A 243,793-nucleotide genomic window follows, 5' to 3' on the forward strand; every position below is an offset into this window, starting at 1 on the left:
TGTTCCTCTGGCTCGGTATCATTAGTCACATCATATTGCCATCAGAGTCATAATTAGACAAGCTCAGAGATATTGTTGCAGCTATAAACATCATATTTGGTCTTTTGATTCATCCATGCATGGCTTTATTTGTTTTGTTTGGATTTATCGGGATTTGCGGATGAGTAATGTTTGTGGTTTCTCATGGCCGGCTTTTGTTTATGGTTGGGTTGAGTTGGTAGTTTTGAAATTCAAACACACACACTTTTCCATAAAAGTGTCCTTGCACCATTTTTTGTTTATTGCAAAGTTTGTGTATTTATTTTGGAAAGAAAAATCACATTCCTTGCCTTTTTAATTACATGAAAATTAAACAGCGATGAAAACAATGCAAATCTGCAGACTTTTATGATGCTCAAACAAAATTTCTCAAGGTTTTCTACTGTGATTAAAATGTCCTTGATTATGACTAATATTGAGGTTACGCTATTCGTTTATATGTAGTTTATTTGTTTTATTTTACTGGCGACTGCCACAGCATGGCACATGTGCAGTGATTTACAACCTGCTTGCATGTACATATTGGTATTAGGGTGAAAAATAAACAACCATATAGGATTGTAAATAGGTACTCGCAACTTTGGTCATTTGCAGAAATAAAAAGCAATATGAAAGGACAAACTGGCCAGTAACATCTGCCTAAAAGTAATTTGTATACAGAAAAAGTAGTAAATCTGTGAATTGGAGTCTAAATATTCACTTTTATACAAGTTTATTACATCCATCCATCCATTTTCTACCACTTTATCCTCCACACGGGGTTTAGGGTTTGTTCTTCTTTCTGCAAAGGCAAGAGTGCTAACCACTACCTGTAAAAACATACACAAGTTTGGGGTCACCTATACAGTTTTTTGTGTGTTTTCCATTAAAAGTCACAATTTTATTCATCAAAAGAGTTGCATAATAATAAAATATATTCAAGACATTGACAAGATTAGAAATAATGATTTTTATCAGTTTTCAGCTGTGCTAACATCATTGCACAAGGGTTTTCAAGGGTTTTCTAATCATCCAATAGCCTTCTAACGCGATTAGCAAACACAATGTACCATTAGAACACTGGAGAGATGGTTGTTGGAAATGGGCCTCTATACACCTATGTACATATTCCAATAAAGACCAGACGTTTGCATCTAGAATAGCCGTTTACCACATAAACTATGGATAGAGTGTATTTCTGATTCATTTAATGTTATATTCATTGAAAAAAAGTGATTTTTCTTAAAAAATAAGGACATTTCGAAGTGACCCCAAACTTTTGAACGGTAGTGTAATCGGAGGAATCTTTTACAAAACCAAACATACAATGATGATCACAGTCTAACTGTATCATTCATGCTTTATTAGGTGTAAAATCAAAGCCAGTGAAGGTCAACACACTCTTGACCTCAACAAGCTTCAAGTAACAGACAACAAAGACAACATTTCCATCTCTATCAGCAGTGAATCTACAAGTGAAACACAAATGTGACAACACTTTTATTTCAACAGTCTGGCCCAGGGGGATTAATGTGAGTATGAAGCAATTACAACATCTAAAATTTTCTCGATGAATCGTTTGGTTGATAAAATGTCAGAGGTCAGTGGTTGTCAATCCTGGAAATGACAATGTTCTAGAATGTCTTGTTTTGTCCACAAATAAAAATCACTTTTAATGCTTTCTTTGTTATGTGGAGCAAAGAAACAAAGAAAATATTCACATTTGAGAAGCTAAAACAATCAGGAATCTTGTTTTAATAATTAAAAAAAGTTTCAAAGTGATTAATCAATTATCAAAATAGTTGACGATTCATTTAGTAATTGCTTAATAATCTATTAATTGTTTCAGCTCTATAAGAAATGATTCTGCATGGGTTCCAAAGTTTTGTTTCCATGGATGCAGGTGCATCATAATAAAAAAAAAAAAAATCCCAGCTGACCACATACATCCTTAGAGGTTTATTTAAAACAAGTAAATGGTGGAAAATTGGCGGCAGACTTGTTTACCTCCAAACATTGGGATTGACAGTGAGCAGACATACAGTATACAGTGTCAGCTGTCTGCTAAGTTTCCGTATGAGATGATTCAGTTTGTGCAATGTAGCATCACAACAGGTTTTTGAAGGATGCGGTGACACTGTGGTTGACACGATGTCCAGCCACCCCGATAGAGAAGTGGTTAGGGTGTCATGTGGGTGATACGCTGCGGGCAGTTGGTAATTGGTCATTTTCATTTGAGCATAACAATACCAAGAATGACAAAAACTAATTCAGCAAATAAAGGATTGTGTTTCAAAATTGCATGACTGACACCTAAAAAAAAAAAAAAAAGTAAAATGAACCTTAAGGGGCAGGAAATGACATCAGTAATAGAGGCTACTGGGAGCTAACAGCAGTTAGCATTTGGAACGTGATCATTTGCCGTCATATATAACATGTATCCACCGGACAGATAAATCCTCTGAGGCTGGAAGTTTGTGTGGAACCCTGTGCTGCACTGTGGAGCCAAGAATAGAACTTTTCACAGACCTCCGGTTTTCAGATACCCTTGCCCTCGCCAGCACTGCCTCTTGTTTTACGGACAAAGCGGAGGAATTTAGCGTATTGTGACATCCCAATGAGTGCGGAAGTCAACATCGACATGTTTCATCTCCTGTACTTAGACTGCGGAGGACCACAAAAACATGAGTGAGTCATCTTTTTTCACACTTTGCAGACTGATAGGACCTCCAGTCCTACACAAACTTCCAGCCTCAGAGGATTTATCTGTCCAGTGGATACATGTTATATATGACTGCAATGTGCCTGCTAGAGCCTGCAAATGATCACTTTTCCAAATGCTAACTGCTGTTAGCTCCCAGTAGCCTCTGTGACTGATGTCATTTCCTACTATAACTATACTGCTAAACAGAGCATTCTGAACAGGGCTGTTTTTTGACAGGGTGATTTAACTGCTGTGGTCCTTCATCCTTATGGTATTTTGACCAAAGCATGTTCACCAGGACACCAGGGATCTAGATTAACATGGAGAAGTAGGATATAATATGGGACGTTTAAAATCTGTGATATATTTTAATGTAAACCTGTTGACCTCATGCTCCATGAATCACATTAGAGAGTCAAAAAGGATTACGTATGTAGATTAGTCTTCTATGGGATAATGTAGGATTCCTCTGGTCCCTTTGCCTGGGGGCCCCTAAAGTCCCTTGCAATGCCCCCAGGTGTCATGTTTACACCTCTGCTAATTAGGACTCTACAACTGCAGTCTCACACATTCACCCCAGAGTCATGTGACCTGGGAATGAATGCCGCTGGTAACCCTTTCACACTGAGGATGTAAAGCCAGCCAGATGTTTGGTGTTGTTGGTTAAGATGAGGGGAATTCTGGGGGAGTCGGTTCTCCAAAAGGTGACACTCCCTCTTCCCCACTCATCTCATTTGACTTGCAAATCCCTATATGCAAATCTGCCTTGCCAGTGAGGTGGACGCAGGGAGTAGACTGGTGACCTGGGTGCACACGGTGGGGTGGGTCAGCTCAGGCGTCTGTGTGTGTGGGGAGATTCTTGCCTTGCATGCTCCATCATGCCCTCCCAGATTCCTCGTTGTCCCAGGGCTAACAAGGGGCGTTTTTTTCTAATGAAAATGTACCGAGGGCATCCATCATATTTTGCATACAAGATTGGATAAGAGACCCGAGATTATGCGAGGGCCCGCAGTGTGAGAGTGTGCGTTCATTGAATCGTCCGTGTTGCTTCACAAAAGAATGAGTGACACATGCACCTTCCTCTTTCTAGTTGCAAAACTGCTCTCCTCTAGTTCTCTCTCTCTCACTCTGCGTTGTGTGTGTGTGTGTGTGTATGTGTGCGTCTTTCTTCATTCATGTTCAGCCTCTGGTAGTAAGTCCCTCTGGTAGTGAAAACTGTGGGGAAGTTGTCACAAAGAGGGGAAGTGTGTAGTAAAAAAATATGTCAAGATATGTAAGTATTGTTCACCTCATTGAAAGAGAATTTCCTCTTTTTCTCTTTTGTGCATGTGCCGTAGGGCGGGTGCACTTGTGTGTATTGTTACTTCGTGTATTGCATTAAGACGGATACACCCAGTGTTCCGCTACTGATGTGAGACATGGTGTATGTATACACTACCGTTCAAAAGTTTGGGGTCACTTAGAAATATCCTTATTTGTGAAGGAAAAACACTTTTTTTCAATGAATATAACATTAAATGAATCAGAAATACACTCTATACATTGTTAATGTGGTAAACGACTATTCTAGCTGCAAACGTCTGGTTTTTAATGGAATATGTACATGGGTGTATAGAGGCCCATTTCCAGTGTTCTAATGGTACATTGTGTTTTCTAATCGCGTTAGAAGGCTATTGGACGATTAGAAGACCCTTGAAAACCCTTGTGCAATGAAGTTAGCACAGCTGAAAACAGTTTTGCTGGTTCTTTGACTAAATGGCAAAATTATTATTTTGAATAAAAATCATTATTTCAGATCTTGTCAATGTCTTGACTATATTTTCTACTCATTTTTCAACTCTTTTGATGAATAAAAGTGTGACTTTTAATGGAAAACACAAAAAAAATTATATAGGTGACCCCAAACTTTTGAACGGTAGTGTATATTAAAAAGAAATTACTGGATATTGCTCTTGTTGTTGTTGTTCCTCTGTGAAACTTCCTCTAATAGAAGCTGATCATACAATACATTAAAGGATGCTTCCCCCTTTTTGAACTGATCCTTTATTAAATTTTGACTTTTAGATCCCCGTGACCATGAGGCCCTCTCATGTGCAGATGAGCACAATGAGTTTCCATGTGAACGCACACAGCAGGGAAAGCAAACACTTCGGTTTGATGTGTAATTGTGGTTGTGTCACCGTGCTGTCACTTGCATCATCATCATCATCCGTGTCAGTCAGTCAGTCAGTCCATGAGAAAGCGCATGTATATGCACAAACACGCGTGTTTGATTAAGGTTCCCAGGAAGTGCTGCTGCGTCTTTTCCCAGCTGACTTCACTTCCTGTCATCTCTTCGTGTCCACTCTGTGTGTGTGTGTGTGTGTGTGTGCGTGTGTGTCCTCTGTCGCTCTGACTCCAGTGCGCGGAATCATTTGCTCCGTCTGCTCTGTGGAGCGAAAGGACTTTTGGCAGCTGTGTCATCTCAATGTAGGTCTGTGTCGCGCTCGCTTTGCTCAGTCCACACCTCCTTGTCCTCACTTTTCCGTCAATCTTTTTTTTGTCTTTCTTTCTTTCTTGTTTTGAGACTCAGCTTGCTTGTCCGTGTGTGTCTTCTCTGTCTGGCTGAATTTGTCACAAAACGACAAAAAACTAGAAGCATCTGTTTCTTGGTTTAGCGCTGTGATCATTTTAAAGTCGTATTGGGATGTGGAACTGCTCGGCTTCTTTGATTTTAAATTTTAAATTTGGACAGAAAGCAAACTCAAAGTGACACTGGATCAGTGGCTACAATGCTTAGGAACTACTTTAAACGTTCACAATGTGAGGCTCCTGTTGTCGAGGTTGATCGCGTTGAATATAAAATGCACACAGACACAGAGAAACGTGTTCCCACACAAAGGTTCCTCCTTGGCTAATCATGTTTCATTTTCACTTTCTGGGAAACAGGGAGAGGAGAAGAGGAATAAGGAAGTTATGGGGAACAATGTATCTCCCTTTTTAAACAGAAACTTTCAAGTTGCCAAGTTTATTGCAGCATCAAATACAGCATTTAGTGTCACCTGAAATGTTTGCGAGGACCAGTTACGCCATTTATTCTCAATAGTGAGTGTTTAACTTGCATTTATTATATGTCTCTTGTGCATGTCAGTTGTAAAAATCATACAATAAAGTTTTTTGTCTCCTGTGCTGATGAAATCATTCACCGCAAATCACGTGACTTCTGGAAAAAGGTCCTTTGTTTGACTTGAGTGGTGAGTTCTGTGAAGCAGTTCTGGCAGCTGAAGTGACGCAGATATGACTGATCGTTCTCTGTATGGAAATATTTCATTAAATGTATTTGCAATTGGTTAAAAAAAAAAAATTATATATATATCTACTATTCCTTTTTGGTTACTATTGGAAAAAACAAAAAATGTAATTAGGGCTGAAATTCTGCTGGATATAACTATACGTATATAAATTGAAAGGACGGCGGTTAAAGAATTACACAGAATTAATAGAATGATTTGAAAACACACAGTGATGTATAGTTAAAGAGCAAAAAAAGACAAACACAGTCTGCCAGAAATAGTGCACAGGTCACCGTGTGCAACCAAAACCCAAGGATCCGGCTGAGCGAGAACTCGAACACTGCGAGTCCTGACACGACGCCGGTTGTGACACCGATGCCTGGGATGGGATTGTGGAACAGGGAGTGAGTCTAAACCCAGAAAAACGGGATTCCACTCTCACTCCCATGCTCACGGAGCAACATACTTGCACGACATTTTCCCACGAGAAAAACCTCCGGCGTTTTTCGGTCTAGGAGGAACAAGAAAGGGCACAGAGAGATAGGGGGAGAGACGGGGAGATGTATAGATCCAATGTGCATGCATGGAAACAAGGTATGCTGATTGAGTCTGAGTCAGACGGAGTAGGAGTGAGATTCATCAGCTGACTAAACTCTGGACCCAATGTTTCATAACTTTCTCCTGAGCTTTGTTCAGTGTGCAGCACCTGACTCAACAGAACTGGTTGAATGCACCTTTTACCGTCACTTTGGTGCGCAAAATGCCAGGGCGTGGCTCACCTGCCGCGTCTCATGCCGCCCACTAATTTGCCTGGAATTGTCATCGAACGTGAATGGATTTCACTTCACTTCACTCCCCATCTTTTCCTTTTCCCCCACGCCTTCACCCATCGCTCTCGCTGGGAGGATAAAGTTGTAGCTGTCAAACCTGTTCTTTGTCTCAGTTTATCAGCTAGATCTAAAGGGATGTCTTTTCTTTACCGTCTCTTCCTGCTCTGTTGAGGAAAACACACTTTTTTAAAAACAAAGTTAGTGGCCGTTTTCTGCTGAATGTGAGCGTCATGACTCAAGAAAATAATGTTTGTTTGTTTGTTTGTTTGTTCTTAAAAATGGGGAAAGTGACACTCGGCGGAGCTTCGAACGCTCTCTTTGATCCCTTTATGTACTTCGCATACATAATCCACGCGCATGCTACGAGGGATGAGATCAAACAAGCACCTGCTCAGACGAGATGCCCTCCAGCGAGGATCCTAACTGTAGCTGAACCCGACCTTTGACCTCACAGTTAAGGGAATAACTGAAACTAAAGCCGTGAAGAAGAAAAAAACACAGTTAAAAGATTAACTCAGTTTTCAAAACAGAAAACCCATTCAAAATACAACTGTTTTTATTTCCATATTAAGTATCAGTATTTAAGTATCATTAGGGGTCATTTTGATGTTTGAACAGAGAGTAATAGACGGTAAAATAACTACTTAGTTACTCGCATGACATCATGTTGGTGTGACCATGGTGGAAAACATTAGGACAGGGCTTGTGTTTAATTGCTCACTATTGTGAAAAGGTGTGTCTCAGCCAGGGAGAAATTTTCCATCATAGTAGTGACTCACTCTTTGCATCTTATTTGCATAGATTTGCATGCTGCTTCATTGCCTGCCAACTTATCCACTCCCGTTTTATATCCATAAGACGTATAACATTTTTTTTTTTTGCATGTCCCCGGCGCTCTGTTTTAAGATGAAGTAAATCTCCTAAAGTGAGATTTTGATCTTTTTGCTCCTCTCCCCCCCCCCCCCCTGTTGAGAGGTTGGCAGGTCTGTGGTAAATTCCCCTCTGTGGGTACACTGTGGACCTAAGGCTTACACTAAAGGATCTGCTTTTCTGCAACTTCATCTCTTGTGCAAACACGAGAGAGAGAGAGAGAGAGAGAGAGAGAAAAAAAAAAGCTGGGTTAGGTGTTTGCACAACTACATCCTTCTCCAGAGAACCCACCCCCCCCCCCCCCCACACACACACACACACAATCACCCAGACCACAGAATGCACCATTAGTTTTCCCATGATGGCAAAAACAAAGCCATACCTATACATATCGTGTTATCCTTCAGTGACAATGGCCAGGTAAATATTGATCACCTTAGTCACAGCTTTTATTAATCCTGTTGTGGTTTGATTGTTGTTTTTTTGGGGGGCATCAAGAAACCAGTTGTGTTTCAATATTTGCGTTCAATTATTGGTTCGTGAAGCAACAGTCGGTGCAATTCGTGTCTCAGATTATTGTTCCGTGACTTGTGTCTTCAAACTCTTCCACCCTCCCCAATCCAGTGCAATCCAACTTTATTTATAAAGCACTTTGAAAACAACAGCGGCTGAAACAAAGTGCTGCATGTCAAGGATAAATAAAACAAATAAAATATAGAAAGATAAGACCTAAGACACGTACAAAACAAACAATAAAACATACAATAAAACAATAAAGTGCTGTAGAAAATATAAAAACAAACCGCACAATGAAAACAATAAAGAAAACCCTGATAGAAGTCATATATGGTACAAAAACAAGAGCACACACATCCATTTAATAATTTAATAAATACTGGGTAAAGAATGGCCTGCACCAAGTAACATTACCATTTATGGGACTGTCTCAAAGAAAAGCAATTGTATAAAATAAAAATAATAAAATTAACCCTCAACCATTTGGTCGGCCACATTTTAAGTCACTATATCTCATTAAAAATGCATCAAGCTGAACTCACTAACACTTAATGTGACTTGTTCTGAATGTTGTACTTTATGAATTATGCAAACAAGGTTTATTATGAACAGACGTCTCAACCGTTTGGTAGAGGCCTGTATCTGAAATACTGTATTGTCTAATTAAAAAAAAAAAAAAAAAAATATTGATTGTCATTATAATAAAAAAAATTGAAAAAACAAATATTGTGAATATTACTGTAATCCTACTGAAAAGTCTAATTGGGAAAAAATATTAATAGAGCAATAAACCAACTCATACAATAATGTTACAAGTAATAGTGATAAATAAATGACAGAAAAACACATAATATACAGTAAAAAAATCAATCTTTCTGTCATTAAATACAATCATGTATCGTCATCTAAATGCTGAAATGTAATTTGACACTAACTCAATGAGTACAGGCCATTTCAGACTAATTTTAAAGCCGTGATGACACAATATTTGTCTATTTCCTTTACATTCAGTCATGGGGGAAAAAAAAGTCCAGTCAGATTTACCTTGCAGAATCAGAGGCACGTGCCGTAATGCAAAAAAAAACTAACCATAGAGACCATCCCACCAAGCTGCCTGTCTATCAACACGTTTATGTCCCAACCCACGAGTGCTCATCAGTCATTACTGCATTATTATTATTATAATAATAATTATTATATCAGAAGCCAGTGCAGACCACACCTGTCATAGAAATCTTCATTCTGATCTCAAATGCACACCTTCAAGTTTCTCGTGACGCTGTGTATGAGTAAGATGTATGGGAAAAAAACAAAACAAACACCTGTCATGTAATACACTTTTACCACACACACACAGACAGACAGTGACAGGGTGAAGACACTGTCAGGCTTAATGTAACAGCTGTAAAAAAAAAAAAAAGTAATTACTGATGATGCAGCGCGTGAGTGAAAACGTTAGCATCGCTTCTTTAAATACACCATAGGTGCCAGATGTGAGCATTATGTGTCTCGTTTTTGCTGAAGTCAGAAGACACTTTTATGTGAAATACAGTTACACAACGACAGTGTTTTTTTTTATTTCCCTGATTGTTTGACTGTACGGCAGATTATGGTTATGATAGAACGACGTTTTGGTCTTAAAAATAGAAAACACTGACAGAAAGAAAAAAAGAAAAGTTTTGGATGAATAATAAAAAAATTTCCCCACATTATTATTATTACTATTTTTTTTTTGTTGCACAAACCGCTTATAGATTTGTGCTCTTTTGTCACAATTACAGCACCTTCGACGATAACGCCCTCACGACACGGTCGTATCATATTTCAGATGAAGTGTTACACTCGTCTAAGTGCTGCCTGACCGGTTCAGCATCTGTGTGTGTACTGTGTCATCAGTGGCTGATGTGCGTGTCCAAACTTGTCCCGCGATTCAAAGAAAAGACAACAATGTGTCAAACGTGTGTGTGTGTGTGTGTGTGTGTGTGTGTGTGTGTGTGTGTGTGTGTGTGTGTGTGTGTGTGTGTGTGTGTGTGTGTGTGTTAATGTGTGTTACACAACGCAAACAGAGCAGATGAAGAAGAGGAGGAGGAGGAGGAAGAGGAGGAGGAGGAGGAGGAGAGGCTCATCCATCATGTTACTTTCGTTTATGATGTTGTTGTACACTTCTGGTACCAGTTTGTCCTGCAGGACGGCTGAGGACCAGTTAGCTAACAGTGCTATCAATCACACTTGGTAATCATATTGGCACGTAGCGAGAGGTGCTAATGCACCTTCATGCTCACGACAAAACGTGCGAGCACACATCCTGTACTTAGTGAACGGTGCAGATCTTCAGGGGCCCCCGTGTTGCTGTTACACACACTTACTGTATATCATGTGTGTGTGTGTGTGTGTGTGTGTGTGTGGACACATTCAAACGTGTCTTTTTTAGGACGTTTTGGCTCAATTTTAAGGAGTTGATTTGTTTTTACGTTAGAATAAGGTTTGGGTTGGGGGCTCAGAGGTGGAAAAAGTACTAAAATATTGTACTCAAGTAAAAGTACCAATACTTTGATGAAATATTACTCAAGTAGAAGTAAAAGTAGTCATCTGAAAATGTACTCAAGTAGAAGTAAAAAGTAGTTCATTTGAAATGTACTTTAAGTAAAAGTTACTTAGTTACTTTGCGTGGGGTGTGAGGGTAGTAGAAATATGTCAAGGGGTCAGAAATCCAAATTCTGGTGTATATTTTCCCCCTGTTGGTCTTTATTGTGCTGAATTTTTATTTTTACTCAGTAACGGATAGGATTTATAAAGTAACAAATAAAGTACAATACTTGAGTCAATACGTACTCAAGTAAAATACAAAATCCTGATTTTAAATTGTACTTAAATAATACAAAATACACAAAAAGAAGTATTCAATACAGTAACTTGAGTAAATGTATTTCACCTCTGAGGGGGCTATAGGGAACGCAGTATGTCTGAGTATGAGTGTGTGTGTCTGTGTGTGTATTATCAAGGCCCTGTGTTTCCTGTTTTGCAATCCTCACCATGTCCTTCCAGAAAACGTCTCAGGCTGCTTCAGGAACACAGTGTGCAGAGGCGACGTTCACGGCTGAGCTACATTAGACGTACATCGCTTGACGAAGCTTTCGTCTTTTCTTGAGGCAATGCACAAATGAAATGAATACACAAAGTAAACACGAAGACAAACAGCTTTCACTCACTTAAAACTGTACATTTGGAACAGCTCGCTCTCCTTGGTGAGTTTCTGTAATTCGTTCATCTTCTACGGCTTTATCCTCCACGTGAAGGTCGTGGGGGGGTCACAGGTGTCAATTCCAGCTAATATACTGTCGTGTAAAAGGCAGGGGGTTCCTTCGCACAACCATCCACTCTCAGACTCACACCTACGGTCAATTTAGAGTGTCCATTTTTTGCCGAATCCCCAAATCTGCATGTTTTTGGACAGTGGGAGGAAACCGGAGAACCCACAGAGCCCCAAACCCGACTCCATGCTGAAAGGCCCTTGTTGTGATTGGGTTGCTGCAAAGGCAACAGTGCTAACCACTACACAAACCATGTGTACGTTGGCGGCGGTAATTAGTGATTAGTTTACAAAGCGAAGCAAACTTTTGGTCTCCAGCTAGAAAAGACTGTCCAAAAGGAAAAGTATAGTATAGTCATAGTATTGTGCTTGTGTAGATTTTTTATGAAGTGAGCCTCATGAAGTGGCTTAACCTGTTTTTCCGTGTGTCCCTGCTGGCAGTCATGTTTTCATCAGGAGTGAGCATCCCTGTGTCAGGCAATGGCAGCATGCTGGAGCATGGAGGAGTCAAGTCCATCACACTTAACACTTGTACTCTCCCTTTAACAGTCAAGTATTTCTTCATTCAAATGAGTAAAGTTTGTAGAGTCTCATTATCCTGAGGTTAAAAAACACAGCATAAAGTGTTGCCCGGTGAGAAACGATCACGTCACCCTCCGATGATAAACTTGCCAGACGCCGCGTTATCTACCCTGGAAGCACCTTTGTTAGTGTTTGCATATGAAAAAACCCTCACCTTGCCTCCAAGATATCTGTCTCTGCGCACCTGTACTTTACAACTCACCTGACTGGCGTGCCAAGCAATAACGCTGATGACGAGTGAGTCGGGCTAAATACCTCCACGTGGTGCCTTCGAGATCTAACAGTAAGGGGGTTTCCTGTCTAGATTTTTTACGGCCGTCATTTTCTTTGTTATCAGGAATAATTGATTTAGTTCAAGGCAGTGCACGCTGAGGTGGTTTCCACCCTAAAGCAATTCTATGCCTCTTTGCATATTTGTAAATTTGTGAGATCTGAAGTAATTCACAACTAACTTCCCCTTATCAATACACATGCACTAAACACTATAACACGCTCGTTTGTGCAGCCATTCAAAGTGAGGACTCTTATAGACATGATGATAACCCTAACCGCTCACTCCTAACCTTAAAGGTAGGGTTGGAGATCCTGGAAAAAGTCCAATCCGCTTCCTTTTGGACTTCCCTTCAAAGACATAAAGTTAACCTGCCTATCAAGTAGAAACAGGACCACTGTGGCATCACTTTGCAGCCCTTTCTGGGCTTTGAGTTGTCACCGCCGTTCAAACGCAACACCGACGTTCACGGTGGTCTTGGTTCGCTCTGCATCAGCCTTTTTTCTTGATAGTAACTTTTCCAAAAACTGTCTTTTCTTTGTTTTGTTTGATTGATGCATCACAATCCAAATAGTTCAATATGATCAGACGGTGTTTTTTACAAGCCTGTCCGTTCCACAGGTGTCTGACATTTAAATTTTTTTTGTGACAATGCATTCATAACTTCGTTACAATCTGAAATGCTCCAGAAAATGATCTCCCATCCTCCCTTTAATCATCACAAATAGATACCTTACCCTAAACCGAACCCTAACTTAAGCCCAATTCTAATCCTAACCCTAAAACCAGACACCATACAAGAAGACACAGAGCTCCTACCGTCTGACAGTCATTGATTTTTCTCTCTAACGTGCTTTGGTAAGTTTTGTGTTGTATATCTGCCTTCAAACGTAGCGTTACTCATGCATCTTTGTTGTGTTTAGCACATGCAGGCACTTGTATATTTTCTTTGCGTTCTGTTGGCGGAGCATGCTTTTTCAACAGCCGACAATATCGTGTTTGTGAGCAGACAAAATTGCGATTGTTATTGAGAAGCCGTACTGGATGTCCAGGTTTATTTTTAGCAGTAAAATCCACTTCGAAACCTTTTCATGGGCTGTTTTTCCTGCCTTTGTGCTGCTACTGTATGAAGCTGTCTTGCTTTACTAGAGCTGTGCGCTTCTTCTTGACACTGGCTTCAGACTTTTGTTTAATATTCAAAGGTCACAAATGGCTTCAATGAATGCCACCTCTACACTCTTAGAAATAAGGGTTCCAAAAGGGTCCTTCTACAAGGGCTGAGGTTCTACCTGGCAACATTTGCTTCTGAAGAACCCTTGAAAAGTTTTTTCAAGGGTTCTTGGTAACACTAATGGTTCCATTAAGAACCATTTTGATCCAGAGAACCCTTTAAAACCCCTTTCCTGAATAAAGGGTTTTAAAAGAGTTATTGGTGGAACCCTCCAAAAGGGTTCCAGGTGGAAGCTTTATAAAAAAGGTTCTGCCTGGGGCCAAAAAGGGTTCTCCTATGAGGACAAGCCGAAGAACCTTATATGGTTCTACTTAGCACTTTTATTTCTAAGAGTGTACAGTGGCATGGCCTCTGTCTTACACAACAGCAGGGCTGGATGGGTGGAGTTGGGCAGGGTTTTGCTCCTCCTATCATACCCACAAAAGACGGGGGCTTCTTTCCTGAGAAATAAAAGTGATAAAGATAAAAGCAGCAACATGAAAAGTCTTAAATGTTACGATGACACTGTGACAAATTCAGGTGACAAATACAGTGCGTGATCAGGAAGGTGCACCACAGTTTTTCCACAGGTCTGAATGTTTCCACTCCACAGCGGAGATGTGAATATACAGAAAAGATAGGAGACTTTGAATGTTTAGGAGACTTAAATGTAACCACTTCACTGCTTTAGGACGACATTTAAGTCAAACCATCAAGAACTCGCGTGCCGATCGGTTAAAAGTGTACCAAACTTTGAAAAACCACTTAATAAGAGGACGTCGTGTGTCCCTGACACTTGTGACCCGTCACGTGTGTGTTGGGTTTTTGTTGTTATGGTGCAGAGGTTGGTGATCCCTCACGTCTGTCTCGGTGAGCAGCTGTCACTCTCTGCACCTCTGCTGTTGTTGTTGTCTTGATGAGGTACTTTCCCTCCCTTGCACTTCCTCCCACAGGACCCTTTGTTTATGACAGTGTGTGTGTGTGTGTGTGTGTAGTTGTTGGCACATCAATGGCTCATTTCTCCTCACAAACACCAACTGTATAATCACATTTCTTTTCTAGCATTCAAACCATTTAGGAAGCAAAACTCTTTTCTTGAGGGAAAAACAGCACCGTCATCATCTTCTCTATTACCCTCTCCATGCTAATTGTGTGACGAAGTCGTCGTGCCGTGTGATAGTTTTTGCATAACTCCTGCTGCTTCTCTTTTCCTCTCGCGTGCTCTCGTCTCGTTTCCCGTGGTGTCCAAATGTCCACTGTCCACTGTTTGTCCTTCTGGGACAGATAAAGCATTTCTCCTGGGAGACAGGAAATGACAGGTACTCTCCGCGTCTTCGTCTGCGTCCGTGTGCCGAGGGGTGTGAGTTTAGATACAAAGCTCGTCAGCCGAAGACAGAATCTTGCTTACCTCAGCTGCAGATTTGTGTCGGTCCTGCTCAGAGAGAGAAAGTGTGAAAGAGATGCAACAGCTTCTGCTTGCTTTGTTTCACACATCTCCTAGTCTCACGGCCTCGCCGCGCGAGTCAGATTTGGTCCCCCCGCGTGTGCGTACGTTAACGCGCTTTTGCACAGGTACGGCGCTGCACAGCGTCACGTGTTTGTGGCTATACGGCGTGAACGCGCAAATGCGCGCGACCTGGACTCCAATTCCTCACCACTTATTTGGATATCAGTGTTGGAGCAGCGTTCGCTCCTCTGCTTCAACTCTGACACTCTGTCTCTTCTTTTTAGGTGTGTTATTCATGCACCGTCAAACATTTCATTCACTTCCATGCTTTTAATCACAGGCAGTAGGACTCGGCCAGGAATCGGGAACCCCCCATGCAAACGGCTCTTTTGATAAAAGAAAGATAGAGAGCAGATGGTACATGGTGAGTGGCAGATGTACATTATTAACTCGTGTTCTGCAGAATAAAAGAGGCTTTACGCGGAACTGTATTATATTATATACAGTAAATCAGATTAATTTTGAGTGTGTCTCTGTTTGCGAATGCAACATGGTGATCCTTTATGTTCTCCTTTTCTGCTGTTACTGAGAAGTGTTCACTTCACTTCACACACTCACATTTTTACATCCATCTGTTGTTGTGTGTGTGTGTGTGTGTGTGTGTGTCTTTTTTTTCTTTTTTCTCTCCCTCTTGACTTACAATCCCACAACTTCTTATCTCTGTTCACGGCTGTGCTCCTACCAGCCCGAATCCTGCCCCCCTCTCACACACTCTCCACATCCTCACACACACACACACACACGCACCTAAAACCTCTCGTATTCTGCTGTGATGAGCTGAGGCGCCTCTCTGTTTGGTCAAATTACCCCAATGTTGTAGCCAGATAACTATACTGTGGTTTGCGTGTGTGTGTGTGTGTGGGAGAGAGACAGAAAGACACAGAGAGAGAGAGTAGTATTTTGTAAGTATTTTGCTGATGTTGTTCGTTTGAAACTTGAATAAATGGATTTTAATGCACCCAAAGATTTGTTGTGTGTGTGTTTGTTTTTTTATTTGTCACAAACATTCTTCAACACCCAAGAAAACAGTGTGTAACCACAGTCAGTATAGACATCCTACTTCAATACGACATTTAATTTTAGTGCTTTTTCTCCAAACTACTGCACAAATATTAGATTACTAGATTAGCGAGGTCGTGTCGCTTTCTCAAAGTCCTTTAAGTGATTATTCGTGTCAATATATATTAATGGAAATACAGATTATAAATATAGATTAGAATAAATACAGATTGCAGACAGTGAAGAATTACTGTACACGTGTTTTGGGGGTGAGACTCCTCAACAGTGAGCCGTTATGATACATTTAGCAGTTGACATTATTATATAATTGTTTTATATGCAGATTAATGTAAAAAATATGTCAAATATAAAAAAATTACTTACCAAATAGTAATCCTTGTCTGATACAGTCACAGTGGTTGAAATACACATATGTGTGTGTGTGTCTATATATATGTGTGTATATATGTATATTTATGTGCATATATGTGTTTATATGTATATACATGTGTGTATATAGGTATATACATGTGTGTGTGCATATATATGTAAATATATATATATATATATGTGTGTGTTTATATATATATATATATATATATATATATATATATATATATGGCCCATCTCTCCAGTGTTCTAATGGTACATTGTGTTTTCTAATCGTGTCAGAAGGCTATTGGATGATTAGAAAACGCTTGAAAACCCTTGTGCAATGATGTTAGCACACCTGAAAACAGTTGTGCTGGTTCTTTGACGAAAGAAAAGATTGAAGGGCAAAATAAAAATCATTATTTCTAATCTTGTCAATGTCTTGACTACATTTTCTTTTCATTTTGCAACTCTTTTGATGGATAAAAGTGTGAGTTTTAATGGAAAACACACAAAAAAAATGTATAGGTGACCCCAAACCTTTGAACTGTAATGTATCTGTGCAAAAGCTGTGACACATACATACAGCTCTCGATAGATAGATAGATAGATAGATAGATAGATAGATAGATAGATAGATAGATAGATAGATAGATAGATAGATAGATAGATAGATAGATAGATAGATAGATAGATAGATAGATAGATAGATAGATAGATAGATAGATAGATTGATGGAGAGTCTCCTGTATTGCATAATCCTTTGTTTTATTGCAGTGTGTGTAATATGTGTACCTGCAGTAACTATCATTGCGTTGGTGGCGATAAAAACCCGCGGAACACACCTTTATAACCCTCTCTGATGTCGGCTGCTCTTATCTTTAAAGGGACAGGTGTCTCGAAAAAACCTGCCCGTCTTCGTCCCCTCTGTGCATTTGTCACACCCACGTGCTCATATACAGAAATGTTTGCTCAGAATTTCCCGCCATTGATAACATAACTTCTCTGCGGGGAGAACAAAGTGCATGTATGTATGTATGTATGTTTGCAAGTAAGTGATGGAGTCATTTTAATATTTACCCGTTGTGGACTGTGTTTGCAGCGTTTGTCGTTCTTGTTCCAGCAGTTCCTTTGTTTTTGACCTCTGAACTTGCACTCTTAGAAATAGGTAGAACCATATAAGGTTCTTCCACCTGGAACCCTTAGTGTTACCAAGAACCCTTTTAAAACCCTTTATTGAGGAAAGGGGTTTTTAAAGGGTTCTCTGGATCAAAATGGTTCTTACTGGAACCATTGGTGTTACCAAGAACCCTTGAAAAACAAACAATTCCAGGTAGAACCTCGACTCTTTTAGAAGAAGAACACTTTTGGAGTGTGGTAACAGCTGTCTCAGTATTTTGAGTATACGCTCAAAATGCTCTGCTGCTGATTTTAAAAAATAACTTTATGCCAACGTCGCCGGTTGCCGTTTATGTTCTTGTCAGCGTTTTCGACTCTTCCTCTTCAGGTTTCTAAAGAAATTCCTGTGCATGTGTGCGTAAGGGAAAGGGAATAAAATCAAAGCTATGCCTCAGCAACACTCGTGTAGAACTTGCAAGGGTGTTGTCATATGACTTGCAACTTGTCATATGCTTTTTTGGGGGTTTTTTGTCCGTTTTTTCGTCATTTTTGTCCAGTTCTGATGTTTGATTTGACCGTGAATTGAAGTTCCTGACACCTCACTCACTCATCCTTCTACCACTTTGTGAATAAGAAACTGATTTTTTTTTTGTTATCAGTACTGAACCCCACAGAGACCAAGTGAATACAGAAGTCCTGGCTCTCAATCCAAGTCACCAAGCATCTTCTGATTTGTTTTTAATCGATCAGGCCTTGAGAACCGTCAGGTCTTCTCGTAGTCATCTTTTAATCATCTATGAAAGGCATCACTTTTATTGTATCTGTACGAAAAGTGCTATTTAAAATGAAGATTGATTTATGGATGGAATGGATTAGACTCTGCTATTAAAATTGCTTGTGTTCATTTTTTCCATCCACGTTCATCCACTCAGTTTGACCGTATTCCCTATTCAAGTTTGCATGAATGTTGTCGTATGGCTTTTTGTGTTACAGTGTGTTACAGTGTGTGTGCATCCATAATGCTCATTACACACACTGTAAAGGGCCAAAGATGCATTTCCCTGCCAGCTGTGCTGTGTTTTTGTTTATGCTTTTGTTTACCTCGCTGTGTACTTTCCGTCCCATATGTCGACTCCCAACGAGGAAAAAAAAAAAGGGGGAAATGTTCTCCGTGTGCAGAGGAACATTTGCTCGCCTCAGCTGTCCGAACTCGGAACAACGATGATGTCAGAACGTGACACCCGTTTATTTCATAACAGGTGTCGTACACACAAAGAGCAAGTGTCCGCCTATCTCTCTCTATGTGTGTGTGTGTGTGTTTGTCTTCTCCGCCTGGTTGTGTTTTTCGGACTGCAGACCACAAACAAGCCTGCAGTCTGTGTATTGTTATCTCATTGGTGCAGCTCTACCCACTTACACACACACACACACACACACACACACACACACACACACACACACTTACACAACTTTCACCCCATTACCTCCAACCACACCCACTCTCTAAATGAGTTCAAGGGCAACAAGGGGTGTGTTCCTGAAAAGTGTGTGTGAGTGTGTTTTAGAAGGATGGAGTGGAGGGGGAGATGGAGGGCAGATTTATCGATGGCTGGAGGAGCCCCGGTGACAAGTGGTCTAAATCGGAGCGGTCATGCGTGATCATGGCCTGTGAATTGACTTGTCAGGATCACTTAGTGAAAACAATGGAGAGGATGAGTAAGATGAATAAGGGGAGAGGAGAGGAAGAGGAAAGAAGAGGAGAGAGGAGAAACTAATAAGTGTTTTTTATGTGCGATTGATTGAGAAAGAACTTAAATGTTTGCATTTGTGCACAGTTGCAATATGGGTGCAGAAAGGGTAGGGTTCTGGATTGTGTGTGTGTGTGTGTGTGTGTGTGTGTGTGTGTGTGTGTGTGTGTGTGTGTGTGTGTGTGTGTGTGTGTGTGTGTGTGTGTGTGTGTGCGAGTCTGTGTGTGTGTGTGTGCATGCATGTGTGTGTGTGTGTGTTGTGAGAGGCCTTTCCTTCTGCTCTATTTACCCAGGTGAATAGGGAAGCTGCACCAAGCCTGAGCGGGAAAACATGTCATTTTGCACTGTGTCAATGTGTGTGTGTGTGTGGGGTGTGTGTGTGTGTGTGTGTGTGTGTGTGTGTGTGTGTGTGTGTGTGTGTGTGTGTGTGTGTGTGTGTGTGAGTGATGCATTTAAGGGTTTTTTTTTCTGGGAAAAGACCTACTGAGTCAGGAAACTGGGTAACAAACTTGACCACAAATTCAGCATCAGAGGGATGTGTGTGTGTGTGTGTGTGTGTGTGTGTGTGTGTGTGTGTGTGTGTGTGTGTGTGTGTGTGTGTGTGTGTGTGTGTGTGTGTGTGTTCCGTTCTGTGAATGTGTTTATGGTGATTCACATTCGCTCTTGTTTAACTTGTGACACGTGCGTCAATGGATTTGATTTACTTTCCTGTCATTTGCTCTTCATATGTTCCCTGGACATAAAAGTGATATATACGTGTATATATATATATATATATATTCCTTTTAATACAGATTTTTCTCCAGTCCTTATTATAATAGTTATAAGAATAACATTTTATAAACCAGGACTTAAGCAGCTCAAACAGACCCGACCCAACCAGGGTTCGCGAACAATTTGCATGGTCTAACCCCGCCATGCACTGTATGTGTTTCCTCAGAGTCCTCATACACATGCAGATTTGGGGATTAGAAAAATTGCTTGTGTAGAGAATATACACAAGCAACCCTGCCCTGATAATGTATTAACCATAAGAAAACAATCATTTTTGAAGCACAAAATCTTACTTTCTCAAAAATGTATATAAACACCATAGATTTGGGCCGAATGAGCCGTTAAGAAGAAGAATATGTGGATTACAGGATAATATCATAAATCACGTGTTATGCTGATGCTGTATGTTTGCAGTGCATAACTCGCTGATTTTGACTAAAAAAAATGTCCATAAAGCTGGACTTATTTTCATTAGTCATCCAAATTATTTGCAGTCCTGTCAAGGGAACTGACGCGTGACTATACTCGTGCATGATGAGCGTGTTTTCTTTTCATATACTTTTTTTGTTATTGCTCATTATCCTCTTGGCTTGACTCAAATCAAATGGCCAAAACAACTCCCCCCCCCCCCACCTGCTCTTTGACACTGCTGGCACTACTTCTCCTGCCCGTGACCTACTTTTTTGAAATGTTTACAGTTATTGTTTTGGCCTATCTGCAGCAGGCACATTGCTCTATACATTTTTTTTTTGGTCGTGAAAAACAACAAAACAAACGGCCAAACGAATGGCAGCCAAATCTGAAACCAGTCTAATCACCTCAGCAGCAGCTCTAACAGTCCTCCCCTCTCTCTCTCTCTTTCTCTCTCTGTGTCTCTCTCCCAATGTTCTCGACCACTCTTACTCTCTTATCTCCCCTCCCTCAGTTTTCTGTCTTACACATGTCTATCTGCTCAATCTGAGTGATCTGAATGTATGTGCATTGTGTGATTGTGAGTCAGCGATTGTTGAGTATTATAACATACTGTCCTGTCCCTGGGTTGTGGTCCTCACGTGGCTGCAAACAAAGTCTGGGCCGGGGGTTTTTGCACCTTTACCTCTATACCTGCAACTGACAACAGAAAAACTGTGTTAAACCATTTTTATTCCAACTCTTCGTGGACACAAGAAGAAAAACACAATTACAGTGTAGATAAATTTGTAAATACAACTTCCAAACTCTTCATGATCATTGTACTATAGCGAAATATCCCAGCAAATCGCAGTTTCTGGTGTACAGAAGTTGACAATGTCACTGTCTTAGGCTCATAGACTCTTAGAATCCTAGAACACCATTGCCGGGTGCAAATACATTTATGTGATTTTCATGACCAACCAAGTTTTCATCTTCATTATTATTATTAATTTTTTTTTTGAAATATTTTGTTCCCAAATTACTTATTTTCCAGTCATTTTGGAGCATTTTTATATGGTCCCCTCATGATGCTTTTCTTTCATTTTGTTAGACATGACAAAAGAACATGAACACTACTCAAATGTGTCATGTATTGTCATGTTTTGATATATTTTGATGACAAGTACTTTTTATTGGGTGTATTTATTTATATTTATTTGTTATATTTATGTTTATCTCGGGTAAAAATCACCCGGCGTTAGTGATGGTGTTTTGCATTTGAGCGATAGTGTGCTAGGGTTAAATATGCAGTATACACAGAGGCTATAAGAATATGTATATGTGCAATATAAGAGTGTTTATATTTTTTCAGCACAGCCTAGGCAATCTATATATATATATATATCTATATATTATATATATAGATATATATATATACCCGAATGAGCAATAAGGGCTCAAAATGTTTAAAATTGTATTGAATTTGTGACATTTGGAACGACGTCACAGTTCAGAGTTCACTCTGCTTTTTTTTTATGAACAAAAAGAAATGAACTTTTGCGACTTCTGCACAATTATTGCTACTTTAAATCACTACTAAAAATGAATCATAACTCACTCAAAAATGGGAGACGGAAAATAAAAAAAAAACGCATTTTTAAAAGCCTGAATATGTGACCTATAAACACACACCCCCAAGATGTCCATACAGTAAGAAGTTGTGTATATTCCCATGGTAAACTACCATGGGTGCTGTGCCGCCTGAGCACTAAGGGTTAAAACACTTTTTTTTTTTAACCTTTTAAAACCTTTATTCACTAATTGGTGACATACTTTTTTATTGATCCAGACTCATACAGGACCAAGTTATTGTGGATGGTCTGTGTGTATTCATATCTTTGTTTGGTCCCTACATTGATGATAGTGACATTCCCATGCTGCACACAGGAAGTGGTTCATTTGTATGACAGACACAGGCGACAGCCACACTGAAACAACAAAGACGTGTCCATGACAAGTTTCAGAAGTGAATTATACTGCTTTAAAAAAAAAAACAGGCCTCTGCACTGCCAGTGTATACACACACTTTTAGGCATGGAGAACAGCGGTCATGTCCTGTGGCCCTATACTTATTTTAATATTATAATAAAAGCTGACCCAACTGACCTACAGTGATCAATAGTTTTTATAATAATAACAATAATACATTCAGTTACATTCATCACATTATGAAACTCAACATTTCATTTAGTAAAAGCTTGTGTAGTGTTTTTAAATTACATTTGTGTGCATGTTATTCTGATTTAAGGTTTTAATTCTATTTTATTTATGTCTGTTTTGATTATTTACAGATTCATTTTTTTGTGAACTATAGATCAAAAACAATACTTTGAGATATAATTTGAATTTCTACTCAATAAACAGTAATTTTTCCCAAACAGTTGGACCTTTTTCTCCACTTGACCACCCTCCTCCTGACCAGACTAGAAGTTCACAGGTCATTTTGAGTTTGAGGCCCCTGCTCAACAAGGTTCTGCACCTGCTTGTTGTTCACAAGAAGTAATTGCAGTATATAAATATTAATGTGCTAATGTCAAACATGAAAAAATAGACTCAAGCTGCAGAGTTTTACTAATGTTTCACACTCTGCCAAAAACATCTTTCCTACCCCAGCATCCACCTGCAGGAGATGTTCATCACAACCAATTATCTCTATTTTAAGATAAGTTAATGGGATTTAACTGAAGCACTGCTGAGTGCATCTTAAAAAATGTGATAAAACACTTTAAAACATGATGAAATACCTCATTAATTACGTTCCTCTCCTTTCCACTGGGATTGAAACGTGTGGTTATCCCTGTGTTGTGTGTGTGACAATGCAAAAGTAGCTGCTATGAAACACTAAAGCTCCCCAAACACAGTCAATAAACGTACTTTCTCCCTCGAAAAACATAACTTTTCACAGGTTCCAGCACTTTTTTTTGTTTGTTGGTGCAGAATAATAGAGCGCTCATCTTCTTCTTTGCTGGTCTCCTCATGGATGGGTAGGGTATAGTTATCAGGCCCGGACAGCTCAGCCCTGCCCTCTTACCTGACCGCTGCCAGCAGGGAGCGGCTGCTCTCGCCCGAGTATCTGTGACCACAACAGCACCCGAAGGGAATGAGGAAATCAGGCTAGAGTAATCTACGCAGGCCCAGAGCACGCTGGCCAGCATGTGAGTGCATGGAGGTTGAGTGTTTTTTTTTTTGTTTTTTTGTTTTTGAGTATGCACGCGCGCGTTTCGGGAGCCCGCCACTTCTTCTGCAACATCCGGCTATAAATCTATTGTGACACGTCAAACTGAATTTATGAGCCAATCTGCTTGCGACAGACGTGTTTGATTCGAAAAGGGAAAGGAGGATGGAATAATAATATACAAAAAAAACCAAAACAACAACAGTGTTTAAGTGACATTTGGAGTCTGTTATACAGCAAGAAATCACTTTTTTATTTTATTTTTTATTTTTTTTAATATCATTAAAATTGCTGTTGTCCGAGTGTTGCAGGGGTCACATAAAAGTCTAAAGGGTAAAAATCCTGAAATCCTACACACTTCATCTTTGACTTATCTCACTGCACTGCAGAGTCTTTACATCCTTGTTGCCATGGCGCCGTTGACCAGCTGGACCAGAATCCATGTAGGGATCAGGAAACAGCATCACATCATCTCTCAGGGAAACAGTACATTTTAACCTGTCTCACTGATACCTTCCTCTTTTGCAGTTTACTACTAATAAAAATACAAATAACAGCAATTTCTGACCACTTTTTACTGTGTGTTTAATGCGAAATAAGTACCAATGATAACATATGGCACTCTACTATTGTGCTTAATGTGACACTTAATGGGCCTCAAAGCTCTCTTTACAGTAGAGATCTAATGCATTGACGTGTCTTTAAATATTCATCTGGGTCCATATATTGTTTTTGCCAATAAACGATCACACACACACACACACACACTCTCTTTCACACACACACACACACACACACACAGGCAGCTGCCTTCTTACCCAGTGGAAGCAGGTGTCTGTGAATCTCGTGGGGTTTGGGGGGTTTTTTCTTTTTCTTTTTTTTTTTCTTCTCGGTGTAAGTAGAAGATGGTGAAATTCCCAATGTGAAAGTCTGCTTCTTGCTGTGGGCCTCTGTCCACAAGACACGCACACACACACACACACACACACACACACACACAACCCACACATCCTACAACTTCAGACAGTGTCTGAATTGAAGAATCCCTCGTCTCACCTTCGCTATCGTGTCTTTGCTGCTTGTTTGCATGACAATATTGTGTTGTTTTATGTGAATATAGTTATATACAGAGTGAAAATAATAAGCAAAAAAAAAAAAAAAAAAAAAAGGAGACTATTTTTGTTTGCCCCCCCCTTCCTCCCTCCCTGCCTCCTCACATGTCACAGTTCCTGAAAGCTGTGTCTATAATGATGAACATCATTTCTGTTTATGTGTCCCTCTGAGACCCCTACTTGAGACGAGAATCCCATGTTTGAGGGCGATGTGGTGGGGTATATGTGTGAGGTGGGGGTGCAGTTTGCTGGGGGGGACCATGGGGGGGGGGGGGGGCCGGGTTGTAAATATAACTCTGGAGTCTGGGCCCCCTTGGCTTTCGTGGCCTCACAGGAAAACAAAAGTCTCCTCCGGGGACTGAGTGTGTGTGGCTCATACATGTGTGAGCACAACAATGGGGGGGTTTTAATAGTAAGTAATTTTGTTTTTAACAGTTGCATCTGAAGTGAAGACAGAAAAAAAGTGACTTTTACTTATTAAGAAACACACATGGTAATTGCAGATACGTGGGAATGTGGTGTGCGTGTGAGGGGCGATACGTTCCACTCATAAAAATTAGAATACTACAGATTAGTGAGAGAGAGTGAGAGAGCAAACAGATCATTCACTTCAAACAGAGCACATTAGTGTGTCTGCACAGCGCTATTGACTCATGTATCTTTAACCACTGCAGGTTATTTGTACACGTTTTGATGAATAAAAGCATACAGCTTAAAAATGTGTGGATTTGCATTTACTGTAAATGGCCCATTGTGTGTGTGTTCTTGCTGTGTTTTTTTTTTTTTTTTTTTTTTTCCCAATTCCCACCACAACTTCTCTCAACTGTTATTTTGAAAAGAGAATTGACGCCGAGCACAAAAAAAGCTGTAATAAAACAACACACTTTATTTACTAGGCAGTTTAGAAAAGTATAAAAAATGAGATGTAGAAAAAAAGAAAAAAAAAAAACTTGGCATGTATAAAATGCTTTTATAAAATCACTTTTGCTCAAAAAGCTAGTATAAAAACAAGGCATCAACAAATACGGTAAAACAGGTCGTCTGCTAAGTGTCTTACACGCGCTACTGCAGTCTCTGTATAAAAAACAAAACGCTGATTGAATATGAAATAATAATAAAATGTACAAAACAATTAGAAAAAAAAAAAAACACAAAAACCATACAAAAGTTTCGACTGGGCTTTTGTTTGTAGCATCATATAAAATATCAGTGTTTCGTACTCTTGCTTTTTTTTTTTTTTATGGAGAATATAAAACTCAAGTGCAGGTTGGTCCTTACTTTCACTGGGTAAAAGCTCATGGTGTCAAACATGAAAGAATGTAACATGATAAGTCATGCACCGGACATGAAACTCATTATTGATTGTCATCATTTAATAATTAATATGTATAAATAAAAGGTAATACTAATACTAAGGCCTCTCCTTTGGTAATTTGTAGTTGAATAGTAACGATTGTGAAGGAGAGACGCAACTGTTGAGAAGTTCAGTACGAAAGTCGAAGGTGGCACGAACGTTTGAAATTTTCAGTAGACCCATTCAATCCATTTTAACAACAAACAAAGCAACAGAGGTCAGTTTTGAAATCATTAATATGCCATTAGATATATGATAATGCTAAGAGGGCTTAAATACTTAACTTAAAAACACTGCTCCATTGGCCAATTGTAAATGTGAAAAAAAAAAAACATCAACAAAGTCATAAAAGAAATAAATTAATCAACTTGTTCTTTATATTAATATCAAAATTCAGAATTAATAATACAGCCCAAATTATATAGCCACCATATCCCATTTATAATACAACATTGAGAATAATACAATGATAAGACCAAAATTGACAGGACAAACATGATATATAAAAAAAAAAAAAAAAAAACCCAAAGCAAATTCAATGTAAAAGATATATAAAATAATAATAACAATAAAAAAAAAAAAGGTATAGTCTTTGGTTGGTTGAAATCCAACAAGTGTGAGTGTAAAAACACCAGTGGCATAGAGCCTCTCCCAACTGTTGTACCACAACAAATATGAAACCCGCCACGCTGCGTCCAGCGCACTGAGTGTTGATGTTTCCAGTTCCGACACGTGTCCCTCTGTCCGTCCCTCCCCACTGCGTCTATCGTCTACATGACCAGTGTCCGTGTGGGGTAAGTGTTGATGTATTTGTGGCTCTGCTCCGACGCCAACGCGTGCTCTTCCGTTTTCCCGCAGGTCGTCTGCTCCCAGGTACTGAGCTGCTGACGAGAGGAGAGGAAGAAGATGAGTTTTCACATTTTATAAACGTATATATCCATCGTTTAAATACAAAAAATCTTAGAAATAAAAGTAGAACCATATAAGGTTCTTCGGCTTATCCTCATAGGAGGACCAGGAACCCTTTTAAAACCCTTTATTCAGGAAAGGGGTTTTCTGGATCAAAATGGTTCTTACTGGAACCAAGAACCCTTTCTTTGGGAAAGGGTTTTTCAGAAATGGTTCCAGGTAGAACCTCAGCCCTCGTAGAAGAACCCTTGTAGAACCCTTATTTCTAAGAGTGTACAGAGAGGTGTACGGCACATACCTGTAGTGGGCTGCCCATGCCTCTGTGGGTGAGGTGGTACGTTTTGTGTCCGTCGTCGCTCAGTAGTGAGCTCGTGAGAAGGTCCTTAATGAAAATGCAAAAAAAAAAAAATCATGTTAATAACACAAGCCAAGCTAAAGTACACAGAAGGTTGTGAAGGATGTGTGTGTGTTATATATTTAAGGTTATTAAGTCAAAGAGAGAGAGCTTACAGGCACTTCTTGTGCAGGGCCGTTGGGGGAGAAGAGCTGCGTGTGAAGGTCCTGTGCTTCCCACTGCATACACGGGCTCCTCTCGCACGGTGATTCCACCTAAGGACCCAGAACACATCGCGGTCACTTACTGTCTCGCTAACAAACAGCGCGAAGCAAAACTGAAACCTGCGTGGCTCATCGCGATAAGCGTAAAAACTGAAAGTAAATTCAAACGTTTCCACTATCTTTTCTTTCGCTTTTATCGAACGACGAGGACGTACCTCCTGTTTGATTTTCTTCAGAGGAGGCTGCTCGATGGCGCACTCGATCGGCTCCTGCTTGATGGAGTGGACCATCTGCTGCTCCAGAGGAATGTTCTGCAAAAGAGAGACACACACGAAGCCCAGAGTGAGTCTCAGGCAAAATATGGACAGCAATGTTTAAGCGACTCATTTAAAAAGTTTCTCTTACCTGTAGTTTGAGCGGTCCATACTTGGCTTCCTGCAGGGCCAGAACCGATCTGAAAGGCGTCGGCGTCTGGGGCGACGACTCCAGGATTGAACGGCAAATGTTTGGAGTTCTGAACCTGAGAGGAGGAGGAGAAGAGAGATGTTAAAAAAATTTAAAATAAAAACAAGAAATCTGCATTATAGTGTAAAACCAGTAAAGGACAAAAACGACTTACATGTCATTCTCTTTGTGCGGCTTGACGTCGATCAGAGGCTTGGTGTCCACGGGGGAGTTCATTGGTAAACTGTCGTTGTCGGAGTGTTCTGGGCTCATTGACTGGCTGAGAAACTGTGAAACAAAAACAACAACAACAAAGCGATTAATGGAAGAGGTTTGACAGGTTTGAACATTTTAGATGGATTAGATGAATTTGGCACGATCATGCGACGCACACACAGACAGTCCTAAACGACAGAGATGGAGAGGAAAGTAGAACGTCTTCTACTGAATGATTTGCTGTTTGATTATCATCAGATGGTTTTTGAATGGGCGGGGGGGGGGGTGATTGAATGGATCGTTATCACACTACACTACTTTAACTACCTGTGAGGGTGAAAAGGGGAGGTTTCTGACTGGCGAAGGCTTGGGAGTTGAGCAGACGAAAGCGGCCCATGCTCCGTGAACGTGATTGGGCGAGAGCCTGTGTGTTCTGTGAGCGCTCTGAGGAAAGGGCGGGAAAATAGGGGATCAGGGCCCTTTCGCTAAATTGCTATGCTAATGTTTTTGAGATGGGGGTCTGTGTAATACACAACACAAAGCAGGTACTCACTGAATCGATGACTTCCATGGATTCCATAAACTCTGGCATAGTAGTTGAGAACGTCGAGCTGCTGTGATGATGACGGTTGCTGCTGCTGTTGTTGTTGTTGTTATTGTTGTTGTTGCTGTTGTTGTGGTTGTTGCTGTGAGCACGTGCAGCAGAGGCGCTCCCCACTGGTAGGCAGCTCTGGTCCAGGGGCAGCGTGGGGGCCGTTTCCTGGTGAGGAGGGAACAACATGGCCACACCCTCCGAGCTGCTGGTCAAAGGGCTTTGGCTGGCCCAGCTCGGATATGGCAAATTCATCTGGAGGAGAGAAAAAAAAAAGGATGCGTGTTAAAAAAAAAAAGTGAACAAGTGCAAGAAAGGGAACTCTAATGTAAAGGGTGACAAAAGTGTTGAGTGGAAGGTTGCACAAGGGGTCGTGCACATGCACACAAGTGGTGATAAGGTCCTGTTTCATCACTTTTGCAGAAACAGACCCCCCAGATGTTTCCTCCTCCTCCTCCTTGTTCACACCAACACATGTCTAACCACTGTCCTCACAAACCAGGGTCAACTGCACATAAACTAGGCTGTCATACTTTGCACACACACACACACACACACACACACACACACACATGCAGAGGACTCACTGGTAGTGATGGCTGTCCTCTTAGTTCATTTTCCGTTGACATGAGCAACAGTTCGATCTCCTTCACCCTCTGTTCCTTCTCGGGGTCTTCCTCACTATAGTGTCTCTAAAAAGGACGAGAGCAGGAAGCGGGTTTTTAATGAAAACGATCCATCTTCTCGTCTTACACACAGGGAACCATTTGATAGAGAGGACTTTGCTTTTACCTGTATAGCAGCGGTCCCACGCTGGGGAATGTTCAGGATGTTCAGATGCAACGCCATGGGGAAGGGCACCTGTTATGAGCCAACAAACAAGTTCACGTCAGATCAGTGAATCTTCTACAGCCGCACAGTCGGTCATGTTTTCAGTCAGCGTCTTTCGCACTTACCCTGTGTGTGTTGGAGATGTAGCTGTAGTTGTGCGGCGACAGTGGGGGCAGCTGCGCTTGACTGGGCGAGTGACTGGGGAAGCCCATGATGTGACTGCTGGTCTTGACGTAGCCGTGGTTGATGGAGAGCGAGGAGTTGCCGTTCTTGGCCGCGCTCTGAAGGTAGCCCTCCTGCTCCACCTTTCGCCTCATGGTGGAGTTCCAGTGGTTCTTGATAGCGTTGTCGGTCCTGCGCGTCGTGAAGGACACAAGAGTAAATACATTGCGCCGCCGCCACCAAACAACAAGGGCTCAGTGATTTTTTTTTTGTTATTATTTCAATCTCCGCCTCACCTTCCAGGGAGCAGCTTTGCAATTTCGGCCCAGCGATTGCCCAGCTTCTCGTGCGCCTGATAGATGATCCTGTCCTCCTCCTCAGTCCACGAGGTCTTCTTCACCTCTGGGTTCAGGTGGTTGTGCCAGCGCTCGCGGCACTGCTTGCCGATCCGTCCCTTCAGGTGCTTGGCGATCACCGACCAGCGCTTGGCGCCATACTTCTGCACCAACTCGATCACCTGGAGCGGGCGAAAAAAAAGGGGAAAAGCAAGAGTCGAAAGGGAAGAGAAGTTGATCGTGGTGGAGGGGCATGAGGAAAGAGGAAGGAAGGAGCAATAACAGGGAGGAGAGGGAGAAGTAGAGACAAAGAAGGTAGAGATGTGAAAGGTGAATGGGAGGTAGAGAATAAGAGAGAAACTTAGTTAGTTCTCCACAAAAATCTAAGACACTCATATCTTGTATCCTGAAACACTTCCCCTCTCCTTCCCTCCTGTCCTCCCTCCTTCCTTCTTTTCTTTATCTTTCAGCTCTGAGGAGGTGAGTGAGAACACCTGCTGGTGAGCACTGAGGGAGTTTCCAGTGGAACGTTAGCCACTCCGCTAATCATTACAGCGGCGTCTGGGAGGGAATATAACTCCTTAGGACTCACGCTCAATAAATACTGCTCAGGTGGCATCAGACTAAACAGGTTTCTGGTTGAGTAACATCGCATTTTCTTTGGGAAATAAAATGTGCAACAGAGGCAAAGCAGTTGCTTCAGAATAGTTGCTTTAATCGCACAGGAACATAAAGAAATAGTTTCTTTCTTCTTTTTTTTTTTTTTTTTACCCTGAATGACTTGATTGCCTGCTTCCTGTGAGTGGTCAAGTTACTCATAAGGTGTTAAAGGTCACCGTAATAGCTCTCCATGTAAATATAATAGTAATCCTTTCATTCCTGCTACAGTACCCTAGTGTGGATATTCATATATTTTATGTTTTACTTGTGTGTGGACTTTTCTAAAAGATGCTTTTCTTACCCTCTGGTCCTCCTCTTTAGTCCACGGTCCTTTGATGAGCTCTGGGTTCAGCACTTTTTGCCATCGGTGCTGACACTGCACATCTGTACGATTCTGATCAGGTCAGACAGCAGAGGATTTAATTTATTATGAGATTATGTGCAAAATATCACGAGCCTGTGTTTTCTGGTGTTTATGTGCGTGCCCCTTTTTGTTGTGTGCACACTTTACTCACAGTCAATAGGCTTGCGATTCGTTTCCAGTCGTCCGATCCGTGGAGCTCGACGAGTTTTTTCAAATTCTCATCCTGGGAAAGACAGAGAAAAAAATCATGTGTTGCAATTAGTATTTTACACATGAAGATCTTTCACAGCAGAACAGTCTGCATGAGTCACTCTCTTTCTGAAATGATTCATTTCTACTGTACCGTGTGAAGCGAGAGCCTTTATATTACATACCTCTTCTCGTGTCCAGCGTGTTTTGCCGAGGTGGCGTTTCCCCGTCTTGGCTAGTGATCCGTCGTAATCGTGTTCATACATCTCGTTCTCCTCCTCATCCTCTTCACTACTGTAAACACTGCACACAGAGAAAGGGGGGGGGGAGAACATTTTTAAATAAAGAGGTGGTGGCTGTGTGAAAAAAGAACAGCGTTGGACAAATAATAGCACATTACGTACTCGTCTATTTCCAAACTGCTCCCTAATCATCTCTTTACAGAGCGCATGAAGAACTCAGCCCACTCTTTAACTCATCAGGTGTCAACACAGAGAGAACCAGTCATACTTGAAGGTTTGGGTGCAGGGCTTTTAGCCAAGACACCCACAAGGGGAGAGAGTGAGAGAGAGAGAGAAAAAAAAGAAGAGAGAGAATGAGAGGAGGGAGGGGGGGGTATGGATGAACAGGTTCCAGTGTTTTTAGTTTCCACAGATACTGGGAATGGCACATGCAATCATAATTGCATGACCCTAACGTGTTCAGACCTGCACTGGCATTGTACAGCACAGCCTTGCCACGCACACGTGTGCACGCACGCACACACACACACACATGCAGAGGTGTTTTTTAACCAATCAGAATGTGGAGCATGCACAAAGTGGAAGCGAGGCAGGGTAACAGTGCAACAGGTGAACAGGAACCCCACTGAGGTGTGTTTGTGTGTACTGCACATGAGCACGGACCATCTTCCTCTATTTCTGACTCTTTAATCGAGTATGATAACATAGCAAGGCCCATATAAAGGAAACATTGCGCACATTTTTTTTGTTTAATCAACTCATGTATACTTAAAACCAAAAAAAACCTATATATATACATATATATATATATACATACATAAAATGATGAATACATGATACTGAAAATGATCATCAACTTTAAAACTGCATCTTACAGCATCAGAGTGGTTATGTGTTCAGAGGACTCTTCCTCAGGTTATTTACGCCAAAGCTTGGGAATGAACTAATAACCAATATTAACAATCAAGGGGGGGGGACACAAAAACTTGAAGCACAAGCTTGATGCAAATAACCCTAGGCTTTTCGGGGAAGGATGGATCAAGACAATGGATTCCCTTTAAAGCAGACAGTGATGGTTCACTGTTGTGTGCCAAGAAAAAAAAAAAAAGAAAAAAGAAAGAAAGAAAGAAAAAATGCAGCCTCCACTTGAGGACAAGTGCACACGTGCACGCGCATTACACGCACAAACACACACACACACAACAGTGAGCGCGCTTCACTTCTTCAGATGCTGCGGCAACATTCAGCTTCACCAAAGTCAGATAATGATGATCGATGTGTCTGCTAATGCTATGTTTATTAAGTTTAATAAACAAAAAAACAAAACAAAGTGAAATAGTATAATGAACAAAAAAACAACAACTGTAATGTAAATATTTCCAAAAACTTCATAAACTAAATGTAAAAATTGTGCGGGAGCTCGCGTGGACAGCTATTGTGTTTATTACAGGCTCATATTAGAACAAGTGTCCACGCGCCGTACAGCGTCCAGCGTGGCACGCGCCTGTCCAGCCGTCTATAGTTATTCAAAAGTTATTAATGCGCGCGCGCGCGCGTGTGTGTATGTGTGTGTATTGCGCGTGAGCACTGCCCGTCTCTCCCCGCACTGACAGCAGCAGCGCGAGGAGCGCACATGCCAGATGACCACCTGTCATGAGCGCGCGAGCGAGCGAGCGAGACACCCACACCGAGAACCACTCAGTGTTAACGGCTCACACAAAACGACACAAAAGGAGCACAAAACACGAGCGGAATAGCACAAGACACTAAAAAATAACACTGCATGTCAACAATAATCATAATAAAATAAAAGCCCCCCCCCCCTTTAAGCTCGCGCAGCCGTCCAATAGTAACCAGAAGAGGGACAGGAGGAGAAAAGAGTAACGGAGAATAAGACGCACATGGATGGATGAAATGTTGAAGTCATAGCTGCGTGGACTCACCTGTTTCTCGGCCGCCGTGCCATGTTTAGAGGGTTCGTGCAGCAGCTCGCAGGTACTTTCGCTCTGTGCTCTGAGTTAGTTCTCCCGGCGAGCAGTCAGGTTGACATTAATTTAAACTACAGCAGCCCCTGCGCCAGCTCCTCCCTCCTCTCCTCGCATCCCGGTAAATTTGGCGCTCCTGAACTGCGCATGCTCAAAACTTGTGTGGAGTACTTCACGGCCCGTCTGAATGTGTTTGAAATCACTCTTACGGTACAAAAACTAGAAAAGTCAGCATTCTTTTCCACATATGAGGAAAAAGTGTATTATCATAAAATAACAACTCAAAATGTATCACGTAAAAAAATAATCTTTTATTTTGGAATTACGTTGTGTTACGCAAATCTGTTTTCATTTCACTGCAACAGCTACACAATAACAACACAAATGACACATCCGTAGCAACTACAGAAAATGGCTGCATTTTATTTATTGTTTTATTAATTAAATGCAGGTTGGATGATCGCGGTTGCTTTTATTACACCGCAAGTAGTTGTTTCGAACAATTATCCGAGGCGTCCCTGAAGGCACCGCAGCACAACATCGTAGATTACATTCGGAGAAGGCGCGTTTTGCCTGTCGCTCCGCGCTAAAGCGCTTTTTTCTGTCAACAGATTTCGTGAGTTACTTCTCCTCTGGTGAAAAGGAGAAGGAAACGTGTGTATCTGGACAATGTAAACAATTGCGGAATGAGGGTTTTTTGACAAGTGAGGGAAGCAGAGTTGCTGCAAATGCGCTGTATGTGTGTGATACCTGTCAGTGGTGTGTGTCTCTGTGTGTCTCTGTGTGTCTGTGTGGAGTGGCTGCTGGTGTTGGAGATAGCAGGCTGCAGATGTTTCACCGTGATAAAAAACAACACAACAACAAGGCCTTGTCTTATCCATTCTTATCGTTAGAATTAGCCTTTGTGCTCGTGTGGGCAAAGGCAGTTAAAGAAATGCAGGAAAACATAAAGTTTTGCACTATATCCCACTTGCTATGTGGGGTTACTTTGTGAGTTCAGATAATAAAGATTATGAGTTTATATTAATTGTGAATTAAGAAATAAGCAATTTCAGCTTCTATCTTGTAAAAATGTTTATACACATTTTTTACAGTAATAGATAGATAGATAGATCGATAAATACAAATATTACTAATATCTATTGATCTATCTGTTTATCTATATTTGGAGAAGTGTCCAGTGTTGTTTTGGTGGAGTTCTCCATCCTCCTAGTGCCTAGACTGTAGTCACTGAACCATTCATTGCATTGTGGAGGAGGGGGATTAGTACTTTATTTGTATAAATGTGTCTTCTTATTGTATTAGTTCCTCCATACGCGACCGTATTGTTCTGGTCACTTGTAATTACCATCGCCCCAGACCGGCCTATTGTCCCAGGGCAGTCATAATAGTGGCCTGATAAAAGGACACACACACACACATCCATTCAATCATACACACACACACACATACATACACATGGACTGCACATTTCACTACTTGATGCGATCGCTGAGGTGTAAAATGAAGATGTTTTCACTGAAATACAGAAGATAGGAAACTTGTCATGTGTTACTTACACAGTGCGATGACGCTTGTGCAAAGGCGGCACATGTTGCACTTTAAAAACACGTTGCTGTTGGTTTTTTGAGTGCCATAGTTGCAGATCTGTGATATAATGTGTGTGTCTCACATTGTTGCCTGGTTGCAATAACCTGTAGGCTTCAAATCCTATACACACCTGTGCACACAAGCAGGGTTGCAGTCCTTTTTTTTTTTTTGTCTTTTTTTGCCTAAAGAAGCATGGCATATCTGATCTTTTCAAATCAAACAATTATATTAAAGTTATCATGCAAGTCTGCACTCCAAAAGTGAGAAACAGGGGATACAGCACAGTAAAGCAAGTCTAATTGAAAAAACTGTAATAAATTAAATTAAATAAATTAAACTTCATGAATGAACTCCCGTATTCCCGTGTGTGCCTTTAGTTGTACTCCCCCGCAAGCTGTAAATGTGTCTTTTCCTCGAGGATAACATTAAAAAAACGTGGTTATCTGAAACCAAATTAAAGGAAGGGAGTCAGGGTATGCAAATACCCCTGTACTAGGTTCAGCAGGAAGCCTGAGACCCATTGACTATAGCTGAGGACATTTGCATGGGCGCGATTGGACAGGTTAAGGCCAGGTATTGGGATGGCTGCCCCCTTTGTAAAGCTTTGTGTGCACAGGTTGGCTCATTTGAATGATTTTTAATGATGGCCCCTGGGTTTAAGATATCCCACCATGCTTTCAAACCCAGTGCTGGGAATATTCTGTGTGTCCATGTGCAGGTCTGTGTTTTAAAAAAAGAAAAAGAAAAAAAGGGATCCCCTGAAGGCAAACAGGAAAGTGATCCTGAATGTGCATATGATGACTGACTGCAAATATCTGGCAACAAATGTAAACATGTACATTGCTTTGCAGAAAGCAGCCCATAATAATGTGAAAGCTGATGCATGTCTTCAAACAAAATGGTTTGTTTCAGGACCACCTGTCAGAGTCTATACCCAGTTTGTACATTTTTGCATTTTCCCTTGAGGTGTGTTCCTCTTCTGGTGATGCCTGCATTATGTAAAGCATTACCTCATACCCACTGCCAACTTTTGGGTGGACGTCACCCCTTTAACCCCTTTGTACGAAGGCTTTGTCTTCTACAATTACCCCAGGATTAGTCTATTGTCAGATTTACATGCTATTGTTGGCAGATTTACAGTCTTTTGCTTTCACTTGATTAAATAGATGGTGCGTCATGAACAACACATTTCTGATAACTATTTTGCCTAGAAGTCAGTGCAACTCAACTACAAAGAAAATTTGGTGCAAACCATTTTTTTTAATCATTCAGAATGTATACATCATTTTATAAAATCACCCACTGATCCTCTCTTTCTTTCAGCAATCTGTCCATCCATCTGCTTAATCCGTTTTAATCACTCCAGCATTAGTTCTCTCTCGGAAACCCTTATTGACCGCCACGGATTCACCTTTGTGAAATCTGCGAGCAGCACAGATTTGCCCAGAGAGTGCACAAAGATGTTCGAAGGAAACAAAATGCTTTGAATCCTATGCAGAGGTGTGAAGAATCACACCTTGGGCCTGTTGCAGCACAAACACATACTTAATTCATCTCGACGTAAAGAAAGCAGCGAGGCTTCCAATGCAGACACCAAAAACAAAGCACATTTGAAAGATGGTAAAGTTGTGGTGTTTTGTTTAAGATTATGTAAATCGAGATCCAAGTTTCCTTCCTTTGACTTAAGCAACATATTCCATTGCCATCACGGATCAGGTGCCGTTTGTTGCCTTTGGTTTTAAAATGTCCTAGAAACATTTAAGTGATGCAAAGGAAGAGTTCCCTTTTCTGTCACCTGTGTGACCCCGTAAACCGAGCATCTCTGTGTCAGTGCGTGTGCATGCCTTCCATGTATACACACACGCAGTTGTTTATATTGACATATGCATACATGTGCAACTTAGACTTCAAAACACAGGAAGTGGAATTTTAGAGGGGGAAACCTCCACCCACTTAGAGACACACACATGCACACACACTTAACCAAAAGCAAAACTCTAGGCACAGTAAATAATAAACTCCACGATTAATGTCACTTCCTGATATGAATGATCTGCTCCTCGGTCAATTCAAGTTGCTCTTCGCCAAACTGCCAGTTGCAATACGAGCCACTTGTTGTGAAAAGGGCTTTACAATTACCTAAGCATGATGTCTTTCTTTATTCTGCTCTATTTATAGGTTGGGGAGACACACCAAAACTCATATTTCACTTCACCGTGCAGATGTGCAAGTGTAGTTCACCTGCATCACTGATATCAGATTAGTGTGTGACATTTTCAACTTCTTCTATTTCACCGGTGCATGGGTTGCTATAAATGAGATGAGGGCGGCTCATTGTATTAAAACAAAAAAACCACACACTTTTGTGACTATAAAGTGCATGTGTGTGTGGCGAGGCTCATTCACAGTAAACGCTAAATGCACAAGCACACGCGTCTTTATTTCCTCTTTGTTGTTGATGGGCTATAAGTTTCTTGTGGTGCAAAGATAGATGGAAAACATTATGTCACTACCTGGGTGTAGTGTGAGTGTGGGTGTAGATGGGCTGGTCTCTAACCATCGGGCATGACCTTTGACAAAAAATGTTTCAGGTATTCACACAGACTCCGTCTTTAGGATGCAAGCGTATATCATGTAACAAGATTCTCTAGCAATACACTGCTGATTACTTCATCCAATAGCTCTCTGATTTCAAGGAATACCTCTGTCTGTCTGTAATTGCATAATTGTCCACTGGTGCACTTGACATGCTTTAAACTTGGCAGGTGACTTACTGCACGAACCAGTGTGTGCAGTGCCAACTTTGATATTGATCGGATAAGAAATGCAAGAAATATTGATAGAAATGCAACCGGTATATTGCTGTAATCGGCCACCTTTGCCCCCCCCTCTGACACAGCACGTCAACACAGCCAACACTGGAATCATCATCATCAATAGGACTAAAGAAATATTCATTATATTGACCTCTTCACTGTTCTTTTAGGTCACTATAAGTCAATCCTTATGGGTAAAATTGGGCCCGTACAGCCTTATAGGACAAGGTAATCCTTTATTAGTCCCACAATAAACATGTATTTAACATATATGTGTGTACAATAAAGAAAGGTATGATTTAAAAATATTATGATTGAATTCCATGGAACATTTTTCTCCATATTCTGATATCGATGTATTATGTTGAAGTAATGTTGATATTGTCCGAAACTCACTTTAACTCAAAAGGCATGCAAATAATCACATTTGTTTCATTATTGGTGTTTTATAGCAATTGGCATTTATAATGTTTATCAAATGAATCTGAAAATAAAATAAAAAATAAACATGACCTATCTGCAATGAAAGGGTTAAATTAAATGAGTTAAAAATAACTACCAACCAGCCAATAAAGTTTGCTTGGAGTATCTGAAGTTGAAACACCAACAGGAAGTTACGTCAGTATTAAAAATAAACCTTGTAACATGGTAAACATGGTCGAATATTAAGCAAAATATACAAATGTGGTAAAATGAAAGATTCACAGAAGCTTTGATGTATTGCATCTATTTTCGAGGCTGCAAAATCAAATGTCACAAACCAGCTGCCGTAATTTCGCTCTCTCTCTCTCTCACACACACACACACACACACCCGCAGCAGCAGCAGCGGCGGCAGCAGCAATGGCAGCCGGACAGTAAGACACATGTCAGCACAGTCTGTGAGCTGTAAAACTGTTTCGCTGGGGCCGAGTGACGACACAAAGACATAATGTCTCGTCACAGAAATGTTCGAGGTTACAACTACGATGAAGGTACAATGAGCTTTAGTTATCTATGACGACTTCAACGTCACGACGAGGCCTCGAATTAGCTAAGCTACATAGGTAGCCTAGCGGCTAGCGGGTTTAGCTGTTGATTATAGCCCCACCAGCTAATGCTAACTTAGCTGGCAAAATACAATTGCTGTCGTGTCATTTGGCAAGTGTCTCAAGATTGGTGGACAATATAACCAGTACACAAGTTCCGTAGCTAAGCTTTTAGGCTAACGTTATAAAGTTAGAACTTTAGCAAGTTCATACAATGACTTCTGGTTTTCCTTACAAAAGGACAGCTTACATAGCAACTCTCCTATGTTTTGGTAGGAATGTGAGTAGCAACCCATACATTGTAAAGCAAACACTTCAACTTCTCATTAACCTTTTTAACCCACGAAAGAACTTCTTATACAATGATGTAATAGTAAAGAAGAACCTGGCTGTCGTGTTTACTGTGTACTTGGAAAGCTGCTGAAAAGGCAACGTAACATCTGCTGTTATAAAGGGATCTCTTTCTCTCAACTGCAGCTGATTTTGTACATGTTTGTGTCAAACACCCAAAAGAAACGCATGTTAATGCTCTTATATATTTCTCTGTAGACTTCGATGATGATGACATATATGGACACTCTGTGGATGATGACCTCTGCTGTATATCTCCAGCAACAGGTTGGTATCAGTGATTGCATAAGAATTCATGGTGAATGTGATGGAAGATGTACGTTTTCTCTCCCCTGACTTCAGAGTGATATTCTACACTTACTAGCAGCCATAAGGTACACAGAACACACATTAAAGCAGCAGAAGTGGCACCTGCCGTGATCTGCTGCTGTCGGTGCTGTCGGTTTTGACGCCTTGTGTGTTAAAAGAGGGTGTTCTATATACCTTATTTGAGTTTTTGTTGCATTACTATAATTTGTAGTCTTGCTGTTCTCTTCTGGGTGCAGGTATTTTTGCCATGAGAGAACTGAAGTTCACCTGATAGATTCTTCGTGCATCCCACATGTGATTTTTGTGTGTGTGAAAATCCCAGTAGATCAGCACTTTCTGAAATAATCAGACCTTGACATTAATTTCTGGCAGACTGTACACTAACAAACCATACCTTTGAAATCACCTTTCTTCTGATGTCTGGTTCACCATGTCTTAATGCTTAAATTGTATTGTGTTGTTGACATGTGATTTGATGATTAGCTTCTTGCATCAACAAGCAGTTGAATAGATGTACCTAATAAGGAGGCTAGTGATGTAGTTAGATCGACAACCATATGTGTTCACAAAAACAGCCAATATGAATAAACCAGATTGCATTCTTTCTCCCTAAGGTAACAATTGAGTACATTTAATCAGCAATTGAAGTATTTTTTTAAAGTTAATTTCAAATTGTTAAATAGGACTGTTGAGGTCACATGCCTAGTTACATTATTACACTAGCATAACTTATCTGCTAAACCACTTTTGAAAGGTGGCAGAGAATACCCTGATTTTAATGGAAAGAACGTTATGATATTCAAAACAACCACGAATTACATAAATGCACACGTCATATGATTGGATCGATTGTATGTTGTATGCTCCCTCACCCCTTCTTCTCCATCCTTCTCATAGCCCACTTCAGTTTAATTTTTTGATAATCAGGCATTTGGTAGAGTTAACCCCTTAGATCAGGGGTTTAGTTATAGTTTAAGCAGACATCACGTCATGTTTTCGTCAGTAAATAAAGATTTTGTGTTTTGTTCCTTCAGCGAATCAGTTCATCTACTCACGCCAAGAAAGGCATGCACCAAGGGAGGAGCCTTTAGAAGAGGAAGAAGAGTATGGAGAGGAAGATGTTCCCATGTTCCCAGCTGTAAGCTCCAACCTCAATCCTCTTGATCAAGGTAATCTAAACTTCAGACAACAGTATAAGTTAAACATTACAAGGTCTGCCTGTGGTCTATATGATAATTGAGTTTAAAAATGTGGAATTGAAGATTTGATGCTGTTCAATTAGTATTTTTTGTCGTGTTGTGTTTTTCTATATTCTTTTAAATGTTCTTTGTGTAATGTGTCATTTGTTTCCTGATCACAAATACAATATCAACTGTGTATTGTACTTTGTAGCCAAGCTGTATTCGTGTCTGGACCATATGAGGACAGTGCTGGGAGATGCATTTCCAGACGCAGTCCTGAGCCAGGCAGCCATAAGATATGGATTTGATCCACAGAAGGCACTGGATGCAGTCCTGTCCGATGACACTAAAAAAGCCCCAGTTACAGGAAGCACCAATGAGGAGGCAGCTGTGCCGGCAAGACTTGGCCAGGAGACTGCTCCACTACCACAGAGAACCAAAAAAGAGGCCGTGGCTGAGAAAGGTACGCCTGAAGTGGATTTAAAAACAAAATGAATTGTCTTCCATGTCAAAGGTTACTCAGTTGTATACATATTGTATTAAGTTACTGTTTAAAGTTTTAAAATCCAAAATATAAATTAACAAGAGATGTCACAGCTAGTTGGGGCATAAATGTTTTTTTCATGTCATGCGGCTACTGATTTTACTTTATTTACTTTGAAGGCAAAATATTTAATGTATTATACACATATGCATATATAACATATGAGTGTATATATATTACATCATGAGGACATACTTGGAAAACAAATAGGAACTTGTCTATTTGTGTCACCTATTATTTCACAAAGCATTTCAGTACTTACAGAATTTTCTAGTCATAATTTTCCATGGTTAATGATGAGGTAAATTATGGTGTTACAACAAAAGACAACGCAAACACAAGAATTGTTGAAAAACACTGTAAGATAAAGCATGGTCACATCCAGTCCTGTATCATGATATTTTTAACCTTAAACAAAAATGTACCAGTCATTTCTCATTTTACACAAATATGTGTGGGATGACTAATTGAAGTCGTGTAAAAACAGATGTTTAACAAAGTGCCTTCTTTCTGTTTTTTCCCCCCTCATGTTTATGATATGATTCATCTGGCCTCCTGTCTCTTCTCTCCACCTGCAATTGGCTTTTGTAAGGTAAGGAGCCTGCTTGTCTGCTTCTCACACTGACATGACATCCATCACACATAACCCACAGTCCGATCAAGGGAAATGTAGGCAACCACGTGTGCCAGCAAGCGCACCAAACTTGCGCAACCGTTTAGCTCCACATAAGACTGACCTAGTTGCTAGATGCTCTCAAAATCAAAATCAAAATGTGGGTTTAGGTATGAGCAGTCTGGCGCAGCTCATGTCTGAGCATGAGCAGAAGAGTAAGGGGACAGCAACATTTGACTCAAAGCAATGTGTACCCCACTTAGGGGGTCTCACTATAGGAGCTAATTCACCTCCAACTGTTATGTCTAACCCCAGTGGTCTTTCATTGGGAACGCTGGCATCTCTCAATATGACTTCAGCACCTCCCAGCTCTGCTCCTTCCCTCCTTTCAGTCGCACTCGGTAGTCTCGCACTAAACAACCCAAATCCAACAACTTCAAACTCTTCCCTGGCTGCTCCTCCTGGGTTCGGGAGTCTCAGTTCGGTCTTCCAGAGCAATCGGCTCATAGTGGGAGTTGGGAATGGAGGCAAAGCCACAATAGCTGATCCTAAGGTAGGCCCATCACTGGCGGATTTAATCCAGGAGCACTCGAACCACAGAACAACAACCAGTGACTCTTTCTCCACTCCCCTGGATAACATAGTTTCTGTGAAGTGTTCAGAAATGGCTTCACCAGCACAACCTCTCTCACTGTCTGAGCTAGCTTCACAGCACCAAAACAAGAATACACACATTCAGTCTCAACTAAGGAGCACTGGATGCGCTGCAAACACACAGACCTTTTCAAAACCAACCACCTTGATTCCTACATTCCTGGGTGGGTCTGTCTCACTGTCGCAGCTGGCCTTGCAGCATAATTCTCAAAGTTCATTAGCTTCCTCTCAACCCATTGACACCGAATCTCCTGCAAATACACCGAAGCAACCACCTGGTCTCTCTTTTACACACTTTTCTGCAGAACACAAAGGTAAAACCTCAACCACCTCATTTGGGTCACCGTACTCCCTTGCGTCGCTCCTTTCACCAGCAAAACCAGAGAGGGCGGATGTGTTAGCAGAAAGTACTTTAGAAGATGGCATCAAGTGTAAGCTCGACCACAAGTCTTACCACCAAAACTACAGGTCACCTAAGCCGGGCCTGGCTATTGATCTGAGTACACTCATGGCCCAGTTTGACAACGACCTCCTTACGCTGCCCACTCAGTCTCCAGTTTCTTTGGGTTTAGATTCTTCTGTTTTTGCAACACCATCAGTATTTGCAATTACTTTGGCAACTGGGAAACGCAGACATCAGAAGAGGACAGGGACTGTATCGAGAGGAAAAATAAGATGTCAGAAGGCAGGAAGTGGATACCAGGCTTTCCTCTGTAAATTGCAGGACAAACCCAAAGAGCAATTTTCCCCACTTTCACCGCTTGTACCATTCTGCTTTGATACACCTTCGCCTGATGACATTGTCCGTGCAAATCAGCAAAAAGCTTTCACCAGGTAGACTGAAGGTAAAAAATAAGCACTTAATAGAATTTTAAGTAAATTTTAAAGTGGCCTTTGCTCCTGCTGAGCTTAGCTCAAAGATGCATCACTCGGGGTAATTAGTTATCAGTCATGTGTTGTGAAAAAAACCCCATATGGGATCAACAGTATGACTTCTTGAGATACTCCTAAACAATGTTCAAGAAACAGTATTATTACAGCTTTTATTCTTTTGTATGGAGACGATGATACTACTTCAGACTGGTCACTGATGTTTTAGTCAAAGAGGATGATTTAACTCCTCAGAACCACCCTGGCAGCTTGATATTAAACGCAGCTAATGTTAAATGATTTTAAGAAATTTTCAAAAGAAATTTCATCTACTGTAGGTAATATCTTTTTATATTTTAAAATATTAGCCTTATTTTTGTATGCTTAGTTAGCCAGTGGAATTTTAATTTTGTATGACGTTGAAGTAGATCTTCGGCGTGGAAAAGTGACGGAATAATTCTTTCTTTTTTTTTGTAGCACTTGGCTGCATGAACCCTTAAAAGTAGAAAAAAAAGGTTGAATTTTGTTTGCAGGTGCACTGCAGCTACTGGAATATGGATCATTCAACCATTGTGCTGGTTTACTGCTGTGTTTGAGATCATGGGGTTAACTTTTTGGTTTAGAGGACACCTGGAGATTTTCCCATGAGACAGTGACAAAACACGCACACACACACACACACACACACACACACACACACACACACACACACACACACACGTGTACATACAGACAAATAAACTCTTTTTATTGTTGTTTGCCATTGACAAATGAAGTGACTATGAGTAAAAATGTATGCCATCAGTCATGAGCCAAATTATTGACCTTTTCTTGCTCTTACAAGCTTTTAGTTGAACAATGTACAGATGGATTTGAATTATAATGGCTGTGTTTTCACTCTTTGGCACAGGTAAAGTTGTTAATTTTGAAATAAAGTTGACGCAATTTACATATGCTCAGTGTGCGTGTGTCTGGATGTGCATGTGTGTGTGTGATCTTATAGTTCTACTGTTTAAGTAACACTTGTTTTTACACTTTGCAAACTATATGAATAGAATCTTTTCATTTAGAATGAGGTAATACTTTGTCAAGTAATTTAGTACTTGGTGCACTTTATAAGCCAGGACAGGATTTCTGTAATCATCTCACATTTGTAGTGTGTGAGTCATTGGTATTGGTTTGAATGGACAATCTTTCCCCCAAAGAAGTGGTTATAACTTAAAGTTGAACAAAAGCTACTTTAGGACCTAGCAGATAAGATCATGCGCCTTACAGCAACAACTGTAAGATTCCCTGTTGTATATTGTCAAAAACACCCATGTTCTTACTATGGTTGAGGCAGTAGAAGAAAAAAAATGGTGGGATTATTATCTCCTAATTGTTGTTTTGAACACTTGAGTTTGAGTAAGATGTGTGAACACAGTCAGTTACAGAAGGACGGTCTATGTTTGACACCGTGAGTTGACCCTCAGGGTGTCAAACATAGACCGTGGATCCCGAGGGGAATGATGGATAACAAAGGGCAGATGGTGCTAATAATTGCAAGTCAAACATTTGAAGTCAAACAAGTTTCTCAGTGTAGTCCTGGGAGCATTATGAAAGAATTATTGGAGATGCTGTCATCTGTGTTTGCGAATGGAGATAATCTGTTACATAGGGTTAGTCTTGAAATGACCACGTACCCTATTAATAAGTGGTTTTGCCCATACACGGTTGTGTCCTTTTTTTTTTTTTCTCTCTTAAAGCGAGCCACTGTGTGGGTTTGAGCAGGAAGCTGAACTTATGGAGAAAATGTCAAGCGCACGTCGACTCGGCACAGCAGCCTGATCGTCTTACTGTCTGTGTCTCTTTTACACCACCTACGTAGGAAAATCTGATCATGTCTCTCAACTTTCGCAGCTTTGTCAGAAGCTTTGACAGATCAAATCATTTTGTGTTTTCACAGTCTCTGCAAGGCTTTACGTGTTGCACAAACATTGTTTTGTTGTGAAGAGGTGCAGACACTGGGGGGGAAAAACACATTTTACCCACAGAAAGTTGTCTGACAGAAACTAGGTGTAAATGGACATAGAGTTTAAGGCCACAGCAATATGTGTGTTGATACTTTGTTTAGTGTATTTACTGAGCGATGGAGTGGAAAAGGCTTCACAAATAATTGGCAGCAAGTTTCAACATTTCAGAAATCCGGTTCATTTATTATTCTGTGATCTGATGCCAGTAGTGACTTAATTGCACATGATTATCTTATTAATATTCATTTTCAAACTCCACTTGGGCACTCTAGCTTATTTAGGCTTTTAGTATAAATGTTCATATCAGTGTTTGCACAGATTTTCATTTAGTTGTTTTGTTTCATGCTTTACTTTAAGGCAGGGGTCACCAACCTTTTTGAGTCAGAGAGCTACCTTAAGGGTAAAAAATAATATGGAGGGCTACCATATAATATTTTTTTGTTTGTTTACCATTTAAATGATTAATATTATGCATTCAACTGCATACACATTCCTTCCAGTGCTTACTCCTAACGATTACCAGTTTTTATAAACAATATCAAAGATATTTTACTGACAGATCATACGGATACATGCAAGTGAGGTGAAGTGAAGTGAGCCCGCGGGCACTGTATTGGCTGCCCGCGGGCTACCAGGTGCCCGCGGGCACCACGTTGGTGACCCCTGCTTTAAGGTCTGAGTTCCATATGCAGTAGTAGTTTGAACAGGCACCTCACTTTTAAAAAACAGTTTGACATGTTTGATTATTTTGGTGGACGATATATATCCAACCGTTCATGTGCTTTTGCTGAGTGACATACATTGCACTGCAGTTGTGTTTTGAATAATCAGTGTGTCAGTAAACACAACAGAAGGTGAGAGTTCTATGGTAGTTGGTATGACTCGAGATGACTGTTCTGCTGAGTAGGTTGTTGTCAAATGCTGTCAAATGTTGAATGATGGCACTGACAATATCTTTATGTGAATGTGATTCATCTTGAAAGTGGTCAGGTGGGTCCCACTCGAGAGCTTTTCCCTCTCGATTTCTTCATGGTCCTTTTCATTCATGTCTTCTGTTTTCATTCATTCATTCATTCATTCATTCATTCATTCATTCATCATCTGCCACTTTATCCTCTCCTTTAAAAAAAACAACAAAAAAAACCCCAAAACAAAAACAGCATTGAAAGTCCAACGTACCACACGTCATTTTCTGGTAAAATGCTGATTGAACATTGGAGTCAAAACTGCAGTTGCGCTCGGTGGCACACTATTTACTTGTATAAGTAACATACATACAATTAATTTGTGATTCATTTTGGCTGATTTACCTTTTCATATTATTTTTAAATGTGGAAAAAATGTCATAAAAATATTATATTATGTCATTTTTAAGTAGGGGTTTAGGAAACACTGGGTGTGCACTCTGAAGAGTCTTTGTAACAACCAGAAATAACTTGTAATATTTGACTTGACCCAGTTGCAATATTTGAAAGCTTCTCCCCTTAATTTCCCCCACATTAAAAATATGATGATTTGACTAACATAATTATCTTTTGCAGCCTTTAGCGGCCTCAAGTGGTGGGTAGTCTCACAATTCAAATTTTCTAATAATTGTCAAAATTGTAATGGTGATTTTATGGTGCGATGCCTTTTTGGTTTTAAGAAGAAAGAGGTCTTTTTTTCTTTTTTTCTTTCTTAGAAATGTATTTGAAAGAGACACTGAAAGACACTTGTTTGTAATTGTGGGGGCGGGTGGCGGAGGTGCTTATATTTGCATATCCTGGGCGGACTCCTAACTCTGCTCAGTTGAGCCCTCAGGCCATAGTGTACAGATGACTCACTGACACTCAGGCACTGTGAAGGGTCCCCATATGCTGGAGAAATCCTGGATGGAAAGACGCCAACTGTTTACCTGCCAATCTAAATAGAGGAAAGAGATCCTGCTAGGCATACTCAGCCTACCCCCACTATTACTGCATCCCTCAGGCTAGCGCAACAATATCTAGCAAGTCGGTTGTTTGATCAGGCATTATAATGTTTTGACAGACCAACATTTCCTGTAGTTTGAAAAGTTTCTGCTTATTGCCGAAGACCTCAGGGGGGGAGTGTAGTAGGGAACGCCTGTTTGTTTCACCACAGGTTATAGTATAGATGAGCTGAGCCTATTGTCTCATTATAATAATACTATAGATCCATGTTAATGTTAGATTTGAGTAGATTGGAAGCTGTCCTTTTTCACACAGGTGGAAGGGAGGGGAAAGGTCTTTTTTTTCTCTTCCATGTCCTGTCACTGCAGGTCAGAATGCCATCAGATAACACCATAATGAGACAGATCTCATTGATGATGAAGATCTCCAACTGTTTTAAACTGCCTTTCTGCACGAGTCTGTGTGTTCCACTTGTTGATTTCTGTATAGATTAGTTTTTACAACCTCTTTTTTAATGAGAGTCTATTAGATAGAATGCTTGAGAAACAATAAAAGGCCCTTCAGAGTGAGAGAGTGATCCGCCAGGCTTGTGTGTCAGTGTTTCAGAATGACGGGGGACTTTTTTTTTTTCTGTCAAGCACATACAGTCATTCAGAGAGTGCTTGGTTAGAGAAAGTCCATTAATAATTCTGCTGAATGACACAATTTTTCCTTTTGTTTTCCCCCCTGTTTTCCCCCCAGGGTGTTTTTTATGATGAATAAACTGCATGAAGCACACACACACACAAGGATTAGTATAACATAAAATGCAGTCTAACATAGATGTACCACCAGAAATGTGCATTTGTAAACCCTTGAAGCTGCATTGTGTGAATTTAGGTGAATTTTGTTGTTGTTCTGATCTCTTTGGTCTTCATGAACAGACATGATGTAACTGTAATTGTATTCTTTGTCCTTCATCTAAAAGAACAAAAACAGGCTATGTCGAGCACTTATATCAGAGCTGACCGAGGGAGGATTTGTGTATACAGCAGCAGCACCGGGACGGGTGGGAGCGAGGAGTGTTCATCCTGTCAAACTGCTGAACGACTGGGGTTTTTTAAGCAGTAGAATTCTGAACTCCTGAAACTTTTAAGTGGGCGCTTCGTTGTGTTTTCAGTCATACTCTAATCTGTGTGCAGCCTCGCTTTACTAATGCAATGCTGCTGTTGCCTCAGTGTTTCTTAACATAAGAGGTTATCACTCCTTACATACAGTGTGGCAATGATCCTCACGATCCAAGCACCACTATACCGTGAAACACAGTCATGTGGAGCTTGATAGGCTTAATCCCCATTGTGTGAACTCATTTGATAATGTTTTTGGGTGTAAAAAGTACTTTTTTTTTTTAATACTAAAACCATATCAACAATTATGGGTTATTTATATGAATTAAAATCGTTTGTGTGTCATGATGCATGCACAACCCTGCCCTCACTGATGGATTCATTTCGTGAAATGCTGTGTCACCCTCCCCTGATTACGAGGAGACAGCAGGGTAACGGCCAGTTCTGAAATTAACCCTTTGCGAACCAGGATGACACTGCCACACACACACAAGTATGAACAGACACTCTCAAGTGTGCAGTAGGGTCGGCTGTGCAGCCTAGTCTAAATGAATCAGTAAGAGGTTGATATGACTGGTATGGGTGGCTCCATGGGACTGGGATGACGAGGCAGTGACTTCAGCAAGTCTCACTGCTGCAGAGAATGAGACTGAAACTGATTGGATCATATGCAAAAATGTATACTCGCTCACTTATTTAATATGCCAGTAAGTGGCACCTTTAACCAGGAAAGTTGGTGGCACTTTGTCTCCATGTATTTTCTGTCATTACTCTGCAGATGCAGCTGTTGTCACAACAAATGAGCTGGAAAATCTTTTGTTTTTGACTCAATTCTTGCATCACTGTAAAATGACTACATATGCAGCCCTGGTCTCCCTGCGTGGGGAAAAACCCTTCAGTCCTGGGTTTAAGAAGAAGAATGTACATCGAAGCATACAAAGTCTTAAGAATGTATCGGAGGCTGCTGTATGAAAGCCATGATCGCCGCCTTTCTGAGCAAGTTTTGTTCCTCTCTTGTCCTTAGCTAAAAGCAGAGACGCGTCTCAAACTAAACTGGACTCTGAAGTGGTTCCCAAAGTGGCTCGCATGACCATCTCTGGCAAGAAGCAGACCATGGGCTTTGATGTTCCCAGGTACCTAAACACTGTTGATTAAATGTAAAAAAAAAAAGAAAAAAAGTATATACACTGAAAACACGTTTAGCCTTTTGGTAGATTAATTTAAATGAAATGTATCCACAGATTTGGATAAGCTGCTGATCAGTGTTGGTGACATGAGTGGGTGTAGTGTAGATAAGCATCTTCAGTGCTGCTAATGCTTTTGAAAGCTACAGTTATCGGTTGTCAGAGAAGACAAGAGTTAGTGTTTCAGTGTGATTAAACTCGTCCACCTTCTCTCCCTCAGCACAGGGGAGAACGACGTCGTTGCTGCCTCATTTCGCCGTGGTGGCAGTCCAGAAAACGCCACCACCACAACACCGCAGGCCACAGAGGTCGCCTCCAAACGTCCCGAGACCCCGTCTAAAGGGTCAAATGTCGATGAACCCACCTCCACAGTTCCCACTCCAGGCCGCAGTGCTGGAAAGAGCCGGCAGTCGATCAATGTCAAGGCTGAGCTGGAGAAGAGGCAGGGGGGCAAACCTCTGTTGAATTTGGTGGTCATAGGTAAGAAAATCACACCAAAACCATTTGTGAATCACCACATTTGTAAGTTTAATCATTTATTAAGGACTTTAGCACATTTAGAATTACAAAAAGTTTAGTTTCATCCCCACACAAGAGGTTCACCTACTGCATGTGTTGTTGAGAAACCTACATTTGTATTCTGGGGAATTGTCCATGTTAAATACAGTAACTAAATATTTATTATTGTATTTTAACATAATGTGCCTTTTGCTGAAACTATATATAGACGATTTCCTTCATTTTAAAATGTGCAAGAAGTAAAATTTCACCAAGGTTTTACCCTCGTATCCGATTTAGAATAACATCCTGCTTCCTTGAAGTCTAATGTGCTGCCGATCAGTGAATCATGAGTTGGAGTTGAGCTCCAGAACAGTGCAGTTGCTCGATCATACTTTCTCATTCTCTGTTACACCAGAAAAAGTGACTCGGTAGTTTCAGGCGTGCAGATGATTCTCGTTTCTCACAGCCTGTGAAACCTTTCGTTTTTGCCTGTTCTCCCCCCTCCCTCCCTCACCCCCACTTCTTGTTCCCATTTCTGTATGCCTCCCTCCACTTATGCAATTCTGCTTCTTTCCTTCTCCCATCTGTGGCTTCCCTTTGCCATATCTTATATTCGCTCTCTCCCACCTGTCTTATCATGTTTGTCGCAGTCTTCCTGTCTGTGCCAGCCTCTAAGCTCCTTCTCTCTGTCGGTTTCCTGTCCTTTTGCGTCCTTAACTCTTTGGTATCTTTTACTGATATTCCCCTTCTCTGCAGGTCATGTGGATGCAGGTAAAAGCACACTGATGGGCCACCTGCTTTATCTGCTGGGCCATGTCAACAAACGTACCATGCACAAGTATGAGCAGGAGTCCAAGAAGGCGGGAAAAGCCTCCTTCGCCTACGCATGGGTCCTGGATGAAACTGGCGAGGAGAGGGACAGGTAAACATTGGAAATGAAGACAAATAGAAAAATATACATACTTGCATAACATCGTATCCCTCACACTACATTGTGTGCAGGTTGACATGGGCAAGTTATCTCTTTCTGCCGTGTGCTTCATGCTGATAACAAACTCAGAATTGTTTTCTGCAATAGAACAAATGGCTTTCTCAATGGAAGAACCACATCTTGTTAGAATTTGCTTTGCTGTTTAGTCGCGGTATATCTTTTGACGCAGACGATATGTGACTTTTTCGTCCCCCCCCCCTCTCCGCTGTAGTCACTAAAGTGAAACACAAGCGAAATCTACCAGAAACAGAAAGTGACAGGCAGAAAATTCATATACACATATCAGCAAACACGGGAGCGGCAACAGATCGAGACACTTGCGACACCTGAAGACAATTCTCTTGAGCTTTTATTAGATCAACAATTCAAATCCCACCCGAGCGTGTCCCAGACAACACGTTTGCACAAGCGCACTCTGCATTACCGTAATTATGCGATGGTTTGTGCTGTTGGAAAAAAAAAACCTACGGTTTATGAAAGCTGAGAAGTTGCACGTCAAAGCCAACGTGTGGTTATTACGGTAATTTCGTTCGCCCTATTGCAGGAAGATGGCGAATCGATGTCTTTGTCACCAGAGAGGAGAGAGTTGGAAAAAAAGCCTGTACATAGTTTTCATTTGTTGGAGTCTTTTTGGACTCCAACAAATGTAAATTTGCTTTATACTGTTCATTTATCAAATCTAACACTCAAAATCTGGTGTTTGCGTACAACTGCAGTGTTTCTTCATTTTAAATTGTTAATGCAGTATTTTAACATGCAGTAAATTGTAAATACCTGCTAGATATTGAAAGTCATTCTGGAAAAATGGGCAAAAGCATTGACATTTTCTGGCCCTTTTATGTTTAAAATAAGCAACAAAAAAAAGTTCAGAGAGACATTTTGAGGCTGGGGTGTTCTAATAAATAAATAAATAATTTGTTTTCTCCAGAGGTGTAACAATGGATGTGGGCATGACGAAGTTTGAGACGAACTCCAAGGTGGTGACTCTGATGGATGCACCTGGACACAAAGACTTCATCCCCAACATGATCACTGGAGCTGCACAGGTATGCACAGACCTACAGGTCTGACCTAAATCATGATCATATAGAAGATTTATGAGTAATAACTGCACATTTTATTAACTCTGTGTATATATTTTTTTATTATTATTAAATTAATACTTTTTATCCACATGAGAAATTGTACATTTGTAGTGAAAAGGGAATACACAAAACACACACATCTTACGTCATGTCATTTCTGTGAATGAATATACAGTATTAGTTACATTTGTGGATTTATTACCTATGCAGTTTGTAAATGTACCTTGAGGCGATATAAAGTATTTCTGTAACGGCAAACCTTCATCTGATTAAATCCACCCTTCCTTCAGTATACCCTCAGTCTGCCACGCCCGTCTACAACATTTGTGGTTTTGGGTGTTGGTGTCAGAAAGTGTTTTTGACGGTATGGGTGTGTTTTGTCATTTTTTTTGGGGCACACATGTCATTTCCCTACGTACCATATGACTGTGTTCACAGCAAAATTCTTCATGTAAACTTTGAAGACACTTGAGTGTCTTGAAAGGCGCCTTCAAATATAATGCATAGTGAGTCATGTAGTTTCTGTCCTCAGTAAATAATTTTTTTTATCAATTTAAAAAACCATTTTTCCTGATTTCCCTTTCTAATACATTTTGAACATTTAAAGAGCTACAAACAAGTTTATCTCTGTAGATTAGGAGTGTAACAACTGTGACATTTTACATTCCCAATTTAAACAACTCAAAAACCTTTATTTTTATTTTATGCAAAAGACATTTAGGCTTAAGACTTAACCCTTAAATCTTTATACTCTAAACTTTTGCTCTGAATGTCTGCCTTTGTGTCAGAAAAAACAAGTAATATTGAAGTTTAAAAAAAAAAAAAAAATGCAAATGAGATGTACCAACATTGGAATAAACCAATACAATGATTTTTGTGACATCCTGGAAAAAATGTCGTCTGCTTGTTACGGAGGAGCAGACACGTCAGCAAATATGTTGGCTGCAGACAGCAGTTCCTGTCAGAGGCATCAGCACTTCCACAGGAAAAAAGATGATGATATCAGAGACACTTTATCTGATAATTTCCAGAGAAATGCATCCAAGCTAATCTTCTCTAAAAATAGAGTCCCTGAACACACCATCAGCTCATCAGGAGACGCTATTGCATGGGAGAACTACAAAAGCCTACCAAAAATGCAGCAGTTGGGAGTTTTGCAACTAACAATGAATGTTGTTACTCTGCTAAAAGACAAGCAAAAGAGTTTGTGGTCTAAGTTTTTTTTAGATTTAAATCATTAAAAGCATTCGTTTTGATCTTAAATCCAAATGGCCTGCCTGAGTTTGTGAATGATAATGCTGCTCAGAAACTGATGTATGTTTGTCTTAAAGGTCCCATATTATGCAAAATCAACTTTTTAATCATTTAAATCCTTATACTTGGGATTCTGGAGGTCCTATCAGTCGCCAAAATGTGAAAAAAGATGACTCACTCATGTTTTTGTGGTCCTCCTCAGTCTAAGTACAGGAGATGAAACACGCGATGTTGACTTCTGCGCTCACTGGGACGTCACAATGTGCTAAATTCCTGTAATTGTTGTCTCGCGGAGCTCCGCTTTGTCCGTAAAACACGGTATCCGAAAACTGGAAGTCCGCAAAGTCCACAAAAAGTTATATTCTTGGCTCCACAGTGCAGCACAGCGTTCTACACACACTTCCAGCCTCAGAGGATTTATCTGTCCAGTGGATACATGTTGACGGCAATGTGCCTGCTAGAGCCTGCAAATGATCACTTTTCCAAATGCTAACTGCTGTTAGCTCCCAGTATTTTTTTTAATTTTTTTTAAGAGATACTACTAAACAGAGCGTTCTGAACAGGGCTGTTTTGGCAGGGTGATTGAACTGCTGTGGTGCTTCATCCTTATGGTATTTTGACCAAAGCATGTCACAGACATGTTCATTAGGACACCAGGGAACTAGTTTAACTAGAGAAATGGGGTATAATATGTCCACTTTAATCTCTCCTCTTGGTTCTGTCTCCAGGCTGACGTGGCAGTGCTGGTGGTGGATGCCAGCAGAGGCGAATTTGAGGCGGGTTTCGAGGCGGGTGGTCAGACCAGAGAGCACGCTCTGCTGGTGCGTTCGCTGGGCGTCACTCAGCTCGCCGTAGCTGTCAACAAGATGGACCAGGTCAGACCTCTGCTACACTTTTACTGACACGCTTGCATCATTAGTCAGCTGATTATTACTTCAAGTTCTCAGAAACGTCATAAATGCATTAAGTTTTCTTCTAAAAGTAAAATTGTTTTAATGACTCTTGTCATTAATACATTATATTTATTTGAATAAAAGAAAAATCAGCCAGACAGACTGGTCCAAAAAAAAAATGTTGCATCATATATTGGTCATTGTCTGCTCTGATTGCGAAAATCAGCCTCAGCCACAATATACAGCAAATTTGACCCCAATATTTTTTGTTTCCAGCAGAGGCAAACACATTTCTGCATTTTTAACAAATGAGAGCATGAGAGTTTGCCGATTTAGTAATTAAACCAGAACAAATTCCCTGTTCCATTTGAACGCAGGCACATCGTCACCAACACCCCTAAAAGTTTCCGTCTTCCGAAAATGCCCTCATATAAAAAAAACAAAAAACTCTGTTTATATGATTTTATGTTTTTGTTTCCTACAATCACTGGTATGTTGCTGACACATTTCCATTTCAAAGCCTTGCTAAAGGGGAAACTTACTATTTTGGTATTTTTCCTTTTAACATCAGGTGAACTGGCAACAACAGCGTTTCCAAGACATCACCTCCAAACTGGGTCATTTTCTCAAGCAGGCGGGATTCAAGGTGAGCTGGCATCACATCACTCCACATTACCATAAAGATATTTTATATTTTATACTGTGTATATATATATATATATATAAATGAACTGGTGTTAATCTATTTCTGCAGGAGTCTGACGTTTTCTACGTCCCCACCAGTGGCCTGTCAGGAGAAAACCTCGTCACCAGGAGTTCAGTTTCACAGCTCACCTCCTGGTACTCTGGTCCCAGCCTGCTGGAGCAGATCGGTAATGCATGGCACTTTGTCCTGTTTGACATCGAGACTTCTGTGCACTTATCAAATCATTTTCAAATTCTTTATCGGGTTTAGATTGACTTGAGGTTTATATAGTTGTGGGTATTAAAGTGCTCATCATCTGGCCTTTGACCACTGAGACGTCGGTTGTGTTATTCATCCAGTTCCAATGAAAGTGATTCATCACTCTGGTCACCCGGCTTCTCAGAATATTTACTGTCATGTTTTTGTTCCTCTTTCTTTTGTGTGTTATGTTTTCCCTCTCTTTTTTAGATGCCTTCAAAGCCCCTCAGAGATCTGTAGACAAACCCTTCAGACTGTGTGTCTCAGACGTGTTCAAAGGTGAAGTCGCGGATGCGATTTTCCTCACGCACCCTGTTTCATCTCTTCATTTTTAAACTGAAGTGTTTGCTGATGTTGCCGTTTCTCCCTTAGACCAGGGCTCAGGCTTCTGTGTCACGGGGAAAATCGAGGCAGGTTATATTCAGACTGGAGACAAAATACAGGCCATGCCTCCGAATGAAACCTGCACTGTCAAAGGTACGCACTGCTGTGTCTTTGCTGCCATTTCTGGCATTCAGCCGACTCGTACTTCACTTTTAATATTTACATATGGAACGTAATTTCTTACTTTATGTCAATGAGCCATAATTTTGAATTATTCATCATCGAGGTAGAATTGCAAAGGCCTAGTTTTTATGTGTGCATTTGATGGTCATAGGCTGAAAACCACTAGTCTAACTGCATAATCCAGTTCCTGGAACAACACATTTCTGTGCCCCGAAGGGGAAAATGGTGGTAGTATGTTTATTTAATGAGTTGAATCTTTATACCAGGATCATTTAAAGACAAAAGTAAAGTAATTCAAACCTACAAAATGTGTTAAAGAGATTAAATATCCAAAGAGCATTTTAATATTTCCATTGGCACAATAGTGAACTCTGCCTCCCCCCACGCCCCCCCCCCCCCCCCCATGTTCTTTTTAAGAACACCTGCATCTGTGTCAAAGGATGACTCTTCTGTAGGTGGGGTGTGGCACACTGCCACCTTGTGGTAATTTAGTCACTTACACTTTGCACTGCAGGAATTACTCTACACGATGAGGCACTGGACTGGGCTGCAGCAGGAGACCACGTGAGCCTGACGGTCACCGGCATGGACATCATCAAAATCAAGTAAATAAGTGGCAAATACAGTGTATTAGTGCTCTTTAGAAAAGAAAATACATTTTTTTTGACTTGCTTTTGACTATGTTCAGTCTGCAGAAGTATGTCTCTGTGTATAATAGTCGAGATAAAGCAACAGCAGTCATTGTTACACTTACTTAATCTAAACTAGTCCCACTCCTCATGGGATTACAGCACACCTCACCTTCAAAAGACATTGATGTATAAATATTAGAGTTTTTGCTCTTATTTAGCTGTCATGGTGTGATGTGCTCTTTGGATTACACTTAGTTTTAATCTATTTGTTCTATTTCCGGTACTATTTCTTCCTCTGTCCAGCGTGGGCTGCGTGTTCTGCGATCCTAAGGAGCCGATTCGAGCCTGCACTCGATTCAGAGCCCGAATCCTACTCTTCAATATCGAAGTCCCCATCACACAAGGCTTCCCTGTAAGTGCAGGCGGAGGCACTCTCGAGTTTCTTTACTGTAAATTTGTAACATGCTCTCTGTTTTAATGAACATGTTTGTGTTTGTTATGCTTGGTACTTTTTCTGTGTGCGGTCGGTTTAGGTGTTGCTGCATTTCCAGACACTCAGTGAGCCAGCCACCATTAGGAAACTGATTAGCGTTCTGCACAAAAGCAACGGGGAAGTCCTCAAGAAGAAACCAAAGTGAGTAGAGTGGTGGGGGGGGAGGGGTCTCACACACCGGGATCTCCCTTATTGTGTGGTCCTTTTCCAAAAAGTTGACATGCACTTTTAACCCTTTTTTAACACCAAGCGTATCGCAGACGACACATTTGCGTTACTGTAATTACGCAACGATTTTGTGCTATTGGAAAAATTCCAACGGTTTCTGAAAGCAGAAGAAGTTGCACATCACTTTTACTTTGCGCCGTCGCAGGAAGCCGGCGAATTAGTGTCTTTGTCACCAGAGAGGAGAGAGTTGGAAAAACGCCTGTACACAAGTTTCCATTTTTAACACGTAATTGAAGTTATTCTAGAATATTGGACAAAAAATAAGCTTAATAAGCTTAAAATAAGCTTAGGTATTAAAGGGTTATAAACTAGAATACCATTATCTTCAAGTGCTGTTTTATTATTATTAATGTCAATATGTATCACATCCTGTATCATTCTCAATGAAGTAGATTGTTATTGTTCCTGTATCATCTTCAGAACGACAGAGGGAAGCCATTTTTACAGGGAAATGTCAAACCCCTGCATAACACTTATTACAAGAAGTGAACTTAACACTTGATTGTCTTTCCCATTCAGATGTTTAAGTAAAGGTATGAATGCCATTGTGGAGATCCAGACCCAGAGGCCGGTGTCATTAGAACTGTACAAGGACTACAAGGAGCTGGGCCGCTTCATGCTGCGATACGTAGGCTCCACCATTGCTGCAGGGGTCGTCACTGAGGTAAAGAGCAGCTCATGCTAGGACAAAACAATCAAAATATCATCACTATCAAAATAGTTGACAATAAATAAATAAAATCTAAAGCAACTGGCCATAAAAACCCTCCTAATATGTCACAGAGACTCAGGAATAATAACGTACTGAACTCACCAACAACAGTGCAGCCAAAATATTCTATATATTTTGCGGACAATCATGTTTTTTTTTTAAAATCATGTTTTGGCATGTGGCGCCACCTACCGCCATCTCCCAATCATAGCAGTCAGTAGAGTCTCAGCTGCCGAGCAACCACGGGTTGCCAGTTTTGTCTGAGCTACAATGGCGGAGAAAACCTAAAAGACCTTTCTTATTTTGAATTTGAGTGTAGTAGCTGTTTTTTACATATGGCACCCGATTAATTGTTTCAGCTCTGTTTGTCCATGCTTATGTTTTGTGTGTATGTGTTTGTGTGACTGAGAGCAGATAACTTAAAATGTAACGAACTATTTATTAAATGATCTCAGGATTAAGTTTATGGTCTCTGTGATAAACTGGGTACAGATCCAAATGTATTATTTTTCCAGTGTGTGCGTGTTAATTAAATCTTAGTTAGAGTTTGTTATTATTGCTTGAGTGTTTTATCATGAAATGTGAAAGTATGTATTGGTCAACTGGCCTTTCTCCTGAGATATATATCTGCATTGATGTTGATTGATCAGCACGACACACTTGAGCTGAGTAATCTGTCATTTTCCTTTTGTTTCTCTTCACTGCAGATCAAAGAATGAAGATCCGCTCCCATCAACACAGAGCTGCTCAGGCCTAGTTCTGGAGACGACATGCAGCCAGAGACAAAGTGCAATTCCTCAGAGTCGCGTCACTCATGGACTCGGAGCGTCACGTCGATCCATCCATCTCTCCATCCAACACAGCAGCTGCCTCACTGGACTTCTCCTGTCAGCACTAACTGCACCGATACCAACCGCAGCGAGACCAGACGCCTGACATCCGGACATGGCGGCGCTGGTCGGCCGGCTTCCCCCCCAACTTCAAATTTCTTCTCCGTCTGATCCTTAGTTCGTCAGTAAAAGCTTTCCTCTCTCGAATCTCAGTTTGCACGAGCATAATTGTAATGAATTGCTACAATAATTGATTAATCCCTGGAGGAGACTTCCACAGTGAATATTTTCACTGATCTTTTTTGAATGAATTTAATTTCGTCCGATAAATTATGAAAACCTAGCGTAGAAGCTAACAACAATAGGCTAGCCCTGGTATAATGACGACATTTTCTTTCTACTGTATTTAAGAAGAGAAAAGTAGTTTGAGAAAAAAAAAGGGAAATTACAATTTCCACCTCCACCTGTATTAAGAGACATGATTTTTGTTCTTATTAACAAAAGATAATTACTTGAAATGCATCTGAAAAGGAGACTTTCAGAGGGCTTTTTTTTTTTCTTACAAAGACACTGCAGAACTACGGTGGGAGGGTGAAGAAGCTGTATTTCTGTTTTTATCGCTGTGTTTAAACCAGCTGTGCTCGTAAAGATGGCGTGAAGAATCTTGATGCAGAATGAACAACATGACATCAGTAATCTGTGGTTTGAGTTTTGATTTGAACACGTTTGTCCTTTTCTCAACACCTGTGATAATCCCTATGACAGGTTTTAGCCACGTTTGACAGCACGGAGAGGAATTATGGTTTTTCGGCAGTAAAATGTGAATCTGGAAGTAAGTTGGAAGTCAAAAAAGGAACAGTGATTATTTCCCCAATAACAACTGTTCCCAAATAAAACTATTTTAAACAACTCATTTTAATTTAAAAAAAACCAACTCTAATCAACACACCTTTTACTTCCTAAAAGAAACAGCTCCATCATAACTCACCCAAATTCAGTGTTTCTTCAACTAAGAATAAATAACTTTCGCTCACATCCCATGACCTGATGTCACCAGCTCTGTGGTGTTTTACTCAGCTGCGGTAAATAATGGAGAAGTCAGTGATTGCTACTTCACAGATAAGTTTTACCAAATTGCTCTTGGTTTAGACTAACATCAATCAGTAAGACATCAATTGAGCACATCTTTCCCTTTTTACAGTGTCTGGCATTTAGTATTTCTGGATTTTTTTGTCTTCTTTCAATGTCCTTATCCAGTGGTTTTTGACCAGTATCATTCAAATATACGCAAAATGCTATTTTTTTGCTGATGTTGATAGTTGATTAGTGAGGGAAATCCGTATCGGTCAGATGCTGGTGAGAATCACTGTATCGGATAAAAAAAAAACTTAAAATCCGATACAATCCAATATATCGCGTGCTTAGCTATGCACATGGTGTAAAAATCAGAAAAGCACTCGGAGAGCGCAGACCTCCGCCAAGGCAGCTCAGCCCTCCACAAAATAGCGATAGAAACAGTGATCGCATCCTGGGATCACGCCCTGGTCTTTCCCCTGGTCCCATTGCGGACATTTCCTGAGAATGTCATCCAAATCCGTCCATGACTTTTCCAGTTACGTTGCCAACAGACAGACTTTGGCGAATACGTATACTTCCTGGTGGAGGTCAATAAAAATCAGCTTAAGCATTTTAGCTGTGTTGTGTTTGGGCTATTTATTTCTTTTTTTTGGGAGAATTTGTTACAGTCTTTGAAATGACTCTGCACATATGAGCTTCAACGTTCATAAATGGTCTAAAATGGCTTCATCTGACTCATATCGGTATCAGTAGATACTAGAGTTTGCGATATCGGTGTCAAGAGACAAAAAAAGTGATATCGCCACATCCGTAGTTAATGTTGACAGAAAATATACAACTTTTTGTACGGTCACCTGAAACCAACCTGGTCAAACCGTACTAACAGACCTGTCTGAGGGAGCATTTGTGTGTATACAGAGTCAGAGCACCATAATTCACTTATGAAAACTGTGTACGATCACACACTCAACCAGTTAACCAGTGGCCGTCGATGTTGCCTCTGAGAAACAAAGAGAGAAGTGTGTGGCGCTGCTGGACTTTATCAGCATTCTGTAAACTCATTTGAATGTTACGGATGTTTGTTTATATTTAAATGTTAAAAATGATTTTTCACACCTGCTTTGATCTACTTATAACAGCTCTTATAGAAATGATATGTGTCCATTTCCCCCAGTAGCTTGTGTTTGGGAGAATAATTAGCTCACGCTCTGTTGTGTCAGTGTGTGTGTTATTGTGTAATGTTTAGTGGGTGGACCAGCAGTAAGGTATGCATCATTTTCCCCCTGCACCGGTGCACGATCACTCTCTGGCATTCTCTCAGTTGCATGTGCTCTGTGGCATTTAGTGGACAACGATGGCCAAAGCCTCGAGGCAGCACTCGTACCTGGTCCTGGAGAACTACATCGGTGGGAAATTCTTGCCGTGTCGAAGCCTCATCGACTCCTACGACCCGTCCACCGGAGAGGTGTACTGCAGAGTACCGGACAGCGGCAAAGAGGAGGTGGGGCTTCACTTCATCACACAAATATGTATTAATTGTGTCATGATTTTAGTGCACTAGGCCTCTTAAGAGTGAGTGAAAGGACACAGAAGTTGTAGGTAGACAGGCTGCTGCTGTCAGTAATTAAAAAAAACATGCAGGTCAAAGGTACAGGTCTCATTTGACCTTTGTTTGGCCTTGTTTGTGTTTAAAAAAAAAGCTTACACACTTTATGAAATATGTATTATTCCCAGGATCCTGAGCAGATTTCATTGTGAAACACAACCTTATTTTTATTGATAAGCTTCCAGTCAATGATTTGATGCACGCTGCGTTTGAAACTCCCTCAGAGGGGAAGCACCTTTGCTCTCTGCAGAGTCAACAGTCGTGTAATCATTAGACACCAGTTGAACCTTCATATTTTATGCCTTTCATATAAGTGAATAACCACGTACGTAAGTCTGACCAGTGTGTTAAATTATGAGAGTGAACTTTTAGTTTCCAATATTCACACACATTCCTCCACAATTATGCATTCGACAAACTCCTGACTCCTGACGTCAGTCGGCCTCCATGTGCAGTCGACATGGGAGTTAAAGTAAAGTGATTTATTTTTTTTCACACAGAGTTGAAAGCAACATTTATTCTCTCCCCCTGTATATGTTTTAAATGGCATGCATAAAATTTAAGTTGAGATTTGTTTATCTCAGTGTTGTCTTTATAAAGTGTGTTCCCATATGAAAGGTTTGGGGAAACACCATTGTAACATGACTCCATCCTCAACTAGAATGTGATCTGACTCCCTTGCAGGTAGATGCAGCAGTGGCCGCGGCTAAAGATGCCTTCCCCGACTGGTCCGCCCGCAGCCCAGAGCAACGATCGCAGATCCTCAACAAGATGGCTGACCTGATTGAAGCCAACCTGGAGGAGTTTGCCCAAGCTGAGTCCAGAGACCAAGGTGCCATTTCATTTCATTAACAAAACAGGGTGCACAGCAATTTCTGTTCACTGAAATCAGGTGCTGTATCGTCCTCTGATCTTCCTCACTCCTCCATCTACAGGTAAAACGGTGACATTTGCACGCATGGTGGACATTCCCCGCGCGGCGGACAACTTCCGCTTCTTTGCCTCATCGGCACTTCACCACACCAACGACTGCAGCCAAATGGACCACATTGGCTGCCTCAACTACACCATCCGCTGTCCAGTGGGAGTGGGTGAGAGCTCAGTGTGTTTTGCAGTAGAACTTGCAAGTGTTCCATTACTGTATGTGTTTGATGTGTTTATTGAATTGTGTGTAGCTGGTCTGATCAGCCCCTGGAATCTCCCCCTCTACCTGCTGACCTGGAAGATTGCACCTGCAATCGCTGCCGGAAACACGGTGGTGGCCAAACCCAGCGAGATGACCTCGGTGACGGCTTGGATGATGTGCAAGTTGATGCAGCAGGCTGGTAGGACCGCGCAACATCAATTACACACAGACACACACACATGTTTGTGCAGCATTCATAGTGAGGACACTGGTGGACCCCTTAACCTAACCCTAAAACCATCCAAAATGTCCTCTTCCTCATTAAGATACCCATACAAAAACATACAGCTGTCCTTTAAGGACTCTCATTGACTTCAATTCATTTGGACATCTTAAAGGTGCCATATGTAAGAATGTGGCCAAAAACGGTTACTACACTCAAATTCAAAATACAGAGGTCTTTTAGGTTTCGTTTTCAGCCGTTACTGGCAACCTGTGGGTTGCTCGGCAGCTGAGACTCTACTGACTGCAATGATTGTTAGACAGCGGTAGGTGGCGCCACATGCCAAAAATGATTTCAAAACATAAACATGATTTGCAGTCTGCAAAATATTTTGGCTGTACTTGTTGGTGAGTTCAGTTTGTTATATGAACATTATTCCTGAGTCTCTGTGACATATTAGGAGGATTTTATGGCCAGTTGCTTTAGATTTATTACATAATGCACTTTTAACCAAAGCATTATCCCTGACCTTGACCATAACCGATTAAAGCCCACTAGATAAGAAAGACAGATATAATAGACACACAAATCTGTCCGTCCGTCTCTACAGGTGTCCCTCCGGGTGTGGTCAACATCGTGTTTGGCACCGGTCCCCGAGCTGGTGACGCTCTCGTGGGTCATCCTGAAGTCCCGCTGATCTCCTTCACTGGCTCCACGGCGACCGCCCAGCGCATCACAGAGCGGTGCGCCCCCTACTGTAAGAAGCTCTCCCTGGAGCTGGGGGGTAAAAACCCTGCCATCGTTTTTGCGGACGCAGACCTGGAGCAGTGCATCGAGACCACAGTTCGCTCCAGCTTCTCCAATCAGGTCAGAATTAAAGTGCAGTGTTAAAGAATCGTTTCATTGCTTTACTTTTGTCTTTAATATCGTACACTTTCCAATCTTAGCATTAGTTTATCTTCAATCTGACCTATGCACATCTGTTTTTAAAGGTGCATTATGTAATAAATCTAAAGCAACTGGCCATAAAATCCTCCTAATATGTCACAAAGACTCAGGAATAATGTTCATATAACAAACTGAACTCACCAACAACAACAGTACAGCCAAAATGCAAATCATGTTTATGTTTTGAAATCATGTCTTGGCATGTGGCGCCACCTACCGCCGTCTACCAATCATTGCAGTCATCAGAGTCTCAGCTGCCGAACAACCACGAGTTGCCAGTTACGTCTGAGCTACAATGGAAATGAAACGAAACAAAACCTAAAAAACCTCGGTATTGTGAATTTGAATGTAGTAACCGTTTTTGGCCACATTCTTACATATGGCACCTTTAACTAATAAAACGATTAAATCACTGTATAAAGTTTTTCAAAGTGTTATATTAAAAGCGTTTTTTTTTTATCCTATTAAATCATGATCTTTACAACAGCTGTATACAGGAAAGCAATTTCAGTATACATATAATGGTGTGTAGTCTGTATATGATGAGACTGTAGTAACATGGTTTGTCCACCAAGGGGAGCTCATACCCCATACATGCTCTGAGGCAGCTGCTTGGAAACAGTATCCTGACTCATAAGCTTCAAAATCTGTCCTCATCTTTTCTGCTTTCAGGGAGAAATCTGTTTATGCACCAGCAGGATTTATGTGGAGAGAAGTGTCTACTCTGAGTTCCTGGAAAGATTTGTGGCTGCAACCAAGAAGTGGAAGACTGGCGTGCCCTCTGACCCCAGCAACAACAATGGCGCTCTCATCAGCAAAGAGCACCTGGAGAAGGTAAGGATGCGGTTAAAGGGCATTAGACAAAAGTTTTCTATGTTTCTGAACTTTATGTTTTGCTCTCTAGGTGCAAAGCTTTGTAGCACTTGCGAAATGTGAAGGCGCCGTTGTCCACTGTGGCGAGGGAGTCGACCAGTTGGACCTGCCCGAGCAAAACAAGTCGGGCTACTTCATGCCGGCGACCATCATCTCAGGTGTACCTGACAGCTCCCGTGTCATGCAGGAGGAGATCTTCGGCCCGGTCACCTGCGTCAGCCCGTTTGACACGGAGGACGAGGCCGTTTCCAGGGGGAACGGCGTGCGTTACGGTCTCGCGGCCACAGTGTGGTCTCGAGACGTGGGGAAGGTTCACCGCGTGGCCAAGCGGATTCAGGCAGGGTTGGTTTGGACCAACTGCTGGCTGGTGAGGGATCTGAACCTGCCGTTTGGAGGGATGAAGAGCTCTGGTGTGGGGAGGGAAGGAGGGAAGGATTCCTACCACTTCTTCACTGAAGTGAAGAGCATCACAGTCAAACACTAGATCGAGCATCAGATTTTAACAACTGATTTTCGGCCTCCGCAATCTTTGAATTATTCATGTTCAGGCTATGTTCCCGAATATCAGCCACGTTGTTCTAGTGTGATTCAGTTCAGATTCTTTACAGATTATACTTGTTGGTTCACCTGCATAACAACATACAAGTGTCTTGTGACAGAACACATCATATTGGTGTATCGCAAAGGTCAGTGATGTCTGATATGATTGTTCTCACTCATAAGCTACTTTCTGGATTTCTTGGATCACATTCATGAAGTGACAGAAATCTGATTTGAAAATCAGAATTTCATAATCAGATCTCTGTGCCCCGAATCAGATGTGAGTCACTTCAGCCTGGTAATGTGAACATAGCTAATAAGCAACTTTTGTAGTAGTGAACTAGCAAAGATCCAAAATAAATAAGTGTTATAATATTTTCAATTTTTATAATTTGTTCTTTCCTGAATATTTTGCAACATGATTCTATATTTGTGATAAGGTAAAAGCTTATTTTCCTGTCAAGAGTACAGAATATAAATCGTAGAGGAGAAACTTTATCTTTAAAACATCTTTAAGCTGTAGATTTTGTTCCCTGTTTCTCTGCAGATAAGGAACAAACAAAATCTTATTTTTAAATAGGTCAAACAGTCAGTAATAATACGAATAGAAAAGAAAGAGGAAAGTGTCTTGAACAGGAAAACACAATGAGGGTTATTGTGTGTCTGCCTCGGGCTAAACCAACCCAACAAACCAAGCATTATGTGAACAAAAACATTCTGCTTTTTTTTTTTTTTTTTTTCAGGTGTTTTGTAACGCGTGCGTGTCCTCGTATTAAAACACCTTGTTCACATGAAGTTCACTGCGTTTGTTTACCAAGTCTGGGTCGTGTGGTTTGTCTGTGGAATGCAGTAACTCCTCATAGCATCTGTGACACGGTTTAATCGGAATAGACGGCTGTCGCAAGAAAACGGCTGCTACTGCTAGGTTAGCATTCCTGTTAAAGAAAAATAACAAAGTCGTCAAAGTTTTACCGTTTTATTAACACACTTTTGTCCCCTGAGTGTATCACAGTGTTGTCCTTTATTGTTATACTCCTTGACCAAAGTCTGCCCGTTTTATAATGTTTTTTACCTATTGCGACCTTTACTTTACAGTCACATTTTATATTAAGGCTTTTTTAAATTATTATTAACGTTTTCCCTGCTGACACAAGACAGTTAAATACATTGTCCACATTTCCAGGGTTGGACAATAGAAGAATAGAATATCTGGATGAATAAAAAGTCTTTGAACATTTTAAGAGCTTGAAGAAGGTCGGTAGCTAGCTAGCTAGCTAGCTAGTAGGTAGGTAGCTAGCTCATAGATAGATAGATAGATAGATAGATAGATAGATAGATAGATAGATAGATAGATAGATAGATAGATAGATAGATAGATAGATAGATACTAGCAAAGTCGGGGAATAATGGCGGTGCCCATGGAGTCGCACGAATAGGCTATAAACTTTACTTTTCTGCGTGTAGACTTGTTTTAGACACAGCAATTTTATCACAACTTGTTTTTCATGTTATGGCGAGAAATTCTGTTGTCTTTGTTATCTGTTAAAGGGATACTTCACCGATTTGAATGTGCCTTTGTATTGCTAGAATAGCAGTAGTATTTTTTAGAAAATGTGCTTCCCTCCCTCAGTTTTTCACTGAGTTGTAAAAAAAATCTGTTTCCATTTTAAAAATTTGCCCTACTGTGATGCAAAACGCATCATTTGACTCACAGTAGAGCTCATTTGGATAAGGGAAAACTAGCTAGTACAATTCAGGTAGAATAAGTCCCACATCCCATTTGTTGGACGGAGCGATAGATAGATAGATACTGGTAGGTAGGTAGCTAGCTAGAAGATAGATATGTAAAAGATAGGTAGGTAGGCAGATGGATACAACTTATTAAAACCCCTCAATTTTCATAGAGACTACAGTGGCTCAAGGCCACAGGTTTTAACTTGTAGTAGTGTGAAAGTCAAAGTTCGCTAAAAATCATCAGGATTTCTTAACAGGAACCTATGACAGTCTGTTAGAGTTCGGACAATATGCTTTTGTCGTGATTTGATCGTAGTACCTCAATGACAATTTGATTTGTATTGTGATTCAGTAGTATTGATAATTGCAATAATTATTTTCCTGCTTAAACCAGAATTTTAATTACCTGCGAGTCATATTTCCAAAATGAATCACTCAGTCACTTTAGATGTTTATCTAAGGTGAATAGTACAGTGGTTCATAATAGGTTTATTGGCACATTCAATAGCCAAGTAGAAGTGTTTTATAGCAGTTTACTCAGCGTTTACTCAGCTATTGCTGTAAGAAAATAAAGTAAAATGCTGGGCCAAAATCTATAAAGCCTCTCAAATCCGGACCCAGAACAAATGTCTTCAATTTAACTGAAACAAAACAACAACTTCTTTTCAAAACCCTGTTTTATAGGTATCACTGATAAACAAAAGTTTCTAATACTTTAAAAAAAAGAAAGAAAAGTAAATTGTCGTTTCTGTTCATCAAGCTCATACAAATATCATGATTCTGGGGGAGAAACCAATTTTTTTTCCCCAATCGATTTTATTCTCACTCTGTTCTGTCATAGCATAGAGGGTGTTCAGCAGATTCATCCAAAGATAATTTATATGAATAATTTAACACAGTAGCGGTAGTGTCCATCCTCTGGGAGCCATGAATCTTTGTATTTTATGATTTACCCAGCAGATGCTGATGGCTTGGACCAAAGTGGTGCACTGATCGATGGACTCAAGGATGTAACGTCCATATCGCCGTCCATACTGAGCTGCACAAATGACTGCAAGTCATAATTCAGAATTCATAAAGCTTCAGTGATTTAGACGTCCAGTGCTTGTCGAATGGTAAAATATGACCTCGTTCTTTTGGAATCTAATTTATTCCACCGCCGTCATCATCTGTAGCATCTTTCATCCCCTCGGATGAACTTGACTTCTCTTTTTTTGAGGTGGGTATGCGTTGAATAATGCACATATATGTTGTTGAACTCTTGCCACAGGGTCTCTGCAGGTTTCAACAAGTCAGAATCAAGACTTTTTTAAGACCATAATGAATACAATTTAAGACCCATTTCACATCCATACTGCCAAAAAAGTACAAAAGACATGAAGGAAAATTGGAGCCACAAATCGTTGAACTTGCACTTACCCATCTTATGCAAGCAATTCGGCTTAGCTGTGGGCTTTCGTTAAGTTTTCTCCGCTGCTATGCTGATCTGTAACACACTAGCTAGTGGTAGCACAGATGGCCCACTCTAGTTCCGTGTTGTAGTTACGTTATCGCATCCTCAAAAATAGAAACATTTCAAAGCAAGACTGAAGTTTATGCATGTTTTAAATAAAAGTAACGTTAATAGATTTTTGAGACCTGTGAAAATTGTATTTAAAGGCACCATATGTAAGAATGTGGCCAAAAAACGGTTACTACATTCAAATTCACAATATCGAGGTCTTTTAGGTTTCGTTTCGTTTAGTTTCATTTCCATTGTAGCTCAGACCTAACTGGCAACCGGTGGTTGCTTGGCAGCTGAGACTCTGATGACTACAATGATTGGTAGACGGCGGTAGGTGGCGCCACATGCCAAAACATGATTTCAAAACATAAACATGATTTGCAGTTTGCAAAAGATTTTTTTTTATGCAAATATTTTGGCTGTACTGTTGTTGTTGGTGAGTTCAGTTTGTTATATGAACATTATTCCTGAGTCTCTGTGACATATTAGGAGGATTTTATGGCCAATTATGAGATTTTAGGAGAATTTTAGACATTTTAAGGCCTTAAATTCAAATTATTGGATTTAAGACTTTTTAAGACTTCTTAAGACCCTGCTTATACCCTGTGCCAGTTTAGGAAAAAGAGGGTGCACAGGGGAAGTGGCGCCCCATCTCCTGAGTCTGTGCAAAATCACGTTCCCTTTATGTGACATTTACCACAGAGCCAGTGTGTGTCCCACCCTCAGTGTTTTGGCTAGCGTGTGGGTGTATTGTACTACTAAGCAGAGCTGCATGATTGCATTCACATACACACACAAACGCATGCACTCCTCTGGCTTCCTCTCTCGAAATTGCGTGTGATGAAATGGATACCACCCAAAAGAGTCAGGTTCGGAGGTCTGAAGAGACGTGCCCGGCTGCACCAGCACAAATCTAATAGAATGGGAACAAAGTGACTCGGCAATCATTTTCATTTCACGTTTCCGGCCTTTTTTCTTAATTTATCTTTCATCTTTCCCCTCCAAGGGCCCACGGTTGGTGTAGTGGTTAGCACTCTTGCCTTTGCAGCAAGAAGACCCGGGTTCCTGGGTTCGAGCCCCGTTTGGGACAACTTCGGAACAAGGGCCTTTCTGCAAGGAGTTTGCATGTTCTCCCCGTGTGTGCGTGGGTTTTCTCCGGGTTCTCCGGCTTCCTCCCACAGTCCAAAAACATGCGATATGGGGATTAGGTGAATTGGTCACTCTAAATTGACCGTAGGTGTGAGTGTGTGAGTGAATGGTTGTTTGTCTCTATGTGGCCCTGCGATGGCCTGGCGAACTGTCCAGGGCGTACCCCGCCTATCGCCCAATGTCTGCTGAGATAGGCACAGCACCCCCCGTGACCCTCTGGTGGAGGAAAAAGCGGTAGATGATGGATGGATGGATCTTTCCCCTCCACGACAGAACCTCGGCAACGTTTCATTGAGAAGGAAAAGGCCGCAGTGAAGCAGGGCTCACCCACGGCTGCTGTACGTGACTGCAGGGACGCCGCCGCCGGCTTCAGCCAAACCAAGCATTTATATTTCACGGCACCCATTGGGCACAAGGAAGAATTATTTTATGTCCGTCAGGAAACTGGATTATCTGGAGTTTATAAATGTCTGTTTTCACACCGGCCAGTGCGGGGCTCCTGCTGAGGGTTTTCTCACTGATACATGTAGAGGGAACGGCCATTGTCAACAAGCACTTCCTCACTTTGCGAGCCAAAATCAAGTGTAATAAATGAAACATTATCCTTTTATGTGTTATTGTAATAGTAAGTGTACACAATGGGCATTTGATTGTTTGTTTGGAGAGGGGTATTGAATGAATATGGTCAGATAACGAGAATGAATGGGACCAATGTGAAAGGACCAGTCATGACTTAGTTTTGGCAGATTCATTCACTCGCATGAAAGTTTTTTTTTCTTCCAGATCAGTTAAAAATCAAAGGCCATTCTGAAAGAAAGTAAATAGTCTATGATGGTAAAGTATGAGGGGCCGTGTAGGCCATAATTCCTTTTTTTCTCACATTACATTTTTTTACCTCTCACATTACATCTTTTACCTCTCACATACATTACATTTTTTACCTCTTACATTACATTTTTTACCTCTCACATACATTACATTTTTTACCTCTCACATTACATTTTTTTTTTACCTCTCACATTACATTTTTTACGCATGTGAGAGGTAAAAACAATTGTATGTGAGAGGTAAAATTGTGAATGTGTGAGGTACAATTGTGTATGTGAGAGGTAAAAAAAGGAGTTATGGCCTACACGGCTCCTCATAGTAAAGTCGCCCTGTCTCTGTCACAATTGTCATAAAAGTTGTGTTTATTCTCTTTTTCTATCACTTCTTCTCTCACTTACAATCCCCTCACTCTCTCTCTCTCTCTCTCTCTCTCTCTCTCTCTCTCTCTCTCTCTCTCTCTCTCTCTCTCTCTCTCTCTCTCTCTCTCAAGGCCGCTCTGTCACAGGGAGCTTTCCATGGAGTTGATAAGACCTGGGATAAAAGCTGAATCCTGAGAAAATGCTGCAGTTGAAGCAGGTTAAGCAAACGCAGCTAAGAAAACCCCACCCTGTGTGTGTGTGTGTGCCTGGAAGTTGAGAGAGCCACAGGTTTCCAGCTGTAGCCTCTGTCTCTAACACTTAGAGACAGGAAATATTTTCTATTATTTTTTAGTTTTTGTTTCGCCTTTAATTTGGTTGAAGGAACTGTTGTTGTGGTTCCTGTGAAAATTCCCCTCTGTGAGCGTTGCATTGCTGTCTGACTTGTTTTTGGCTCCAGGCCCCGACAAAACTGACATCTCTGACATCTACTTCATCTCTGGACTCAGTGTTCTGAACATTTCTCTGTCACATCACCCGATTCTTGAGGAACAGGTTGTATCTTCAAAGGATACATTTCAAAAAAGTATTTGACCTACTTAGTATTTATCTGTCGTTTAAAATACAGTAGAAACCAAACTCGCGACCTGCGGGCCACATGTGGACGCCCAGTCGATGTCCTACATTTACTATGAAGTTTTATAACACATTAGGTTGTATTTATTATTACATTATTCAACTTTAAATCATATAAAAAGTTGTGTCTAGTGTTTAAATTACAATTGTCTGTATTCATTTTTTGATTCTATTTGTCTGTTTTTGTTATTTACAAATTCATTTTGCATCATTGTCATGTTCTTTTTTTGTGTGTGAACTACAGTTTATATCAAAACAAACACTTTTACTTTGAAATGGTGTGCAACTATCATCCTGAATGCTTTTCATTTGCAACATCGTGATGGATCATCTAGACATTATCTGGATTTCTGATCACTTAAAGGTGCATTATGTAATAAATCTAAAGCAACTGGCCGTAAAATCCTCCTAATATGTCACAGAGACTCGGGAATAATGTTCATCTAACAAACTGAACTCACCAACAACAACAGTACAGACAAAATATTTGCATTAAAAAAAAAATATTTTGCAGACTGCAAATCATGTTTATGTTTTGAAATCATGTTTTGGCATGTGGCGCCACCTACCGCCGTCTACCAATCATTGCACTCAGTATAGTCTCAGCTGCCGAGCAACCACAGGTTGCCAGTTTACATCTGAGCTACAATGGCCGGAGAAAACAAAACCTAAAAGACCTCGGTATTTTGAATTTGAGTGTAGTAACCGTTTTTGGCCACATTCTTACATATGGCGCCTTTAACAGTTCATAAAATGATACTGTGTAACTATAGACTATAAAAGTAAACCGTTTTTGTGCAATTACCACGTGCAGTGTACAGACGACATAGTGTATGTATTGTTAAAGACACGCTTAACTGATTAACACAAGCATTTATTTACGCCTCTATTCTTTATCCGCTTTAGATAAATCCTATAAATTTTAACGCTGCCCGTGACTGGATTCGTCTGTAACTGACCCTAAAGCTCAGCTCGTTATTTCCACTCTCCTCTTTTAAAAATTCATTACAAATAACAGTCCGGGAATGTCGCACTTGCTTATCGCCACTTACTTTTGGTTGTACACGGGTAAGATATGGTGTACTGGTGTTCATGTCGCTACTTTCTTCTTCTATGCTGCCTCTAAGTAAATGAGAACTGGTTCTCAATTGATTCACCTGGATAAATAAAGGTTAAATAAGTAAAATAAATAAAAAAACAAGGGTGAGGGTAAGGAAAAACTGTACTGGGGGGAAAAATGTAGAAGACTAACCCACAAAAGTGAGTTACCCACTGCTTACAATCACCTTGTTGAAGAAAACTCATTTAAACACACCTGCCGTCACCTGAAACTCACATGCTGTTTTACATTTGATGCCATTCTCTTACAAAATCATCTTGTATTTTCCTGTGCACAGGTCAAATTGTGGCTGATCTGCATCCTCCATCGCTGTCTCGCTGCCAGGACCGTGTGGCCTAGATCTGTTTGTCCTGACAAAGTAAGAGAACCATGTTTATTTTGATTATACATCAATTATGCTGCCATGCGTCCTGCTCTCGAGGAGGAAACCAAACACATATTTTTAGAACAGGTGCTGTCAGGATTCTTCTCCTTCCTCCCCGTTCATTATCTCCAGTGGCAGGTTTGACAGTGCGTGTGTGGCTAAGTTGTTTTGCTATGATTAGTATTTATAATTTTTTTTTTTTACTTTCACGCGTCAAACATTTAAAGGGAGACGGTTTTGCAGAGTGTCAACACACAGTGTCAGGCAGCCTTGTGTTATCACTGTGATAAAACCGTGCATGGTTTGAAAGTGTAGTGTTGTTTTTCTGCAAAAATATGCCAAAATAAGTTTTAAAAAAAGATGACATGAAGCAGAAAATCCATATGAATGTTACAACTAGAATGCTTTTCCAGGGGAACGTGCAGAGTGTGTTTGCTCCGGTGCATTTCACTAATGCGAGCAGCTAGTGGAATAGGGTGTGTTGATGCCTCAGCTGAGAATTTCATCAATAATTCATTTTTCAGATCTTGTCCTTCCTCATATTGGAGTCCCGAGTTCATGTACAAAGTTTGGTTTCAATACGTGAAAGCGTTCTGATAGCTAACTTCCTGTTTGGAGGCTACACCCCCAATTTAGTCTGGCTGTGACAGGCAAATGCTTCATAAAATCAAAAATCCTTCTGGTAACTTTTGTGAGGCTTGGTCCAAGGATCATGTACGTCAAGTTTTCGTGAAGATCGGACAATATGTGTGACCTGTGAAAGTTTAGTTTCGCTTTCTATTCAATCCAATATGGCGGAAGAACGACAAGGGTCAGTAACACTATCTTCAATTTCCACTGATTGATCATTACAGAGCGACATTAGATCGTTCTGATTAGAGAGAGGCGAATGTCCGCACAAATGCGTCATATGCATTTATGTCCTTTTGACTCGCTAATGAAGTGATTGACACGCATTTGGAGACGGGGGTCAGTTTCTACCGGTTTAGAGCTTTAAAACGAACTGTCAATCACCCTAATTGACCAAGGTAAGCCAGAGCTATGGCGCTGCGTAACTGAAGACGCTACAGGAAGCATCGATTTACAAAGAGTTATCATACTTTTTTTTTTTTTTCAAAACAATTTCTTTTTAGATCTGTAGTGACATATACATACATTAAATTGTTTTTTAATAATTTGGTACCTAGAAATCTCAAATGGCACAGATGGTGCCAAGCTGTGCCAAAAGTGAGAACGCCCAGACATCTCTTTAATAAAACCTCTGTAATTTCACTCTGCTTCATTTCAGCAGCATCAGACAAGAGGGTCAGGGATAAGAGGTTAAGTCACTATATCTCATAATGCATATCTCAAAATGCATCAAGCTGAACTCACTAACACTAAATTAATGTGACTTGTTCTGAATGTTGTACATTTATGAATTATGCAAACCAGGTTTATTATGAACAGACGTCTCAACCGTTTGGTAGAGGCCTGTATCTGAAATACTGCAGGGTCTAATTTCACGTTATTGTTATCATAAGATTGTTATCAAAAATGCTTTAGCTTTTTTCTTGGTGGGTACCTTAAAGGGTTTATGTTATATTCATTGAGAGAAAGTGCTTTTCCTTCAAAAATAAGGACATTTCTAAAACATTTGAATGGTAGTGTATGCTCACAACTGCACAGATAACACTTATAATGTGTTGCTTATTGTCTAAATATGGCAACACAATTCGCCTGCACATTTCAGGCATTTTATTTCAATTCCTCAGGCAGCAATGATTCATGCTTGGGTAAACAGCTCGTCTGCCTTAAAGTGGCTCCCTGCGCATTATCTTCCTAGTATCCTGCCTTTGGGAATTTTCCACACCCATTTAGGAAGAGCTAGTTAGTAATTCATTCTTTCAGGACCATAATACAGGAACAGGTACAGGAAGAGATTAAAGTGAATCAGTGATGCAGCTCATGTCCTGTAGCAAAAAAAAGAAAGAAAGAAGGAATTTGTGTTCATTTTAATAATCCATCCATGTCACCAAAAACCAATAAGCCACTCAAGAGGGGACGACCTTTTTGCACGGAGCACAGAGCGTCCTATTCTTACTGGCTCATTACTGGCTCATTTCCAGTGCAGCGGATGTCTCCGTATGGGCTGTGTATCCATAAGTAGAAGTTTGCATAACATCATGGATTCAAAATGCAAAAAAAAGGGCACAAAAGCTCAGGGACAACCACAGCAGAGTCAACAATGTAGAGAAACCAGGTCAACGCGGAAATATTAGACTGTTTACACAGAGTTTAGAGGCGTTTATTGACTTACAGTTCAGGCTGACATCCGAGACGAGCCCAGAGGAGAAGGACAAGGAGAATCATGTGAGAGGATAAGTCGGGGCTTAAGAATCCTTCACTCACTTATATTAAAAATAATGAGAGTGACTGCAACGTGTTGCAGGACGTTTCTTCATAGAACACTCATTATCTTCAAAAATATGTTTTTTTGTGTGAAATATGATGCAACTCAAAAATATTATTGTGTTTTTGTTATGTGTTGTTGGTGTGTGCTGCACTGTGGGAAAATGGGATGAGTGCAAAAGGATGTTTAGTAAATATTTGTTCAGAAAGTGTCCTTAAGCGCGACTCTGACGATGCCCTGCTGATTCATCCGTGGGGGAATTTAACGTGACATTTTCCAAGTGGAGGAAAAAAAAAAGAGAATCCCGAGGCCTTTTGTTAGGATAGCTCAGGTTGCCATGTCAACGTCGTCGTGTTTACCCAGTGTTTGCTCATATGTACGCAGCTCTGCAGCTGAAGGACAGTATAGAACAAACGTAGCGGGCTAAGAGGTCGTCGACTCTGTAGGCTTTTTGTAGTGCCTGATGTAACCTTGTCTTTTTAAAAAAAAAATTTTTTTTATTGTTACCTAACAGCTCTCGCCTGACATCGAGGGAACAAAAATACTGAACACGCTGTCACTTATGTAGCTCGACATTCAGGTGATCACTCATTCTGAGTGGAAGTGTGTGTTCTCGAAGCTCAGTGTGGGACGATCCAGCCCTAGATGACTAATTTTCAACATTTGACATGATGATGATGATGATGAATGTCTTTGTTGCATCATCCCATACTGTGCTTGTCACACACTCTGCATTTAAAACTATTATACACTGTGTGTCATAACATATTAATTATGCTTTAATGTGATGCCCTGATAGAGATGGCTCACATTAGACGTTAGCGACTGAAGGACTTATGAGAGATAAATGAATCCTCTTTCTTAGCTGCAACACAAGTGTGCCGAATATAACAAGAATATTGTCCTGACTTGCTTTCAGTCTCCCAAGTAATCAGTGCCTCTTATCTCTGTTTTTCCTCTAATATAATTGCATCTATTCAGCACAGTGACCACAGTGCTGGGTGACTGCATGGCCTAGATTTACGTATGCCTTGATTAAATACTTTGAATAGAAGCAGACAGGCTGACCTTTTCACGTGAGTATATTTGGTTCACCGGGAGTCACTTAATCCTCAGAGGTGAGATGGAAGATACGAGTTGATGGTAAATGAAGAAAGAAAGAAAAGACGATTAAGATGAGGACATTTTGCAGTGATTTGCAGGTGATTTATGTCTCTTTTTTTTAAAGAGTAAGACAACAATTGGTTGCTGTAACTAATGTCTTCTTCCTCTTTCATTATTTCCACAGATCATGGCCACAGAGCAGCTCCATATGAATTTTCGGGGGGGGGGGGGGTGTAAAGAAACTTACAGTTATGGCTGAGGTGCAGCAGTGATGATAATTTAATTTTTGTTTAAACGCAGTGGTTTTCAGGCTGGATTAAAAAGAATGAATTGATTCTGGGAGTTCTGTTCCAGATATTTGGGGGCATAAAAACTGAAGGAGGCTTCCCCTGATGTTTAGTCCAGGTTTGACCCAGATGACCTTAATGGTCTGGATGGTTCATAGTGAGCTAGAAAGGTCAGAAATGATCATTTAGCAGATGGGAAACCAGTGTAAGGACCTTAGAACTTGAACCTATGTGTTCCAGCTTTTAAGTGAGATCACGAGCAGCAGCCGGTGAAAACAGCATTGCAGTAGTTTAATCCACTGAAGATAAAGGCCTGGACCAGTTTTTCCAGGTCCTGCTGCGTCATTGTTGACAATTAAATACTGTTTGCCCCTCTTAAACAAAGCTATTATATTTGGGTCTTAATTTGACGTCAGGTAGTCCCTAGAATTTAAACACAAACATAGTCACGAGTTTTCTAAAAGCTGGTGGAATCCAGTCGGTCTGACAATTTTCATTCTCGCCTGCAGGGATAGCAGCCCTGCAGGCAGCACACTCTCACATAACATTTCTCGACCAGAAAAGATTCAGCATAACAAAAGCCTCAAGCTGGGCTCACCTGCTATACACATCAATTGATATATACGATTCAAAAATATCCACAGTGGATTCCTTTAAAAATATACCTCGTGGCAACGGCGTCTCACTGCGAATAGGCTCACAGCTCAGGGCTTAATTTCACTTTCCACTCAGAGGGAGGGAAGGATGACACCAAATCCTCCCTCTGAATGTAGAAATAACGAAGCACAATATGTGCCCAGCACACGCGGCTGAGCAGCGTGTGCTGGGCACGTCGCCTCCAGCATGGCTGCCTCACAAAGGCCACCGGAGCTCCGCTGAGAATCAACAGACCCGCGGCCTGTCTGTCAGTGCGTGGGTGGATGAGTGGATGCAAAAAAAAAGGTAGCGTCGATGGCTGAGAAAGAGAGCGAGAGTCGCTGAGTTTTTTCGCTGACTCGGTCAGTCACAGGCCGGCGTTCCAGATGGCACGTTTTGGCCCCTGATCCCTCAGGCCAGTATCTGGGCGAGCATTTTGTTTGCACACACATGCCCAAATGTATACACAAGAACCCAAAACCTTGTTCCTGAGCCAATGTTCTTTCTTTTTTTTGTATTTCACCCAGAAATCTCTCTCTCAGTGTTCTGGCAGCTGAGAGAACGGAGCCCTCTCCTCCTCGTCCTCCCACTGCTCAGGTTATACATAGTGCATAGAAAATATGGGTGGTGACAGAATGACAAAAACACAAAAAGGATCCAGAATATAAGCCTCACCTATGTGAGGATGATAAGTGACAGAACAACGGTACGGATTTAGCCCTTTGCAGCAAGAAGACCTGGGGTTCACAACCCGGTCAGAACAAGGGATGTTCTGCATGGAGTTCGCATGTTCTTATCATGTGTGCATGGGGTTTCTTCACGTATCCACAAACTGTCCAGTCCAAAAAACAAATTGGACACTATAACTTGACCATAGGTGTGAGTGTGAGAGTTAATGGTTGTCTTTATGTGTCCCTGTGACAGACTGACGACCTTTACCACCGCCTTTCACATCTATGTCAGCTGGGATTGGCACCAGTGACCCTCATATGGAGGATAAAGAGGTACACAATGAATATATATATATACGTCTATACAATTTGAACTCCCCCTATGAAGGATCTACAAAGAGTTAAACCTCGAGTGTGTTGAAATTAGTGGCAACTAATGGTGGAACTGCAAACTCTAACAAAACAAACAAACACTCACCTCCATTTCGCAAGCCAGGGAACTACTGTGACCTACCAAAAACTATGTTGGTTATTCTCTTTTTTAGTATCTTGCTTTTGCACACTTCAGCAACAACTATACTTATACAAATTAACTTACAAACACTTGCTTAAAGGTGAAGTAAGTAGTTTATAGTGCCATCTAGAGGAGAGGCTGACATTTACAACAAAGAACTGCTGCTCTGCTCACCCCCTCCCTTCCCTGAGCGCTACGGTATCCGCAGCCGGTCAAATGTCGTCCTCGTCGTCTTTCTCCGTGTCAGCAGATGAGGTTCGTGAGGCGAGGGAGAGGGCGAGCTACCGCGGTCGTAGCAGACGAAGCGGAGAGAGAGGAGGCGGGACTTCCGCTACAAGTAAAGAGACGCTTGATTTGTTCTCTCGCGTTTGTCCTTACAGGCTCCGGTAGAAACATGGCGTCTCGCTGCTAACAGTGGCTATGCAACCACGGCCCACGACCATGTTATTTTAAATGACTTTTTGAAACACTACGAAAATGAAACAAAAACTATTATACAGCGACTAGACGATGCACATAATATGTATAAAAAAGTGGATTTTGGGTCATATAAACCCATAAATACTACACTGTGTCCCTTTAAATGTGATACATATGGACTGATAGTTTTGCTGTATTGCTCTCCTCCGCATTATCTCCTTCTTGCACTTGGATCCACTTCTGCACTCTCACCCTCTGTCAGTCCACTGTTCCGATGTAGTAGACTTCTTCTTTGTCACTCGTTCCTCTTTTGTAAGTCGCTTTGGACATGTAGCGTCTGCTAAATACTCAGGTTTAAAGTTTAACCTATATCTGTTCATGGGGACTTGTTGAACTTGATTCATTCAGGAAAAAAAAACCCACTAACAAGTCAAACAAGCATGATAATGCACTATTTTATAATGACACTTAAATGCTTCATCTTAATAGATAACATTTCATCTATTAAATACGTGTTGTAGTGCACAAACAGAAGCCTATATTGGTTGTTTATTTTACGGTTTTAACTCGTTTTTGAGGCCTGAACCCTTTCCTGCGCTCTGATTGGTCAGCTGGCGACACACCACCCCCGGGACCACAGTCACAACAGATCAAACACATGCTCGATCCATCTTGACACATGACAAAAAAAAAAAAAAAGAGTCGCCGTGTGACCCCTCTTCGTCTGTTTACATTTGCTTCCTGTCCATGACCGACAGTGCAAACCGCGGCTTTGTCTGACAACACTGATCCCTTGTCACGTACGTGACTGGAGAGATAAGAGCGCCTCAGTGATCCAACGCTGTGTATGATTAATCTTGTATCAATGTTTTTTTTTATCCATTCATCAACTCATAGAGGGTCAGTGCCCTCACTTTATACGTGAGCCATACGATGCACCCTACTTTTTATTGTTCATATTGGTACGAGGTCAGTGCACCTAAAATTCATATCAATACGATCGCAGATACACGTGCACGTGCACACCCTCTCTTCGTGACAATAGCGTCTTATCACAGCGCGTTTCCTCACGTGATGTTGAGAGACTTTCCAAAGATTCGTCACCTGAGTTTGACTTGAAACACACACACACACACACACACACACACACACACACACAAGGACACGGACACATTTTGTTCTCAGTGTGCAATAAAAAAAACCCTAAAAAAAACCCATGGGATGATAAAATGGTTTGATTTACTGTCACTAATTAGTCATAAGACATCATGTAAAAATGCTTTGTGGGCAGACAATGGGCCGTCTTGTGTTCTTCACTGATAAGATATGGCAGTGTCCCTTTTACATATGCATCTCAGCAGAGTTTGCTAAGAAAGTGTACTTGATATACTTTTTTTTTTAATGTACATAGTGCACAAGAAATGACAAAAAAGAAGGCTTGAATCTTCAATCCCAGCTTAAATTTTTACTCACATTTTACTGTTACTGCTCAGAATAACTATAAAGATATTGGATTTATGATATTGTTGGACATTATTGCGCATTGTTTTGTCTTTAACATTGCTTTACGACAGCTGGGTGCTTTTGCAAAAGTTATTTATACAGGACTGTGTCATGACTGTTTTATGGTGTGGTGGATTGGTACACATTTGCTTTAATGAGTACTAGTGCAGTTCCCGTAGGAAGTATGTATTCCTATAGTGGGAACTGAAGAATATTTTACAGTTATGGTAACGCATGATAAGGAACGTAAAGGCTAACATAATACAAACTCTGTGCAACCTCGTTAGGCACAACGCAAATCTAATACGCTTTGTACGAAACAGCTAGCTACGCTAATGCTAATCGTAGCCTCGCTAGCTTACCTTTGGAAACAGGTTAGCTGGAAAATAGTAGCATGCTTATATATGCTTGCGAATGGACATCGACTTTGTCGTTTCAGTATAACACCATGTTCTGCGTAGAACCGTGTGAAATGGGATGCTGCCAACCCGTTGTTGACACTCTGACGATCCTGACGCGCTACCAGAAAAAGCTGCCTGGTGTAGCGTGATAAATCGGCTAACTCCAAAAAACGTGAAAATCAAGGATGCACACCATCGGGCCATGCTCAACCCATATCCAAAATTTTAGGGCGCGCTGACTGGCGATCAGCGAGATGTGCCTGTCACAGACAGACAGACACAACTTGCCCTATAGATAGATTTAGAGGCTGTTTTAAATCCAATGTATGGATTTAAAACTGGTGACTGTTAATATATTCAATTCAATTTCATTTTTTAGCTTTTAAGTTGATGGTCACTAACTAACTTACTTACTGGGTCAGGACCCAGATTGAAATTGAAAGTGTGGTTTGCAGATACGCACTTGAATAGTGATAGTGATGCTTTTTTTCCCAAAGAACTGAATGAGCTTCACAATTTATTGTGTGTGTGTTTTTTTAAACTGTGAGATTGACCATGCTGAATTCTGAGCAGCCAATATTGTTTTATAACAGAGACTTGATCTCTATATACCTCTTGCTAGCCGAGATGTGTGAGTGTGTGTGTGTGTGTCTGTGTGTGTACACCTATTGTGTAACCCTCTGAGAAGAGCTTGGAACAGGAGCAGAGCACTTGTCCTGGGGTGCTGTCAGTCGTGCTTCAAAAACTGACTGTGGGATTAAATAAAGGAGGACAAAAAAAAAAGACGATCTGACTATTAAGTTTCCTATAACACAATTACACACATAGACACACACACAGATGTAAAAAAAAATAAGGCTGTGCTGGTGCACAACAGGTCCTAATAACAGCCGTAGGGCAGCCACTTATTGGACCACTGGGACGTGGCTGAGCTCAGGATACGAGAGGACCAGCAGCTGTGTTGATGAAGAGAAGATGAGGAAGGCAGCGAGAAAGGAAGTTTTGAGCTTCACCAAAATCAGACTTATAGTCCAGAAGGTGGATTGTGATATTACAAAAAAAAGAAGTTCCTACAGGGTTCACAGACCAACTGGAAAACAGCCAGTGCATATTAAAGGTCCAGTGTGTGAGAATTTGTCACATGTAACTGTGAAAGTCCCTTTCCGAAGCATGTCAGGGAACTATGGTGGCTGTCACATACCAGAAAGGATTTGTTTGTGTAGTAAGTTTCAAAATCTTGAATGCATACTTTAGCTGGCATGTGCTGGTATGTGTTACATACAGCATGCAAGACTCTGTGGGTGCATGCGACACTCAATCCTTCATTCAACGGACGTCAAGAGATATGACACTGTTATCAATTGCCGTAAGAAACATCTTTAAAGGGGACATATTATGCAAAATCAACCCTTGAATCATTTAAATCCTTATATTTGGGACTCTGGAGGCACTATGAGTAGTAGCAAAAGATGACTCACTCATGTTTTTGTGGTCCTCCTCAGTCTAAGTACAGGAGATGAAACACGCGATGTTGAATTCCACGCTCACTGGGACGTCACAATGCGCTAAATTCCTGGAATTGGAGTTCTCGCGGCGCTCCACTTTGTCCGTAAAACACGTGAGAGTGCTGGCGAGGGCAACGGTATCCGAAAACTGGAAGTCAGTGAAGTCCGTGAAAAGTTCTCCTCCGCAGCACAGAGTTCTACACAAACTTCCAGCCTCAGAGGATTTATGTGTCCAGTGGATACATGTTATATATGACGGCAATGTGCCTGCTAGAGCCTGCAAATGATCACTTTTCCAAATGCTAACTGCTGTTAACTCCCAGTAGCCTCTGTGGCTGATGTCATTTCCTGTCCCTTAAGGTGGACCTTTAAGGTGGACCTAAAGAGATACTAATAAACAGAGCATTCTGAACAGGGCTGTTTTGGCAGGGTGGTTGAACTGCTGTGGTGCTTCATCCTTATGGTATTTTGACCAAAGCATGACACAGTTCATTAGGACACCAGGGAACTAGGTTAACTTGGAGAAATAATGTATAATATGACCCCTTTAAACAATGATGCTCAGGCTCTTGAACTTCTCCAGCAAAACTCGACACACTCGTAACATTAGTTGACGCACTTGTACCACAGCTGGGCATTGAGTGCATCCTCTCTCTGTTTTGGTTGCTTTTGTGGTCTAACAAAGTAATCCAGAATTATTTTTTAAATACATTATCGGACAAGCAAATTTTTCTTCATGCTGAGAATTATTCATTTTCTGATATAGAAAAGGAGAAAAACAACCAACTATTTGCATGCTGTGTGTTCCACCCCTTGTCAGTAGGGGGTGCTGCTTCCCTAAGCGCCCCTGTTTGCTGGTTTGTCTGTTCAGGCATCAGCAGAAACACGGCAGGGCAAGATGTCAGCCACTGTAAAGCAAGGCCTTTGCCCATAGCAATTATACACTCATACAAACAGAATTATTGGTGATATATTCAGTTTCTGCTAGAAAACCCTCCTTAATGTTGTATCATTGAGCTTTAAATGTGCAGTAGGTGCTGCTCCCAATTAAAACAATAACAAAGATCCAACTTAATGACATAGGGAAGCATGGAAATTGTTGTTTTGTCGTCTCGTTTGGTCCATTTGTGCTTTACGGGGAGAGTTATCTGCAGTTATGGCAGAGATGGGTAATAAAAAGCTCCATTACCTTGAACAGAAATATGGATTCAAAGAGTGTTGGAAAGTTTTCGTCTGATCATTTTTTTTTAAATGCATTATATATTATCTTCAAATAACAGCAGTGATAAAGAAATGAAGTAGCTTCAGGGTTATCTGTATATCGCTCTATAACTTTTTGTATCAGATTTCATAGTCAAAAAAAGAGCGTCTCTCTGCATTTGAGCAGATGTGCGAGGCTTTATAATGTGATTCATGAATTATTAAAGGACTTCTTCACACTGAGGTCTCGCAAAAAAAAAACAGTTGAAAACTTAAAGGAGACGGAGAAAAACAACAATAAACTCATCGACACAAGTCACATGCAACAGAAAATCATACGGGATACGCATTCTATACAAATGTCCCCGTCTGATTTGCCTTGGAGCTAATTTCACGATGGTGGGATGGACATGCATGTGCCAGTATAAAAGACAAGTACAACATGTAAAATTATTTATATATATATATATATATATATACAAGCTTGTGATTGAGTGTTTCGAATCACAAACATAAGGGACAACAACTGCTTTATGCCCATTATAGCACTACATGTTTTTAAAACTGAGTTTTCGGTCTCATTGACCTTATTGTCTGAGACTCCCCCTCAGTGGTCCACTCCGATTGGCCGTGGGACACAAAAAAAAAATAACATCCACATGCTTTGAACTCGCAGTTTGTTTAATTACTGCGGTGTGTTTTTCCATCGTCTTGTGTTTGCACATGTGCAGTGACCACGTTTGATTGAATTCGTTTGTGTATATTGGCGTGAGACGGACACACGTGAGACATCACGGCCGTGACCTCTCGTCCTCGGTCCGCATTGATCACACAGTGACCAGCGTTACATCCCAACAGGACTCGAATAACAACACTGACGTCTGTATTAACGGTGTTTATGTACAGTAGAGTACACTATGGAGGTGGAACAGGAAGATACAGAGGGTGGGAGGTGAAGAGAGGCGGAGTGAGTATGTGACGAAAGTGTGTGAAAAGTTTATAAGAGTATAAACACCTGAGAGGAAACAGTGTGTGAGTGTGTGAGTGTGCACCCTTTTCTGTGGATGATTGAACATTTACTATATTACAATTACACACACAAGTAAAAATGCGCTGTAGCAGCAGAAAATTTCAGCGAGATGTGAAAATATAAAAACGACGTATTAAGTCACACATATGCACTAAATCACACGCCGGTTGAGGTTTTGCACTTGATTTAGCTGTCGGAAGACAGGCTTCATTTGCAGCATTGATATTCATATAAAGCCTGAGCCATAAATAATCATGTGTCACTGTTTACCACCAGTATAATCAGAGTGTTTCCTGCAATTCAATATTCTGAAAAAAAACCTGATATAATGTTGAAACTAAGCGTGTATTCTACTTTGCGTAGCTGTGGACTTATTGTAGTGTTAATAACCGTCATGAAAGCTTTGTGAACTCTGTTTTACTAGCAGTAAAAACTGTTTTATCACAGTATCATAAAGTATGTTATATATCTATATATAACTGTGTGCTGTGATTCTGCCTATTGTTTATACACGTGCATGTAAAGAATACAAGTACAGTATGAGCAATAAAGTCATAATTATGGTATGATATACTCTTCTTTCTTTCCTTCATTTGAATTGGTGCATTATGTAATAAATCTAAAGCAACTCGCCATAAAATCCTCCTAATATGTCACAGAGACTCAGGAATAATGTTCATATAACAAACTGAACTCACCAACAACAACAGTACAGCCAAAATATTTGCATCAAAACATATTTTTTTGCAGACTGCAAATCATGTTTATGTTTTGAAATCATGTTTTGGCATGTGGCGCCACCTACCGCCGTCTACCAATCATTGCAGTCACTAGAGTCTCAGCTGCCGAGCAACCACGGGTTGCCAGTTATGTCTGAGCTACAATGGAAATGAAACGAAACGAAACCTTAAAGACCTCGGTATTGTGAATGTGAGTGTAGTAACTGTTTTTGACCACATTCTTACATATGGCACCTTAAAGTGCAGTGCTTAATGGTAATATGGTTGTATAGGTCATAGGTTGACATGGCAGCAACTTGATTGCATTTAGGCATGTAGACGTGGTCAAGATGACCTGCCGTACTTCAAACTAAGCATCAGAATAGGGCGAGAAAGGTGATTTAAGTTACTTTGAATGCGGCAAGGGTTTTCTCCGGGTTCTCTGGTTTCCACCCATAGTCCAAAAACATGCAGATTTGGGGATTAGGTAAACAAGACGCTCTAAATTGACCGTAGGTGTGAGAATGTGAGAGTGGATGGTTGTTTGTCTCTGTGTGGCCCTGTGATGGACTGGTGTTCCATCCAGATGTGTGACCCCGCCTATCGCCCTATGGCAGCTGATATTGGCACAGCTACACCCTCAAGTGGAGGATAAAGCAGTAAAAAATGGATGGATGAATGTGGTACACTCTTAGAAATAAGGGTTCCAAAAGGGTCCTTCTACAAGCTGAGGTTGTACCTGGAACCAGGGTTCAACAAGGGTTTTTGGTAACACTAATGGTTCCAGTAAGAACCATTTTGGACCATCCAGAGAACCCTTTAAAACCCCTTTCCTGAATAAAGGGTTTTAAAAGGGTTCTTGGTGGAACCTTCCAAAAGGGTTCTCCTATGAGGACAAGCCGAAGAACCTTATATGGTTCGACTTAGCACTTTTATTTCTAAGAGTGTATGGATGATGGTGCCAGACAAGCTGGTCTGAGTATTTCGGAAACTGCTGCTAGAGAATGGTCTGAAAAAGAGAACATTTCCAGTGAGCAAGAGTCCAATCACCACTCTTACTACAACCACCATATGCAGAAAACCATGAACACAACACTTGACGGCCTACAGCAGCAGAAGACCACACCGAGTGCCACTCGTGCCACTTTAGTAGATGCTCTGTGTACCTTGTAAAGTGGCCAGTGAATTTATATACTCGTGTGACACAGTATGCTGTATATACTGTAGTGGCCAAGCTCAAGCTTTTATTTTGAAGGGGCATACGACTACAGATTGACAGATTGGCTGATGAGCTTCCTCACTTAATCCATAATTGCACTGACTGGTCCTCCTCGCGTTATTGATACAGATGACGGGCGGCACATTTTTTCCGATCAGTCCCGTCCTCTTCTGCTGTTGCAGTTTCACCGTGTGACAGGATGATCGAAAATGTAATAAGAGTAGACGGGGGATTTACACACACACACGCACACACACACACACACACATACAGTGACACAGTGATTGAGAGCGGGTCGTCACCTCATCACAGTCTGTCAGAGGCTTTGTGCCTTCTATCTATTTAAAGTGAAGTGTTGACCACAGGGTTGAGAGAGTGAGTGAAAGTGCGCGCGCCGTGTGTGTTCTGCAGTGGTTAGAGGTTACGGTCTGAATAAACAGGGAAGGGATTTGTGCATCGCTTCTTTCCTGATTCTTTTTTATGCCTCACAGGTTTCTGCCTCTCCCGGAGACGGCGTTTAGATTGCGTGTGTGTCAGTGTGTGCTTGTGTTTGACCTGCAGGACACCAGCGCAGACTGCTGTCTCCATGGCAGGGGCTGCTTCCTGTCATCGGAAGGCTCAGCTTCCTGCGCTGAGGGCGCCGTTATGGTCTGTGTGTACAGCAGATTTTTTCATATTGGATGCAATTCACCACCACTGAGACATACGTTGAAATGTTGATAAATGAGAAAAAGAAAATGAATCTTATATGTGTGTTTTTGTCTCGTTGTACTTTGGACGACGACATAATTGAAATATTCATTACTCTTTCATCATCGTTCTCTCTAAATCTAATACTCTGGCGATTCTTTACCCCATTGTTCATGTGGCAGCAGGTCGGGGAGACAGAAACAGCATCCGGGAAGCCGTTTCGGTCCACATGAAGCTCCATGAGTCATCCTCGTCTCTGATTAGATTCCTTGTCGCACGAGACCAAAGCGATATATAGTGCTGAACCAGCGGGTACTGACATGGAGGCTTGGTCGAAGTTTGGGGCGAGGCTAAAGGTTGGAGGAAGCCTCTCAAAATAGCAAACGCAGGCCAAAGCCATTGTTTGAAGTGTTCCAAGTGTCTCCAGTTGACTCCACCGTCCCTGCATTGCCACACCCCTGCTGCACACTGACTGGACAGTAGACACACAGGCACCAGGAGGGAAGCCATTCTGGTTGCACATGGCTCTGTTGTGTTTTGCTATTGTAAATGACAATGACAAATGACAATGGAGGGCGCTCAATAGGGGAGAGGGCACTTATAGGAGGATGAACTGTCCATGATATGGCCTAATTTTAAATGGGACAAAATCAACTTTTTAGTCATTTAAATCCTTATATTTGGGACCCTGGAGGCCCGATCTGTCGGCAGAGTGTGAAAAAAGATGATGTTGACCACTTATTGGGACGTCAAAACACGCAAGAGTGCTGGCGAGGGCAGCAGTATCCGAAAACTGGAAGTCCGCGAAGTCCTCAAAAAGTTCTATTCTTGTCTCCACAGTGCAGCACAGAGTTCTACACAAACTTCCAGCCTCAGAGGATTTATCTGTCCAGTGGATACATGTTATATATGACAGCAATGTGCCTGCTAGAGCCTGCAAATAATTTTCCAAATGCTAACTGCTGTTATTTATTATAATTTTTTTTAAGGTGGCCCTAAAGCGATACTACTAAACCGAGCGTTCTGAACAGGGCTGTTTTGGCAGGGTGATTGAACTGCTGTGGTGCTTCATCCTTAAGGTATTTTGACCAATGCATGTCACAGACATGTTCATTAGGACACCAGGGAACTAGGTTAACTTGGAGAAATAATGTATAATATGTCCCCTTTAACATCTCTGATGTTTTATAGCATTTACGTAACGCGTCCATAGCTGCAGTTGTTGTTGTCGTACGTGCAGCATGTTTGTTCAGTTAAATCTGTCTTCGTATTCCCACGGACACTGAACGCCCTCGAGCATTTGACATCCTCGTCAGAGACACATTAGGGATTCTGTTGACCTTTCCTACTTGAGCTGCAACCTTCCGCACACAAGTCATCAGTGATTGCTTACATAACTGTACATATGTGCATAAACACACTTGAGACTTCAATTTTGGGGGAGGGGGGGCGCTTAAGAGTTGGTTTGGATCTCATGCGCATGTACATGTACATCGACGGGAAGACTAGTGAGGACTCACAGATGTAAACAATGGATGATTTCTTTCAAAAAGTAGGAGTAGGAGTTGATGACTATCTGCCTTTTTCTTTTCTTTCAGTATCTGTTCTTCCTTTTGTCTTGTCTTAAATCTTGTAGCTCTGTGGTTGTCAGATAATACTTTCTGTCTTCCAAAAAAAAAAAAAAATCAGTCACACAATAGACTAAAAAGTCAACTGACAGTTGACAGTTTACCTTCAGCAAACATTATCCACCGCTGCACACGCGGCTCCTCTTTGACTCACTTTGCATATAAATGGATATTAGAAGTCATATATAAGTGTGGCTGTGACTGCACCTCTTGCACTATCTGATGAAACCGCTTCTTCTGATAACACTTGACATTTCAGTCAGCCAGTCAGCAGCTTTACATAATAGCTGATATGTATCAAGCAGAATGAAGGGGGTGTGGGGGGGGGGGGGGGGGGGGGTATCAAGAGTCATGAGATTGGGGAGGAACATTGTGTGTGTGTTTGTATCACTGCTTAATCACTCCAAAGGAAACAGTAGATATCAGATTAAATACATATATATAAATGCCCAGTTAAAGATTTCCGCAAAGAAAACAGACTGTGGGCTGACGCAGTATTCTGAACTTAATAAAAGATTCTCTTTTATTTCCAATGCAGATAATCAATATATGGACGTGATGTTTTCTTACCTAAACTGTAGGACCGTTTTTGCAATGTATAGCCAATGGACTAACCAGGAACAAGTCTCTCAAGGTGCATCTTAAGTCATTTACAGGTTCTGAAAGTAGTCGTTTTTAAGCTTTCCAACAAGGTCTAACTGTCTAATATTTGAAGAAGATGTGGCCCTTTGAATGTAGTCACTCCTCAAACTACACTCAACAAAAATATAAACGCACACGAAAAACTTGTAGTTATTGTTATGTGACAAACAATGATGATCCAAGTTCACAAACTTCAATAACGTGTGTGTGTCCACCATTAGCCTAACGCAGAGCGCTGCACCGGCGACGCATGGACATCACCAGGTTGTCGATCGTGGAATGATGCACATTCAGTTGTGTTGCCACAGCTGTAAACGCTCAACCCAGCACTCAGCATGACAATGTCACGCTCCCTCATGATTTGTGACATCTGTGACAAGTGACAAAAGTCCACATTTTGGTGTGCCCTTTTATTGACCAGACCATAAGGAGTGTCTGTGTACTGGGTCACACATATTGACCACCACTCTGCCATGCTCCATGACTCTGGTGAGTTGAAATACTCAATCTGAGATTGTAGTCAACAGGAGTGGCCAAGTGACACTGGACTACTGTGTTTGAGTAAAACAAATCATTCCATAAACAAATGCATCAAGAATCTGAGCACATGTCATGACGTTCTATTTTTGTTCACCATTTCAAGTTTGTGCGTTTATATTTTAGTTGAGTATAGTTTTATGAGAAAACTTCCTGGGTCTATAGACGCAATATTTAACATTTCTCTTCCTGTTGGCTCGGGTGATGATGAATGTTGCTTCGAGGCACATGAGAAGTGGTACTATTGCAGGAACAAAATAAGTTATGTAACGTTTAATAAGTAGTGACTGATTAGTATTTGGCATACGAAACAAACAAAGGTGGAGTGGGCATGAACGCCCAATAGTTGTTATGTAAGTGTCACACACACACGCACGCATGCACACACACACACACACACACACACACTTGGTAATGCCAATATTTATTTAACACACTTTGTTTCTGTCAGAAAATGTGATGGGAGAATATAAACCAACAATTAAATAATTGTTATACCTGTCCTCATGGTGAGAATGTGTGTGTCGTCTTCACGTCTTCAATGACATGGCAAGGTCAAATTTTGTTTTTATTTTAGCCGGTCGTCACAACTTCATCGGGCTGTTTAAGGGTTTACACTTGGTTTTAGGACTAGGTTTAAGATTAAGGTTAGGTTTGAGATAAAAAAAAAAAAAGACTCAAGTGTGTGTGTGTGTGTGTGTGGACACCCACCTTTTTATTGATCCAATACATCTTGATTTATTGATGTCTAACCAGAAACCTGTCTACAAAAAAATACACAAACACGCTTTCCCCTCTCTTTTATCGTACACCTCGTCTTCTACACTCTCTCTTCTCTGTAGATCCAAGCTCACACAAACACACGCACTTGTTTTTATATCTTAGTGAGGACACACCATAAACATAATGCTAGCCCTTTTACCCTCACGTTAAAGGCGCCATATGTAAGAATGTGGCCAAAAACGGTTACTACACACAAATTCAAAATACCGAGGTCTTTTAGGTTTCGTTTTCTCCGCCGTTGTAGCTCAGACGTGGTTGCACGGCAGCTGAGACTCTACTGACTGCAATGATTGGTAGACGGCGGTAGGTGGCGCCACATTACCAAAACATGATTTCAAAACATAAACATGATTTGCAGTCTGCAAAATATTTTTTTTAATGTGAATACTTTGGCTGTACTGTTGTTGTTGGTGAGTTCAGTTTGTTATATGAACATTATTCCTGAGTCTCTGTGACATATTAGGAGGATTTTATGGCCAGTTGCTTTAGATTTATTACATAATGCACCTTTAACTATCACAACTAAGTGCCTGACCGTAACCCTAACCCTAAAAGGAGGTCTTAACCCTGAAAAAGCCCTTTAACGTTGTGGAACAAAATGTCCCCACAGTTTGTACGTGTTCTTGGACCTCACAAAACTACAAATACAAGCACACACACACACACACACACACACACACACAGCTGAATCTCAAATCCTTGCTGGGAACAGGGGCTGATTACCAGAACAGAGAAACTCATTACTCAGACAGTTGGAAGCAACATGTAGGAGAGGAAGAGAGGAGACTCACTGTATAAGAGGGTAGGAGATGAGAAAAGAGCTGGAGCTAAAGTTGATATAATTACAATATCCCACAGAAAAACTGATGATGACCAAGGAGCTAATGACTACGAGGAACAAAGGGAGGAGAACGCTGCAGGGGTGGGGTTGAGAGAATATGGGCAAGATATGGCTCCTGATAATAAATTATTTGAAGGGGAAAAATGAGGACGGGGGAGATAGAAATATATAGAGATAGACGCGGAGGAAGGAGAGAAATGGTTGCTGACATCGAGGAGTCAATTAGTGAAGTGATGAGAGGAGGAGGAGAGGAAGAGGACGAGACAGAGCAGAGACAGGACACACACACACACACAGTCATTTCCTCTATCCCTTTTTAATACCTGTATACGTCTTTCTCTTTTATCAGACTCATCTGTATGCAAGACATGTCCCACTTCTCCTCATCTGCCCTCTGAGTGTGTGTTTGTGTGTGTCTGTGTGTGTGTGTGTTGTGTACATGCACATGTGTTGGCATACCAAGATGAATTCAGTCACCGAGTAGTTTTTACCAGGCCACCCATCCACAGACCTGTTCCGTGCGCTCATTGGCTTGAGCGAAGGTCTGCGTCAGCCAATGGAATCGCACCAATGTTTTATGGCCACAGCAGCGTCTGCAGTCAGGTTAGGCGTGTGTGATAAGACAGAGAGAGAGAGAGAGACGGTGTCTGTGTTCATAATTATAGTTAATACTGTATGTTTCTATGCATTTAGACTAACTAATGCTGTAGCTCGACTATGACAATTAATTGTGCAGCTGTCCTTTTCCCAGTAAACAAGCTCTAGTAGTGAATCACTTAATTAAATGAAGTGTGTCAGACCTATAGAACTTCAGCTAGTACAGATACTTTGTTACTGTATTTAAGTACAAAAGTCACGTATCTGTACTTTAATTTGTTATTTATAGTTTTAGTAACTTTTACATTTACTCCACTACATTTCCTCTCACTGTCTTTGTTGCTAGTTACTACCAAATAAAATCAGAAGAAGAAGAGTTGATAATGGTCTGTATTTGGACCTTTTCTAGCTTTCTTGATGAGCTGCTTTACATTATAGTTTTTCCATTCACTCACTTTGTTTGAATAAATAAATTAGTGCTGGGCACTAGGTTAAACGCACGTTAATGCACAACGCGTTTCCATGATGACTGTTTACGTGTCGCGATACCGTAGTCCAGGCACCGTTTACCAGTTAGCTCCGTTAGCTCCGTTAGCTGCGTTAGCTCGTTTCGCGCTGTTTAGCGCGCCTACAGTCGAACTGGAGCGGTCTGTTTATCAAACGAAAAGAGCAGCGCTACAAATAACCAGCGTACCTGTGGACTACGTATGTGTGCCTCTGTTTTTTAAGTTTCGCGTTACTTTAGAGACTAATTTTAACAATCCGGAGTCACGTAAACATGACGTTGCGCACGTCTTTTTCTGATCAGTCGTCATGTAAAAGCGACATGTGTTAACGTGCGCCCAGCACGAAAATAAATACATTTACTTCGAAATGTACATTTTATATCATAAAATTACTTTTCATACTTAAGTACAGTAAATGTCATATATTTTAAGACTTTTACTTCAAAAAAGTGACTTCAACTTCTACCAAAGTCATTTTCTGGTAACATATTTTCACTTTTATTCCTTTGAGGTACTTTATACAAGACTGTGTAAAAGTCTGGTTTCAGTCAGAACAACATAATCTGTGTTTTGTTCTAATATCATGACATTAAAGAAAACACAGGGTAAGAAAAGACAAACACGGACACTTGGAATCCATAGCCTTTCTTTGGATTTCATGTGGGCTGTATATAAAGTTAATAACATTCTCATTGGTTGGGGCCACAGTGCCTTTCAGGTCAGATTAGCTTCATAAAACTGTCACAGTATCAGACTTTGAGGTAAGACGAGGGGAGAGCATCACCACTGCTTTGTTTAAAGTTCAGTCAGATTCAGAGGATGAATGCATAACACAGCTCTGTCATCAGACGCCCTGCTTTTCCTGCCTTTGTTCTCACTGTGTGTGGTTTAATAAATGAACCACTGCCCGCTCATCTATAGGTGAGTGGGTAAAATACTGTTTCGCTTTACACCTTTTCCCAGGGTAAGTGTGCGTTCCACTCTGGGACAATAGTTAATGACAAACCAAAATGTAAAGTATCCTTTAAGTCACACGGAAACTTGAAGTCGTGCAGGTGACAGAGCTCGTTACAGTACTTTGTGAATGCATGGAGAACACTTCTTTATTCCTCAGCTCTGCACTCACTGGGACACGGCCAAAACATTTCCATTTCAAAGCAGAGCTGAAGTCTCAGTGTGTGTGTGTGTGTGTGTGTGTTCTAAAATTATATCATGTCGTGAGGTGTCAAACATATGGCCCACGGGCCAGAACTGGCCCATCAGAGGGTCCAATTTGTGGTATTTGTGGCTGTGTAGATCCACTGTGATCTGTAAGTTGTAATGCATGTGTGTAAATGGTAATGGTTAAGGTATAGTATTGTTAGAATTACAGTTCATTTTCTCAAGAAATTTCAGGTTGTTCATAAAGTTTTGTAAAAAAAAGAAAAAAATACTTAATTGAATGTAAAACAAAGGGAAACATTTAGAATTCTTGATTAGTATGTTAATAATATACTATCATTTTACTGGTCCAGCCCACTTGAGCTTAAATTGCGTAAGGGTTAGGTTTAGTGTTAGGGTTGGGGTTGGGGTTAGGCCAGTAAGTTATTGTTAAAGGTGCCATATGTAAAAAAAAAATTCTAAATACAGAGGTCTTTTAGGTGTCGTTTTCTGACGTAACTGGCAACCCGTGGTTGCGCGGCAGCTGAGACTCTACTGACTGCAAAGATTGGTAGACGGTGGTAGGTGGCGCCACATGCCAAAACATGATTTCAAAACATAAACAAGATTTGCAGTCTGCAAAAAAAATGTTTTTAATGCAAATATTTTGTCTGTACTGTTGTTGTTGGTGAGTTCAGTTTGTTATATGAACATTATTCCTGAGTCTCTGTGAGATATTAGAAGGATTTTATGGCCAGTTGCTTTAAATGTATTACATAATTCACCTTTAAGTCTTAAGTAAGTCTAGAGTGAGTGTAATAGTCTGCTGGACAAGGACAGCATTCTAAAATTCCCTGCTCATATGATCAGTGATATCTCTGGTTGCCTCTTATCCTAAAACAAAACTTTTTTTTTCTTCACCTGAGAGGGAGGAACCGAGGTGAAAAATGAAAACAGTGCGTGGAAGAGTTTTGTAAGCTTACAGGCAGGGACATGAAGAAACATCCCATTGTCCAATTATTATGCCATGCTTGAAATGTAATCCATTGGGCAACGACGGTACCGTACACCTGCCTCTCAACCAAAACTAACCGAGCATTAATCATCCTCTGATTCCAAAATGAACCGTGCACACCCGCCTCCGTGATATAACTACTTGATATTCACAGTGAACGGTTAGGGCAGGACTAATTTGAAGATTATCTTCTTGGCCATGAATGAATTATATGGTAATAACAATTGGATATGCAGTTGTGGCCTGTTGAGTCATGCTGGGGGTGTGAAGAGGTAAATGTGTGAGGGTTTTTTTTCAGACTTTTGAAAAATGTTTTGGGGATGTTTTGTTGCTTCAAATGTGCTTTTCGTGAAAAAGGGGAAGCTATTTCGATTTATTTAACCTCTTTTATTGACCAAGGCAGCTCCTTTGGCAAATATTTCTTGCTTGTAAAATATTTGTCTACCTTCTGAGAAACACTTCACAGGATTCCAAAAATATTTACTCTACATATTCATTCCGAGCATGAACATGAGTGCATTTTTGTGGTCAAAGGTCCAACTCAAAGTGCATTTTCTTTTGCCGTTACACAATAACCGGTGACATGCATTATGTGTGCGTACACAATGATGGATGATGACGACTGTAGACGTTTTATGTCTCAAAGGTCAATGGTCAGATGCACTGTGACATAATAGCGTGTCAGGGAAAATATGTCATTATGTAACACGGTGAAGCAGGAACAGATGTGACTCCAGATGTAACTCAGTATATAACACATTATATCACAAGGTAGATACACTTCCATCCATTCATTTTCTTCCGCTTTATCCTCCACATGAAGGTCGCGGGGGTCTCAGCTGACATAGACTTATAATATAAAAGTTCATTGTTATGTCAAAGTATAAAAACATTCAAGCGCTGACTCATTGTAATATTGTGTATTTTACTTTCTTAGTTAGATGCTTATTTCCTCTCATTACAACATTGGATACACAAAAAAAATGACATTGTTTAAAGAGTCATGCATTCCTTTGAGATTATTCCCCTTCTCCTCCAGGTGAAACATACACACACAGGAATGAATAATGAAGGGATGTACTTGTGTGTGTATATATATATATAAAAAAAGAGGAGTGGAGGTGGGAGTGTGTTATATAAGATACCAAAAAAAAAATGCCATTGCATAGATTGTAAATGCATGCAGAAGAAGGGAGGAAGTAAAAGAGTGATCCTGGAACATGAAAGAGAATAAAGAAGTAAGAAAACATGAAATGTTTTATTCACCGGAGGCTGCAGCTGTGTTTTGCCCCGTGAAATCCAAGACTTGTTTTTCATGACAGTGGAGGTTAAATCCCTGTGTTTTATGTTGAAAATTAATTAGTTTTTTCGCAATTATTATGCTGTAAAGAAAGATAAGAAAAAAGGTTAAAACCTTTCACTTAACCGGATCTATCTCAGCGGCAATAATTAATCGGTCCAGTCGCTCCGCTGCAGTGGATCGTCCTTCTCCGCTGAAAGGAATTTAAAGGGCAGGAAATACCAAGACCAACAAAACAAACATTTTGCCCACATTCTCAAGGGTCATCTATTCAGACAAAAGAGAGCACGACTGATAACGTATCACAGTCAGCATCCGGGTGAATGGAGCACAGAATGTAACACATTACATGACTGACACATGGCATTTTAACGAGGAAGTCTTTAAAGGAAATACGGCCGCTGCACACGCTAATGCTGTGAATTTGAAGTAGAGATTTCGGTTTACATCAGTCAACACTGCTAATGACGCTTCCAAATCAAATTATTTATGATGTAAACAAAGTTTTGCTAATGATGTATTTCTTTAAATAGCATTGTTTAATTTAGCAGAAATTATTCAATACTAAATTACTGCTATTAGTACTAATTCATACAAACTAATCATACACATCCAGTGCAAGCAAAATGTAGCCTGTTGATTGCAGTTTTATTATGTCTTGCGATGCTAACGGTGACAGGATGCATGGTGCAACCTTAAGGCTCGGTCATATTTAACACTTCAATTTTTTACCAACCGCACATTTCCATGTTCATCCATGCAGACCCTACGCAAACAACAGCGCACGCCCTCCGGTGTCAGTCCACGCGGGCTTTACGCACACGATCCTTGTAGTTCCAGTTCAGCTCTGGCTGGTTTGAAGAACAAAGAAGACGGCAACCGTGGAAACTTCAGATCAATCAGTACCCACACGGACAATTTAGACATCAAAGAATTACAAGGACACGCAAATGTGGATGTTTTCCCTGTGAAAATTTGTCATGACTGAAATGGAATATGAGATTGAGTGAAGGCATGCGTGACACACTCGAGTGACGTAGACCCTTGAGCTGCAGACTAGTACATGCAGGTGGGTCATTGTGGCGTGGAATGCAATGCTTATATTTGGGACTCTGGATGCCCTATGAGTCGGCAAAGTTAGAAAAAAAGATGATTCAGTCATGTTTTTGTGGTCCTCCTCAGTCTAAGTACAGGAGATAAAACATGCAAGGTTGACTTCTGCACTCATTGCTACGTCACAATGACACATTACTGGAATTGTTGTCTCGCGGAGCTCTGCTTTGTCCCTAAAAAAACAAGGGCAATAGTATCCGGAAGACTGTAGGTCCGCAAAGTGTTTTATTCTTGGCTCCACAGTGCAGCACAGAGTTCTACACAAACTTCCAGCCTCAGAGGATTTACGTGTCCAGTGGATACATTTTATATATTTACCCGGCTAGAGTCGGCAAATGCTAACTGCTGTTAGCTGCCGGAGGCTGAGTGACGTAGTGACGTAGTGATGTAGTTTCCTGTGTCTCATTTGCATTTAAAGAGACAGGCACTCAAAACTGAGCGTTCTGAACACAAGGGCTGTTTTGTCAGGGTGATTGAACTGCTGTGGTGCTTCATCCTTAAGGTATTTTGACCAAAGCATGTCACAGACATGTTCATTAGGTCACCAGGGAACTAGGTTAACTTGTAGAAATAGAGTATCATATGTCTCCTTTAAGTAAAAATGAGTTTGAAGTTTGGTTGCTGAGAACTTTTACAGCCAAAAAAAACTATGCTTCATGCATAGTCGGTGTTTGCTAAATGCATCATGTCAGTGCGTTGCTTTAAAGGCAACTGAAGTTACTGTCAGTGTGTCAAAAGACCTTGATGCTGAGGACAACAAAAGGCAAACAGACTCTCGCTGAAGTTTGTTTGTCTTGCTGTAAGTTTCCAGAGAAGTGTTCATCCATATGTTCGCTGTAGAATAAATTAAATTGGCTTCAGGCTTTTTGCATAATAATGAATCAACAAATCTCTTTTTAAATATAATGTTCGCTCCCATTGACAGCTCACTGTATGAATGTGTGTGTGTGTGTTGGGGAGAGAGAAACCAGGCTACATCCCCCGGGGAGACAGACTGAGGCTCATATCCAATGCTCTTTATAAAAGAGCGTTGCCTCCCCTGTCAGATCTCGGCATCTCTCTTCTCCCCATGCCTTCATCCCCCGCTACTCTTTATATTCATCTTCTTCTCTTCTTTCAAACATCGCCTCACCCCTGCAGGACACTGCCCTGTATTTCATTCATCTGGCTTTTCTGTATCTGCTCTCCGAAATCTATCATGATTTCACTTTGAACTGCAGGTCTCCCCCCCCCCCTCTCTCTCTCTCTCTCTCTCTCTCTCTCTCTCTCACTTCGTACACGTCTGTGGAATTTGTGATGAAATTGAGAATCTCGCCTTATGGCTGAAACAGATGTGATGACTCATGATTTATCTTTTTCGTGCTGGAAAAAACACACAACACTCCGGAAAGTCTTGGATTAGGAGATTATAATTAATAACACGCATGATTTCATAAAAGATGACATCAAGTGTGACTGTCGAATCACTGAGTTATGCTGTTTTTCTACTTCTCGCAACAATCTCTATCGCTAAGTACGACCGTGATTCAGAGATTCAAACACCTGCTGCACACGTCACGCTGCAATTTCTGCAATTCACACAACTTCGAACAAGGAAATCTTCATCTTGTCCCCCTCAGCTTTTGACCTCCTCACAGTGTTACCGTGGCGATGGGGGGGGGGGGGGGGGGGGGGGGGCTGACAGTCACTCACTGGTGTGGCGCCAGATAGGAAGCAGCTGACCGCTGTGCAGAGAATGGACAATAAAGGACACACTGAACCTCAGGCAAGAAGTGTGTGTTTGAACGTGTGTGTGTGTGTGTGAGTCAGAAAGTGTAAATATGTGCACCATTGTTTGCACTGGTGCCATTTATGGAAGGAGTGAAGGTTAAAACTTTATTGCTGGCTCGTTTTATTAACACACACATGCATGAAACTATCATTTTTAAACGCATGAACTGTAAGATGTAGCGTAGTTGCAACATATATTAAGTTTACTATTGCATTATACGCTATAATTTATCTCATAAGTATAATAAATAGTGCACAGACTTCTACTAAATGCCTGATAACACAATAATTGGTAACACTGTAATAAGCACACACTATTAAGCAGTAGTTAAGCATTAATAAATATTGAATTCATAATTTGTAATGCATGGCTACTCGTTAGTATGTGGTTTATAAACACATTTATGAATGTTTATAAATGAGTCTTCATGCTTTAAAAATTATGAATTTAATATTTATTAATGCTTAACTATTGCTTAATAGTGTGTACTTATTATAAAGTGTTACCCAGTGATATTAATTAAGTTTTAAATATAGCAAGTTTGGGTAACACTTTATATTAAGGAACACATATTCACCATTAAAGGTACATTATATAATAAATCTAAAGCAACTGGCCATATAATCCTCTTAATATGTCACAGAGACTCAGGAATAATGTTCATATAACAAACTGAACTCACCAACAACAACAGTACAGCCAACATATTCGCATTTAAAATAAATATTTTGCACACGGCAAATCTTGTTTATGTTTTGAAATCATGTTTTGGCATGTGGCGCCACCTACCGCTGTCTACCAATCATTGCAGTCAGTAGAGTCTCAGCTGCCGAGCAACCACCAGTTACGTCAGAAAACGAAACCTTATAGACCTTGGTATTTTGAATTTGAATGTAGTAACCGTTTTTGGCCACATTCTTACATATGGCACCTTTAACTAGGTGCTTACTTACAAGTAGCATACTAATACTTTATTAATAATCATCTAACACCTTATTCTACCTCTATTACGACATGAATTAAGATTTTTCCTACATAAGGTGTTAATACGTGCTTAATATTTACTAATAAAGGGCTAGTATGCTACTGATATGCATGTTAGTAAACACACCAAGTTTGAAACTACCTGGAAACAGTTTGTATGTGTGTATGAAGACATGCAATCAAACATATGTTGCTATTAAGCTGTTGTCAAATGTAAAGCTGAAATCCACATTATGATGTGTTCTAAACATTCCATAGCATTGGTCAACGCTAAATATGTAGTAAAATGTTTTTTTTCCATGTATTGTATTTGTTACAATGCAGGAATTGTTTCAGAAACAATATGAATTTGGGATCTCATACCTGCAGCAGATCAGGAAAAGGGAAATGACTGACATGCCGTGAGCCGCCTGAGACACAAGACAGACAAAAGGGGTTAGGAACAAAGTGCGTCTGTAAATAGTGCTGCTTTACATCTGTGTGTGCGCTCTCTGTGGCTCCTGCAGACTTCCTTATCTGAGAGGCATCGCTTGGTTCGCTCCTCTGAAGTGAAGGCTTCCCATTGTTCCTGGAAAGTCTGGAATGCCGCAGCTGGTACAATGGGACTGACAGAAGAGGGACACACACGGGTGTAAAGTCAAGAGGTTTTTGATGTGGACCATATAAGGTGGTGGAGCGGACAATGGTGAACGTAAGGTTATGTTGTCCATATTTAGTGATGAGAAAGACAACTAATTGGACTTGTCTTCTGTAATTAAACAAGTCAGGGTCACAGAACTGATGAGGTCAACGGATTGTTTGGACACGTAACACGACCGTTCACAGGTTTGGGGTCACCTATAGAATTTTTTTGTGTGTTTTCCATTAAAAGTCACACTTTTATTCATCAAAAGAGTTGCAAAATGAATAGAAAATATAGTCAAGACATTGACAAGATTAGAAATAATGATTTGTATTTTTGTCAAAGAAGCAGCAAAACAGTTTTCAGTTGTGCTAACATCATTGCACAAGGGTTTTCTAATCGTCCAATAGCCTTATAACGCGATTAGCAAACACAATGTACCATTAGAACACTGGAGAGTTGCTGGAAATGGGCCTCTATACACCTATGTACATATTCCATTAAAAACCAGACGTTTGCAGCTAGAATAGTCGTTTACCACATTAACAATATATAGAGTTCGTTTCTGATTCATTTAATGTTATATTCATTGAAAAAAAAAGTGCTTTTCCTTCAAAAATAAGGACATTTCTACGTGAGCCCAAACTTTTGAACGGTAATGTAGGTGGTCAAGCTTTCTGATTTAATTCATGCCCACTTAAAATTCTGAATTGATCCATCTTTAGACTAGAAAAAAAAAACTGAAAACTCTCATGAATAAAGTCACTTTATGTGTCCAGTATGAAACTTAACAGCTCGCTCAACTTTCCAGCCTCATAACTTTCTCCGGGCTTAGGTTGTTGTAAATCAGCTTTTGGTGCAGGAGCAAATCAAGAGAATCTTTATTACACTTTTGCCCTGGGTTTCTTTTTTTTCTTTCTTCTTCTTCTCCGCTGTGGATGAACTGCTCCCGCCGAGGATGAGTTCATGGTCATTTTTAGTAGCTGCTGTATTTTAGAAATGCCAGAAAATGCAATGTATGTTTTTTTTTCTCCCCCCTTCTTCTGAACATAGAAGTGCAGAGTCAGGGACTTTTTAGCGTCTCCTGAGAATCAAATTAACATTTAACATCTTTAGAGCGATCTGCCTGTGGAGGGATGATTAGAGTAGTCTGGGGTGGGGTGGGGGGGGGGTGCATTGGCACACCTTTTTGATTTTTACATCAAGAGAAGCCACTCTGGACTCTCCTCTTGACTCATTAGGAGGCAGTCTGCTGAGAGGGAGAGTGTGGGTTTGGCCAGTAATGAAGCGCTCACTCCTACTGATTCTGTATGTCCCAGACTTTTACCTGAAAAATAACCTGAATGTGTTTTTTTTATATATATATATATATATTTTTGCATTGTTCAGCCAATGGATGTTTATATATATTATGCATGGGGGAAAATAAGATCTGAATCAAGTCAGTGATGAAAAGATATGATAAAATGCCCTTTACTGCGTCCTTGGAGAGACGTGTCTGTGTCTCAGTGTATGTGTGTGAGAGGTTTATTCCTATCATTCCTCCATTGAAGACTGTATTAATGAAAATGTCAACTGTCTGCGAAAACAGACAGCAGGATACAATTAAATGAATATTTAGAATAGTCTTTGGATAGACAAATGGAAATGCTGTAAAAAAAATAAACTTCCTTCCTTCCTTCTTTGAGTTTGGTTGATCCATTCGATGGTAAATCCACACTCTGATCAGACAACCCTTGACAAGCTGTTGCCCCACATTCCCATTTGTCAGAGTCTCACTAGAACAACATGTTTTCAACCTGCCCTCATTAAACTGCGCACAAGTTAAAATCACCTGCACAGGTATGTGGTGCTCAGCCCATGCTGTTCTTTATCATGTCTGGTCATGAGACTCCTTCGTGCCTCACATGAGCTGTACTGTAGTTGACAGGCAGGCTTTCCCCTCACTTAAAATAACAAGCGTGTGCACACACTCACACCCTTTTTAGTTGGCTGCGATCCCTGATTTTTTATTTGTTTTGCATAATTCTTGTGCACAATTAAAGAAGGAAGGGAAACGAAATGTTCTTTCCATCAGGAAAATTAGGTTAAATGATGTCAACAGACTTTGATCAAAACACACAGATTAGGTTATACTGTAATAGTCGGTGTCCGCCCTATAAACCAGTTTCTTTCGGGCACATTGTGTTCTCACATCACGCCGGCAAATCTCATTCCAAATCACATTCCAGTCATGAGATGAGTGAACGTCGGGTGTGTGGGTTGTCAGGTGACTCAACCCTGATGCAAAGGACACCCACCCAAGGTGAGTCCCATTCCCATACCAGACATTTTTTTAATGAACAAACAATCATGTCTCTTGTGCCACTTCATGTGTGTGTGTGGTGTCTTAAATCAGCTTCATCCGATTGGTCCTAAAGTTAACAACTAACTGATGAAAAAAAAAGATTTAGAACTAAAATTAGACGTTAAAGCGACACAATGTAGGATCATGAACCTTCCAGTAATGCTTCCAAGATTATTTTTGGTGCCTTTCCACAACACAGTCCCAGCACAGCTCGACTCAGCATTTTTTCTTTTGCTTTTCCATTAGTAATAATACCTGGTACTTTTTTGGTACCTGCTCTTGCGAAGTTCCAAGCGAGCTGAGCCGATACTATACGTGACGTGAGTGCGACGTCAGACACAAGAATAAAACCGAACAAATGTTCGACATATTATGCGAAATTAACTTTTTAAATCATTTAAATCCTTATATTTAGGACTCTGGACTCATGTTTTTGTGGTCCTCCTCAGTCTAAGTACAGGAGATAAAACACGCGTTGTTGACTTCTGCGCTCACTGGGACGTCACAATACGCCAAATTCCTGGAATTGTATTGAAAGGTATCCGAAAACCGGAAGTCCACCAAAAAAGGTTTTTTTCTTGGCTTCACAGTGCAGCACAGAGTTCTACACACTGCTAGCCTCTGTGGCTGATGTCATTTCCTGTCCCTCAAGTTTTGTTTTACTTTTTTTTAAGGTGAACCTTTAAAGTGGACCTAAAGAGATACTACTAAACTGAGCGTTCTGAACAGGGCTGTTTTGGCAGAGTGATTGAACTGCTGTGGTGCTTCATCCTTATGGTGTTTTGACCAAAGCATGTCACAGACATGTTCATTATGACACCAGGGAACTAGGTTAACTTGGAGAAATAGGGTATAATATGTCCCATTTAAAAAGAGTTAAAAATCCACAAACATTTATCAAAGAAATAAAATCTTAAAACTCATCATATAACAAAGGAGTCCAACCTCTTGTGTCAGACGGTCATGCAGGAAGTACTGAACGATTCTGTCTATGATCCAGTTACACTGAAAACAACTGCGTTACAAGTCACTAGACACTAGTGTGTGTGTGTGTCACGTGTAAAACGAAGACATGGTGACTCCTAGGTACTATAGTAATGAAAAACCATACCAAACAGTGTAATGCCGAGCTGTTCCAGAATTATGTAGTGGAGAAGTGCTTACAAGCCTGAGCAGGTCTGCACTGCCTTTATTTGCACTACAGAACGTCTGCTTTCGGGTCAATGTCTACAAAAAGAATTACAGCCTTCTACTTTATGGCATACATTATGTCATAGTCAACAGAAGGACTGAAAACACCTTCATTGCCCTTGTTTGCCTTTTCTTTTCAAGACTGGTGACTGTTCTTGTTTTTCTTCACAGCAAACACACACACACACACACACACACGCCCTGAGCTGCCAGCTGCTCCTCCCCTTTAAGGAACGCCGATTGGTCCCAACTATTGTGATCTGGATCAAAAAAAATCTTCTTTGGAGTTTGGAAAGATGGATTCTTGCTTGCAACAAATCCCCCCCTGCAAGGTTAATGGTACGTAGTTGGAAGAAGGTCACAGTGGTGGATGACGGTTAATGTTGGTGTTTATTATCCACAGGTTTTTCACTATCACATAAATCATAACCCGAGCCATTGGCGCTATTTCTCCCTTACTTAGACTACATTTGTTGTCGTGTACTAAAAAAGGTTGGAGTTATTATTGCAATCCTCTGTCATCAACCTTGAAAATTCAGTTGCAAGTCCTTTGTGAATAACCCAAGAGTAAGTCGAGAGGCTCAACTCCACGCCCTGAGTGATGAAAGTACAGTATAGTTACTTTTGAGCTGTCAACACCGAATGTCACATGTAAAGTAAGACAGCGAGTGAGTGAGTGAGTGAGTGAGTGAGTCTTCACGGTTGCAGTTGCTGCTCCTGTTTTAGCTGAGTGAGCACAGTGATGAGAGTCGGCCAGTGAGCCATTGTAATTGGTTCTCTGCTCTACAGTTCTTTCCCCTCCGTTGTCCTCTGCTCAGCACTGCAGCGTTGTCAGTCCCACAGGGAGTTGTTTCACGGCCGCGCTCCCTCCTACACACACCAACACACACCAACACACACGCAGGTTTGTGCGCCTATTCTTTCTAGAAAGACTGCATTGATGTTCACTCATGTGAACAAAAACCCTTATCCCTAACCTTCACCACAACCAATTAAACTAACCACAATTCAAATCTTTGCCCTAAATTCAACCAGTTCCTCACAAGTGAGATTCTGCCTCATTAGGAGCACACACACACACAAACACACACACACACGCTTAAAAAGTACACAAACAACTTCACACAAAGGCATCGTATAGATGGCACATGAGGGTAACTTCTCACAGATCCTCCTTTTTACAAACTCCCACGCATCTCTCTCTCACACACACACACGCACACACACACACACACACAAAACACACACCACCAACAGAAGGCACGTGGCAGTGAGTGGGGAGCTCATTATGAGATGATAGATTCACTGAGCTTGACTTTGCATTGTGGAAAACATACAAGTACACTTTTAAAGGGGACATATTATGCATATTTTAATCATTTAAATCCTTCAGTTGGCAAAGTGTGACAAAAGATGACTCACTCATGTTTTTGTGGTCCTCCTCAGTCTAAGTAGCAGCACAGAGTTCTACACAAACTTCCAGCCTCAGAGGATTTATCTGTCCAGTGGATACATGTTATATATGACGGCAATGTGCCTGCTAGAGCCTGCAAATGATCACTTTTCCAAATGCTAACTGCTGTTAGCTCCCAGTAGCCTCTGTGGGCGATGTCATTTCCTGTCCTATCCCTGAAACGGCGTATTGTAACAACAAACAAAGGATTCCTCTGCTCATCCCTCCTTTTCCAAAGTGTGTTAGGGAACTTTATAGTGGCGTTCACATACCAGAATATTCCCAGTTTTCCTTAATTTGCAATTTTCCAAATGGTGGCCTTTAAAAAGACCTTTAAAAGGCTCATTCTAATGGCACAAAAAGCAATGATTATACACTTGTTGAGTCACTCTTGTTGGAAGGATAAGACATTTTTGCTAATAAATAGGGATGGGAATTGATGTCGGTCAGTATCGGTATTGGTCCGATACCGGTCAAAATCACTGGATCGGATCTAAGACACAGACAAATAAAAAAAGTAAAATCCAATATTGCTGAGTCATGTTTGGGCTTTTTATTTCTTATTTTTTGGGAAAACAATATTTGTTACCCAGTTGGACAATTATGTCTTTGAAATGACTCAGCACAAAATTGTGTTGTTAACAGCTTCATAGTTCATAAATGGTCTAAAATGACTGCTGCAGACTAATATCGGTATCGGTAGATAAGACACTGAATCTTTATTCCGGTGAATCAGGACGAGTTACAGTTTTCAGCGTGGGAGAGAACTTACTTTTTCCCCCCTCGCTCTCTCTCTGCTGCAGCCTGTGGAAAGCAGATCGAGCATAATGGTTAATTTATGAAAGCGACTCCAAGTCACGAGCAGGCTGCTTTATGCGCCGAAAGCCGGTGAGAGAAGACAGCGGGTGTGAAATGCATCACGGAGAGCAACCTTTGCACAACTCAACAGATTGTTAATGCAGTCAGAGAGACACGTGGTGTCAAATATTTGGGGAATAGCTCTCCCAGAGATGGGTTCACCTTCGGAATCTGCAGTCAGCCTGTTCCTGCAAGAGCAGACTTAACCTTGGTGCGACAGTGTGAGCTGTGACCCGGGAGCTTCCGAGCAAACAAGTCGAGCCGGAGGACAGTGGAAATCAATTGTGTTTGGTTTAAGAGGCAGGTCAGAGGCCAAAGGCAAAAGTAGAAAGTTGTAAAATCCTCATCCTCATTTGCATTTCAACTTATTTGACTGTTCAGCGCTTTTGTTGCTCTTTCTTTGGCCCATAAAGCATAAACATTTTCATTGCCACACTGTGATTTGACTGTTTGACCGTATTTGACTGAGAATCCCTCATATACAGAAGAGACGACAAAGAAAAGATTCATATTAATTGTAATCTTAGATGCTGCACTACATTTTGCCAAAATCAGGGGCTAATTTCTTTCTTTGCAATAAAACTGAAAGATATTGGCAAAGTTTTCTGGGTAAATATTTAATTGCAAGTGCAAATAACTTGGCTTCATAAAGGATCTTTGTTAGTCTCAGGCGATTTCTGATTATTCTGGGTAAATGTGTAATTAGGTGTTTTAAAAACACAAAGCCCTGCATCTCATGTCAGTTGTCAAACTAGCTGAGTTTTCGGCGTGTATATGACACTTCGCTGAAGAGAATCCATAATTTATTGACTTTTAGATCATTCTGGCGAATCTCTGAAACATTTAAGAAACTTTGCCATTAATTATTTATCGGCTGCATTTGAATTAACAAGAGCAGCAGAGAATCTTTGCTGCCTTTAGGGAGATCACAGAATAATTGATGTGCTCTCTCTCTCTCTCTATATATATATATATATTTTATGTGAGCGAGGAGCTCAGTTACGTAAGAGTAATACTGCTGCCAGATAATGTAAAAGCTCTCAGGACCCATAACTTTTACGGAAAAACTAGTTTTATTTTTTTGTCTTTCTTTACTTTCCTTTCTTGATTGGCTGAAGCAAACGACTTAAATGCCTAAAAAATACTTTATTCTTACTCGCAAGAGCGCGTCGTACGATCAAATCAATACACTCTTCAAACTAAATGTAAGTGTAAAATTGAATAAATACATGAATTAAAGTGCTGGCAGCATCAGTACTACAACACCAAGTCCAGCCCCAAAAGACTGATTTTGCACATGTTGCATAAAAAAACCTTTAAATATTATTTATATTGCACATCATATATTGTTGTAACTCATTTATATCTTGTAATATTTTGCTGCACTGCTATCCTTTGTGCTACTGGGTCAATTTGAATTCCCCCCATGAGGGATTAATAAAAGTACATCTTATTCTTAGGAGTAAATACGCACTTTTCCCCCCACATTCTGTTTGAAAATTGCAGTGCTTATCTCAGGTTTAGCGCAGCTGGGTTGCAAAGCTGAGTTCACCAATCACTGTTCCATCACTGCTGAGTCACTGTTGATTGGGCCTCTGACTGATCCTGATTACAGTGAATACTGCACAGTCATTTAATCTCCTTTTTTTTTTTTCAGGAGAGCTGCATTCATCTCCACATGACACAGAAGCAAACTGGCTCTGTGTCTCGCTGTGTTTCATTTCTGCCAAATGAAACACAGAACAACTGCAGTATAGTCATATAAAGAGTTACAAATATTATCCCAGAGTGTTTTTTTGTCCCCCCTATATTTTATTTTGCAAATGCTAACAGGGGAGAAATAATGTTTAACAGGAATAGTAGCAGATTACGCAGATCCAAAGACTATTTGTCATCATAATTTGATTTTGTTTATGGTTGAATTCATCATACGATCAGTTTGTTTTGGTGAAATGAAAAAGTTACTTTCTGCACCTTAATATTCTTCTAGTCTTAATATTTCATATATATTATCCAATATGAAGTTATTTTGGTTGCCACATTTATTGCACATGAGGTGCATGGGTTCATAAAAGGCTGGTGATTCAGCCCTTTTGGAGGGTTCCACCAAGAACCCTTTTAAAACCCTTTATTCCGGGAAATGGGTTTTAAAGGGTTCTCTGGATCAAAATGGTTCTTACTGGAACCAATAGTGTTACCAAGATCCCAGAAGCAAATGATTCCAGGTAGAACCTCAGCCCTCGTAGAAGGACCCTTTTGGAACCCTTATTTCTAAGAGTGTAGAGACAGATTTAGGGGGTCTCTACTCGTTTAACCTCACATGGACAAAGAATAGAGAGAAAGGGTCAAAGGTAGATTAAAGGAGCAAGAGAGAGAGAGAGAGGAGGATCCACCATCGACTGCAGTGGAGAAATAAGTGAGTGAGTAAAAATGGGGAGGGCAGAGTGATGATGAGGGACAGTGAGGGAGCCAGAGAAAGGAAGAGAGAGAGATGGAAGGAGAGGAGAAGAAGGGAGGAGGGAGGCTGAATCTGCTCTGCAGAGCCTCTCATTGATAAAGTAGTGCTGGTGTGAGCCACAGGACTGCAGCTGGACACATCACACACACACTTTCTCTGTGTTTGTTTACAGGTTGACACCATTAGGCAGCTGCAACAGTGGCATCCACTCACAGTGCACTCCAAACAGCTGCGCTAATGACTACCCCCCACCACACACACACACACACACACACACACACACACACACACACATGCAACAATCTTAGAGTGACTTGCTCTTATTGACCCGGACAACAACAACAACAGGAACAACAACTTCTCCAGACTTCTTCCTCGCCTCTGTTTTGATCATGTGGACGATGTTTCAGTGAAAGCGTGGGCGGTGACACCTGTAACTGAGGAGCGACGGCTGGCGCATCTGATCCGGGATCAGTTTTTTCGGAGGAGGATAAAAAAAAAACATTCTGCAGCAGCGAGCGGCGGAACCGACCACCTCACCGGCATAAAGGTACAGATGGAAGAAAGCATGTGTGCATGTATAGTTTTGCATACACCTTTGCCAGCTCCTGAGACACACTGTGCCTCCAGGAATCTGCTTACTCATGTATAGATACACTTGCACATGCACCAAAGTGTTTACAGAGAGTGAAAACAGAGCTGTTTCCTGCATCTTCACAGCAACAGGAGCAGCCAACTTTCCCCCATCATCATCCTCCTCCTACTCTCTCTGTGTGTGCATATTTTAATGTGCACCTTATATTTATATCCTGACACCTAGTTGTTAATCTCATTCTTATTGCAGCATCCTGCCTCTCTCCCTCATATGTTGGTCCATCTGTCTCCTCCACCTCCACCTCCTCTTGCTCTCTTCCTCGCATCCTCTTTTTTTTTGTTGCCTCACAGAAGCTCTCTCTCTCTCTCTCCCTCTCTCTCTCACACACTCATTCGCTGTCCCGCACTCATCTTCTGCGATAGCTGCAACGCTGTCCTCATGCCTTATTAGACAGCTCTCTCCCTCTCTCTGTCTCATATTTATTATCCCTGCCAGGCTGTCCGTCACCCTGGGATCTACAGAGGCAAACGGGGTGCCGGTGTCGGCCATGAAGCTGGTGAACGGGGGAGGAGGAGGAGGAGGTGGCGGAGGAGGTGGAGGAGGTGGAGAGAAGACTGCCTTTTCCTTCAAGAAGTGCTCAGCTTTCCAGTTTGTCAAGAGAAAGGTAAGTTTGAACCACACACACACACACACACACACACACACACACACACACACACACACACACACACACACACACACACACACACACACACACACACACACACACACACACACACACACACACACACACACACACTGCATTGACTTCCTTTCATTTGGACAGAGCTCAAAACAAAGCATCATCCCTTATCTTAATCATAACCAGTTCATGCCTTGCCCTAACCTTACCCTAAGCACAAATCACAATTTAAATCTGAGCCCTAAACTCAACCAGTTGCTCAGAAATGAGCTTCTGCCTCATTAGGACCAGTTTTTGGTCTCCATGAGGACTTCCGGTCAGTAAAAGAATAAACAAACATGCACATGCACGCACAAAGAAAGTGTTCCCCTGTCTTTTTCTCAGTGTGCATGTGTGTGTGTGTGTGTGTGTGTGTGTGTGTGTGCCAGGGATGATGTCATCGTGGAAGCTGCGCTAAACCAGCTGCAAGACTTGGCTCCCTGCATGCATGCGTATCCGAGCACGTTTGTTGTCTAAAACACCAGAACCAGCATCGCAGAACCCACAAGTGTCTGTTCTGTAGAAACCGGGTGACATCACTTGAAGTTGAGCATCAACTCGGCCCCATTCTTGCTTCAACCGCTGTCATTTCCTGGGGAAGTGGTAGTGGTTTGCATTCAGTTGCTTCCTCGGTTTGGTGTGTTTGTTTGTTAATGGATGACAATACACCGTATATAGTGGTTAATAAAATTAGCTAGGAGTAGTAAAAAGGTATTTGCGATCAAACTATTTGTCAATAGTTCAGCTGCAAGAGGTTTCAAAGGAACTTTATCAAAATTCACGACAGCAAAATCGTACATGTAATATTGCAATTTATTTATACAACACTATGTGACTGAAGAGTTGCGGTCAAATTACAAAACTCCACACACCGCAGGATTCGCTGGTAAAGAGGCACGGCGCGTTGTTGATGATCACATTACGTCTCTGACTGTGAGCCTTCGGGCTGTTTTTTAGGCAAAGAAAGAAACTCATTAAGACGTATTATTATCGACTCACTCACTTTCTAACAACCTATCAAGGCTGCAGTGAGACATGTTTTCTGTTCACAAAGAAAGGGCATCGGATTCCCTGCTTTTTTTTAAACGAGACATAGGAATAAAAGGATGGTTTGTCAGATGTTTGTCAGCCGAGCAACTCGAGGTTGTCTAGATTATCATCTATTACTCCACGTAAAAACAATATGTGGTTTTCCAGATGTTTTAAGGGTTTTAAGTGTGTTAATGTGCAGTGTCTTGAGACATACTGTATATTATTTGGAGAAGAGGAACAAGTGTCTTTTTGAGTCATTCGTGTAGATGGTGTGAGAAAGAGAGTGTTGGACGTGTGAGCTTCAGTGTCATTTTGATAAACATTATACCTTGTACAGCTTGTGGAGAAGTGGTGGATTGATGCGTTCACTCACTAATCACCACATTCGCTCAGAGGATTTACCAGAACTTTATTATTTTGTTTACACACAGGGACAGTGTCATAAAATAAGCACAGGTTCAACTTGACAACACGTATTTGTCCTTGAGAATGGGATAAACATTTTTTTAAATAAAAGTCATTTTTAGTACTTGAAAAACACTTGTGGGAACCTGCACAAATGAGTTCCCAAACCACTAAATAAAGTGAGTTGAATTGAAGTGATATTATTCTAATGTACTGTAAATATTTCCTCATAATCACCATATGTTGTTCTTCACACTGTGGTTGTCTGAGGTACTGTGTTAATCACAGATGGTGTACAGTATGGTGTGGATCTACTCGATGACTCAAATGGTGAAGATGGACAGATTGTGAACACCCACACACACACAGGCAGCACATTCATTTCACCCTTCCATAAATCGGGGGTTTCTCCGGCTTCTTGTCAATCAAACAGTTGCGCTGCTGTCAGCTTGATGAGTGAGCGGTGTTGGGAGATGGGCAGCAACGTCAATGACAACTGCTCATACCAGTAAAAGGTCAAAAATGTACTATTTTCGCGATATATGGGAAACAGAGTTTCATTTCACGGGTGTAAACAACAAGTACCCGCATCAGCTGTGGTACAGTGAAATGAGGGCATATAATAATTCAAAAAATCTAATCCAAAATCTATCTATCTATCTATCTATCTATCTATCTATCTATCTATCTATCTATCTATCGATCGATCGATCGATCGATCGATCGATCGATCGATCTATCTATCTATCTATCTATCTATCTATCTATCTATCTATCTATCTATCTATCTATCTATCTATCTATCTATCTATCTATCTATCTATCTATCTATCTATCTATCTATCTATCTATCTATCTATCTATCTATCTAAGCTTGTTTTGGTGATTTAGCCGTCTATCTAAGCTAGTTGGTGAATTATATATTGTATCTAAGCTAGTTAGCAAACTATCTATCTATCTATCTATCTATCTATCTATCTATCTATCTATCTATCTATCTATCTATCTATCTATCTATCTATCTATCTATCTATCTATCTATCTATCTATCTATCTAAGCTTGTTTTGGCGATTTAGCCGTCTATCTAAGCTAGTTGGTGAATTATATATTGTATCTAAGCTAGTTAGCAAACTATCTATCTATCTATCTATCTATCTATCTATCTATCTATCTATCTATCTATCTATCTATCTATCTATCTATCTATCTATCTATCTATCTATCTATCTATCTATCTATCTATCTATCTATCTAAGCTTGTTTTGGCGATTTAGCCGTCTATCTAAGCTAGTTGGTGAATTATATATTGTATCTAAGCTAGTTAGCAAACTATCTATCTATCTATCTATCTATCTATCTATCTATCTATCTATCTATCTATCTATCTATCTATCTATCTATCTATCTATCTATCTATCTATCTATCTAAGCTTGTTTTGGTGATTTAGCCGTCTATCTAAGCTAGTTGGTGAATTATATATTGTATCTAAGCTAGTTAGCAAACTATCTATCTATCTATCTATCTATCTATCTATCTATCTATCTATCTATCTATCTATCTATCTATCTATCTATCTATCTATCTATCTATCTATCTATCTATCTATCTATCTATCTATCTATCTATCTATCTATCTAAGCTTGTTTTGGCGATTTTGCCGTCTTTCTAAGCTAGTTTGCGAATTATATATTGTATCTAAGCTAGTTAGCGATCTATCTATCTATCTATCTATCTATCTATCTATCTATCTATCTATCTATCTATCTATCTATCTATCTATCTATCTATCTATCTATCTATCTATCTAAGCTTGTTTTGGCGATTTAGCCGTCTATCTAAGCTAGTTGGTGAATTATATATTGTATCTAAGCTAGTTAGCAAACTATCTATCTATCTATCTATCTATCTATCTATCTATCTATCTATCTATCTATCTATCTATCTATCTATCTATCTATCTATCTATCTATCTATCTATCTATCTATCTATCTATCTATCTAAGCTTGTTTTGGCGATTTTGCCGTCTTTCTAAGCTAGTTTGCGAATTATATATTGTATCTAAGCTAGTTAGCGATCTATCTATCTATCTATCTATCTATCTATCTATCTATCTATCTATCTATCTATCTATCTATCTATCTATCTATCTATCTATCTATCTATCTATCTATCTATCTATCTATCTATCTATCTATCTATCTAAGCTTGTTTTGGCGATTTAGCCGTCTATCTAAGCTAGTTGGTGAATTATATATTGTATCTAAGCTAGTTAGCAAACTATCTATCTATCTATCTATCTATCTATCTATCTATCTATCTATCTATCTATCTATCTATCTATCTATCTATCTATCTATCTATCTATCTAAGCTTGTTTTGGCGATTTTGCCGTCTTTCTAAGCTAGTTTGCGAATTATATATTGTATCTAAGCTAGTTAGCGATCTATCTATCTATCTATCTATCTATCTATCTATCTATCTATCTATCTATCTATCTATCTATCTATCTATCTATCTATCTATCTATCTATCTATCTATCTATCTATCTATCTATCTATCTATCTAAGCTTGTTTTGGCGATTTAGCCGTCTATCTAAGCTAGTTGGTGAATTATATATTGTATCTAAGCTAGTTAGCAAACTATCTATCTATCTATCTATCTATCTATCTATCTATCTATCTATCTATCTATCTATCTATCTATCTATCTATCTATCTATCTATCTATCTATCTATCTATCTATCTATCTATCTATCTATCTATCTATCTATCTAAGCTTGTTTTGGCGATTTTGCTGTCTTTCTAAGCTAGTTTGCGAATTATATATTGTATCTAAGCTAGTTAGCGATCTATCTATCTATCTATCTATCTATCTATCTATCTATCTATCTATCTATCTATCTATCTATCTATCTATCTATCTATCTATCTATCTATCTAAGCTTGTTTTGGCGATTTAGCCGTCTATCTAAGCTAGTTGGTGAATTATATATTGTATCTAAGCTAGTTAGCAAACTATCTATCTATCTATCTATCTATCTATCTATCTATCTATCTATCTATCTATCTATCTATCTATCTATCTATCTATCTATCTATCTATCTATCTATCTATCTATCTATCTATCTATCTATCTATCTATCTATCTATCAATCTATCTATCTATCTATCTATCTATCTATCTATCTAAGCTTGTTTTGGCGATTTAGCCGTCTATCTAAGCTAGTTGGTGAATTATATATTGTATCTAAGCTAGTTAGCAAACTATCTATCTATCTATCTATCTATCTATCTATCTATCTATCTATCTATCTATCTATCTATCTATCTATCTATCTATCTATCTATCTATCTAAGCTTGTTTTGGCGATTTTGCCGTCTTTCTAAGCTAGTTTGCGAATTATATATTGTATCTAAGCTAGTTAGCGATCTATCTATCTATCTATCTATCTATCTATCTATCTATCTATCTATCTATCTATCTATCTATCTATCTATCTATCTATCTATCTATCTATCTATCTATCTATCTATCTAAGCTTGTTTTGGCGATTTAGCCGTCTATCTAAGCTAGTTGGTGAATTATATATTGTATCTAAGCTAGTTAGCAAACTATTTATCTATCTATCTATCTATCTATCTATCTATCTATCTATCTATCTATCTATCTATCTATCTATCTATCTATCTATCTATCTATCTATCTATCTATCTATCTATCTATCTATCTATCTATCTATCTATCTATCTATCTATCTATCTATCTAAGCTTGTTTTGGCGATTTTGCCGTCTTTCTAAGCTAGTTTGCGAATTATATATTGTATCTAAGCTAGTTAGCGATCTATCTATCTATCTATCTATCTATCTATCTATCTATCTATCTATCTATCTATCTATCTATCTATCTATCTATCTATCTATCTATCTATCTATCTATCTAAGCTTGTTTTGGCGATTTAGCCGTCTATCTAAGCTAGTTGGTGAATTATATATTGTATCTAAGCTAGTTAGCAAACTATCTATCTATCTATCTATCTATCTATCTATCTATCTATCTATCTATCTATCTATCTATCTATCTATCTATCTATCTATCTATCTATCTATCTATCTATCTATCTATCTAAGCTTGTTTTGGCGATTTTGCCGTCTTTCTAAGCTAGTTTGCGAATTATATATTGTATCTAAGCTAGTTAGCGATCTATCTATCTATCTATCTATCTATCTATCTATCTATCTATCTATCTATCTATCTATCTATCTATCTATCTATCTATCTATCTATCTATCTATCTATCTATCTATCTATCTATCTATCTATCTATCTATCTATCTATCTATCTATCCCTCCCAAAAGAGAAGCACACATACTTCAGTAAATCAGAGTAAATAGCTGCTGATGCTGCTGCTGTTTGAGGTTTATTTGTCCCTCTATTTGTGTCTAAATCAGTCTAATCACATAATGGGCAGAGCAGGGGTCCAGGCTGAGCTCTGTATCATATAAATGAGTAAGGGAAATGACGGAAGGAAGTATAAAATCAATGGCTCGGCGAGTGTGTTTGTTTTCGTCTGGGTATTGAGACCGCGCGTATCGGATTAGAAGCAACACATGAATAATTGCAAATGAAAACAGTGAACGTGTCGTGAGCCTCAAACTCGGTGCAGACCTTGTTAAATTGAATCACCGGTGTATAAGTGTAAGCTCTGCCTGGAATTTTAAAGTGGGTCAAAAGAAAAAAGACGGCATATTGCTGCTGCTGCTGCTGCTGCTGCTGCGAGCACAACATGACTGTTGTGCGGGAGGTGAATAAGTGTGAAGCCTCAGACGACACCTGTCATCAGAGTCATCGCTCGGGCGACATGAGTAAGACAGGATGACAGCGCACTGTTTGATCTAGCATCACAAATTTGCTTTGCTCTTATTTGATATAATGTCAATCACACGTGCACTCAGTTCATGTTGACTGGGAATAAACGTGTTTTCCTTTTTTTTTATGTGTGTGTGTATAGTGGCAGGTTAGGTGCTGTTTTGACCTGCTGGAGCATTTTGGAGCTGTTTTTCAGTAGATGGGACAGGCTGTGACATGTTGTCAGGATACACTTTGACTTACTTTCTCTGTCTGTGTGTACATGTCTTTAAGAGGTTTTTCACAACTTTAAAGCACTTGTTGAAGGTCAGGGTTAGAAATAACTTTAGTCACGGTAAGGGACTACAGAATTATGTCTCTGTGTGAGACCAGTGTGTGTGTGTGTGTGTGTCATAGCTGTCTGGACTACTGTCCCATGGTGTGTGTTTGTTAAATTCCCATCTTGCACAGCAGGATAGATTTCCACAAAGGGCCTCTTATGAAAATGTGTCTCTCTCCCCCTGTCGCTCTCCTGTGTGTGTGTGTGTGTGTGTGTCTCCTCTCCATTTTCACCACCTCTAACCCAAAAAACCCTCTCTCTCTCACACACACACACACACACACACACAAACACACACACACACACATACCTGCTATCTGTTATCGTGACTAAAGAGAATAGGGAGTGACGGGAAGTCTGAGTCACGGGAGCAGCGATATGTCCACACGTCAGGGCTTTTGCGTGCATCTACTTGTGTCTGTGTTTACACATTTAAACTCCACAACTCCACACCTGTTAGTAACAAGATCATAGAATTGGTTACTGTGTGATGATCAACAATATTATTATCAAATATATTGATCAACCTTTGGAGAATGGTGTTGAAAAGACTTTGGTTTCTGACTTCAGCTTATTTGCCATCAGCATTTTACTGTGTCACAGTGTGTGTGCACATACATTGTGTGTCATTCCAGTGTGTGTTCCTTCCTCTGATTTGTGTGCTCAAAGTGTCAAAGCGCAGATGCAGTGTGTGGCTCTTTGAAGTACTTGTGTGTGTGTGTGTCATTTGGGCTGACAGGCATTGGGGGATAACAAAAATCCGCCTCCTTCTCTGATCAAAGGTCGCAGATGGCACGCTTGACAGCTTACTGTATGCGCTTGTGAGTGTGCATTTGTGTGTGATCATGAATAGATGCATGTGCATGAGAAGTCAGGAAACAAAGCAGAGATGAGATCAAACCTTTTTTTTTTAACTTTTATTATCGTTTTTGACTTCCCATGAAGGTACGAAGATGGATGCGGAACCCCAAGGTGAGCGTGGAGAAAGCCCAGGGGAAAGGCCTCCTCTATACATGTCCAAAGTGCCCGCTGGCTGAGGACCTGTGGTACACACACATCCCATCGCCATATGGCTGCTGTCACTACGCTGGCCAGCAGGGCGGCCAATACTACCACCACGAGCCGTGCTCGCCGTGTCCGGCCATCGGCCAAACAGGCGGCCATGATAAAAACAAGGGCTGTAAGGTAAAGAGTGTGTGTCAATGACTACTGTGTGTTTGTGTCACTGCTCCTTCATACACTCTTATAAAGAAATACAAGTGCAAGTAGTAGAAGTACAACCATATAAGGTTCTTCGGCTTGTCCTCATAGGAGAACCCTTTTTGGCTCCAGGTAGAATCTTTCTATAAAGGTTCCACCTGAAACCCTTTTGGAGGGTTCCACCAAGAACCCTTTTAAAATCCTTTATTCAGGAAAGTGGTTTTAAAGGGTTCTCTGGATCAAAATGGTTCTTACTGGTACCATTAGTGTTACCAAGAACCCTTGAAAAACCCTTTCTTCGGGAAAGGGTTTTTCAGAAGGAAATGATTCCAGGTAGAACCTCAGCCCTTGTAGAAGAACCCTTTTGGAACCCTTATTTTCAAGAGTGTATCTTCAACAGGCAAAGTGCCTTCAAGCAGTTTCAGTCAGAAACTAAAAACTTTGTTATGAAGACGAATGCTTGTGAGATGCATACTCATACTCGTAACTTTAAGAATTACTGCCTCGTCTTTGAGCCTAGTAGTTATTTTACAGACATTTACTCCCCAAACCTGGCTGTCTCCATGACGACAGCAGTTTTATTTTCATTTTTCAGACCAAGCATTTAGTTTAGGTTAACTGACAATTCTAGCAACATAATCCTATTTGAATCAGTTCATATTTTTTCAGAATAAAAGCCCTGGACTCGATATGAAATTATCAAGATAAGCAAATCATTTAAGATCAGATTTAATTCATGATCATCTGCCGGGGACCGATATTGGTGCCGGCAGGCCAGTTTTGGCCCACGGGCCACCTATTGCTAACCACTGTTGTATAACCTAATGCTTGATATGTCACCTCAATCACACAACTGTGAATTCATATGCAATGAATCATCACATAACAGGTTAACCACCACCAATGATAAGTAAATCTCCTTACTATTTTCTTCTATAGTAAAAAATACAAATCTTAGTGATGAATGAAAACTTATTGAGGAGAATATGACGTGTTTCATACACTCCATTTCCTTCTGATAAATCCTTTCCCGAAGAAAGGCTTTTTCAAGGGTTCTTGGTAACACTAATGGTTCCAGTAAGAACCATTTTGATCCAGAGAACCCTTTAAAACCCATTTCCAGAATAAAGGGTTTTAAAAGGGTCCTCATAGGAGAATCTTTTTATATTTTACACCTGGAGCCAAAAAGGGTTCTTCTATGAGGACAAGCCAAAGAACCTTACATGGGTCTACTTAGCACTTTTATTTCTAAGAGTGTATTGTGTACCATACAGAGTAGGAGGCCGCCTCCCTCATCCCGCCCTCCCTTCACCACTGGTGAATCTACTAACACACTCCATAACAACACTTAAGTCATTCCACAGACCTCCCTCTGTTTACCCATTAGTGCTCACTGAAGAAAAATAAATTAGGTGCAAACATGACTCCAGACACTGTCTCTCTCCTCTCTCTGAGCCGTTGCTCACTTTTATTACGTAACATAAACAGCAAAAGCCTCCGGGGCTGTTTTCAAAGACCCTCGCTGTGCCGCTCACCATGGGATCGCATGGTGTTTCTGCAATTAGAGAAGGAGGCGGATCATCATCAATTGTTGAGTTGATTTTTATAACTTGGACATGGAAGTCAGGTCTCGTAGATGTACACACACAGTCAACCTGGTCGTCCTTGGTTATGCAACTGCAATAGCTGTCCCACTCCTGATCAATCATCAATTGATTGTCACGGCTTGTATGTGTGTGTGTGTGTGTGTGTGTGTGTGTGTGTGTGTGTGTGTGTGTGTGTGTGTGTGTGTGTGTGTGTGTGTGTGTGTGTGTGTGTGTGTTTTGTGTGTGTTTGTTTACCCAGTCCCAATCTGGCTTCAGGAGCGAATGAGTCATCACCATCCCAGCAATACAATGCCTCACCGTAGCGATGTGTGTTTGCATGTGAGCGTGTGTGTGTGTGTGTGTGTGTGTGTGCACTGAGACAACAACAACAACACTGAGCTGTGTAGGAATATGAAGCAGACAGGACAGAGTAGTTTCTCATTACTCCAGTCTTTTCCCAGCAGCCCTTCACTTTTTATTCCATTTTGTTCTCATTTTGGTCTCTGGTTTTGCTTCCAGGCTCACTCTCTCCATCAATTCCACCTCTTGCCCTCATGACCAATAGATCTGTTTCTAATGCCTCATTGGAGAGGACCTTTGCGTGTGTGTGTGTGTGTAGTGAAATAATGGACATTGTGGTGCGGTGGGAGCAGACTTGGTTGTTTAAAGAGGTGGGGGATTAGCGCTGAGTCATAGTTCTAATGCTGCAGTGTGAGCGGATGTCAATAAAAAATCCACTGTGGAGTTCAACAGGTTTTTAACCTGCAGTACGTGTCCATATCTCACACGTGAGCCGAACTCGATCACTGCACCGAAAACCTTATCATGGGCTGAAATACAAATTCTTCCCGTATTTGATTTTTTTTTTAGTGTTGCTAAATATTCCATGACAAAGTTCACCACTGCTCCCCACATCGTGTGCCATATCTTGGCACACAATGTGTCCAAACACTGCACAACTCGGGAGCCACAGCGACGATTTGTTATGCCCTCGGCGAGCGTGACGCTTGTTCGGCAAGTGGAGCAGTAACAGAAACATTTTACCCTCACACACCAAAGACGGGACAAAGACATGCAAATGAGCATCACTGTGAAATCTGTCAGCCCATCAAAGGGAAAACCACATCAAAAGAAAAAAAGACACTGTCTAGCTCTTTATATTCTTTAAATCCATATAAATCCACATTTCAGAGCTGCAATGCTGTTTTACATACAGTTAGCTTTTAAAAATCACCTTCAATAATATATTTAAATGCTCTTTGTACTCAATAAAATGCTTGTTTGTTGATTGAAAGCTGGAATACAAACATCTTCAGGACAGAGAGGATCAGTCACTTAATCAAGAAGTGAGCTGAAGCTCATGACATACTTTCAAACACAGACAGATCTGAAAGCTTGGGGATGTTTGGCATCTTCTCACGTTTCTCTTTAGTGTCCTGTTTTTTGTGTTGTTTTTAGTGTTTAGATGTATATGCGACCTTGCCTTAAGTGCCCCTGTGTTATTGTTGAGTATTCCGCTTCGGAACTGCTTACTGTAGCTCTTCCACATTTACACCCACTGTAACCAGCAGCTTTTTGTGAGCAACTGTTAATCTGTACTTGGCAGCAAAAAAAGGCTGTTGCAGTTGTTTGCTGCCAGAGGAGCTGCATCTTAAACCAGAAACCCGAACCATAAATAATATATGAAGTCTGCACTATTTGAATTAATATTAGGAGATCTGTCTTACACACTTGTGTGTTGTCGTCCCCCTCACCTCATCCCAACCCTCCAAAAAAAAAAAAACCCTGACAGATTGCTTTCCTCCACTGCCTGATTAAAAATCTATCACAGCACCTTTCTTTCTTTTGCTCAACCTTGACCCAGTGTTTTGCATATCCTGCACCCTGGTGCCAAGCCTTTTCAGAGGCCAAACCTGTATTTACTGACTTTTATGGCACTGATCTATTATATTATGAAAAGGGTGTATTACATTAATGTCACCTGCATTGTTTTTTTCATGGGTACATGATGTCGGAGGACATCGCGAACCAGGGAAGGATTGGTTTCACTGTTAGGCCGAGGACAAAAATGGGCGTTTTTGTATTTAAAAAAACAAAAAAACATACGCAGAATAAAGAAAATAATAGCTGGATTTGAGAAATGGAGAAGTGATTGTGCTGGGGATGAGGGAATAAACAGAGGGAGAGAAAAAGAGAGAGAGATGTGAAGAGCTGAGAGGACAGTTTTATTAGAAGATAGAGGTGATGAGGTGAGAGCATCTGCCCTGGTGTCTGCGCGTGGACAGAAATCAAAGCATATAAATCCTCTTGATAAGGACGTCCTGTACTATAACATGTACCCACCAGCAGATTCTCCCCCTCTCTCTTACACACACACACACTTCTTACCCCATTCCAGTACTTTCCTCGACTTAATCAGAATTTAAAGTTTGCTGACTTCTCATTGTCCTGCCATACTATCGCTCTTTTACCCACAATCACACATCTCACAAACCACAGCAAAGTAAATAGTCTGTTCATGAAGTTACCAAATGGACGACGAGTGCTTTATTTTACATATGACGCCACACAACGTCCTGATAGCTGCGGTGCTTTTTCTGCAGCCTTGATTTCTGCACCATACTATATATTGCTACATCCATGAGGGTTTGTCGTCTATCACAATGCCAATGACATATAAAAAACAATCACACCTACAGACAATTTAATCCAATGTTCTTGGACTGTGGGAAAAAACCCACTCAGATGCAAACTCAGAACTGCCTTGCTGTGGGGGTGACATTGCAAACTGCCCCTTCACTGTGCTGTTATTAAGAAAGAAAAAAAAAGAAAAAACATGAACTTCTTAAAGAAACTCTGTGGTCCCTTAAATGTGAAGCAACACTGGTTTAACTTTCTATCACCACCACCACCACCCTTATTAAAATAGCCTACTGTTTGGTGGTTTGGAAGATATAAACAAAGGTTTAGAGCAGTAAACAGCACGTCATGTGAGATTTACAGTGATTTTCTTTGGACTTCTCACTCTTAATGGGTTGTTACTGCTTTTTTTTTCTTTTTTCTTTTTTCTTTTTTTTAACTAATCCAGTGATATTTAATTTGGCAGAGATGTTATTTATCCAGGCTTGGGACCAGCATGACTGGATGTAGCCTCACTGTGAATGGGGTCAATTTAAAGGTTCCAATTAAGCCAATCAATGGGGAGCAATGGGGATGGGGCACCTTGCTGAGAGGTACTGCCACCATGTTCCCTTGTTCCCTGCTGCCCTGGTTACAGTGAAGAAGTGCGAATCTCACAGAATCTTAACTTTAGTTGAGATTTGGTTGAACTATGACTCAGGAGAAGAAGGACATTTGGCGGTGAGGTAAGTGTGTGTGTGTGTGTGTCAGAGGCGGCGCTCAAACTCTACCTGCTGACCATGGTGATTAAATGGCTAAATTAGCTGATCAATACAATTATTAACTTTATTATTGTTAGAACACCAGTATGCACCTGTGTCACACACCTTGCATCACCAGCAACAGGGTTTCTAAGCTCAGGCAGCCATTACATAAGCTGCTTACAGGCGTTTTCCCATTTCCTTATAGTCCTGCTGTTCGGCGTCAGGGGATCGTGTTAATCAGTATGTGTTCTCAATATTTGTTGAAACATTAAGTTTAGTCATGATCGACTGATTCTCCCACTCTCTCTCTCTCTGGCCGTTTGTGTTCACTGTTTAAAACTAATTCATGCAGTAGGGTGAAGGTAAAAAAAAAGATCTAAGTGTATCCAACAGAGATCATTTACTTTCCTGCAGTTTTTGAAAATGTAGTCAATGACTATTGAGTAGATCACCGATCAAAGTAGTGGTATAAAGTGAAAAGAAAGAAACACTGCATCTCGGAATTTGCCCGAGCTGCAGAAAGAAACTCTTTAAACTCATCTTGTTTTAGAGTCAGGAGGAGTTGAAGTATGATTATTCTGCACCCTCGACCTGGCCGCAAGAGACGCCAGGTCAGAACTTCAGTGTTTTAAACGTCTCTTCAGTTGGCCCCGCCCCACTCTTCTGATCACCACAAAGGAGATGATCTGTGGCAAATTCACATTTTTGCTTTGCCTCAGCCAATTTGACAAGGTGAATGAGACCATGAAGAGGCTTATTTCATTGAAAGAAGAAATAATCGCACCTTGCAGTGACTGTATATCATTTTTAATATTTCTCACTGTTACAGTACATTAGGTTTCCTCTGTAATGTTCTAAAGAGATGACATCAAATGCTGGACTTTGCACTTTCCCTGAAGTAGCTTTATCTGAGAAGTGTCCTTACTGAGATGCACTTCACCTCTTAATAGAGCTAATGGTTAATTTCCTTGTCCGTCATAGCCAAAGATCACCGCGCTTACAGTACGGGTGACCTTTTACTGGCATTACTCTGACGTTTTCAAGACAAGGCCGTGAACTCTGGACCGCAGGAAACTCCCACACATTTGCACTGTAGACAGTAAATGAAAGAGGAGGAACAATAAAAGATCAGCACATTTTTGTTTCATAAACACTCAGGTCATAATTACAAAATATATATTTATACCACAATGCTTTCCACTGCAAAGTTCTGCCATCTACAAAGTGACAAAATCTCTCTGTCTCTGTCAACTGCAGGGTTAGTGGTGGCATGAATTTTATACTAAACTATGACATTTTTGAGTGATTTTGGATGACATACTAAACTATGACCTTTGTCAAAATTTGGACAACATACTAAAGCATGACTTTTTTGTTAACATTTGGACAACATACTAAAGTATGACTTTTTTTGTCAAAATATGGACAACATACTAAAGTATGACTTTTTGTCAACATTTGGACAACATACTAATGTATGACTTTTTTGTCAACATTTGGATGACATACTAAGGTATGATGTTATTGTCAAATTTTGGACAAAAAAAAAACTGAAAACAAAAAAAAATGTCCAATTTTGAAGGGCATAGTATAGTATGACGTTTTTCTCAAAATGTGGACCCAAAAATAAAAACAATAAAAAATTTCAAATTTTGAACGGCATTATATAGTGTGACGTTTTTGTCAAATTTTGGAAGACAGTATAGTATGAATTTTTTGCACATTTTGGAGCAAAACATTTTTTTCAAAAAAATGGTCAGATTTTGGACGAAATAGTGTAATATGACATTGAGGTTGACGACATAGTCCAGAATGACGTTTTGTCACATTTTGGGCTAAAACATTTTTTTTAACGAATTTGGACGACATAGTATAGTATGATGTTTTTGTCAGATTTTGGACCAAAATCTTTTTTTCAAAAAAATTGTCAGAATTTGGACAAAATAGTGTAGTATGACATTGATGTCGACGACATAGTATAGTATGACGTTTTGGTCACATTTTGGGCTAAAAAAGAAAAATTCAACATTTTCTCTGATTTTGGATGACATAGTATAGTATGTCGTTTTTGTTAAATCTTGGACCAACATTTTTTTTTCAAAAAAATGGTCAGATTTTGGACGAAATAGTGTAGTATGACATTGAGGTCGATGACAGAGTATAGTATGACGTTTTGGTCACATTTTGGGATTAAAAAAAAATCTAAAAAATGATCAGGTTTTGGACGACATAGTATAGTATGTCGTTTTTGTCAAATTTTGGACCAAAATAATTTTTTCCAAAAAATGGTCAGATTTTGGACGAAATAGTGTAGTATGACATTGAGGTCGACGACATAGTATAGTATGACGTTTTGGTCACATTTTGGACCAAAATTATTTTTTCAAAAAAATGGTCAGACTTTGGACGAAATAGTGTAGTATGACATTGAGGTCGACGACATAGAATAGTATGACGTTTTGGTCAAATTTTGGGATTAAAAAAATTAATTTAAAAAAATTATCAGATTTTGGACAACATAGTATAGTATGACGTTTTTGTCAAATTTTGGACCAAATTTCTTTTTTCAAAAAAATGGTCAGGTTTTGGACAAAATAGTCTAGTATAATATTGAGATTGAATAGACAGTACGAAGTTTAGCTCAGATGGTAGAGCACACATCCTCCCCCATATATATTGCCAAAGTCCTCGCTGCAGGTGACCCTGGTTCAAATCCCGCATCAGGCGGTTGTTCCCCACCTCTCTGGCTCATTGTCCTGTCTCTCTCCACTGTACAATCCATAAAAAAGGCAAAAACTCCACTAAATAATATTGCCCAATTTCGAACGACATAGTATAGTATGAAGTTTTTGTCCAATGTTGGACCAAAACTTTTTTTTTCAAAAAAATGGTCAGACTTTGGACGAAATAGTGTAGTCTGACATTGAGGTCGATGACATAGTATAGTATGACGTTTTGGTCACATTTTGGACTAAAAAATTATTTTCAAAAAAATTAGATTTTGGACGACATAGTATAGTATGACGTTTTTGTCAAATTTGGACTGAAAAATTATTTTCAAAAAAATGTGATTTTGGACGACATAGTATAGTATGACGTTTTTGTCAAATTTTTGACCAAAATAATTTTTTCCAAAAAATTGTCAGATTTTGGACGAAATAGTGTAGTATGACATTGATGTCGACGACATAGTATAGTATGACGTTTTGGTCACATTTTGGGCTAAAAAAGAAAAATTCAACATTTTTTCTGATTTTGGATGACATAGTATAGTATGTCGTTTTTGTTAAATCTTGGACCAACATTTTTTTTTCAAAAAAATGGTCAGACTTTGGACGAAATAGTGTAGTATGACATTGAGGTCGATGACATAGTATAGTATGACATTTTGGTCACATTTTGGGATTAAAAAGAGAAATTTCAAAAATTATCAGATTTTGGACGACATAGTATAGTATGACGTTTTTGTCAAATTTTGGACCAACATTTTTTTCTAAAAAAAATGGTCAGATTTTGGACGAAATAGTGTAGTATGACATTGAGGTCGACGACATAGTATAGTATGACGTTTTGGTCACATTTTGGGATTAAAAAAAGAAATTTCAAAAAATTATCAGATTTTGGACGACATAGTATAGTATGACGTTTTTGTCAAATTTTGGACCAAATTTTTTTTTCAAAAAAATGCTCAGATTTTGGACGAAATAGTGTAGTATGACATTGAGGTCGACGACATAGTATAGTATGACGTTTTGGTCACATTTTGGGATTAAAAAAAGAAATTAAAAAAAATTATTAGATTTTGGACGACATAGTATAGTATGTCGTTTTTGTCAAATTTTGGACCAACAGTTTTTTTTTCAAAAAAATGGTCAGATTTTGGACGAAATAGTGTAGTATGACATTGAGGTCGACGACATAGTATAGTATGACGTTTTGGTCACATTTTGGGATTAAAAAAAGAAATGTCAAAAAATTAACAGATTTTGGACGACATAGTATAGTATGACGTTTTTGTCAAATTTTGGACCAAATTGTTTTTTTCAAAAAAATGGTCAGATTTTGGACGAAATAGTGTAGTATGACATTGAGGTCGACGACATAGTATAGTATGACGTTTTGGTCACATTTTGGGATTAAAAAGAGAAATTTCAAAAAATTATCAGATTTTGGACGACATAGTATAGTATGACGTGTTTGTCAAATTTTGGACCAAAATTATTTTTTCCAAAAAATGGTCAGATTTTGGACGAAATATTGTAGTATGACATTGATGTCGACGACATAGTATAGTATGACGTTTTGGTCACATTTTGGGATTAAAAAAAGAAACTAAAAAAAATTATCAGATTTTGGACGACATAGTATAGTATGTCGTTTTTGTCAAATTTTGGACCAACATTTTTTTTTCAAAAAAATGGTCAGATTTTGGACGAAATAGGGTAGTATGACATTGAGGTCGATGACATAGTATAGTATGACGTTTTGGTCACATTTTGAGATTAAAAAAAGAAATTTCAAAAAATTAACAGATTTTGGACGACATAGTATAGTATGACGTTTTTGTCAAATTTTGGACCAAATTTTTTTTTCAAAAAAATGGTCAGATTTTGGACGAAATAGTGTAGTATGACATTGAGATCGACGACATAGTATAGGATGACGTTTTGGTCACATTTTGGGATTAAAAAAAGAAAATAAAAAAAATTATCAGATTTTGGACGACATAGTATAGTATGACGTTTTTGTCAAATTTTGGACCAAAATTATTTTTTCAAAAAAATGGTCAGATTTTGGACGAAATAGTGTAGTATGACATTGATGTCGACGACATAGTATAGTATGACATTTTGGTCACATTTTGGGCTAAAAAAGAAAAATTCAACATTTTTTCTGATTTTGGATGACATAGTATGTCCATAGTATGTCGTTTTTGTTAAATCTTGGACCAACATTTTTTTTTCAAAAAAATGGTCAGACTTTGGACGAAATAGTGTAGTATGACATTGAGGTCGATGACATAGTATAGTATGACATTTTGGTCACATTTTGGGATTAAAAAGAGAAATTTCAAAAATTATCAGATTTTGGACGACATAGTATAGTATGACGTTTTGGTCACATTTTGGGATTAAAAAAAGAAAATAAAAAAAATTATCAGATTTTGGACGACATAGTATAGTATGACGTTTTTGTCAAATTTTGGACCAAAATTATTTTTTCAAAAAAATGGTCAGATTTTGGACGAAATAGTGTAGTATGACATTGATGTCGACGACATAGTATAGTATGACATTTTGGTCACATTTTGGGCTAAAAAAGAAAAATTCAACATTTTTTCTGATTTTGGATGACATAGTATGTCCATAGTATGTCGTTTTTGTTAAATCTTGGACCAACATTTTTTTTTCAAAAAAATGGTCAGACTTTGGACGAAATAGTGTAGTATGACATTGAGGTCGATGACATAGTATAGTATGACATTTTGGTCACATTTTGGGATTAAAAAGAGAAATTTCAAAAATTATCAGATTTTGGACGACATAGTATAGTATGACGTTTTTGTCAAATTTTGGACCAACATTTTTTTCTAAAAAAAATGGTCAGATTTTGGACGAAATAGTGTAGTATGACATTGAGGTCGACGACATAGTATAGTATGACGTTTTGGTCACATTTTGGGATTAAAAAAAGAAATTTCAAAAAATTATCAGATTTTGGATGACATAGTATAGTATGACGTTTTTGTAAAATTTTGGACCAAATTTTTTTTTCAAAAAAATGCTCAGATTTTGGACGAAATAGTGTAGTATGACATTGAGGTCGACGACATAGTATAGTATGACGTTTTGGTCACATTTTGGGATTAAAAAAAGAAATTAAAAAAAATTATTAGATTTTGGACGACATAGTATAGTATGTCGTTTTTGTCAAATTTTGGACCAACAGTTTTTTTTTCAAAAAAATGGTCAGACTTTGGACGAAATAGTGTAGTATGACATTGAGGTCGATGACATAGTATAGTATGACATTTTGGTCACATTTTGGGATTAAAAAGAGAAATTTCAAAAATTATCAGATTTTGGACGACATAGTATAGTATGACGTTTTTGTCAAATTTTGGACCAACATTTTTTTCTAAAAAAAATGGTCAGATTTTGGACGAAATAGTGTAGTATGACATTGAGGTCGACGACATAGTATAGTATGACGTTTTGGTCACATTTTGGGATTAAAAAAAGAAATTTCAAAAAATTATCAGATTTTGGATGACATAGTATAGTATGACGTTTTTGTAAAATTTTGGACCAAATTTTTTTTTCAAAAAAATGCTCAGATTTTGGACGAAATAGTGTAGTATGACATTGAGGTCGACGACATAGTATAGTATGACGTTTTGGTCACATTTTGGGATTAAAAAAAGAAATTAAAAAAAATTATTAGATTTTGGACGACATAGTATAGTATGTCGTTTTTGTCAAATTTTGGACCAACAGTTTTTTTTTCAAAAAAATGGTCAGATTTTGGACGAAATAGTGTAGTATGACATTGAGGTCGACGACATAGTATAGTATGACGTTTTGGTCACATTTTGGGATTAAAAAAAGAAATGTCAAAAAATTAACAGATTTTGGACGACATAGTATAGTATGACGTTTTTGTCAAATTTTGGACCAAATTGTTTTTTTCAAAAAAATGGTCAGATTTTGGACGAAATAGTGTAGTATGACATTGAGGTCGACGACATAGTATAGTATGACGTTTTGGTCACATTTTGGGATTAAAAAGAGAAATTTCAAAAAATTATCAGATTTTGGACGACATAGTATAGTATGACGTGTTTGTCAAATTTTGGACCAAAATTATTTTTTCCAAAAAATGGTCAGATTTTGGACGAAATATTGTAGTATGACATTGATGTCGACGACATAGTATAGTATGACGTTTTGGTCACATTTTGGGATTAAAAAAAGAAACTAAAAAAAATTATCAGATTTTGGACGACATAGTATAGTATGTCGTTTTTGTCAAATTTTGGACCAACATTTTTTTTTCAAAAAAATGGTCAGATTTTGGACGAAATAGGGTAGTATGACATTGAGGTCGATGACATAGTATAGTATGACGTTTTGGTCACATTTTGAGATTAAAAAAAGAAATGTCAAAAAATTAACAGATTTTGGACGACATAGTATAGTATGACGTTTTTGTCAAATTTTGGACCAACATTTTTTTCTAAAAAAAATGGTCAGATTTTGGACGAAATAGTGTAGTATGACATTGAGGTCGACGACATAGTATAGTATGACGTTTTGGTCACATTTTGGGATTAAAAAAAGAAATTTCAAAAAATTATCAGATTTTGGACGACATAGTATAGTATGACGTTTTTGTCAAATTTTGGACCAAATTTTTTTTTCAAAAAAATGGTCAGATTTTGGACGAAATAGTGTAGTATGACATTGAGATCGACGACATAGTATAGGATGACGTTTTGGTCACATTTTGGGATTAAAAAAAGAAAATAAAAAAAATTATCAGATTTTGGACGACATAGTATAGTATGACGTTTTTGTCAAATTTTGGACCAAAATTATTTTTTCAAAAAAATGGTCAGATTTTGGACGAAATAGTGTAGTATGACATTGATGTCAACGACATAGTATAGTATGACATTTTGGTCACATTTTGGGCTAAAAAAGAAAAATTCAACATTTTTTCTGATTTTGGATGACATAGTATGTCCATAGTATGTCGTTTTTGTTAAATCTTGGACCAACATTTTTTTTTCAAAAAAATGGTCAGATTTTGGACGAAATAGTGTAGTATGACATTGAGGTCGATGACATAGTATAGTATGACATTTTGGTCACATTTTGGGATTAAAAAGAGAAATTTCAAAAAATATCAGATTTTGGACGACATAGTATAGTATGACGTTTTTGTCAAATTTTGGACCAAATTTTTTTTTCAAAAAAATGCTCAGATTTTGGACAAAATAGTGTAGTATGACATTGAGGTCGAGGACATAGTATAGTATGACGTTTTGGTCACATTTTGGGATTAAAAAAAGAAATTTCAAAAAATTATCAGATTTTGGACGACATAGTATAGTATGATGTTTTTGTCAAATTTTGGACCAAATTTTTTTTTCAAAAAAATGCTCAGATTTTGGACGAAATAGTGTAGTATGACATTGAGGTCGAGGACATAGTATAGTATGACGTTTTGGTCACATTTTGGGATTAAAAAAAGAAATTTAAAAAAATTATCAGATTTTGGACGACATAGTATAGTATGATGTTTTTGTCAAATTTTGGACCAAATTTTTTTTTCAAAAAAATGGTCAGATTTTGGACGAAATAGTGTAGTATGACATTGAGGTCGACGACATAGTATAGTATGACGTTTTGGTCACATTTTGGGATTAAAAAAAGAAATTTCAAAAAATTATCAGATTTTGGACGACATAGTATAGTATGACGTTTTTGTCAAATTTTGGACCAAATTTTTTTTTCAAAAAAATGGTCAGATTTTGGACGAAATAGTGTAGTATGACATTGAGGTCGATGACATAGTATAGTATGACGTTTTGGTCACATTTTGGGATTAAAAAAAGAAATTAAAAAAAATTATTAGATTTTGGACGACATAGTATAGTATGACGTTTTTGTCAAATTTTGGACCAACATTTTTTTTTCAAAAAAATGGTCAGATTTTGGACGAAATAGTGTAGTATGACATTGAGGTCGACGACATAGTATAGTATGACGTTTTGGTCACATTTTGGGATTAAAAAAAGAAATTTCAAAAAATTATCAGATTTTGGACGACATAGTATAGTATGACGTTTTTGTCAAATTTTGGACCAAATTTTTTTTTCAAAAAAATGGTCAGATTTTGGACGAAATAGTGTAGTATGACATTGAGATCGACGACATATTATAGGATGACGTTTTGGTCACATTTTGGGATTAAATAAAGAAACTAAAAAAAATTATCAGATTTTGGACGACATAGTATAGTATGACGTTTTTGTCAAATTTTGGACCAAAATTATTTTTTCCAAAAAATGGTCAGATTTTGGACGAAATAGTGTAGTATGACATTGATGTCGACGACATAGTATAGTATGACGTTTTGGTCACATTTTGGGCTAAAAAAGAAAAATTCAACATTTTCTCTGATTTTGGATGACATAGTATAGTATGTCGTTTTTGTTAAATCTTGGACCAACATTTTTTTTTCAAAAAAATTGTCAGATTTTGGACGAAATAGTGTAGTATGACATTGAGGTCGATGACATAGTATAGTATGACGTTTTTGTCAAATTTTGGACCAAACTTTTTTTTTCAAAAAAAAGGTCAGATTTTGGACGAAATAGTGTAGTATGACATTGAGATCGACGACATATTATAGGATGACGTTTTGGTCACATTTTGGGATTAAAAAAAGAAACTAAAAAAAATTATCAGATTTTGGACGACATAGTATAGTATGACGTTTTTGTCAAATTTTGGACCAAAATTATTTTTTCCAAAAAATGGTCAGATTTTGGACGAAATAGTGTAGTATGACATTGATGTCGACGACATAGTATAGTATGACGTTTTGGTCACATTTTGGGCTAAAAAAGAAAAATTCAACATTTTCTCTGATTTTGGATGACATAGTATAGTATGTCGTTTTTGTTAAATCTTGGACCAACATTTTTTTTTCAAAAAAAGTTGTCAGATTTTGGACGAAATAGTGTAGTATGACATTGAGGTCGATGACATAGTATAGTATGACATTTTGGTCACATTTTGGGATTAAAAAGAGAAATTTCAAAAAATATCAGATTTTGGACGACATAGTATAGTATGACGTTTTTGTCAAATTTTGGACCAAATTTTTTTTTCAAAAAAATGCTCAGATTTTGGACGAAATAGTGTAGTATGACATTGAGGTCGAGGACATAGTATAGTATGACGTTTTGGTCACATTTTGGGATTAAAAAAAGAAATTTCAAAAAATTATCAGATTTTGGACGACATAGTATAGTATGACGTTTTTGTCAAATTTTGGACCAATTTTTTTTTTCAAAAAAATGGTCAGATTTTGGACGAAATAGTGTAGTATGACATTGAGGTCGACGACATAGTATAGTATGACGTTTTGGTCACATTTTGGGATTAAAAAGAGAAATTTCAAAAAATTATCAGATTTTGGACGACATAGTATAGTATGACGTTTTTGTCAAATTTTGGACCAAATTTTTTTTTCAAAAAAATGGTCAGATTTTGGACGAAATAGTGTAGTATGACATTGAGATCGACGACATATTATAGGATGACGTTTTGGTCACATTTTGGGATTAAAAAAAGAAACTAAAAAAAATTATCAGATTTTGGACGACATAGTATAGTATGACGTTTTTGTCAAATTTTGGACCAAAATTATTTTTTCCAAAAAATGGTCAGATTTTGGACGAAATAGTGTAGTATGACATTGATGTCGATGACATAGTATAGTATGACGTTTTGGTCACATTTTGGGCTAAAAAAGAAAAATTCAACATTTTTTCTGATTTTGGATGACATAGTATAGTATGTCGTTTTTGTTAAATCTTGGACCAACATTTTCTTTTCAAAAAAATTGTCAGATTTTGGACGAAATAGTGTAGTATGACATTGAGGTCGACAACATAGTATAGTATGACATTTTGGTCACATTTTGGGATTAAAAAAATAAATTTCAAAAAATTATCAGATTTTGGACGACATATGTCGTTTTTGTCAAATTTTGGACCAACATTTTTTTTTCAAAGAAATGGTCAGATTTTGGACGAAATAGTGTAGTATGACATTGAGGTCGACAACATAGTATAGTATGACATTTTGGTCACATTTTGGGATTAAAAAAATAAATTTCAAAAAATTATCAGATTTTGGACGACATATGTCGTTTTTGTCAAATTTTGGACCAACATTTTTTTTTCAAAAAAATGGTAATTTTTTGGACGAAATAGTGTAGTATGACATTGAGGTCGATGACATAGTATAGTATGACGTATTGGTCACATTTTGGGATTAAAAAAAGAAATTTCAAAAAATAACAGATTTTGGACGACATAGTATAGTATGACGTTTTTGTCAAATTTTGGACCAAAATTATTTTTTCAAAAAAATGGTCAGATTTTGGACGAAATAGTGTAGTATGACATTAAGGTCGACGACATAGTATAGTATGACGTTTTGGTCACATTTTGGACTCAAAAATTATTTTCAAAAATATTAGATTTTGGATGACATAGTATAGTATGACGTTTTTGTCAAATTTTGGACCAAAATAATTTTTTCCAAAAAATGGTCAGAATTTGGACGAAATAGTGTAGTATGACATTGAGGTCGACGACATAGTGTAGTATGACGTTTTGGTCACATTTTGGGATTAAAGAAAGAAATTAAAAAAAATGATCAGATTTTGGACAACATAGTATAGTATGTCGTTTTTGTCCAATTTTGGACCAACATTTTTTTTTCAAAAAAATGGTCAGATCTTGGACGAAATAGTGTAGTATGACATTGAGATTGAATAGACAGTACGAAGTTTAGCTCAGATGGTAGAGCACACAACCACTCGCATATATGTTGCCAAAGTCCTCGCTGCAGGTGACCCTGGTTCAAATCCCGCATCAGGCGGTTGTTCCCCACCTCTCTGGCCCATTGTCCTGTCTCTGTCCACTGTACAATCCATAAAAAAGGCAAAAACTCCCCTAAATAATATTGCCCAATTTCAAACAACATAGTATAGTATGAAGTTTTTGTCAAATTTTGGACCAAAATTATTTTTTCCAAAAAATGGTCAGATTTTGGACGAAATAGTGTAGTATGACGTTTTTGTCAAATTTTGGACTCAAAAATTATTTTCAAAAAAATTAGATTTTGGACGACATAGTATAGTATGACTTTTTTGTCAAATTTTGGACCAAAATTATTTTTTCCAAAAAATGGTCAGATTTTGGACGAAATAGTGTAGTATGACATTGAGGTCGATGACATAGTATAGTATGACGTATTGGTCACATTTTGGGATTAAAAAAAGAAATTTCAAAAAAGAACAGATTTTGGACGACATAGTAAAGTATGACGTTTTTGTCAAATTTTGGACCAAAATAATTTTTTCCAAAAAATGGTCAGATTTTGGACGAAATAGTGTAGTATGACATTGAGGTCGACGACATAGTGTAGTATGACGTTTTGGTCACATTTTGGGATTAAAAAAAGAAATTAAAAAAAATTATCAGATTTTGGACGACATAGTATAGTATGACGTTTTTGTTAAATTTTGGACCAAAATTATTTTTTCAAAAAAATGGTCAGATTTTGGACAAAATAGTGTAGTATGACATTTAGGTCGACGACATAGTATAGTATGACGTTTTGGTCACATTTTGGACTAAAAAATTATTTTCAAAAATATTAGATTTTGGACGACATAGTATAGTATGACGTTTTTGTCAAATTTTGGACCAAAATTATTTTTTCCAAAAAATGGTCAGATTTTGGACGAAATAGTGTAGTATGACATTAAGGTCGACGACATAGTATAGTATGACGTTTTGGTCACATTTTGGACTAAAAAATTATTTTCAAAAAAATTAGATTTTGGACGACATAGTATCGTATGACGTTTTTGTCAAATTTTGGACCAAAATAATTTTTCCAAAAAATGGTCAGATTTTGGACGAAATAGTGTAGTATGACATTGAGGTCGACGACATAGTAGAGTATGACGTTTTGGTCACATTTTGGGATTAAAAAAAGAAATTTAAAAAAATTATCAGATTTTGGACGACATAGTATAGTTTGTCTTTTTTGTCAAATTTTGGACCAACATTTTTTTTCCAAAAAATTGTCAGATTTTGGACGAAATAGTGTAGTATGACATTGAGGTCGATGACATAGAACAGTATGACGTTTTGGTCACATTTTGGACTAAAAAATTATTTTCAAAAATATTAGATTTTGGACGACATAGTAGAGTATAGTATGACGTTTTTGTCAAATTTTGGACCAAAATTATTTTTTCCAAAAAATGGTCAGATTTTGGACGAAATAGTGTAGTATGACATTGAGGTCGACGACATAGTGTAGTATGACGTTTTGGTCACATTTTGGGATTAAAAAAAGAAATTAAAAAAAATTATCAGATTTTGGACGACATAGTATAGTATGATGTTTTTGTCAAATTTTGGACCAAAATAATTTTTTCAAAAAAATGGTCAGATTTTGGACGAAATAGTGTAGTATGACATTAAGGTCGACGACATAGTATAGTATGACGTTTTGGTCATATTTTGGACTAAAAAATAATTTTCAAAAATATTAGATTTTGGACGACATAGTATAGTATGTCGTTTTTGTCAAATTTTGGACCAAATCTTTTTTTCAAAAAAATGGTCAGATTTTGGATGAAATAGTGTAGTATGACATTGAGGTCGACGACATAGTATATAATATGACGTTTTGGTCACATTTTGGGATTTAAAAAAGAAATTTAAAAAAATTATCAGATTTTGGACGACATAGTATAGTATGTTGTTTTTGTCAATTTTTGGACCAGCATTTTTTTCTCAAAAAAATGGTCAGATTTTGGACGAAATAGTGTAGTATGACATTGAGGTCGACGACATAGTATAGTATGACGTTTTGGTCACATTTTGGGATTAAAAAAAGAAATTTCAAAAAATTATCAGATTTTGGACGACATAGTATAGTATGACGTTTTTGTCAAATTTTGGACCAAATCTTTTTTTCAAAAAAATGGTCAGATTTTGGACGAAATAGTGTAGTATGACATTGAGGTCGACGACATAGTATATAAAATGACGTTTTGGTCACATTTTGGGATTAAATGAAGAAACTAAAAAAAATTATCAGATTTTGGACGACATAGTATAGTATGTCGTTTTTGTCAAATTTTGGACCAACATTTTTTTTTCAAAAAAATTGTCAGATTTTGGACGAAATAGTGTAGTATGACATTGAGGTCGATGACATAGTACAGTATGACGTTTTTGTCAAATTTTGGACCAAAATAATTTTTTCCAAAAAATGGTCAGATTTTGGACGAAATAGTGTAGTATGACGTTTTGGTCACATTTTGGGATTTAAAAAAGAATTAAAAAAAAATGGTCAGATTTTGGACGACATAGTATAGTATGTCGTTTTTGTCAATTTTTGGACCAGCATTTTTTTTTCAAAAAAATGGTCAGATTTTGGACGAAATAGTGTAGTATGACATTGAGGTCGATGACATAGTATAGTATGACGTTTTGGTCACATTTTGGACTAAAAAATTATTTTCAAAAAAATGGTCAGATTTTGGACGAAATAGTGTAGTATGACATTGAGGTCGACGACATAGTATATAATATGACGTTTTGGTCACATTTTGGGATTAAATAAAGAAACTAAAAAAAATTATCAGATTTTGGATGACATAGTATAGTATGTCGTTTTTGTCAAATTTTGGACCAACATTTTTTTTTCAAAAAAATGGTCAGATTTTGGACGAAATAGTGTAGTATGACATTGAGGTCGATGACATAGAACAGTATGACGTTTTGGTCACATTTTGGACTAAAAAATTATTTTCAAAAAAATTAGATTTTGGACGACATAGTATAGTATGACGTTTTTGTCAAATTTTGGACCAAATCTTTTTTTCAAAAAAATGGTCAGATTTTGGATGAAATAGTGTAGTATGACATTGAGGTCGACGACATAGTATATAATATGACGTTTTGGTCACATTTTGGGATTAAATAAAGAAACTAAAAAAAATTATCAGATTTTGGATGACATAGTATAGTATGTCGTTTTTGTCAAATTTTGGACCAACATTTTTTTTTCAAAAAAATGGTCAGATTTTGGACGAAATAGTGTAGTATGACATTGAGGTCGATGACATAGAACAGTATGACGTTTTGGTCACATTTTGGACTAAAAAATTATTTTCAAAAAAATTAGATTTTGGACGACATAGTATAGTATGACGTTTTTGTCAAATTTTGGACCAAAATAATTTTTTCCAAAAAATGGTCAGATTTTGGACGAAATAGTGTAGTATGAAGTTTTGGTCACATTTTGGGATTTAAAAAAGAAATTTAAAAAAATTATCAGATTTTGGACGACATAGTATAGTATGTTGTTTTTGTCAATTTTTGGACCAGCATTTTTTTTTCAAAAAAATGGTCAGATTTTGGACGAAATAGTGTAGTATGACATTGAGGTCGACGACATAGTATAGTATGACGTTTTGGTCACATTTTGGGATTAAAAAAAGAAATTTCAAAAAATTATCAGATTTTGGACGACATAGTATAGTATGACGTTTTTGTCAAATTTTGGACCAAATCTTTTTTTCAAAAAAATGGTCAGATTTTGGACGAAATAGTGTAGTATGACATTGAGGTCGACGACATAGTATATAATATGACGTTTTGGTCACATTTTGGGATTAAATGAAGAAACTAAAAAAAATTATCAGATTTTGGACGACATAGTATAGTATGTCGTTTTTGTCAAATTTTGGACCAACATTTTTTTTTCAAAAAAATTGTCAGATTTTGGACGAAATAGTGTAGTATGACGTTTTGGTCACATTTTGGGATTTAAAAAAGTATTAAAAAAAAATTATCAGATTTTGGACGACATAGTATAGTATGTTGTTTTTGTCAATTTTTGGACCAGCATTTTTTTTTCAAAAAAATGGTCAGATTTTGGACGAAATAGTGTAGTATGACATTGAGGTCGATGACATAGTATAGTATGACGTTTTGGTCACATTTTGGACATAAAAATTATTTTCAAAAAAAATAGATTTTGGACGACATAGTATAGTATGACGTTTTTGTCAAATTTTGGACCAAAATAATTTTTTCCAAAAAATGGTCAGATTTTGGACGAAATAGTGTAGTATGACATTGAGGTCGACGACATAGTGTAGTATGACGTTTTGGTCACATTTTGGGATTAAAAAAAGAAATTTCAAAAAATTATCAGATTTTGGACGACATAGTATAGTATGACGTTTTTGTCAAATTTTGGATCAAATTTTTTTTTCAAAAAAATGGTCAGATTTTGGACGAAATAGTGTAGTATGACATTGAGATCGACGACATAGTATAGTATGACGTTTTGGTCACATTTTGGGATTAAAAAAAGAAATAAAAAAAAATTATCAGATTTTGGACGACATAGTATAGTATGTCGTTTTTGTCAAATTTTGGACCAAGTCTTCTTTTCAAAAAAATGGTCAGATTTTGGACGAAATAGTGTAGTATGACATTGAGATTGAATACACAGTACGAAGTTTAGCTCAGATGGTAGAGCACACAACCACCCCCATATATGTTGCCAAAGTCCTCGCTGCAGGTGACCCTGGTTCAAATCCCGCATCAGGCGGTTGTTCCTCACCTCTCTGGCCCATTGTCCTGTCTCTCTCCACTGTACAGTCCATAAAAAAGGCAAAAATTCCCCTAAATAATACTGCCCAATTTCGAACGACATAGTATAGTATGAAGTTTTTGTCCAATGTTGGACCAAAACTTTTTTTTCCAAAAAATTGTCAGATTTTGGACGAAATAGTGTAGTATGACTTCGAGGTCGACGACATAGTATAGTATGACGTTTTGGTCACATTTTGGACTAAAAAATTATTTTCAAAAAAATTAGATTTTGGACGACAGAGTATAGTATGACGTTTTTATCAAATTGTGGACCAAAATAATTTTTTCCAAAAAATTGTCAGATTTTGGACGAAATAGTGTAGTATGACATTGAGGTCGACGACATAGTATAGTATGACGTTTTGGTCACATTTTGGGATTAAAAAAAGAAATTTCAAAAAATTATCAGATTTTGGACGACATAGTATAGTATGACGTTTTTGTCAAATTTTGGATCAAATTTTTTTTTCAAAAAAATGGTCAGATTTTGGACGAAATAGTGTAGTATGACATTGAGATCGACGACATAGTATAGTATGACGTTTTGGTCACATTTTGGGATTAAAAAAAGAAATTTCAAAAAATTATCAGATTTTGGACGACATAGTATAGTATGACGTTTTTGTCAAATTTTGGATCAAATTTTTTTTTCAAAAAAATGGTCAGATTTTGGACGAAATAGTGTAGTATGACATTGAGATCGACGACATAGTATAGTATGACGTTTTGGTCACATTTTGGGATTAAAAAAAGAAATAAAAAAAAATTATCAGATTTTGGACGACATAGTATAGTATGTCGTTTTTGTCAAATTTTGGACCAACATGTTTTTTTCAAAAAAATTGTCAGATTTTGGACGAAATAGTGTAGTATGACATTGAAGTCGATGACATAGTATAGTATGACGTTTTGGTCACATTTTGGGATTAAAAAAACAAATTTCAAAAAATTATCAGATTTTGGACGACATAGTATAGTATGTAGTTTTTGTCAAATTTTGGACCAAGTCTTCTTTTCCAAAAAATGGTCAGATTTTGGACGAAATAGTGTAGTATGACATTGAGGTCGACGACATAGTATAGTATGACGTTTTGGTCACATTTTGGGATTAAAAAAAGAAATTTCAAAAAATTATCAGATTTTGGACGACATAGTATAGTATGACGTTTTTGTCAAATTTTGGACCAAATCTTTTTTTCAAAAAAATGGTCAGATTTTGGACGAAATAGTGTAGTATGACATTGAGGTCGACGACATAGTATATAATATGACGTTTTGGTCACATTTTGGGATTAAATAAAGAAACTAAAAAAAATTATCAGATTTTGGACGACATAGTATAGTATGTCGTTTTTGTCAAATTTTGGACCAACATTTTTTTTTCAAAAAAATTGTCAGATTTTGGACGAAATAGTGTAGTATGACATTGAGGTCGATGACATAGTACAGTATGACGTTTTGGTCACATTTTGGACTAAAAAATTATTTTCAAAAAAATTTGATTTTGGACGACATAGTATAGTATGACGTTTTTGTCAAATTTTGGACCATTGTAATTTTTTCCAAAAAATGGTCAGATTTTGGACGAAATAGTGTAGTATGACGTTTTGGTCACATTTTGGGATTAAAAAAAGAAATTTCAAAAAATTATCAGATTTTGGACGACATAGTGTAGTATGACATTGAGGTCGACGACATAGTATATAATATGACGTTTTGGTCACATTTTGGGATTAAATAAAGAAACTAAAAAAAATTATCAGATTTTGGACGACATAGTATAGTATGTCGTTTTTGTCAAATTTTGGACCAACATTTTTTTTTCAAAAAAATTGTCAGATTTTGGACGAAATAGTGTAGTATGACATTGAGGTCGATGACATAGTACAGTATGACGTTTTGGTCATATTTTGGACTAAAAAATTATTTTCAAAAAAATTTGATTTTGGACGACAGAGTATAGTATGACGTTTTTATCAAATTGTGGACCAAAATAATTTTTTCCAAAAAATTGTCAGATTTTGGACGAAATAGTGTAGTATGACATTGAGGTCGACGACATAGTATAGTATGACGTTTTGGTCACATTTTGGGATTAAAAAAAGAAATTTCAAAAAATTATCAGATTTTGGACGACATAGTATAGTATGACGTTTTTGTCAAATTTTGGATCAAATTTTTTTTTCAAAAAAATGGTCAGATTTTGGACGAAATAGTGTAGTATGACATTGAGATCGACGACATAGTATAGTATGACGTTTTGGTCACATTTTGGGATTAAAAAAAGAAATAAAAAAAAATTATCAGATTTTGGACGACATAGTATAGTATGTCGTTTTTGTCAAATTTTGGACCAAGTCTTCTTTTCAAAAAAATGGTCAGATTTTGGACGAAATAGTGTAGTATGACATTGAGGTCGACGACATAGTATAGTATGATGTTTTGGTCACATTTTGGGATTAAAAAAAGAAATTTCAAAAAATTATCAGATTTTGGACGACATAGTATAGTATGACGTTTTTGTCAAATTTTGGACCAAATCTTTTTTTCAAAAAAATGGTCAGATTTTGGACGAAATAGTGTAGTATGACTTTGAGGTCGACGACATAGTATATAATATGACGTTTTGGTCACATTTTGGGATTAAATAAAGAAACTAAAAAAAATTATCAGATTTTGGACGACATAGTATAGTATGTCGTTTTTGTCAAATTTTGGACCAAGTCTTCTTTTCAAAAAAATGGTCAGATTTTGGACGAAATAGTGTAGTATGACATTGAGGTCGACGACATAGTATAGTATGATGTTTTGGTCACATTTTGGACTAAAAAAAGAAATTTCAAAAAATTATCAGATTTTGGACGACATAGTATAGTATGACGTTTTTGTCAAATTTTGGACCAAATCTTTTTTTCAAAAAAATGGTCAGATTTTGGACGAAATAGTGTAGTATGACTTTGAGGTCGACGACATAGTATATAATATGACGTTTTGGTCACATTTTGGGATTAAATAAAGAAACTAAAAAAAATTATCAGATTTTGGACGACATAGTATAGTATGTCGTTTTTGTCAAATTTTGGACCAACATTTTTTTTTCAAAAAAATTGTCAGATTTTGGACGAAATAGTGTAGTATGACATTGAGGTCGATGACATAGTACAGTATGACGTTTTGGTCATATTTTGGACTAAAAAATTATTTTCAAAAAAATTTGATTTTGGACGACAGAGTATAGTATGACGTTTTTATCAAATTGTGGACCAAAATAATTTTTTCCAAAAAATTGTCAGATTTTGGACGAAATAGTGTAGTATGACATTGAGGTCGACGACATAGTATAGTATGACGTTTTGGTCACATTTTGGGATTAAAAAAAGAAATTTCAAAAAATTATCAGATTTTGGACGACATAGTATAGTATGACGTTTTTGTCAAATTTTGGATCAAATATTTTTTTTCAAAAAAATGGTCAGATTTTGGACGAAATAGTGTAGTATGACATTGAGATCGACGACATAGTATAGTATGACGTTTTGGTCACATTTTGGGATTAAAAAAAGAAATAAAAAAAAATTATCAGATTTTGGACGACATAGTATAGTATGTCGTTTTTGTCAAATTTTGGACCAACATGTTTTTTTCAAAAAAATTGTCACATTTTGGACGAAATAGTGTAGTATGACATTGAAGTCGATGACATAGTATAGTATGACGTTTAGGTCACATTTTGGGATTAAAAAAACAAATTTCAAAAAATTATCAGATTTTGGACGACATAGTATAGTATGTCGTTTCTGTCAAATTTTGGACCAAGTCTTCTTTTCAAAAAAATGGTCAGATTTTGGACGAAATAGTGTAGTATGACATTGAGGTCGATGACATAGTACAGTATGACGTTTTGGTCATATTTTGGACTAAAAAATTATTTTCAAAAAATTTGATTTTGGACGACAGAGTATAGTATGACGTTTTTATCAAATTGTGGACCAAAATAATTTTTTCCAAAAAATTGTCAGATTTTGGACGAAATAGTGTAGTATGACATTGAGGTCGACGACATAGTATAGTACGACGTTTTGGTCACATTTTGGGATTAAAAAAAGAAATTTCAAAAAATTATCAGATTTTGGACGACATAGTATAGTATGACGTTTTTGTCAAATTTTGGATCAAATTTTTTTTTCAAAAAAATGGTCAGATTTTGGACGAAATAGTGTAGTATGACATTGAGATCGACGACATAGTATAGTATGACGTTTTGGTCACATTTTGGGATTAAAAAAAGAAATAAAAAAAAATTATCAGATTTTGGACGACATAGTATAGTATGTCGTTTTTGTCAAATTTTGGACCAACATGTTTTTTTCAAAAAAATTGTCACATTTTGGACGAAATAGTGTAGTATGACATTGAAGTCGATGACATAGTATAGTATGACGTTTTGGTCACATTTTGGGATTAAAAAAACAAATTTCAAAAAATTATCAGATTTTGGACGACATAGTATAGTATGTCGTTTCTGTCAAATTTTGGACCAAGTCTTCTTTTCAAAAAAATGGTCAGATTTTGGACGAAATAGTGTAGTATGACATTGAGGTCGACGACATAGTATAGTATGACGTTTTGGTCACATTTTGGGATTAAATAAAGAAACTAAAAAAAATTATCAGATTTTGGACGACATAGTATAGTATGTCGTTTTTGTCAAATTTTGGACCAAAATTATTTTTTCAAAAAAATGGTCAGATTTTGGACGAAATAGTGTAGTATGACATTGAGGTCGACGACATATTATAGTATGACGTTTTGGTCACATTTTGGGATTAAAAAAAGTAATTTCAAAAAATTATCAGATTTTGGACGACATAGTATAGTATGTCGTTTTTGTCAAATTTTGGACCAAGTCTTCTTTTCAAAGAAATGGTCAGATTTTGGACGAAATAGTGTAGTATGACATTGAGGTCGACGACATAGTATAGTATGACGTTTTGGTCACATTTTGGGATTAAATAAAGAAACTAAAAAAAATTATCAGATTGTGGACGACATAGTATAGTATGTCGTTTTTGTCAAATTTTGGACCAACATTTTTTTTTCAAAAAAATTGTCAGATTTTGGACGAAATAGTGTAGTATGACATTGAGGTCGATGACATAGTACAGTATGACGTTTTGGTCATATTTTGGACTAAAAAATTATTTTCAAAAAAATTTGATTTTGGACGACATAGTATAGTATGACGTTTTTGTCAAATTGTGGACCAAAATAATTTTTTCAAAAAAATGGTCAGATTTTGGACGAAATAGTGTAGTATGACATTGAGATCGACGACATAGTATAGTATGACGTTTTGGTCACATTTTGGGATTAACAAAAGAAATAAAAAAAAATTATCAGATTTTGGACGACATAGTATAGTATGTCGTTTTTGTCAAATTTTGGACCAACATGTTTTTTTCAAAAAAATTGTCACATTTTGGACGAAATAGTGTAGTATGACATTGAAGTCGATGACATAGTATAGTATGACGTTTTGGTCACATTTTGGGATTAAAAAAACAAATTTCAAAAAATTTTCAGATTTTGGACGACATAGTATAGTATGTCGTTTCTGTCAAATTTTGGACCAAGTCTTCTTTTCAAAAAAATGGTCAGATTTTGGACGAAATAGTGTAGTATGACATTGAGGTTGACGACATAGTATAGTATGACGTTTTGGTCACATTTTGGGATTAAATAAAGAAACTAAAAAAAATTATCAGATTTTGGACGACATAGTATAGAATGTCGTTTTTGTCAAATTTTGGACCAACATTTTTTTTTCAAAAAAATGGTCAGATTTTGGACGAAATAGTGTAGTATGACATTGAGGTCGATGACATAGTACAGTATGACGTTTTGGTCACATTTTGGGATTAAATAAAGAAACTAAAAAAAATTATCAGATTTTGGACGACATAGTATAGTATGACGTTTTTGTCAAATTTTGGACCAAAATAATTTTTTCCAAAAAATGGTCAGATTTTGGACGAAATAGTGTAGTATGACGTTTTGGTCACATTTTGGGATTTAAAAAAGAAATTTAAAAAAATTATCAGATTTTGGACGACATAGTATAGTATGTTGTTTTTGTCAATTTTTGGACCAGCATTTTTTTTTCAAAAAAATGGTCAGATTTTGGATGAAATAGTGTAGTATGACATTGAGGTCGACGACATAGTATAGTATGACGTTTTGGTCACATTTTGGGATTAAAAAAAGAAATTTCAAAAAATTATCAGATTTTGGACGACATAGTTTTGTATGACGTTTTTGTCAATTTTGGACCAAATCTTTTTTTCCAAAAAATGGTCAGATTTTGGACGAAATAGTGTAGTATGACATTGAGGTCTTCGACATAGTATATAGTATGACGTTTTGGTCACATTTTGGGATTAAATAAAGAAACTAAAAAAAATTATCAGATTTTGGACGAAATAGTGTAGTATGACACTGAGGTCGACGACATATTATAGTATGACGTTTTGGTCACATTTTGGGATTAAAAAAAGTAATTTCAAAAAATTATCAGATTTTGGACGACATAGTATATAATATGACGTTTTGGTCACATTTTGGGATTAAATAAAGAAACTAAAAAAATTATCAGATTTTGGACGACATAGTATAGTATGAAGGTTTTGTCAAATTTTCGACCAACATTTTTTTTTCAAAAAAATGGTCAGATTTTGGACGAAATAGTGTAGTATGACATTGAGGTCGATGACATAGTACAGTATGACGTTTTGGTCACATTTTGGACTAAAAAATTATTTTCAAAAAAATTAGATTTTGGACGACATAGTATAGTATGACGTTTTTGTCAAATTTTGGACCAAAATAATTTTTTCCAAAAAATGGTCAGATTTTGGACGAAATAGTGTAGTATGACGTTTTGGTCACATTTAAGGATTAAAAAAAGAAATTTCAAAAAATGATCAGATTTTGGACGACATAGTATAGTATGTCGTTCTTGTCAATTTTTGGACCAACATTTTTTTTTTCAAAAAAATGGTCAGATTTTGGACGAAATAGTGTAGTATGACATTGAGGTCAATGACATAGTATAGTATGACGTTTTGGTCACATTTGGGATTAAAAAAAGAAATTTCAAAAAATTATTAGATTTTGGACGATATAGTATAGTATGACGTTTTTGTCAAATTTTGGACCAAATCTTTTTTTCAAAAAAATGGTCAGATTTTGGACGAAATAGTGTAGTATGACATTGAGGTCTTCGACATAGTATATAGTATGACGTTTTGGTCACATTTTGGGATTAAATAAAGAAACTAAAAAAAATTATCAGATTTTGGACGAAATAGTGTAGTATGACATTGAGGTCGACGACATATTATAGTATGACGTTTTGGTCACATTTTGGGATTAAAAAAAGTAATTTCAAAAAATTATCAGATTTTGGACGACATAGTATAGTATGTCGTTTTTGTCAAATTTTGGACCAAGTCTTCTTTTCAAAAAAATGGTCAGATTTTGGACGAAATAGTGTAGTATGACATTGAGGTCGACGACATAGTATAGTATGACGTTTTGGTCACATTTTGGGATTAAATAAAGAAACTAAAAAAAATTATCAGATTTTGGACGACATAGTATAGTATGTCGTTTTTGTCAAATTTTGGACCAACATTTTTTTTTCAAAAAAATTGTCAGATTTTGGACGAAATAGTGTAGTATGACATTGAGGTCGATGACATAGTACAGTATGACGTTTTGGTCATATTTTGGACTAAAAAATTATTTTCAAAAAAATTTGATTTTGGACGACATAGTATATTATGACGTTTTTGTCAAATTGTGGACCAAAATAATTTTTTCCAAAAAATTGTCAGATTTTGGACGAAATAGTGTAGTATGACATTGAGGTCGACGACATAGTATAGTATGACGTTTTGGTCACATTTTGGGATTAAAAAAAGAAATTTCAAAAAATTATCAGATTTTGGACGACAGTATAGTATGACGTTTTTGTCAAATTTTGGATCAAATTTTTTTTTCAAAAAAATGGTCAGATTTTGGACGAAATAGTGTAGTATGACATTGAGATCGACGACATAGTATAGTATGACGTTTTGGTCACATTTTGGGATTAAAAAAAGAAATAAAAAAAAATTATCAGATTTTGGACGACATAGTATAGTATGTCGTTTTTGTCAAATTTTGGACCAACATGTTTTTTTCAAAAAAATTGTCACATTTTGGACGAAATAGTGTAGTATGACATTGAAGTCGATGACATAGTATAGTATGACGTTTTGGTCACATTTTGGGATTAAAAAAACAAATTTCAAAAAATTATCAGATTTTGGACGACATAGTATAGTATGTTGTTTCTGTCAAATTTTGGACCAAGTCTTCTTTTCAAAAAAATGGTCAGATTTTGGACGAAATAGTGTAGTATGACATTGAGGTTGACGACATAGTATAGTATGACGTTTTGGTCACATTTTGGGATTAAATAAAGAAACTAAAAAAAATTATCAGATTTTGGACGACATAGTATAGAATGTCGTTTTTGTCAAATTTTGGACCAACATTTTTTTTTCAAAAAAATGGTCAGATTTTGGACGAAATAGTGTAGTATGACATTGAGGTCGATGACATAGTACAGTATGACGTTTTGGTCACATTTTGGGATTAAATAAAGAAACTAAAAAAAATTATCAGATTTTGGACGACATAGTATAGTATGACGTTTTTGTCAAATTTTGGACCAAAATAATTTTTTCCAAAAAATGGTCAGATTTTGGACGAAATAGTGTAGTATGACGTTTTGGTCACATTTTGGGATTTAAAAAAGAAATTAAAAAAAATTATCAGATTTTGGACGACATAGTATAGTATGTTGTTTTTGTCAATTTTTGGACCAGCATTTTTTTTTCAAAAAAATGGTCAGATTTTGGACGAAATAGTGTAGTATGACATTGAGGTCGACGACATAGTATAGTATGACGTTTTGGTCACATTTTGGGATTAAAAAAAGAAATTTCAAAAAATTATCAGATTTTGGACGACATAGTATAGTATGACGTTTTTGTCAATTTTGGACCAAATCTTTTTTTCAAAAAAATGGTCAGATTTTGGACGAAATAGTGTAGTATGACATTGAGGTCGACGACATAGTATATAATATGACGTTTTGGTCACATTTTGGGATTAAATAAAGAAACTAAAAAAAATTATCAGATTTTGGACGACATAGTATAGTATGAAGGTTTTGTCAAATTTTGGACCAACATTTTTTTTTCAAAAAAATGGTCAGATTTTGGACGAAATAGTGTAGTATGACATTGAGGTCGATGACATAGTACAGTATGACGTTTTGGTCACATTTTGGACTAAAAAATTATTTTCAAAAAAATTAGATTTTGGACGACATAGTATAGTATGACGTTTTTGTCAAATTTTGGACCAAAATAATTTTTTCCAAAAAATGGTCAGATTTTGGACGAAATAGTGTAGTATGACGTTTTGGTCACATTTTGGGATTAAAAAAAGAAATTTCAAAAAATTATCAGATTTTGGACGACATAGTATAGTATGTCGTTCTTCTCAATTTTTGGACCAACATTTTTTTTTTCAAAAAAATGGTCAGATTTTGGACGAAATAGTGTAGTATGACATTGAGGTCAATGACATAGTATAGTATGACGTTTTGGTCACATTTTGGGATTAAAAAAACAAATTTCAAAAAATTATCAGATTTTGGACGACATAGTATAGTATGTCGTTTCTGTCAAATTTTGGACCAAGTCTTCTTTTCAAAAAAATGGTCAGATTTTGGACGAAATAGTGTAGTATGACATTGAGGTCGATGACATAGTACAGTATGACGTTTTGGTCATATTTTGGACTAAAAAATTATTTTCAAAAAATTTGATTTTGGACGACAGAGTATAGTATGACGTTTTTATCAAATTGTGGACCAAAATAATTTTTTCCAAAAAATTGTCAGATTTTGGACGAAATAGTGTAGTATGACATTGAGGTCGACGACATAGTATAGTATGACGTTTTGGTCACATTTTGGGATTAAAAAAAGAAATTTCAAAAAATTATCAGATTTTGGACGACATAGTATAGTATGACGTTTTTGTCAAATTTTGGATCAAATTTTTTTTTCAAAAAAATGGTCAGATTTTGGACGAAATAGTGTAGTATGACATTGAGATCGACGACATAGTATAGTATGACGTTTTGGTCACATTTTGGGATTAAAAAAAGAAATAAAAAAAAATTATCAGATTTTGGACGACATAGTATAGTATGTCGTTTTTGTCAAATTTTGGACCAACAGGTTTTTTTCAAAAAAATTGTCACATTTTGGACGAAATAGTGTAGTATGACATTGAAGTCGATGACATAGTATAGTATGACGTTTTGGTCACATTTTGGGATTAAAAAAACAAATTTCAAAAAATTATCAGATTTTGGACGACATAGTATAGTATGTCGTTTCTGTCAAATTTTGGACCAAGTCTTCTTTTCAAAAAAATGGTCAGATTTTGGACGAAATAGTGTAGTATGACATTGAGGTCGACGACATAGTATAGTATGACGTTTTGGTCACATTTTGGGATTAAATAAAGAAACTAAAAAAAATTATCAGATTTTGGACGACATAGTATAGTATGTCGTTTTTGTCAAATTTTGGACCAAAATGTTTTTTTCAAAAAAATGGTCAGATTTTGGACGAAATAGTGTAGTATGACATTGAGGTCGACGACATATTATAGTATGACGTTTTGGTCACATTTTGGGATTAAAAAAAGAAATAAAAAAAAATTATCAGATTTTGGACGACATAGTATAGTATGTCGTTTTTGTCAAATTTTGGACCAACATGTTTTTTTCAAAAAAATTGTCACATTTTGGACGAAATAGTGTAGTATGACATTGAAGTCGATGACATAGTATAGTATGACGTTTTGGTCACATTTTGGGATTAAAAAAACAAATTTCAAAAAATTATCAGATTTTGGACGACATAGTATAGTATGTCGTTTCTGTCAAATTTTGGACCAAGTCTTCTTTTCAAAAAAATGGTCAGATTTTGGACGAAATAGTGTAGTATGACATTGAGGTCGACGACATAGTATAGTATGACGTTTTGGTCACATTTTGGGATTAAATAAAGAAACTAAAAAAAATTATCAGATTTTGGACGACATAGTATAGTATGTCGTTTTTGTCAAATTTTGGACCAAAATTATTTTTTCAAAAAAATGGTCAGATTTTGGACGAAATAGTGTAGTATGACATTGAGGTCGACGACATATTATAGTATGACGTTTTGGTCACATTTTGGGATTAAAAAAAGTAATTTCAAAAAATTATCAGATTTTGGACGACATAGTATAGTATGTCGTTTTTGTCAAATTTTGGACCAAGTCTTCTTTTCAAAAAAATGGTCAGATTTTGGACGAAATAGTGTAGTATGACATTGAGGTCGACGACATAGTATAGTATGACGTTTTGGTCACATTTTGGGATTAAATAAAGAAACTAAAAAAAATTATCAGATTTTGGACGACATAGTATAGTATGTCGTTTTTGTCAAATTTTGGACCAACATTTTTTTTTCAAAAAAATTGTCAGATTTTGGACGAAATAGTGTAGTATGACATTGAGGTCGATGACATAGTACAGTATGACGTTTTGGTCATATTTTGGACTAAAAAATTATTTTCAAAAAAATTTGATTTTGGACGACATAGTATAGTATGACGTTTTTGTCAAATTGTGGACCAAAATAATTTTTTCAAAAAAATGGTCAGATTTTGGACGAAATAGTGTAGTATGACATTGAGATCGACGACATAGTATAGTATGACGTTTTGGTCACATTTTGGGATTAAAAAAAGAAATAAAAAAAAATTATCAGATTTTGGACGACATAGTATAGTATGTCGTTTTTGTCAAATTTTGGACCAACATGTTTTTTTCAAAAAAATTGTCACATTTTGGACGAAATAGTGTAGTATGACATTGAAGTCGATGACATAGTATAGTATGACGTTTTGGTCACATTTTGGGATTAAAAAAACAAATTTCAAAAAATTATCAGATTTTGGACGACATAGTATAGTATGTCGTTTCTGTCAAATTTTGGACCAAGTCTTCTTTTCAAAAAAATGGTCAGATTTTGGACGAAATAGTGTAGTATGACATTGAGGTTGACGACATAGTATAGTATGACGTTTTGGTCACATTTTGGGATTAAATAAAGAAACTAAAAAAAATTATCAGATTTTGGACGACATAGTATAGAATGTCGTTTTTGTCAAATTTTGGACCAACATTTTTTTTTCAAAAAAATGGTCAGATTTTGGACGAAATAGTGTAGTATGACATTGAGGTCGATGACATAGTACAGTATGACGTTTTGGTCACATTTTGGACTAAAAAATTATTTTCAAAAAAATTAGATTTTGGACGACATAGTATAGTATGACGTTTTTGTCAAATTTTGGACCAAAATAATTTTTTCCAAAAAATGGTCAGATTTTGGACGAAATAGTGTAGTATGACGTTTTGGTCACATTTTGGGATTAAAAAAAGAAATTTCAAAAAATTATCAGATTTTGGACGACATAGTATAGTATGACGTTTTTGTCAAATTTTGGACCAAATCTTTTTTTCAAAAAAATGGTCAGATTTTGGACGAAATAGTGTCGTATGACATTGAGGTCGACGACATAGTATATAATATGACGTTTTGGTCACATTTTGGGATTAAATAAAGAAACTAAAAAAAATTATCAGATTTTGGACGAAATAGTGTAGTATGACATTGAGGTCGATGACATAGTACAGTATGACGTTTTGGTCACATTTTGGACTAAAAAATTATTTTCAAAAAAATTAGATTTTGGACGACATAGTATATAGTATGACATTTTTGTCAAATTTTGGACCAACATCTTTTTTTTCAAAAAAATGGTCAGGTTTTGGACAAAATAGTCTAGTATAAGATTGAGAATGAATAGACAGTACAAAGTTTAGCTCAGATGGTAGAGCACACAACCACCCCCATATATTACTGCCAAAGTCCTTGCTGCAGGTGACCCTGGTTCAAATCCCGCATCAGGCGGTTGTTCCCCACCTCTCTGGCTCATTTTCCTGTCTTTCTCCACTGTACAATCCATAAAAAGGCAAAAACTCCCCAAAATAATATTGCCCAATTTCGAACGACATAGTATAGTATGAGGTTTTTGTCCAATGTTGGACCAAAACTTTTTTTTTCAAAAAAATGGTCAAAATTTGGACTAAATAGTGTAGTATGACATTGAGGTCGACAACATAGTATAGTATGACGTTTTGGTCACATTTTGGGCAAAAACATTTTTTTTTTTTTTTTTTTTTTCGATTTTGGAACGACATAGTATAGTATGTCGTGTTTGTCAAATTTTGGACCAACATTTTTTTTTCAAAAAAATTGTCCGATTTTGGACGAAATAGTGTAGTATGACATTGAGGTCGACGACATAGTATAGTATGACGTTTTGGTCACATTTTGGGATTAAAAAAAGAAATTTCAAAAAATTATCAGATTTTGGACGACATAGTATAGTATGATGTTTTTGTCAAATTTTGGACCAAATTTTTTTTCAAAAAAATGGTCAGAATTTGGACAAAATAGTGTAGTATGACATTGAGGTCGACGACATAGTATAGTATGACGTTTTTGTCAAATTATGGACCATATAGTATAGTATGATGTTTTTGGAAAATTTTGGACTAAAACATTTAAAAAATAATAATAATAATAATAACAATTTTGAACAACATACTATACTATGACATTTTTGTCAAATTTTGGACTAAAACAATTTTTTTCAAAAAAATTGTTACATTTTGGAAGACTTAGTATTTTTTTTTTGGCAAATTTTGTACCAAACATTTTTTTTCAAAATTTTGGACGACACAGCATAGTCTGACATTTTCGTAAAATTTTGGACCAAAAAATGTTTCCAAAAAAATTGTCAAATTTTGGACTACATTGTATAGTATGACGTTTCTGTCAAACTTTACACCAAAAAAAATGTTTTCAAAGAAATTGTCAAATTTTTGACAACAGTATATAGTATGACGTTTTTGTCAAGTTTTGGACCAAAAAATGATTTCCAAAAAACTTGGCAAATTTTGGATGACATAGTATCGTATAACGTGTTTGTCAAATTATGGACGACATAGTACAGTATGATGTTTTTGCAAAATTATGGACGACATAGTATAGTATGACTATTTTTCAAATTTTGGACAAACATTTTTGAAAAAAGAAATTTGTCAAAATTTGGCCGACATACTAATGTATGACTTTTTTCACATTTTGGACAAAAAAAAAAGAAAAAATGTTTTGGTCATAATGTGGATGTATGTATACTGTATGTTTGTTCCTAATAAAGTGAACACTGGTGCCTCAGTGGGTCTTTCTCCCCTCTTGCCGAACATTATAACACAGCCTTGCAAAAAATAATAGATGTATCCTCTCTGAATTACATTAATGTCAAACCAGTTTTTAACCAGCACTGGGAATAAAAGGTATTAAGATGAACAACCTACAAGATCCAATTATATTTAATACAAAGAGCGCCGGGAGCCAAAATCCCTTTTCAAGTTGTTGGCTTGTCGTACCAACATTAATGCTTCTCATTCCAAACTCCTGTTTGTGCTGTTTAGAATAGTTTCTTTTCTCTGTATTTAAGACCTCAGCATTTGCTTTTGTAAATCCTCAAACTTCAGATACACCAGTGAGTGTTTGTACAAAGCCAGTTTCTCCTTTGCAAACTTGATATTTTAGTGCCATCAGCACTGACAGACTAATTAAATTAACATATTTAAACAGCAAATTTACATGAAGAAACGGGGAAAAGGCTCAGCCCCCCGATTTTTCAGGTTGTACTTAGAAATGGAAAACTACTTATCCTTAGTAGTGCTTTTGTTCCAAAGCCAATTACTCAGGCAGTGGAAGAATGTAGTCGCACTAATACACTTGGAAGTGCTTTTCTTGCAGTTTTTTTCCTCTTTGCTCACAGCAGATGAACTGAAATGCGTACAGTACACATCCCAAAATGGCACAGTTGTATTAATTGCAACTGAAGGTGCTTTTCCTCTGCCAAAAATGGACAAACAAGCATATAAAGGTACCACTTAAAATCTTGGCAGAGGTTTGCTGGATTATTTGTTGTTATACAGCAGCAACAACCACCACCACACACTTCTTTTCATTAACTTTTTTTTTGCTGTTAAAAGGGACACCTTTGATTTTTTTAGTCTGATTCTATGGAATTTTGGGGAATTATTGTTGTTCCTGAACATGATTAATCCCATCTTCTGTGTCGATGTTCCAGTGAGTCCAAAACGACCACGGAATCTCTGAATCACTGAATCTATTTTGTATTCTATTCACATCGTCGGCTCTTTTTAAGCTGTCACCTGACAATTGAGCTTAAATTTGCTTACTCACAGCAGTTGCACAACAACACCCGGCTGCGGTTGGTTGTGCTTTGTTACTCCGTACTGAATTCTTTAAAAGCTCAGACCTATTAGTCGTTCTCCTTCTCAGAAGAGATCCACCCCAACTTTGTGGTCTTTGGTTACCAAATCACATGTATCAACAGAAAAGGAAAAATAACCAGCATTCATTCATTCAAACAAATACATCTATTCAAGAAAAAAATATCTCCTGTCTATTGGATTACACATCATTTACTTTCCTAAGTATTTTGAATTAATGGCTGAAAATCCAGTTATTAGCACAACAACAACAACTAATACCACGAACATAGATTCAGTTTTCAATTCATTTATCTGACCACATAATGCATTTCTAACATGAACAAGAGCCTTGGTATTACAGCTTATTTTAAGCTCTTATTACCAGTTAAAAGCTAAAACAATCAAGAATCACTATATCACAGACTGGTGTGTGTGTGTGCAAATATAAGAAATTCTAAGGTATATATATTTGAAAAGGCAGCTTAGTAAGTAGAGAAAGTAAAGGAAGACTCATCTTAAGTAAACTTTTATTACGTGACAGGATCTATTTGTTGAACTGTCTTAAAATTTGGCACATTACAGTAATACAGTCATTTATTTCCTTTAAAAGGAGAACATTTAAACCAATGTGAGAATATATGGTTTGTTTCTAACAGGAGTGTTTTTGCAGTGCTCGTCTGCCTGTAAATACATTTCGTGTGAGTCATCCGGTGTGTGTGCAATTTTAAAAAACGGCGAAATGATTGTTAAGACTGTCTGGGTGAGACAGCAGGTGAAACGTTAGTGTGAAAACAAAGGGGAACACAACACACCTCACAGTAGACCCTGCGGGGAGTAAATCGGCCCTGTGCCACACGGATATATATTCTATTTATAGAGATGAGAGGAGAAGAGAAATGTGTGACAAGATGCAGGGAAGGACAATCAGGTTTAGGACTTGTATGTATCAGAGACAGAAGATGAGAACATTGAACAGAATGAATGATAGCTGCAAACCTAGGTTCAGCTTTAAAGGTCCCATGTTATGCAAAATCAATCTTTTTAATCATTTAAATCCTTATATTTGGGACTCTGTAGGTCCTATCAGTCGCCCAAGTGTGAAAAAAGATGACTCACTCATGTTTTTGTGGTCCTCCTCAGTCCAAGTACAGGAGATAAAACACGCGATGCTGACTTCCGCGCTCACTGTGACGCCACAATGCGCTAAATTCCTGGAATTGTTGTCTCGCGGAGCTCTGCTTTGTCCATAAAACACGTGAGAGTGATGGAGAGGGCAACGGTATCTGAAAACCGGAAGTCTGTGAAAAGTTTTATTCTTGGCTCCACAGTGCAGCACAGAGTTCTACACAAACTTCCAGCCTCAGAGGATTTATCTGTCCAGTGGATACATGTTATATATGACGGCAATGTGCCTGCTAGAACCTGCAAATGATCACTTTTCCAAATGCTAACTGCTGTTAGCTCCCAGTAACCCAGTGGCTAATGTCATTTTACTTTTTTTAAGGTGGACATTTAAGGTGGACCTAAAGAGATACTTTTAAACAGAGTGTTCTGAACAGGGCTGTTTTGGCAGGGTGATTGAACTGCTGTGGTGCTTCATCCTTATGGTATTTTGACCAAAACATGTCACAGACATTAGGACACCAGGGAACTAGTTTAACTTGGAGAAATAGGGTATAATATGACTCCTGTAATACTCAGGATATAAAGATGAGAGTGAAGCAAATGCTGCAAACCTAAATTCAGTTTTAGTTCTCTCTTTCCTGTTGTGTTTATAGACTCACCTTCTCTCGGTGTATCGTCGAGGCTTATTGGGAGGTACTTGGTGTTAGTATTCCATCTGGGTTTTCTCGAATTTAATAGATCTTTGATTCTCTACCCCTCTGAGATCAGACTTCCTCTCTCACTCATCCATTTTAAGACCCTGCGCTTGCGATCTAGGAAAAGAAGGAGGCGGGAAAACAAAGGGAGAAGAAAGAGCAAGTGACCTTGGTGTTAATAAGACTTAGCTCTGACAGAGAAAAAGTGCGGCTCCGCTCTCTCCCACTTTCTTTGTTTAGCTTTTTTTTTTTTGTCTTTTCAAGCACATTTTTTCCTTTGTTTCTTCATCTCTGCTCGCTCCGTATTCCCTGGCTGTGCTCCAATATTTTTTTACCCACGTTCTCTCTCTTTTGCTTTTCGACTCCTCGTTTCCTTTTCCCTTTGATACTCAGATAGATGTGGGATGTCACGCAGTCTGAGAGAGGTAGAATGATGCTCCACGGGGAACTGGTGGAGGACAGGAAGGGAAAGGCAGGACAAGACAGAAAGGAGGTTACCGGGAGAGAGTGCCAAGGAACACTGTCCTCACCTGCTGTCTATTGCTACCTTTATTTACGTCTATTATTCACTTATATCAGTCAAATGTTAACTATTTATCCATATCCATACACATTACCACCCACCATCTAGCATTAGTGACTTGTTTTACTGGATGAAACAATGAAGAAATCAACAGCAACTCTAAATGGTCTCTCTTGATGACCACTTAAAGCTGCTTTAAGCATTTTTACTGTGTCAACTCTCCCAGAGCAGAGTCATAAAAGACACAGAAGAACAGCAATGAAAAACAAAAACACACCGTAAACAAGTAATTGCCGATTTAAAGTACACGCTAGACAGATCGAGCTGCAAAGGATTTTGACAAATGACCTCAAATGATGTCGATTGAGTCAACATCAGTTGACAAATAGGTCATCAGATCTTTGAAAGCTCAGCCCTCATCATTTCTAAAGGTTGCTTTAGCTGCTGCTGGTCATTAAATAGCATTCTGGGTAATGCACAACCGTGCTTGTTTTGACAAGTAGGAAAACATCTGTCTCTGCTCAGCATGTTTTTTCTCTATTGATAATACTAGCATGCAGATATGACATCATCATCATCATCAATATCCACCTGTATTGATCGAGGGAAAGTCTTGTTTTCCCTGAAACAATTCCCCATTTATTGCAGCTTTATCTTACTTGTTTATGGCGAGATACCAATACGTGAGCAAAGGGCGAATCTTTAAGTGGGGAATTTACATAACTTTGTAGGTTACAAAAACAATATTTTTTTACAGATAATCTTTACAGAGCGCAGTCAAAGACAAAGGTCGGTTAGAACGAGGTGACACGGTTACAGGGATCGGATAAAGTCCGGATAATATCGCTGTGTGTGATATTTTCATTTCAAGGCCGTGAGGCTGATGTGTACGTCCTTCCTGTCATTTTCCACGAGCGTTTCCTGGCACTATATTACATCCTGAGTTAATTGGGATTAATTGGAATTGGGAGACAACAGAACATTAGAGCTTATATAATCAAATAATAACACCAGGACCACTGTTCTCTTAGAGCACCAGGTCAAAGAGGTTAAGAGGAAGCAGAGTCTTGACATTGCATACACATATAAGTGCGACTAAGTGTGCGCTGCTTCCTGTGCACATATTTTCATACCCCACTGAAAGAATGCAGGACGCCTTCTCTGGACAAGGTTAAGAGAGTGCGGAAGAGGCGTGGAAAAACAGCAACAATTCATCTTCATATAGACTAGTTTACGGTGTATTTTTTTGTGTTTTCCATTAAAAGTCACGCTTTTATTCATCAAAAGAGTTGCAAAATGAATAGAAAATATAGCCAAGACATTGACAAGATTAGAAATAATGATTTTTCTTTCGTCAAAGAAGCAGAAAAACTGTTTTCAGCTGTGCTAACATCATTGCACGAGAGTTTTCAAGGGTTTTCTGATCATCCAATAGCCTTCTAACGCGATTAGCAAACACAATGTACCATTAGAACACTGGAGAGATGGTTGCTGGAAATGGGCCTCTATACACCTATGTACATATTCCATTAAAAACCAGACGTTTGTAGCTAGAATAGTCGTTTACCACATTAACAATGTATAGAATGTATTTATGATTCATTTAATGTTATATTCATTGAAAAATAGTGCTTTTCCTTCAAAAAATAAGGACATTTCTAAGTGAGCCCAAACTTTTGTACACGGTAGTGTACATAATATCTTCACCACTCTACCATAAATGTATAATTAGAAGATGTAAGTAAACAGATTTACATTTGAGAGAGGGCTTGCGTAGCTCAAATGAAAGAGGTCATAACATTTTAAGCGTAGAATTGCAAACTGAGCAATTTATTTTGAAAGCCATAAAACCACAACATCCAAGCCAAAATGTCCTCACTTCCTGTGAATTATAAGTTTTTTGGTCATACACAGACACACAGTAACGCAAAGTTGCATTTGACACCCTCGGTCATTTCTGTCCTTGTAGCACGGCGCTATAATTACAGTCAAGGGAACAACCACTGACACAGGTTTTTTCAACTCAGCTGCAAACACATGCACACACACACCTCCTCCTCCTCCTCCTCCTCCTCCTCCTCCTCCTCCTCCATGACAAGTGGTGGTAATGCAGCTGACAGAGGCCTTGATAAGACTCATGTGAAAAGGCTGCAGTCAGTGAACCTGCCTGCTCTGTGTGCCAAGGACACCATTTACCTCCGTAACAGCCTTTCTGGGTCACTAACACACATCCGTCTAGGCAATCCACTCCCCTTAGAAACCATGTGCATCTTGACCTTAACTTCCATTAGCCTTTGTGTGTCTCACACACACACATTTCTCTCTTGGGATGAGTGTTTGTGTAATGCGTGTGACACACAACATCCTGTCAGCGTCGCATGTGACATGAAAGATCATTCTTGATCGTCTTGATGAGTCTGAAATTGTGAAATTGTTCTCGGGGGAGTGAGTGTGCAGCTGTCACACAACAAGAGCAGATTTACTCCTGAGATTTACACTCTCGCTCTCACGCCCTATTCCTGTGAAATTCAAATGTAAACCTCATAACGTCTTAATCCGTAAAACAATGATGTTCAGGAGCTGATTTTTGAAACCTTTTTTAAATCAAATTGTGAAGGAATGGAATAACCCAAGCCAAACTTAACATATCTATGTCTGTCCTTGATCTCTCATATGTACTATTACACTGTGTGTTGGGTTGGTTCAAAAGAGATTTAAATAAAAAATACCTCATTGATAGGCCTTCTGTTAGTGCTTGTCATACACTGTAAAAAAAAAAAAAAAAAAAGTTGAGAAAACTCAAAATTTCAAGGCAACTTGATGTAATCAATGTTTGAGTTTACATCCCAACAAAAGATCTCGATCTCGTTGTGCCAAAGCAAAATTCTCTTTTCAAACAGTTTGGCAAACTAATCTTGTTCAGATCATTTGTTTGTCTAATAAAATAATATTTTTTAAAAACTTGAGATCCATTTTTTTACAGTGTAGGGGCAGTCCACAAGGAAAAGGTGAATATGCATATTTTATTTGTCAGAGAGGCGTTTTAGGACCTGAAATGGTATTTTTTAAAATACGTCCCAGAGTGGGAAAATCTCAAAACGCCGGACTGGAGTTTCCGTGGAAGGAAAACAATTATGTAATTTTCCCAGCTGTCTCTTTCGCTGTCATTCATTATCTTGTATTTGGAGATTGTTTGACAGTTTTACCAACTGCTGTCAATGAAAAGTATCTAAAGTCTCGGTCTGAAAAGACCGTAGATATCACAGATATATTTCCTGAAACGGTGCCGTCTTTACGGGGCCTTAGGGCGTTGGGAAAAGCTTGAAATTATTTTAATGACTGTTAAAGCGGGGGGTAGAATGGTCTGTAGAATGACCCAGATACACAACCAAAAGCAATGTAAATCTGAGTTTCCGTTCAACCTCCTTTAAGCAAATTAAGAGGTTTAGGTAAAACTTCACCTACGTTAAAAAAAATACGGAGATCTTTATTGTTTATTTGGGTGACATCTGTCACAGGAATAACCAGATTCAAATTAGGTCATCAGCTACAAGCTTAAGATAAGAACATAATAATGTAGATTTCCCCCTTGAGCAACATGTTCCTCGATGTTTCATGAACTAAGAAAAACAGTTCATTGACAAGTTATGACAAGAACTACGAGCAGGAAGTCCAAACCACCAAATTTGGAATAAGCACAATGTTTTTCAAGGGAAGAGCAACATGTTGTGATCTGACTGCAGTAACTGTGTTGTTGTTGATGATTAAAATGAATATTAAATATGTTCCAAGCAGTCACAGAGGTTTACACAAACTCTTTTCACAGTGTGGGTTACTATGGGTTACTCCCTCGGCGATTGTGAGTCATTTGTTCCATTTGGATTTTAAACGTTATCGGCCCAATTTCAAAATAAAACATGTCCCGTCTCGCTCTGACAGGTCAGGAAGTGGAAGATGCTGGGTCGCCATCACAGCGACAGCACGGGCAAGCAGAAGGAAGCCGCGTCGGAGTCGGCGCTCCGTCTGGGAGGCGGCTGTCAGTCGTGGGGGATCCGCGCCTCGCCCCTGCCGGCCAGTCCCGTCATGCTGGAGTGCTCCATCTGCAGTGGACCCTACGTCGGCTACACCCTGGAGGATATGTGGCAGCCGCGCCAACGCACGCAGGCAAGTTCGTTGTCGCTAATGACGTCATAAAATATCAAAAGTCTGCCGCACAAAGCAAGGGGACTTCCAGGTGGTCGAGTAGGGAAATTCCTACAGACATGGTCTTATGTGTTAGAACAAATAAAATAATGAAAATACTTACAACTATTGTACACACAGCCCTGTGTCTGTCCTGACTTTAGAGATCGCTGCTCTTTTCTGCATTTTCAGACATATTTGACTATTAAAGCTCCCATAGACCCCCAAGTTCCAGTTAACGCTGTTTTAACGCAGTGGATCACAAAGCAAGGGGACTTCCAGGTGGCCGAAAAAGGAAAATCCCTACAGAAATGGTCTTGGGAAGCAAACCTCAGCAGCGTTCTCATGTGTTACAAGAAGTAAAATAATGAAAATACTTGTCAGATGAACTGAATTGGTGTCACAACTCGTGTGCACACAGCACACAGCCCTGTGTTTGTAAAAAGGGCCTTGATTCAGGCAAGTGAAAGAAAGTGCTGTTCATGACAAATGTGAGCTTTAAGTTAACAGTCGGACACTCTGTCTGCATTCTCACCGAACAAAAACAGCCATAGAGTAAACAACTTAGTTCGTAAGAAAAAAGAAACCAATGAATTGGATTTTACTGATAATTCATCGACTTTTTGAATAAACAGTGTAATAATAAGTTCCATCAAATCGACCTTTAACCAGACAAAAACTGTTTTGCTTTAAGACACGGCCCAAAAACAAGAGAGCCTTGACTCAGTATAATAGATTCAAATCCAACAGATCTCTTGACTTAATCAATAAACAACTTTCTTGACAGAAGGGATGAAAAATCAAAGGGGAAAGGTCAAATGAGCATAAGTGATGTGGACTTGTGGAGATGTTGACAGCAACCGATATGCCTGCGCATGTTTATGCGAGTATATCTGATGGGATGAGACGAGGAGACGAGGCTATATTAAGCTACGATCAACGCCAAAGACAAGAAACATTGAAAAGCAGCAGCGCCTTAAAAGAATAAACAAACACCAAACACACATACGCACGCACATGCACTCACACACACACATGCCTGAGCTTGTCTCGTTCTCAGAAAACACCCGTGGGAGAAAAAAGTGAAATCTGTGGTGAATTTGCAGCGCTGCAACATGGAAGCAATAAACTAGACTTTGGGCCAATTCCAATTCCTATCTTAACCCTCAATCTTAACCCTCAAGCTCAACCCTTAATCTTAACTGGCCCTCAAAACCAAGTGTTGAGGGTTATTTTGTCACTTAGAAATGGGACACCCCTTAAATGCAGATACGTCTTCAGACTGTGGGGGGCAGAATAACGTGAAAGCTGCGTTCAGTCTGTCAACTCCAAAAAAGCAGAAGAAGAAGAACACATTTACGTCACGATTATTTATTTATTATTTTTATTTCAGTCAAGTCATTAGGTTGTCAGTTAGTTATAAGATGATACTCATACAAATACCACAACCACGGACATATTCAGCTGACAGTTACCACACACCACAACTTATTGAAAAGTAAACTATCGCTTGTCCGCACCGGCCGGCTATTGACAAAAGATCGTAAAATAAAAATAAATGTTACGCAACAATGACGTCAGTAATCCATAATATGGGCCTAAACTAAGATAATACATGATGGTTTTCATCATTTTTATATCTCTATTAACAAAGAAAATACTTCATTTGTATCGCATTGCTTTCGACGCCATCTTTCTTATGTGAAAACACGCATTGCATTCTGGGAAAATCTCAATATTGAGGGCGATACAGCCATTAAACTTGACCCTCAACTTAATTTTTCTGAGAATCAGGACAGCACTTGCACTAGAAGGAGCGCGCATTTTTGAGATTGAGGGTTAAGATTGAGGGTTAAGCAAGGAATTGGAATTCACTCTAAAACTGCCAACGACAGAGCTACACGCTTGACACGTCAGCGTCAGTGGGAAGGTCCTGAAATGTAAACGCTGCATGAAGTGGGACAAAGTGAAGCAGCTTCTCTTCAGGCGTAGAGTGTTTACGTGTTTATTTCAGAGTCCTGTAAAACTCACTGATCGAATGTCAAAGATCAACTTTCTGACTCGCACACCCGACTCCACGCGCACATACATTTGCATGTATTAATATTCATATTTCACTACTTCTTAATTAGTGTGAAAGTGTGAAATATTTATATTTACACTACCGTTCAAAAGTTTGGGCTCACTTAGAAATGTCCTTATTTTTGAAGGAAAGGCACTTTTTTTTCAATGAATATAACATTAAATGAATCATAAACACACTCTATACATTGTTAATGTGGTAAATGACTAGTCTAGCTACAAACGCGTGGTTTTTAATGGAATATGTACATAGGTGTATAGAGGCCCATTTCCAGTGTTCTAATGGTACATTGTGTTTGCTAATCACATTAGAAGGCTATTGGATGATTAGAAAACCCTTGTGCAATGATGTTAGCACAACTGAAAACAGTTTTGCTGGTTCTTTGACCAAAGCAAAGTTTGAAGGGCAAAATTATTTCTAATCTTGTCAATGTCTTGACTATATTTTCTATTCATTTTGCAACTCTTTTGATGAATAAAAGTGGGACTTTTAATGGAAAAACACCAAAAGATTGTATAGTTGACCCCAAACCTTTGAACGGTAATGTTTCCTTATGTTTATATTGCATTTTAAGTTTTTCCATGGTATAAAAAGAAACTAGAAGCTGCAACTACTGACGGATCACACATAGAGCTGCCTCACATTTCTACATGTGCTCACGATTCTACTGATCATACTAAAAATGAGGGTCCACGTCAGTCCCTTTTCTCATAATAGTCTATAAACAAGTTTCCATCTTTTTTTGACCAAAGCAAGATCAGCTACAAGCTGGTACAACCCACCCAAACTGGAGGCGTCCATGTGAGTCAACACAGAAAAGGGCAGATGACGAAATTTACGTCACACATGCTGCGTTCATGTGCTATCGGATAGATGACACTTCCCACGTGTGAAATCAGAACTACGAGTGTGTTACGTTCAAGTGCTTTTGTTGTTGTCACACGCTTCACCCTTTACTGCTTCTTGAATAAAACCAAATAGTAACATCGCTTTTAATAACATGTCAAAGTGAAAGTAGATAAAACATTCACATTTTGTACACAATCAACCATAAAGGAATTATAATACTTATAATAATAAATGCATTATTTACGACTCCGTGTCAAATCTTACTTTTATCTGCAATTTCCCGCTGGAAATCTGCACATCAGGAACTCATAGATACCCATCATTCCTATAGCATGTGAAGGCAGCGTCAGACCCCTAGTCCACCTCTGCAGACACATGGACATGGAAACTATGACTCAGCCGTAACGTCGAGGCTGCAGATTGCAACAAAATGAGAAGGACACGTGAACGATTGCCAGAAAGAAGGTCATTTGTCTGTATTTGCTCAGTGAGTTTCCACTTTAAAACGCAAAAAAAAAAGTATGATGATGTCTACTTCCTTAAAGCAAGACCCATGTCTAAAGTACATATATTTAAAAAGTACAAACATAGTTATAGGTAGTGCATTCAATTTCTGCCAATAAAAACTCCCTAAAAGTGAGACACTTTCAAAAACACATCAGAAACATAAAATAGACGATGTCTTGATAAACTGTGATATTAAAGTGTAAATAAGCACATGGTGATGTCAATGAGGCTCTGAGCTTCAAACTGGTGTTAGGTCTCACACTATCGTGTCACCGCTGTCAGCGCTGGACCCCCGAGTGATTTAGACTCAGCTTCACCCCTTGGAAACTCGGCCTCATTAAAAATCCATCACATGAGGAAACCAGAAAGTGGGACAGGAACCAGTCTGGGGTCGGGGAATTTGTGGTTTATGGAAATGCTGATGAAGGGTTGCGTTGGGTCAAGGAGGTCATCGCTCACGTTCACACGTACGCCAAAACTTTTTTAATCGTGCAGGAAAAGCAGCTTAGGTCCCGCCTTTTTTGTCCTGTAAAAACAAAGCAATGTTTTTAGTTTACTACTTCAACTCATTTAAATAAACGCAATTTACCTTAGCAAAAATGTGATTTTCTTTATCTCTGTCCTAGTTATATTTTTGCGTCATATCAGATTTATCTGATGGTCCCGGTCTCAATGTTGTGAACTATTCTACACTCTTAGAAATAAAAGTGCTAAATAGAACCATATAAGGTTCTTTGCCTTGTCCTCATAGGAGAACCCTTTTTGGTTCCAGGTGGAACCTTGAACCCTTTTGGAGGGTTCCACCAAGAACCGTTTTAAAACCCTTTATTCAGGAACGGGGTTTTAAAGGGTTCTCTGGATCAAAATGGTTCTTACTGGAACCATTAGTGTTACCAAGAACCCTTGAAAAAGCCTTTCTTCGGGAAAGGGTTTTTCAGCAAATGGTTCCAGGTAGAACCTCAGCCCTTGTGGAACGACCCTTTTGGAACCCTTATTTCTAAGAGTGTAGGCCCTGAGATGGACTGGTGACCTTTCGTCCTATTCCAGCGGGGAGTGGCACCAGCAACCCTGCCACCCTGCTTCATGTGCAACATAAAGCAGTAGAAGATCTTTTAAAACCCTTTATTCATGAAAGGGGTTTTAAAGGGTTCTCTAGATCAAAATGGTTCTTACTGGAACCAAAAACCAGTAAGAACCTATAGAACCTATTTCTTCGGGAAAGGGTTTTTTAAGAAGCAAATGGTTCCATGTAGAACCTCAGCCCTTGTAGAAGGACCCTTATGGAACCCTTATTTCTAAGAGTGCAGTTTGTGTCTCTTCCAGTTATTTGTTTTACACTGATCTGCAGGTTATTTAATTGGAAATAATAGTTCTGACTCTTTTCCAAGGGCTTCCCTTAAAAAAAGAGTCAGAACTGGATTTATATGATTGGATGCACAGTTATACGCACAAATATGTAAATGTACTTAATATGAGACTTATGTATGCATATAGTGGTTGTTTTAGCCTCATAGGCCTGAACAAAGTCCATTGCAGTATATTTAATTGAACAAAACTCCTGCATTGAGGACAGACAGATCACCAGAACATCAAGGCTTGTCTATTAAAAGTGAAAACTCAACATGTCATTGTCTTTGTTGTCTCTCTATTTGAACTGCTTTTTACTAACTAATGCCATATTTCCCCTCTCAGGCGATGGACCTGTACTACCACAATGATTCAGACCCAGACAGTTACTGTTGCCCCAGCGACAACAGTAAGTAACCACCAACAAATACTGCTGTTAGGTATTCTTCCACTTCCTCTTTGCTTTTCTTCTCTCCTTCTGTTTCACACTGTGACCTTTACCATCCTGTGCTACTTTATGATCATCAGTTTGATTTGTTTTCAGCTATCTTTCAGGCCCTATTTGTACTATTTTTTGTGTGTGTCCCAAACACGACATGTTGTAGGAGTGAAATTATTCACCTGACCTCACCACTTGGGCCTTTAATCCAACCTCCAAACAGGATAATAACTATTGTCCTCACACCAGTATATTACTATGTGCTGTGTTTTGGTGGAAACCAGCAAAAATAGTCATTATAGAGCCACAAAGCACAGGAGTGATCGTCAGGACGAATGACACAGTGACCTTTTCTGTTTATAACTTCATCAAATGTCATTAGGTTTTCTGGGTAAGAGGTCAGAATCGCTTTATGGCCAATATATACGGCTGTAAATCACTGCACTTTAATTTTCCGTTACGCTTCTGAAGTACAAGACGTTCTAGGAATCAGAGTCCAATGCGAATTACAGGGTGGCTGAGTCACATTTTGGCACAGGAGCTATCGACTAAGTTCTCTTTTATAGTCTGGTTAATCTACCTTTCCTGGGAATCTCACGGGAGCTCTCTCTCTCTCTGTGTGTGATTGTGTGTGGCACTGTCAGACATTTTTAATACTTTGCAATGGATCGCTTTAAAGGTCCGGATCGTATTATTTGGCAAAAACTGAATATAGAGCCTATATACACTCTTAGAAATAAGGGTTCAAAAAGGGTTCTTCTACAAGGGCTGAGGTTCTACCTGGAACCATTTGCTCCCGAAGAAAGGGTTTTTCAAGGGTTCTTGATAACACTAATGGTTCCAGTAAGAACCATTTTGATCCAGAGAATCCTTTAAAACCCCTTTCCTGAATAAAGGGTTTCAAAAGGGTTCTTGGTGGAGCCCTCCAAAAGGGTTTATTTACAAAAGGTTCTACCTGGAGACAAAAAGGGTTCTCCTATGAGGACAAGCCGAAGAACCTTCTATGGTTCTACTTAGCACTTTTATTTCTAAGAGTGTATTTCCCATATGTACGTTTGATTAAGTGTGAATAAACCTTTTTATGTACTTATGGCACAGGTCTTACTTCACAAAAGTTTTGTGGAGGTCACTGTATTTCACTGACGCACATTGGGAAAGGGAGGAGTGAGCAGCGTGGTCTTATCATGACATTTCACCAATTCTTACTCACTTATTTTGTTTTGGGGTTTTTTCACATTAGAAACCATTAATTTCCTCTTTTGGTAACCGTTTCATTCTCACCAGTGATTGTGGAAGTCATGTGATTCTTTACAATATTGTTTGCAATAATAACTGCAGTATAAAGGTACACTCTTAGAAATAAAAGTGCTAAGTAGAACCATATAAGGTTCTTCGGCTTCTCCTCATAGGAGAACCCTTTTTGGCTCCAGGTAGGACCATTTTTATAAAGGTTCCACCTGTAACCCTTTTGGAGGGTTCCACCAAGAACCCTTTTAAAACCCTTTATTCAGGAAAGGGGTTTTCAAAAGGTTCTATGGATCAAAATGGTTCTTACTGGAACCATTAGTGTTACCAAGAACCCTTGAAAAACCCTTTTTCGGTGAAAGGGTTTTCCAAAAGAAAATGGTTCCAGTTAGAACCTCAGCCCTTGTAGATTGACCCTTTTGGAACCCTTATTTTTAAGAGTGTATACTGGTTTTGATTGGACTTTTTTTAAAAGTATGTAATCATTATCTCCAAAAATGTACTATTGTCTCATTTCGCTGACACATTAAAGTGTAAGAAACACAGTAAACACACTATATTAAGCATGCACTGGCATTGACATCTGGCAGTTACAGTAGTACCTGGAACGTCCCCAAGAAACACATGTAGGACGTGTTTTTTTTCCACTGGGAGTAGTCAGTCTTTTTTAGTTGTGGGAGTTCTGTGAAGAGAAATCCAAGCAATTAGCCGAGTTGGTGACAAGCTGTTCCTGCCTGACCTCGGCTGTGACGCTGCTGCACCCTGTCCTATACAAACTTCAGCAATTATTAGCAGCTCCATGAAGGAGCAAATAGCTTGAAGAGTGATTGATGGTGATTTGTGTAAAATAAGGAGCAGCAACAGTGAGTGAGGTGTTGTTCCATTAATAATTAATAATATTAATCATAGTTATTATTATAGGGAGTAGGGACTGGCCATCTTATTTTATGCAGGGACAAAGAGTTGAAGTGTGTGCTCAAGAAAAAGTACAGAGCGTCCTTATTTGACAACACATCTGCTCAGATTATTCTTATTAAACCACATGAGTGGGTTTGCTTTGGTGCAGCTAATCACAATTTGCACACTTTCAGATGCCAACAGAATTACATAACATGCGGTTTTTTAAATGTGTGCGTGTGCGATGTTGCGTGTGCGCGCCTTTTGTTCTCATTCACATGAAATATCAACCGACTCTTTTTCCGAGGCTTTTAATCACAACATTTGCAATGACGCATCGCTCACCTGTATCAACCTGTCCTCATGGTGCTGAACAGGGCAAACACACCTTTGTGCACACACACACACACACACAAACTGTAAACAAGCAAAAAACCAGTTGCCCTTACTTACTTTGTCTAGAGAAGAAAAGAAAAAGGCTTATGGAGAAACCTGTGCCTCAGCAAACCAATGAAATGTCAATGTACATCTTCTACTGCTTTATGTTGCACATGAGGGTGGTAGGGTTGCTGGTGCCAATCCCAGTTGGAATAGGACGAAAGGTCACCAGTCCATCTCAGGCCCTACACTCTTAGAAATAAGGGTTCCAAAAGGGTCCTTTCACAAGGGCTGAGGTTCTACCTGGAACCATTTGTTTCCTTGGGTTTTTCAAGGGTTCTTGGTAACAATAATGGTTCCAGTAAGAACCATTTTGATCCAGAGAACCCTTTAGAACCCCGTTCCTGAATAAAGGGTTTTAAAAGGGTTCTTGGTGGAACCCTCCAAAAGGGTTCTCCTATGAGGACAAGCCGAAGAACCTTATATGGTTTTACTTAGCACTTTTATTTCTAAGTGTGTACATATAGAGAGATTTAAAATAATCACACACTCACATCTATGGGCAATTCAGATTGTTTAATTAACCTCTGCATGTTTTTGGGCATGTGGGAGGAAACTAGAGAACACGGCTCGGACTGGGATGTGAACCAGCAACCTTCTTGCTGTGAGGCGACAGTGGTAGCTAACTACAGCAAATGCTACAATACATCATCAGCAGAAAAATGTTCCTAGACTATTATTGCCACGCCTTAGTAACTTATTTTGACTACAATCCAGGTTCATATATCAAGAGTCAAACCATACCAGAAAACACCAGCGGCCCCTTTCACACCAGTATGAAGCCCCATCCTCACATGATTACAGCTGACCTTTGAAATCTGCTGTCTTTAAATACACTCCTCATTATAAATTCCGCCCCTAGTATCTGACATTTCCCTTAACCCTTTTAAGATGGCAGCTGTAAAGCATTTACATCCAGCTAACTCCAAATTACTGCTCGTTTCAAATCGTCTTTTTCTCACCGAGGCGTTGGAAAATAAAGTTTTCCTTCAAAACGTTAACAGAAGCGTCTCATTCTGGCTTCAGAGTTGAGCCACAGTGCAGCAGCAATTACAAATGATGTGTTGATAGTAAGAATACACTCACCCACCACATCCACATCAACATGACGCGGCTGTAATGAGCGGTTGTTTCAGTTAATGTTGCACATTACTGGTGTCTTATTTTGAACTTGCTGCTCACTGGATGTTTTCTCTTTTTTCACAACGTTGTCTGCAAACCTTATCGTTGACCATAAAAATCCAAATTCAAAGCCCTTAACATCGAGCGTATCGCAGACGACACGTTTGCACTATAGCGCACTTACCGCGATAATGTTGCAAGTCAAAGCCAACATGTGGTTATTACGGTAATTTCCCAATGAGGAGAGAGTTGGGAAAACTTTTTAAGCCTGCTTTTGGACATTGAGACAAAAAAAATTTCATACTGTTCACATTTCACACACAGAATCTTCGTAAAACTTTTTGTTTTTCTTCATTTTAAAGCGTTAATACATTCATTTAAAGGGGACATATTATGCAAAATCAACCTTTTAATCATTTAAATCCTTATATTATAGGGTATAATATGTCCTTTTTAACATGCAGTAAGTTGTAAATAACTGCCAGATATTGGAAGTTATTGTGGCAAAATGTGCAAAAGCACTTACTCACAGGACATTTTTCTGGCTCTTTTATGGTTAAAATAAGCAAAAATGTCCAGAGTTATAGTAATATTAAGTAATACAGGCAGTAATGAGCATGCAAACTAGTGTACCTAATAAAGTGGCTGTTTAGTGCACATGCTATATTTGTCTGCACTTGGCTTCCAGTTTGTCTCAGTAATTTCATTTCAGCGGTTGCTGGACAAGTTAGATAGTTCCACATTAAACGGTAGCGTAACAAATAGTTTTATTTTTTTTTGACTTTACTTTCCTGCCCTGCAACCTCTCACCAAATGCTTCTAAAAAGGCTCTGCACACTCTCCAGCATATCCAGATGACATAACACACTTTTTTTTTTATTTACATAGTGCATGAAAGCAACACTGCACTCCCTGCACTTCTGGGTGAGGTTTTGGGCCTTTTAGCTACGGCTAAATGAGTTGCCGTCTTACCTGCTTCTTGGATAAATAAACTAAATCCAAGCACATTTTGTCTTTCACCCGGTTTAGCCTCATACCTCAGCTCTACCCTACACCAGTCTCATCCAGTGTATTTATAGACTAGTCTTAGCACTTGTCAGCCATTTTGGCAAAGTTCCCCCCCTGCAGTTACTAACATACGGACTGAATTTGAACTCTTAATGAGGGTGTTTGTTTTTCCATGGGTTATATTCATACTCGGCAAAACTGAATAAATGAATGAATGCCTTGCTAATTCATGTCATGTGCATGTAACGAGGGAGTGCGACCACATCAGCTGATGCTAACAGCATGATTAGCTTGACGTTTCCCATGCACTCTGGCTGTTATAAAGCAGATTTTTTTGGGGGGGGGATAAAGTGTCATAAATTATTTTGGCACGTCTGGATTTTCTATTCAGGAAGCGATTTGTCTCATCCTGAAACCCTCTCTTTCGAAAGTAGGTTACTTTTTTTTTATTTGGTAGCCGTGCAGGGCCAGATGGACACCGATAAATAAAAGGCCCCGGCTGTCCTCGCTGAATAGCCGGGGCCTTTATGTAACGGCGTCATTTGGTTCATCACTTACAGAGGCTCATTCACATTCGTCTCCAGATCGACTGTCGCCGCAAAAAAAACAAACTCACACACTCACCATCCCTGACACAGATAGCGGCGGCCGTTTTAGAAGACGGAGGGACGGGGGGAGAGATGAGGACATGACATTAATGAATACATGGCATCTGCTGTGGACGCGTGGAATTATGATGGACGTGTGCCGGTCTTTGTGTATGTGCAGGTGCATCATGGGTGAGTATTCTGATGGAGTTGATTGGAGACGGATTGTTGAAAGGACTTTTTGATGCTGTGAGGACATTTGATCAGTCTTAGGTTTAGAATTAGAGTTAAGAATGACATCAGAGTTCTGTTTTAAGCATGTTGTTGTGGCTATGAAATGAATGCATTATGTGTCTGAATGTCCTCACAACTACATGGAGATATCTATGTGTGTGTGTGTGTTTGTTTGGATATGGTTTAACTCCAACTCTAATATCCTGCAGCAGCAGCACAGTCATTCTGATTACACAGTGAAGCCCTTCCTGTGCTTTAATAAAGTCATGAGATTTTCCCTGATGTGTGCGTGTGTGTGTGTCACTGCTGTCTCTGGCAAAATGGCAGTACCAGTAGGAGGTTACATAATGGATACTTTCTCTCTCAGTCACTCACACACACACACACAGCTCGACTATTTCGGAGCCTTTTGTCGTTCATGGTCTGAGCCTCGAGCGGCCTGTAAATCCAGCAGGGAAATGGGGCCATAAAGGAGAAACAGCTCTTTTGTTAGTGTCCCTCTCTGATCATCCCTCATCACTTCTCTCTCATTCCCTTCATCGCTGAGCCGCGAGCACAGATGCAAGACAGAGCAGGTTATGTCACGTCTTCTTCGTGAACTATTCATTAGCTAAATTTGAGCTCTTTAAAAAAAAAAAGGAGCGTGTGTTTTCAAGGTCAAACGCTCTGCGCTCGACTTAAGCTCCTACTGGACTGCTCCCTCTCTCGACAGAGCGACGTCTGGTGATGTAAGAGGTTTTCACTTATATGACGCGAGGCGCTCTCGAGCACTGATAAGACGCGTCTGTTCGTACCTCACCCTGTGCTACTGTCAGATAAAGCTCGCTTGGCACGCAGTATATAGCTCCTGAACCTGTACTGTCTGAAAAATGAATAATGTACTTTTTTTTTTTTTTTTTTTTTTAGTAAAAAGTGAAGGATGTTCTAAATGCACTGAGGGAGTGGAGGAGTTGGATAACTTGAAGAAAAATACTCTTGGGAAATACCTGATTTGCCCTGCGAACGACCTGTCTGTGAGGGGACGGATTATGTAACAGATTTGACAGGAGTTAGAAATGCTGACTCGCAGCCAAATCATGAGCAAAAAACGGCACAGCCATCGTCCCGATACTTTGTATTATGTATTGTACGAGTTTTAATCACTGCCTGTATTCGATTTACAGATTCAAACATCATGCCGTTTTAAACGCATCGAGATAAGTGACAGTGTGACTTGTCCTTCACTGAGGTACAGCTCTTAAGCAAAGCCCTTAAACCTCTTGATCAACTGGACGGCGTCCAGAGTTGAGCGGGTGCAAACTGTGCGAGTGCGATAAAGGCGTTTTCTTTGAAAGGAGACGACTCTCAGCGTAAATTCCTAGGGAAAAAAATTAAGATTTTGTTAAAAATAAATACACACGTAGTACATTTTGCTCAGAAGTTTATTTCTTCTTAAGAACTTTCTATACCAGGGGTCTGCAACCTTTAGAATGAAAAGAGCCATTCTGTCACTTCTCCACCCAAATACAATCAATCTGGAGCAGAAAAAACAACTATTTGACTCTAAGTTTTTTATATACTGTATATACATATATTTATTGTTAAAGAACTACAGTTTGGCCCATTTATGACAACTGTTGACACCTCTTAAGTGTGGGGGACAAGAAATTACTTTGAAATTAAATAAACGATTTTATGTAGTCTATGCCTGAGAAAACCTGACTCCGTCTGTGTACTTCTTCATGTACGCATTACTTAAATTCAACAGCTTTCGGGGTGGTTTTTCAATATCGCATTTGACATAGACATCGAATGTAATGCACAAAATATCATAACGCTCTTATATACGCCTTTATCCCTATAATAAAGTGTCAAAAAACATGAAAATAAAATAAAAAATAAACACTACAAGGGACCACTGCAGAGGGGCTGAAGGGCCACATGAGGCTCTGGAGCCACAGGTTGCAGACCCCTGTTCTATACTCAAATAAAACAGTAAATGGACCGCCCAAAAAAAAAAGGTTAATATAACCATATAATGTGACGGAAACAAATTCAAATTTGTAAAAATAAAATGCCCTTGAACGCGGCCTACGCATGCACATAATATTCATCATGTTTCCACAAAACCATGTTCCTTTCCACAACAGCAGGTGAATGACCTTAGCTCGGTGGATACAAAATTTGCATTTTTCCAAAGATGAGGGCTTATAATAGTGCACGTTTTTGCATGTGCAAAAGCCAGCTTTTTTGCCTTAGAGTGATACTGGAATTATGTCACAGTGAAAAAAGAGCTGCCATTTAAAGAGAAATACTGATAAATGGGTGATAGTATGGGTACTTCTAGGTATTATGAGTGCACACAGAGTAACAAACAAACAAATAACATCCATCACTTTTATTGACTTTTGTCAGGGGAAGGTGGCTGCACAAATGAATCAATTAATGTAATTATAATTTGTACCTCGTGTTCATTTGTAAATAAATAAACAGCAACATTGGCAGTGACAGAAGTGGAAAGTATAGGCAGCACTTTCCTCTCCTCCTCCTCCTCCGCCCTGAGGAAAAAAACTCATCCAACCATGGGTAGAATGGAAGGAAGTAGAGGCGGGTCGTCTCCGCCCTGAAGAGAAGTGAGAGAAGAAAAAAAAAAAAAACAGCTCAAAGAAACTCGTCAAGAAGGAAGGAGACTGCAGTGTAGTCAGATTACCTCACTGCCAAGGAGCCTTAAGTCCTCTGCTCTTGCTGTCTCCAGGAAATAAAAGGCATCCATATGAAAGACAAAACCACAGCATTGACGTGTAAGTAAATATATTTGACCATCAATAGATTTACATGTGTTTTTTTTTTTTTTTTAGGCCGGTAATGACCTTGTTGTTGTGAGTGTAATGGAAAATGTGCAGTTTCCACTTACACACACACACACACACATATATATCTTTAAAACTGGGATGGAAGCATCTGTGGAGTTGCGTTTTCATTCACTGCATAATTCCGTGACCTGGATTTATGAAGCTGTTATCTGTGGAAATGCCTAGCCGGGAGGAGGTGGAGGTGGAGGTGGTGGAGAGAGGGAGAGGGAGAGGGGGGGTTTGTTAAAAAGTGCCAGTGAAAGCCTTGGCAGCTCTCTTTTGCAACGTTGCTGAACCCCTGTGCGCGCACCGCAGAGTCACTGGCAGAATGAAAACCCCTTCAGACGTTAAAGGTTCGTTTGTTCCTCATTGAAACAGATTTTTAAAAAAGGTTATATGTGGATTTTACGCACGGTCTGTGGGGACAAAGCAGTTCGTATTGTGTTACACTACTAAAGTTACACTACGCTGTAGTAGAAGAGTCAGTGCTGTCTTCATATTGTGCTTTGTCCATTCAGTGTTTATTATTATTATTGTTGTTGTTATTTGCGTCTCTTGGATGTGCCTTCTCCATGTTTACGCACGGACCCCGCGGTGCTCTGTCTCAGCGGAGTTGGCCTTCATAGGTGATGTCGCCTCACTCTCTTCCTCTCTCATTCCTCGGGGTTCGTTGTTAAACTTGAACCAGGTGTCTTACATAACCGTGAGCCCTGCTGCTGCTGCTGCTGCTGCTGCTGATCCTGCTCCTCTGTGTGCGCCAAAAAAAAACGCAGCGCAAGAGCGCATTCATTAATTATTCATCATCATTGCACTGAAGTGTATTTTGGCTGCTTTGCTCATTTTATTGGCCTCTTTTCTTTGTTTTGTTGTTGTTTGTTTGTTTTGGGGTTTTTTTCCCCGCTGGGACTGGAGGCTTGCACGAGTTAACTCACTCTGTACTTTTCCACTACCGGCGGCTTTTCTTGGCATCTGGCCACCGTGTGCTCAGACTCTCCCCCCTCTTCGCCTTTGGTACAGTCCAGCCCGCGTCACTCTTTCGCTCCCCACCGTTTTAATTGAGAAGCAGCCAAAGAGTGAAGCTGATAGTTGGGAGGCTATCAGATAATCTCTACTTGCAGACTCCAGGGGGTGAGAGGGGACAAAAATAATCATAATCATCAATCTTTTCTTTTTTTTAACAATAATATATAATTGAACAAGATGTGCGGAATGCACTGTGTTATGTAAAAGCACTAATTGGTTCCATATGTCACAGTGGACACATCTGGATGACATTAATCCTATAGGATAAACTGTGGGTCTGTGGATTCCCAGCTATTTGTTTTGGCTCAGGGTTTTTGCTCCCTTGTTGACACTTTCAGTCTGCGTGCCGCGAGATGTCCAAGCATGTTATTGCGCAACATTGAGTGCAAATAGTACAACCCACTCTTTCAGTAAGTGGTAAAGAACTTTTTTCTGCTGTTTTTGACGCAACCACGGGTTTGAGGCGCGGCTATGACGCGCAACGGCCTGTGATTGTTCCACGACTGGATCGCTCATCCCCGCGTCCTCCATTCAGCGGAATGAAATGTTTGCATAGGATCACGCCCACCGCGGGTTGTGGGCGTGCGCTGTGCGCCCCCCTCCTCCTCCTCCTCCTCCTTTCCCCACCTCCTCGGGCCTTTTATAAAGCAACAGCCAAAAGCATAATTGTTATATTTTGACTTTGGGCAGTTGTTGAGTGCAGAGCTGCTCTTGAACTCATCACACATCATGACTGTCAAAACGCAAACGGAAAAGTCAGTACTCACTTACTCCAAGTGTAGAGGACTAGTGGGATTACTCGCCGGTATGGAAACACTACTGGATATTTTTGAGCAGATTGTTCAATGCCGTGGATTTGCAATCCTTTTCTTTTCTTTCTTTTTTTTGCCTTTTGTTTGAAAAATCTAAAACTTTCTTTGTTTTGTTTTTTCCCTCTCACAGCTTTCATGAAACAGAGGAAGATGGGTTTGAACGACTTCATTCAGAAGCTGGCCACCAACTCCTACTCCTGCAAGCAGTGAGTACAGTTCTGACTCATGTTATTGTTCAGCCTTCGGTGGAAGACACAGAGTTAGGAAACATGGGCTGAAATGTCAGTCATGTGGAGCAACTGTGTGACTCCCAGATGAACAAGCATTCACAGCATAGCTGATGCTTTATTTATAGGACGAGCTAAGTTTGATCTTTTTTTGTTTTTCAGTCCAGAGGTTCAGTCTATTCTGAACTTAAAACCGCCTCAGGATGCTGAGCTCATAAACGCAAACCCCTCTCCTCCTGTAAGTATATTCCTATCAAACTGTGTATTTCATCTGTTGTTTACACATCTATGAGTTGTGTTTTGGTTCTAACATCCTCATCATTGTCCTCTCTGCCGTCTGCAGCCCAGTCCAACCCAGCAGATAAACCTCGGCCCGTCCTCCAACCCTTCGGCCAAACCCAACGACTTCCACTTCCTCAAGGTGATCGGCAAAGGCAGCTTCGGTAAAGTCCTGCTGGCTCATCACCGCGCCGACGACCAGTTCTACGCTGTCAAAGTCCTACAGAAGAAGGCCATTCTCAAGAAGAAGGAGGTACGGACGCACGCATTCACGAACCACAAGCGCATACCACCGAAGGTGTTGCCTCCTCAACCTGTCTCACCACAATTATTTTGTCCTCCGCAGGAAAAGCACATCATGTCAGAGAGGAATGTTCTGCTGAAGAATGTCAAGCATCCGTTTTTGGTCGGCCTGCACTACTCTTTCCAAACGACAGACAAGCTCTACTTTGTCTTGGACTACATCAACGGCGGAGAGGTGAGTGTCTTTGTTTTTGAACAGCCTTCAGAAAAGAGAGAGGAGAAGCTGAGGAATGAGTACGGATCTGATTGAATGAGAGGCAGAATAGAGGCCCGTGGCTTTCTGTCTTGTTTCTGTCCTTCTTTGGCTAAAGGAAACACCTCTCAGGAAATCACGTGGGTCGGGCCAGGGACAGTGGGAGAAACTCGGGGAGGCCAAAATTAGCCGCAGCTTTCAGAAACCACTGTGTGTCTAATCGGGGCTAATTTCCTGTGATTGTTGGAAGACAGTGCTGATTAAATATGGCCCTGGTCAGGAAACAGGAAGACATTTACTCTCCTTCTCTTCTCCTTTCTCTTTTCTTCCGCCCCGTTTCCCTTCATCCCTCTGGTCTCTCACTCCACCTATAGCCCTCATTTCATCTGTCTTCCCTTTGCCCAGCGCCTTCCTGCCTCTTTATTCCTCCCATCCGGTTTCCTCTCTGTCTCCACATCTCTCTTTTTTTTTTGTTAATGCTGCAATGTCAGACCCTGACGATACACATGACTCACCTTTGTTGTCTTGTTTTTTTTCTTTCTGTCTTCCAGTTGTTCTACCACCTTCAGAGAGAGCGCTTCTTCCTGGAGCCCAGAGCCAGGTTCTACGCCGCGGAGATCGCCAGCGCCCTCGGCTACCTCCACTCTCTGAACATCGTCTACCGAGACCTGAAGCCGGAGAACATCCTGCTGGACTCGCAGGGACACATCATCCTCACAGACTTCGGCCTGTGCAAGGAGAACATCGAACCCAACGGGACCACGTCGACTTTCTGCGGCACACCAGAGGTAAGGGTGAAAATCTCCCTTCAATACTGACCTCCTTTATTCTTTGCAATATTCAGTATTTAATTGTGTCTTTGTGCATTTGCAGTACTTAGCTCCTGAGGTGCTTCACAAGCAGCCGTACGACAGGACAGTAGACTGGTGGTGTTTAGGAGCTGTTCTCTATGAAATGCTCTATGGCCTGGTGAGTAACATCCACAGTTATTCTATAGTGTAGCCTTTAATATGTTCTTAAATACTGCTTAGGTATTGACAACTGTTCCTTTTTGTCTCTTCCTCAGCCTCCGTTCTACAGCCGCAACACAGCGGAGATGTATGACAACATCCTGAACAAGCCACTGCAGCTGAAGCCCAACATTTCCAACGCAGCCAGACACTTGCTGGAGGGTTTGCTACAGAAAGACCGCACCAAGAGGCTGGGCTGCGCGGACGACTTTGTAAGATCTTTGATTCCACACGCGCTTCATCAAATATTACATTGTGTTAAAACTAATGTAACGTAATGATTCATGATTTTGTTGTTGTTTTTTTTCTCCAGATTGAAATAAAGAACCACGTATTCTTCTCTCCCATCAACTGGGATGAACTCAATGCCAAAAAAATCACCCCTCCCTTCAACCCCAATGTGGTACGTTCTCCACTTTTCTACATGCTTTTCTTTTTTTTTGGTGTTAGTTTTTAGTTTTTTTTGTATTTTTTAACCGCCGGACTAATCCTCTGTTGTCTCCGCTCTCCTTTAATCCTCCAGACTGGTCCCAACGACCTGCGGCACTTTGATCCAGAGTTCACAGACGAGCCGGTGCCCAGCTCCATAGGCTGCTCTCCGGACAGCGTGCTCATCACAGCCAGCATCAAAGATGCCGCCGAAGCCTTCCTGGGTTTCTCCTACGCCCCTTCCATGGACTCCTACCTATAGGATTTAAACAAAGAAAGACACTGAAAAAGGGACATCACTTTAGATTTACCGGGCATGAACTGTGTCCATGGATCAGCATCTTGACCCCCCCCCCCCCCCCCCCCCAAACATTTCCTGTCACGGTGATGGATATTTCTTAAGCAACCCCCTGCAACAACTCTGCATCTACAAAGAACTATATACACACACACACACACATGTACCTGCCATAACTTCTCCACCTCCCTTAGACGCATCGAAGAAGTAGATTGTGCCTGTGAAATGACTTCTTGTAGTAAATCTGATTTACTAATGCACAAAAAACTTTTCACAGTTGGACACCGAGCAACATCCTTCTACAGTCTGATAGTGGAAGTCCTTTGCGAGTAGCTCAGGAAGCTTAAAAGCCCCCACCAGAATCACCTACCCACCCCCCCAGCCTTGGAGGTACAACTATCAAGCACACGCGTTCATCTTTTTTCATCCGAGAAAGGCTTGGCCAGTACTGCTGTCCCCATCTTCTCTTTATGTAGTGCCACGTCTCAGATTCGAGATCCCGCATCCGTCAGATCGGGTTCTACCTGCCAGTTTCGGAAGATTCCATTCACCCGTTTATGGTGCTTTAGTTTTCTTCTCATTTTTCTATGTGTGCTTTTTTTTTTTTTTTTTTTTTTTGTGGGAAAAAGGGGGAGTTGTTTTGAAGCCGAATGTTACAGAGGGGGACATTTGATATTTCTCTCAAAGGTGCCTTTATTTTCTTCTCGCCGTCAGATTTCGTCACGTCTTTTGGGTTCTTCCGTGTCAAACTTTAATGACGCTGTTTTTCCGCGCATTGTTTCCTTTTTTTTTGTGGAGAGGAACAGTGTGACATTACATTTGTTTTTTATATACATACAGCTGTTCGGTGGGAACTCAAGTGATGTTTCATGTCTTCATTTGCACATAAAAACGATAATGGTGATGCTTAAAGAGAGAGAGAGCGAGAGAGAGAGAGAGAGCACTGCTGCTATAGGTGAGAAGGAGAGTAATGCGTCTAGAGGTGTTAATGTAGTTCTTGCTTGCCAACAGTGTCCCCCTCACACAATAGTCTTCCATTCACCTCACAGTAATGTAAGTGGCTGTCATCGTTGAAACTGAACATTCCATGTTAATATTGCTGTAATGCAGTTTGATGGTATTTAAGTTTGTTTGTATATTTGGAGTTCTGTGTCCTAGTTTTAATGTATATTGAACAAAAATGACTAAAGGTATGCTTAAATATATATATATATATATATACATATATATGTATATATACACATATACATATGTGTATATATACGTATATACATGCATATATGTGTATATGTGTGTGTATATATATATTATGTAACATGTCAAATGTTAAATGTACTGTAAATTGTAAAATTGTTTTAAAAAAAAATTTAAGTGACCATGTCTGGTTTGCAATAAAACTTTAAACTTGATGACGTCGTAAAGCTGTTGTTGTCGTTATTGATGCGTTGTCAATAATAAAAAAAAAAAAAAAAAGAAGAAGAAAAATTCACTTTATTGATTTCCTGTTCGTCAAAAGGTCAAATTTATTGAATACATGCATTCAAATGTGAAGAATGCAGCTATGATAGTCAACACTGACCTAGTCTTGTTGGAAGGAGCTTGAGCTACTGACCTGCTAATCGTCCCACATTTGTGTAGAATGGACTTTAACCGACCGACATGCGTCAGCAGGCTTACACAACCCTGACTGTGACATGCAAATGTGTGTGTGTGTGAGTGTGTGTGTCTCACATACACTGACAAGGCCACTCCAGGTGAACCCATTTCTTTACAGTATAGATATTTAATGCAAAAGCTGCAACCGCATGAATAATTAATCAAAAAAAAGGGAGTGATATACAGTAAATGATGTCTTCGGTAGTGCTGATAAGATGTCTTCTTCAGCTGAGGTTCAAGGTTATTACTGTGGTTAATTGTGTCTAGATATTGTGCAGGTGAACTATAAACCTCTAACTTCCCCGTGCATTTAAAGGATTCCATTGTAAAAGGAATCCTGTTGAAGACGTGTCATCTTTGGACCTATTGCTCTGAGAAGTTTCTCGTTAATTCAGAATAAACCATTTAAAACGGCAGTAGAATGTTTACAAACTGAACTATAAGTGGGTAATTCTCTCTGTGCTCTTGGCACAAACAGCTTTATTCTCTGTGGGAGTGAAGTAAAAAAAAAAAAAAATCATCATAATCCCACATTATGCACGAAAGTGTCTGTAAAACTCCTCCAAAGATTGTATGTGTTGCATCACTGCCCTCCACTGGGCATGTTGTGTCTCTGCAGTCACTGTTCCTGCACTCACTGTGAGTGTTTTTATTTCTATTTAAAGTGTGCTGTTATCTTAAAGTGTATTTATTGTGGTTTTAGGTTTTTATTCTTAGTGTAATGAGTGTTGTTTTGTCGGTGGGCCAAAGACAATGTCCCACTTCTATTCTGTTCTGTTCAAATAATAAAATCAAATAAAATAAATAGTTGATGATCTCCTGTACTTGTCTTTAAAAATTATACTGAATGGCAAATTTGTTATTTACTGCCACCTGCTGGTCAGAGTGAGAACACGCTCAAATTGAGTAAATGAGCAGGTGAGGAATTGGTCCATGTTTAGACAAAATAAAAGCAGACTGACACTGTTCCTGATCCTTTGATCATAGAACTGAAATAGTATATACTATATACTATATACCAGTATACCAGACCTGTTCCCTGCTGTTTTTACTCATCACAAACAGCGTGGGACGCCCTTTGTAGAGTTGTTCATGCCAAATTGAAAATGCATTTTAAATGCAATGCACATGCATCAAACTGAGTTAACCTCAGTACTTAGCACTTGCTTGGGAAATAAGCAAATGAGCCGCGCTATGGACCTGTCCACTCCAATAATGTCCACTCATGCCAATCCTGGGTTTGTCCAGTCTGGTCATGGGGGTTAGGTCGGGGGGGGATTCAATGGTCAGTTATGTATTTGCATGTATTGCTGCAAATGTCATGTCATGGCCTGTAGTTAAAACGTGGCAAACTATTTCTGTTAAAAACAAGCAACTATAAACAGCAACAGAACATCCTGTCCTGCCAGCACTGACTATAAACCGCACAGCCATTGGCTATCCTCGCCCTGCCCATAATGAGAACCACATACAACATCAAAGAATGTTTAAATGTCGCAACATTCATTCCTCACTCTGTTCGTGGAAAAAAAAACACGTCATGATACATGCATGAACTTAAACATGCTTCACTTTGAACATGCACATGCACAGGTCTTGATGAAAACGTACGTGTTTTATTGGACAGATAAGGTAAAAATGAGTTGACCATGTCCCTTGAACTTTGATAGACGTTGTTTTTGTGACTTTGATGACGTCACTTTAAGAATTTTAGTATCTAAAACCTCATTCTGGCTCCTATCTTCCCACTTCATTTGTCCCTTCTGTTTATTTGACCCTATTTTAATCTCATTTGTCATTTCACTAAGAATATTCACGCCTCAGTTGACCATGACCAACCTGGGACAAATCTCCTTTTACACATCATGTGAAAATCGAATTATTGGTCTGCAGTTTGTTGGTTTACTGCAATATTTGCTCTGGGGGCTTCATCAGTGTGATTTTAAACTTCACCCAACAACAATAGAAACGTCTGTAAACCTCTTTTAGCAAGTGATAAAAGGATAAAGATAAAAGCAACATGTGACGTCACACGTCACACACACACACACTTCCCCTAACATGTCACGGGTCTATGCCATAGGTCGACAAGGACAGAATCAACAAGAATGAGGATTTAATGCGATGGAGTTTTATAAAGATGTTTGTGCCAAACAGAAGGTCAGAATAAATCCTCATGTCGTGGAGGTTTTACAGCGGACGACTGAGACAGAGAACGTCACATTGATGATAACGGGAAACCATCGACTGAGACCCGTTCAGAGACTCGACGACGAAGACGTTCGCATTCTCGTCCAGTGTCTGCAAAACCAACAGGGCCTGACGGGCCTCGATCTGAAGTTCAACAACATCGCCGATGAAGGGGTGATATATCTCGCTGAACTCTTGCAGGAGGAGAATTCAACCCTGAGCTCTCTGGACCTCATGTTTAATGACATCCTGACGGAGGGAGCTAAAATCTTATCCAGCGGTATGCAGGGTAACCGCACCCTGATCTCTTTAAGGCTCTCGGGTAATAAGATCGGGAACAAAGGCGGGATGCACCTGGCCAAGATGCTGCAGGAGAACGAAACCCTGCAGGAGCTGGAGCTGGCTTACTGCGATCTGGGCATTCAGAGTGTCATAGCGCTCATCATCTCTGTGAAAAGCCACAAGAGCCTGCGCTGTTTTGACCTCAGCCGACCTCTGCTCTTCAGCCACCTGGAGGAGTGGGCGGTGCACTGCACGGACATGCTGGCGGTGAACCGCGTCATAGTGGAGCTCCACCTGGGGAAGATGGGGATGACCGACACTGGGATGCAGAAGCTGGCCGAAGGCCTGAGGGTCAACCACAGCCTGCTCTTCCTGGACATTTGCTGTAACCGCGTGACCCGCGACGGAGTCCGCCATCTCGCCGAGGTGCTCAAGCAGAACCCGACGCTCGAGATCATTGACCTGTCGTCCAACCGGATCGAGGACGAGGGCGCCAAGTATCTGAGCGAGGCCATCGCCTCTCCGGGCTGCAGCGTGAAAGAGCTGTCGGTCAACAGGAACAACATCAAGACGGAGGGTCTGCTCGCTTTGACTCAGGCGATGGCAGCAAACAGAAGTCTGACGCACCTCTACGTGTGGGGGAACCACAAGGACCAGCATGTCTGCAAGGCCTTCAGAGATCTGATCTTCAGCGGCCGCCTGCAGCCAGAGCAGACGGACGTCAGCGCGTACGAGGTCGATGGTCACATATATCTTGCCGAGGTCTTCAATACTTTAAGGAAACATTACAGAACAGATGTGCCCCCTTCGACTTACTCCCAAGTGACCGAATAAAAGCAACCGCATCCACCTGATTGTCACACAAACTGATTCACTGCATCACGTACAAATAACGATAAGAGAAAGGTCCAGAGTGTATCTTGGGACTCATCGTTAGAGGCTTTTACACTGGTGAGAAGACTTGCACTCTTCAGTCTCTTCATTGGATGCAGTGGAAACATCCAGGTCGTAAAGTTCCTAAAAGTGCATGAATGTGAAACTTTCATTTATTCATCTAGGAGCCTCGTTAATAAATTAAAATAAGCAGAAGTTCAATTCAATCTTCACACTCAGATCCATTGGTTTCATGTATCATTTCGAGATACGTCTTCACCACGATGTCTCCCACACAAAGTATGAAAGTGTTACCATCAAACAGCTTAACATGAGTATGTATAAGTAAATATACTCACCATCCAGTGTCCACAGTTTCTGCAGTTCAGGTCAGGTCGGGTCACATCTCCAGTGTTGATTCAGTGTTCACAGCAAACTGTTGTCAGAGCAGTGTGTCATTGGTTTCTTGGTATGTTTGAACCATTACCACGAGTTAATGTGCTAACAACAGCTTCTTCCATCTTGTTACATGGTGTATGAAGAGTTGTTTGACACCATGATCAAGGTCGTGTCACATGGAGAAACGTATGGTTGCCCCCTTGGGTTAGGGTTAGCTGCTCCTTTGGGGGTTAGGGTTAGGGTTCCTTAGCTCCTTTGAGCTATTCTTGACGGCTCAATGTTGAGTTCTTCATCCACTTCTTTCCACTTCTCCCTTTAGGGGGCACCACAGTGGATCACCTGACTCCGTCTTGCCTTATCCCTATCACTTATTGGCATAGTACAACTTAGTTGTAGAGCCGAAACAATTGATCGATGGATCGATTATTAATCGTTTATTAAATGAATCGTCAACTATTTTGATAATCGATGAATCGGTTTGAAGCTTTTTTCTTTATTAAAGCAATATTTCTGATTGTTTCAGCTTCTTAAATGTGAATATTTCCTTGTTTCTTTGCTCCACATAAGGAAATCAGTAAAACGGAATCATTTTGGTTTGTGGACAAGACACTGGAGAACATCCTCATTTCCAGGTTTGACAAACACTGATCAACTTATTTTTTTAACCATTTTATGACATTTTAAGGACGATACGATTAATCGAGAAATCAATCGACAGATTAATCGATTACGTAGATATCGGTTAGTTGCAGCTCTAATTAGTTGTGTTAAATTTCACATGAAATATTGAGAGAAACAAAGCTAGTTATATAACCCAATTGTTTGAGAGTTAAAACATGTTCTTTGTGGATTTAGAAACAGACGCGATGTAAGCCTGACTTGTGGTGGTGAGTAATGTGTACACAATAAGTGTTTTTGTATGTTTCTTAGATTAAAAATTGCAGTGGAAGTTACCAAACCAGCCCTTTAAAATGACCCTGAGGCTGAATCTAGGGATGGGAATCGGTATCAGTCTGATCCTCTATATATCGCATGCTTCGCTATGCACAGGCGCTAAAAAAATAAACATTAGCTGAGTCGTGTTTGGGCTGTTTAGTTCTTATTTTTTGGGAGAACAATATTTGTTACACAGTTGGAGAATTATGTCGTTGACATGAAAAAATGTGTTGTTAACGGCTTCATAAATGGTCTAAAATTGCTAATATCAGTAGAAACTTGATTTTGTGATATCGGTATCGGACACAAAAAACTTAGTTGAATGAACAAATAATATGATTGTGATTTGAACTTTGAACTTTCCAATATGATATCCATGCATTTGAGCCATGAGATTAAAACTAATGAGGAAGCAACCTTCCACAGAACAGTTTGTCAAGATGTGCTGTGTATCTGCTGACCTGCAGCTCAGTCTCCACCCATAGTAACCTCTCTGCGTCATTAAAAAACACACACACACACCTTTGGCAAACTCAATCAAGCATCAAGTGGCAACTGATTCTATAGATCATGTCAGAACAGGAAATAGATCTCTGGATGAAGAAGAAGGCCAAGCACAAACTGTGCAGAATGTTGCGGCAGACACGCGAGGCTACATTCTGTCACATGTGACGCAGCAGGGGCAGGTGTGACAGCTCAGTCCTGCGGCTTTCCTAGAAACAGGCCATGGGAACTGAGCAAAACAGCAGGTGGCCTCTCCACGTGTTCTCCCACGCAGAGGAAGTGACACAGCATTATTGATCCAGGTGTGCTATAATGCCGGTTCACCCATAGCGATGGATACGTCGCACACAGATATCCAATCACGTGGAACTTGAGCACGTCGACGCGGTCAAGACGACCTGCAGACGTTTACAAACTGGGCATCACGACGAGGAAGAAAGGTGATGAAAGTGACTTTGAGCACGGTAAAGAGAAAAAATATTCACTGACATAGATGTTTGTTGAAGTCAGAGATCAGAGGAGCTCAAACAACACAGCCAAGAAAATCTCTGAACACACAATAACAACCTAACCTAAGCTGGTGCCACTCCTATTTCCTGCTTGTTATTTGAGGAAAACAAAACAAAATGTGAGTGATAGGTGACGTAGATAGAAAAAAATAAGTATGATTAAAGAGTACTGATAACTGTCCAAACATGTTACTGTAATTGGGAAACGTTTTGTTTTTTCAAAAATATTTTTTTTTACCTAAAGATCTCACTTTTACATATATGATCTACATACATAACACACTTTGCATGCTTTATTATCCTTTATAACCAGATACAATGTAAATTATTGTATGTCTAATTTTGTATTTTAATGTTTTAATTGATTGCATTCCAAATGGCGCTGTGGAAAAGGCCCACACAAGCCCACATCTGACAGGGAAGATAGCCAATACTGCAGGGTTAGATGGGAGATGGGACCCCCCCGATTACCCTTTAAGGTACTACTCAACCATTTGGTCGAACACACTTTAAGTCACTATATCTCTTTGAAAAATGCATCAAGCTGAACTCACTAACACTAAATGAATGTGACTTGTTCTGAATGTTGTACTTTATAAATTACGCAAACCAGGTTTATTATGAACAGACGTCTCAACCGTTTGGTAGAGGCCTGTATCTGAAATACTGTGGGGTCTAATTTCACGTAAGTAAATAAAATAAAATAACAAAATTAAAAAAAAAATGCTTTACTTTTTTCTTGGTGCGTACCTTAATAAAGGGTTAATGAGTACGATCATAAACTCAATATTGGTTAAAATGAGTTATGATCACCAGGAATGAAACGTGCGATATCACATATTACAAGACTCCCTTTAATATAATTTATTGACTTATTGATTGATTGATTTCCCTCAGATCAAAGTCCAGGTCAAAGGCTGTCAGACATTGTCTGCATCAATAGTATTTCACTCACTGGTAGTTGTTGGCATTGGTGCAGCTTAATCCGCGTCCCCTATTGGTGGTGTTGGGCGGCTGTGGGCGGAGTTTAAAACGTTGCTAAACCAAAACAAGCCGAGTGCCTTGGCCCTGCTACACCGACACCAGCAGAGGAAGAAGCGGAGAGGAAGAGTTAAACCGGTCATAGAGAGATAGAGAGATAGAGTGTGTGTGTGAGTGTGAGTGTGTGTGTGTGGAGCTGCAGAGAACGAATGGAGCGACAAACCCGGCTGTGAGCTGACAGCACACACTCAGGTAAGAACAGTGTCACACACACTCTTTAACTTCTTTAGTCAAACTTCTAATGGAGTCACACTCAACAAGCCCATACTTGAAGACCGTGCTTCAGCCTTTGGTGTTTTTTAAGGGTGTGTGTGTGTGTGTGTGTGTGTGTGTGTGTGTGTGTGTGTGTGTGTGTGTGTGTGTGTGTGTGTGTGTGTGTGTGTGTGTGTGTGTGTGTGTGTGTGTGGTTAAAAATGACCTTTTTAACCTGTGAGCAGATTCACCAAGGTGCATATAAACAACCTCCATAGTTACATTTTATTGTATTTATTTATTTATTTATTTAATCCTAACAGTTTATTTCCCATTGGCTAGTGTCTGAAAAAAATGCATCATTGAGAGTTTGAAAGCACATGAATTGTGATGCAATCAAATCATCATATGACATTCCAGACCTACTGTCTCAAAGTACATAAGTAAGTAATGCTACTGTAGTTGCAGGGTAAACACATACACAATTACACTCCTGCAAAGGTGTTGTTGTTGTTGTCGTTGTTCAGATTCACTCAGTGTCACAAAAAGCTGGTATTTACGACGCGAGGACCAGGGTCAACAAAAGGCTTGGGTTAATAATGGGGGGCTCCAAGGCTCCACTCACACTCTCATGTGCGGCGCGTTCTATCGCTCATCTTTCATATCCATTTTTTTACAGCCGCCTCCATAATCTACTACTGTTTTGAAATGTGCAATAGAGCCATAATTCTGTCAGAAACTGTCAGTGGAAAACCCAAGCACGTTTATGAGTATGTATATCTCGATGTAGAGAGAGAGAGAGAGAGAGCACACGTGGCGTTCTACACATGATGTCCCTAAACTGGACTGTTTATCCTTCATCCTTTGTAAGGACTTGACTATATTCAGGCAACTGTCAGGACCAACTGCTGTGTCACAATGGTACGTGTTGGATTACTACGAACGCCTAAAGAAAACTATCCAACCTCAGAGTGTATAGCAGGGGTGTCAAACTGGGGCCGGAACCAGTCAAATAATAGCATAATAATCTATGAACAACAAGGACTCAAGGAAATATAAGTGCAATTTCAACAACATTATGCATAAAATGTACCATTTACACATCGCACCGGATCTATAAAGGCACAAACATTTAGTCACAGGTATCTGGAAGTGAAAAATATTGTCATTTTAACAAATTCATCCTGTGGGCCGGATTGGACCCTCTGGCGGGCCAGTTCTGGCCCCCCGGTCCGTACGTTTGACACCCCTGGTATATAGTATGTGTGACGTCTGTGATTGCCCAAAAGGTACTTAACAAAATCAGGGGACGTGTATTTGCATAAGGATATAAGTTGAGATATGTACCTCGGATCCATGGCTCTCACAGGATTTTCAAAGCTGAAATTGAAGTGCAAATATCCTTTATCAATTCAAAAAAATGACTATAATTAAGAGAATAAATGAAGTAAGGAATTAATAAACGAAGAAATATAAATAAATAAATAAATAAAAACGAGTGGAACAGAGAGGGCGTGGTTGTTTATATTTAAAATCATCCTTAGCCTCTATGCTTATCTATAGGTTTAGGTTAGGTCAGGGTAAGCAAACTTGTTTGGTTAAGGGTAAAACAATGTATTGGTGTGACACCATTTGATGTGTGTCAGTTTCTTTTGTAGGTCTTTACTGTTCGCGGTGGTTGAAAATGGACCCCAACAGTGAGACCAAGACGGCGGCCTCGTACCTCCCAGCTAATTCCTGCTGTGAGACCCAGAATGTGGCCCCAACCAAAGGCCCAGGTACACTTTTTTTTTTTTTTTTAATGGATTATATTATGCGTTAATGTGTGCATACATGTGCGTGTCATTGTTCTGTTTGTGGCTGAAAGAGATTAGTTTGTGTTTGTATATTGGCTGGCTCGTCTGGTTTTCTCATACGAGTCTAATTTAAAACACGATCAACCGGAAAATCTATATTTTATTTAATCTCCACCAAAGGAGGCTCGAGTGTTTGCCTGCCTTTGTCTGTTTGTGATCGACGCAGCTCAAAAAGTCGATTTTTTTCTGAGGCCGTAGAAGAAATGATAAGATTTCGGTGATCTGTATCACCCGCTTGAGTGATTTGACACTGTGGGAAGGTTTGCGCTCCCTGAGTGCTTTCTCTTGATAATTGCTAACCTTGTTTCCGAGAAGCAGCTTCACTGAGCTATCTAGATAACTAAATAAGGACGCCGCTCCCACAAAAGTGGAACTTGGACCGCAATGCGTAAAAGTGAGTTCGTAATGAGTTAAACTCAGTTATCCAGATAACTCAGTAAGTATGAATGTGTTTGAAAACACCTAGTGATCATTCACCTAAGACAAAAACCTGGTCTTCTGTTTGCGCAGCACCTATTTCTCAATCTCTGATTAATTATGAAGCCGACTGGCGTTTATGATCGAGTTCTGGTCACACTGACCTTTGTGGCGCGTTTCCAAATATGTGACAGTGGCTCACAACAAAATTCCAATTTAACCAATGCCGCAATACTAACCGCATCTAACCAGATATCATGACTGGATATGACCCCGAAGAGATGGCTGCAACTAAAGCTTTTCTTGGACAAAAATGAATGTCCAATGAATAGCTTGAAATGGTACAAAGGTAAGTAGTGAACTGGTAGAGGTTTAAAAAAAAAAAAAAAAAAAAGGTAAGGTTATCCAAAAAACGAAAAGAAGAAAGTCAATATGTCAGTGAGTACAGTCTCCTTCACCATCAAAAGGCACTCAGAAACTGGGAGAAACTCTGACAGGAAGAGGTCTGGCACACAGGTGGCTCACAGGACAACAGATTAATAGTGGTCGTAGCAAGCAAGTTCAGTTTCAACTGTGAAGAGAAGACTTGGGAGTTGCAGGTTTGAACGGTCGAGTTGCAGCAAGAAAGACGTCAGAATAAGAAGAAGAGGCTCGCCAATGGACTACTGAAGTCTGGAAGAAGGTGTTATGGACTGATGAATCAACGTTTGAAATCTTCAGTTCATCACACCTGATTGTGTTGTGGCTTTGGGTCTGCCAGACATCTTCCGGTTAGAGTTTCTCCCAGTTTCTGAGTGCCTTCTGATGGTGAAGGAAACTGTACTCACTGACATCTTGACTTTCTTCTTTTCATTTTTGGGTAACCTTACCTTTTGTTTTTTTTGTTTTTTTACCTCTAGCAGTTCACTACTTCCCTTTGTACCATTTGAAACTATTCATTGGACTTGAAAGGCTTGAATTTCAATAAAAAACTGGACAAATTGGGGTGTTCTAAAACTTGTGACCGGTAGTGTACATGATCTTGCACGGACTCATGGTTGTGCTCATTGTTTTTCTCTTCCATGTATCTTCTATACCATATCAAGACAATAATGCCTTGGATAGTTGACACCGTTGATGTGAACCTTCTGACTTGTTCCCCCAAGTCCATTATGGACACTGACCAGGCCTCTTGTTGAGTCAGCATTATGTAAGTTTTGGTGTTCTTTGACTCCGACTGCGTTTCCCTCTCCAGGCTGCAGCTGGCTGGTGGTGGTAGCGGCTTTATCTGCCTCTGTGAGTGGCCTGATGCTGGGCTATGAAATGGGCCTGACCTCTGGGGTCCTGCTGCAGCTGCGAGGACTCCTCTCCCTCTCTTGCCGGGAACAGGAACTGCTGGTCAGCTCCCAACTGCTCGGCGCTCTCCTCATCTGCCTGGCCGGAGGTCCCATCCTGGATCGCTACGGCCGCCGCTGCTCTTTGCTCCTGAGCGGCGCCTTGGTGATCGCGGGAACCGTCGTGCTCGTCGCTGTGACCTCACTCGTCTCGCTCACGATTGGCCGCGTGATAGTCGGCATGGGAACGGCACTGTCGGGGACAGCGGCGTGTCTGTACATTGCGGAGATCTCCCCGCGGGAGAGGAGGGGTCTTCTGGTGACGCTGTATGAGCTGATGTTGGTTGTGGGTGTTATGCTGGGATTCAGCTGCAGTTACGCCTTCGCTACTCTGCCCCACGGCTGGGTGTACACATTTGGACTGGTGATCCCGCCAGCACTGCTGCAAATAGGCGCACTCCTGTTCCTCCCGTGCAGTCCCCGCTTCCTGGTTGCTCAGGGTAAACTGGAACAGGCCAAAGTTGTTCTGGCCAAAATGAGGGGCGGGGTCACGGAGCACGTAGAGGCGGAGCTCGCGAACATCCAGGCCGGACTTAAAGAGGAATCGGAGCACAGTTTCTCGGAGTTGTTCAGTACCAAGTCCAACCTCCGTTCACGGCTGCTAACAGGTGTAGCTTTAGTTTTCCTCCAGCAGGCGACAGGTCAGCCTAACATCCTCTCCTATGCTTCGCCGCTTCTCCGCAGCGTCGGCTTCAACAGCGACGCCGCAGCGACTCTGGCCTCGACGGGGTTCGGGGTGGTCAAAGTAGTCGGCACCATCCCCGCCGTGTTGCTGGTCGACCGCGTGGGACCTAAGAGCTTTTTGTGCGTCGGCGCCGTGGCGATGGGACTCTCGCTCGCTGTGCTCGGCGCGCTGACGCTCCAAAGCCACACCCACCTCACCAGCCTGTGTAAAAGTCACACGGCGCCAAACTACACTCATACGCTGTGGGATTTAAACAGAAACTCTACAGAGCCAGAAAGCAGTGACATGTTTCCTCACCTCCCAGGCCAGTGGAGTGGCGAGGAGACGGAGAGGACTAGCAGGGAGGATGATGGGAGTCAGGAGTTGGGAGGAGGACGGACTCAAGTAGAAGTGTCTTCCTCACTGAAATGGGCCTCATTGATCAGTCTGCTGGCGTACGTGGCAGCTTTCTCCATTAGCCTCGGGCCAAGTAAGCACCCATTCATTGAAAGGTTTAAATACCTCCACGCCACACCTATAAACACAGAGGTAACAACTCCCAGCCAGTTAATGTTAAAACGAGCATCGCATTCTCAAGCTCAGCTTCATTTAACATTGTTTACGTATTCACGTTTAGTACAAAGTACAGCAGCGGCTGTCACACAATAACTCGGCTTAGGTTAAGTATCTATAGTATAACATCTCTCGGATGAAGCAGTGTGCAAAGGTATCGATTTAAATACCATCACCACTCATTTTCACTGTGTCTCTGCTTTTCCTTTCCAGTGGTGTATGTGGTCATCAGCGAGATCTTTCCAATGGGAGTCAGAGGCAAGGCCGTGTCTGTGGTGTCAGCTGTAAACTGGGCCACCAACCTACTCATCTCCCTCACTTTCCTCACAATTACTGGTGTGTGTGTGTGTATGTTGTTCTTGTGCAAACGACACTTTGGAAGTAAACAAACAATCCAACCAAGACGAGAATAGTCCATTGATTTTCCTGTTTATGTAATGACACGTCTGTATTACCTCCACTTATGTTACATCCCAATTAAAATATATACTCTAATTAAGTGGCAGGAATCTGAACACCAACGATGTCTTAATCAGATTACTGTGTGTGACTTAATTCAGGTAAAATCAGTAAGAACGTTTGTGTTCTAGTGCCATATTCAGTTTAAGATGTGACTATTCCTGTGTCAGTAAACATTCAACATGTTCTTTTCAAATGCATTTTAAGATAACCACATTCCTTTTTTTGTTTTCCTAGAAAAAATTGGTGTTCCTAATGTGATGTTCCTCTACTCTGCCATGAGCTTTGTGCTGCTGGTGTTTGTTATCCTCTGTGTTCCTGAAACCAAAGGTCGAACCCTGGAGGAGATATCAAAAGAACTCGCTAAGAAGTGAGCGTCCGCCTTCACGCAACCCTCTGTGTTATCAATGTGTCCTTGCGTTGTGAAACTGACTTCTTTTTTTTTTCCTTTAACCCCCCCCCCCCGTGCTTTACCAGGAAGCATTTTCAGGGGAGTCTTTGCGGGCAGGTTCGGCCTCACGAGAGTCTGATCCATAGCAGTGCTGCTCCAGAGACACACGTGAAAAACTGATGAGACCTCCAACACTCCACAGCTGTGCACCTCAACCTACAGAGTGTGGAGGAAGCATCTAGAAGAACATTATAGTCTGGTACAATTCTTTCATCTAAAGTCGCATCTTTACATGTCTGCTGCTCAAACTGGTACTTAACACACTATAATAATTAAATAATGAAGAGGTATTTACTCAAATTAGGACAGCTCAGGGTTTGTTGTTTTTTTTGTCTGGTTTTTTTTTTTTTTTTTTTAATCAAGAAAAAAAGACACGTTTATCAAAGCATCAAAGTCAAGGCAGTTTTCAATGTATAGCACATTTCCTGCAGTGAAGTGCTTTACACAAAATAATTCACAAGATACTCACATATGAGCACAACTGCCTCCTCTCTGACTGCTAAATACTGGGGGAAAAAAACATTAAATCATGGTGAAATAATATTATAAAAAAATATTAATCCCACCTGTTCTTGTAGTAATGTTGGGTAAATAATTTATCGACAAGCATTGTGGTGCATGAATGTTTTTTCTTTGTTTTACCTTGATTAGCAAGTTGAATGTTTTACTGCAACAATTACCTTTTTACCATTTCATTTCCTTTTTTTAAAAAAAGATGATTGTGCTTTGAATGTAGAGAAGTTATTTATAAAAGTCTGTCACCTTGAAAATCTTTAAAAACCACTGTGTTATTGTGTTCAAGCTGTTCAGTGTAATCAAAAGGAACAATACAAGTCCAAACTAACCCGTTTTATCACTAATCTTTATTAATTTATACAAAGTACAAAAAAGTGGCACACATCCATATTTTACACAAGTTCAAAAAGTCTCCATCCCACATACTTCAGACATGTTTTCATATACATACATATGTTACCTCAATGGATAATCAGCACAAGTGTAAGCAGTCGTGTTATGACAAGGATCGCAGTTTCCACCATGTAAGGAGAAGAGATCGTGGTTAAGCTCAGCATCATTACTCGGACGTGATTTCACTGAACACTTATAGTAGTTAAATGTTGCTTTTAAATACCAACAAAGATAAGCGGACGCCTCAGGAATACACACGCTGCCAATACCTTACCTACCCTGAATTTTGAGTGCATCGATTGGACAGAGAAAGTCTACACAGTGTCGTAAAAGCATTTTATACCTCCAAGTATTAAAACAACTGTTGCCATCAGTAACCAGGAACTCACCACCTTTTTAAAATAAAATATTCTAAAAGCTTTCGTGACAACAAACAGGACACCAATCTTACTCTGTACATTAAAACCACTTCATATCTGAAAGTTTAGTGTGGGATGAAAACTATTGGGGGAAATGATAAGAAACGAAGTGACATAAGGTAAGTAGATCCTGATCCGATGCCACGGTTGTGAAACGGAAACAAATTTACAGGGAGTGGCAGCTAAAAGACGACAGGAAATGTGCAAAATAATTCAAATCAAAAGATGAAAGCACATTGCGAGCATATATGTGAATGTATCCTGATAAGGACAGTCCAGATTCAGTCTATTCTGATGCTTCAAGCAAATGTCGGTCATACAGGAAATGTCCTGCATTTGTATTAACGCCTCTACAGCTAAGCTATGGACGGAAACTCCTCGATAAAGTGGCATATTGGATGACTTGCTGTTTCCATTGTTGAAAGCGACAGTAAGCAGTGTAAACATACCGAAACTGTTAAGCATGAGAATGGCTCGGTTGTCAGAGCTAGTCTTTCTTTGTCCATGCAAAACTGAGCACAGCAGATAATGAGCAAGAGCAAAATGCTTCCACATCCTCTGAAATATTGTTTAGAGGAACAGTTTTTGCATAAAGACATTTGCATGTTCGCACTGCTAAAAAAAACAAAAAAGTAAAAAGATCACAAAAGCCACACAGTCCACAACAACACCGGTGGGTTTGTTTGTTTTTTTTAAGATGGTGAGTTGATGAGTCTTCAAAGATCCAGATGGCTGTGTTAGATTAACTATATGCAGCTGTTGCCGTGTAGTGAGAAAAATCAAGGAAATAAATACAAGATAAGGTGCTTCTTCACTCTTTACTCCTTAATTCAGCTCTTCGTTTTTCCCTCAGGGGTTTCCGACACTCGAAGAGTAGCGGATAGACTTGCTCCACAGCTGTGGCCACATTCTGCACATTTGGTCCTATGGCATTAAAAAGACAACAATGAACAATGAATGATATTTGATCAAAATCGCAATAGGGCCTGATTAAATTTTCAAATTGCAGGAGGTGCATCTTAAAGACAAAATGTGTGAAAAACTACATATTGTCAGAGATCGGCACAAATATCACACAGTAATCATTTTAAATATATTCAAATGAAAATGAGAATTATTGTCAAAAAAGTAATATTCCCTCTCGTATTATGAATCATATTGCAACCACAATTTTAGTCAATGATGATCGCAATTAGATATTTATTACAAATCACTCAGCTCTACACTCTAGCCACACAAAGAGGGAATATTACACTTCATGACATTACGACATTCCCTTAGGAATTTACTGATTACTAAAATCAGATTATAAAAGTGCCTTGCAACAATTTGACCTCAATCTGTTAGGCCAGTGTGTGTGTGTGTGTGTGCATATATACCTGTAACTGTGAGACTCCCAGTGGAGAATACTTGTATTGTTGCCTTTAAATGTTTGATCCTGTACGTGGCAGCAGGATGAAGCTCTGGTTCATAACTAACACATCACACGCACAGAGGGGGGGGGGGGGGAGGGGGGGTAGAGTGAGAGAGGTGTAAATACAGTGGAGACAAATAAACAACCATAGTTCTGAGGCAAGTAACACGGTTCAACTAAAAACATGTAAATTATTTAATATTTAAATAATACTTTTACTGCAGGACGTTCTATTGCATTTGTCATGACTTGTCATGAATCCAGTGCATTGGAAAGCTAAAGCGTGCTCTCACCACTAGAGGTCATTCTACACAAGCAAATATGGATGACAAGATGATGGTGATGCATATGGCTTCATAAGATACATAATAAGGAGACTCTCAAAACTAAATCATAATAAACAAGCTAATTGTGCTGCTACTACTACTAATGAACTGAAGTATGGAGCAGAATAATTTAGCGCTGTCAAACGATTAAAATGTTTAATCGCATTAATGTCATAGTTAACTTTTTACACACACATTTTTATTTATTCTAAATGTCCCTTTATTTATTTTTGTCCCATTATTATTTTTTACTAATTTTAATGCTCTTATCAACATAGAAAGGTGGATCGGCTGGCTTTGTGCAAACTTTTTTCTTATTGAAAACAACATTGGCAATACTGTAGTGTAGGGCTGAACAATTAATCGCAATTTCATCGAAATCGCAACACAGCTTACTGCAATTTTCAAATCGCGGGAGATGCAATATTTGTTCAGGCCAAAATGTGTGTCAAAATATCTTTTTAGATTAATTATTATTAATGAAATCAATGAAATTAATGAAAATAATGGAAATAATGACCATTCCCTCTGATATCGCGAATCATATCATAATCTGCTGAACGCGCTTGATCATTTCCAGGGTGCCATTCCATCTGGTTGACACTTCCTGTGCGAGTGACTCTTTCTTCGGATGATGTGCGACTTTGTTGCTGCTTGAGCTCCGCTTGGTTTGCTGGGCTGTGCTCAAAATGTCCCACAACTTTTCTGCATTTTGCAATCATGCTGGGTGCACTTTCCGTGGTCAGTGAGACCACTTTGTTTCCAATGGCCCACTCTCTAGCTACCTGCATTAAGTGCTCAGTAGCAGCATCAGCGAAGTGACTAGGCTAACGTAACAATGTTTTGTTTCCGGTCTAGCTAGGTCCAGTGTGGTGTTTTAGTTTTCCTAAAGTTGCTAGTTGTTGCAACAGCATGTGAAAAATCTGCAATGTTTGCTCGGTTAATGCGTTAACGCGGTTAATAACACATTTAACCGACAGCACTAGAATCATTATAATGTATTACCTGGCGATGGGTCGGTTGTTCTTGGTGAAGTCTACGAGATGGATGGAGAAGGGCATGGAGCACACTGCCAGCACATTCACAACTTTGAAAGCCGAAAACCTCACCTGAATAGACGATGCACACACGAACAGACACACTCTTTAACATCTTACATTAAAATGAAGCTCTTATGTTTTATTTTCAGTTTTCAAACTTCAATGTTGACAATATTTTCTAAAGGTTAGCCTAATACTGCTCTTGTAAAAATGTACTGTGATTGTATAAAATGATTACATCTTCAGAATTAAATCAATATTTATGATATGGAGGCTTTTTTTTTCAAAGCAATAACTTTCTGTTATCCCTTAAACACCTCATAAGAGGTTTAACATTTTATGCCCTTACAAGACTTCACAATGGACCCGAAAAGCATAGATCTAGTTAAATATCATTGTTGTTGTTTTTCCTTAAGCTAATAAATCACCAGCTGTGTCGTCATTCTTACCTTGAAGCCAAGTTTTTGCAGACAGCGTGCTAACCTACGAGCACCCACTTTCGCATCGTCCTCACTGAACAAAAACAAAGCAGGAATGTGTAACATAACTGAGTCTATGAAACACATTTTAATATCACATTATTGATGGTTCAGACAGAACAAGACAACAATGAAGTCCATTAACAATTTTCATGTTAGGGGGCTAAACTGTAGCTCAGCATGCAAGATGTATACCACACAAACAATAGGTGGCAGCCCTTATAGTAAATGTTGGTGCAAGGCTCAAAGAACCAAAGCAATCACTGTGCTAATATGTAGTAGCTGATTTTAGTTGATGCACAGTAAATACTAGCTCTAATATATCAGCAGTGTCTATGACAAGTAATGCAAATGATAATATGCCCCTGCATTATTCCCTTAATCGGGTAAGTTGCAATTACTACACCAACAACAAAGAGGCAAGACAGCAGTCCACGGCTTCTGCCCAAAGCAGACATCTTTTCTCAAGCCAGAGAAATAAAGCTTTGTGTTGCTTGCGTCTACCTTGTTGCTCCGGTGCAGATGATTTTCCCTGAGGACCAAATTGATGCCGTTATCTTGGGTTTCCGAAGCTTCATCAGGACTTTCTGAAATCAAAAGGAGTGATCTGATTTTGACAGGCACAACCCTTTGACAATGCAGTCATTCACTAAATACTTAATGTACACTTTCTCTCTATTGCATCATTGAAGTCCCTTACCCCTACTTCCGGCTTATAGATGACATTGGTTCCTTCTAATGCAATGGTACGGAGGTTGAGGTGACACCTAGTCCTGAAGGTTGCCACCACATTGGTGATGATGATATCAAGTGCCTCATCATTACTGGAATCCATCAGGAAGTGTGTGGTGCAGCGAGAGTACCACAGGGTTTTCTCCTCACACGTTCATCAACAATAATACCAACACCACCATTTCATGGATGGTCAGGCAGGGAGACAAGATTTGCTGGAAGAAGTAATCGTTATGCATTACAAACTAAACTCTTTTTTTTACACACACAGTGTACAAAAGAAATGCAGTGTATTCATGTGTCCTATACCTCCCTTTCAGATTACATTAAAAATAATTATATATTTCCATTATTTTTTCTTTCTGCCGATAACATTTAAAGGGCACCGTCCAAAACCCTTGAGCGGCTTGAAAAATGGCACTGTTCATAATTAATTACAAAAAAGAATTTTACAATGACAACATTTTTCAAATCTGTTTTATAATAAACAGAAAGTAAACAAAAAATAAATCAATAACATAGATAGATAGATAGATAGATAGATAGATAGATAGATAGATAGATAGATAGATAGATAGATAGATAGATACAAACTAACAAACCAACCTGTAAATGTTTCTCTTGATAAACACTGACACCCGAATATAAAGACTTTGTTTGGTCCTTTCATGTGTCACAGTGCTATTAACTAACTGGTTGAAGCATGCTGCTGAACTCGGGGTACATCTGCAAAATGAAAAAGAAACACGAGAATGCTAGGATTAATGGAAGAAATTATTAGAATTATTTAAAACATTTCAGATAACAGCCATTGATTATTTCTTATAATTCATATGTATTATTCCGTCCATGTATTTTCACGTCAGCTAGTCTATTGATGTTGTGGGGTAGTTAGCATCAAATATGATCAATGTCTTCTGTAATTGTCTTTGCACTTTCTTCAGCTAGCATGTGTCATTTACACACTAACAGAAACCATTCTGAAAAATAAAATATTAGTGATGGCATGGTGCATTACTTAATAAACAAGCGAAAGCGTGCTTTAATGTGTAGTGTTGTGTTTTGACGTCACAGCGTCGTTGCTACAATGCTATTATGTTTGGGAGGAATAACACAGGCTAATCTCTTCAGCTTCTCAAAACGACAATTTATCACAAACAATTTCAACATAAATGCACGAAATTATGTTTTGCTGTGACTAAAACATCTACAGAAACTAACGACTACAACACTTCTGCGCAGCCAATGTGCATAATAACGCAGACTCCGGTGGTTAGCAACAAAGAAAAGTGCACCCGCACTAATGAATGAAAAGTTGTTGGCAACGCTAGCTTAGCGGGCTAGCAGTCAAATTGCTACACGGACGCGGTACTTGCACCGTCGGTCGTTGTTTTCTCGATTCAGTTAAACGTGTCTGTCCAAAATGTTTGCTTTACAGGTTCACCTACCTCTTTACGTTGTGACTGCCAACACATACACGACCCGGTTAACGGTTAAGAAAATATATAGCAGGCAAACCCCTTCATTCACATACAGTTGACTAGCAGATAGACCACTTCCGTTCCAGCTCCCAAAACAAACCGAGCTTTGATCTTGTTCTTTGAGGTTTTATGGCGGTTGGGTGCATTACCGCCACCGCCTGGTGCGGAGTGTGGATCAAAATGTTTTTCTTTTTTTTAGGAATTCTGCTATTTAACATACTTTAAAAAAATAAAAATACGATAAATAAATATACAAATAATAATAATGATGATGATTAAAGACTTAATCGATCTAATATGTCTTTTAGATCAACTTTTATTGTGTCCCTTTGATATTATTGTTTATTCCCTTTGATATTTACTGCCCACAGAAGTCCCATCTACCTGTATTATATTTACTGATATTGACAAGTTTACTGTTTAATCCTGTGTGTGTATATATATATATATATATATATAAACAAACCTTTTCAATTACATTTTTATCACAGCTTTTTACTGTATTCACTCCGATATGTCACAGTGTTGACAGTTGAATATAAGCATAAGTAAAATTCTATAAAAGTCTGAGGCAATAATAAAATAAATAGAAAACCATCATTACTATTTTAGAATATGCTTTGTTTAATATCCTATTCATAGTTTTGGTCATATACGTTTTTCTTTTATTGCTCCAAGTGAAATCTAATCTAATAACATGTTGCTTTTAAATGTCAAAAAAAACAAAAAACAAACACCGGGGTGACTGAGCCTTTTCTGAAGATGCCTCCAAACTATGGAACGATATTGTAATTAAAGACCAACCTCTTCTGCTTGGCCTTTGCTCCAGGATAAGAAGATACTTCTATCTAGATTTGTACAATTTTATTATAATTTTACTATGGCACTGTTTTATTTTTATGTTTTTTTTACTCCTTATTTTATGCCTTTTTACTTCGTAAAGCACTTTGGTCAACCCTAGTTGTTTTTAAATGTGCTCTAGAAACACAGTTGACTTCACTTGACTTGATGTAACAGGAAATCAAACTTGACAAATATAATTAATGCTGTTAGTGTCATGGCTGAATACTCCTCCAGGTATAAAGGTTAATATCTTGCATCAACTTACTTTGTGGGAAAATTGTGGAGATTTTGACTTGATTATTTCACATACGAAAAACATCCTCCATGTCATGCAAAAGTGCAGCTAACTTAATGTTATCACTTAAGTTGTTATGGATACACTTTGAGACATTAAACAATATAAATCTAGCAAGGGTTAAGTTGTTCATTGAAGCGCGTGTTTCCACACATTTGTCCTCGCAGTCGTCTTTGTCTGCCAATGTTACACTTAACAGGCTTATATTAACATCATTTCCAGACAACAACATGTAACATTTTTGTTCATTGTTTATGCTGCATTGACTTTTAAGCTGCGTGGATTAGTAACATCTCCAAAGAATATGTGCACATCTGGTCAGTAAATGCTCCTCTGGGGGGGGGGGGGGGATCTGGACTGGCTACAAAAGAGGAGAAGGAGTAAAGTTTGTAGGTGGCTTAGAATGTTTGTGTTATCAATGAGAGAATCCACAGCCGTCAGCGATGCGTCTCATGAATGAATCTATTGAATGAAAACTGTCACATTTTGAACCGAAGGGAGACTTGACCGCGTCTTCTTGAGCTTTTCAGTTTGTTTGTCATGCTTTTGGGATGATCTAACTCGCTCTACTTTCTGTGTGTTTTTTTTTTGCACAACACGGCATGGAAATGATAAGAGTGACATGCGATCTTTATGAGATAAAGTTGCTTAAACTAAACAGAGCTTTGAATGTGTGTGTGTGTGAATCTGCACTTAAACATCAGTGACTTATTTCTTGCTTATAAAAAAAAAATGTGCGCATTGTGTTGCTGTAAACCAACTTCTCTGCTGGGACGACTACAAACACATCTCATGCCTGGCCCGCGCCCAAGCAAAACAAGAAAAATAACTTCTTTATGATTCAGCCCTGTTGTTATTGTTCTTCCTCCCTGGTTACCAAATTGTCTCTTCCCTCCTCTCTTTTAATCCTCCCGGGCTTCTCTTCCTGGTGAAATATAGCCTTGTAATTCACATCCATCCTGCACAAGAGCCTTGTTCGGATGTCCCAACGTGTTTACTATAAAGGTTTAGATTTAGAGCAGGTTAGAAAAGTCAGACCACAAGCATCGATGGCCGATGCAGCAGCAGCAGCGGCGGCGTATGCAGGAGTGTGTTTACAGTTTGTTGGGCTGCTTGTCACTGGGGGAAGCTGCTTCCCAGGGGAACAATGCTCTTAATTGAATTAGGTCATAAGACGAGGCATGTAAACACACAGATGTGAGCACTTGTGGCATAATAGATGCAGATATGTCTAAGAGTAAATAGAAAGTCCATCACTGTAACTGTGTGTGTGTCAAAGATAGCGTGACTTCTGGGAATATGTGTGTGTGTCTGTGCGTGTGTGTGTGTAGACAGCTTGTATTTGAATTGTTTGAACTTTAATATTCAATGTTTTGTATTTATACTGGACCCATGACACAGAAATGATTAATAAAGTGAGCTGTTTTGCTATAGTGGTGGAACAATATTACCTAATGAAGCAAAAGTGAGGCCACATATCCATACATTCTAACTGTTTTCCTCTGAATGTCTGCATGATCTGATGTTCTTTCGACAGAAGAACTCTTAAAGTCACCACTGTTTCCAAAAACACTGACCATGTCTCTTAAAACCGGGAAACGTCTGCAGATGCATCTTTTAGCAGAGCCCGCGCTGCTGAGGTGACCTCACTGTTGCCTGTAAAACGTGGGTGTGTTTGTCAGGACCCCAGTGTTCTGTTTATGTTGGGCGTCCATCACAGGCTTATTTCAAAAGGACTCGGAGAGCAAAGTGAAAGCTTTTGAGAGTCTTTGCGGCAGCGTTGTAAAAAAAAAAAAAGTGAGGTCAACTCTTGTTTGCGAGCTTTGTGGGAACTCTTCAGCGGCAGTGAGGAAAAAAAAAAAAAAGTGGAGGTCAGGTGCGGGACTCGGTGACCACGGTGGAAATAACAAAAGTAAAAGACACTTATTAAGATAAAAGTGAGACGTATAGGAACAAGATTATAAACGTATGCGTATCCATGTGCTGGATGCATGTTCGGTTATCTTCAAGTGTTTCTGGATGAGACGTAGACGGATCGTGTGTGAGTTTGCCGTGCAGAGGGAATCCAGTGCTCTGCGAGTGCTGCTCTGGGGTCTCCCAGTGTAAACAGAGACGTGGGAACGGCCGAGCCTGTTTATATCAGCTCCATTCTTACTGGGACCAGTCAGCCAGGCTTCAGGGGGCACGGCTATACCACACATGCCTACATGTGCATGTACACACACTCACCCTAATTTATACAGAGGTAAAGATACACTTTAAAATCTCTATGGCGTATGGCGTGTTCAGCAAGTATCATGTGACGCAACAGAAAACGACTGATAAATCAATGTCTCTTGTTTAAATGAGTCACTTTGATAACAGACATCTTTGTCTCTATAGCAGCTCATCAGGGTCTCTGAGAGGTGAGCTCCTCTCTCTCTTTCCATGCAGTCATGGCTCTAGACAATCACTCCAACACTCATCTTTGCTGGACTAACATTAACACACCTGCACAAATGAGTTCTCCGTGTTTAGACGAGTTCTGGAAGTGAAAATGCTTCCATAAGCGTCATCGGGTGCAGCTCGAGTCAGCAGAGGAATCCCCTGCTATTGAACATGGGCCTTAATTAGCAGTAAATACCATTTATTATCAATATAATATATATTAAACATCAGCAATAGTCTTTAACATTCGTTAAACATGAAACTTCTTTGACCCTGCATTGGACAGATTCATCTGGGATGGACACGTGATAAATAAAGTGTACATGCGTACTGTATATTTGAGGGAAAACACTATTATCCTCTTTCGCAAATGTGGAAAAAACAATTAATTTTCACCATAGAAACGGGGGCCCACTGGCCACTTTGTCAGCACCTCAGACAGACAGTGTTTGGATAGAGAAAAAGTTGCTGTCAAGCCCCGTGGAGTGGATTCTTCCTCTCCCCACTAAAAAGACAGAGCACTTCAAAAAAAGAAAAAATCTAAGAGCACGGAGGCGACCATAAATAAAGGGCGCCCATAACGACCAGCGAGGAAAACACACACACACACACACACACACACACACGTTCAAGCAAGATCATCGGACCTCACTTCAATTACACACCTGGATAAAGAGTGTGTTGGGGAGGGGTGAAATGCATCTGTGCACTGTTTATGTTACAGTAATATAGGAGGGATTATTTTCCTGTACGCCATGTAATGAGCATGGGCATGAGGAGACCCCCCCCACCCCCCCTCAACGTTTAAAGGCCTGACTGTGGTTTGAAGTGGGGGTGGGAAGTGTTGACACAGAAGGATGTTTTGGGGTGGCGTTTGGGGAGCGAGTTGGGGTGAAGGTGTAGAATGATGACAGGATGGAGGGGGACATATGATAAGAGGGGGGGGGGGGGGGTTGTCTTTTAGTTGGGCTTATGGTTGTTTTTTTAATGTCGTGTTACGTTTATGAATATGTGTGACGAAGCAAACCAACAAAAAGTTTACACACATAAGACATGTTCTCGTACATGTAATGCACTCTCTCTCTTGCACACACACATACACACACACACACTGATATCTAAATTAATGGTCTCCTTGGGGAGTCATCCAAAGGCCAAGGCGTTTGGGAGAAAAAGATTCTTGGAAAACGGCTTCATCATCTGAACATTCGCTCATTAGTAACCCCATCTCAGCCATTCTCAGAGAGAGGGAGATACACTGAGCAACACACAGACAAGGTCATATACTTATAATGCTGAAGAGGCGTTTACAGTCTCTCTCTCCCAACGACGGTGAAAGTGGTCGACAGAGAGAAGCCAACGAGGAATCGTCCTGTTTGGTGTGAGGAGCAGCTGCGGGCAATAAGGTAAAGATCATAAAACATTCAAAGAGACTCCGACACAGAGTCAAAGGAAAGACACAGATCTCACTGTCATTCTCAACAAGTTAGACTCCCTCTGTCTCCTCCTCTGCAGCTTTGCTACAGGAAGTCATTAAAGACGATAAGCCAATAAAGCTGTGTCAGATATATTGCGTTCTCTGTTCTTTGCAGAGATATAAAATATTGGCCTGCCCCGCTCTCATCAGACGTGAGGATCAGCGTTTTTTTTACAGGGACCACGATGTCCTCTCGTGTTATTGGGTTTCAACGTAATTGTTTCCGGTTTAAACTGAACACGAACCGTCAGTCAGGGACATCCTAAGACTCCTGGGTAACGCAAAGGGTTTTTACGTCACTATCGCCTTCAGTATAGCAAATTAGATGATTTGGAAATGAGGTTATGAACTTGGTATCAAGTATTAAGTATAGTTAGAGAGCACAGGCATTCGTAAGTTCCTGCAAAAAAACAAACAAAACCAACAATTAGTTCAGAGGAAGCTGAGTATTTGACTCACTGCACGTCTGTGAGGTCAAACCCTCAGTACCGGAAGTGCTTGCGACGATGATGATGATGATGATACATGCATGTATAGTTTTTCCTTTCCGATTTTGGTTTTTAGATCTTTGACATCCGATACCCAAACAAAGAGGTTAGTTTGGAGGGATAATAATAATAATAATAAAAAGAAAAAGTTATCTTGCATTCTTGCTGATAAGACTGATGATGATGATGCACTTCCAAAATAAATACAAAACACATTCAAAAAGAATGTGTTATCATTGGAACTTTATGGACAAAATAGCTAGCTAAATAGCCTGCTAGCTAGCAGCTACATAGATAGATAGATAGATAGATAGATAGATAGATAGATAGATAGATAGATAGACAGACAGACAGACAGACAGACAGACAGACAGACAGACAGACAGACAGACAGATAGCTAATTCGCCAACAAGCTTAAATAGATAGATAGTTTGCTAACTAGCTTAGATGCAATAGATAAATCGCCAACTAGCTTAGATAGACGGCTAATTTGCCAACAAGCTTAGATAGATAGATAGATAGATAGATAGATAGATAGATAGATAGATAGATAGATAGATAGATAGATAGATAGATAGATAGATAGATAGATAGATAGATAGATAGATAGATAGATAGATAGATAGATAGATAGATAGATAGATAGATAGATAGATAGATAGATAGATAGATAGATAGGAGAAGAAAAAGAAGCAATAAAACATGATGGAGAAGGGGTGAGGAGAGGAGGTTAATCCAAACAGACCAGTGCCAGGTTATTTTTACGACTGTCCCATCAGCCATTATCCACCCACTCTGTTATGGTTAGGGATAAATACAGACCTGGGCGATGCCATGGAGGGGCAGATTTGTGTGTGTGTGTGTGTGTGCGAATGATTCCTAGTGTGTGTGTGTGTCTCGTTAATGTGTTGTTCTGCGAGCGCGTAGTCGTCTGTCTCGTTCTCTTTGGCCGTGCTCCACCGCAGCAGCCAGGGAAGATAACCACAACAGTTTATTCCATTTCATCAGACACTCTTTTGGACATTTTAGCCCTAATGGACACAAAGCAGAACCAGCCGTTTTATCTTCTTGCTCAATAAAAAAAAAAAAAAAAAAACCTTAGGGCCAGTCTGTCCGTGAGACTCTGTGTCGCTGAGCTAAATATCTGTGTACTGACCGAGCTGGAGAGTGGGGAAAAACACAAACGCACAAGAGAGGCTTGTGTTTGTGATAAGTGAAGCATCAGGGGGATTTTCTGTGGGAAACGACCGTGTGTGTTTAAAAAAGGAAAAAAAGTGGAAGGAATAATAGTCGTATGATATCATGATATCTGGCATAAGAGTCTCTGTAAACGCTCCAAACACCTGTGTTTAAGGCGGGGACTTAAGATAAATGAGAGGTTTAAACTTGTACACAGAGAGAAATTAATCTCTCTCTGTCCGTGTGTGTGTGTGTGTGTGTCCGTGTGTGTGTGTGTGTGTGTGTGTGTGTAGGCACATGTGTGAACCGTGAAGCCATTGACCCCATCTTTTATCATCCACTGCTTATTTAAACATGCATTTCACTGTCTTACCTATGTGCAAACTCCATGCACAGAGATTCACGAAGAGTTCACACACACCTGCTGTATGCTAGTGTGTGCACATGTGTGTAGACTGTAACCCTATCTGACCATGTGTGTGTGTGTGTGTGCGAGAGGTGCAGAGGTGACGGTGAGTTTGGAGTAGTAGAGAAATGATCTGCGAGGTTTATTATCTTAAATTAGCATCCAGGGGGAAAGATAGATAAAGGACCACCATTTTGTTGATTGATTTACTCTGGGCTTTTCTTCTTCTTCTTTTTTTTTTTTTTTAAATCCCAATCCTAAAAGAAACAGTGAAGTGAAAAAGTAGGATTGAGTCACTGAGATGTCAGCCAGTCCTAGACAAGAGCAGATGCCCTGTAGTGAGTCCCTCAAAATGTCTAATTGTCATATATGGAAAAACATGGTGATAATGACTGTGATGGTTTTTGCACTCGGACAAACAACGACAAATAATGTCAACAAGGAATGGAAATAATGGCCGGAGATTGTCACAGTAATGAAGATAACGATGCTCACGACCATAAGAACCTGTGGGAACTTGACTGTCTGTGCCTGTACACACACACACACACACACACACTTCTCACCTCTTATAATGCAGATTGATGTTGTCAAATAAATAAAGTCAAAAAAAGTAAATTAAACAGTTTAATTAAACATTAAACAGCTGGACAACAGCTGATTTACCACAGGGACACGACCTGTTTGCGTAACTGCGTGTGTGTGTGTTACCTCTTAGATATACCAGTATTCCTTATGGGATGTTTCTCAAACTTATCCACATTTATCCACACATAATAGACTAATAGTTAGTTTCTGAATGGACTTTCTGCGTTCAACAGTTAAATTCTACAGTTAGCAAAGAGGTGAGCAGACATCTGTTAGTGATTAAGGTGCTATTGTGTCTGTCTTATGCTATTAAGTGGACCTGTCTGTTGCATTAAAGCCGGGTCTTACACACACACACACGCACGCACACACACACACATACACACACACACACACACGTGCTAATGAGTTAGGTGATACTCACTCGTGTTGTGCTTCCTGCTTTGGGACTTGGGGAGTGGAGAATCTCCACGGTCCCTTGAGATTTAATGTGCGTGTGTGTGTGTGCGTTGAGGGCACTTTTATCACAGTTTTGCATCTCGCCTCTTTGTTACCTCCTGTTAGCCTCCGGTAGCCTAATATCTGTGTCTCATGGGAGAACTGATACACACACACACACACACACACTGGCGCACACACAGATTAGGTTGAAATGTGATGTAAGATGATGCAAAGGTTAGCTTAGCTCTCCCCCCCTCCTCCTCCCCCTCACACACACACACACACCTCAGGCTCACTTATATGCCACACGAGTCCTAAACAGCGAAGCATGTCTGGTCCATTTCATTATTCCACATTCCTTTCTTTGTCATCCTCTCAGTTTCTGCACTCCTTCGTTTTTATGTCTTTAATAAAAACCGATGGCTTTCCATGTTTACATTACACGTGTAAGAGATTTGTTGTTGTATATGCTACACCCTGCCTCTCTCTCTGTGTGTGTGTACAGTATGTTAGTGTGTGAGAGTGTGTGCAAGGAATTGTACACATAAGTCAAAATGTGCAATGTTTGTACAAGTTCCCTCCCTGTTACAGCAAGACCCGCACTCCTAGAGTTAGAGGGAGTACCAGCGGAGTAGCCCAGGAGGAGCCTCCATGTTCGGACTGGCGGGGGTGTTTCTCCCCTGTGGGACCAGAAAGGAGATTGTAGGACGTGGAGATCAGCAGCCAGGGGAGGAGGAGTGATGGTGTGTAATCACTTCACCCAGGAAGGCCCGGCGGTTCCCTGGGTTCTGGAGCAGTCAACACTATCCCCAACTATCAGCAGTTCTGGATGGTTCATCCGGAGATATCGGTTGGGTTATGTGGGTTTATCTTAACTCAAGCCCTGCAGTTTGTCCATACACACGAGAGTGAGCTGCTCCTGCAGAGATACACGCACACAAATACATAAGTGTAAAGCCCCGCACTCTAAACAAGTGGAGTTTTGTTGAGTTTGTGATTGTGTGGTGTCTACAGGGACTGTTCCTATCTCTCTTCCTGGAGTTTTGATAATATTCAGTCTGCCTCCCCTCCGCACCACCATGCTACAGTCATTACAAGCAAAGTTATAGATAATCCGTGTGTATGTTTGTCTGTATCAGTGCCCTGTTTGTGGATGTGCGAGTGTATATGACTTACACGGACTACAGAGATATAACGTGCTGAGGAAATGGGAGGTGCAGGGTTAACTCGAGTTCATTTTTCAAAAAAAAAAAAGGATGCAGCCCTCAGAAAGCATCTGCAAGGAGTATAAATGTTGATAATAAATATACCCGATAAATAGATTTCACCCTCTTGATAACAACTTAGGAATTTGAACGCTTTAATTCCACATATAAACACACAGACACACACACATGCAGACACACACACACACACACCTGTCGTTCCCCCTTTGAGTAATGAGGAGGAAGAAGATCAAAGCGTTGAACCTGATCCAGCCAATGAGAGCGCGGCACTGTTTATCATCGCTCTCCGTCATCGCCCTCCATAATAACAACAGTCTGACTAATCAGGTGTGAATAAAACGGGCTACGGTTCAGCGTCCACGCCGCGCCGCTAATTGGGTGTGCGTAACGTGGACGCCGACATTTTATCGCCCCTTCACCTTCGCAGAGATCGGACGAAGGTTAGATGAGCGCGATAAGTTTTGGGGAACTCAAACGCTCGAATCCCGTCCGAGCGTTATTTAATTTCAGTCCCAACAAAATGAGCACATTAAGAATCTGGGAGGATGCTGATCCAGTGAATCGCTTACATACGGGGAACCACAAATAAAGAAAATCTGGACTGTACTTCTCTTGTGTGCAGGAAGACAAAGCTGAATGAATAAAGTATCTTTGAGAAACGCAGTGACATAGGAGGAGCTTAATGAGGTTCAAGAACATACACTCTTAGTTATAAAAGTAGAACCATATAAGGTTCTTTGGCTTGTCCTCATAGGAGAACCCTTTTTGGTTCCTTTCTACTTGGATCCTCAGTGGTATGAACAACCCTTTTAAAACCTTATATTCAGGAAAGGGGTTTTAAAAGGTTCTCTGGATCAAAATGTTTCTGACTGGGAGCATTAGTGTTACGAAGAACCCTTGAAGAAACCCTTGTAGAACCTCAGCCCTTGTAAAAGAACAGGTTTGGAACCCTTATTTCTAAGAGTGTAAGACCAAAAGGTCAGGTAACATCAGCACCTAGAAGACAAGTCCCTTTTAGAGTGATGGAAGCCCAGATGTTCTGTCATATGCTAGACCTTCTGAGTGACATCCAAAGTCAGGTAACTTATTTTTTGCTGAAGTTATTTGGCTTCTTTGAAGGTGAGATTCTCTCATGTTTGAGAGACAAAACAGGATTCTGGGGAAAAACCAGAAGTCATGTGTCTGGATGCACAAAAGCAAGAATGATCTAAAGAAAAATCGATGATGGTCGATATTTAAATGCACTATTACCTCGACCAGGAAAGTCATGAATTAACCTGCATTTTCACTTTCTTTAACCATGTTTTGTGACATTTTTTTCTGTTATTACCATGAGTCCATGTGTGTGCAAGACCTTTTTCTATTTTAATCTTAGTTCGCGGCCGTTAGCATCTCCAAAACTGGACTAACCTGGAATCAAAATGAATTAAACGTGTGTATTTAACGTTATTGATGTCCGACTTTGCTCATTCTTGTGTGACACTAAAGCATCCGTTTAACCTGCACCGTGGACGCGAAGCAGATTACCACTTCGAAATACATTAAACAGTATTAAGTGTGTGATTGCATCCTTGGCTAGATAGCTTGTTTTTTTTCTCCCCCTAAGCTGCTTTGACTCTATTTGTTTTGGCTAGACTGAAATGACCAGACATCCAACCAGGAGATGCATGTGTGTGTGTGTGTTTGTGGTTGTGGGGGTCTGGGATGAGAAGAAGAGGAAGAAGAAGAAGAAGGAGAGAGAGAGTGTATGAGCGGCTGCTGTGAAGGATGTAGTTGAGTGCTGCTGGGAGCTCTGGCCCTGGTTGGAGGATTAAACCACACACACACATCAAAACAGCCCCACTGTGTGAGACGGGAAAAACCGAGCAGTGTGTCCCTCTGCCTCTCTCTCTGTTTATAAACCGGAGCCTCAATCACAATGACAGAGACCAGACCTCTGACTCTGAAACCCAGCACTGTCCCACACACTGCCCCACTGCTGCACAGAGAAGCCCCACAAAGTCGCACACACACACACAAACCGTCTTTTATCTGTGCATCCGATCATTAGGCCACAAGTCTGACCAGGCAGGGGTTGCAGCAGAGGTTAAAACACACACACACACACACACACACACACACACACACACACACACACACAAACACACTCCAACTGCAGCTGCATCACATCTCACTAACTTCCGACAGGACACTTTGGGCATTTGGTCAAGTCAGCGTTGAGCCAATAACAGCTTAAGAGTGTGTGTGTGTGTGTAAGTATTTGGGGGTAAAAACTCACCAAAAACAGCATTCAATGCCTGGTGGACAGTCGAGCAACAAACTTACCGCGTATCTATGTAAATGTGTTGTTTTCTCCGCAGTCTGTACTCAGAGAACTCTGTTTCTCACTCCTCCTCCTCCTCCCTCAGGCTTGATTTGTTATTGACCTCCGTCTGTCTGGTTACGATATGACTTATTTTCTTCTCTCGTTGCACAGCAACTGACCTATAAAGAGAGAAGAGCAGCACTTTAAAAAAAAAATCCACACTGGCTGAATCTGATGATACATTACAAAATAAAGTAGGGGGTAAAAAAAATTGTTGTCTCTAGAGGAACTGAGAACTTTTGGGGAACTCTAGGTTATTGTCTCTGCTACAGAGGTGAATGCTCGTCCGGCAACTCTGGTCACACACTGTATTAACACGTGTGCTGTCATAGGTACATCAAATTGAAACAATCGTTTTTTTTGGGTTTTCTTTTCACATTTTTTGCACAGAGTATATTAATAAATGAGAAAAAAAATTACAGATCCTTCACTGAATTTCAGGATGTACCTTTATTCATCAGTTTATTTTACTTATTTTACTAAACACCTATATTAATGGGTCATCTATACAATTTTGTTTGTGTTTTCCAATAAAAAAAAGTCACACTTTTATTCATCAAAGGAGTAAATATGAATAGAAAATATAGTCAAGACATTGGCAAGATTAGACATAATGACTTTTATTCAAGATAATAATTTTAGTGCTGGGCACGTTAACAGCGGCTAACGGCGTCAACGTTAACGCACTATTCGTTTCCATGATGACTGACTGAAATAACACGAGTGTGACATCATGTTTACGTACCGGAGTTCAGGCACCGTTTAGCAGTTAGCTGCGTAAGCGTGCCTACAGTCAAACTGGAGCAGTCTGTAGCAGCGCTACAAATAACCAGCGTCACTGCGTATGTGTGCCTCTGTTTTTAAACTTTAGCGTTACTTTAGAGACTCATGCGCGTTAACATTGTGCCCAGAACTAAATAATTTTGCCCTTCAAACTTTGTTTTGGTCAAAGAACCAGCAAAACTGTTTTCAGCTGTGCCAACATCATTGCACAAGGGTTTTCAAGGGTTTTCTAATCATCCTATAGCCTTCTAACACGATTAGCAAACACAATGTACCATTAGAACACTGGAAATGTTCTAATGGTACATATTCCATTAAAAACCAGACGTTTGCAGCTAGAATAGTCGTTTACCACATTAACAATGTATAGAGTGTATTTCTGATTCATTTAATGTTATATTCATTAAAAAAAGTGATTTTCCTTCAAAAATAAGGACTATTCAAAGTGACCCCAAACTTTTGAACAGTAGTGTAAATATGCCAGATTATAGCCACTGGCATCTTAAGACATCTTAAATCTCAAGGCAGGTTGATGGAATAACACCAACCATGGAATTAACCATCTTTTAGGCCTGTGCTCTGTATATTTATCAAAGATTTTAAAGGAAACCTGAAGTTTTCCCTGTCACTGGTCGGTGGATCCAGGTGATGGAGGAGAACATTTAAGCCAAATCCCACGAGAACATTTTCCAGATTCCACCATTTCAACGAGATCCTTATCCACATTGAGAAATACACCAAGTTTAACACAGACACACACACACGCGCACATGCGCAGATCAGTGCATATGTATGCGCACATTCCAAAGACTTACACACTCCAACTCCCTCACAGTGTAAGGACAAGACTTCCAGGTCGTTAACCTACACTTTGACAGAATATCAGTCTCATTCACGGAGACTCACTGTTTTGGCCTACCCCCCCCCCCCCCCCCCCCCGGATGTTCCTGTCACAGAATATCAAAGGATTAGGGTTCTTTTTTGAAATATAATAATACATTTTCACTCCCATAAACATGTTCATAATTCTCTCTCAGTGCAGAGTTGTGTCTGCCACATCCTTTTTGCAGTGACTTTCTCCACTCCCGGTTGTCTTTGCACTCTCTGCAACCTCAAATCTTATTATTTTGCTTTGATTTTTTTTTTTTTTTTGAACTGAGGTGAAAAGCAGTAATGTGCAAATGTGTGTGTGTGTGTGTGCACAGGCTGGGGGAGTGCGGCTGTGATAAGGGACAGGGAACTGGCGTACTTAGACATAGATGGATGATGTTTTTCTCACCCTAAGCCTCATTCCAAGATTACAGTCTCACTCTGTTTTTGTGCTGCAGCCAATTGGGACTTCTTTTTTTTTTTGGTTGTTTTCATTTCATACTTTGACTCATATAAAAATACACAAGGAATGTTTTCCCAGTAAATAAAACAGTGTTTTGTTTCATATTTACCCCCCCTGTTCTCTCACATTAGTCAGTTGTTTCATAGTTAAACATACTGTTCTTTTTTTTTTTCCCCTCCCTCCAGAAAACAAACATCCATCCATCTTCTACCACTTTATCCTCCACATGAGGGTCGCGGGGGGGGGTGTGCCAATCTCAGCTGACATTGTCCACTCTGGACAGATCGCCAGTCCATCACAGGACCACATACAGACAAACAACCAATCACTCTTACACCTACGGTCAATTTAGAACATCCAATTTACCTAATCCCCATATTGCATGTTTTGGACTGTGGGAGGAAGCCCACACACACACACACACACACACACACACACACACACACACACACACACACACACACACACACACACACACACACACACACAGTGGGAGAACATGTAAACTCCATGCAGAAAGGTCCTTGCTCTGACCAGGTCACGAACCTGGGTCTTCTTGCTGCAAAGGCAAGAGTGCGAGCCACTACACCAACCGTGTGGCCCAAAACAAACATATGGCTGTAAAATAAATAAGGAAAAACAGATAATATAAAGATTATAGTGAATATATAATTTTTTCTTCTAGAAAAATCTAAATAACTGATACTATTTCCAACAAGCTAACGTCACACGACAGCTTTAAGCTTTATAACTGTTTCCGGTCTTAAGGAAGAAAAGCCCTTAATTTGAAAAGCTACTAATTCACATTTTAAAGACTTTTTGATTTAGTAAAGGAGAAAAGCTGTTATATACCATGACAGCCTTTACTGTAAAATTCCATTTTTGATGCCCCCACACATGTGGCACCAAACAAATCTGACATTTGACAACCTCTTGAGAGAATGCCTGAAGCACTGTCGCTGCATTAATTACAATTGTTGACTGTACGTTAACAAGTAAAACAGGAATATCTTCAAGGACAAACAGGTTCTCAGGAAGGATCGGCCTGGGGATGGTGGTGTGACCATTGGCGGAACCAATCGTCCTCTGTTTCTGGGCATATGTCACCACCAAATGTTTGTTGTGCATGTGTGTGTGTGTGTGTGAGAAATGATAATGACCCCCGAGGAATCAGGTGTCCCCCTCCCCTCCCCTCCCCTCCTCGGTGACCGTGCGAGCAACATCTGGAAGCCGTCCCTTCGTGGTGACATCACACCGCCAGCCTAGCCTTTGACCTCAAACCGGCTAATTAGCAGCATGTCCCTCTCTAACTGCCAGGGTCCCCACTTTTTTGTTTCCCCCCTCGCTCTCCCTCCATTTTTCTCACTCCCTCCCCTCCACCTGTTGCCTCATGTCACTGTGTGTATGTGTGTGTGACCACAACTTTGCGAGGGAAAACGGTCATTAAAAAGATTTCCTTTACACTTGTGCCCTTCTATCATTTATATGAAGGTTTTAAAATGCTGTTGATTTCTTTTATTATGAGATTTAAAGTCTTTATGACGGTATTTCATCGGAAAGTGCTATTTTAGTTTCACTCACTCTCTCTCTCTCTCTTACTATCTGGTGTATCCATGTATTTCAGAGGTGCTCATCAATCTAACAGACTCTATTATTACTTTTCCACTGAGTGCTTTGATTTCCAGCCCACCCAGGAGATTGAGCGTCCTTCTTCCTCTCTCTCTACCTCCATCCCCTCATCACCTTTTTTCCTCCTTATATCGCTCTTAAGGCACAGTTAAGGGACCATCTTTACGAAAACGGTCCTTAAGTTGTACGAGTTGTACACTCTTAGAAATATAAGTGCTAAGTAGAACCATATAAGATTCTTCGGCTTGTCCTCATAGGAGAACCCTTTTTGGCCCTTTCGGAGGGTTCCACCAAGAACCCTTTTAAAACCCTTTATTCAAGAAATGGGTCAAAATGGTTCTTAAAGGAAACAAAGGGTTTTTCAGAAGTAAATGGTTCCAGGTAGACCCTCAGTCCTTGTAGAATAACTCTTTTGGAACCCTTATTTCTAAGAGTGTAGCACCACTCCCCTTCTTTCGTAATTAAATATCTTAAATTGAATCCATCCCAGTTTAAATGTAGGCATCTTCCACACAAGGCTGTTTCACTGAGTCATTAAAGTGGATAAACTGTAATAGTGGTGTCTGTTTGGATGCTCTGTGACACCGGAAGCAGAGGGGGGTTGTATAGGTCAGCTCTCAGGAGACACACACCTCTTATCCTCACCCACACATATAAACACACATCTGCAGCTTCAAGTTACTCAAAAATCATGCGACACATCTCATTGTTTAACGTGACGAATTTATAAAAGAAGAAGAAGAAGGAATAAAAAAAAAAGCACCTTTTTTTTCCCCTCCCCACTCAGCTCCAGAGACTTGTGTTGTTTGGACTTGGACATGAGTGGACCGGTGCATGGAGCATCAGTGTGGAATGATGTGGAAGGCCAAGCAGGGGATTGTGGGGTGCGTGGGTATCCATTACATCAGAGGGGTGAATGAGGCGCCAGTTTGTGATTCGAGACGTGACACCCTCGCCTTTCCTTGCACTTTATCCTGTGAACTGGCGAGATGTGCCGAAAGTTAGACGAGTCCAGCGAGCGAGCACGAGGCGAAAAACATCGAGAAAATACAGTGTGTGTGTAAGAATTATGACGATTATAGTCAAAGTTACATGTGGCAGAGTCTTTTACAAACATAAAACAACTAAGTAGTTCATTTCAAAGTAAAGGTTTCAACTTTTTTATGATGACAAATGAGATTTATTTTATTCTTAACTATATTTTGGTTATGGGCTCTGGGTTTAATGTTGTTTTTATTAATTTTTAAGGTTATAAAGAAGGGGAAAAATAGGTCCAGACCATGGATGTGGACATAGACCTCTGCTCTGTTCCCTTTTAACCAGCTAAAGCCAACTTATAAAGACATTTGATGCAACATGATTTTATACAGTATTAGTTTGATAAACAGAACTGAAGCATATCTTATTCTTACTATTGTTTTTCATAGTTTTATCTCTTAGATCATTCAAAAGAAACAAGGACCCAACCTGAACCCAAACAATAACCCAATTTGAAGAATAAATATTTGTTCTAATAAAATACTTACATATAAAACATCTACTTTTTCTTTTTTTTTTGGAAACCATGTGAGATCAGAGGCCGTGTCTCTCCTCCCAGCATGAGGTAACGCCCTCTCTGTTCATGGAGATAAAAAAGTCTCTTCCTTCACGCACAGCTTTGCAGTCCACGAACACATCACCCACACGCGTGTGTGTTTACCATCCCGAGCTCGACCGCCCCGCTCCCCATGTTTTGAGTCAGCTCGCTCCAAGTCGGACACGGTTCACCATGTCCACCGGGTCTCTCAGTGACGTCGACGACGAGCTCCTCCTGGACGGCCTCCTGAAGTTCGGCTCCTCGGGCAAAGACTCCAACGAGAGCACGGAGGAGAGCGAGGGGCCGTGCGCGAACGACGACGACGACGACGACGACGAGCAGAGGGTCGCGCCGGGGAAGAGGAGGAAGAGCGCGTCCCGGAAAACGGCGCGCAAGGGTGGGGCGCAGCAGGAGGGCAAGCAGGTGCAGAGGAACGCGGCCAACGCGCGCGAGAGAGCGAGGATGCGCGTCCTGTCCAAAGCCTTCTCCCGGCTGAAGACGTCGCTGCCGTGGGTACCGTCGGACACCAAGCTCTCCAAACTGGACACGCTGCGCCTGGCGTCCAGTTACATCGCGCACCTCCGGCAGATACTCGCCAACGACAAATACGAGAACGGATATATTCATCCAGTGAACCTGGTGAGATGTGGGAGAGAAACCACTAGATGCTTCTTTTTTTAAAAATTATAATAATTTGTTAAAATATAAGGGAATAATCGATTAGTGAGCTTTTGATAGAATAACTTTTGATTTTTAATAAAAGTTGCATGTTTAGGGTTTGAAAATGGCCTTTAAGGCCTCACACACACGTGCGTAATCATCAAGTAAAGCAGGTGCATAAGTTGAAACCTTTATTTTATTCATGTTGCTGCATCTTTCACTTATTTGTAACAAAAACCTGCCACTGATATGATCTTTTAAATATTATATATAGGGCTCATGATACGTGAAAATGACCAATTCTGCAATATTCTCCAAAATAGTGTTATTTGATGTGAATGAATTGTGTAATATTTAATTTTTTTTTTTATTTTTTTTTGTTTGTGTTTTCCTTCCTTCCTTCCTTGTGCAGACGTGGCCTTTCATGGTGGCTGGTAAACCGGAGAACGAGTTGAAGGAGATGCTGAACACGACGAGGTTATGTGGCACAACCGCATCCTGATGCACCACCAGAGCGCGCGCAGCATCACTTACAAGGGGAACAATGACTTTTATACGGAAAAAGGACAAAAAAAATAACACAAAAAAAACATGCAGTGTCTGAAATGCACGTGTCATCTCGGCAGATTTTTTTGAGTGGGAATAACGGAAGAGTGCGTCCTCCTTCCATTCGTTCCTGTAAAACAAGCTGAACTTTATTTAAATGCACTCTCTTTCCTGTCTTTGCTGGTTCAAAGATAAACAGTGTGCATTAAATAGCTTTTTTTTATACTCTGCAGATGCATTTTTTTTTTTTTTTTTACATAACTCATGCAGGCCAATTTGGCAGCTGCATTGTGATGGATGTGTGTGTGCACACTGTCTCCAATGGTTGTACAGATTAACATGTATATAAAAGTATATTTGTATCACTTCTGTGTTCTTTTCCCTCTTCTTTTTTATTGTTGTTTTTATTGTGGGTTTATGTGTGGGTCCAACACTTTGACCTGGCTCCGTCTCTCATCAGTCCTCTCCTTCAGAGCAGCAGAACCTGAGCACCGACAAAGCACAGATAAGTCTCCCTCTGTTGTTTCTAACAGATAACAGCATAGACCGCGGTTGTCACTACATAAACAAACTCTTGCCTTCAGAGATTATATGGAAGCCTTTAATAGGCAGAGAGTTTTCTCTTGTAATTTAAGCCAGAATTTGAAAAAAAAAACTGCACTGTAATATGTTACTTTTTTTTTTTTTTGCTCAATTCACTGTATTTTTGTATTGAGATATCAAAAAGTGAGACAACATTTGAGGACATGCTAGAAAAAAACTGCTGCTGAGCTTTAATCCCGCCCAGAGCAGTTGTTTTAATTCGCTCGGGTTATGACCGCTGTGTTTACACCATGTCGACAGTTATTTATGCAGTCTGACACAAGGCCTCTCCCTCGCTTTCTGCCCCCCCCTCTTTCTTATTGGGATGAAAGTAAAGAAGAGTAGGTGTCTGGTCACTTCCATTGCTCTCTTTTACCCCCTATTCCTTGCCATCGAATGACTCAACATTCATTTTTACAAACCTAAAAGAGGCTCAGTGTAAACACTCCACCTGGAAACCTCATGGTGAGTCAGATTATTAATAATCATTAGGAAAATATGCTTAATCCAGTCTAATATCATAGTGATTTGAGCAAATTGCACATTTCCATACATTTGCAGCTAAAACTCAATCTTTTTGCTCTTCCTTAAGTTGACTATAGGACATGATCTGACTCATGCACTCATTTATTTCGGGCCGTACCATTTGGAACAATGAGACCAAGAGTCCCACCAACATCTCTTGAAGGACCCGCACCTAATACATCAGCCACCCCAAAGGGACCACCGTGGAGAGAATAAACTTGGCCGCCTCCCTCCTGGGGCCAGCTGCAGTGAACGGTAGAGGATGAGAGATAGAGAAGGGAGGGAGGGATGGGTCAGTACGAGAGCAGGGCTCGGGATTCCCATACTTGCTAATTGTTTTGTTGGACATCTGCCCAAAATGTGGGGGGAAAAAAAAAAAAGGTCCACAGACTGAGGGGAGGACAGCAGCCGCTCGTGTTCCAGCTGATCCCATCACATTGTCCTTCTGCCCTCATCGTTTCTCAAAGCACATGTAGTACTTTAAAATCACTTGTTTGTTACTGGGTTAATATGTGGTATAATAGATATAACACACACAAGTGACATTAAAACATTCATTCTCTGTTTGTTTCTCCATATCATGTATTTAACTTGTATTTAAATGTAATATACTGAGCTTATGATGTGTTTTCTCTTAGTAGAAAAGGTAATATTTCTCCATACTTCAACCATAAACCATGTGGTGACTCCTCATATATCCACCCACACTCTTCCCTAAAGTGCATTAGGTCATTTAGACTGCCATCTTCTGGACAAAGTATGCTACATTCGCACTTCTTGCTGGTCGAAATAAAAACAGAACTGAACTGTCTTCTGACAGACTGTAGGTGGTACATCCTGCGTTATGAGGGCTGTAGCTCATGTCAACCAAATCTCCGCTGTCTGATTTTAATGACCAACCTTCAGCTCTTCAAATCTCCTCCTGTCCATGTTTCTGGTTCTCACGTCCTCCCCTTGTTGCTCACTGTGTTCTCAGTCAGACCCATTGCAGTGTTATCTCCCTGCTCTCCCTCAGCAGGTCAGCACGAGCCTGTAAACCCAAAAGTGAAAGCTGCACTTAATTCTTCTATTTTTTTATAGGTCAAAAAGTAAAATGTACACGACTTTTGTATTTTATTTGTGTGTGTCTTTGCATCTGCATCATTTTTTTTAATTGTTTTGTATTTTTGCTTTTGTATTCTTCCTGTTTTTTCCTCCACATCATTCAACTGTGATGCTGTAACATAACAGGATGTGATTATAGCTTACGTATCTTTGTAAGTTGAATTATTATTATTTTTATTTTGTTATGTGGTAACACCAGGTTATTGCAGGACAGGACAGGACTTGTTATTGTTGGAATATAGTTATGGAAATTTAAAAATAAGTAAATAAATCTTCACAAATTTAAAGTTAGGTCATGTCAATGACATAATAGTATAGACAACTGTCTGAGGATGGAACGTACACACAGATCATATTTCAGTTTTTAATTGAAAAACAGTGTCTTCTGCGTCAGCTTTGGTTGTAGAGAGGACATAACCAAGTTTCTGTTTTATGTTAGCAAAGAAGAAGGTCATCATTATTTCAGTTAACAGTAGGGCTGAACAATTAATCGAAATTAGATCGAAATTGCAATACGGCCTACTGCAAATTGCAAGAACTGCAAAAAGAGCGATAGTTGTTAAAGCCGAAATGTGTGTCAAAATATAATTTTTGATTCGTTATTGTCCTGATCTATACACATCTTAGACGGAAGATGACATGTTTGTTTCTTGCAGATCTGCACAAATATCACACAATAGTCCTTTTAAAGGTGCATTATGTAATAAATCTAAAGCAACTGGCCATAAAATCCTCCTAATATGTAACTGAGACTAAGGAATAATGTTCATATAACAAACTGAACTCACCAACAACAGTACAGCCAAAATATTAAAAAAAATGTTTTGCAGACTGCAAATCATGTTTATGTTTTGAAATCATATTTTTAGCATATTTTAGCATTGCAGTCAGTAGAGTCTCAGCTGACGAGCAACCGCGGGTTGCCAGTTACGTCAGAAAACAAAACCTAGATCTCTGTATTTTGAATTTGAGTGTAGTAACCGTTTTGGCCACATTCTTACATATGGCACCTTTAAACATTTTTTTTCGAATGAAAATGAGTATTAGTATTCTTGGATATCGCGAATCGTAATTCCTGTCAAAATAATCGCATTTGGATATTTATCTGAAATCGTTCAGCCTAAGTTAACAGGATAAGTCGCAGTTATAATTCCTTGGTTGGTTTTATATTTCATATCAGCCTTACACATCATTTCTATGGCAGAATAATGAGGTGGATGAATTCACACACACATCAGCCTTTTCCCCAACCTCAGTGATTGATGTCCAGTGTCGATTTAAACCACTAGATGGCAGCAAAGGATACTCTATTGATTACTCTACGCCACTGTCATGAAAAGCAGTGAAATAGAGTGTTTGGCTCAGGGTCAAATGAAGTAAAGTAGCAGTTAATTAAGCGTAGCATTGCTCGGTTCTTAGCAATGAGGATATATAACGACTACAAGCTCGAGCCGAGTTAGAGACTGCCGGGCTGAGAAAGAGTCTGAAGCGAATAAGTGATTAAAGACACAGTAAGCGATTACGCATACGTCCACCGTGCGTTTAAACAATTGGCAGATGCACTGACATGACTGAGGTTGGGCAACAGGCGACAGCTGACAGTGGTGTCAGTTCATGTCAGGTGGTCTCACGGCCCCCGGGGGGGCAGCCTGGCACGGCCCGCAGAGCAGAGCACAGCACAGCACAGCAGAGGAGATGCCAGGGATTGCTGGAGTCTGTCCAGATTCACCTACCCATGTTTACTGGCACGCTCCCACGCCTGCGTGTGTCATTGTTGGCACCGGCTGGTGATTATTAAAAGGAGCACAGCAGGTGTCTGCCATGAGACCTCTGGCCTTTATGTCAACGTTGAGGACGTGGACGGTGCCAGGTCTCTTTCTTCATCTCCCAACACACTTTCCTTGCTTGCTTGCTGGAAAAAAAAAGTGGGATGCAAACATTTAATTTGACATTTGTATTATTATTTTGACATGCATTATGTATTAATTTAAGCATGTAATCTTTAGGCAAGTAGGTAGGAAGGTAGATGGACTTTATGGAGTCATTAATATGTGCTTTTCCTTTTTGTAGATAATACATGCACGTGCTATATCTAGCTAGCTTTGTAGTTTGCTAGCTGCTATCAGATAGATAGATAGATAGATAGATAGATAGATAGATAGATAGATAGATAGATAGATAGATAGATAGATAGATAGATAGATAGATAGATAGATAGATAGATAGATAGATAGATAGATAGATAGATAGATAGATAGATAGATAGATACTGTACATGCTACATCTAGCTAGCTTTGTAGTTTACTAGCTGCTAGTAGATACACAGACAGACAGACAGACACAGATAGATAGATAGATAGATAGATAGATAGATAGATAGATAGATAGATAGATAGATAGATAGATAGATAGATAGATAGATAGATAGATAGATAGATAGATAGATAGATAGATAGATAGATAGATCAATTTAGCAAATCTTTTATTCAAAACTGCAATATTTTTCTTTTTTTAGTACATAAATTGTGGCATGATAAAGTGTTGTCCATCATATGCAGACATCAAAGCTCAGAAAACAAAACAACACAAACACATAGCTGCGCTGCAGACAAGTAGAACAGATGAATATCCATCCTGCTCCAATGGCTTTAACCATGATCCTCCTCCTCCTCCTCATGAGCCACCGTGCGGAGAACGATACATTTTCACAGTGCAACCCAACAGACGTTTAAGCTCAAAGAGGTTTTTGTGTCTCTTCCCTTGAAGTTCTCGCTTCCACACACACTCAGATTTACGCCGCTTGCATTACTTTACATTCAGCAGACTGTGAAGGAATTTGACCTAAACACGGTGGCTGTCAGGCCGCGCTGTGGTGATTAAGTTACAATAATTAAAATCACTAATATACACACATGTGCATAAATAAATATATATATATATATATATATTTATATATGCACCTTAGTTCTGTGAGTTAGATGAGAAGAAACTGCAAAAGGTTGTTTTTAAAATGAACTAAAGACAGATGGTTTTGGTTTTACCACAACCTAGTCAAGTTGTTGAGGCTGCATAAAGAAACACAGTCATTTCCCTCAAAGCCTTGAACTGGTGAGCTTATAAAATATAGTACTGTAATTGGATGGTTTAGGGCTTAGGGAGTGTTAATAGTCAAATGCAATTTGGGATGAAAGAGCACGAAATGGATGAGGAAGGTCGCTGCTATTAAACACACACACACACACACACAAACACACGTATCCAAGAGCAGTGTTAGCAGAAGGAAGGGGCGACTGACTAAATGATGTTTTCCCAGGTGGGCACAATTACCTGTGTGTAGAGTATGTGCACGTGTATTCATGTGTGTGTCTGTGTGTGTGTGTGCACAAGAATTACCCCAGTGTTGTTTTAAGAGGATTCAGGTCTATTACAATTAGGAAGACATGAATCAAAGACTCCCGACTCCCACAGTCCTCCACGGACCACTCTCGCAGGTCGAGAACCGTCTGCCCGAAAAAAGCCAGTCGGAGTCAGACAGTGTCCTGACGCTTTTTTCTTAATATTACCACTTAAAATAATACTGTGCAGACAACTGTGATACCCAAGCAGAGTAAAAAAAAACAAAAAAACGTTGGGTTTATTTAACAAGTGGCCATTCATTCCTGGTTTAGAGGAGAACACTCACAAAGCCAGAGGGAGCAGGAGGATGATGGGTCACTGCATAGGGGAGCAGAACACAAGCTCTCACTGTTGAGTCTTAGAAGCCGTGGCTAATCCTTGATGTGTGTGTGTGTGTATTTGTGAAGCTATGCGACACAAACACCTGCTTTAGTGCTTATCAAACTGAGGATGGCGAGCGTGCACGGGCTCGTGCGGCCTCGTGCACGTGCATGTTTGAACAAGCAGGCATGTGTCTCATTATAGGTTGAAATCATTCGCAGGTGACTTTGTTTATTTGATCTCAATTAAGCCTCCGCCTCTTTCCACATGGAAATCTGACCACGACTTAAAAGGAGGGGGAAAGGAAGAAAAAAAAATCCCCCTTTTCTATTAATTCCAAGCACCGATCCAAGGATTGCGGTGAAAACCCAGTAGAAAAAAAAAAAAAAAAAAGAAGAGCAGGAGAAAGAAGAAGAAGAAAAAATTGATTTGTCAAAAGTGTGCCTGCGTCTGTGGCCGTGTAAGAACATGGCATTTTTAAGTCCACCGAAAAAATGGGAACACCCCGGAATACAAAGCACACATGGGCTCAATTATTATCCAATGGAATTTCAAAGTTAAGTCGGCAATAAGGAAAATATTCCTCTAATCTGGGGTCTTCCTCAAGCTGGGTGTGAAGGAAATTTAGGGGGTCCCCATTTTAATTGAGTCCAGATTTGACCACCCTATCGAAACAGTGCTCACACAGGATTTTCTCTTGGGTTATTTTGATGGAGTAAAAGGGGACTATTTTGGTTGTACGTGAATAAATGTCTGATTTTTTTTTTCAGAGAGGGGGGTTTTCTGCAAACCAGATCAGACTGCCTCAGTGTTATAAGAAGCAGATGGACAGGGCCAAGAAAAGAAAACAGTGAGTCCCAAAAGACAGGAAGCAAGGGAGCGAAATATCGACACAAGTCAGAAAAAAAAAGGGAATGGCGACGTGAGAAAACAGATAAGATGTTCTTATCTAAGCGCGTCGATCGAAATCGAAAAAATGTGGATCGCGCAAAAGGGCACAGTCGTCGCTTAATGAGTTCAACGCCCTCGGATACCACAGGTTCTACGACTACAAGTGTACACTGACAAAAGTTCTTAAAACGAGAGGCAAAGCAGACATCGGAGCGGCTGAAAAGAAAACAGTAACATGCATGCGAGACGGCGAGCAGGAGGATTTGAGTCCAGTCCAATTAAATTGATCTCAAACCTCCGTGTGATCCTCCATATTTACAGTTGTCAACAAACTCCCCCTTCATCTGCGTCATCTCACAGCGGTTAAAGTCGAATTATGACTTATAATATCGACCAAGTGCTCGGTTTAGGAGATCAGCGAACGCTTTAAAATTCAACTTACAATGAGAAAAAGTCATTGAAAATGTATTGTTTTTGTCGCTCGCTGCTTCTTTAACCCTGTAACCATTAAATAGTTGAATTCCAATTCTTTGAAATTGGAGCCTTTATTTGTTCTTCTGAACAAACACACATTTTTTTTTTTTTTTCAAATATAATGTTCCATATAGGAGTTTTAATTTGTATCATATTTGATACAGCGGGTCACAATGCTCAAAGATCAAAAAATACACAAACAAATCCAACTATTCCAACGAAAACAATGCAGCAATAGAACTGGCAAGACATAACATTTAAGTTATTTTTACTCATTTCGTGGTTCACAACCTTGTTATTTTGAGTGACGGTAGGCTTGAAAACAGTTGTTCAGACAAAGATTACACATGGGCAAAGTGGGCTACATCTCTGTCAGGTTTCCCTGTCGGGTTTCCCATAATTTCATAAATTGGGTTTTACAGGGAAAAAAATGTCACACTGCTCATGTGGAGGGCTCAAAAACTCATGTATCACATATGATACGTTTGGCTTTATAGGGTTAAATGACACAAGGCCCACAGTTAGCAGCAGTTACTGTATAAAACTAAGTTTCACCCCTTCAATGATTAAAAAAAAAAATGATGAATGCTGTTGAAAGAGTTCATAGCTGGTGTGAGCGAGGAAGAAGGAGAACTCTTCGGGGAGGAGAAACAGCAACACTATATGAACTCTATAAAAATCTATTTCTAAATGTAGAGGAAGTTTAGTTTTATGAGGGGGAGAAAAAAAACGTGTGGGGGGTCTCTTGCTCAGCACAGTGTGTCGTTTCCGTTCGTATTTCAGACATGCGATTGCATTTCTTGGTTGTCGAATATTGTGAGAGGGAGACGCCGTCAATGGATGCCCAAAAGTCAAAAGTTATGAGTGAGTTTTCGGAGGGGGGGGTGAATTTACTTCACCCTCGCTCATCCTCTCTATCTCATCCTTTTCCTTCTCGATGCCATTTGTCCACCTTGGTACTCTGATGCCCTTCCGGAGAGAGTCGAGTATCGGCTTTCTTCCCCCCGCGGCCCCCGGTTCCCTCCACCATGCATATTTAATGGACACACTCGTGCAGCGGACAAATGATTTTTATTTTTGACAGGGGAAGGATGGCTCTAGTTACATAGGGATGGAGAGCGAGGGAGCATGTACCAGAGCGAGCGCGGGGGAAGAACACGCACACACTAACAGTGACCCAAGAAAACTGTAGAAGATACAAAATAATCAGAAGAAAAATCACCTTATTCTTTCTTATGTGCTTTTTCAAAAAAGCGGTTGATTAATTCACTATTCGGATTATGATTGGCTCGAGTCCAGGATGAAAAAAAAAAAAGAAGTGGGCAGGCCCAACCAAGGCCTTCATTAAACCAGGATTAGAGTCAGACTAAACCTATTAACTCTGGCTTAAAACCACTTTAATTCCAATCAAATCAGAATTAAAATTCACTCTGAAACTATGTATGTGCATCCTATGCATTATACGGTGCCAGCCTGTGCTTTGTGTGTGTGTGTATTACCAATAAAGGGATATTCTCTTTATTAAAAAAAGACAACATCCTCATTTTACACGATACAAATAAAAAAAATGGAAGATTTCTAATAAAAATCAGGTCTCAAACCTTTGGACTTAAATGTGTGTAATGAAATAGGAATAGTCTGACACTTTGGAAAACACACTATAGAGACATATGAGAAGCGTTTAATATTTTTCCTGAACATGAAGCTGAACTAACTTAGTTTAAAGCCTGGAAATAAAACCTCAAATTATATTTAACTAGAGGGTGTTTTTTTTTTTTGAAAGAAGTCTAATGTGTTAATTTGTGAGCTTTAGAGGTGCTGGTAGGCAGATTTTATTTCCTTTGGACCAAACCCCGGCCCGTTGTTTCCACCATGTTTCCACTCAGCTGGCTGCAGCATAATATTTACTGTACTAACATACGAGGGCTGTCAATCTCCTCACCTAACAGTTTGGCGGGGGGACGTCTGTAAGTGGAACTTTATTGAAAAATGTAAAATCAAATAGTATGTAAGAGTGTGTTTGAACTAAAAGGAAAGTTATTATTGTGAGACCAAACCTGACACATTTATATTCTGTCTGTAGATGTACTTGTTTAGGACCATTGTTGAGAATCTATTAAAAATAAATCTATTATTTTATGAAAGCAGAAAAAGGACGACCTACATAACTGTAAAACTGGGTGTAAATATAAGTATACTGAAGGTAATTTGTTACTTTCCACCTCTAGAAAAAGGAAATGATGCACACACACAGACACACAGAGAGAGAGCGAGAGAGCAAACGTTAGGCAGGTCAGCTGAAAGAGCATTCCCAGGTGTGACCACACATTCCCTCCATGCACTTCAACCAACCACTGCATATGTGTCTGAGGTTTGGAGCTGCGAGCCAAACTGGAGCTGAACCCGGAGTCCCCCCCTACAGCCAATAACAACAACCTCCTCCAAGTCAAGCACATCGTGCGCACATACACACAAAAGACTCAGTTAAACACTTTTTACGCCGCGAGAGGCGACAAGTGAGGATGAAAATTATTTTAATTCAAGCACATGCGCTTATTTTTTTTTTTAAAGAAAAAGTCATTTAATCCGGAGTGACAAAAATCCCAGTGTCCTTGAAGTAACTTTGTGCATTGTCGGAGCTTAAACGTGTGCTGCTTTGGTGAACATGTGTGAGGCCTCAAAGCTGCCCTGATGGTATGTAAGGACATTAGCTTGGTTTCACTTTTCTTTAATCCCCTCCTCTCTCTTAAGCTGCAGTTTGGAGGCAGCAGAAAAAAAGACTTGACTTAGTGGCTGCTGAAGGTTTAAGTGTGTGTAAGATATGAACAATCTAAATGAATGAACATATCTAAATATCAAGTATAGTGTTTTTTCCTGGTATAAACACTGACCTGGACAAATATGCTATGTGTAAGAAATTATATATGTCATAAATGAGGGAAAATGTGGTTGGGACTCTTGCCTTTGCAAGAGGGTTCATGACCTGGGCAGACCAACAAGGGCCAGAGTATTGCGTGTTCTCCCTGTGGTACCATGATGGACCGTCCAGGGTGTCCCATGCCTTTTGCCCTCACAGCTCATGGAGGATAAAGTGGTAGAAGATGAATGAATTACAGGCTTCATGGTAGTATATACAAAATAAATACTCATTCGTGAGCTTGAAAACTGTGCTCTGAGAGTCTATAGCTGCTTTAAATCAGCTTTTTGATCTGCTTCAAAAACAAACCTAAAAAGCCTCAGTACTGCTCTAAAAAATGTCTCGACTGGAGGGAAAAGAAACGGTAAAACGAGTGTCTGCAGTGGACATACAGGTAAAAAAAAAAAAAAGGGAAAGCAGAACAGGAAGAAAAACACACACACACACTAGGAGGAAGTACACACTAAAACAGGAAACAAGGAAAACAGAAAACCCGAGACAAAGAGTCCAAACACAAAGCGACTGTGGAAACACAGGGGTCATGTCAGGAACACTTGATCATGCTGACATGAGGAAATGTTATATCTATAAAAAAGTTACATAGACGGCAGGACAGTTCTGTACAGTATGTGTTTAACGCTGGGTATAAGCACATCTTCAAAAAATGACTTCTAACGATGGGATTAAGATGTGAGTTACAGTTGGGTTAAGAAGGTTAGGATTAGGCATTGGCTGCTTCGGATAGTCTGGAAGTCAAACCTTTTGTGTGGCTTTGTGAGGACCAAACATTGTATAAACCATACGGGGTGAGGACATTTTGGCTCTTGGTGAGGGTTAAGACCTGGAATTGGGTTTAGGTTAGGGTTAGGCATTTAGCTGTGATGGTTGAAGTTAAGGTAAGGGGCTAGGGAATGCATTATGTCTATGAGCGTCCTCACTATGAATGAAGCGCAAACGTGTGTGTGTGTGTGTGTGTGTGGTGTGTGTGTAACATAAGTTTCTTTGTGACACAGCAGTTGGCAGATAGAAGGGACTGAGTTACCCAAGCTCCCTTGGGGCATCCACATTGTGCAGGGCTGTCTGGGGCACAGCAGTGGTATGTAAAGGTGTGTGTGTGTGTGTGTGTGTGTGTGTGTGTGTGTGTGTGTGTGTGTGTGTGTGTGTGTGCGTGAGATGATGAGGAGCCAGATTAATAAGACGAGACAGAGGACGTTCACAGATAGTGATCTTCTACCTCTGTATGTGTACTTAGTGTCAAAGTGAATTCAAGGTTACGAGAGCACATAGCACTTACCATATATATATGTATGTATATATATATATACATACATATATATATATATATAAAAAAGTGTATTAATGTATATATATATACATATATACACATATATACTTGTATATATGTGTATATAGATATATACACATATATACATGTATATATGTATATATATATATATATATATATATAAAGATATATATATATATACACATGAGCCAAAGAGAACAACTCGCTGTTTTTTACACATAAAATAAAGTACAAATAAAGTAGATCACATGTGTAACCTGGCGATGAACCGTCGCCACCTTCACGTTTTAAGCTATTGTCGTCAACCTGCTTTCAAACAGCAGTGGGCAGCTGTCTCCAGTGGAAAAAAAGGGGGATAAACCTGATTCATGCTACAGGCTATATAGCATATGGCAGTTTCAGCATATAGCGGTTATAACAGCTGCACGGCAGCAGCAGCAGCATGCAGGATAAAGGACAGTTAGGAGTAGATGGAGATAGCTCGACATCAAAAACAGAGCGTGATATTATTATTACGGTTGTAATAATTACGTCTCTACACACGTCATTGTTGACAGGCTCTCAATAGGTTTGTGTGCATTAAAGCTCCGGTGTGTAACCGTCACAGCCGGTGCCGTTACACTCCCCGAAAGACCTCCACGCCTCAGGTGAGCCTGCAGACCTTTTTTTCTGAAAGAATGACGCAAAAAGACCTTCTTATTTTTCTTTCAACATTTGTTTTGGCATAGCTCACAACCTTTCAGAGCGCTAGGGGGTAATGGCTTAAGCTAAAGTCCTCTTCCGTCAGTCGTGACGTAATAAACGCGCCGCCCCGTGTCATCACAGACATGAAAACAAACCGATGCTATGCTAGGACGCGCTGAGGGGGTCGCGTGGAGTTCATACAGCGTTTGTTGACATTGAAAAAGTTACACACTGCATCTTTAATGTCACATTTTCAGCTTATTCTGCTACTGCAACGAAATGCACAAAAAAAAGTACATTTTAATACATATTTTGACAAAGTAGAGTTTAAACGATATGTTGCTTTGGGACATTCCGAGTAGCAATAGCAGCTGGTGAATGTCTACGGCTAAACAGATGGCACAGGTAGCACATGCTAACACACACACCTTATTTATGGAAGATATGAATGAACAAGGGTGAGATTAAATGGCTGTTTTACATACCCATTACCTTCTCTCCATCCTCTCCTCCAGTCTTGTTCTCTACCTCCCTCCCTCCCTCCCTCCCTCCCTCCGCTGCCAGCTCCATTCAGCCCGAGCTCGTTGTCTGAATGAGAGGAGCGGACCACCCTGGGGAGAAATGGAGGGGGGATCGCATTACCCCCCAAAAATGTAGCGGGCCTACAAAAGCTCCATGAGACATCAGGGTGAGGCAGAGAGAGGGCGACGGGGGAAGAGAGGGAGAAATAGGAGAGCACATAAAAGAGTGCATTAGTGAGGGAGGGGTGGGAGAGATTGATTGGGACGGCGAGATGAGGGAATGGATAAAGAGAGGTGGAGGTGAAAGAGAGGAGGGCGGAGCAGGATGAAAACACTTTTTGTTTGTTAATATAGAGATTCGGGGCCTTGTAGCTACAGCAGTTTCAACTGAGTTTATTTCCTCCATCTCTTACTTTAATGTTACTAGTCATTTAAAAGGAAGTCAGTGTTTCACAAAACCTGCATCGTATTATTTATAGAACTAAAAAAAAATTATACATAAATGCTGAAACGAGGGAATGTGGTCTATATTCTATATTATTACTCACAAAACTTGTGAAAATGAACAAAATTAAGTTTTACATCCCAAAAGCAACCTCTACATAATTTCCTACCATGCACTGTAGATCATATGTGACAAATATTTATCTTAATTCATATAATCTAATGATGTTGCTAATAATGTGCACCTTTTTGACTTCATACAGTCTGATTTGCACCTGGGTTAAATATGACATTTTAAAGAGAAACAACTGTACATATTTTAGTTTTTATGCACTTTGAGGTGCACAAGGGACAGAATGAGCAAAATATATATGTTTTTATTTCAAAGCGTAAATTATTGCTACTAGATTTTGTTCACGTTAAGTTTTCAAATTTTAAATGCGGGCTTGAAAATGTGGCCCAGCCCTGATCTACAGTGTATGCTACAATATGTACATAAAAAAACAGATATTTTTTTAATGAGAATCCCATAAAACTCACCAGAAGGAAATTATTTCCAACTTTAATTTGGAAATAAAACATGTTTACTTGTACATTTTTAAATATGTATCTGTCCATCATCCACACAGAGACTAAACTACATTGTGTAAAGACTGATACTGTGTGTGAACATAATTCACCATTTTTGTGTCTGTAACAGACAGGTTTGATATGAGCTTTGGTATTGACTCCACAGATTGCTATATAGTATATAGTTGAAAGTGGTTTTAATGAGGTCGGATGATGGAAGAGGCTTCTCAAACTCACCGGACTCGCCCCTCTTTTCTCTCACACACAGGTACATCCCATCTTATTTCCAATAGGTGACCTTAGGGGGGCGCTGTGAGTCAGGCCTTTGATGAATATCTGCAGAGACCGGCTCTTCCTATTGACATTTAATGATAATTATATCTTGGGTCATACCAGGGGCAGATGCGCACACACACACACACACACACACACACACACATACACGCTGCCTGGTTAAAAACATGAAGACATTAGTGGTAACCTGACGCTGAGTGAGTATTGATCTACTCTCAGGGGGCTTAGCAAGTGAGAGAACAGCAGACAGCACTTTATCACAGCACTTGACCATCAAAGCCAAGTCAATGTGTGTGTGTGTGTGTGTGTGTGTGTGTGTGTGTGTGTGTGTGTGTGTGTGTGTGTGTCATAGAGTGGGAGAGGCAGCTTTAATGAAATGCTTTGTGTTTTGTTAACAACAAAAAAGATCTAATTCATAAGAACTGTTGTGTTTTAAGACGCAGATTTCACTTTCTATCTTCCGTCCTTCCCTCTCTTCTTCATCATCATCATCTTCTCCCACTGTCCTCCTGTGAGGTCCTGACTGACATGCTCAATCTGCATCTATAACATTATAAAGACCAGACCGAGTGGTAATCAGGCCTACATATATACGTCTGAGCGTGTGCGTGTGCGCGTGAGTCTGAGGCCGGCAGGGATTTCATGATTGTGATTGCCGAGGACACGTGTTCCTCAAATTCTTCAATGATTGCCTCCAAACGAAACATAAATGCCAAACGAAATAATAACTATAGAGAGCGAGAGGGGGAGTGAGAGAGGGAGGGAGGGAGAGATGACAACATCATACACATGGAATCCTGTTTCGTGAAGATATCCAGACCCTCAACAACACGAGTTAAAAAAGTGACCAGACGGGACCTGAAAACAAGGAGCAGATGGGAAAAACAACCACATAAAGAAGTGCGCGTGTGTTCTTGTATCTGTGCATTACACGACGTACACTCGCTGCACTGATTTAACTCATACAGTACTCTCTTTTTTTTCTTGTTCTATCAACACTTTGGTCCAGTCCCAGTCGACCAAGTTCATTTGCAAATGACTCCTCAACACACACACACACACACACACACACACACACACACACACACGCCGTCTTCCCCTCAGAAGCCAAGCCAAGACAAACCACACACTAGGTTCTAGTCCAGACGTACAGACAGACAGACAAAGTAAATGTATGTCTTCTGTCTTAAGCCTCCAGGCAGTTGGCACATCTCTCCCATCACTCTGTTTGTCTCTCTTGTTTTCTTTCTGTTTTTCCTCTTCACTTGATATCGGCCTACTGTTTTGGCTCCAGTTCAGAGTCATGTTGTCATTCTACTTTTCTGCGTTTGATCTCGCCGGCTTCATTCATTCACTCATTGGTAAACTACCGTTCAAAGGTTTGGGGTCACCTACACAATTTTTTTTTTATGTTTTCCATTAGAAGTCACACTTCTATTCATCAAAAGAGTTGCTGGTTTTTATTCCCTTTATGCCCTTTTGTCAACGAACCAGCAAAACTGTTTGTACCATTAGAACACTGGAAATGTGCCTCTATACACCTATGTACATATTCCATTAAAAACCAGACGTTGCAGCTAGAATAGTCGTTTACCACATTATCAACGTATAGAGTGTATTTCTGATTCATTTCATGTTATATTCATTGAAAAAAAATTGCTTTTCCTTCAAAAATAAGGACATTTCTAAGTGAGCCCAAACTTTTGAACGGAAGTGTATGTGAGTCAATTCACACATAATGCACGGTCCATGCATACAGAGAAAGTGAATAATCGTTGATCCAATATGTGATTAATTGTCTCGCAAACGATATGAGACGGAAACTACTTTCCACGCGGTTACAAAAACAACACCCATGATGTGCTTATTTCATCTGATAAGTAGAAAAATGGCTCTATCAGAAAAATAATTAGAGATAGACCGATATGGTTTTTTTCAGGGCCGATACCGATTATAAGTCGTCAAGGAGGCCAATAACTGATATTTGGAGGCGATATTCATTTGCAGTAAAAGTGAAACACCAACACTTAACTATAACGTTTAAATGCCTTTAAGCATAATGTTTATTAAACAGCTTTTCAAGTTTTTTTTTAATCTTAGACAATAGATAACTGTTTTTTTAATTCTTACAACAAGTGGCAGGAAGCTCCCAGGCTCAGCAGCATGTCTTATAAAGTTAAATTAATTAATAAATTGATCTCTCATCGGCCGTCATATTAAAAAAAGTCAGATGCCGATATGCGTCAAAACGCTAAATATCGACCCGATAATGGGTCTAGCCCTAAAAATAACGTGGCGTATTCACCTCAGGAGCTCCTTAATGCTCTGCGCTCCAACACTGACCTCACGTTTTCAATCATTCCTTTGAGATAAAGTGCTAGATTTCCCAAGAATAAGACAGGTCGGTCAATATATAAAACAGCATGGAAAATGTTTTTCTTAATCTGAAATCTACCACATCATTGGCTCAAGTTTGAGAAAACAAGATTTGTCCAATTCTAAAAGTCAACAGAAAAATACCCTCTGCCTGATTAAATTAATGGGAGAGTAATCACTCAAAGTGACACTTCCAGCTTCCTCCGAAAAAGACAGACTTATGAAGTTTAAAATTCATCATGGTTAATCTGGAGCAAGAGAGAGAGAGAGAGACAGAGTGAGAGAGTGAGAGAGAGAGGGTGGAACAAAAAAAAAATCCCCTTAAAACCACATTTGAGCAGATGTTGTGTCAGTCAAACCCATGATCTCCAACCTTCATTAGCCTGGAGAAACGCTCGTGATGTAAAACATGCAGTGTGTGTGTGTGTGTGTGTGTGTGTGTGTGTGTGTGTGTGTGTGTGTGTGTGTGTGTGTGTGTGTGAGCCATTTATTTCCTCCTCTCCTCTTCTGTGTTTTCCTCTCTCTTTCTGACCCTTTTTTTCCTCCTCTCTTTTAATTTGGCCCCTCTGTTTGTTTTCCTTCATTCTTTCATTAGCAGAAAAAACATGGCAGGCATTCCAGCTGTAATACCACCGAGATTCAGTATCAGCCCGAGTCATGTAAGTGTGTGTCCGTGGTGTAAGCACACACACACACACACACGAACACACACACACACACAGACTGGGAGATGGGAGGCATTGCCTCATTATGATTCATCCTTGCGCTATGTGTGCACGTCGGCAGAAATGTCGGTCACACAGGGGGATTGTGGGAAATATCGGGAGATTCCCAATGAACACATTCAGACTGGCTCATTGCTGCATATTGTTTGTTTATTATGTCTTAGTTTTTCCAGCATTTTACAAAAGCCAATGCTGATAAATGTACAATGTAAGTCACGAACATCTTACAAAGGAAAACAGATGTAATCTTTAAAAGATAGTAAACATAAACTCGCTGACAATTCGGGCGACCGATCAGAATTAAAGGACCAAGAAAATTACACCATCGGCCTGTCAACGCCTGCACTGTTGACACAACTCCGGCTGGGATTGGATTCATGCTGGGCCTCAGCAGAAATCCACATCCATCACACCAGGTTATGTCCCCCCCCCACCCCTCTCTCTAACTGTCCAGCCTGTGCTCACTACTCGTCTGACGTGGTTTTCTCAGTTAAGCGTTAATGTTCTCCCCCGCAAAACTGCGTCCTTTTATTGTGCTTTTGCTCAATGAACTCCGTCACGTGTGAAAATCCCCAAGAATACACTTGGACAAAACTACTCAAACCAGTCTGTCTGGCACCGACAATCATGGCACTGTCAAACTCAATGAAATCACTTTTTTTTTTTCCTTCTCTGATGTGAATATAATAAAATATACTGGCAGCAGAGTTTTTTTATAAGTGGCACTGCTGCTGCTTGATTACTTTAGATTAGGGAACACATATTCACCATTCACTAGGTGCTTACTAACATATATAAGTAGCATACTAGCCCTTTATTAGTTATCATTAAGCGCGTATTAACACTTTATTCTATTATGACATGAATTAAGATTTTCCCTACATAAGGTACGTAAGTGACACAGAATTTTTATCTGGTTACTCTTTTTGTCACGGACATCTCAGCTGGAAGGATTTTCACAGTTGCCCGGAAATATGGAAAGACTGGGCCTGTGAATCTATGTTTGATCAGGTGTATGACTGCTTTCCTTTCAAGGTCAAAAAATGACAGTGTTCCTTGGTCATAATCGAGCTGCACTCTCAGCTTTTTGGGTAATAAATGTCTTGGCCTAGAATTTACAACAAACTCCTCAGTATTAAGTTCCATCACTGAGTCTCCAGGTCCATACGAGTAAATTCCCCACGTCGTTTCAACGGATTGTTGCTTGGTTCTAGTAGCCACGCCCAGAGCCCAAAAACCTTCCACCTCCGTATCCCAGCTGTGTTTCCCAGAGCTAAAACTCTCCCAGCCAAGAACAGTGCAGTTTCCGCATCTCTCTGGGTTGCTAGGAATCTGAAACGATTTCATACTCTCCGACAAACGCGTAAAATTATCAGATAAAATCAGTCGTCCACCACCGGTGTTTGGGTCCAGCGTTACAGGGCCTGGATGGACACATGAAAATTGACATTTGTGTTTTAAAACCATTTCTTTCTCCAGAAATGTTGGCACAATTCAAAAAAAAATAAATGCCTGCAACACACTCAAAAGAGGTGGACTTTAGGTGAGGGCCAAAAAAAATCTATTTGTTGTTATTGTCATCTGCTCTCGTGCAAGACGACAACAGGGTATCTGCAGGTTTCAGCAAGTCAAATTTAAAGGAGTCATATTAAACCCCATTTCTCCAAGTTAACCTAGTTCCTAGTGGTGTCCTAATGAACATGTCTGTGACATGCTTTGGTCAAAATACCATAAGGACGAAGCACCACAGCAGTTCAATCACCCTGCCAAAACAGCCCTGTTCAGAATGAGTGCCTGTGTCTTTAAATGCAAACGAGACACAGGAAACTATGTCAGCGTCACTGAGGCTCTGGCAGCTAACAGCAGTAAGCATTTGGAAAAGCCATCATTTGCCAACTCTAGCCGGCACATTGTTGTCATATATAAAATGTATCCACTGGACACGTGAATTTTGAACAAGCTGGAAGTTTGTGTAGAACTCTGTGCTGCACTGTGCAGCCAAGAATAGAACATTAATATTGCCCACGCCTGCACTCTCGCAACAATCTACAGATTTTGTACAGAAGTCAACATTGCATGTTTTAACTCATGGACCACAAAAACATGACTGAGTCATCTTTTTTCACACTTTGCCTACTCATAGGACCTCCAGAGTCCCAAATATAAGTATTAAAATGATTAAAACGTTGATTTTGCATAATATGTCCCCTTAAAATCTTGTTACACTGAGAAACATTTGTCTCACGACTCTCTCATGACGTTTGACACAACGTGCAGAGACTAAGCCTTGGATGGATGCTCCTTTTGAGTGTGTTGCAGTCATCACACACAACACAAAACTGACCAAAACATGGTTGCTAAAAGAAGATGAAAAAGTTTATTTCTTACTGTATTTGACCAAGTGCTTCATCTTCATCCAAACTGTGAACAGCAGGTTCCCCAGATGCTTGCCTTCATCAACCAGTGCTCCTGATGGAGTCTCTGGCACGGGCAATTTGCACTTTGACCTGCAAGAGCATCCAGCATTCAGATATCACCAATGAAACACTCTCAAACGAACTGCGTTTCCAATGCAATAATCATGGTGGAACATAATACTGTAAGCAAGGATTAAGAAAGTCTTGCATTTGCTGATTTATTTATTCATTTATTGGGAATCTTCCTCTCTCTTTGTTGTGTCTCTGCATGTACAGTTCTTGTGTTCGTGTGTACACAATGTGAATCAACTTTTAACCCTGGGACTATTATGAACTTTTTAAATTTGTACACAATTTACCACTTGTTTTGTACTGACCTAAACACATATTCAATGCAATTAAGTGACAGAGGACCTGTGCTCCATTACAGGTTATAAAAGGTCAAGGACGTTGCTAACCCAAACTGTATGAGAAGTCTTTAATAATTACAGAGAGGCACTTACCGCTTCAGAGTGGATTTTATATTCTATCAAGGAGAAGGGGGGAAAAAACACACGTTAATACCTAAAGTCTTTTTTGGATGCTCAGTATCAATATATGAAATTGATGAAAGCACGTGTGATCAGTGAGTACCAGCATGAATGACAAGTCCCCGGTTTTTAGCTCTCGTTCTATGGTTTTGATTTTGTCTGCAAGTGTCGAGATCTCCGCCGTCAAATTAATGGTCCTGATGTTTAGTTTGGCATTCTTCAGTTCCGCCTCCTTCCTCACTGCATCCACCCTGGCGGCCTCCTCTGCTCTCAGTAACTGGTAGAGCTTCTGAAAGTTCTCTTTGATCTTCTTCTCAGTCTGCTGAGCCTGGAGCTGAGGGAAAATATATATATTTATACACCATGGTAATAGTGTATGTTTCTCACTGCTTTTAAAGGAACACTGTGTGTTTGTGTCTTACCTTGACGTGACTAGACATTTTCTCACAGATGAGCTTTTGTTCTTTAAACGATCCCAGCTTGGTCTTTAAATGCATCAGCTCGACCGAGAGTTTGGTCTGTGAATAAAGGTCAACACATCACTTGCTCTGTGAAATGTGAAGACACTTTTACCATAAGGTACATAGAATTCAGAGGAGTTACTACTGTAGGAGAGTAAATATTCGTGGTCAGTCCATGGTCAGTTCTTGGGTAATTACGAAGGTTGGGGGGTGAATCGATACAGTGAAATATTGCGATATTTTGCATGGCAATTAAATCGCCTTTCAGACACCTAATAATCAATTTTTTAACTGATGTAACAAATAACTATTAAACTTTTTTTGAGGATTAGCATAAAAAAATTGAAAAACATTTCAGTCCACTAGTGTTTACTTTCCAATATATGATTTTGCAAAAAATCAGTTTATCGCAATATATGATTTCGCAAAAAATCAGTTTATCGCAATATATCATTTTGCAAAAATTCAAGTTTATCACAATATATGATTTTGCAAAAACTCAGTATATCGCAATATACGAGTTTGTGAATACATAATATATTGCAAATTCTCGCAATATATTTTTTTCGCAAAAAAAAACAAGTTTATTGCAATTCCACAAAGTCAGTTTATCGCAATATATGATTTTGCAAAAAACCCAGTATATCGCAATATGATTTTGCGAATATTCAATATATATCGCAATATAAAATTTTGCGAAATACTCAATATATCGCAATATATGAATTCATAAAAACTCAGTTTATCAAAATATATGATTTCACAAAAAATCAGTTTATCGCAATATATGAATTCGTAAAAAAAACTCAGTATATCGCAAAATATGTGATTTTGCAAAATATCATAATATCGATATATTATCGTACCGTGGGGTCTTTAGCGATTCCCACCCCAAGTAATTACCAATCAAATATCGTTAGTAGCTAACCATTATTATTATTTAATGCTTTATTACCAAATATTGTACTATTACAAATCAAATACTATGAGTAGCTAATCAGTGGTTAATGATTAATAAATGGTTAATTACTAACGATTAATTGTTACACAGTAGTTTATGATGATGAGTTACTACTAAATTATTACCAGCTCATTATTAATTAATGTTCATTATTGAGCAACTGAATGCCATGCAAGATAATTGATTGGTTGATTATTATTTAATGATTTACCAAAACAATTGTTCATCATTTGTAATAAACTATGTCCAATAACTGACAATATTTTTACAGTGTGATGTTGTTGCTCACCCTGTGCTCTTGTGCAGCTTCATTGATGGGGATGAAGTTGTGCGTCTTGTGCTTGTGCGCGTCTCTGCAGACCAGACAGATGAGCTTCTCATCGTCCTGACAGAAGAGCTTGAATCTCTCGCCGTGCAAACTGCACACCTCTTTGGATCCCGCCGTCGTCGCTGCTGCTGCTGCTGCTGCTGCTGCTGCCCCCTGACTCTTCTTTTGTCTCAGCGCGTCAGAAAGGTCTTTCAGTGCCAAATTGCGCGGAAGCTCCGCATTGGGGAACACCTGTTTACAGACCGGACACGTCTGCTGTGCGCTTTGCCTCCACCACTCTTTGAGACAGTAATTGCAGAAGCTGTGACCGCACAGCAGCACCACGGGCTCCGTGAATATGTCACAGCACACGGGGCAGGTGCACATCAACTCTGACTGCGACGACGCTGCCATTCTGTCAACTATTTTCTCTGTCTTTTGTTTTTCTTGTGCGCACCTTTTTTTTTTTTTTTTTTTTACTTTCGCTTTCGCTGTTTTGTTTTGTTTCTTTCGAGCCGCCCTCAAGTTCAGCGCTTTTTGAGCCAATAAATATCAACAAACGTCTTCATGTAAACACTTACGCACCAAATGTGTCTTTCAAGATTTCTTCATTATTAAAAGCGTGAACTAGAGCAGACTTCCGTTCTGCTTCTTCCTGGTTTCATGATGAGGGCGGGGCCTCCCATCACTTCCGTGTTGTTAAATAAAGTTTCACACTCAAAGAAAAAGGAAAAAAACAAAACTTTTTTTTGTTCATGTTTTAAAAATTCAAGTCCAGGAATCATAAAGTAAGAAATAAAAGATCATTTAAAGGCCCAGTGTGTAAGATTTAGGTGAAATTATTGACATTTGGTAGAAATGGAACATAAAAACAATTACACAGATTTGTATATTTATTTATCTATTTATTTATTTTGAGAGTACAGTATACAACGGAGTATTTGGGCCACATTGAGAAAAAGAAAGACTTCGAGAATAAATAAGTGGTAAATTTACGATAATAAAGTCGTAAATTTGCCAGATTAAAGTCATTTTAACAGCTCTCTTTTTCTAAAACAAAATTTTACGAATTTAATCTCATATATTTATGACTTTATTCCTGTAAATTTACCACTTTATTCCTGTACATTTACCACTTTATTCTTATAAATTTACCACTTTATTCTCTTTAAGTCTGTGAAAAAATGTTTTTCTCGATTGCGGAAAAAAAATGTAATCTCCGAGAATAAGGTCGGAATATTAAAAAAGTCACGTTATGAGAAAAGAGCCATAATATTATGAGAATCAAGTCGTAGTATTTAAAAGTCATAATTTTACCAGAAAAAGGTTGTCAACATTTTATAGCTGATCATCTGAGTCTTCGCTTAAATAATAATAATTACGACTTTATTCTCAGAATATTACGACCTTATTCTTGCAAGATTAAAAATAAATTTTCTTCAGTTTGACCCTAATAGTCCGTCGTCGTGCAATAACCTAAATGTATAAATTCTTGTTTTCAATAACACAATAATGAACCGTTTATATACAGAGGAGGGTCTCCTCTGTGGAGGCCGCCATGTTGGATCACCATTATTTTGATGATAAATGAAAATGCGTGAAAGTGAGAAAGGTGAGGTGAGAGACATTCCGCTGCAATATGCAACTTGACCAGTAGATGTCGCTAAATCCTACACACTGCACCATCATTTAAATCCACGTAATCTGCAGATGCCATAAAGTAGAATGTTCCTTTTGTGCCACAGATCCTGTAAATTGATACACCATTAAAATAATCTTGGAGACAATATTTGAAGGTTTTGTTGCTTTAAAGAGGCTCAATGTCTTTGTTTTAGTACAGATGTCTTTGTCGCAGTATCTGGACTCTTCACGTGTGTTTAACTGCGATCAGAGATCAAGTCTTTCAGCCTGGAAAATGAAAACGGCGCTACTACAATCGTGGCATGGTGCAGTAAGATGTGAATCAAAGGTCTATATACGGTCAATAAATCTCAGGTTAAGTGGTTGAATGTGATGATAAAAACACATCATTTCTAAGCGCTTCTTGACAGTGACTCTGAGGAGCACACACACACACACCCACACACACACGAGTCGCATCCATCAGAGTCTCAGCAGTGAAAATCGCAAGCGATTTGCCCTTGGACCCCTGCAGCAATAAAGGCTAACTGTTCTAGCAGGACAGCACCGTGCGGCCAGATAATGTGGCTGTTCTCTGTGTCCTTGTTTCTCAAGCTTAGACTTCTTTAAAAAAATATGAATTAACCTGTTAAATGTGGATCAACTGTTTGTCTAATCTCATCACACGAAACACGTACACCACTGTTCAAAAGTTTCACTTAGAAACGTCCTTATTTTTTAAGGAAAAGCACTTTTTTCAATGAATATAACATTAAATGAATCAGAAATACACTCTATACATTGTTAATGTGTTAAACTACTATTCTAGCTGCAAACGTCTGGTTTTTAATGGAATATGTACATAGGTGTATAGAGGCCCATTTCCAGCAACCATCTCTCCAGTGTTCTAATGGCACTTTGTGTTTGCTAATCGCATTAGAAGGCTATTGGATGATTAGAAAAACCTTGAAAACCCTTGTGCAAT

At 39.4% G+C, this 243,793-nt stretch overlaps 9 protein-coding genes and 2 long non-coding RNA genes across 14 annotated transcripts; 6 read left to right on the forward strand and 5 right to left on the reverse strand.

Annotated features, from left to right (window-relative positions):
- Nucleotides 1–26,966: 26,966 nt before the first annotated feature.
- On the reverse strand, nt 26,967–33,664 carry myb (v-myb avian myeloblastosis viral oncogene homolog; the record flags this gene model as incomplete). The annotated part of the gene is made up of 16 exons (XM_083898977.1): nt 26,967–27,077; nt 27,404–27,487; nt 27,616–27,714; nt 27,879–27,974; nt 28,069–28,183; nt 28,283–28,395; nt 28,651–28,767; nt 28,877–29,170; nt 29,503–29,607; nt 29,708–29,776; nt 29,872–30,100; nt 30,205–30,425; nt 31,205–31,297; nt 31,419–31,490; nt 31,642–31,759; nt 33,642–33,664. 16 exons carry the CDS (start codon nt 33,662–33,664, stop codon nt 26,967–26,969), a joined length of 1,959 nt encoding a protein of 652 aa, XP_083755103.1.
- Nucleotides 33,665–38,905: 5,241 nt separating this feature from the next.
- Nucleotides 38,906–60,536, forward strand: hbs1l (HBS1-like translational GTPase). Its single transcript, XM_083899176.1, has 18 exons — nt 38,906–39,062; nt 39,666–39,734; nt 40,811–40,945; nt 41,169–41,420; nt 49,691–49,799; nt 50,071–50,330; nt 51,108–51,273; nt 52,271–52,388; nt 54,410–54,556; nt 55,146–55,220; nt 55,329–55,446; nt 55,728–55,796; nt 55,890–55,994; nt 56,539–56,629; nt 56,960–57,068; nt 57,190–57,290; nt 57,897–58,041; nt 58,797–60,536. Exons 1-18 carry the CDS (start codon nt 39,020–39,022, stop codon nt 58,806–58,808), a joined length of 2,124 nt encoding a protein of 707 aa, XP_083755302.1. The 5' UTR covers nt 38,906–39,019; the 3' UTR covers nt 58,809–60,536.
- Nucleotides 60,537–61,350: 814 nt separating this feature from the next.
- Nucleotides 61,351–65,256, forward strand: aldh8a1 (aldehyde dehydrogenase 8 family, member A1; the record flags this gene model as incomplete). The annotated part of the gene is made up of 7 exons (XM_083898270.1): nt 61,351–61,497; nt 62,287–62,434; nt 62,538–62,693; nt 62,778–62,927; nt 63,562–63,818; nt 64,572–64,733; nt 64,804–65,256. The coding sequence occupies 7 exons, from the start codon at nt 61,351–61,353 to the stop codon at nt 65,254–65,256; spliced, it is 1,473 nt and encodes a 490-aa protein (XP_083754396.1).
- A 44,966-nt stretch (nt 65,257–110,222) lies between these two features.
- sgk1 (serum/glucocorticoid regulated kinase 1) lies at nt 110,223–179,908 on the forward strand (the record flags this gene model as incomplete). 3 transcript variants are annotated; one of them, XM_083898722.1, is made up of 13 exons in its annotated part: nt 110,223–110,339; nt 117,973–118,212; nt 161,541–161,765; nt 166,915–166,978; nt 177,336–177,411; nt 177,595–177,670; nt 177,776–177,964; nt 178,058–178,189; nt 178,759–178,995; nt 179,081–179,176; nt 179,274–179,429; nt 179,531–179,620; nt 179,741–179,908. In XM_083898722.1, 13 exons carry the CDS (start codon nt 110,223–110,225, stop codon nt 179,906–179,908), a joined length of 1,866 nt encoding a protein of 621 aa, XP_083754848.1. The 3 variants fall into 3 exon arrangements, with proteins under 3 accessions (XP_083754848.1, XP_083754850.1, XP_083754849.1); XM_083898724.1 differs by lacking the exons at nt 110,223–110,339; nt 117,973–118,212; nt 161,541–161,765; nt 166,915–166,978 and adding an exon at nt 175,209–175,319; XM_083898723.1 differs by lacking the exons at nt 110,223–110,339; nt 117,973–118,212; nt 161,541–161,765; nt 166,915–166,978 and adding an exon at nt 177,099–177,198.
- Nucleotides 179,701–218,260, reverse strand: LOC310934922. 2 transcript variants are annotated; one of them, XR_014592970.1, is made up of 4 exons: nt 218,127–218,260; nt 217,364–217,581; nt 212,816–212,974; nt 179,701–179,902 (listed from the first exon to the last, which is right to left on the reverse strand). It is a non-coding gene; the product is annotated as an uncharacterized lncRNA (long non-coding RNA). The 2 variants fall into 2 exon arrangements; XR_014592971.1 differs by lacking the exon at nt 179,701–179,902 and adding an exon at nt 209,564–210,183.
- On the forward strand, nt 183,725–184,906 carry lrrc34 (leucine rich repeat containing 34; the record flags this gene model as incomplete). The annotated part of the gene is made up of 1 exon (XM_083899059.1): nt 183,725–184,906. One exon carries the CDS (start codon nt 183,725–183,727, stop codon nt 184,904–184,906), a length of 1,182 nt encoding a protein of 393 aa, XP_083755185.1.
- On the forward strand, nt 185,475–194,450 carry slc2a12 (solute carrier family 2 member 12; the record flags this gene model as incomplete). The annotated part of the gene is made up of 8 exons (XM_083899060.1): nt 185,475–185,548; nt 185,664–185,723; nt 187,115–187,248; nt 190,185–190,304; nt 192,034–193,326; nt 193,623–193,745; nt 194,106–194,238; nt 194,346–194,450. 8 exons carry the CDS (start codon nt 185,475–185,477, stop codon nt 194,437–194,439), a joined length of 2,031 nt encoding a protein of 676 aa, XP_083755186.1. The 3' UTR covers nt 194,440–194,450.
- On the reverse strand, nt 196,246–200,328 carry tbpl1 (TBP-like 1). Its single transcript, XM_083898284.1, has 7 exons — nt 200,245–200,328; nt 199,607–199,853; nt 199,411–199,493; nt 198,877–198,940; nt 198,393–198,496; nt 197,027–197,121; nt 196,246–196,571 (listed from the first exon to the last, which is right to left on the reverse strand). The coding sequence occupies exons 2-7, from the start codon at nt 199,739–199,741 to the stop codon at nt 196,459–196,461; spliced, it is 594 nt and encodes a 197-aa protein (XP_083754410.1). The 5' UTR covers nt 199,742–199,853; nt 200,245–200,328; the 3' UTR covers nt 196,246–196,458.
- Nucleotides 218,133–219,373, forward strand: tcf21 (transcription factor 21). The gene is made up of 2 exons (XM_083898725.1): nt 218,133–218,815; nt 219,249–219,373. Exons 1-2 carry the CDS (start codon nt 218,222–218,224, stop codon nt 219,336–219,338), a joined length of 684 nt encoding a protein of 227 aa, XP_083754851.1. The 5' UTR covers nt 218,133–218,221; the 3' UTR covers nt 219,339–219,373.
- Nucleotides 219,374–219,793: 420 nt separating this feature from the next.
- Nucleotides 219,794–223,487, reverse strand: LOC310934923. Its single transcript, XR_014592972.1, has 3 exons — nt 223,327–223,487; nt 221,390–221,519; nt 219,794–219,866 (listed from the first exon to the last, which is right to left on the reverse strand). It is a non-coding gene; the product is annotated as an uncharacterized lncRNA (long non-coding RNA).
- A 13,288-nt stretch (nt 223,488–236,775) lies between these two features.
- On the reverse strand, nt 236,776–241,691 carry LOC310934983 (E3 ubiquitin-protein ligase TRIM35-like). The gene is made up of 6 exons (XM_083898805.1): nt 241,171–241,691; nt 239,882–239,977; nt 239,563–239,793; nt 239,433–239,455; nt 238,901–239,019; nt 236,776–237,936 (listed from the first exon to the last, which is right to left on the reverse strand). Exons 1-6 carry the CDS (start codon nt 241,600–241,602, stop codon nt 237,422–237,424), a joined length of 1,416 nt encoding a protein of 471 aa, XP_083754931.1. The 5' UTR covers nt 241,603–241,691; the 3' UTR covers nt 236,776–237,421.
- Nucleotides 241,692–243,793: the final 2,102 nt, after the last annotated feature.

This window comes from Microchirus variegatus (assembly GCF_963457635.1).
Source record: "Microchirus variegatus genome assembly, chromosome: 12".
Lineage (NCBI taxonomy): Eukaryota > Metazoa > Chordata > Actinopteri > Pleuronectiformes > Soleidae > Microchirus > Microchirus variegatus.

Coding starts and splice junctions, on each gene's coding strand:
- hbs1l (XM_083899176.1), top strand. CDS start 39,020: ATGTCTCGTCACAGAAATGTTCGAGGTTACAACTACGATGAAG. Junction 40,946..41,168: donor CCTCAATCCTCTTGATCAAG/GTAATCTAAACT, acceptor TGTACTTTGTAG/CCAAGCTGTATTCGTGTCTG. Junction 57,291..57,896: donor GTCCTCAAGAAGAAACCAAA/GTGAGTAGAGTG, acceptor TTTCCCATTCAG/ATGTTTAAGTAAAGGTATGA.
- tbpl1 (XM_083898284.1), bottom strand. CDS start 199,741: ATGGATTCCAGTAATGATGAGGCACTTGATATCATCATCACCAATGTG. Junction 198,497..198,876: donor TGCAAAAACTTGGCTTCAAG/GTAAGAATGACG, acceptor TCGTCTATTCAG/GTGAGGTTTTCGGCTTTCAA. Junction 197,122..198,392: donor AACAACCGACCCATCGCCAG/GTAATACATTAT, acceptor GTGATGTGTTAG/TTATGAACCAGAGCTTCATC.
- tcf21 (XM_083898725.1), top strand. CDS start 218,222: ATGGAGATAAAAAAGTCTCTTCCTTCACGCACAGCTTTGCAGTCCACG. Junction 218,816..219,248: donor ATATTCATCCAGTGAACCTG/GTGAGATGTGGG, acceptor TTCCTTGTGCAG/ACGTGGCCTTTCATGGTGGC.
- LOC310934983 (XM_083898805.1), bottom strand. CDS start 241,602: ATGGCAGCGTCGTCGCAGTCAGAGTTGATGTGCACCTGCCCCGTGTGC. Junction 239,456..239,562: donor GGGACTTGTCATTCATGCTG/GTACTCACTGAT, acceptor TCTCCTTGATAG/AATATAAAATCCACTCTGAA. Junction 237,937..238,900: donor GAAGCACTTGGTCAAATACA/GTAAGAAATAAA, acceptor GTGTCCATCCAG/GCCCTGTAACGCTGGACCCA.